The sequence below is a fragment of the Microtus oregoni genome, unplaced genomic scaffold (assembly GCF_018167655.1).
Source record: "Microtus oregoni isolate MIOR12 unplaced genomic scaffold, Mior012 000020F_ref0000438, whole genome shotgun sequence".
Lineage (NCBI taxonomy): Eukaryota > Metazoa > Chordata > Mammalia > Rodentia > Cricetidae > Microtus > Microtus oregoni.
The window spans coordinates 6,240,142-6,526,539 of NW_024543079.1; the positions used below are offsets into that span (position 1 = coordinate 6,240,142).

Sequence of the window (286,398 nt, forward strand, 5' to 3'; positions counted from 1 at the left end):
CCCCCATCCACCACCGCACCACCACCCCCAGCCCCAGGCTGGGCCAGCTAGATCTGCTGGATCCCGCTCTGAGATCCCTGTTAACAGGCTCAGCCTGACCCTTTCACAGGGGTCTGCAGGGGCTGGGATGAGCAGGGCCTCTGTGGGGTCAGAGCCAGGGGGCTGCTTGCTTATCTCACCCTCCCAGGCCAAGCTTGGGGGCCCAGCCCAGGCAACAGGGAGCTGACAGGGGCCTTTATACTTTGCAAGTGGCCTGCTAAGGGTTTGACTCTGAGGGAAATAAGATGCTCAAGGCTCCATTCTTAGGAACACTCAGCTGGCAGGTGCCCTCTGCTCTTCTGGTCCCCTTGTAGCCCCCTTGGTGCTGCAGGGTGTCCGTGCAACTAACCGTTACCCAGTCCCAAAGAGGAAGGCCATTCTGACACATGTCATAGCATGGAGGAATCTTGAAGACCCCTGGGTCAATCAAAACACATCACAAAGAACAGACTGTTGGTGTAAAGTGTATGGAGCTGTCAAGTTCATAGAAACGGAAGGTTAAATGCTGCTTGCCAGGGGCTTGGGGAAGGGATGTGGGAGCTGTTGCTCAGTGGGTCCATGTGAAATTTCTAGAGATTGGTTCCCTGACAACGCATTGACTCAGCAAGGCCGAGCTGTTGCCCAAAGGTTAGGGTGGCAGTTTTTCTCATAGGAATTTTACACAACCAAACATTTAAATATATACAGTTCTAAACCTATCACCGTGAATTCTGTTTCTGTAACCCCACCTGGTCTTGCTTTGTGTGTTTTAAAGTTTCCTTGTTGGTGGCGTGTGTAACTGCAACTGTTGAGGCTTCTGACCTCTCTACTCATGATTGGATCAGCAGTGTTAGTCCCGCCCCATGACCTGCAACTAGCTAATTCCAGCCATGGGGTGACTAAAGACTCAGACTCTGAAATCAGAAAGCCCAGCGATACCCACTCTGTGCTCTGTAAGCTAGGCAGGGTCCTTAACCTCTCGGACCGTTTGTCTCTCCTCGTCTATATGACTTTGTCTACTCCTGGGATTGCCATAAAGCTGAAGTCCACATGGCGCCTGGCATGTGAGTTGGGATCGGTCTCCCAGCGTCATTAACTCTTTCTTGGATGGTGGATATATATATATATATATATATATATATATATATATATATATATAAAATCTCAGGGATGAGAAAGAGTCTAGACCATGGAAAACAAGACACTGGTGAAGAATTCTTTTGCTGTGGCATTCTTCTGCCCAGCTGATTGCTGTCTGCGGTTCCCCTCTGGCTCCTGAGCATCCACAGGGCTGCAGACATCGCTGCTTCTCCTTCCACCTCATGATAACTCTGAGGCACAGTGCTCCGGTGTTGTGTTCTTGACTAGGACACCCTAGAACACACAAGTCAAGAACAAAACAGCCAGCGCCTTCACCCATGACAATAACAGCACAGGCCTGGAGGAGCGCTCCAACCCCCCCAAGTCTGTGACGCTTAGCCTCGTGGGAGAGGATTCCTGCTCTGCTGGGAGGTTGAAGGAAATACCATGCACCTCCTTTTTTGGCCCTGATCTCACTAGATAGATCCCCAAATCCTTTCCATGTTTGGTAACACAGCCAGCAAGAGTTTACACCATTCTAATAATAAAATATAGGAGCATGCTAAAGTTGCATAGTAACAATAAACATTAAGTTTATATGAGATCAACTTTGCATTTATGTAGGCAAGTATGTAAATTAAAACGTGCATCCATGTTTGCATTAATGTAAAGCTTCTCTATAATAATTTATCACTGCATCTCAGTTGCCTACTTTTAGAATAAGTTCCTATTGTATATCAATTTTGTGATGTCATCTTTCCATCAGAAAGTGAGATAATTTTACCTTTTCTCTAGCAATTGATCAAAACTTTTTTATTGTTGGCCCTTGGGAAAGAGTCGGCATCTCCACTCCTTACTGGAAAACTAAATTCCTTTTCGTAGCAAAGCTTTAAGGCCACCTGGACATGGTTGTGAACCCACTAATCCCAGGTACTCAGAGAGCTGAAGCAGGAGGATCATCATGTGAGCTCTGAAGACCTTGCCAACACAGCAGGTCTCTTCTTCACATGAGAACAAACCGAAGACAATGGTTGTCAGACTGGATTCTGCAGCAGCCGCGAAAACAAAGACCAAAAGCTGTCAGCTTTCCAACCGGTTTCCTTGATCTTTAATCTTGAGGATTCTTTGGATTGACACCACCCACTGACCAGCAGCTCCGTGTCAGCATCCTCCACGGGTGACATAATTCCACTTTAGTCATTGTTGTAGTCAGCACGACTCCCCAGCAACTTCTCCTTAAATGCCACCCACAATGCCCAAGGAGAGAGGAAGCTGCAGAGGGAAGTTGGAGGGGACAGAGGTGGCATTATCAGCTCGCAATCAGCTTCTGTTAAAATGTATGATTTTGGCAGTTCAACAAAAGCATGTGATTATGCATATGTTGGGCCCATCCCCCAGGTTGTTGGGAGGAGCCCAGAGCTGCTCTGAGGTGTAAGTCTCTGACTTCAGAGTAAATCTACTTCTGCCTCTCCTCAGAATGAAAGGCCTGCTCTTCCCTCTTGAACACCCACAGCTGCTCCTCAGGCATCACTTCTTCCAGAGGGGAAGGCCAGCACCCAGTCCATCACCTACTCTATGGCATCGGTAGCCCCTGTAACTAGCTGCTCTGCACCCATCAAACAAAGGCTGGTCAGATGGTCAGATGATCAAACATTTGCAACACAGGCATGAGGACCTGAGTCCCCAGAACCTGTGCAGAAATGTCAGCTGTGGGCCAGGTGGTGGAGGTGCACACCTCTAATCCCAGCACTCAGGAGGCAGAAGCAGGCGGATCTCTGTGAGTTCGAGGTCAGCCTGGTCTACAGAGTGAGTTCCAGGACAGGCTCCAAAGGTATGCAGAGAAAACCTGTCTTGAAAAACCAAAAAATAAATAAATAGTCTGTAGTCTAAGACCTGGGGAAGCTGGGCCAACCGGTGAGTTTCAGTGGGAGGAGACCCTGTCTCAAAGAAAGTGGATAGCATTCCTGAGGAACACATACACACTCTAAAGTATACATATAAACACAAGAAATAAAATATTGATAATCCATAATAGACTCAAGTTGTAACTGCTAAAGTAGCCTGTCCAGGTGTCCCAGATAAAATCAGCAGAGCTAGGAACTGACCCAGAATGAATGGATGGACCCATGAACGAGGCAGATGAACTCCAGTTTTCCAGACTGAGGCAGGGAAAAGTAATTTCTTGGTGGAACTCTTGGTCTCTGCCTTGACTGTGTCCCACTGTGACCCACCTGGGTCATGGACCCCAAGAGAAGGTTTTCTGGGTTCATCATAAGTCTCCCGCATTCTCCACCCCAAGAGGCATGGAGGGGCTTGGCACAGTGGCGTGGCCCAAGTGTGGGCATCACGCCTTCCTTTAACAGCATTAGGGGTCAAACCCAGGACTGAGGCATATTAGGCCAGGGCTCTACCGTGGAGGCACACTTAGTCTTTTGAATTGAAACCGTTTATAAAAATCTTTTTAGTTAGCATTACAAAGTAAGGGGTTTCACTATGACACTGTCATATGCAGGTGGATTGAAATTTGAGTGACCATGATCTCTGGGCAAGTTGGCCTCACTATACAAAATACAGCTACATCGGTTGTGTTGGTTAAACCTTTTGATGATTGATCGGCTGTTTTCATTCTTGCGTGTACTGAAGACAGTGAAACTTTTAAAACACATTGAATCATTTTTTCATTGGATGGTTAAATGCATAGCATGAGATAGGATTTGGAAATAGGAAATAGATGAAACCTAAACCACTTTGATTTAGGAAACCTGCGTTTGCATATTACCAATGCTATTCAAAGGTGACCCTGTTTTTAGTTATTTCCAAGTTAGAAAAATAGACACCATGACAGAAAAATAGACTGAATGTGTAATAGAAATTAAAATGAGATATGAAATTAAGTGAGCATTAACACAAGTGTGGTAAGGATTTTAGCCTGAGTCCACAGTTAGACATTTTAGGACTCATACTTATCTTGGCAAAACTAGAACTTGACAGGTTCAATCCAACAGGGATATCTTTAAACAAAGCGGAAGCCTACAGAATAGTAAAAGATTTTAGCAACTACACGTACAATAGAGGAATAATAATATTCAAAATAAAGAACTCAAAAAACTAGATATCAAGAAACAAATAACCCAATTTTAAGATGGGTTAAAAAAACTGAACAGAAAATTCCTAAATGAGGAAATTCAAATGACTGAGAAACACTTAAAGAAATGTTCAACATTTTTAGCCATCAGGGAAATGAAAATCAAAGCTCCTGCAAATCAAAACATCTTACACCTGTCAGAATGGTTAAGATAAAAATCACAAGTGACAGCTCATGCTGGCAAGAATGTGGAGCAAGGGGAACACTCCTTCATCACTGGTGGAAGTGCAAACTTGTACAACCACGAAGGAAAACAGTGTGGCAGTTCCTCAGGAAGTTAGGAATTGATCTACCTCGAGATCCAGCTACACCACTCTAGGAGGGCAATACACCCAAAGACGCTTCATCCTACTACAGAGACACTTGCTCAACCATGTCCATTACTGCTCTTTTCAAAATAGTCAGAAACTAGAAACACGTTAGAAGACCCTCAACAGATGAATGGATAAAGAAAATGTGATACATTTACATAATGGAGTATTACTTAGCCATTAAAAAAATGAAATTCAGTGTCCTCACCCATAAAATGGGACGAATGAGAGTCCCTGCCTCCACAGAACATGTGAGACCAGAGGACATGCTCAGGCCCTGGAGATGGAAGCATGATGGAGTTTCATCTTTAGGAATAAGAACCCAAGCAGGACCTTCCCTCCTCTACAGGCTCAGCCACCTCACACTTTCACACAGTCCCTCTGGGTCAGAAACCCTAGGATTTCTGCTCATGATTCTCTGAGGATGTCTGTGAAGAAAATGGCTTCTCCTGTCACCTGCCTGCCCATGTAGAGTGACAGCTCGTTTTCATAAGATGAGACCCACCAGTCCAAGGGTCAAAAACTGGGAGTCTGTCAGCCAGATGGATCATGGACAGTTGTTCAATCCATGTGGTATCTTTTTAAAATTTGGATTTCCAGGGGCTAGGAACATAGCTCACTCAGTTTGCACAGAAAGCACAAAGCTCTGGGTTCAATCTCCAGCTTGTGATAAAACTAGGTACGGTGGCAAATGTCTGCAATTCCAACACTGGGGAAGTTGAGGAAGAAGAATTAGAAGTTAAAAGTCGGGGCTGGAGAGATGGCTCAGAGGTTAAGAGCACTGACTGCTCTTCCAGAGGTCCTGAGTTCAATTCCCAGCAACCACATGGTGGCTCACAACCATCTGTAATGAGATCTGGTGCCCTCTTCTGGTCTGCAGCATATATGTAGGGAAAATGCTGTATACATAATAAATAAATCTTTAAAAAAAAAAAAAAAAAAAGTTAAAAGTCATCAGGTCAACCTCAGCTACTTAGTGAGCTCAAGGTCAGCCTGAACTACATGAGACCATGTCTCAAAAAATAATAATAAAATGAAATGTCTTGGTTTAATTTAAAAATCAGAAGATTGTGCATAAACTTCTAGTTTGTAGCAACACTGGCACCTGTGTCCCTTTTCCTCATAACACACAGTTAGACAATATTCCCCAGACTCCCTTGCAGCTAGACCCATAGGACTACATTCCAGCCAAAGAAATATGAACAGAAGTATGATGTTCCGTGGTAATAAAACCTCCCTTGCCACAATCTTCCCCTGCTGCTAGCCAGACAGAGAAGACCCCAGGAGAAGGAAGAACCCTGAGACAAGGGGACTGAGCTCCCCAGATGACCTACCCTGGACTGTAAGGAATAGGAAGCAAACCTTGGGAAAGCCAAACTCACTGTCTCACTCTCGAGAAAGGTTCAAGGCCTTCGCTGTAGAAGCAGGACCAGATAACAAAACTTCAAAACCAATAAATTTGTAAGTAAATTCCAAGTGGACATAGCAAGGTCATTTCTGTTTTGAGTAGAGCTGGAGAACCTAGAGAATGTGTTCTCTGTGGGCCCCTCACAGCGGCCATGCTCGAGGAGAGGTCCAGCCCATCTCAATATCACAACAATCCCCTCATGCCTGTTGAGACAAGCATTTCCTGGAGTGTTCAAAGGAAACGTGACATTTTCTGTGTGGGTTCTGCCATGAGACAGTGGACACACAGCAGGTGCTGGGAGCCTCACGGGACTCTGCTGGCTCCCTCAAAGGAGTTGACTGCTTGCGACCAGGAGCAACCTCACCAGAATCACAGCTCCTCCTCCCACCCCGAGGACCAGCTGGCTCTCCCCTCTACTGAGAAGGATCTTAGAGATTTGGCCTTCCCCTCCCACCAGCCCACAAACGCCACACTCAAGGGACCAGGAATACATCGCTACATTTCAGGCTTGGATAGAGACAGCAGACAGAGTCCCTTGGTCCTCAAACTTAATTTAGAAAGGCCATGCTGGAAAATTCCAAGAATCCAAGGGGGTTGTGGATACAAAAGTTCTGACTTGTCCTCAAGGACTGACTGACCACATGACAGTCGCACAATGTCCATTAAAGCATAGTAGAAACAAATGCTACAACCGTCTACACAGCCTTGAGGCACACACATTTCTAAACACAGGAAGTTGACCAATCAGACTCGGTAGCAAAACTCTGACCTGGGGACTGGAGATGTGACTCAGGTGACAGAGTGCTCACCTGGCATGCTTGAGGCCCCAGGTTTGATCTCCGGCATTGCATGAACTGGGCATGATTGCATCTGTAATCCCAGCACTTGGGATGTAGAGGCAGGAGGATGAGATGTTCAAGGTGATCCTCAGCCAGCCTGGAACACATGAGACCCTGTTTTAAAAGAACAACAGCAAAATCCTAACTTGAAAAGACATACGACAAACAAGAAAGAGGTTTGGCTATTAAAACCTTATTCTTTACAGAAATACCAATGTATTGAGTTATGGAACATTAATCCAGATCCCATAGGTGTGGCAAATAATATATTTCATGTGCTTGCCCAAACCCCCAAACACTCCATATCCCAAAATGCACTGGTACCCTGAGACATCAGGGTTTCCGTTACAAACCTAAAACATAGAATCTGTCTGTGATCATAACCCTGAACGTTCCCAACACCACTTAAGTCACTGACTTTCACACAAGCATGTCAGAGGAGTTTGTCTGAGCTGGACTACCTGGGAAAACACACACTAATTGTCAGAATCAACACTCTGGGATGGATGCAAAGAGTCTGATGTTACAGGTTTAACGAGAACAGGATGAGCGGTTACAACTGCTTGGCTATTGGTGACAAGAATGTTGGGTGTTGGTTGGTCCCTTGGGCTCAGGTGAGATATAGAGGACACTGGAGCACAGTCTTTCTGGGAAGCTTTTCGATCACATCATGTCAGCATAACCATGACAAATGGAGGTGGAATGGTCCAAGGTCCAACTCAAGTAGAACCTGAGATTCCCAGAGTCGCCCTGCCTAGCAGGCTTAATGGGGACTTGCCACTTTCTTTTTCTTACTCATGACTTTGCCATCATCCTCTTTTCTGATCTGAGTCTTACATACCTGACACTAGTCTCAAATTCAGTATATAGCCAAAGGATGGCTTTGAACTTCCAACCTCTGTCTCCTGAGTGCCGGGTTTAAATAAACTACCGCATGCAATTTATGCGTCCCTGATGGAACCCAATGTTAGCTTCCGACATGCTAGGCTAACACTCTACCCCCTGAGCCACACCCCTAGCACTGTTCTCCTCTTTTGGTAATGATCTTTCCATTGAAGGCATTTATAATATTAATAACAAATCTGTAGGGGGAGATACCTTGCCACAAGGAAGGGTCATTTCTAGGCAGCCATGTGCCAAGTGCAGTAAATTCCAAAATCATACCCAGGCCTTTTGCTAGCATGATTTTAGTGTTAGTAGGTAGTCCTGGTGTAATGTCAGGACAGACAAATGGCAAGAGGTTTAAGCCAAAGACAGACGCAGTGAGGCTCAACAAAGGAACATCCTTAAGTACACTCAGGGGTCCTCCACTGCCAGTGAAAACCAAGTAAAGCCTGAATTGGAGAGGGTGACATTGGTCTCACCTAGGACCCTAAAACTGTTAGGTTGGAGGGTGAATAAATGTCCCTCCTCAGGAATGAGAGGTTGAGGTGATAGAAAAGCCTCTTTGTTTCTCCTAACCTGAAAATCCTGTTGGATTGGTCTCTGGGACGAGCACCAGTGGGCCAAAGGTTGAAGCAAAAGGTCGCAGAAACGCATAGCCCGTTATTTAAAATCAAGTTGTTCCCGTCTTGCCATCAGTATTTCCGGTTCTGCCTGTTTCTGCCTGGCTCTGTCATGAGCCCATGGTCAATGCCCTCCTCAGGGGTCTGGAAACCCTCTCTGTACTATGGTAGGGCCCCAGTGTTACCTGAGACCCATCTTTACCACAGTACTTCTTCCATCTTTTTCTCAAACCTCCTGAAAACTTGAGGATTGCAGCCATTTCCAAAAAGCATCAGGAGGGCATCAGAATAAAGAAATTGAACTATGGGCAAGATTTTAAACAGTTATAACTGTTTAACAAAGGCAACATTGTAACAGTTGTAACTGTTTAACAAAGGCAACATTGTAACTGTTGTAACTATTTAATAAAGGCAACAGTTGTAACAGTTGTAACTGTTTAATAAAGGCAACAGTTGTAACAGTTGTAACTGTTTAACAAAGGCAACAGTTGTAACTGTTTAACAAAGGCAACATTGTAACTGTTGTAACTATTTAATAAAGGCAACAGTTGTAACAGGTGTAACTGTTTAATAAAGGCAACAGTTGTAACAGTTGTAACTGTTTAATAAAGGCAACAGTTGTAACAGGTGTAACTGTTTAATAAAGGCAACAGTTGTAACAGGTGTAACTGTTAAACAAAGGCAACAGTTGTAACAGGTGTAACTGTTTAACAAAGGCAACAGTTGTAACTGTTTAACAAAGGCAACATTGTAACTGTTGTAACTATTTAATAAAGGCAACAGTTGTAACAGTTGTAACTGTTTAATAAAGGCAACAGTTGTAACAGGTGTAACTGTTAAACAAAGGCAACAGTTGTAACAGTTGTACCAAAGACTGACACAAGGTCTTCACTGATAAAATCAACTGGCTTTTTGTTACATTCAGCATCAGCATTAGAATTAGGAGCTGTGACAATCAGGCACAGGAATGCTGGATTTGTAAGACTCTCACATGTGAGTTAATGGGGACAGAAGCCTCATGCATGTCATGAGTTTCAGGTGCTGGTGGTGACGGCCTGGGAGATCCCCAAGATAGCCACGACTCACACCGCAGAGATGTTCTCAGGTTCTTGGGATGTCTGAAAGAACGCAGAGACGTGACAAAGAAGACTTTGGGAGGACTACATTCATTTTTAAACTTTCTTTACGTGTGTGTGTGTGTGTGTGGTGTTTTTGAGTATTGAACTCAGGTCATTTGGCGCTGTGACAAGCTCCCTTACGCACTAAGTCATCTCACCAACCCATGGGAGGAAGTTTATTACAGAGTGAAAGTCTACATCCAGGGGTGAGGGTGGGCTTCCCAAGAGAGAGTCTTGTCCTACAGGCTTTTCTTGGTGTGCCTTTTTTTCTTTTTTCTTTTTTTTTCTTTGCGTGGTTCGAGATAGGGTTTCTTTGTAACAGCCCTGACTGTCATGGAACTCGCTTTGTAGGCCAGACTGGCCTCAAACTAACAGAGATTCGCCTGCCTCTGCTGGGATTAAATGCCTGCACCACCACTGCCTGGCTGGTATGTCTTCTCTAAAGCTAGGGGATGTGAGTGAGGTTATGGGAGCTATTTTTGTCTAGGGTAACTTTATAAGGAATATTACTATGTTGAGGATGAGGGTTGTGGCGGATGCGGTATCTGCAGCATACATTGATTTTCATGCTGCAGTTTGGTGGCTATTGATTACATGTCTAGATACTGGCAAGCATGTCCAACTTGTGGCCTGCATCTGGCTGAACGTGACAAAGCATGTCGAACCTGTGACCTGCAGGTCACATCTAACAGGATAAGATCAAGCTATGAGTGTGGCCCAACTCAAAAGTCATAAATGTACTTAAAACATTATGAGGTTTTTTTTTTTGGTCAACTTTTTTGTAACGATATCTCCTACATCTTGAGTGTGAACTTTGTGGACACATCTGTGCACACGCTTCATGGGCTATAAATTCCTTTTTATTTTTTGTTTTACCTACAGGTTTTCCCTTTGACCACTTTCTACTCTCTGGTCAGTCACTACTTCATTCCTCCTCACAGATGTCCACCCCTTATTTTTAAGGAGTTGCAGAGGGGTGAAGATTTATTTTCTGCGACTACTTCTGGCTGGCTTTTTAAATCTAGACACCTGCTCTAGAGGGTCCAGGCTTGCTTTTCGAGGGACTACAGGGTTTTTTTTTTGTTTTGTTTTGTTTTTTTTTTTTGGGATCCTCATACTGATTTCCAGGGCCTTGATCCTAGGAGATGAAAAGTTTCAAGAATTTAATGGGCAATGTGGTTTGGAATGCCAGGGGGCTACACAGATCCTATCTGAGAAAGAGGAAGAGAGAAAATGGTGGAGGAAGGAGAGAAAAAACTAGAAAGAAAAATATACAAGAATGCTTAAAATGTAGGAACCAAGGCCTGGAAAATGGCTCTGGCTACAAGCACTTGGTGCTCTTCCAGAGACCCAAATCTGTTCCCCAAAACCCATGTCAGGTGACTCACAGCTGCCTGTAATCCCAGCTGCAGGGGACTCATTATCTTTCTGGCCTCTGAGGACACCCACATACATGTGCACACACTCACACACAGACACATACAAATAAATTAAAATACTTTTTAAAAATGTAGGCATCAGATACAAAGAGCTGATGAATGACTACCAGAATCCCTAAGAATGTTCAGAACAAGATTAGATTGGGTGAGTCAGCTTTCAAAAAAAAAAAGTTTAGTCTCCAGTGCACAGCCCCAAAGGCCTTTGTAGTTACTGGATCCAAGCCTGATGCACGAAGCCTGAGGTAATTCACAAAACTGAAGCTATATCTGAATGCAAAGCATGCATAAATGACAATGCCCCAGGAAGGGCTGAAGGATGCATTTCTGCAAGAGTCCACAGCACTGGGGGTCCAGAGTTTTATGGCTACAGTTTAAGACGCTGCAGCTGAGTCTGGAGAGTGCTGGAGCATTCTGGCTTTCCTCCTTGCACACAGAAGCTACTAGAGTCTTTTCTTGACTATCCCAAGAGCCCATTCCCCTCACTCTGCGTTGGATCAATACCAATGACTCCGTTCTTTGGTTAGGCTTCCTTGTTGGATATGTTTAAGGCCATATAGGGGCCAAAAATAAACCAGCCAACCAACCAACCAATGAATGCCTCCTGCCATATGAGTGTTTGTGTGTGTGTTAGAATTTATATCTTTCCTTAACTTTGGTGACACACTTTAACCTTATGGTTTTGCTCTTATCAGTTTTTGGTTTTATCTGGAAGCAATCTTCTTTTAATCCAAAAAGTCTTTTTTTAACAAAAATAAATTTTTGTCCTTTAAATTTTAATAATCTCCCCCCCCATCTCTCCCTTTCTCTCTGCGTGCGTGTGTGTGTGTGTGTGTGTGCATGTTTGCTGGTGTGCACGCACCATGGTGCCTAGTTGGAGACCAACGGACAACTCTAGGGAGTCGGTTCTCTCTTGCCCCCTGTGGGATCTAGGACTTGAACTCAGGTCATCCAGTTTGTATTCAAATGCCTCTACTACTGAGCTGTCATGCCAGCCCAGCTGCTTCCTTTATCCGACTTATTTTCTTCTTTAAACAATAAAATTCAAAACAAACTTTACCAATTCCTGAACTTAGACAAAATTATTTCTTCATGAATAAAATCACATATTTTATATTTTAGCGATGACCCAGGAAGTGATGTCAGAAACAGAGAACGTGAAGAACAATCAGTTGTAAACATCTAACACATGCGAATCCAGATATATAGGCAGATTAAGTTTACAGTGATAGAAACATTTCTGTTTGTTTGTTTGTTTGTTTTGTTGTCATTGTTTTTTTTTCTGAGAAAATTCTCACAGAGATCTTCCTGCCTCTGCTTATCAAATGCTGAGATTAAAGGCATGGGGCACTGCTGCCCAGCACGTTTCTGTTTTATATTACCAACAAATTAACTTATTTGCCAATGACTTCAGTTCTATAAACTAAAAGGAATTTGACCTAATTTTATATGAGCACTTCTTTATTCATAAGTCAATTGGAATAAAACTCTTTGGAGAACCTTATTTTGCAAATATGTCATATACCAAGAAAAAAGGCAGTATATAGATATAGTATGTATGTCTGTGTATATGTATATGTACACACAAACTGAGATTATATAGACTTCAAGCTAAAACTTGAGTCCAAAGACAAAGGAGTGTAGTGAGAATAATCTACTCATTTGAAAAGGAGTATTGATGCCAGGCAATGGTGGCGCAAGCCTTTAATCTCAGCACTTAGGAAGCAGAGGCAGGAGATTTCTGAGTTTGAGGCTAGTCTGGTCTACAGAGTAAGTTTCAGAATAGCCAGGGCTACACAGATAAACCCTATCTCAAAAAACAAACCAAATCAATCAAACAAACAAAAATGAAATGAAAAGGAGTACTGAAGGCTGTGCCAGGTGACCCATCTGGGTTACAGAAGGTGGGTCTCTGTGAGTTCAGGGCCAGCCTGGCCTACATAACAAGTTCTAGGACAGCTAGAGCTACGTAGACTCTGTCTCAAAAAACAAACAATAAATAAACAAATCCCAAAGTAATGTAAGTACACAAATAATTTAATTATATTTATGATGGGTTATATTTATGGCAGAATAAATGAGGTCATTTGCCTATATGATCAAACCCTAACAATTTTTAGGTGTTGTAAGTGGTTCTTTTTTTTTTTTTTGAGACAGACAGAGAAAAGAGTCTATGTAGCTTAGGTTTCCCTATCTCATAATCTCCCTGCCTCAGCATCTCTAAGACTGGGAATTACAGATCTGTATCACTTTGCCTGGCTAGAGACCAGTCTTAAGCAAGTCTCACGGGTGACTGGATGACTGGATTTCAAAGAGTCACCTTTGAACCCTTTACTGGTTTGATCATTCGCTCTTGCACGTCTGTGTTCTGCACAGGGATGGTTTATGATAATCTTGCCAAAGCTATGTTTTCGAAAGAGGTAACAGAAGAGAATGAACACAATAAATTGGAAGTCTCTCAACTGTAGCCCTTGAGATACACACATGCACGTGTGTGCACACACATACACATGTATACACACATACACATATATGCACACATACATGCACACACATATGTACACACATATACATATATACACATACACAATACACACACCAGTATCAACCTAGATCTGTAAGGTGAGTTCAGAGTGTTGAACTGAAGCACCTGCAGGTTGCCCAAGTATCTCAGGACACATCAGTGGAGGCTCATTCTGATGGCTGACGTGAGAGTCTGTGTTAGGGAAGCATTTGAGTCCAGCAAACCATACTTCCTGGAGTCACCAATGGCCCAGATATCCTCCATTAGGAGTCTCAGAAAACCTCAACATCAAGGGGTGCAGGTTGTTCAAGGTGACGAGGACCATCACACCTGGATTCTCCAGAGCAGCTGTTGAATTGCTCCCAGCCCTCATTCCTATACAATACGTGAGGCCCTGTGAGGTGGATGCATGGTGTGGGATCAGACACTCTGAAGCCTCTGTTAAGACCCTAGACACCTGTGGTCGCCCACAGCAGGCCAAGGTAAGCATTTGTCTCTTTTCTTTGGGGTCTGGAGACCCTCGACGGATAAATCTCTGATGAGACCATTACTGCTCTCCTCAGAGTTTCTAGCCTTCATCGTCAGTCACCACAGACGAAGGCTAATGTCAGGGTAATGACAAAATGACATGTAAACATTTGCATGAAGTCAACAATTACCATGAACACAGATAAGAAACTAAAAGAACACATGTTAAGTCAGAGTATATTCTTAGATATTTGGAGAAACTCTATTTTAATAACATATAATCCTTTTTAGCCACAAGAGTAGTTTAGAAGACATAAACATGGGGCAGGCTCCTAAGTGTTTGTCTTGTCAGCAAGAAGACTTGATTTGATCACCAGAACTCATATGATAGAAAGCCAGGCCTGGCAGTAGGTACTTACACTCCTGCCCTGAGGAGGCAGACACAAACAGAGCCCTGGTTCTGACCTAGCTGAACCCATGAACTTCAGACCAGTGAGAGACCCCGCCTCGAAGCAAGGCAGATGACACCTGAATAACACTTGAGCTTGTCCTCTGGCCTCCACACATGTGAACACACATCTGCATGCACCAATACACATGTGCAACCGCACATATGTACATGCACCACCACCACCCAATTTAAGGCTATTTTTTAAAAGACAGGATCTCTTGCAGCCTAGGCTGGCTTCAAACATGCTATGTAGCCACGTATGATCTTGAATCTCTAATTCTCCTGCCTTTACTTCCCATATTACAAGTGTGGGTTACCATGACTGCCCTGGGTGAGGTCCTCAGACCAGGAAGAATGTTCCTTCTGAGCTAGCAATGGCCAAGGAGTAAACTGGGCGGTCTTCTGATGATCCATTTATTAAATGCTTTGTAGTGGAAATCAGAGAGAACTGTGAAGAAAGGGGAATTTGGAGTGGAGAAGAAGGCAGTCCAAAGGCCGCTTTGTAGGAACTGAAGAACACATGGCTACGTCCACAGAAGCCAGATTACAGGACCCCCAGAGGGGTTTTTCAGGACCATGAATCAAATGACTTGAGAAGTTGCCAGAAGAAAAGAAGAGATAGGGGTGGAGCAGAGCTCACGGCCAAGTGCACAGTACAGGTAGGGCGTGGGCAGAGACCCACAAAGGCAAGAGGAAAGCTAGAGCTTACGTGGTCCCTCCCTGCTTTCTGGGTGTTTGAAGACCCACCTAAGACCAGAGGCTGCCCTCACCTGGGAATGTCAGTGGCTACAGCTTCATTGTTCTCAAGGTGTCCTTCTGGAGTTTAGCCAGGAGCTGCTCAGAGGCACTGACTCAGCAGGGATGGAGCCCACACTGCCTGGCTTCTGTCTTGTCCATTCCTCTCAGTAGACTTCAGGGATAAGTCAACCAAGTGCTGAACTCTGGAGTCAATGGGACCCGGGATGGCAGTGGGCGTCTCTGAGACCCTTCCAGGCCCCTGATCCCTGCACTCACCTTAGATACTACCAAGATGAAGCTCCCATGTGTTCTTTATGGAAGCAGCTGGGGCACAGGATGGAGGCTCTCCTGCAGAGAAGGTCTCAGCTTTGGAAAACCGGCTTACTTAATTTGGGTTCCTTGAGCAGTGGCTGGGTCTGGAAAGTACTTTAAGTCCAGTGTGCGGTTTACGGACCAGGCTTAACAGTAGCTCTGATGTGTCTGAGACACGTAGTTACCTTAGACTGACTGAAGAGACCTGTGGCCAGCCTTCATGTGCATCTCCCAGGCAAGCTAGAAATTTCCTCCAGCTGTCCTTCTGGTATCGGCCTGTGAGGCACCACTGCAGGTCACAGATCAGTGTGCCAGCACAGCCCTCTTCTGGGATGTAAGGAGAAACGTCTCTTCCTTTTGTAGCAGAGCCCTCATGTAGTAACAGAGGACAGAGAGCAAAACAAAGCAGCGGGTCCCTGACTAGGGGTGTATCTAACAAATGACCATCTTCTTATACGCACATCCTCAACCAGGGCTGGTGAGATGGTCCGTCAGGTAAAGGCACTTCCTGTGTGAGCGTGGTGACCTCAGTTCCATCCCAGAACCCATAAAGGTGTGGTGGGAGAATAGGAACTAAAACAGCTACATCGAGATTAACATGTGACCAAGTATGGCAATAAACACCTTTAATTCCAGCATTTAGGAAGCGGAGGCAGATAGATCTCTGTGAACTCAAGGCTCTCCTGGTCCACACAGGGAGTTCCAGACCAGCCAGGGCTATATAGACCCAATCTCAAATAAAACATAAAAATTAAGATTAAGGGGCTGGAGAGATGGCTCAGTGGTTAAGAGCACTGGCTTCTCTTCCAGAGGACCTGAGTTCAATTCCCAGCACCCACATGACAGCTAACAACTGTCTGTAACTCCAGTTTCTGGGGATCTGATACCTTCACACCAATCCACATAAAATAAAGTTAAATAAATTTTAAAAAAAATTAAGATTAACATGTTAAAAAAAGTGAGTTTCTGCGGAAGACTGGATGTCCTTATTTATTCTAGCATCATATAAATAAATGCATGAAATAAAAGCCCCAAAATACAAAGAGGAGGTGGGGGACAGGAAAAGGCCACACACTGGTGGCCAGATGACACTGTGGCCCCTTCCCCGGCTCGTTAGTCCACTTCCATTCTTGAGAGTGACCATTCTTTTTATTTATTCATATTATTGGTTTTTATTTTAAAAATTATTTATTTTTAGTGCGTGTGCATTGGTGTTTTACCTGCACTTGTATCTGTGTGAGGATGGCAGAAGCCCTGGAACTGGAGTTACAGACAGTTGTGAGCTGCCATGTGTGTGCTGGGAATTGAGCTGAGGGTCCTCTAGAAGAGAAGCCAGTGCCCCTAACCACTGAGCCATCTCTCCAACCTTCTACATTATTGTTTTTAATTATGTGTAATATGTATGTGTGTGTGCATGAGGGTGTGGTTGTCCTCGGAGGCTGGAGGAGAGTGTTGGATCTCCTGGAGCAGGAGTTACAGGTGAGTGTGAGCCTCTTGATGTAGGTGATGGGAATCAAACCTGGGTCCTCTGCAGTGGTTTTAACTGCTGAACCATCCCTCCAACCCACCTTTTTCTTTTTAAATAATTTGTCTATTTCTATTCCATGCCTAACTTAGCAGACATAAGTTTTCCTCCATCTTCACAGTGGCTACTAGGATTTTCACCTAACCTGTACTATATTTTTCTTTCAGGCTCTAATCAAATTGTTCTTGGGCTTCCATTTGAATCTATTCTGAATTCTTTTATTAATGAGACTAAGAACTTCAAAGGGGAACCTCAGTTTCCTTGGTAACAAAGGTGGAAGGTGAGCACTAATGCCACAAAAGCTGTCCTCTGACCTCCACACTTGTGTTGTGGCACTCACGTCACCCCACACCTGTGCACATCACCCTCACCCGCACCCCCCCACATCTCACACACACAACACCCACACATCTCACACACACAACACACATACATACACAACACCCACACCCACATCCACCCCCACACACATCATACACACACACATCACACACACACATCACCCACTCCCACATCACACACACACAACACCCACACCCGCACCCACCCCCACACACATCACCAACACACACATCACACACACATCACACACATCACACACACACAGCACACACACATCTCACACACACAACACACATACATATACAACACCCACACCTGCATCCACCCCCACACACATCATACACATACACATCACACACACACATCACCCACCCCCGCACCCACCCCCACACACATCATACACACATATCACACACCACAGACACACATCACACACACACACATCACCCACTCCCACATCACACACACACACATCACCCACTCCCACATCACACACACACATCACCCACCCCCGCACCCACCCCCACACACATCACCAACACACATATCACACACCACAGACACACATCACACACACACGCGCACCTACCCCCCCACATCACACACACACATCACACACATACACCTGCACACACCCCCACATCACACGCACACAACACACATACACACACATCACACACACACAGAGTAAATAATATTTAGACTAAAAGGCCCTCTACTGTTTGTCTTTTGTTTGTCGGCTTGCCCTGATTGAAAGAGCAGCCTTGCTTGTAAGTCATTCTAATTCTAGGAGAAGAAAGCAGTGCCCAACCCCCTACAGGGGCAGAGGTGGAATTCAGCTCCTTTCCCTTCCTCTGGGGAAAGTACAACAGCAAAAATATTCTGACTTCCTCCAAAATATCTGGGACCTTTGCATCTAAGGGCACAATGAGTCCAGCTTCAGTCACTTGGGGCAAAGGTTTGCTCCCCAGGGTGGCACTGCTGGAAGTTGATAGTGGCTTCCACAGTGGTTCTCAGCCTCCCTAATGCTGGGACCCTTTAATACAGCTTCTCACACTGCAGAGACCCCCAGCCGTAAACTTATCTCATTGTTACTTCATAACTGCAATTTTGCTACTATTATGAATTGTAATGTAAACAGCTACTTTAGGAGGTGGAACTCTTGGGAGATCTTCAGGTGGATTACTAGAGCTGTGTCCTTGCAAGAGATAACAGAGCCTAGTTCCCTCCTCTTGTTCTTGTTTGCTTCCTGGTCATGCTGATATGTGTGCCACAGACACACATCAAAAAAAAAAAATTCAAATCCTTTCGCTCCATATAAGTCGAATAGTCTGGGTGTTTGTCACAGTGACAGGAAAATAATATAGCGGCTTCCTTGAAGCTGGGAATTGCAGAGTTCAAGGCTGGTACCAAGTACCAGATCTAGAGCAGGTTACCAAAGGAAGTCTCTCTCTGTGGTCTCCAGAAATCTCATCCTAAAACACAGACACTCATAGGATCGCGCAAGAGACGGAGCTACCTTCTCTGACATCATTACACCTGGAAAACCATGGCAGGAGGTGCTTCAGTTCCAGCCAAGCTGCCTAACGTAGCTAACCTCTGTAAGGGAGAAGACAGAGAGGGGTGGTAGAGGTCTTTGTGCCCACAATGAGGATGGCCACTTGTGAAAACGCACATTCTTGCTTCTCACACTAAATGCTCCAAGTGGCACCAATGTGTCTAGTCTATTTTATTCTTTTTGTTTGTTTTTTGTTTTTCAAGACAGGGTCTCTCTGCCTCCAGAGTGCTGGGATAAAAGGTGTGCGCCACAACCGCCCCAGCTAAGAGGTTTATTCTTACAGAAGAAAAAAAGAGAAGACAAGGAAGGCTTGCCATGGTTATCTGTTTATTGCTTTGATCAACAAGAACAAATTAGCCATAGCTCACTTACACACTCCAAGCAGTTACAGTGATAAGTGAGAACAAGACACTCTCCTAACCACGCTTACTCTGAAGGCGTCAATGTGTCTACAGGGAATTAGGTTGAAATGGCTCAAGGTCCAGATTAATTAGATAATTAGACTTTGGAATCCAGGAGGCTGAGTCCACCATCCCAAGCTCCTATCTCCCAGGCCTGCTAGAAAATGCTGACGCTTTTCTTCGCGTTTCCATAGATACAGGGTGTGGCTTCTCTGGCTGGATGATGGACAGCATTCCAAGGGACTTGCATCCACTGAGTCACTTAAGCCTCCACCACCTGCTGAGGTGGAGCTTGACCATATTCTTACTTTGTAGATGAGGAAAGTAGGGCAGACGTGGCAGAAGAGACTCAGACAATTAGAGCTGAAGGCTGGAGCTGGCACCCTGGTCCCAGAGCCCACTCTGGACATCTCCAGCATTTGTCATAAAAATGTGCTAGGTGATGCCGGGCGGTGGTGGCGCACGCCTTTAATCCCAGCACTCGGGAGGCAGAGGCAGGCGGATCTCTGTGAGTTCGAGGCCAGCCTGGTCTACAGAGCAAGTTCCAGGACAGGCTCCAAAGTTACAGAGAAACCTTGTCTTGAAAAAAAATTCTAGGTGACATGGGGTGGGGAGATGTATGTGACAGCAGAGAGTAAGCACTATGTGTGTGCGCGCGTGCACGTGTGCCTGCGGGGGTGTGTGTACGCTTGTGTATGTGTGCTTATGTGTATGTGTATGTCTGTGTACGCTTATGTATTTGTGCTTGTATATGCTTCTGTGCTTGTGTGTGTCTCAGTGTGTGCTTATGTGCGCATGTGTAAGGAAGGGAGTATGTGTGTGCATGTGGAAGGTATACGTTGCACATCTTGTCCAGTCACTCTCTATCTTAGTTTTTGAGACAGTCTCTTCTGGAACCTGAAGTTCATTCACTTGGCCAACTCAGGTCTTCATGATTATACAGAAGGCACTTCATCAACTAAGTCATCTCCCTAAGCTTTTAAGTCATGTGGGCACCCCCACGATGACATCTAAGAGTGTTCTGGTGGACACCTGCAGTTCTGGTTTTCCATGCCACCATTTTGGTTTCAGAACTGAAAACCCTGCACCTCAGGAAACTCCCCAGTCTGGAAAGGCTATCCACCTAGTTCTTGGCCTCTTTCCCGTAAGAATCATGTAAGGTCACTGGGAATTTCTGGGGTCCGGAGACATATGCTATCTGTACCACAGTCTGCAAGCATGCAAATCAAGACAGACTCTCACTATGTAGCTTAGGATTCCCTCAAACTCATGATCCCCTGCCTTAGTCTCCCATGTGCCGTGATAATCATCAGCCCTGGCTCTTGAGAACTCACAGACAGGGAGCCTGCAAGAGACAGTAAACTCTTGCAGGCTCCCCAGGTGACTGACACTGGATCTCTTACATGCTCCAGTGGGAACACACCTCTGGATGGAGATCAACTCTAGCATTCCAGTTCAGAATTAGCTTTCTCAGCCCCACCTTTGAATTTTAATTCACCAAAGATTAAACTGACATCTAAGGAGTGAGCTAGGCCAGGAACTCATATCCAGCAGCTTAGGGCCCACCCAAACCCTTTCAGCTTCAAAGAAGAGTAGTTCGGTCCTGCCCCTCAGCAGGGGTGCAGGCCAGAGCTGAGATGCAGCTATGCCCAGGTGCAGAGAGAAGACAATTCTGAGGCACCCAGGGCATCTAGAGATGAATGAGGAAGGGGCAGCCAGGTTGGGAACACCACAGAATGTTCTCAAGCCTGGAGGTTTCCCCGGACAAGAGCATAAGCTGGAGGTTACAGGCTAGCGGTGGCTGACTGCTATCACATACCCAATGTCACCATTCTCTAGGATTCCGAGAGAATGACAAGGCCATGAACACACACATACATACACGCACACACACGGGCACACACACACACACACGGGCACGCACACTGGCGCGCACACGGGCACGCACACACACGGACATGCACACGGGCACGCACACACACGGACACGCACACATACACTCACGCACACACACGGGCACGCACACACACGGGCACACACACACACACATACGGGCACACACACACGGGCACATGGGCGCTGACTGGGACAGTGACACCCTGTGAGGTGATAACAGCAGAGAGGAAGAATCAACTGAAATGTGGCTGCTATAGAACCAATAATGGATGGAGGTGATGAGGAGCCCAGGGCCTGAGACCCAACTGTTCCCGAATGAGTCACTGAGACAGTCTTGCGGAGCTCCCCCAAAGGCTCAGGGGTTGGAAGAACCAGGCTCCTCTAAACACCGCAAGGCAGAGGGCAGACTGCCGTTTGAAGGGCTGGTTGCTCTGAGAACAACTGATCAACCCGGGCTCTCTTCACGGTGGGCACAGACAGGATAAGGACCTCCCCACCATGACAGGAGAGGCCATCGTGTGCTCATAAAGGGCTCAGGAGTGTGCCCCCTCCCCGTTTCCTGGAGGAGTTGTTCACACCAATGCCCTCTTCCTGGCTTGCCTTCTTAATTTTTCTTCTTAGTCATAGGGAGTCTCAAAGACATATAATGAGAAACTACATGGACACCAGTATCTGGCTTTCTGCTGCCATACTTTCTTCTGACCTTTCCCAATGCTCCAGGCCATTTGATGGTACAGGAGGGGCCCGTTGCCTTCCACTGTATAGCACCCTCCTGCTCAGTTTTCTGGATTGCTGGGGATGGGACCCAGGGCCATGCCTGTGCTAAGCAAGTACTCTACCACTGAGCTGCGTCCCCATTGTCCACTCCTTTAGTAGCAGGACCTCCCTTTTTACCTGCGAGGCTTGTTTTCCAACTACAAAACACTTTTCAGGCACCTTTGCAGTTCAGTGTGGCCACATGACTTCATAAGTAAAAACTGCAAAGAGATTTGGGAAACTGAATCTTTAAAAAGAAGGCGTTAGTGGCTCCTTTCTTCTTCCTCTCTGATCGTGGAGCTGCTGATGAAATGGGTCAGTGCCTCCACAGCTACAGTAGACCCTGGGCCTGGAGGCTAACAGGACATACTATCCGCAACAGAACAGAAACAGGCTGAGCCGTCTGCAGAGTCTGACCTCCATGGCCTGCCTCTGGATTTCATATGACAGAGAAAGAAAAGTGTCTTGTTGTAACTACTGTCATTTGGGGATTTTCTGCTGTGAAAAGATCTAATCCTATTTTGTAACCTGAGGTGAGGTCCATCTTCTCTGGGCTCTCTTCCCACTCAGATCCTGGGAGACCAGCCAGCCGGGACTGGGTTGTATGGAGTTCACACATCCAGGGACAAATCTGGAGCACAGATGTTTTCCTTGGCTCCTACAAAGTTTAAAGAATTAGAAAATTCTTGAACATGGTTTCTGTTCTTATTATTCTTGGTGAGTTTTGTTGTTGTTGGTTTTTTTTTTTTTTTTTTTTTTGTGAGTTCGCTTATTTGAATCAGTGTCTCATGTATCCAGGCTGGTCTCAGGCTTACTAGGTAACCAATGATGATCCTGAATTCCTGATCCTCCTGCCTCAGTTGTTCGAGTGCTAGGGTTACAGGCATGTGCCCCCACACCTGGCTTATCCATTGCTGGAGACTGAACCCAGGGTCCTGTGCACATTATGTGAGTACTGTACCCAGCCCTTGAATATATCCTAAACTTTGAAGTCCAGGATTCTGGATCCACTTTGATGGCTGGAGGATCCGGCTGCTGAAATATTGATTTCGGCACGGTAGTATTTGTTTCTTTGTTCATTCATGGCAGGGTTGCATGCAGCTCAGGGTAGCCTCAAATCCACTATATAGCTAAGGATGACCTTGAACTTCTGGTGCTCCTGCCTCAACCTTTAGAACGCTGGGATTATAAGCATGTACCACCACAATGAGCATTTAAATGTGGTGTCTGCTACCTCCTTGTGATGTTTCCCTATCAAATAAGGATGCTCTCCTTGGTCCAAGAATGGGATTTGCCTATGGCTCAGACTATGAGCCAGCTATGTCCACACATTGGCCCTGAACTAGGATGGCTCTAGTTTATTCGAGAGTTAGTGAGTCTGTGTTGTCATCTCCACTACACAGAGGAGGAAATAGGGGCTCGGAGCTTGCCTAAGGCTGCAAGCCACAGACCATCATGCGTTTTGACCACTGTACTCTGTTAACTGCTCCATCAGCATTGACCCTGTAACCCTGAGGCTCCTGAATGTGTGCTCAGCCTCACAGGGGAAAAAAAGATAAACTTAATGATCATGTCATGATGTGTCACATTAGGAGGGGGCAGCTCACCTGAAGAATTATGAATAGTCAGAGTAAGATATTCCCTATATTCTCAAAGCCTGGCACAAAGTCAGCCTGGGAAGCTATGTTGAACAAACGAGGAAGCCACACTCCTCAGTCATCTGGCATCGGAACAGAGCCAGGATGCAAAGCCTGGGTTCCAGCCTCTTGCCCTGGCTTTTCCCCAGATGTGGCTGCTGCCAGCCTCACCTGCTTTCCCCCAAGTACACTGCCTAGCATGTTTGCACTCAACCCTGATGCATCTCTAACCAGCAGCCAAATGAGGGTCCTCCCCAAATGAGGGTCCTCCCCAAATGAGGGTTCCTCCCCAAATGAGGGTTCCTCCCCAAATGAGGGTCTGATTGTGATCCTTGCCGCGTGGGACTGCAGGGCCGCTGGGAGGACCAGATGACATCACGCATGAAATGATACATAACAAGTGCTTAGTACACAGTGGGCATCTCTGGGTCGCATCTTTTATGAAGGTAGGAGGTGCGGGGGACTGACATTGTTACCTGGAAATCCTCACCTGCAGATATCAGCCTGACTCTGCACCAAGGCCTTGCTCAGATGCAGCTCCTCTTTATCCCAGGGGCAGCACGATGACCAGAGCTTCCCCTGACTCCATCCCACACCCCCTCAGCAGACATGCTTACTCTCGTCAGACCTTAGCCTCGGCCTAGGGATCTGGAGAAAAAATGACCCCACTCACTGGCAAGTAAAAGTCATGGGACTTCCTTCTTTAATCCATGAACATTGATTGTAGAGAATGATAGGAACACGGATGTTTGATCATGTGCACCGTTGCCTTCTCCATTTCTTCTTCTCCTGACCCTCTTCTTGCAATAACCTCACCTACTCCATGATAACTGTCTTCCATATTCTGCACTTGAGAGAAAATGTAACTTACTTTTCTCTTTTAACTTGATTTAATATAACATAGTGATCTTTGGTCCCACCCATTTTCCTTCTAATGATATAATTTCATTCTTCTCATGAAACATTTTTTTTTTTGGTTTGTTTGTCTTTGTTTTTAGAAAAAGCCTCATATAGCCCAGGCTAGCCTCAAACTCACTGGTAGCTAATTCTTCTGCTTCCACTTCCCAAGAGCTGGAATTACAGGCATGTACCACCACATTCATTCTTCACATGACTGTTTTTATATTTTATTTTATTTATATATGTGGGGGTTCACATGAGTGCAGTGTCTATGGAGGCCGGAAGATGGCTATAGATCCCCTGGAATTGGAGTTACAAGCATTTGTGAGCCAACCTACATGGCGCTGGAAACCAAACTCGGAACCTCTGTAACACTAGTGTGTGCTCTTGACTACTGAGCCATCCCTTTATCCCCTTGGGGCTTTTTGACCTCAGGAAGATGACAGCAAGTCTCCTGAAAGGGGAACAAAAGGGCTTCCACAGGTAGATACTTTCCTACTCTGGCCGACTCTAGATGTTACTGAACTACATTTCCCAGCCCACCCCATTCCCCTACAACTCTGTGGCCCAGTGGTCCACCTGTAACCTACTATAATGACCCCCCCTACTACAATGTATCCGAGCCTGGCGACCTCACACTTCCGCGACCTCACACTTCCTCTTCTAACTGGCTGGAGTAAACACGACCTTGGAATCCCAGAGCCTTAGATTCAGCAGGACCGCTGTGGACCACCCAGCCAGAAGAAGCACAAACTCAGGAATCCGATTCAGAGCTAGACCAGGTATCTGTTTCATCCTCTTTGCTACAGTAACTACTGCTGAAACATTGTAGTTTTTTTTTCTTTTTCTTTTTTAATGTCTTCATGTTTAAGACCCGGTCTCTATGCAGCTCTGACTGTTTGGGAACTCACTATACATATCAGGCTGGCCTTGAACTCACAGAGATTTTGCCTGCTTCTGCCTCTGCCAAGTGCTGGGATTAAAAGCCTAGTCCAGCAGATTGTAGTTGTTTCTACAGTAAAGCACCCCCACCCTACCCCACCCTACCCCCACACAAAGCTGTTTGGCAATTGAATCAGCAATGCTATTACCAAAGCCTCTCTTGGCTTAGCTGGAGAGATTACTCCTAAGCAGTTCCCATAATGCAATTTATTAGCTGGAATTGGATTTCTATATATTCGAGACAGTCTCACTCTGTAACCCAAATTGGTCTTAATCTTGTGGCAATCCTGCTTCCACCTCCCAAGCACTAGGAATACAGACATGAGCCACTCCACCCTGCTTGGGATTAGCCCTGAACAACTCCACCCTGGTTGGGGTTAGACCTGAGTTGGGTTTTGCAGCAAGGCTAAGAGAGTCAGGGTTCATATGTAATGCATTTAGGGAACGGCATCTCTCTCCATCCCTCCTCCAGCTCTCTACATGATGTTTTGTTCGGAGAAGCTGGAGGCCAGCCTGTATCAACTGGCAGAGTCCAGATGACACACTCAGGGGAGTAATGGAGGGAAGTTTAACAAATGCACTGACTACAAAGGGGTGGGCCCTACCCGTGTGCTGCCCAAGTAAACAGGGCACCCCTCCACATGGTGAAAACTACTTCCCAATGACACCTGGATGTCCCCAGGTCTGTCTCTCTGCTGCAGGTGCTAGCAGCCCGGGAGCAAGCTTAGTCGGTTGTGCTGAACTCAGGGTGCCAAGAAGTTCATGGAAGAGGCTTCAAAAAATACCAGAGAGACTGGAGAAGATACAGTCCTTGCCTGCCACTCAAGAAGTCTGGGGTTTGGTCCTTGGTACTGCAAAATATACACATAAGCGCACTTGATAATGGAGGAGAGTGTGTGGTTAATTAAGCCCCTCACTCTCTGAGCCCCCAATCGGATTAGCTGCAAACCCTACCATCTTCCAGATGTTGAGTCCAGAGCGCAGGTTGGTCACCTGCCTGCTACAGAGTTCTCTTGCTGCCCTGTCTCTTTTCTGCATTCCCCTTACAGGGGGCCTCCTTAGATCTCTCCAAGTAAACCCCAAACTTTGTCTCAGGAGCTGAGTCTCGGAAAACCCCAACACCAGGAGCATAACTCAGGAAGAGCAGTCACGCATGGAGTCACTGTCTTAGGGACAGGGGCAAGAGGGGAGCTGTGGGGGCAGAGGAGAGAACAGAGAGAAGAAGCCTGCCAGGAGCTAGGGCCTTGCCAGAAAGACAGTTCTCTTTGATGCCTAGGAGAGTGGAGGAAATAAGCATCTGGCTTCTCCATCCTGTCACCTTCTGTCCCTCTGCCTGTGCCAGAGGTGAAAGAATCCCTGGTGTTGTGTATACCATGAGGTTTGCTCTTTGGCAAAAGAGCGGTTCCTGTATCCAGCGGTGAGGCTGATCAAAGACTTGTAACCCAGCACTCTGCTGTTTCTTGAACATTTGGGCCTGCCTAGAGAGGAGAATTTTAACAGTCTGCCTGGTTAGGATGGAACATACTGGGTTACAGAAGCCAGAGGGCTGTAGCAGATGGAAGTACCTGCCCCAAGTCATGGCCGCTAATGAGGAACAGCTGCCATAGCTTTGCAAGTAAGGAACGTGGCTGGGCTTCACTGGACACTGACTGGAGTCAGCCGGTTGGCTGAAGGGCGGCTTCATGGTACCTCAGATGGCGGGATTAGGGGTGGCTGAAAGATGAGGCGTGGCTCAACAGCCAACTGGACTCACTGAACACACTTTCCACCAGTGACAGCATCTTCTGGTGGCTCAAGTACCCAGAGAGAAAGACCAAGAGGTCCCAGCGGAAGTTGAAAAAGCCCCAAATCCCTCCAGATAAGAAAATCTAGATGCTTCCTCTGCTGTGTTCTACCAGCAAGCCTTTCAGGCCCTCCCAGGGCAAGATGCCAAAACCTAGACTCCATCAGCAAAGAGCTGTCGCCTTTGGTGGGACAGCAAGTTATTCTCGTGGCCCCAGATCCCTCTAGTGTGCTGACTGACTTTGGAGAAGGACTTGACTGTCACAACCCAGACCCAGATACAGAGTCAGAATGAAATCTAAGTATCAGCACTCTCTACGACACAGTGATCCTCCAGGAGCCCATTGGGCAGTGCCCTCTTGCGGCCTCGGTGACTTCATCTGTAGACTGGTAACAGTTCCTGCATTATAGAGTGTGGGACTGATTGAATGGGATGATGTTTGTAAAGGGGCCACTGGCCACCAAAGGTGTGCCCACATGGGGTGGTGGTGTCATGTATCTGAGGTAACAAATTGCCCACAATGCTACAATGTGTTAAGAATTTTTCTTTTTGAAACAGAATCTCAATAATCTCAAGAATAGCCCCAAATCCTCCTGCCACCACTTCCTGAATGCTAAGGTTACAGGTATGTATTACCATCTCCAATCCACCCCCTCCCTCACTCCTCAGACCCACATGAAACCCAACCCCAAATCTGGATTATGCAGCTTACATGCAGCATGGATCAGACTATCAGCTGTCCCCACTCTGTCACCTGGATCCTTCCTTGGGGCCCCTCTCATGCTGTCCCCTCTTGTCAGGATGCTCAGTGTCCCCACTTCAAGGTTTAAGCACCTCAAGTTGTTTAAACATCTTGCTAGAATACAGCGGCCCCTGCCCTCAGCCATGAGTATGTTTCTAACCAGCTCACCTGCGACGTCAACCTGGATAAGTTTCTAGACTTTGCAGCTGGAGGATTTTCCCAGTAAAGGTTTGATGCTGTATGGGAAAACCATTGACAAACCGTTACTTATTTCCCCGCAGGCTCTTGGGAAGGGCAAACCTCAGGGCAGCACATAGCATAATTTAGCTCCCACCTTGCCTTCTGACCTCAGTCCCCTATTCTTCCCCCTCTTGTTTATAGGTTTGTTTATTTACAGACGAAAAGTGGAAATTGCATCTCGTCTAGTTCTGGGATACCGTCATTAAACTGATGTTTCCATGTGCCCCAGTCTTCCCACAGATTTATGCTGTCCCACCGCTTGAATGGCAGTGCTTAGACTAAGTGTGTTTCCCCTGCTTTACATTCCTCTGCACTGATGCATATAGCGAGCATGCATATTCTTTGGTGTCGTTTTTTATATGTCCTAGAAGTTGACCAGAGTGTATGAAGTTTTCTTCCACTTATTCTTTCTGTCCCCATTCAGTATGGCATCTGCATACACCTGCTGGGCTGTGCAGCTGAAACTCACTTTACTGCTGCGTAATACTCTTGTGGAGCAGACATTCCGTTGTGTTTCCCCACTAAGTCGATGTGAGCATTCTGAATTGTCTCCATACGAGGGCACGTTTCTCCAGCGTAGCTGCCCTGGGAGAGATGAACTCTGTGTCTCTCTCTGTCCGCCCCTGTGCCTCAGCCACCCTGGCGTCCTTTCAGTTTTAGCTCCCAGGAGTCTCTCACACACATAACAAATGTCCCTTTGCAGCCCACTTGCCCTCGCCTGGTGAGCTCCAGCCGTCGTTGACTCCGCTAAATCTCCCTAATTACACACTCTCGCTTTGGGATTCTACAAGTGGGTCTACCCAGCAGAATCCTGCCCCACGAGGCTCCGGGGCTCGGTGCCTCCAGTTCTGGCCTGCACATAGTAGGCGCCCAGGCAACAGTGGAAGCCTCGGTGAAGAAGGGGCTGGAAAGGGGTCAGGGCTTGGCGGGGACACTGGGATCACGCCTTCTGGGGGCTCACCTGGGAGTTTTCTAGGGTGTAGCCGCCGGGAAGGTCTGGGGTCCAGAACTCCGGGAAATGGGCGCCAGGGATGCAGGCGGGCCAAGGGCGGGACCGGAGCCCCGGAAGGCGGAGTCTCCGGTGTGGGCGGGGAGTGGGAGGGACCGGCCGGGGCAGCCCGGTAAAAAAGAGCGTGGCGGTCTGTGTTCTCTGAGAGCCCTCGGAAAGCGACCCTGCCACCGAGCCAGCGCGGACCCGGAGAGCTTCGGCGGCGGGAAGAGCTTCGGCACCGGGGTGCACACTCGGCACCATGGCCCAGACGCCCGCTTTCAACAAACCTAAAGTGAGCGCGGAGGGGCTCCGTCGCCCGGGTTGTGCCCCCGGGCTGTCCCAGGGCTTAGCCGGGCCCAGCCCTGGGAGACTTCACCCTTAGAAGCATAGGAGGACTCCCGATGGCATCTCCCCTCGACCCAGGCCGTGGCTTGCTTCCGGAATGTCGGACGAAAGACGATGTGGCAGGGAGCGTCCAGAACCTGGAGGTGCCTCTGGCTGGCCTTCGGGTTCGGCTGCTGTCCATGCCCTGTCCATTCCGGGTCTCAGCCTCGCTGTCTGTCAAATGGGCACTTAGTGGGTGGGGCTGCGCAGCTGTGCGAGCCTGGGCAGGGACCTGATGTCTGAACCTTAGTAGAACGGGGCCCAGGGTCTCTAGCTGTTAAGTGTTCGGTGAATGGCTTTATCTTCAGTGTTATGATTGCTTTGTGGGCACCAGATAACTTAGGTTTGTGGGTGAGTTTGTGGGTGCGCCCGTGGGAAAAAGTTGTGATCCAAGCCAGAAAGGGGAATGAGGCAACAAAGCACTGGGGAGGAATTCCTATATACCCTGGGCCTTTGGCCACAATAGGTTTGTTTGGGGTCAGGTCATGGCCCTTGACCCCTGATGGAGTACCCCTTGTCTTTCTGCCTGCAGTTGTAGGTTCTTGGAAACAATGAAAGTCAGGGAGAGTCCAGGTCCCTAAGGCCAGCTTGCAGCCCTCAGGGATTCTGTCCAAGGAGGCCCTAGACCCAGTAGTCAGCCAGGCAAACAGGTCAACAGAGTGAGGACTGAGGACCCAGGGGGGAGGAATCAGAGACAGCCAGGCTCAGATTTACCCCTCCAAGAAACAGATGTTGAATGGTGATGGCAGATGTCGCAATAGCATTAGCAAGAATCCGGTGTGTATGTTGTGTAACATATGTGTGCCTGGAAGGGGAGGGGAAGGGCAGGTGGGCCTGCTCCTCCCGTAGGGAACTCACTCTGACCCTGCTGTCAGAAGCTAGAAGCTAGAAGGGCAGGGCACGCCTTCTTGTCCAACCCATGCCTCCTGCACATCTTGTCTGGTGCCCCTCACCATGGTTAGCGCCTCTTGCCATTGAAGGCTTTTTTTTTTCTTTTGATGGTCTGAATTCTCTCCACCCTTGGTCAGGGGAACCACCTCTCCTGATGGGAGCGATGGAAGCTGAAGATGAGTGACAGGTGACAGATCGATAGCACCTTACCCTTTTGTAACAGCGCTGTGGGGAGTGCCAGTATACTATGATCCCCGGTATTGTCACCTGGTTCATGGTGGCAGGTCATTTCCTCCTCGACCTCAGACTCCACACCTGGGGAAAAGGACCTCATTACTAGGTCTACGCGCACCGGTGTCTGGGTGGTAGGAGGCAATGCTTGAGCGGAAAGGTAGCATCTTGGCTGCTACGTCTCATGCCATGGGGAGGGAGGAACGTAGCTGTGGCCGACAGAAGTGGGAAGGGGTCACTGGGATCAGCGTCTGGGTGGCCTGTGTGACTTGAGTTTTACCAGTTGAAGCTTACTGAGGGCCCAGCCTTCACACATAACTGCACACAGCCAGTCCATCCTGGCAATGACCTTGCGAGGTAGCCAGAAGCATCCCCATGTGCAGATGCAGAAACGGGTGCAGAGAGCCTAACTAGGATGTAGCCAGGCTGGGAGAAGAGCCCATACTGAGGGCTGGCTTCAAAATCCCATCTCCTACGCCAGGCACCATGGTACACACCTGTAATTCCTAGCATTTGGTAAGGCTGAGGCAGGAGGATTTTTTTAGTTCCAAGCCTGAACTGTATAGCAAGACCTTGTTTTGGATGAGAAAACAACATAAAAGCCAGAAATTCCATGCGCCTGTCTCCCCGGGTGAGCTCTGCAAATGCCTTGGGGAAGAGATGGCATCTCACCTGAGCCAGGAGCCTTTGCTGGGGTCTTTGGTTTCTTATGCCTACCACCAGCTGGGACCTAGGGGCTTGGGCAACTTCAAGGTGAGTGGTAATACCTACCAGAGTTTTTGTTTTGTATATATGTAAGTGTGCGTGGAGGCCTGCGTGTGGAGGTCAGAGAATAACCTTAGGTGTCATTTTTCGCCCTCTGGCTTGTTCCTCTCTGGAACACCAGGCTAGCTGCCCCAGGAGTTTCTGGGCATTCTCCTGTCTCTGCCTTACATTGCATAAGAGAAGTAATGGGTTGTAGATGTGAGTTACCATGCCTGGTGTTTGCGTGGGCTCTGTGGATTTGAACTCAGAGCCACACACTTGTGTGTAAGCTTTTTTCTTCCTGAGCCATATCCTCAGCTTTCCTTTCCAGATTTACAAGTAATCTGACTTTAACTGCAGGCTGAGACTGAGGAGGTTGGGGTGGGGTTGAGATACGATGTAACACTGCTGGTCCACCAGCCTACCCAGAGGAGCAAGAACCTAGGCACCTGCTACCTGCTTTGATTGAGTGCTTGCTTCTTAAAATTGCTGGGCACTGAAGAAGGTGGATGAGTGTGTGTGTGTGTGTGTGTGTGTGTGTGTGTGTGTGTGTGTTTGTGTGTGTGTGTGTGTGTGTACACCAGTGATCCTTATTACAGAAGCAGGACTAGAAAATTCTGTGGCTCCAGTTATTGCTATGTGTTAAAGTTCCGCGCTGACCTCGTGCCTCTGGCTGTGATGGAGTCGTGAGTACTGGGAACCTTTAGCGGCTTCGTTCACAGAATCCTGAATGACTGAACAGGCAGCTGTCAGCATCCCATTTGCAAGTGGAGTCGTCTGAGGTACTAGAGAGGAGAAGAAGTGTGCTCAAAGCTGCACTATCTGTGCATCTCACGTCTTAGACTTCGAGGGAACTGGCCCAGGTTGGGAAGGCTGTTTGAAAGGCAGCCATGTGTGGCATGATCCTAGGGCACCTTTGCTCTCTGACACTTGGATGTTTGTCTGTACCGAGAGCGGTTCTAGCTGCTTTGCATGAATTAAGTCACGTTTCGTTCACAGCAGCCTCCCGGGATAGGTCCTGTTATCTTCATTTACATAGGAGGAAACTGACTCAGAGAGGCAAAGGAACTTGCCAAAGTAGCACCACCAAAAAGCAGCATAGCTGGGCTGCAAGTCAGACTGGCCTAACCGAAGTAGGTGCTATTGAAGGCTTTGCTAATTAGCAGTTTTTCTTTTGTGAGATAAAAAAGAGGGAGTGCAGTGATGTTAAGAGCAGGGACTTAGCGGCAGTGTCTTGGCCTTGGCCTTCAGACAGACCAGGGTAGAACCCCTGCCTCTCAGCTTGGCAGCATCAAGTCCTCAGGTAAGCAGGCCCTGAAACTCAGCTGTCTTCAATGGCTGGGACAGAGAAACCGCTGTTATGGGGTGCTGGGGAAAATCTACATGCCATGGTTTCTGCTAAAGTGCCTGGTTCTAAAGTGTGTGCTTCCTTCCGGAGGTTGCAGTGGGCGCTTCCTGGATTCCGGGTCACCCTCATTTCTTGTTTTGAGCAGGTGTACTGACTTGGGTTCTTGGTGTCTTTCCGTTACCAGAGTCACCTGTTAAAATGAAACTACCCTTGGGAAGAGACTGTCTCACCCGTTTAGATTCATGTGACAGTTGTTGGGGAGGGGACAGAGGGAGATTTGGTTTCATGGAAGCCTTTGTTTGACAGAGCAGAAAGAGGAAGGGGTCTGTGGTCACACAGGGAGGCAGGAGACCAGCCTGACTCCTGATTCCAAATCCCGGGAGACTGTCCTGCAGACTGAAAGAGGACCGTCCACCCGTCTGGGTGTCCTGAGAGAGTCCTATGGCCGTACCTTCTTGGGTACTGAGAGAGGACTGTCCACCTGCCTAGGTGTCCTAAGAGAGTCCTATAGCCATATCCCTGGGGTTGGTGGAGGCAGCACTGTGGGATAACCTTGAACAAGGGGACCCCAAAATGAGGTTGAATGCTATATTTATCATGGGGCTAGGGGTATGGGTGAGCCGTGCCTCAGAGTGGCTGCAGGGCTAGATAGCAGTATGGGGGCCAGAGCCAGGCCCACGCTGAGTTCCACTCTCCCCCTTAATTACTGGGGTTAAGTAACTTCCCTGTGCTTTAGTTTTCCTGTGAAATGGGAATTATACCTGTACCCGTCTCACGGACACCAAGTGTGACCTGGTTAGTGTGGGCATGCCACACTGATAGCTCCCGTCTGTAGGGACCTGCGTCACCTGGTGGTCATCCTGGTCACATTTTCCCTTCCTCTGCCTAACACCTTGCCTTGTTTGGATAAAAGCTTCTGGCTTCGGGCTCATGCAACTTCCTGGCTGTGGTGTTCATTTGTTTGTAATACTGTTGTGACCTAAGGCAAGTTCTTCTCTGAGCCTCAGTCTTATCACCTTTAAAGTGGGAATAAACTGGACTGTTTCCTAGACTTTTGAGTCATAAGATCTCTGCCAAGTGGAGATGCTCCTTGCTGGCTGAGAAATTCTGGGGTGACTCATGAATAACACTGGGGAGCCCCATCAGGCCCCAGGGCTACAGGAAACACCAAAGGGCTGCTTGGCTCCTTCCAGTCTGTACCTTGGAGCTACCGGAGCCCAGAAAGGGCTGAGCTGAATTTGGAGGGGCTTCCTGAAGGAGGCGGGGCTGAGGCAGTTCATTGGCCCAAGCCTACCTTGTTGGTTGGTTTCATCCTAAAAGTCAGTCAAGAGGTGGTGGGACATGAGGTGCTGACCCCTGCTCCACCCAAGCCCTTGCCAGGATGAGGCAGGAAGGAAGGACTTGTGAGGGCTGGCAGTGGGTACCTGTGGCTTCTCTGGGTTCTGGCCGTGGTGCTCAAGACAAGAGCCTGGCTGCTTTGCCCGCCTGGATTCTCTACCGAATCTGCCATTGCTGACATTAAGACTCGACAGACCCAGAGCACATTTTGCTGTGCCAGGTGCTGTAGTTGGTACCGAAGACACACTAGAGTGGCACAGACGGGTACCTGTTCTTGGAGAAGCAAAAGTGGAATGAGAACAGAGTGGGGGCAGGTGTGGTGGCGCACACCTTTAATCCCAGAGTGTAGAGGGCAGAAACAGGTGGATCTCTGTGAGTTTGAGGCCAGCCTGGTCTACAGAGTAAGTTCCAAGGATAGCCAGGGCTATGTAGAGAGAGACTGTCTCAAAACAAAAAGAAAAAAGAAGAGAGAGAGAGAAGAACAGTGTTGTGTGTTTAGGCATGTGGAGGCCTGGGGACACATTGTCCTACTGGGGCCAGCCCTGCCCACCCTCTACAGGCCTGAAGCAGATATGAAAGCATCTGACCAAGAAGGCCAGGATTTAGATACTTGTCCTAATTCTGTCCACTATCTCCAGCATATCTTGTGACCTGAACTCACCTCTCTGGACCTCACCAATGAGGTCCAGACATCTCTTGGTGCTTCCTCAGTTCCTGGCACACAATAATTATCTGTTAGTTACTAAGCTGCTTCCTGTCCCCAGCAGCCCTAGGAGGTCTTCCTGCCATTCTCACAGATAATGGCCAACTGCGAGCCAGTCTTATTGAGTGACCACAGAGAGAGATATAAAACTCTCCAGAGAGGTCAGGAGTCTGGACAGAGACTGGGCACCAGGGTCGGGATGGTGTTGTGGCCTTGAACAAGACCTGGACTTAAGGGCAGGAGGACTTGGGCCCCGACTTTGCTCTCCTGTTGGTCTGCTCTGACTTCTCTGAGCTTCACGTCACAAACCTCTTTATGCACAGCTGCTAGGTTCGCATAAATGCGGACCTTGCCTAGGGTCTAAGGACAGCAGGACCTCTGAGAGCCTCCGCACTGTCTCAGAGGTGGTCCTGTCTGCCGCGAGGCTGGCAGGACAGCAGTTAGGAGCTCAAGGGCAGACTTGGGTTCACTGATTGATCCCTGAATCTTTAGAGCACCTTCTCGACCTTCCTGACGCTGCCACCGTTTACTACAGTTCCTCATGCTGTGGTGACCCCCAACATAACATTATTTCTATTGCTACTTTGTAACCGTAATGTTGCTACTGTTATGGATCATAATGTAAATATCTGATATGCAACCCCTGTGAAGGGGTCGTTCAACCTCCAGAAGGGTCGTGATCCACCAGTTGAGAACCACTGCTTTACATACTTCTCTGAGCCTCAGTTTGCAGTGCTTGCCTTCAAGGTTGTAGCACATACAATAGACACTCACATAGACTCAATAGACACCCTAACTGCCCTTTTCCTGAACATGGTCCCAGCTCAGTCTCTAAACTTGTACCTCCATGGTCATCTGGGCTGGTAGATTGGCTTCTCAATGGCAGCTTTCTGGAATGTTCAATGGGTCGCCTGTCTACATTGTGAGCTGTCTGTGGAGATGGTCTATGCCTCTGCTCCCTACCAACCTGTTCCATGTGGCAGCTTCTGTGGAACAGGGTGGACAGCTGGCCTCAGAGGGGCCCTCATCCCTGCCGGGTTCTCTAAGACCCACCATAGGGGGCTGTTGTGTGTTGGACTCCTGCTTGCCAAGGACCTACTGCGGGTACAGTGTGGTACACCCTGCACATTAGCTGGCTCCATCTGGACACATACATTAGCAATCTTCTGCTAAGGTTTACTTCCAGCCTGCTCTCCACCCAGAAAGCCACACTTTTAAGAGCTGCTCCCTCTCCCCCGTCTATTGAAAATATTTCTGTTGAAAACCCATCTCCGTGAGCGATTTCTGGCAGGTTTCCCGATTCCGCCACACATTAACTCTTCCTTGATCCTTCCTTCTCTCTGGCCTACTCTGCCCTGCAGGGCTCCTCCTTCAGGTTGGCCCTCTGAACACACTCTATTGTATCCCTTGGTGTCTGATTTTCTTTACCTTGTAGCTCTGCAGGGTGTGTGTGTGTGTGTGTGTGTGTGTGTGTGTGTGTGTGTATGTGATCATAGCCTGGGGCTCTAACCTCGGAAGGGCTCTTGTTCTGGTAAGTGGGACAGGACAGACCAGCCCAAGATGGCGTGGATGCTTCTAGAGCTGCCTCATTGGCTATCTGCCTGGAGCTTCCTGGAGCCTTTCTGCTCCTGATGGTCTCCTGGGGGCTGGCAGGTGGGGCAGTCACATCCTGACAATTGTCACTGTTATACAGCAGCAGAGACACTGTGGAGGTGTCTCTGTTGACGTGTAACTGCTTTCTCCCAGTGCCCTTGCAGACCTCTGGCACCCACTGATGGAGACAGAGCACAGACACCCTGCCCTGACCCACGGTCGGATTCCCCTTCTCATAGTCTAGGCTTTGTTTTGCCTCCGACCACTCCTCCCCCTTTCTCAGTGACCTCCTTTACTCCATCATCCATCAGTGTCTACATGGGGCCAACTCACTCCCGCCTCAAAAGAAATGAGCTGCTGTGACCCACAGCTACCCTCTGCCCCTCCTGGGCTATGGGTCAGCTATTCAGAAGTAAGGTTCATAGGAGAATAACCTAAACCTTCTCTACTTTCTCACTTCCTTTTACTCTTGCCTTTCCCTATCTGGATTCGGGGCATCATTGTGTCCTCCTTGCCTTGACCTCTGACAGGGCCTGGCTATATGAGATTCCTGTGGCAGCTGTAACAAGTGACCACATTCTAAGTGGCTTTAAAGCCACAAAACACCCTGGGCTCCATCCCCAGCACTGAAAAGACAAAATAAAGGCAGTTACATCCCCCCTCTTCCCCCAGTCCACACTCTACAGTTCTGAAGGCCTGCAGGGTGATGCTCACACTGAAAGCTCAGGGGTCAGCCCTTTGCTTTTCCAGCCTCTGGTAGTGTCAGGCATTCCAGACTTACAGCCTCATGGATCCAATCTCTGCCTCTGTGGTCACACTGTCCTAGAGGTCTTCTGCCTCTGTCTCTAGGACAGGAAAGTACATTCAGAACCTGTCCAGAGAGTTCAGGATAAGCTTCCCCAAGACTGTGGATGATTCTGTGTGTTACCATCCAAGACTGTGGATGATTCCGTGTGTTACCATCTAAGATAGTGGATGATACCTTCTAAGATCATGAACGATTTCACGTGTTACCATCTAAGACTGTGGATGATTCCGTGTGCTACCATCCAAGACTGTGGATGATTCCGTGTATTACCATCCAAGACTGTGGATGATTCCGTATGTTACCATCCAAGACTGTAGGTGATCCCGTATGTTACCATCTAGATTGTAGATGATTCCGTATGTTACCGTCTAAGATTATGGGTGATTTCATGTGTTACCACCTAAGATTTTGGATGATTACATGTTACCATCTTAAGTCCTAGCTTCTGGTTCTAGGGCTTGAGATACAGGCAACTCTGGAGGCCCGTGTTTGACCCAGTGTTCCCACCCAGGGAGGTCACTGCTCCCCCTTATTTTTAGCCTGGTGGGCTGGCCTCTATATGCCATGTCCTCCAGTGTCTCCTACTATCTTTGGCCTCTATTCCCCAGGCTCTGCCTCCCCTGCACTAAGTGCTGGCTTAAGCTAGGGCCTGGTTCTAGACCCCAGCCTCAAACTCTTGTCTGTGATGGCCTTTCTCGGCCTCAAAGAAACTGGGAAAGCCGACAGCCAGTGTGATCCCAAGCTGGGGGTGAGCTGCTCTATCTTCTCCCAGCTGGGTGGCCTTAAGAGTGCTGGGCACTCTAAGGACCTACTGATTACAGGCTTTGTCCCCTCTGCTGGCTGCTGCCATGGGCCTGGTTTCTTCTGCTGGAAACAGGCTCTGTAAGAGTTCCTGGGGCTGACCCTTGGGCCAGCAGTTCCCAGATATTCCTCTTCCATGGCAGGCCTGCCAACATCCTTATCTAGGTCACCAATTTCCAGATATGGCCACACCTTGGAAAACACCACTTCTGGGTCTCCCCTGGTCCAAGAAATTTACTCCATGACATGGATAAGGCAGATGACAAAGTCCCTTAGGTCACTGGCTCCTGGCACCTGTTGTACCTCTTAGCAGTCATGGAAAACAGCATCTCCCAGGGGCAGTGGCTGCTTCCTTTGGGCCACACCTCTCCACAGACACTGTCTAAAGTCTTTGCCATAGTTGTTGTAGAAGACTATAGTATCCCACGCTGTTCAGTTGAAGCTTAGGCCCAAAGAGACCAAATATCTGAGATCAATCATCCAATGGTAGAACTGGGAGTCTAGACAAATAGACTCTTTCCAAAACCTCTGCTGGTAGCCTTGGCTTTATGTGCAAGGTGTCACACATGGGACTGGACAAATAAGGGATGATCACCAAGACCTTTCTAGAGGATCAGAAAGACTTAGTTACCAGATATGTTGCCTGCTAAGGTAGGCTGGACTGGTACCGGTATGTAGCACGGAGTCTGGTGTTTGTATATTTGCATTTACTTCGCCCTGCACTTGCAAGTGTGCACTTTCCCACAGAGCTGTACCCTGCAGTGGAGTCATACTTCAGTGTGTGTGTGTGTGTGTGTGTGTGTGTGTGTGTACGTGTGCATACAGGCATGGGTGAGTATATGCATATGTGCCGACATGTGAAAACCAGAAGTCCATATCGGGTGTCATTCCTAAAGTGCCACCCTCCTTATTTTTCAAGACAGGTTCTCACAAGGGAGCCTGGGGTTTACCGATTAGGCTAAACTGGCTAGGGAAGCCCAGGGACCCCCATCTCCATCTCCCCTGCTCTGGAACTGTAAGTTGCAGCACCACACTTTTTGTGTGAGTGCTGACTGAACTCAAGCCCTATGCTTGTGCGGTGGTACTTTATAAACTGAGCTGTCTTCCTGAGCCCCAGAGCCTGATTTTTGAGGTGTCTGCAGTCGGCTATTCCTGGTAAACTTAAAAGGTGGCTGAGGGCAGCAGCTCTGGTGTGGTGGGGGCTGGCTCATTCAGATCACAGTTTGGGAATTGGATTGGGGTTAGGACACTGACTCTGCTGCTCCCCAGTGTGGCTAAGGCAAGGGTTGGGGTCCCTGCTTCCATTGCTTGCTCACTACGTGACTTTGGACAAGGCATTTAACATTAATTTCCTGATCTGTGAACTGCATAGCACAAGCACAAGACCCCCCACACACACACACACACACAAACCCACAAATAGGTAAGCTTAGACAAGAACACTGATGTAAAGAGTTTAAGAGGTGTATTGACTAAGTGTCCAGGAAAAGGCAGCTTCGGAAGTGGCCCTCAGTCTCTGTGGTGTCTCATGTTCCTTCTCTGCCCCTTGCAGGTAGAGCTGCACGTCCACTTGGATGGATCCATCAAGCTAGAAACCATCTTATACTATGCCAAGTAAGTCCATGGACAACCACAGTCCTCTCCAACATCCAGCGACATGTACAGCTCTTCTTGGGGGGCCCTGGAGATTCCCAGGACTCTGTTCACCCCTTGTGGGAGTCAAGCCAGCCTTTGGTGGAAGATGGTGTTGTCCTGGGTTCTTTCCACTCCAGACTCCATTGGTTGGAGGTGGTAGGCAAGCATCCTACCTTCTAGCTGACGGGAAAAGCAAGCCTGTTCCTAGCATCCTTCACTCCTTTGCTGCGGGGCACTCTGTGCATCCTGGGAGGAGTCAGCTTCCCTCCACTGTCTCCAGTGTCTAGCCTCAACTCTACCGCTGTCCCATGGGAGAGCCTCCCCGGGTGTCCAGGTGCCACTGGGGAATTTGTCTCCCAACTCCAGAGCATGGCTCCCAGTTCCCTGGGGAGGGTTCTACTGGGCAGGTTTTCCCCCACGTTGTGCTCCCAGCAGCCTCTTCCTGCCCTGGGATGTGGCTGCTGTTCAGCCGTCATAAGCACACAACATCGGCTGCCCCACACTGCGTGACTGCCTTAGCGACTCCCTCCCACCACTTGGAAGGCAGTTGTGTAGCTCACCCTACCTTACAGGTGGGAGGAAGCCAAAGGCTGTTTCAGTCCAGAGGTATGGTAGAGTATTTTCTCCCATCAGCAATGCAACCAGGGAGCTCTATAAAGTAAGACCTGAAAAACAGTGTCTATCTGGATGCCACAGTAAAGGTCACTCCCAGATGTCACTGTCAGCATCTATGGCTCTAGTGTCAAGGGGACGCCTCTGGCCTTATCTGTGTGTGACCTTTGATCATCTGGAGCTGGTAGCTATTGCCACAGGGCCCTGCTGAGGTCGTCTGGGTGGAACACTAAGATGGGTTCTAATCAAGGATTATTAAATGGTCCAAAAGGCTCATTAGCCGGGCCAAGAAGGCACGAGTATCCTTGAGTGAAAGAGCAAGATGTGGATATTGGGGCCTGGTGTGATTTTTCTGGTCTCAGTGAGCTCGGTGCGGGAGGGGGATGCCCTGAAGTCTTCAGGCAACAGGGAAGAGGCCTCGCTTCCAGTGACCCCTTCTCCGTCTGGGTGTCTAGGTGACTGTTGGCAATCATCTCTTCTTCCTTCAGCTCCTGGATTGTGCCCTTCATAGTGCCTCTTACCTCCTTCTCAGTCCCTCTCACTACCCTGCGGGCTCTCTATGGAGCATATGAAGGTCTAGCCAGGCCCCTTCACTACCCTGCGGGCTCTCTATGGAGCATATGAAGATCTAGCCAGGCCCCTTCACTACCCTGCGGGCTCTCTATGGAGCATATGAAGGTCTAGCCAGGCCCCTTCACTACCCTGTGGGCTCTCTATGGAGCATATGAAGGTCTAGCCAGGCCCCTTCACTACCCTGCGGGCTCTCTATGGAACATATGAAGGTCTAGCCAGGCCCCTTCACTACCCTGCGGGCTCTCTATGGAGCATATAAAGGTCTAGCTCTCCTCTAGTGCCATCATCGCACGGATCTGAGCCACCACTGTCCCTTCTCTTGTCATCTGCAATCTGTCTCCAGGTGCCTACCATGGCCTCACCATCCTCTGGGCTTTAGGGCTGTAGTCTGACCACTGACTTTGAACATAGTTAGCAGTGTGTCCCTCTGAAGGCTCTCCAGGATCACCATGGCTGTACATGGCCTTAGGAAGGTGACTTAGGCTGGCCAGTAGCAAGAAGCTTAATCTGGAGGGACCAGTGAGTCCTGAGAACCTGCCTATGGGCCAGGAGCACAACAGGGGCAGGGACCATATCCCCAAGGTAAATTATGGAGACCTGGGACTGGTGAGGATTCATGACACACAGGCTAGAGCGGGGAGACCTTGGTGTTACCTACTGGGAAACTATGGGGACTTGTTTTATCTTACAGCTGTGCTGGGAATGAAACCTAGGGCTTCTGCATGCTGTAAAGCTAAAGTCTGAGCCCCTTAATATTCTCTTTTTTAAACACATGTGTACACACAGACACACACGTGCATGCAAACATGCATGCACACACACCAATAATAACAATAATGGTATAAAATAGGAGAAACCAAAACCTAGAGGGATATTGCAAACGGGAGCTGAGTCACAGTGGGTGGAGACAGCAGAAGCAGGAAGGCACACCAAGTTCACACCCGCTTCCTGCAGTCCACACGGAGGCAAAGCTCCCGATGTAGGAAGAAGGCAGGAATGGGACAGAGTCTTGAGCTGAGTAGCCAGCACAGCAGACCTGTGCTAGGTGGGGCAGGTTGCTTTGAGAAGCCAGCCAGGAGGGCAGAGCGAGAGGTCCTGATACCAGCTCCTGTCCTGGGATTATGATACCGCACAGTCTAAAAGCTTCTGTCTGGGCATGTGCTCAAACATCTCTGCCTACCCCTGGACCTGATGAGGAAGTCATGGGCTTGCTATAATACTCACCCCGGCAACAGCCAACCTGTTAGTCCCTTGATATATATTGACTCATCTCTGGGTCTGCCACCCTGAATGCATTTAATCTTAGAAGCCAGGCAGGGCCAGGGCTGCTGAGTACTTGGATGAGCAGTATGATTTGTCATGACTTCTGGATACAAGTCTTGGAAGGCCTCTATGCTGTTCTCTAGGCCTTGGAGCTCAGTTTCCTCATCTGTCCCAGAGGAGAAGCTAGATGGAAGGACCCCCTTGTTTCTTACTGAAGTTACCAGTCTGTTCCTTGCTGCCCTGGGAGGCCTGGCTGGATCTTGCCTTGGCATCTCATGTTTTGTTTTCATTCGTTTGTTTGTTTGTTTGTTTGGTTGGTTTTTTGAGACAGGGTTTCTCTATAGCTTTGGAGCCTGTCCCAGAACTAGCTCTTATAGACCAGGCTGACCTTGAACTCACAGAGATCCACCCGCCTCTGCCTCCAGAGTGCTGGGATTAAAAGCGTGTGCCACCACCGTGCAGCTTTTTTTTTTTTTTCCGAGACAGGGTTTCTCTGTGGTTTTTGGAGCCTGTCCTGGAACTAGCTCTTGTAGACCAGGCTGGTCTCGAACTCACAAAGATCCGCCTGCCTCTGCCTCCCAAGTGCTGGGATTAAAGGCATGCGCCACCACCGCCCAGCCGTGCAGCTTTTTTTAAAATGTAGTTTTAAAAATTCATTTTATGTGTCCAAGTGTTTTGCCTGCAAGTATGTATGTGTAATACATGCATGCCTGATGCCTACAAGGAGGAAGAAGGCATCAGATCTGCTTGAACTGGAGTTAGAGATGGTTGTGAGCTTCCGTGTGGGTCTTGGGATCAAACCAGGTCTTCTGCAAGAGCAGCCAGTGCTCTCACCCCATGAGCCCTGGCTGCAGCCCCTCACCCTCAGTTTTATTTTCAGGAAGAGAGGCATTACCCTCCCGGCAGACACAGTGGAGGGACTGCGCGACATCATCGGCATGGACAAGCCTATTTCGCTCCCTGGCTTCCTGGCCAAGTTTGATTACTACATGCCTGCTATCGCGTGAGTTGCTCCCAATCCTTGTGTCCCACGACAGCACCCGTCCCTGTAGACTGAGCTGCTGTAGAAGGCGCTCTGAACCTCCAGCCTTGCTTCTGACCGTAGTGTGCCCTGAGCCAATTTCTCCTATGCCTTTGGAATCCTAATCTCTTAACTCACCCAGAGGCAGAAGAGGCTCTGTTCAAGCCCTGTGCTGGTTAGGCTACTGGATATCTTGTTCAGAACTCACTGCCCTTGCACAGCTAATGTCCCCAGACCCATGCCACCATCACAGAACTCAGAGGAAGAGCCCTCGGCCTAGGTCAAGAAAAGACATGGGGGGTAGGTCTGAATCAGGTCCCCCATGCCCCAGTCTAGAGCTTTGGAGGGTGTGGGCAGGAAATGGAGCGGGAAATGGAGGTGCAGTTGGGTCTGTCTTCAATGTCTTGAATCACTGGTTGAACGAGGACCACTACTAGTCTCTGAGAAGGCCCAGGAACTGCCATTAGAGAGTGTCAGAGAAAGGACTCAGACTCTGAAAATCTAAGCCAGGCTTCTGACCTGAATTTACTGGCTTCTTTCTGTGTCGCTCAGAGCTGACACTGAAACCCACATGCCAGGTGCAGGGGTCCTACAAGGTTGAACTCTTGCTTTCCACAGATGCTGACTCCTCCCCTACCCTTGGGGACTAACATGCCCCAGCCTCAGGTCCTCACCGGGCCCCCCACCCCCGTTCTCTCTGGCTGGAATGTTGTTCTCTAAAAGCCCACGGTTTGCCTTCTGCGCACATCTGTGGTGTCCCTTCTCAGTGAGGCCTCACTGGCCATGTTGTGGTGTACTGCATCACCTCCTGGCTTTATCTCTATCAACAGTGTTCCTGTCTGGCAGACCATGTGCGTTTTCCCTTTACCTGGCTCTCCTGTCAGAAGGTGACCAAAAGACAGGGATTCGAGCTCCTGTTCCTGTTCACTGTGTACTGAGGGTCTGTGTCCAGTATGAGGAGGGTTCAGTACCCACCTGGAGAATGACTGGAACCACAGCTCTGGGAAAGGCAGAGAGCAAGCCCCTCCCTACGGCAAAGCTGAGACCCAGAGCTTCCCGCATCCACTGAACCTCCTCCTGGGAGTGCCCCATTTCCCCAGAGCTGGGCCCTTTCTTCTCACCTAAAGGCTATGGGGGCGCTTGCATACCTTCCCTTGCTCATTGTCCCTGCTCTGGAGGAAGTCCTACCTAGGACAGTCCATTAGCGTTTGATCAGTGTTCACAGAGGCCCTCACAGGTCACTTTGTGCCTCGCTCCTGTAGCTTACACTCAGCAGCAGCAACTAAAACACTTCCAGCATCCAGCTGATCACTTCTTTGTAGCATTTGTCCGCCCCAACCAAAGTCCTGGCCTAGGTAAGGTTTCTGATGTTTTAGTCATTTGGCCTCACAATAACCCTTTGACAGAGGTATCAGAGAGGACAGCTAACTAGCCCAGGATCACACAGACTGTACCATGCCTGAATATCGTTTGCCCACTCCAGAGTCCCTCTGAGCTGGGCAGTGGTGGCGCACACCTTTAATCCTAGTGCTTGGGAGGCAGAGGCAGGCGGATCTCTGTGAGTTCGAGGCCAGCCTGGTCTACAAAGCAAGGGCCAAGACAGGCACCAAAGATACACAGGGAAACCCTGCCAAAAAAAAAAAAAAAACAGAGTCCCTCTGGGTTCACCATCTGTGCCCCTTCTCTCCCTGCCAGCCTCACATTTAGCAAAAATTTGGCTACTGTACCCTAGGCCCTTTCCTTGGATGAAGTGTCATAGTTATGACAACATAGAGAATCCTTGCCTCCTGGGAGTCAAGGGGACATGGGAAATAACACTTCAGAAAAAGCATGTGATATCTAATGTCAGTGATCAGGACATGGGAGAAAGGATCCCCAGAGAGAAGGTGGTCTGGGCAGGGCCTTAAGCTGGCATTAGGTGGAGGCAGGCAGAGTCCTGAGGTGGGAGGGACAATCGTGATGGTCCTTGGCCAGAGGAAGAATGTGAATCACAAGATGCTAGCAAAGCTGGTGACCGTGCCATTGGGCTGGCATCAAGGCAGAGCTTTCTACACAACTGGAAGCCATAGGGGCTCAGAAGAGAGGAACAGCATGCTTTGGTTTCCTTTATAAAAAAAAAAATTATGGGGTTAAGAGGCTGCTAGATATGTGCCCCACCATTGAGCCACACCCCTAAGCCCTTGTTTACTTTTCTTTTTAGGCTGGGGCAGGGATCAGAGGACAATTTGCAGGAACCTATGTCCTCCTTCCACCCTGTGGATCCTGACAGTCAAACCCCGGTCTTCAGGCTTGACAGCAAGTGCCTTTTCCCGCTGAGCCATCTCACTGGCCCTCCGGATTTCCATTTTTAATCACTCCCGCTGCCACATGGAATGGCATGGCGTCAGGGCAAACGTGAAGACATGCCCGTTAGAAGCAGTTCCGTCAGACAAGGGCAAGGGGTCAGAATGAGTTTAGTTCAGAAGCACAGATGCGAGGACTTGCCAGGTGGCTTGGGTCTTCTCTGCAGGATCTGAAGAGGGCTACAGGCACCTCATTTGCTACGGGAGCTCCCAAGGAGTTGAAGAAGCTTGTTGCCAGCCTGTGTTTCTCCCTTCCCAGGGGCTGCAGGGAGGCCATCAAAAGGATCGCCTATGAGTTTGTGGAGATGAAGGCAAAGGAAGGCGTGGTGTACGTGGAAGTGCGCTACAGCCCACACCTGCTGGCCAACTCCAAAGTGGACCCGATCCCCTGGAACCAGGCTGAGTGAGTGGCTGGGGGCTGGAGGGGGCTGCATTCATTGCTCAGCCATGAGGAGAGGGCAGAGTGCTGGGAGCCCTGGCCTTGCCCTGGCCTGTGGACTCAACTCAACCAGAAGAGGCATGATCCCTATCCCTCTGCCTGTGGTTACATCTCTGCCCTAAGCAAAATGCTTGGCTAGCTGCCCACGACTCTGCCTGGCTTAGCCAGTGACATCGAGAGGCTCTGCTCAATGAATGAGCCTGGCCCATTCCTGTCTTCTGGTCTGGACCTCTTCATCTGGAAATATCTTGAAGCCCCCTTGCCCCCTCCCTCTGAGCCATGATTCTGATGCCTGTAGACAGTGGCAGCCTGACAGGTTCAAATTTAGCCCCCTCTCCATCTAGAAATAGGGAGGGCTGTCTGACACCCCCACACTGGAATCCAGCAGTGCCCAGACAGTTCTGAGGAAGTAGGCCACTGCATAGGGGCTTGAAATCATGTCCACATGTCTCCCTGAAAGACATAGGTCAGGGGCAAGGCTGCTCCTCCCTGCTCCAGTTCCATGGCTACCATGGCTACCATGGCCTGAAGTCCCTCCCTCCTGCTCTCCCCACACAGAGGGGACCTCACCCCTGATGAGGTTGTGGATCTTGTGAACCAGGGCCTGCAGGAGGGAGAACAAGCATTCGGGGTCAAAGTCCGGTCCATACTGTGCTGTATGCGCCACCAACCCAGTGAGTACCATTGTACCCTGCTGGCTACCTGGCTCTATCCCAGAATCCCGTACCCTGTGTGTCCAGTGAACTCTTGGCAGCTCTAGTGATTCTCGTGAACAGGAAATCTAGGTCTTGACAGCCGCGTGACCAACAGGAAGCTCATAGCCAAAGGAAACTAAACAATAGGGAAACGTCTATGACCACAAGACTCTGGTTTGGCCCGGTCCAGAGCCTCTTGCATAGGTCTGACTTCTGAGGTATCTGGGATTCCTCTCCTGTTGCCAGCATTGGCCAAATCTCCGGGGCTCAAGCTTCAACCTGCAGTGCCCATTCTATGACCTTGGGCAAATCACACCACCCCTCTTGAGTGTTCACACCTCCTTCGGGGATGGTCACACTCACTTTGTGTTCCTACCCTAAGAATTAGCGGGAACAAAGCCAAGGGCTGATGTGAGGTTAGGGGGCTCACTACAATAGTGCACGGCCTGCATGTATCTTCTCAACCCTCAATGCCACCTGGGGATCGAAGTCAGGTCATCAGGCTTAAGGCTTTTACCCACTGAGCCATCTTGTAGGCCCACATCCTAACTCTATGGGGCTCTTAATGTAAACTGCATGACTCATTAGCAATGAACTCATTCCTGAGCTATAGCATGGGCTAAATATTAGACTCTATGTTCCCACTTTCTGAGTGAGGGAAAGTCTGCCATGGTGTTGGTAAGCACTGAGGGAATGACCTGTTTGTCCCTTACTGAGCCCCGCCTTTGTCTCAGCACACCCTCGCCTTGTGCAGTGGCAGTAGTCTTCCTCTGGGAAAGAGGCTTGGGTGGGGGAAGACACAGCAGTCAGGATCTGAAGACAAGACACTGGATCTTATGTCTTCTCTGGACAGATGAGGGCTTAGAACATCCAGGAGGGCAGCCGGGCAGCCCTGCTCCCATACTGTCTGATGACGCTCCGTTGAACCTCTCTCCCAGACTGGTCCCTTGAGGTGTTGGAACTGTGTAAGAAGTACCATCAGAAGACTGTGGTGGCCATTGACCTGGCCGGTGATGAGACCATCGAAGGAAGTAGCCTCTTCCCAGGCCACGTGCAAGCCTATGAGGTGGGCCTGAGAAGGGGAGAGATGTTCCTGGGGGAGCTTGGATGGTGAGCCTGGGGCCTCCCGAGTCCCCAAGTGTGCGTTGGTTGGGGTGAGGGACTCTGAGCAGGGTATAAACCAAAGCCCCTGCATGGTGATGGGAAAGCTGTGTCTGAGTCTGCATCTACCTGTGATTTGCTGTGTGGACAGAACTGCTTCTTTCTGGGCCCCATTTCTTAGTTCTACACTTCTTGTTAGGCCTTGGTCATATTAACTTGAACTTTCCGGAACTCCACCCTAAAATCGTGTTAGTTTGCTTTAGAATATTAGACAATGTGTTTAAACCCTTCAGACAGTATCGGTGCAGGAGCTGCAGAATAAAGGATAGCTACCACTTTATTTACTACACTTGGAAACCAGGCCACACCCTCCTGTGTACTTATTGAAGTAGCCTCGCCTTACTCTGAGGACAATCACATCTGCCAAAATTTAGACCCAAGTGTGGCAAAGACAGGGACCTCTGGGGACCTTCTAGGGACCTCTCAGAGCTACCCCCGAACTGTCTCTTCCCCTTCTAGGGGGCAGTGAAGAGTGGCATTCACCGCACCGTCCATGCTGGGGAGGTTGGCTCTGCTGAGATTGTGCGAGAGGTAAGGGATCAGGAACCCTGGGCCTCCTCTTCCTGACTCCAATCCTGCTCCTGGACTCACCTCCTCTGTGCTTCTCCATAGGCTGTGGACACTCTCAAGACCAACAGGGTGGGACATGGCTACCACACACTGGAGGATGAGACCCTCTACAAAAGGCTACTGCAAGAAAACATGCACTTTGAGGTGAGGGTGTGAGGCTGGGAGCTGTCTCTGGCTACCCCATGCCTTTTAGACAGAGGTGGGAATGGCCAGTGGTGGAGGTTTCAAGGGCTTGAAGCAAGGAGGTCCTGGCAAAGCTGGCAAGAATGGTGCCACGGCAGGTGGCTCGGCCCATCGGGGTATGGCCTGGGGCCCACTATGCCAGCCACACACCTGCCCCTTGCAGGTCTGCCCCTGGTCCAGCTATCTCACAGGCGCCTGGGACCCCAAAACGGAGCACGCAGTTGTTCGGTGAGATCTGGTTCCTGAGACCCATTTGGTTCTTCTGGAAAGGAAGGGGAGGGAACATAGGAATGGACACCTGGTCATCCTGGTTCTTAGGAATGAAGTCCCTTTGGCTGGGTGGGAAGCAGGTACTGCTGTCCTTGTCCATCGAATGAGGACTGCGAAGCTCACGTGCAGACCTGACTGTGGTCCCCACCTACTGACTACTAGAGCTGAGGTCCCATAATGCATCAGCCACAGCAGAATGCCCCCTCCCAAGGGAAGCTTCTGCATTGTCACCAACTCTGTCTTTTGGGCTGTGGGCAGACGAGTCTCACCCGGCTGGGTGTTTGCTGCTCTTGGTGCTGTTGAGTGCTCCCCTGAATGCCAGCCTGAATCTTTCCCTGGAGCATCTCTCCCATACTACAGGGCTCCCATCAGCAACCAAGAACAAGGTCTTCCTGTCCTGTGATCAGGTCCTTATCAGGGCTCGTGTGAGGACAAAGCCATCTTCTCCTAAGGCAGGATACAGATGGCAGAACCTGGGCTGACAATGGGCAGGCCGGCACTGGTGCCTCTGATGGCAGAACCTGGGCTGACAATGGGCAGGCCGGCACTGGTGCCTCTGATGGCAGAACCTGGGCTGACAATGGGCAGGCCGGCACTGGTGCCTCTGATGGCAGAACCTGGGCTGACAATGGGCAGGCCGGCACTGGTGCCTCTGGCACACCACATGGCAGCTCTTGGAGGCACACGGGTCTATTAGCACGCTGGCTAAAGGGAGGGTTAACTCATCTATGCAAATACAAAGGCTGAAGAACAAAGACTCTGGGTGGTGGTGGAGCAAGGGCTAAGGAGAGAACCCACAACAGTGACATTAAGGGGCAGGAGAAACAGACAGAAGGGAAGTCAAAAGCGTGGTGTCAGTGGTTACGGGTGCTTGCTGTGCAGGCATGAGGACCAGGGTTCAGATGCCAGCAACCACATTAAAAGCCAGGCATGGCCATGCACACCTGTGACCCAATACTAGGGAGGGGGTGGAGACAGGAGGATTGTTGGGGCTTCGGGTTCAGTGAGAGGCCCTGACCTAGAGGAATAAGATAGAGAATGAGGAAGATGGCCAACATCTTCCTCTAGCTCTGCACATCCACAAACATGGGAAACTAAAACAAAAAATTAAAATAATTTTTTAAAAAGTATGGTGTCAGAGAAATCTAAGAATGGTGTTTTGAGAAGAGTCAAGTGTCCAATTCTGGGGCTAAGATGGCTCAGTGTGTAAGGTGCTTGCCACCAAGCACGACAACCCAATAACCTATACGGCAGAAGCAGAAACCGACCGTCACAAATTGCCCTATGACCTCCAAACACACACCATGGCATGCACATCCACAGAATAAACACAAATTTTAGAAGTGTGGAATACTGGGCTGGAGAGGTGGCTCAGAGGTTGAGAGCAATGGCTGCTCTTAACAGTGGCCCTAAGTTCAATTCCCAGGCTCACAACCATCTATAATGAGATCTGGTGCCCTCTTCTGGCATGCAGGCATACATGCAGGCAGAACACGGTGTACATAATAAATAAATCTTAAAAAACAAACAAAAATCAAAACAACAAAGGTGTTGACTACTACTATCCAAGCAAACAAAGTTAGAGCCAGCAGAAACCAATCAAGCTCAACAAGATGGTGGACAGGGTTGTGCCAGGAAGTTTATGTGGTGTGTTGAGGAGCCATATGCGAGGAACTGAGGCCTGACTAGGAGAGGCAGGCAGGGTGCCAGCCACGTTCCAGTGCTGAGAAGGGAAGGTTAGCGGGCACGAATGCTTGAGGGGCTATTGCTTTCCTGGCTCTGCAAACTGCCCTCCTCCCTGGCTCTCACCTCAGCTCCAGAATGCAACCATTCATGTTGTCTAAGGCTGGGTGAAGATCGAACCGGGGAGATGGGCAGCCATGGTCCTTGGAGTAAAGAGGCTCTTTTCTCCCTGCTGGCCCCTCCGCCAGCTTCAAGAAAGACCAGGCCAACTATTCACTCAACACAGACGACCCTCTCATCTTTAAGTCCACCCTGGACACTGACTACCAAATGACCAAACGGGACATGGGCTTCACTGAGGAAGACTTCAAGCGACTGGTGAGTGGGTGTGAGCTGTGGCCCCGACACTTGGTCCAGGTGCCTGGAACCTCTGGAGACCCACAGTGGGTTTCCCTGACATGCCAAGCGAGTCTAGCACCAAAGGCCTCCCACAGAGATGCCTTGACACTGGCATCCCAGCTGAGGGATCAGGTGGCTTGGCCTTTGCTTGGGTTGATCCCTCTCTCAGAAAGGTGTGCCTGGCTGTGGAAAATTTTGTGCCATTTAGGCTGCTCCTAGGCTGAGACCTTGGTCTTGGGTTTTGCTGTCCTGAGTGAATCCTTTGCAAGGGCCTCTGCCCACATCTAACCTCCTCACACCCACACTGAGTATGGGGGTCTGTGGTCTCTGCTACGGCTCATGCTGCCCTGTGACCCTAAAACAAACCCCTCGCCCTGGTTCACGAGACCACTCCCTTCCTGGCTCTCCAACTGTTTTCCCTTCTAGAACATCAATGCAGCCAAGTCAAGCTTCCTCCCCGAGGAAGAGAAGAAGGAGCTTCTGGAACGACTGTACCAAGAATACCAATGGCCACCAGAGGCTGAAGGTACACCTACCTCTGGGAGGTCCTTTGGGGAGCAGGGGACAGCACTGAGAACTAGCGAGCCTGCCTGGCTTCTGGGTGCAGTTGTCAGTCAGCCTCTCGTCAGGGAGGCTGCTTCCTGAGCAGTTACTACCGTCTGGACAGGCTTCCTGCAGATACTCCCAACCATCGTGGCAGCCTGAGGTGTGACCCTAACAAGGAGTAGGCCCAGTCCTATTTCCATGAATCCCTTCATTTCTGCATATGGCCTTGGCAAGCCACACATTCCCTTGCCTGTAGCCCGTCTTGCTATCTATGGTAGGAAGGCATTCTCTGCGCTTTCCCCGATGCCTTATGTGTTATAAGTGGTCTGATCTTTCTACCTCTCTGACTTGACCAGCAGGGCAGATCCCCTGAAGATGGCAAGGCCACTTCTCTGAGCCTCAGCCTGTGGATGGAGCCTTCACAACTGTGACACTCTTACCTTCATTCCTTCCAGACCTCGGAGCGGCCAGGTCTGTCCTCTTGATCAGGTGTTCTGGCCAGGGCCCCGGGGCCTTGCCAATTGTGGGTATGGATCGGAAACCTTCCTTCTAAGGCTAAAAATCTGGTGTTTAATAAAGCAGCTGGTGACTGGCATCTTGCAGCACATGGTGGATGTGGTCTTGGGGCTGCTGGCTGGGGTGGGTAAGAGGCCCCACATGGACACTGGGCCGGAAGAGCCAGGACCTTTCCTCCAGAAGTGACATTTTTCCAGAGGGGCAGTTTGAGCAGGTGCTCCTCAACTCTTGGCTCCTTTAACCAGAGTCTTTTGCAGCTATTTTTATTATTTTAAAGGGTTATCCATTTTTATGTATATGGGTGTTTTGCCTACATGTAAGTATGTGCATCGTGTGTGTGCCTGATGCCAGAGGAAGTCAGGACAGGGCATCAGATCCCCTGGACTAGGGTTCAGACAGCTGTGAGCTACCGTGCGCATGTGCATTAGAGGACAACTTGTGAGCGCTGCTTCTCTCCTTCCACCATTCACCCAGGGACTGAACTCGAGCTGTGAGGCTTGGCCGCAAGCACCTTTACACACTGAGCCATCTCACAGGCCCCCTTCAGGTTATCCCCGTGGGCTGTGTGAGGATGGGGTGGGGAAGGGCTCATCAGATGCCACATGAGGAGTTGCACTGGTCCCTACAGGACAGAGGGCAGCAGTGCCGGCTGAAGATGTGGGGTACAAAGCCCAGATGGGCATTTGGTGGTTAAAAGAAACAGTCTTAAGCCAGTCACACAAATCATCAGCATTTATTTCCTGGGACCTAAGTATCACTCTCTTGGTACAAAGGGCAAAGAACTGGTCAGCTAGTTTTGAGTCCAAATCCTTTCCCTACAACTGGATCTGAGGCTCCATGAGGGGAACTTAGAGCTGCATAGATCATCAGAACTAAGCTTAAAACGGCTTCCAAAACAAACCAAAACCAAAACAGAAAAACGTGATTGTCAGCTCCCCCTTCTCTGCTGAAAAAAGTTATGTTTTTAAAAAATGTAAAAGAGGCTTTAAAAAAGGGATAGGAAGATCTTTCTGACATAGGCGGCTGACTGGAGGGATGAATGGTGTGGGGACAGTCCCTGTCCAGGTAGGGACTGCCCACCTGGGGGGCGGGGCCTGGCTCGTGCCCCACCTGGCTGAATAAATAACATCCCGTGGTGATGGTGTACCTGGGCACTGCGGGGAGGTGGGAGGGAAAGTGGAACCATGGTGTGGGCAGAGGACTTTGCTGGAATAGGCGCCACAGAGGCCTCCACGAGGCTCAGTCGATCTGGCTGCTCAGAGAAGAAACTGCTGGGTTGTGCCAGGGCTCCAGTCCAGGAGGGGACAGTTAGCCTGCAGGACCAAGGCTGGATTCAAGACGAGCTGCTCGCATCACTGCCCTGGGGCTGGCTGCTGGCCTCCTTCTCTGGGGTACTTTCCTCCTTCTGTCCTTCTGCAGGGGAGAGAGAAGGAGGAAGTTTTGGACACAGTCACACACTACAAAGCACGGGGGTCTGGAAAGACCAGGCAAACTGATCACTGTGGCCAGCCTTTGGAGCAGGCTAAGAGCTGCACTGGGCCAGAGAGGCATCTGCCTGCTCTCCCGTGGAAAGGCTGGCAGGGCTCCTAGTACAGTGAAAACCAGAAAGGTCAGGACTGGTGCTAAAGTGTGAGAACAGTGTGTGTTCCCCGGGGGAACTGCGAATGTGAAGTTCCCAGAAACAAGTATGTGCTTAGTAAATGAGAAAATCGTTGAAGACAGTATAGCAGACTCCACCAGCCCAGCTCAGGAATGCCCACGATGGTACAGGATGCACATCTGGACTGCCTGACTCAGCACACCACTGCTAGCATCCACTCCTGCTCTACTCCAGCCGGCAGAAACCTGAGCTGGGCTGAAGATAGCAGTCGGCTGAGAGCAACCAGGCCTGCTCTAGAGTCCCTGTGTGAGCCGGGTCTCCTCATTCACTCCCAGCTTTCTCAAGGCCCGCTGGGAGGTGGAACCAGCAGCTTCTGCCTCACCCACCTGACAACAGTGCCCGGCTTGTATTCCATCCTCAACCCTCCCAGGGTCAGCATCCTACACAGAGCCCAGTTATATGGGCAAAGCTCAATCGCCAGTCTCAAGCCCCAGTGACACTGTGATGCCACTGAAGGTCCATCTATCTCATCCTGCCATTGGGTCTGTCTATATGCCTGAACTGAGCCCTGGGTTCGGCCAACAGTCCACACAGCAACCTGAAGGTGTGTTTGGGGTCATGACACCCATGCGAAAACAGGCTCAGAGGAGCAAGTTGACTGATGTCCCTACAGTTTAAGGGTGGAGAGTCTGCTTAGTGCGGAGCCCAGCGTCCTCCACTAAGCTGCATTCTCTGGAATTTATAGAGGCTTGCTGGCAGGTTGGCCTCCCAGTGCCCCACACGGCAGTCTTGGGCCTGAGTGCTCATAGAAGTAAATAGTGTGGGCAGAACTTGGCACTGTGACTCAAGTGTGTGCCAATCTGAGCCTGCCTGGCATGAAGCTACCTCCTCTGAGGATGGTGACTGAACCAAGGCTCTACACACTTCCGGGCCCCTGGAGGCCTAACACCCATGACTACATCCGAGGAAACATGCACTTTGTGAAGCCCACCATGAACTGTGACCCTTTGAACCCATGTCTCTGCTCTGTCACTGTGCTGCTAGAGACTGCAGGCAAGCCACTTTGCGGTAGCCAGCCTGGAAGGGGTGGAGACATTCTAAACAGACTCTGTCCTTCACCTTGGCTGTCAGACTACTGAAACAATGCCCCAGGATCTCCTGCTGCAGAAAAGCCTAAAGCCCGAGCCAACCAGAGGGACTTTTCTCCTGGAAAGAGTTCGGCAACTAGTCAGACCCTGAGGACAGTGGGCTCTAAACAGTGAAGGGTCCATGGTGGGCAGGATCCCACCTTATGCGGGACTGCTGAGGTATGAACAACTCTGGCCTCTACTTAAACCTGCCCTCATGGCATAGCCCTGAAGATGAACCTGGAGGGGTCAGTCACTGGATCTCTTCGTCCCTTTTCCCAATGTAGCTGTGCTGAATAAATTGCCTTTTCCTGCTCTTCATATTATTTGGCTCTTTAAAATATTTCAATTTATTTTTACTTTATTTGTATGACTATTTTGGCTGCATGTATGTGTAAAGTTTTGCTTGCATGGATATGTACCACATGCATGCAAGGTACCTTTAGAGGTCGAAAGAGGGCACTGGATCTCCTGGAACTGGAGCTACATTTGGTTGTGAGTGCTGGGAACCCAACTTGGGTCCTTTCTACAAGCAGCAAGTGGTCTTAACCATTGAGCCCTCACTCCAGCTCCTAATTCGGTCCTTATAATTGGCATACTGAGGACTGCCATCCAATGTGGCTTATTGGAGCACAGGATATGACCCCAGGTCCTCTAACAATTATACTTCCTTCCTGCCAGCCTCAGCTCCCCCTTAGCTGGAGAGAAGGTCCTCTCCTATCCATCCCAGGTTAGAAAGAAGCTGTGATGCCCAAGGTGAGTGCACTGTGTTCTCCATGGCTAGCCTGTGGCTTCTCTTGCTCTTAGGCAAAGTAAAGCAGCATCTGCTCCGTGTCTGAGACACCAGGGACAGACACTTGTACCTCATACTGCAGAGGCAGGCCACAGGCTTGAGGAGACCAGGTAGCCAGGACCTCTTAAGCCTTTGAGGATTTTGGTCCTGTCCTACTCAGCTTATGCACCAGCTCTTGGAAGTTGTGACAGAGAAAATTCTGAGGTCCTTGGCCTACTGGGTCAAAATCTCAGGGGTAACATTTAAGTCCCTGTCCTCTGTGAGTCTGCTGGGCTCAGAAATGCCTGGAAACATTTTATTGTAAGGCCTCCTCACAGAGGCTTCTCATAACTGGTCACTTTGCCCTAGCTTTACCAAAGGTGCATCACTCCCTGGAGCAAGCAAGCACTGCTCTGTTTTCATGTCTCCTTTCTGGACATCAGTCACTGTGGCTAGCAAGCATCATGTACTGGGAGGACCCACATATCATGAAGACTCTCAAGTAGGGCAAATGGCATTGAAAGGGCCTATAGGAGAGGACTAGCAGCTATGGTGGCTAAGGAGCGTGGAAGGCACCAAACAAAGCTGATTAGAGCAGAGAGGCTTTGAAGAAACCCTTGGCACTGTGCCCAGTGTGCCAGCTGGACACACTGCTCATTCAGTTGGGCAGTGAGCAGCCACTGAATAAGTGCCTGTCACGTGCCAAACCCTGCTTGTCCCAGAGGGCCAGACAGCCTGGGCTGCAGCAGTTCAGTTCACAGGGGTGCGGTGTTTACGGGGCCATGGAGACAAAGGGAGAGAAGGGGCTCCGCTGCTAGAGACGAGCTGTGGTCAGGGAAGGCCGTAGCACAAAACGCACCACCGTGAGGGGCCATCAGCATGTGTGGGCCAGGCAGTGGGTGAAGAAGCCCTCACAGCTCTAGAGCCTGCAGGCCGGAAGAGAGAGTTGAAGCTGCAGAGGGGCATGGCACGGGCACTGTGGAGGTGTCCACACCTGGGTGAGGCTCTGGGGGTAAGAGGCAGCGAGCTCTCTCAAGGCAGAAAGACTGTCATACTAACTATGGTCATGTGCTGGGTGAACCTAGGAAAACTCCCAATTTCTCTTGGTCTCAGTTGTTCTATCATGAGAAGCTGGGTCCCTGCCCCCAACACAGTCTCTGTTCTGTCCTAAGTTCCTTCTGGGCAATGAGGCAAGAACTCAAGTCTGGGGCCACCCAGGCAAAAACAATGTTATGGCCCTGCAAGGACTGACTGCTCCTGGAGTACAGGGAGGAAGCCACAGTGTAGAGTGGGAAGTGGTGTCTCTGGCAAGCATGGCCTCGGTGCCTGCAGCAGGGAAGAGCTGGAAGTGAAGGCTTCCCAGGAAGGGTCAACAGCCATCTGGGGACCTGAGCTGAGCAGAACAGAGGGAGAAATGGGGACCAAGGAGTCCCAGGCAGTACTGAGTGGTTCCTCTTGGTTTCTTCATTGGGTCATTCAGCCTGTGGTCACCAACTGCTTGCCACGTGCAGGAAGAACAGAGGCCCCTCTTTTCTAGAGCTCAAAGTCAAAGAAATGAGACCTCTGAGAGTAATGTGGCTGGGGCAGCACATCAGCTCTCGGAGGAGGCTGCTCAGGGCCTCTGCTAAGCTGGCCCTGAGAGTGAAGGGGCAGCAAGTGGTCCTAACTCCACTGGGGGATGTTCTAGACAAGCAACAGTGGAGTAAAGGCCCTGACTAGGAAGCTCTGCACCCTGATAGAGAACTAGACAAACATGGGTGCGTGGGAGAAGGTGTGGGTAACAAGGCAGGAGTAGAGCCCAAGACACTGTGGAGTGTCGTGGCTCTGAGATACTACCAGGGAGTCTGGGGCAGAAGCCTGGCGGGACTGGTTGGCTAACTAATCCTGCTGCCTGCTGCAAGAGGAGCGCACCCAGTCCTGGTGAACAGCAGTTGACAGGGCAGCTATGGGGATGCAGAGAGGATGAAACACAAGGCAGAGGGAGTTAGGACACGCCAGAGACCTGGCAGGCTTGTTGGTGGTGTTGAAATGGGAGAAGGGAAGTGGCCCAGATGCTCGCCAGAGCCCTCGGGACCAAGACACTGGCGTTCTCTAGCCTACACATTGGCTGGGCTCTGCCACTATCACGGACAGCTCCAAGCTAGAAACACTAATCTGAGGAAGTGTGGGATCTGGAGACTAGCGAGAGCTAGCAGGGCACCTCCCCACCTGCCCACCAGGGTGTTGGCATAGGCTCTGACCTGCCCCCTCAAGTGCCAGCTCGCCCATGTCTCCAGCTAGCTTCCGCACGCTCACGGCCTCCGAGTCACCCTGGATGTCAGGGACTGCATTCCGCCGGCCTGTCCGGTCACAGGAGATGAAGTCTGAGTAGGAGGACTCGACCTCCATCACGCCTGTCGCATTGCTCCTCAGCCTGTGGGGACAGAAGCAGGAGGGCAGAGGTGAGGCGCTGATGACCTCTGACACACTACCTTTTCCACGGAGAACTGAGAGAAAGCACTAACCCCGGGTAGACTACTAGCCACATTTTTTTTTTTTTAATTTCTAGACAGGGTTTCTCCCTAGCTTTTGGTTCCTGTCCTGGAACTAGCTCTTGTAGACCAGGCTGGCCTCAAACTTACAGAGATCCGCCTGCCTCTGCCTCCCTCCAGAGTGCTGGGATTAAAGGTGTGTGCCACCACCGCCCGGCTACTGACCACATCTTAAAGAACAGCGCGGAGCAGGTGGTGCTGCACGGCTGTAATCCCAGCACTTGGGAGGCAGAAGCAAGATCTCTGTGAGCTCTGCACCATCCTGATCTGCACAGTGAGTTCCAGAATAGCCAGGGCTATGGAGAGAGACCTTGTTTTATTAAAGAAAAAAAAAAAAGAATATGCATGAGGGTGAGAAATGACTCCTGCAAACTGTCCCCTGACCTCACACCTCACCGTGGACCTCAAACAGACACACACACACATGATGACATAAATGTAAAAAAATGTGTTTAAAAAGAACATTAATTCAATCTTCATTCAAAGTAAATTTGAAGACCAGCATTTCCACGCTTACCATATCATGTGCTTGGCACCGTCTTGGGATCTACAAATAGAGCAAGGACCACTTGCAAGGCCAGCACCACTCCCCACCTCACAGAGCTTAGAGTTCTCTGTATTTGGCATCAAGCTACCATCGCTTAGGTCATGACCATGTGTTCAGGGCTCCAAGGGTGCCACAGGGATGGCCAGGAACCAACCAAGACTTGGAATCAGGAGAGTACCGTGTCAGTCAAGATGCAAGGATGGTGGGGGACAGAATCTGGGCATGTGACCTACACCATGCTGTAACTGCAGCACTCAAGGGACTGAAACAGGAGGATTGCTGTGAGTTTGAGGCCAGCCAGCGCTATGCAGTTACATAGCGAGCTCTGGGATGACAGAATGAGACTCTGCCTCAAAGTAAAATTCAACAGTGTAAAAAGAGAGAGGCAAAGGGTGTCCTCAGGAAGAGAGCAGCAGGTCCTAAGGCGCTGAGGGAGAGCAAGAGGAGCAGTGACATCGAGGACACTGAGGGTGGGCAGAGGCCACCTGCCCATCCTGGAGGGCTTGTAGGTAAGGCCATGAGGATAAGCTGTGCACTTCAAAGACAATTCTGATGTCTCTGTAGAGCAGGGCCTGGGTGGGAGTAAGTTTAGAGGCTTCTGAGGAGGTCAGGTGTGAGAAGGCAATGGGGAACACACAGGTACTGAGATGCATTCGAGGCACAACCTGAGGAAATGTGTGGACAGAATCTGGCTGATGAGGAATTTGGTTTCTGACATGAGTCAGGAGGTGGACAGGGACTGAAAAGGGACCCACAGGGGAGCATTTGGGATACCGGGTGGGTGGAAAGCAACCATTTACTAGTTAATTTCCTGGATGGCTTCAAGTTTAGTTTCCCATGATCCCTCCAGTGGGAAGGGAGGGACAGGCACATGGAGGAGGAGGGAGTGGAAGCAAAGGTGTGAAGCTGAAAACAGTACAGACCTGTAGTAGACAACACTCTAGAGCAAAGAGAACCATGACTGTAAGGATACGACACAGAAATTATTTAGGGATGTGCATGAACACATTGTACATCACAGCCTATTCTTTGGAGCAAAGACGCTACCCCTCTTTGGGCCAGGTTCCCCACCTGGAAAATGAAGGCATGGAGAGATGGAGGAAGCACACAAGTTCTGTGTAAAGCAGTCCCTGCTGCATCCAGCAGATGGCGCACCCCGCCCAGACTTCTTAGCTGTGGCGAGGGCCTCAGCTGAAGGATTGTAGATGTGGTATCTTCTGCTTACCACTCTGCCTCCCCTTCCTTTAGGGAAACTGTTCAAAGCCCAGGACAGGTAAATGGCCTGTTGCAATAGTGATAACACTGTAGTAACAAGGACAAGTGACAAAGCCACCCAGTGGAAAGACAGTTACCAGGCACTTGTTTTATGGCCATCTCTCTCAAAGGCCCCATCCAGTAAATAAGCACTTAGAACCTGACTTGGGAGGGTCTCAGACAGATTCATGTGGCTCCCAGGCTCAGATGTTTCCCCATGTGGCACCAGCAGCCCATGGGATGGGTCAAAGCCTGGGCAGACCACACCATCTGCTACAGCCTATTTCTTCCATAAAAAGGGGGATTTGGGTCTGGATTTTCAATGCACCAGACTCAAAGGCCTGAGCTTGGCAGTTTAGCCAACCTGCTCTGCTGCTTCCTTCCAAGATGCTCCGCTCGGCACCTGCTACAGAGGAGTGCTCTATAAATAAACCTGGATCACATTGCTTTTCATCCACCCACCCACCCACCCATCCTCTCCCGCTGCTACCTATATCTATGGGATGACAGAATGGCTCCAGGGACCGCAGGGAAAGGCTGTCTGCCAGAGGCTGCGCTGTTCTTGCCTATCTCCGGGATCTGACACCAGCAGATGAAGTTACCTGCTAATCTGAAGTGCCAGCCTCTCTCTGGGACACACCTCATGGGGCTCTGGCCTTGCTCTTACTCTGTCTGGCCCTATGAGCTGCACAGGCAGAAACCTGATGCTGGTGGCACAGAAAACGATCACTGCCAAGCCCCAAGACCAATCCTGGAAAGCATCCGTCCCCATCCCACAGGGAACAGTGATTCCAAACACAGCTCCAAGGAGTTTTCAGCTCACACACAAACACCCAAGTTCACTTTTCTTCCACATCTCTATTCTTCATCCTGTTGTGGCATAGGTAAAGCCTGGAATCATAGCTACCAGAGGGGCTGAGGGAGGATGATCTCAGGTCCAGCTAGCCTGGGCTACATAGCAAGATCCTGTCTCAACAGACAGACAAACATGAGGAAATGTTCACGTACACTGTTAAGTAAAATAAGACCATATAACCACATATACAAACATTTAAATTATGAATGATTTTTAAAGTATTCTATACTTTCTCTACCTCTTTGAGACAAAGTCTCATGTAGCCCAAGCTGGTCTTGAATTCCCCATGAAGCCACAGCTGGTCTTAAACTCCTGATCTCCCTGTGTCTGTTTCCCAGCTGCTGCGATTACAGGAGTCACCACACCTGCCTTACTTTCTAAATCTTTTTTTTAAAATTATTTATTATGTATATAGGTTTCTTCCTTCATGTATCCTGCAGTACAGAAGAGGACACCAGATCTCATTACAGATGGTTGTGAGCCACCATGTGGTTGCTGGGAATCGAACTCAGGACCTCTGGAAGAGCAGCCAGTGCTCTATTCCTCTGAGCCATCTCTCCAGCCACCTTTCTAAATCTTCTTTAGGGGAATAGTTATGTTTTTATTATTAATTATTATTAACACTGGATATGTGACCCAAGGCCTTCTGCAAGCTAGGCAAGTGTTCTACCACTGAACTACAACCCAGCCCAAAAATTATCAAGCTTTAAGATATCTGTGTAAGAGAAATAAAACTCACAAGGTGCAAATAGAAAGATGTAAGAATTGGCATCCCAACCTGCACAGTGTATCTTGGTTCCTTCAGAAATGTCTGGGTCATACACAAAAGCCTTCCCTTCGTTTTCCCTTAAATTTTTTTTTTTTTTTTTTTTTTTTGGTTTTTCGAGACAGGGTTTCTCTGTGGTTTTGGAACCTGTCCTGGAACTAGCTCTTATAGACCAGGCTGGTCTCGAACTCACAGAGATCCACCTGCCTCTGCCTTCCGAGTGCTGGGATTAAAGGCGTGCGCCACCACCGCCCGGCTTCCCTTAAAATTTTTGTACGCAAAATTTTCATTTACTTTTTATATCTTTAATGCGTACACGTGACATGAAGTGTGTAGGTGTGTGGAGCCATAATGCCCATATGGAAATCAGGGGGACATATTTGTGAACCTCTTTCCCTGTGTCTGGTGTTCAGTGGCCAGGCTTGTGAGGCGAGAGCCTTTACTCACTAAGCCAATTTGCTGGTCATCTTTTGTTTTCTTTTGGAGGAAGGCTCTGGGACCAGGCTGGGCAGGAACTGACTATAAAACCCCAGGTGGGCCTCCAGCTCCCAGCCTCCCAGATGCGAGGATTACAGGCTTGAAATATCATGACTGCTCAAAACTTTATCTTTCATCTTGCTTTTCTTCATTCAAGCATATGTCTTAGAAACAAGTCCAAATTACCCTGAAACCCTGTACAACGATTATATCAAGACACTAAAAATATATCCAAAGTCCTCCCAGCCCTCAGCTGCCGTTAGCAGCTGCACGATCCTCTGCGGTCACTGCTGCGAACTGTTTTAATTCCTCCCCACCCCCAAGACCTGGAGCCTGTTTCCTTAAAAGCAGAAAAGTCACATCAAAGGCTCTGTGCTTTTCCACTGTCCTAGGTCCTGCCTACTTCTCCTCCACAGACTGTTTTATTTCTATTCCCATTTTAACCCATCTTGTGCAGCTAAAACAAAATACCTGAGCCTGAACCACCCTCAGCCGCGTGTTTCATGAGTTTGGGCTGCACACACAAGATTTTAAAGACCACAGGTCATTCTTTTAGATCCTCCCTCCCACAAGGGCAAGCACAGTTTTGTCTTTTGTTTCCCAGTGTGCCCTGAAGGGCTTTCCCGTACCTGCAAGCACTGGGTACTTCATACTGAATAAATAATGAACTGTTAACAGCCTGCGCCCTGCCCGAGCGGCCAGGCTGGGTCACAGCAGCACCTGTGCAGAGGCCGCCTCTACACTCCACTTGAGAGTTGAGAAAAACTGATGCTGGGGAGTGAATGCCTTCCTTCAACTTCTCAGAGCGCACTTTCTCTCTCTTCTAGGCCAGCACCTGAACGACTGATGCTCCCATGCTGTCGTTCACGCTCTTCTGCTTCCTCTTGTCACTCTGCGCATCTCTCCATCCCATGACACAGCCGTCCACTTGCTGGGCATCGACTCTCTCATGCTGAGAGATGCGGACACCTGGGTGATACCAGAAGGAACAGCAACAGTCTGGTCCTTCTCAGGCCTCTCGTTTATTCTTTCGCCTGGGCAACATGGGTTACCTGTGCCAGTAGCTATGTATAGGCCCACACCCCACCTCCTCTCCTAATCTGCACTTCGTCTACACACGCTGGCTTATGGCAGGCAGGACTGTCTTTCTGGCATTCACTCCCTACATCTCTACCTCTGGCACACCCTCAGGTCCTGCATCCTCTGCTAGCATGAGGGACACTCAGAAAAATAGTCTGGCTCATGGTCACATCACACCTGGCTCAGAAAGGTTCAATGATTACAAAGAGTGACACAAAGCTGAGTGTGGCTGCACATGTCTCCAGTCCTAGCACTCGGGAGGCAGGGCAGGGGGATGAGAAGTTTAAGGTCACTCCTGACTATACAGTAAGCTCAAAGACAATCTGGACCACACGAGACCCTACCTTAAAAAAAATCAGGCACACACACTGATCCATTCACGTCCGCTGACATGAAAGGACGTTCTCAATAAACGGTCACCAACATGTGGGGCTGTGGGGCTTTCTCCAGCAGAGTGACAGCTCTGATGCAGCCAGGATCACAACAGGGCCTGGTCCATAGTACACGCTCAACAAATAACAACAACAACAAAAAAAAAACTTACGGGAGAGTCAAACCAAGGGGACTCCAGGGCCCACTTAGAAAAGCCTCTTGCTACTTGGAAAAGCTGAGGCTCAAAAGAGAATGCTACATCATAGGGGCATATTCCCTTAGTCCCAGGAGGCCGAGGCAGGTAGATTTCTGTGTCTCAGGCTAGCCTGGTCTACATAGAGAATTCCAGACCAGCCAGGGTGACAGACCTGACCATAAGTAGTAGTAACAATAGGAAAGTGATAGACCCACAGTCTAGAATCTACAGCTCCTAATGCCTAGTGTAGAGCTCGCTGCCCTGCCAGCTGAACAGTCCTGCTGACGTCAGTGATGTCAGAGGCTGTCAGTATGCTGTGGTAGAGCGCCTACTTTACCACTTGGGACATATGGCTCGGGACTAACCAAAACACCCTGAAGTTCCTGGGCTGAAGTGAAGAAGCACTGAGAATACAGGCCTATAGGGGCTGGAAAGTTCCATGAGATGTGAGAGGTGCCAATTAATAAAACACTGCGGTGTCTCCTGTGGCTGAGGTATCAGGAACGTTTTCCTTCTGACATTTCACCCCCTCCTCTGTCGGCTCTGCCTGATGGTGCCACAGACAGCCAAAGCCCTACAGCCCTTTCTCCCATGCTTTTACTGCTGGCTGGAATCGGGGTTCTACCAGCAGGCCATCCTGGCCAGCATGTACGCGGTTCTACTTGAGTCAGGCCAAGTTTAGTATGTGATGAACTGTGTTCTCAGCTCAAGGGTGGAAGGAGCAAAGGCGGGGTCCTGCTCGCCACAGCGGCAAAGGTCTGACTCCACCCTTGCAGCCCTCATAATGGGGCAGACTCCCAGACTCCTCTTCTAGCTTCCTTTGCCCCCACCTGAACAATAATGGGGCGCGACTGCTGAGTCTCTGCCAGCCTGGACATTTCATTGTGCCAGGCACCTTCCCGGGCATGGGGCACACACTGGAGAGGAGACATTTACAACCTGACACAGAAAAGGCATCGAGCAGGGTAAGGAAGGAGAGGAGCGGGCTCTCCAGCTGCACACGTGGTTCAGTTAAAGGTCAGGGAAGTGGCTCTGCAGTTTCATGAAAAAGAAAAAGGAGCACCAGGTGCAGTGCCACCTGACTACAGTCCCGGCACCTGGGAAGGAGAGGCAGGAAGACTCCCGGAAATTCAAGGCCAGCCGGGTCTATACACAGAGTCCCCATAGGGAGACCCTCTCTCAGAAACCTGCCAACCAAACTAACAAAAGCCCCACCCACCAGAAATGAAAGTGGCCCAGGAGGACTCCAGGCAGAGCCCATCTGTGTCCACGGGGCGCTAAGAACCAAAGCTCTCAGGTGTGGGATCTGGATGCTTACAGGGAACCCAGCTGACCTTCAACACCCAGGCAAGAAGGAAGAAGCCCTTATATTCTGGGGTCTCGAGGTCACAGGCCAAAGCTCCCACAGGTGTTTACTCTGGTCCCCACAGGACAGCATCTCTCTGGGGGCTCTGCTGTTCTCCCTGGCTCTGTAAACTGAATGGGCCCTGGGCTGTGCCAAGAGCTACAGTCTGCTTGAATCTGCAGCTCTTAGTCCTCATTCCATTACAACTCTAAACTGCTTTCCAAATACATTTGAAAGGTCATGTCTTACTTTTTTTTCCTTTTTAAAACAATAAAGTATTTTGCAGAAGTTACAGAAAGAGAAAGCAGATTTTTCTTTTTTTAAAGAGGACACAGGGTACAGGAGTGTGAAATGGTCTTATGGAAGGTTTCTCAGTCAGCAGAACTGCCCAGCATCTCTACAGCTAGAAAGACCTGCGGGTACCTGAGGGGAAAGCCAGGATCTCTAAACCAGCAATCTCCAAACCATCTCTGCTAAGGAAGCTGGGAACTGACAGGCTGCCAGGGTTGACATCAAAGTGCTCCCAAGTGCCCTAGGGCACATACAGTGCAAGACCTAAGTGCTCAGTACCATGCAGAGAGCAGCCCTGGGCATGGCTTTGATCAGAGGTATGATGGGAGGGAGCGGTAGGGTGCCGGACCAGACATGACCATCAGTGATTCTGGACTGCTTGGGAGCAAGAACACCTTCCTGCTCATCTCTTAATTCTCTAGTGACTTTTCCAGTGGAGTGCCCAGACACTACACCCTCTGGGTCTCCTGCTCCTCCTGGGACCCATACGTTAGAGTTTCTCCCCCAAAATTCACAGTCCTGTGATCTGTGTGCTCCTAGGGGAAGGGACAATCCCTAAATATTTTATGTTGATGATCCCTAAAGAGCTTCAAACTCTCTTAGAATGTGTGAATCTGCCCACTTTCTATGTTACTGGGCTTCCTTGTCACCAGCAAGCCTCATGTGGTAAACCATCAGCCTGCCCCCTTCAAGCCTTCCCCTTTCCACAGGCTGCTTGGAAGTGAGAGTATGGAGCCATTCCCGATCCTCTGCTCCTCTGCAACCACCGACAGTTTGTCACCGTGTTCCATCACCTCTGCTTGCAGAACAGTTTCACTGTCACTGTCTACCAGTTGAGTGTCATGCAGAGGCCCTCTTACCCCAAACTGCTGCATGCCAATTTCCCATACAGCCCCAGAGTTGTTCCTGAAACAGAAACTGGGCTGTGTGATTCCTCTGCTCCAGTCAACATCAGCAAACCCTAGGCTCTCGTGTCAAGCCCTGACGTCCATTCTGACCCCGCCCTGCCTTCTGCGCAGCTATTCACTATTTCTGCGTTCATGGCCAACTTTTTTTTTTAATATTTATTTTATTATGTATACAATATTCTGTCTGTGCATTATATCTCATTTCAGATGGTTGTGAGCCACCATATGGTTGCTGGGAATTGAACTCAGGACCTTTGGAAGAGCAGGCAATGCTCTTAACCACTGAGCCATCTTTCCAGCCCTCATGGCCAACTTTTGCTCTGCTATACTGAAGCCTCCAATTCTCAAACCTACTGTAATTCCGGACCTTCCCAGGCCGCTTCCGTCTGCCTGGGAATTCTTGGCCACTCTCACCTCCTGTGCACTGCGCTATAAGTAGGCAGGTGACACCCTAGCCTCAAGTTTGCTTTTCTGTTGTTACTGCTTGTTTTGTTTTTCATTTTTCTTTTCTTTTCTTTTTTTTTTTTTTTTTTTGGTTTTTCGAGACAGGGTTTCTCTGTGGCTTTGGAGCCTGTCCTGGAACTAGCTCTGTAGACCAGGCTGGTCTCGAACTCACAGAGATCCGCCTGCCTCTGCCTCCTGAGTGCTGGGATTAAAGGCGTGCGCCACCATCGCCCGGCTTGTTTTTCATTTTTCAAGATAGGGTTTCCCTGTAGCTTTGGAGCCTTCCTGAAACTCACTCTGTAGACCAGGCTGGCCTCGAACTCACAGATATCCACCTGTCTCTGCCTCTCGAGTGCTGGTACTAAATGTGTGTACCACCACTGCCCAGCTAGCCTCAAGTTTTTAAAAGTTCCTGCTCTGACATTCCCAGGGCTCAAAACTACCAAGGTTCCTCTTTCTCACTGTGTAAGTCAAGAAGGCCTGGTGCCTGGAGGCTAGTGCAGTGGACACAACTAGGGGTCTGAAATCTAGTATCTGTCCCCAGAGTGGCCCCTTATGGTACTGGCCAGCTCGCCTGACCAAGGGACAACTCTGAAACATGGGTACTAATAACTGCCTTGAGTGTGGCTGTGGGGACTCTCAAAGCTCACTGGTAACAGGTTTTAACAGAGATCCAGTGGTCTCTCTCAGGCTGTAAACCACGTCTAAGACAAATAAAGCATTATCATGGCTGTTTTGCAAAAGACAGGGGAAGCTCTGAGAGGTCGTAGCTTACCCACGGTCACATGGCAGATGTGGAGCAGTCCAGACTGTAATCAGGCTAGAGCACAGAAGTGACCTGGAATAAGGTCTAGTGTCGATTAAGAATTTTAAGTGTCTGTTTTCTTTCTATCATTTTTTTATCCCCTACCCACCCAGTCACTCCAGTCTCTAACCTCAAAGAAAAAATTTCAAAAAGTAGAACAGGAAACCGGGAAGGCTCAACAAAATGTTTTTGTGCGCCAAAACAAACATCAGCTGTACTTAACCACACTTAAGCTGAAGGTTCCCACTTGTGGTTTCTAGTTCTGAGTCAGAGTCTCATCATGTCCCTCAACCTGGCCTCCACCTTCTTCTCCTGCATTAGTCTCCCTAGTTCAAAGAGGATAGGCCAGTACCTAGTTCTCTGCATTGGATTTTGTGCTGGAGATCAAATTCTTCAGTCTTTTCAGTGATGGCTGGTTGAGTGTATGTATTTGCCTCAAAAAATTATTAAATCCATGGCAATAGAAAAAAATAATGTGGGATACCAATTTAAAAACCTCACCCTTTTAACAGCTATGCCCTACCCAGCAGGGCTGTGCTGTAACTTATGTAAGGCAGGGGGCTGGAATCTGTCAGTCTCTGATTCTAAGGAGGCCACTGGGATGAAGTAGCAAACAGTCTTGCTGGATCTTTCGATGGCTCGGCACGCTTCTCCCCAGCTCTCCTGTCATTTGGGCCATACCTAAGCTTAGCTAGGGCTCAGCTGAAGCAAAACTTCGAGAGAAAAGCAGCCCTCCCCCTCTACTACGAAGGGCGGGGCAGGAAGGGAAAATGAAATCACTTCCAGGCAGGATCACCCAAGTCCCAGGCTGGGCTAAGCTCCAGCTCTGCTGTTGCCAGGTGGGCACAGTTTCCCTAATCTTATGGGTCTCAAGTACGAACGAAGGGAGAAACTGCCCGCTGTAGTTGTTCTGCAACATGTCTACAAGTTGTCTGACACTCTGCCTAACAGGATGGGCATCGAAAAGGCTGTAACTCAGTGATGGGGCACTAGCCTCGTACATAGACAGTCCTTGGTTGAAGTTTTAGCACCATTCAAGAAAATATAAACAGGTAATGGAGGGTCTAATTTAAATCCTTTGGATGAGTTATGAGCTACTTCTGGAGCCATTTTTCTTCCTTCTGTACTGGGGATCCCACTCAGGGTCTTTCATAGACTAGAGCTATACCCAGTCTCTAATTTCTACCATAAAATGAACGATGGTGTCTGATTTCTAGGAGGAAGTTAGTGCATCTCCTACAGCATCCAGCTGACTCTCCTGGGATACCTATCTTCTGTATTTGAGCAATACAGGAAATCAGAGGCCTCCATACATAATGAGGAACCCAAACTAGTTCCCAGAAGTGACCACACGAGGAGGCCTGAGCTGCACGATGGAGAGGCTACTACATGTCCCTTGTTAATGCAAATCTAGCCACTAGCTATGTGTGAGAGATAAAAACCAGAATTATGCAGGCAAGCTGTCCAAAGTCCTGACCTACAGAAATCAAGAGAGAAAGTAAGTCCGTAACTTCCCTCTCCACTACAGAGCATCGAGGTGATGTATTCTGCAACGGTGGAGAACTAGAGCAAACCTTGGGCACCTCCAGCCCAGGTTTCCTCTCCAACCCCTCTAAGAGCGTGGCAAAGTTACCCCAAAAATACACTGTGTGGGATGAAAGGAAGCAAGAAAATATCATTACAATATTCATCCATTCATCCAAAAACTTGACTGACCACTTACTGGGTACCAAGTTTGTAACTGCACGCATGGACACAAAGACAGCCAGACACACGTATGGCCTTGAGGAAGTTCATGGTCTAGTGAGGGAGACTAAGAATTCCTTAACTCTTCAGAGCTGAGGCTCTGAGGCACTTGGTAGAACTGCTAGTGCTTTCAAACCCTTCCTCTCAGTGGGTTTGGAAATGACAGACAGGGTGGGGCACTGTTACAACAATAGCCCTTATTGACATTTTACTGATGGGAGAGCGTGAAAGCCCACACACCTGGTAAAAGGGAAGAGTTTAGGAATACTTTAGGGGCCGGGCGGTGGTGGCGCACGCCTTTAATCCCAGCACTCGGGAGGCAGAGGCAGGCGGATCTCTGTGAGTTCGAGACCAGCCTGGTCTACAGAGCTAGTTCCAGGACAGGCTCCAAAGCCACAGAGAAACCCTGTCTCGAAAAACAAAAAAACAAACAAACAAAAAAAAAGGAATACTTTAGGATAGCATATATAAACTTTAAAATGTCACAAACCTTGGTAGCTGAGAGCTATAGCTAAAAAGAATAGACGGAATGATAAAGAATACCCACCTGGCATCTTCTTCAGGTCTCTGTGCATGAGCACAGGTGTGTGCATGCGCATGCACACACACACACATAAATCTTAAAAAATAAAAAACCCTCCCACCCCTTGCCTACATCAATCCCAAAGTGATGTAGATCAGAGACATGCTCAGAGCTTCTTAGCTAATAAAGCCATTTATAAAATACATTTAGAGTCAAATTTCATTTCTCTAATTATTCTCTGGGAAGGACACATCCCACGGCACACAAGATTCTCGCATTATTACTCTCTAAGTGTCAGAGCTCTCATCTGGAGACATAAAGTAGATCTGCAGTTGCCTAGGGCTGGGGAGAGAACAAGAGGGTGGTGCCCAAAGGAGGCAGGGTTTCTTTGCGGGTGAAGGAGATGTCTCCAGTTGATTGTGCTGATGGGTGTTCAACTATGAGAACACTGAAGGGCACTGACTAAGACCCTTTAATGGGTGAACTATGTGGCATGTGAATTCATAAAGCTAGAGAAAGGAAACACTCTACCTAATTATGACGGAGAGAAACCCTTCTCCAGTAGACACTAGTGTATTAATGCGCTATGCCCTAAGTCTTCTTTCAGGATTTCAGATCACGCCTGTGAATGCGGTTTCTCATGCAGGATGTAACACAGCAACGCTCTCAGTATCACAGTGTAAGAGGCTATATGCCCTAGAAAAACAGTTCTTTATTTTTCTGTCTTTTCCCTAAAAATAAGGTTAAGAAATTATATTATCTGCTCTCCAGAAGTCCTTTTCCCAAGGTCAGGCATTTGGATCAAGGTCTTCATTCCCTTGGGGTTTGAGGAAAGTTTCTGCTTAAGAAAGCACTCATTTTTATAGGTAACGTTTACTTTTAAATTTTACCACCATCTATCTGGTTGATTGGAAGCCATCATTGAACCCTGTTGAGCTGCTGTGCCATCTAGAGTGCTTTACACATTAGCACAGAACATGAATGTAGCACGGACCACATGTTCTTCCCAGTGTCTGACTCAGCAGCTCACGTTATTATCCAGGTTTACTGAGCATGGGGAACCTCGGCTTCTAGAAGTCACAGCATCTGGCCAACATTCAAAAGCCAAAAAATGGCACAACCAAGATTTCACTCTAGTTTTTTTTTTTTTAAGCTCTATACCATTTTTTTCTTTCAACTACATGAAAGCTACTTTGTGGATTTTTACTTCACTTCTTTGATAACAGTGACTCCTGCCTTGAACATCTTGATGGAGCCGAGTGCTGTGCACTTAGTAGTTCAGTTCTAGTCCAGTCCTGTGGGAAAGTTGTTACTGCGTTCACAGGGGAACAACTGGGGTGCGAAGAGGTCCAGAGTCTCCGCTGAGGAGGAGGGCAGCATTTGAACTCTCCTTAGAGACAGCTGCCAGCTCTCACCCTGGACTCCTGCTCCCTGCTTCTCCAGCTTGCAGAAAGAAAGGATCTGGAGAAAGTGGCACCGTTTTCACAGATGAAGAACCCAACGCTCAGAGATGAGCTCTGATTTGGTCCCCTGGCATCACGTGGTAGTTGGAAGAGCTTGTGACTCAGTTTCTCATCCACAGTGCACGGCGCCCCCCGCCCCCCCCCCCCCCCCGCCCCCATCTCCTCTCAGCACTTCTCCTAGTAACCAGGGCAGAATCCACAGCCTTGGTCCTCTTCTACTTTCTAGTAGTTCCAGGATTTCGGGGATTCCAGCCCTTCCCTGCCTCCAGCCCCCTGCTGAGATTTTCCCTGCTAGTAGAGCCAAGGTCTCTAGTGGGAAGCTGTCATGAGAACAGAGCTCTCCAGCTGCTATCAGCAAATCCTGTACACCCTGCCCGCCAGCTGCTTCCCAGGACACCAGGCTTGTGCCCTCTCCTGACTTAGGGCCTCTGGGAATCCCCTAGATGCACATGTTTGCAGTGGCTTGGATGCAGCTGTCAGTTCCCAGGATTTTTTTTTTTTCCTACCAAATTCGTTTAGGCCGGGCGATGGTGGCGCACGCCTTTAATCCCAGCGCTCGGGAGGCAGAGGCAGGCGGATCTTTGTGAGTTCGAGACCAGCCTGGTCTACAGAGCTAGTTCCAGGACAGGCTCCAAAGCCACAGAGAAACCCTGTCTCAAAAAAAAAAAAAAAAAAACAAAAAAAACAAAAAACCAAATCCGTTTAGGAGGGCTAGAGTCTGTTCCAGCTGCTTTTGGAACACTGAGGGCCAGAGCCCTGTGCGCCTTGACACTGCTAGGCTTTTTTTTTTGGGGGGGGGGGGACAGGACCTTAAGTCATGGGCATAGTTGATACTTACAATGTTGTCTTAGTTTGGGTTTCTTTTTTTTTTTTTCCCAACCCCCCTTAGTTTGGGTTTCTATTACTGTGAAGAAACACCAAGACAATGGCAACTCTTTTAGGGAGTAGCTCACTTACAGTTTCAGAGGTTCAGTGTGATGTTATGTACGTTTTTGTGTGCATATAGATTCATATGCACATACTGAAGGTACAAGAATAAGAATATAAAAATGTAGATCCCAGAAACAAGAATATAGAAATAAAGAAATATAAAGTTGTAAGCTAGGAGAATGACAACAGCCTTCTCAGCAGCTTGAGGATTAACTATTAACAGTGGGTTACTCTGCTTTACAACCCGTAGCTCTATTTATAAGGTCAAAGCATCTCTCTGCAAACTGAGAGCCTAACACCCCAGCCATCCTTGATTAAAGACAGATATGAGCTGAGTTATTATAGGAGATAGATATATGACCTCTGGGTTACACATCTTCCCTGCTATGTGAAACTGGCAGCATCAGAGGGGAGAGCACAGGGCTTCAGTAAACACCACCCGGAAGTACCAAGGAAGACAATAGATTAAGTACAAACACTATTTTAACTGAAAAACTCTGTTGATGGAGATTGTAAAGCAAGGCAATCTATGAGTTTTCCCTAGAGATTGTAAAAATTTCTTTGTTCAGATCTACTGCTTGCTATACCTTACTATAAAAAGGTGGGTTCAGAAATCAGCCTTTACCACAGCCTTACAAAATTCATCTCTGGCTGTGGTCTCAGCTAGCTGATAAGCTTTTTGTGCCCCATAGAGATTTTTTATTTTTCCCCTGGAATCAGGTTTCTAAAATAAAGTTTGCTTCTGGTTTATTAGACTTTGGTGGTCTTTCCTCATCTTTGTGTGACCCCCTGGACCCAACACATACTAAATCATCTAAATGATTACTACATTTAGCTAATTACATATCCAGCACCTCACTTTTTTGTGATGAGACTTCAGAGCTATCCTATTAGCAACTTTCAAGCAACTAACACATTATTGTTGGGTCTAGTTGTCAATACTATACATTAGATTTATTATTATTCATTTTATAACTATGAACCATCAAGTCTGCCTATGTTTCAGTTTCTAAGACCCTCACCAGCTGTTCTCCATAACTGCTGCATGGATTTACACGCACCTCTGAGCTTTTACAATAGTGCACTGCACAGATTTACACGCGCCTCTGCCCTTTTACAACAGTGCACTGCACAGATTTACACGCACCTCTGCCCTTTTACAACAGTGCACTGCATGGATTTACACGCGCCTCTGCCCTTTTACAACAGTGCACTGCACGGATTTACACGCGCCTCTGCCCTTTTACAACAGTGCACTGCACGGATTTACACGCGCCTCTGCCCTTTTACAACAGTGCACTGCACGGATTTACACGCACCTCTGAGCTTTTACAACAGTGCACTGCAGTTCAAGTGCACTTCCCTGATGACTAGAAAGGATCTTCCCATGCATCTTTCAGCTATTTGTATGTTACCCTAGGGAAAGTGATGATGGGGGTAGAGTAGTACAAACTTGTAGTTCCGGCCCTCAACAGGTAGAGGCAAGAGGAGTGTGATTATAAGGCCAGCCTGGGCTACATAAAACCCTGTCTCAAGAAAGCAAAAAAGAAAAAACTTAAAAGGCCAGGTATAAGAACCACGTGTGTGCCACATGACTAGGCCCAGGACTTGGGAGGAGGCAGGAGCCCCAGCATTTGAGAGCAGGAAGCAGGAAGATGAAGAAATAAAGAAAATCTTAGCTGGGGCTGGGGAGACGGTTCAGTAGTTAACAGCACTGACTACTCTTCCAGAGGACTTGGCTTCAGTTCCCAGCCCCATTCACAACTGTCTGGAACTCCAAGATCTGACACCCTCATGTAGACATACACGCAGGCAAAACATCAATGCATATACAATAATATAAATTTTAAAAAATAAATAAAATGTTTTTTAAAAAGAAAGAAAGAGCCAGGCAGTGGTGGTTCACGCCTTTAGTCCCAACACTCGGGTGGCAGAGGCAGGTGAATCGCTGTGAGTTCGAGTCCAGTTTGGTCTATAGAGCAAGTTCCAGGACAGACTCCAAAGCTACAACAGAGAAATCCTGTCTCAAATAAACCGAAAGAGAGAGAGAGAGAGAGAGAGAGAGAGGAAGAAGAAGAAGAAGAAGAAGAAGAAGAAGAAGAAAAGAGAAAGAAAGAAAGAAAGAGAGAGAGAGATAGAGAGAGAGAGAGAGAGAAAGAGAAGCCAACAGTCATGCCACCTGGTTTAGACCATGTACTTCTATGCCAGAATCCTTGGCTATCATAAAACTATGACCACTGAACCTAGGAAGCACACTTCCAAGCAACATGTTCACACTGTATATGCACTTTGTTGCCAAGTGGAAGGTGCCTGCCCCATCCCTCCTCACAAGACTGCTGGCTGTGCCCATTTCTTTGGGCTGGGCTTTGCTTGTTTTGGTAATTCTAACAAAGTCTTAAAGTGACAATTCCCATATCAAGCCCTGGGTTTTTTTGTTTTGTTTTGTTTTGTTTTTTTTTTGATTTTTCGAGACAGGGTTTCTCCGTAGCTTTTGGTTCCTGTCCTGGAACTAGCTCTTGTAGACCAGGCTGGCCTCGAACTCACAGAGATCCACCTGCCTCTGCCTCCCGAGTGCTGGGATTAAAGGCGTGTGCCACCACCGCCCGGCTCCAAGCCCTGGGTTTTGTGAACATCTCTTTCTAACAGACACATGCAGGGAAAGTTGGCGTCACACCTAAAGCTGCTACCCAGCTATGGATGACTCCATCTGTTTGGGTATATGGCTGAAGAAACCTGCTAAGGCACTGGAAGGAAGTTGTCTTTCCAATGCTGTGAAGAAACCGACTGGATGGGAGTCAGGCCTGTGACACTGCAGCATGCCGTTATATAACTGCTGCTAAGAGCCACCCTGCCTTTTTTTTAGGCGACCAAAATTCCCCTCGAACTTCATTTAGAACCTATGGACTTTCTTTCAATCAAGAAAAAGAGAGAAGATGTGTAGGCAAACTCGGGATGTGATGGCACAGAAGTGTGAACTGCACAGCTACCCACCTAGTTTAATTTCTTCTTCCTGCTTGCATCGCTTCAGGTTTTTCACTCTTGATTAATCAGTGTGGAAGTCTAGAAACCAGAAGAAAAGAAAACAAGATTAGAGTCAGGCACGCTCTGGCTAGAAACTGGAGCAGCCTTTGGGAAGACAAGCTTGCACTATCTGTTAACATGGAATGAGCACCTTTGTGTGAACCCAGAGGTCAGGAATAGGTCCAGAGATACATTCCAACAAGTAAAAGCTACTGTGTGGAGTTAACTGTCTGTATGGGATGGAGTTATTTTCCTGGGTATCAGTATGCCGAAACACCACACAGCCATTTCAAAGTATAAATAACTGACATGGAAAGAAGTTTGTTTAATTGCTTAAAAGAATATTCCCCTCGAATCCTGCCATCATCCTGGCAACGATGGCGCACGCCTTTAATCCCAGTACTCAGAAGGCAGAGGCAGACAGATCTCTGTGAGTTTGAGGCCAGTCCGGTTTACAGAGCTACTTCCAGGATAGCAGGAAGAAAAAAATTGTGAAATTGCATATATTACTGCTGCTCTTTTGTGGGAACAATATTCCTATGTAGTTCCAACTGGCCCTCCAATCTCCTCCTCAGTGTGAGGTGAGAGGTATGTGATGCTCACAGCTACTACACACCTACATGGAACAGTAAGACGCATTTGTTCTTACTCTTTGGGGCAGGTGTGGAGTGGTGGTGGTAAGGACCAAAACAGAAAAGGGCTTCCATTCCACTGTTGTGTTTTGGTTTTTTGAGACATGCTTCTGCCTAGCTGGAGTGCTCTGTGTTGCCATGCAGATTTCTGTGAACTTAGGGTCAGCAAGGCTACAAAGTGAGAGCCTGTCTACTCAATAAATAAAGTCTACAAAATAAACTCCCTCCCTCTGGGAAGCCCATTTCATCCAGCCCTGGGAGTAGCTGGCCTCTGGGAAGAGGATGCTTCAGACCATCGCATCTGCTCACTGGCTGCTCCCAGCAGATGCTCTGGCTTCCATATCCCACAAGACCAGGAACTCAGATAAGAGTGAAAAATGTGAATACTGTTTGAATCATTTTTTTAAAGATTTTATTTATTATGTATACAGTGTTCTGTCTGCATGTCTGTTTGCATGCCAGAAGAGGGCATCAGATCTCTTTACAGGTGTTTGTGAGCCACTATATCATTGCTGGGAATTGAACTCGGGACCTCTGGAAGATCAGACTGTGCTCTTAACCACTGAGCCATCTCTCCAGCCCTGTTTGAATCATTTAGACAGAGGATAAAGCAGAGGAAATGATAGAAATTAAGAGTGAAAGATGCCAAGTGCTCACCATAGTTGCCAAGGGAACTGCCTAACTGCATCAACCTTCCAGAGTTCCCTGGAGGGCCTCTTCTCCCCTCTGCTTCAGAGTTTTGCTTCTAACTTTTTCTTAATTGATAATAAAGATGTCAATGAAATAGCAATGACACCTCCCATCTTCACATATCCCCTCACTGCACTCAACCTCTGCCCTCCATGCTTCTCCATGGCAGCAGCCACATATAGCAGGCCCCATGTTCAGACCCCGCTGTGCTGTAAACTTCAGCAGTCTCGTTCCCCTCCCTATGCTTTGCCTACACCAGCCTTCGTTCAGCTTCCCTAACATTCTACAGGCTTCCCACCTCTAATCGTCTTGCTCGGGTGCTCCTCTCCCTGCCTGGGTTAGTCTTCAGGCTCCATGACATGCCTTAACCTCGGCTCTCGGCAGCAATGCCTTCTGAGGCCATTTAAACACCACCTCTTTGAGGAAGCCCTGGCCCGCGCTCTCCTGTATCTCAGTGTGTTCAAGCAGTCCGAACACCTATTCTTGCTCTGGGTGAATAAATTTGAGAAGGGCCACTCCTGTTTTCTCTTACACCATTCCTCTCTCACCACGCCTAGTGCAGGCAATGAATGAATACTGGCTGACCACATGAAAGTGGTATCAACATGAACTGAAAGGGAGGCCTCAACACTGCAGCTCCTGCCTTCCCAGGCTTGCCGTGATTCTTGGGCCTCTCTTGGAACACATGACAACAACGTTTGTGTGTGTGTGTGTGTGTGTGTGTGTGTGTGTGTGTGTGTGTAAACAGGGTCTTGGGGGGAGCAGGGTTGAGACAGGGTTTCTCTGTGAAACAGTCCTGGCTATCCTGGAGCTCACTCTGTAGACCAGATTGGCCTCAAACTCACTGAGATCCACCTGCCCCCCGCCCCCCCGGCGCTGGGATTAAAGGTGTGCACCACCACATCAAATTCCAGGCCAGCCAGGGCTACACAGTGAGACTCGGTCTCAAAACAAATTAAAATAACTAAAAATTTAAGTCTTACCCCCTTCATATTCTCAGCACAGCACCATTCAGGAGCCTACTACCCAGATTTTAACCAGCAGGGCAGGACAAATGGAGGTGGCAGCCCCTACCCACTCAGATGGTAGTTCTGCCTGTATGTGAACAATACCAGAACATGCATGCCTCCAAGATACAGACATGCACAGGACACTAGGCCCAGGGAGAAACATGACAGTGTGAGGAGAGGAGGTTAAAGGGGAACTTAGACACCACGGAGTAGAACCACGGAACGAAACCATGGAGTGGAACCACGAGTGGTGATTTAAATATTTTCCTGCACCATCTAGTTTTCTTTCCTTGAGTATGTTCGAAGTTTGTAACTGGGGAAGGAAGAACATCACAATAAACACTATAAACACAAACCAACAGAAAATCCACTGGTGACTTGAGATTCCAAGCCACCCATCCCTATAGTTGGGGTTCCCAGTCCTGGGCCATCCATGTATTGTGTGGAAGAGTTCCTTCTATTCCTCTGAAGCACAGGGGACAGGAAGGTGAAGGAGCGCATGCCTTGGCTGCAGCAGCTGCTGCCAGCTGTTCCCATCACAAGAGCTGCAAAGCTGTCGGCACAGGAACTGGAGAGGGTGTGGGCTCAGAGCAGCTGGAGCTCAAGCCTCTGCAGGGATCCATGGCCCAGTGCGCACAACCCCTCCACATATTTCACTTGGACCATTTGGCACAGGCCACAGCAACTGCTCACTCCCCTGCTGTCTTCCCTTAATCACAGGGCCTAGGAAGTAGTCCTGTGGTGGAGTGCTTGCCTGACAAGAACTTGGTTTAAATATCAATGCTTCATTTAAAAAAAAAAAAAAAAAAAAAAACAAGGGCTGGAGAAATGGCTCAGCGGTTAAGAGCACTTGACTGCTCTTCCAGAGGGCCAGGGTTCAATTCCTAGCACCCACATGGCAGCTCACAACTGTCTGAAAATCCAGTTCCAGGGGATCTGACGCCTTCACACCAATGCACATAAAGATAAATAAATCATAAAAAATTAAAAAAACAATACAAACAAACAAAATCAACCAACCAAACAACAGCAACAACCCAGGAATTGTGTGGATTTTGAGCAGGGTCTGGTAGCATAAGCTACCATACTATAATTTCAAGTACGAGGGAGGAAGAGGTAGAGGAAAGAGGGAGAGGAAAGATTAGTAAAGGCCAGTTTCAGCTATCAGTGAGTTTGAGCCAGCTGAAAAGATTCTGTCTCAAAAAGAAGAGAGGTGAGAAGAAAGAGAAAACAACTAAAGCTGGGTCTGTAATCACCGATCCCTCTAGCCCAGTGCTCAGTATTGCAGGACTGTGACAGCCAGCCCTAACCTAAACTGCCTGGGGGTGGGAGGAACCACTCCATCCCAGTCATTAAGGATACTTCTTTTTTTCCCTGGGTGGTCTGGTACTGCCTGTGATGGCTAAGAAACCTAACCCAGCACCAGGTACCCATAAAAGCTGTTGACCTTTGTCCTGAAATGCCTGTGGGATCCTAGTGGCCTGCAGGTGCTAGCCAGGTGAGATAAGAAGTAACTAAGCAGTTTGCTCTGGTTTTGGTACTCACGGCTCTGGGTCTGGGATGAAGGTCTCTTTATCACTGTACAAAGGGGGGGGGGGGGATGACAAACAACTGAGGGGAAGGAAGCCTTCTTCTCCTCCTCCAGCTGTGGGTTCCATAGAGCATGAGGAAACTGTGATGTTCACCTTTATAAACCCTTCCTTAGCCCTTTTGGCACACAAGCACCTGATTTGGCTCTAAGGCTGTTGTCCTTCTGCCTGCAGTAAGAATAGATTCATTTAGTCTAAATCTGAATTGAGTCTTTGTCTTTGGTCTTTCCCAGAGGATTCAAATTCTTTGAGCCCCTCAACACACATTTACAGAGTTACTAGAGGGACCACTCTAAGGCACTGCCCAGAGCTGACCTAGAGCTCTCACAAGTGTGTCCTTTCTCTGGGGGCTCCAAAGGTCCATTATCTGGTCCTAAAGAGCCAAATGGAAGCAGGAATTTCTTCGAACACCAGCGAAGCTTCTCTTACATTTGGGACTGCTGGCTCCATAGAGCACTATGTTCTAATCTGCCATTCACAATCTGCTGGCCTCACAGCCAGTGCAACTCCCAGGGAAGCCAGGGTATTTAGAGGGAGCAAGGCCACTGTCCTAAGTACCGCTGAAGGGTTTCCAGGAGGTGGTAAGCACAGCCGTGAGCCTTGAGTAATAACTGTTTGCAAGAGTTTCCACCTCTGACTGTGCTTAGCAATCATGTCTGGCGCCTGAGCTCAGCTGCGGAGAGTAGGTAGGCTCAACTTCTTACAGGCGCGGCTGCCAGGCCAGGGATCTCTGCTCCCAGGCAGGAGCACCCACTACTTCCTTCCTGCCTCTGTGCTGATAACTGACTTGAAGATCAGAATTAGGTGTCCAGGTGACAGAAAGCAACCCCGAAGCCTGGTTTGTAGAGCCAAGAGGCAGTACTAGGGAGCCTGACATAAACACTATCCTACAAGTCCACTAACATCCTCCTACGTGTAGTAAAGCAGCAGTCTAGCGCATGCACTTCCGTTTTATTTTGTTGGTTTTGTCATTTTGGTGATGGTGGCTGTGGTGGCGCTGGCTTGGAACTAACTCTACATAGGTTTGAGGCTAAGGATAGCCTAAAATTATAGCACAGCGATCCTCTTGCTTTAGCTTTACAAGTGCAGAGATTACAAGTGTGAATTACCATGCCCATCTGGAGAGTTTGGTACCAATCTACAGGTGCTAATTTACTGTATTTCATCCACCCCCACGACACCCTGTGGGGTAGGTTTGGGTGTGATCCCAGCTTTGCCTGAAGGCTGACAGGTTCTCGAGGAGGAATGAGGTCTGCCTAGGGCATCTGCGCTAAGGAGTGAAGTATGCTCTACTGCCTTCCCACCAAACTCGAGATTGAAAGCAAGTAGATGAGACACACCAAGTCCAGGGATTACAGAAGCCCACAGTGGTGAAGGGCCAGGAACAGACAGCAGACTACAATGTATAGCAAACTAAGTGGGAAAAGGTAACAAACCTACACCCATGGCCTAAGCCGTGGGTTTAGAATAAAACACCACTCTGTCTTCTGACTTTGGTACAATACCCCTCCTCAAGCAGACAGAGAAACTGAGCCCCAGAGAGGTGATATGGATGGGACGGCAGCTCCGGGGCAGGGACAGACTACTCTCATTCAGCACTCTATCACCTGCAAGAGATGAGAATCCGAGCAAGTCGCTCCCCATCTCTGTAGCTCTTTCTGGAAAATGGAAAAACCCCTGCATCAGTGCTGCGAGGATGAAAAGGAATCAGCTGAGATGCTCTAGCCTTGCATGTAACACACACTCGAGGAAGACAGGAACCCACACAGGAGCTCAACACACAACTCTCTTCCTATTCCCGAGATGCCCTAAACTCACCACCAGAGTGGTGCGTATCAGCAAAAGTCCTGTAATGGCGCTCTGATAGCACAAACAAGAAAGTAAAGCCATGCTCACCTTGCACATGAAGAAGACATGCCACTCACCACTTTCCATCCTGCTTCCTGGCAGAGACCGGGTACCCCTAGTCCCAACCTTTCAAAGCATCATGGCCTCATTACTTCCTGAGAAAGAGGGATGATCCCTATCCAGAGTCCCCAGCTCTAGGGCCCACGTTGAGGGCTGAGGCATTGAAGAAAGGCCTCCCAATGCCCTTGCTACAGGGTAGAGTCCAGCTTGTATGGCACAGCCACTGGGAAGTCTGCAGTTTTAAGATATGCCCAGCTGCTGGGAGAACTCTCCCTTTAACCCCGACCGTACTTCAAACAATTTCTAAACAACACATCCTCCTGGGGATTCGGGTCTCTGATGGCCCTGAAGATAAAGAACTAACAAGACCGGAACAACAACTGACTTTTGCTTTTGTCTGCATCCCAGCTGTGGACATCCTTCCCTGCAGCAGCAGAGACGCCAGATGAAAAGAAAAGGCTGGGAGGCAAGAACAGGGAATTTCCCCTCCATCTCTCATCTCTCTTGCCAAATGAAGACCTAGGGTGGCAGGTTTTACGTTGGAATGGAATTGTGAGGCTGGAAAGATGTCTCAAGATGTCTCAAGCAGTTAAGAGCACTTACTCCTCTTCCAGAGGACCCAGATTTGGTTCCCAGTTCCCAAGTAGTTCACAAACACCTTTAACTCCAGTTCCAGAGGATCCTATCAATGCCCTCTTGCCTCCAAGGGTTCTGACGTAAGTGCCATTAAACCTGACTTTTTCATATAAGCTAGGGATCTGAACTCAGGTCCTTGTGCTTACACAAGCAAGGACTCTTTACTCACTGAGCCACGTCTCCTGCCCAGGGTCCTCTTGATTTTCCCACTCAGCCAGTTTTTAGCCATTTTGAAATACCAAAAACCTAGAGCACTTTGCTTCAAAAGCTATAATGGTCAGCCTCAGAAGAAAAGAAACATACATACAATCACCTGGTTTTGGCCCTTCATTTAGATACAAACCAGGTCCAAGTCTATCAAACACTTGTGAAGATCACATGCTTTCCTTGGATGGCTCTTTATTACACGGTGACTTTATTTTTTTGTGGTGCTGGGGATGGAAGCCTGGGAGATCGTGTACACGGTAACAAGTGCTCCACGCTGAGCTACACCTATTCTATCACTGGTTTTGCTTCCCAAGGCTAGATATTTCCATTTTAGTTATAACTTCTCAAATATATTTAACCTGTGAGGCTCAAAACTGTCTGTAACTCTACTTCTGGCCTCTGCAGACACTAGGCACGAAAGTGGTACAGGCAGATACTGAGTAGACATGCAGGCAAAACACTCATACACAAAACAATATAGTAATTTTCAAATAGCAAATCTATTTAATCTGATAATTGGGAAGATGGGCCACAGCATGCCATAAGCCATCTCTAGTCACCTGAGGACCTCAGTTGAGACCCAAAGAGGGACCTAGAGGTAACAAGGGCCCCTTCCTTCCTCTCTGCAGAGTGACCTGCCTTGTTTAAAAACCTGAAAACAGGCTCCAAGAGAAGGAAAACGTAAGGGTTTATATGGTCGAGGAAGAAAGCACAGAGTCAAAGTCCAAGATCACTCCTGAGCCTGGAGCTCTCCACACAATTGCTACAGCATACGGGAATGCCTTTGTAAACCTAAACAAGTGGTATCCGAAATTTAACATACAACCAGCACTTGAGAGGTGGAAGCAGGAGGATTAGGAGTTTTAATATACCAATTTTATATGTGTGAGATATGTCTTTTAAGAATTTGTAAAACTTTTTAAATTGGATTTTTAAAAAACCTTTGTAATTATAAAACTATTAAAATTTTACAGATAGTAATTTCTAGAGTCAGACTTGGCTTTTCAGCCTTTATATGGGCAAGGAGGTGCCCTGAAGGCTGTGGAGTCTGCTGAAGCTACATGGTGAGAGAGTCTCCAGTGCGGACAGAGCCTACCTGTGAGAATGAGGCCCCCACTCTGCAGCCCTTGACAGCTACAGAGAAAGCAGTAATGTCTGGAGCAAGTATCCATGCATCACAGCACAGAAACAGACCTTTTGTGGGCGGCAGGCTGGGCTGGGGTAGACAAGCAGTGCAGTGGTACTCACAGGGGCCAAGTCTCCTCCACGGGCAGAGGTCCTGGTCAGAACAGAAGGTAAGAAGCCAGGATTCAAGGAGGGCCGTGCAGAGAGCAGCAGGCAGCTCGTTCCTGCCCTTTCTCTTTCTGTCTCCTAAATGAAAAGCACTTCGAGGTTTTAGAGGGTGTTTCCCACGTCTCAGGCCAAGTAAGTCCCCATTTGTTGTAATCCAATTCTCGGCCTGATGATGTCAACCACTCAACCCACTTGCTCAGTTTCCATCTCTGTCCACGGGAGAGATCTATTTCCTTTGGACAATGAGCCAGGAGGCTGTAACTTCATCCCAGGCCCGTCACATTTGTCAAACATCCTTCCTTCAATTTTCAACACCGAGGCCTCAGTGACAAAAGGCTTCCTATGTGGCTGGTCAGTCCCAGGCCTCCAGGCATTTAGTCACTGGGGAAGACTGTGGCTGCCTGCGCTCTGCGTGCTCCCATCCATTTCTTCGGTGTATAATGTGCTAAATTAGGCAGGAAACCTCTCTATGCCTCCTCCATCTCTGCCTCTCTGCCCAGTCCTCCGAGTCTTTCATTTCTCCCGCTTTCTAGGAACATGCTAGGCACAGTATGTATGTCCTTATGTCCTATGCACACCCACAGGACAGGCTAGGACGCGCTGGAGAACTGGCTTCAGGTCTTGACCCTGGCTCAAGCAAGTCACTGGACCTTCGTTTCATCAGTGAAATGATACATGGGTTTCTTTCCTGCCTGAAATCCCATTGTAAGCCAGTGTGTGTAGAGCTTATTACCAAATGTATCTTGGATCATTTTACTCCAGGCTACCAGCCACACGCCTGAGCAAAAAGAAACCCCTTCCATAGATTCAAGATGCCTGCCTGGATTTGTGGGCTCATGAGCCCTCACAGAAGAGAGAGCTAAGACATTTCTCTGGGAGAAAATTCAAAAGAATTCACTGAAGGCGTCCCGGGGGACATAAAGAGAGACAACATAAACTACTAGATAAGATAAACAAGTACGAGAATGTAACTGTCCTTAGGGACAAACCCAGCAATGGTCAGGCTAGATAACAAGAACGTTGCATGGCAGAGAACTCTGTCAGGGAAATGGGGAAACCTCTCTACTCTTCCCTGTGAGAAGCAAGGAGACCTGGGCAGAGACTGTGAGCAGCTTCAGTAGTCAGAATCAGGATCAGCAGGGTCTGAGCCCTACATAACACTCTCTGTCTCTTTCTCTCTCTGTGTGCATGTGTGTCTGTTTTCCTAACTGTAAAATGGGATGCTAGCAGCTTCATTTTAGAATCCTGAGAAGTGATCCTTACAAGAAGACCAAGACAGCAGACAGTACAGACTGAATACTGGGCAGACTGTTGTACATCATCTATTTTGATTCTCACGACACCCCTAGAAGAATTATTATTATATTCTTCTCTCAATAAGAAGATGAAGCAGAGAAGTTATGTGATATGCCTAAAGTCACAGAGCTCAAAAACAAAAGGGCCAGAATTAGAAACCATGGCTCTTAGCTCCTGACTAAGTCAGAATGAATGCACACATGTGCCAATGCTATTCTTAAAACAGACATCCCACCCAGCCTGATAAAGGGAACACACCAACCAGTCCATCAAGTCAAGGGGTGGGCTTATTGGCTTTGTTACCAAAAATGCTGGGTGGTTTTAACTGCTTCTACCCAAAGCGGGAGAGCCAATCTATGTGTGTGTTATTTCCATGGGGACAGGAAGTTATGGAACTCTGCTGGACACAGCGGCAGTGGGGAAGACTGTGGTCCTTTGTAACTAAATAGGAATTTTAATTAGTTCTCAGAAAACTCTGATGCTTATCAGTACTCAAGCAAACAGGCTCTTCATGGGAGGATGTCAGCCAATCAGAAGGCTTTGGAACAAGTTGGTGAACTGTGGTAGAATAAAAACCACCAGCCTGAAAACACTGTGGGAGCAACAAAGATGTGGGGTCCTACCAGCCCTGCCTTCCTCCCACTGAGGATGACCTCGGGCAATCGGTTTGTGCCTTGGCTGCCCAGTGGAGGATGGGATCACAACAGCACTTTCCCTAATAAGTTCCTTGTGTGTGTTGTATGTGACTACATCTTCATGTAGGTGTCTGTGCATGTGCATACATGTATGTGGAGGCCAGAGATCTATGTTGGGTGTCTTTCTCAACCATGTTCCACTTTATTTCTTATTAGATTTATTTTATTTTATGCGTATATTTTGACTACATGCATGCACATGTACCATGTGTGTGCCTAGTGCCTATGTGGATAGGTCAGATGAAGACATGGGATCCCCTGGAACTGGAGTTAAGCATGGTTGTCAGCCAGTGGGGTGCTGAGAATTACCCAGGTTCTCTGTAAGAGAGATGTCACATTTACAGCTTGTTTTCTGTGCCACGGAGCTACAAAGGCCCTGCTTGTTTAGACGACTGAGAAACATAATACTGAGATTTACATCTGAAAGTAGAGTTTCTTAGCTGGGTGATGGAGCAGAGGCAGGTGGATCTCTGAGTTCGAGGCCAGACTGGTCTACAGAGCGAGTTCCAGGATGGCCAGGGCTACATAGAGAAACATTGTCTTGAAAAATCAAAAAAAGGAAAAAAAAGTTTCTTGCCATTATCTTTTCAATTATAATTGTTTATGTATAAAAGGGGCATCTATAGAACAGGAAAAAGGCATGAAAGCTGCCATCACCCCAGCATGCAGGCGTCACCAGAGAGCCTCTTAGTGCCCAGCTCCAAACAGAATTTGCAATCAGAAACATGAGTCACGTGGGAAGCAGTGCAGTCAATCCACAAGAATCACAAAGACACATTCAGTAAATTTGCTTGAACTTTGCCACATAAGCCAGGCTAGCCCTTGACCTTCCTTCTAAGTAACCTTCTTACTACGGCTAGTAGGATACAGGCCACCATCCTGGTTTTTTATATGACTTCTGGGATCTGAACTCAAGTCCTCACAGTTGGAAAGCAAGCACTTTACTGAGCCATCTTGCAGTGCCCTCCCAGAAGGCCTTTCCTGAAGCAGCACCACTTACACGTTTAATAGGAGGCAGCCTGACACACCGCTGCTGCCCTAACTGCCCTGCCCTCTGGGTCTGGCTAATCAGACCCCACACTAAATGTCACTTTCTTGGGGAGGTCTTGTTTGGAGCCACATTAGCTCTGTGCTGAAATGATTACTTATTCCTCTTAGCATGGTATTTTAAGTACCTGCTGTGTGTTCTCCTACCAGAGAAAGGTTAAAACATCTCTGATAGATCCATCCCAAGAACCTTAAACAGTGCTGAGTGGACACACACAGGCACAGACAGACAGACAGACAGTCAGTCAGACAGACACACAGACAGACAGACAGACACACACACACACACACTCCTGTACACTATAAGCTAGGCCCTCTGTCTTTGGGAAAGGATCATCAGAGAGCAAGAGATTTCCCTTCAGGTAGTTTCTAAGAGAAAGCAGAGCCAAAGTGAGACACAGTGGTGTGCACCTGTGGACATGATACACAGCCTGCTTTATGAAACCCCAAGGAGGCTCTCAGCCTGGCAGTGACAGTAATGGAGGACTTGGATCTAACACTGCTGGCCAGCCAGCTCCTACCCCTACCCATGTAACACACAGAAGAAGTTCTACAGAACTACAGGTAGATGGGGTGAGGGGGGTCCTTTCCATAAGTAGAAGTGGTCTAAGACTTCTCCCAGGAACTTGGCCTCCTTATTAAGACATCTGAGGGAGCTCAATCTACCTGCTGGTCCTATCGTGTGCCCTGAAGTAAACCACTTCTACCACTCAGAAGGTGTCCAACAATTTCCTAGGAAGAAGAGGCTTATGGGGCAGACAGCCAACTCCAAAGGAAGCTAAGACCTATCCCTTAAAAAGAGTCTTTCATTATTGATTAAGAACAGTCAAAAGCATTATCACAAGAAGACCATCAGCATGGCAAGGACTCTAGAGAAAATAGATCCAGTAAACACAAAAAAAATCAGACAAGTGAGAAGGGCTTTATAATTCTGAATACACTGTTTCCATAAAGCATAAAGAAAACTAACAAACCTGAACTCCCGAGAACTGACAGTATCGATGTAGAAGCTACCACTTCAGTGGGAGGACCGGGAGTGAGGGGAGAGCAGCTGACAATGCAGAGGGGAATACAAGGCAGAAAGGAGCTTGATTCTAGAACAATCCTGGAAGTTCAACGTGGCACCAGGTAGGAATTCCAGGAAAGAAAGGGAGAAATGATATGATAGGAAAATATCTCCAATTCTGAGACGTTTCCAGGACAGTCTTCAAGCCCAAAGTCAGATATGTATGAGTAGAACACGGCTGACAGCCACTTAATCTTGCCCACTTCAAAGAACAAAACAGAGGAACTTTGCAGAGAAAAGACATTGTTTCAAAAGTACACAATCTGCTCAGTTCTGAAATCCTAACACTTAACAATATGTTAAGTTGGGAGTGTCACCCCAGTCCCTGGCATCCATCCCAGACCCCCTGGCCTGGGAGTTGCATTGGTCTGAACTACAAATCCCAGCATGCCGGGTCAGGACCACTCCCACAGGGTATTTAAGTGGATGCCCAGAGGAGGAATACATGGTCCCAGGTTTAGCATGTGCTCCCCGGTTTTCTGTCTCCCCTGCCATGATCTCAGCCACCCGAGAGTGCTGTATTTATTAAAACATGGGCATTTTAATTTGGTTTGATTTGGCCTGATTGGATTTCTGTGCACCGGCAGAGAGGATTTTTCTTAACAAATATAGTCAGGACAATACAGTCAAACTCTTTTTTTAAAAGTGTACTATAGCCAGGCGGTGGTGGCGCACGCCTTTAATCCCAGCACTCAGGAGGCAGAGGCAGGCGGATCTCTGTGAGTTCGAGACCAGCCTGGTCTACAGAGCTAGTTCCAGGACAGGCTCCAAAAGCCACAGAGAAACCCTGTCTCGAAAAACCAAAAAAAAAAAAAAAAAAAAGTGTAAAAAGTGTACTATAGAGGAAGCTGGAGAGATGGCTCAGAGGTTAAGAGCATTGCCTGCTCTTCCAAAGGTCCTGAGTTCAATTCCCAGCAACCACAGGGTGGCTCACAACCATCTGTAACGGGGTCTGGTGCCCTCTTCTGGCCTGCAGTCATACACACAGACAGAATATTGTATACAAAATAAATAAATATTTTTTGAAAAAGTGTACTATAGAAATAAATGGTCTTGTTTGGCTCTAACTGGAAAGATACATATGTTAAGATAATTGGAGAGCCTTGTTAATAATAAGGGCTGTTAAATTATTGTATGTGTGATACTAAATATTAAAAAGTGCTTTTGGCTGGGCGGTGGTGATGGAGGCCTTTAATCCAGCACTCAGGGGCAGAGACAGGTGAATCTCTGTGAGTTCGAGGCCAGCCTGGTCTACAGAGCAAGATCCATGACAGGTTCTAAAGCTATGGAGAAACCCTGTCTCAAAAAAAATAAAAATAAAAAAATAATAATAAATAAATTAAATAAAAAGGAAAAAACAACAAAAAAGGTGCTTTTGTTGCTGTTGTTTGGGGCAGGGGGGTTGGTATGAGGTAGCTCAGTGTTAGAGAGAGGGCTTGGCTAGATGCTCTAAGGCCCTGGCTTTGGTCCAAGAACCACAAAACAAGCAGGCCATGGTGGCACACCTGCATCCAAGCATATAGAGGTGGAGCAGAGAATCAGAGATCTCCAGCCTATGCTATATGAGACTGCATAAAATAAAAGGGCAGGTGACAGTAAAAGAAATGGTTGCTTTCGAGGACACAGAAGAATGGTGTCTTTTTGGATTTGGAATTTCTTTTTGTTTTTTAAGTTGATCATGGCCAGGCATGATGGCACACATCCTTAAACTCCAGCACTCTGGAGACAGATAGGAGAATCTTTGTGAGCTCAAGGCCAGCCTGGGTACATAGCAAATTCTAGGCTAGCCAGGGCTACCTAATGAGATTCAGTCTCAAAAGCAATAACAACAACAAAACCTTTCATTCATTCATTCATTCATTCATTCATTCACAGTTAAGTCCTACCTGTATTTTAAATATTTATCTTTTGTTATCAGTTATTGTAATCAGCATTTAGCAGGCCCTTTTGCTAATGTCAACATCTATAAACTCATGTTTATAAATCCAATGTCCCTCAGGGTTAGAAATCCTCAGTCACCTAAGGGACATTAATGTGACCACTGCTGTTATTGCCACTTGATATGTGCATTCTTAGTTCTAATTCTCACAGCAATCCCTGCCCCCCAGGGCCCAGATCTGGTGCCACCACACCTCCCCTTCACATCCTGCAGTTTGTTATCATCCAGAAAGTAATAGCACATAAATTTTCTCATCAACCCCATGAAAACACGGGGGGCAGGACTATCTTCATTTGAAAAATGAAGAATAGAAAAGTAAGTGATTTGCCCAAGATTTCAGACTCCCTGGTCCCTATCCAGTGTTCTTTCTACCAGACCTTATCATCTGCCCCTAAATCCTTCATGTACATTTGACCTGCAGCCACTGTAAACGAATACAGTGGACAGCGGACAGAGAGCAAAAGCAGGAGGGAGACAAAGGAGGGGGAGAGCGACACCCCGCCAACCCTACAAAGAAAACAGCAACCAACCATGGAATGTCCTCTGTTGCTCTGTCAGCATTATGCGTGAGTCTCTAAGGGGCTCTGGAAATGCCAGCAGCCAGACCCTGGCACACACACAAGCTGTTGGCACAGACAGCCCAGAGCACTTCTGACAAGCGGTGCCACTCTTTTTAGGTTCCAAAACAAGCGGCCATGTGCACCTCTGCTCTGAAAAGACACCGCCTGTGCCTCCTAAATCTGCTTTAGTCCATACATGTGGCTCCGGGCTTTTAATTCTTGCCGATATTCTTAGCTATGGTTGGCCTAGAGCAGTGGCAAGTTGACAAAGCTCCACAACAGGCTGAGCCACAGAGGAAGCCTAATGTGTAGAGTTAACGTGGGCAAACACCTGACTCCAGTCACTTAAAGCGTGGAGAAGCTGGCGGCTCCGCCAAGCAGAGAAGGCCAGGATATGGGTGCCATGCATTGAGTGAGGCTGGTGCTGGTGCCATTCCCAGCCTGTTCTGGCATGTGAATAATGGCCAAACAGCAGCTAGGGGAAGAGGCTGTTTACTTGAGTTCAAGCTATTTATAGCACCAGCAATCTGCACATATTTGGATGACAAATCTCTGGGCTTCAAGTGAGCTGAGCTTTGCTCCTGGACAATTTCAACAAACACATTCCCTCCCAACGCCACCCCCAAGGCCCTCCCTCAACATGTGTTGCCCTCAGGATATCTAACTTGAGTTGCTGAGCTTCAAAAGATTATGAAAATAAATCACATTTCAGGAGCTGTGACTTTTAATTCATTTATCTATGAGTTTGAAATACATATTTAAGACTTAAATCAGTCCATACACATTCTTTAATAGTGTTCGAAGATCCAACAGCCAAGTGATGGTGGTGCACACCTTTAATCCCAGCACTCAGGATGCAGAGACAGGTAGATCTCTGTGAGTTCGAGGCCAGCCTGGTCTACAGAGTGAGTTAAGGACAGTCAAAAATACACAGAGGAGCTCTGCCTCCAAAAAAAAAAAAAAAAAAGCCAAAAAAGAAAAGAAAATAGTGTTCAAAGATCCCATAAATGGACAAACAATATCTGAATGATGTATTGGAATAGTTTTGATCACATTCTGACACTCTCATGACTAACAATAAAGTTTACTTTGAATCAGAGGGCAGCACTAGTTACAAGCTAACCAAAATTAGCCATAGAGGTTTTGGAGGACTGAGGACATATAGAGAGACAAAAGAAGTAGTAGGGTAGGGCTTAGAAAGATTCTCAGCCCTTTTAGATTGAGGAAAGAGAGAGAGGAGCTTACTGATCGCTTCTCTGATTATTCAGGTCCTTACCTCAATATCTGACTCCGGAGTTTTTATTGATAAAGAATAATTCGATAAATGCTTCATCTGGTGCCCAACATAGGGCACGTATTTCCACATAGGACCTGAAAAAGTACTAAAAAAAATTCCAGACACACACAGACTCAACACAGCTTCCTAGTACAGGCACCAAAGCTACAGAGAAACCTTGTCTCGAAAAAACAAAAACAAAAAAATAGATACAAAACTTTGGACTCACCAAGATAGGCTAGATGATGGAGTAATAATGTCTTCAAATTTGCCAAATGCAAATGGACTAGATATTGTGAATGTAATTTTTACCTAATTTTTTTTTTCTGTAGCTTTGGAGCCTGTCCTGGAACTAGCTCTGCAGACCAGACTGGCTTCGAACTCACAGAGATCCACCTGCCTCTGCCTCCGAGTGCTGGGTTTAAAGGCATGCACCACCACTGCCCAGCTTGAATTTTTTTTTTTGGTCTAATAATTGTTCTTACTATATATAGTTTTACTGTATTAGAGTTAAAGCCTTTCCTGTTTATGTGGACTATGTGGTCACACTGACGCCCCTGAGACTGACAATAAAGTTTACTTTGGGAATCAGAAGGCAGAGCTAACTGCTACCTGTCCAAAATTAGTCATAGAGGTTTAGGAGGATTGAGGATGTATAGACAGACACAGGGTGGGGCTTAGAAAGATTTTCAGCCCTCTTGGACCAAAGAACGAGAGAAAGAGGTCATCACTGATCACTTCTCTGAGGCTTCTCTGATCATTCAGATTCTTACCCTGATATTTGACTCCCGAGTTCAATAAAGAATAGATAAACACTTCAGAATGACTGTAATCAGTATGTCTGCGCTGCTATAAGGCTGCCATGCCCAACTCAAGACCTATACAGAGAATATTTCTTTTTTTTTTTTAAATTATTTATTTATTATGTATACAATATTCTGTCTGTGTGTATGCCTGAAGGCCAGAAGAGGGCGCCACACCTCTTTACAGATGGTTGTGAGCCACCATGTGGTTGCTGGGAATTGAACTCAGGACCTTTGGAAGAACAGGCAATGCTCTTAACCACTGAGCCATCTCTCCAGCCCCAGAGAACATTTCTTATGACACAGTTTGTGTAGGAGGAGAAAGGTTTTCTGTGATCCACAAATATATAATCGCATATGCATGCCAAACAAATAGCAGACGCATCCCCACCAACTGTAGAGCAGAAGCAGACAGTGCAGGATTGCCAACGCCCCTCCAGCTTACTGCACACACATACAAGGGAAAGGTGGGGTTACAGCAATAAACATGCAGAACCTTCCACAGCTTTAACTTAAACTGTGGCCAACAAGTCTGTTTGGAAAAACTAGCTACCTCTAAAAGCTGCTTAGTTTTTAGGACTAGGTACTGTTGCGGAAAACTCGTGCTAGCCCGTAATTAATAAACAAAACCTTGCTTTTGCATTCAGAAGTATGGCTCCGTGGTGGTCTTCTTGGGAGTCCTAGGACTCATGCACAACACTGTCTAACTCTGGGTGCTGTTAGGTCCATATGCAGACTACTAATGTTGGAGGCTTGCAGCTCTATCACACAATGCAGTCACTACAAACAAAAAGCTGGCAAGTGAAGAAAAGACATCAAGTGTGAAGAGGACGCTGGACAAGTAATTTGTGGGGAACACAGCTTGTCTTTAGAAGACCTGGCCTGTCTTCTTACCCTTTTCTCTTGCTAATGACACGCATTAGAACACAAAATGGAAGTGTTCTAACAAATCTTAAATTTTTGTTACTGAAAATTTGTTATCTTTGTTTCGAAACAGAATCTTACTTACTACATAGCCCTAGCTAATCTGAAGCTCACTGTACAGAACACAGTGGCCTCAGCCTCCAGGGTGCTGAGATTAAGGTGTGCACCCCCACGCCCAGCTGTACTATTACTATAATGTTGAGGACGAGACCCAGGTCCTCAGGCACCCTAGGTAAACGCTCTACCTTTTGTGGCCCCAGTTTTCTTTACTTTTCCTCCACCCCCTCCTTAGTTTGCTCCTTTAACTTGTCCCATCTAGAGATAGAGAGCACACCGTAGTATGGCCCCTGCTTTCAATGCACACTTCTTGGCCCAAGGTTTTCAATGTGGATATTTATCACATGAAGATAACTAGACAAGAACACCTACATAGATACATCCGTCAGTAACTGCTTATAAAGTAAGTGTTGGTGACATGTTTACACAAGTCACCAGCTACCCACAAACCTCAAGGGTACTGTTTGTTGGAACAGAGGCCTCATCTCAGAGACTCAGGATTAACTGAGACAATCTGAAGTACCCAGTTCACAGTTTATGTTTTGTTGCTGTTCCCGGAGCCATTTACATCTGTAAAAGGATATACAAAATACCAAATTCCAAATGAGGACATCTCTGGATGGTGGATAGCAAGAGGGATCCATTAAATTATGTTCTTCCATGAGTCCTTAATTTTTAGAAGTGCAAATTAAGGCCACATCCATGAAAAATAAAGACATTACTCTAGGAAAAGGGGGCAGATGGAGGTGGAACTGGGGCAGAGCACTTGCCCAGCAGCCACAAGGCCCTGGGTTTGATCCCTAGGCTCACAAAAAGAAAAATAAAGGACGGAGAGACTAAAACTGAAGGAACTTAAACAGAGGAGAAAACAATTTGGGGACAGTAATAGGAATTGGCTTAGTAGATCTCAAAACACAGTTCCTCGCTGGTCAATGGTGGCACACTCCTTTAATCCTAGAGACAGAGGCAGGCAATCTCCGGGTTTGAGACCAGCCTGAACTATATAGTGAGTTTCAGGACAACCAGGGCTACACAGAGAGACTGTATCTTAAAAAAGCAAACAAACATAGTTCTTCTGGGACTCAAGAGACAGTCAGTGGGTAGTAAAGGCACAACCAGTCCACCAGGCTGACAGCCTAAATTCAATACCCAGGATTCCCAAGGCTGTCCTCTGTTACACACACACACACACACACAGAAAATAAAAGAAAAACTGGGTTAAAAAATTATTTTGCACTAGACAAAAACAATATCTCCAAAGTATTCAGAGGTTCTACCCACTGTGACAGTGACACAGTAACAAGAGCACTGCTTAAAAAACATAAAAACCAGGACTGGAGAGATAGCTTAGCGGTTAAGGGCACTGGCTGTTCTTCCAGAGGACCTGGGTTCAATTCCCAGTACCCACATGGAAGCTCACAGCTGTCCTTAACTCCAGTTCCAGGAGATCTGATACCTTCATGCACATAAAATAAAGTTAAATTAATTATTTTAAAACAAACAAAACCACCTAGGGGATTTATTGGGATGGCCTCACAAAATTCAAGATGAAATTACAACATATATACAAGAAAGCAGCTCTTTATAATATCTGCCTTCTAAACAGGCTCTTGAACCTTTTGGGTTCAGCTCTGCAAAATGTAATAGAAATAGAAGCTAGCCGGGCGGTGGTGGCACACGCCTTTAATCCCAGCACTAGGGAGGCAGAGGCAGGCGGATCTCTTTGAGTTCGAGGCCAGCCTGGTCTAGAAGAGCTAGTTCCAGGACAGGAACCAAAAGCTACAGAGAAACCCTGTCTCGAAAAATAAAAAATAAAAAATAAAAATAGAAGCTGCAGCTTTCAAAGTGGTTCTGCAGGACACAGAAAGAAGAACTGGGGTTCCAATGTCAATCTACGGGTTATAAACAAGAGGACAAACAAGGAGCAAAGAGTATGGCAGAATCTTGAGGTCCCTACCTTAGGACCTCAAAATCACCAGGCAATAATACTTCCAACATTTTTAATAAGTGTGTTTTCTGTTCTTGATGAAAACTAAAAGAGTTTAAAAGATAGTGTCAACTGGGAGTTAACAGACTAGGAAACAGAGAGAGGTGACTCAGGAGCACAGCTCAGTTGGAGTGCTTACTATGCCTGCAGCTTCAACCCCCAAAACTGACAAGAGACAGGGAGAGAGAGGAGAGGAGGGAAAAGGGGGAGGGAGAGAGGAAAGGAGAAAGGAGAAAAGAAACAGAAGAGAAGGGACAGAGGTGACTTAGAGAAGTGCATGCTACACTTTCACCAAGAAATCAACAGACGCCTGGAGACTTTAGGCTTCTGCAAGGCATGAAACCAGGAGTCTGGATCTCAAATAGTTGCGATACCTGGATCATAGACTTTTTCTAGTTATTTGTTTAGCTTTGAGACAGGGTCTCATGTAGCCTAGGCTGGCCTTAAACTTGTTATGCACCTGAAGATGGCCTTGTACTTCTAATCCTCTTGCTTTCGCGAGTGCTAGGATTATAGGTGTGGCCTGTCATGGCCCATTCATGCAGGGCTGGGAATCAAATCCAAGATTTTGGGTTTGAGAGGTAAGGGGATAAACAGATAAACATGTGATGGTTAATTCTGATTTTCAATTTGACTGAATTAAGACACAGCTGGGTAATGAATGAGGCTCGCTGCTCTCTCTCTCTCTCTCTCTCTCTCTCTCTTTACATTTTCAGAGAGGGCCCTGACCAAATGAATGGTTTAATCCTTTGATGGATTTTAACATGGTAGCATTATTTGGGAGTTAGTGAAAGGCAGGGGGTGACAGCTAGAGGCAGGTCACTGGGAGCACGCCCTTGCAGCTGTATCTTGCTCTCGCCATTTCCTGTATTCCCCACTCTGTTTCCTGTGCGCTGAGAATAGCTCTTCTCTGCTACACACGCCCATCATCGTCACAAAGGGCCAAGTGACCATGGACTGAGCTCCTGAAACTATGAAATCCTTCTTCCCTTACGGCTAATTATTTATGTCAGGTATTCTACCACAGAAACACACCGCTGAGGCTCCTCCACGCCAGTGAGACGAATATACAGAGACTCCTCCACGCCAGTGAGATGCTTTCCTACTGTCAGTGACTACTACTCAATGTACACTACGTATCCCTTTAAGAATCTAAGGAAAATGTCTATTCTCAAACAATTTCTTTTAAAAGGATCAATGGAATCTGATGATTATCTTTGGGTTTGTCACAGATGCACAGATCACATCCAGAAACTCTCAAGAAACTACAAGTTTCGGTGAACATTTCTTGTTGGTGATGGGCATCAAGTCCCTTGAAGCTTATACAGAAGGTACCACAGTACTACCAACTTCCATCCAAGCTTTTATAAGCGTGTGTTGGGGTCAGAGAGCCCAGACCCCAAAAACATAAAATGCATGCCATGAGACCCTTTACAGGGTTAACAATGGACTGAGAGAAGTAGAGAGCAAACAGACCTTCACAATATGGCAGGATGAAGTAGAGAGCAAACAGACCTTCACAATATGGCAGGATGCATCAGAGCACATTCATCAGACTGACCTCACCCCTCAATTTCCTTTTTGGCTCCAAGACTCACTGGCTACAAAACAACAGGTGGAAATGATTGACAGGAATACTGAATAGAAAAGAAAGCAATAAGCAGTCCAGACACTATGGCACCATTGTTAAATACCCAGCCTGCTCTGCCTGTGGAGCGCTGGACTCTGCAGCTACACAAAAGTATCTCAGAACAAGAACAATAGGTCTTGGGGCTGGGAAGCTGGATCAGTCCATGACACACTTGTCACACAAACAAAAGGACCTGAGTTCAGATTTCCAGCACCACCCTTCAAAGAGCAGCCAGGGGTAGAAGGAAGTGCCTGCAGTCCCAGGCTGGCCTTGAACTCATAGAGATCTTTCTGCTTCTGCCTCCTGCTGCTGGGATTAAACATGCCTGGATTCAGATATTCTTTTAAACAGTACTTCAAGAAAAAATAATTTGGGGATGGAGAGATTCAGTTCTCAGCACCCACATGGTGGCTTACAACTGTCCAGAACTCCAGTTCCCAGGGATCTGATATATTCTGGCTTTCATGGGCACTAGGCATGCACATGGAACATATAAATACATACATGCAGGCAAAATACTTATACACACAAAAAATAAAAATAACTAAAGCTTTTTAAAAGAGAATAAAAGGAATTTCCTTTAATCCTCATAGACACTTTATGCACATTTTATCATCATTCTCCTTACAAGAGAACAAGTAAAGCTCAGAATTTTAACTTGCCTAAAACTGCATATCTTTTAAGGAAAGAAATCAAGTTAGCTGTCGAAAAGGAAATATTTTTGAGATTTATTTTTATTTTATAAATATTGGTATTTTGCCTGCATGTATGTCTGTGCACCGTGTGTGCGACTGATGCTGAGGGAGGCCAGAAGCGGGTGTCTGATTCTCTGAAACGAAAGTTACAAATGGTTGTCACATGTCATGTGGAGGCTAGGGATTCAACCTGGGTTCTCTGGAAGAGCAGGGTACCCTAACCACTAAGCCATCTCTCCAGCATCTTGAAGTTTTAATAATGTATTATCACCTACTATGTGTGTGTTTATATATGTGTGTGCAGACAGGAGTATGTATGGAAGCCAGAGACAAAAGACAAGAATATATGTTGAAGCCACAGGACAACTTTTGAGAGTTCTCTCCTTCCATCACATGGGTCCCAGGGATTGAATTAGTTTTGGCAGCAAGCACCTTTACTTACTGAGCTATGACACTTGCCCAAGGAAATATTAAAAATTACATATTGGAGGTGGGCAATGGTGGTGCACATCTTTAATCCCAGCACTCAGGAGACGGAGGCAGGCAGATCTCTGAGTCTGAGGCCAGCCTAGTGTACGAAGCAAGTGTTAGGACAGCCATGGCCACACAGAGAAACTCTGTCTTGAAAAACCATAGATAGATAGATAAAATATTACATATTGGGTAGCTAGAGAGATGGCTCAGCAGTTAAGAGCACGGCTGCTCTTATAGAGAACCCAGGTTCAATTCTCAGCACCCACATGGCAGTTCACAATAGTCTGTAATTCCAGCTCCAGGGGACCTGACACCCATGGCAAAATACCAATGGACTCCTCTCTGCTTCTTCCATGGAGTGGCGAGGAAGCCTAGTCAGTACTGTCTCTCCCTTTTAGGAGACTTTTCCTTGTGTGTGCTGTGTGTAAGAATCATGGCACACTGTGGAGGTCAGAGGAAAACTTGCTGAGTTTAGTTCCCTCCTCCTACTGTGGACACTGGGGGTTGAACTTATATAGCAAGTTCTTTTACCCACCAAGCATCTCAGCAGCTTCCTCTTTTATCTTCTTTTTTTTTTTTTTTTTTTTCATTTCTCGAGACAGGGTTTCTCTAAGTAACAGCCCTTGCTGTCCTGGAACTCGCTCATGTAGACCAGGCTGGCCTCAAACTCACGGAGATCTGCCTGCCTCTGCCTTCCGAGTACTAGAAGTAAAGGCATGCGCCACCACTACCACAAGGTTTCTTTTCTTTCTTTTGTTTTGTTTTCCAAGACAGGGTTTCTCTGTGTAGCCCTGGCTGTTCTAGAACTTGCTCTGTAGACCAGGCTGGCCTCAAACTTAGAGATCCACCTGCTTCTGCCTCCTGAGTGCAGATTAAGAACTTGGTATCACCATGCCTGGCAACAGCTTCCTTTTTCACAAGACTTTCTTCAGAATGCAGGCTCTGGAAAGGATGTAAGGCATGCTTGAGGAACTGTCTGCTGTACTCTGTACTGACACTTAGGCTCCTACAGAGCATTGAGAGGTTTGTCCTCAAAATACCGACTGCTAGTCACTGGCTGGTGTGTTCTCCTGCAGCCATGGGCCCCCCAGTGCAGCCCTGGTCTGTCTCTAGTTGTCAGCTAGCATTAGCAATAAGCTAGCATTCCACCTCCCCACAGATCTCGCATTAGGTTAAGTCTGGGCTGCTAGTCCCATGAGAGCATGCATTTGCCACAGCTTTCTCCCATAAGCAAACTTTACTCAGGTTAATGAAACTTCCCACTTAATGACTGCTCTCCAGTTCTTTGTGACCGGACCTTGCTAATGTCTGCAGATATATGTGTCCCGTGTAACCTTCACTGTCCTTCCATCACATCAACTCCTTTCAGGTCTTCCCAAAGCGAGCTCTTCCCCTCCACCACGTCAAGGCTGCCAGAGTTACAGCTTTTTTCTAGCCTCCAACTTTCTTTGGCCATTCCACCCCATCTTTACCCTTTCTCCTTCTTAACCCTTACTGCTCAGCAGTCTCTGCTTTTGTGCCTTCTCCTCCAGGAAGTCTGCCTTCCTCGTGACAGTCACATGCAGAAGCACACGTGCAGGTCAAGACAACACTATGCTCCTTTACATTTATCAAGCAGCCGGGCGGTGGTGGCGCATGCCTTTAATTCCAGCACTCGGGAGGCAGAGGCAGGCAGATCTCTGTGAGTTCGAGACCAGCCTGGTCTACAAGAGCTAGTTCCAGGACAGGCTCCAAAACCACAGAGAAACCCTGTCTCGAAAAACCAAAAAAAAAAAAAAAACATTTATAAAGCATATGGACGGGGTTGTAGCTCGGTGGTAGAATGCTGTTCTAGCATGCAAGAGGTCCCGAGTCCTATCCCCGCCAACACTGCTACAGTAAAAATAAACGGGAACATTGAAGGAGTGGGGAGCAGAGAAAGAGGCAGGCACACTCAATTGTCAGACTTGATAGCAGGCAGTGTTTCTGTTAATCACGGCTGCAGCCCTGGTGTTTAGAGTGTCTCAGATGAACAACAGAACACATTTAATGAATGATAAATGAAGACATAGGGCATGAGTCATTCTGCTCTGTAAGCCTTCCCATTTTGCTCCTCTGATGGTTGTATGAATTCTGCCCCGCAGCCTTAAGCCCATCATGAGGGCATCACAGCCCTGGCTCCAGTTCGGCTTCTTGCTCCTATCTCAGAGAAGGAAAATTTCCAAGTCCAACAGAAACTAAGGTGACACAATTTTCAGAGAGCAAGATGTCCCCCCTCTTCACTTGTACATTGCTGCCACTTGTCCAATCACTCAGCCCACGGCATGAGTTTATCCAGGCAAAAGCTATGTGCTATGTTTGGCTACATGGTATCAATCTCACTGGCAAAAGCTTTAGCCTTTCCTGAGATGAAGTCAAAGATGGCTTTCAACTTTGTAAAGCTTAATTAAAAAAAAAAAAAAAAAAGCTAACTGAATTCCCTAAAAATTCCCTCCCAGGCAGGATGACTATGAGGCAGTGGGAAGGAGAGGTGAGTCAGCGGGAGTCAGAGCCAAGACAACGCGCTTCTGGTAAACAGTTGCTCTTTTCCAGACAGGATTAGGATTACCCGAACCCCACTGCTAAAAATACACAGATAACAGGTGGTATACATTATATAAGTACATCCAAAACAGAGACTCGGTCACCGGCTCTAAAAAGGGAACAGTTCAGTTAGTCAGAGTCAGCCAGGCCTTCCTGAGACTGATCCTTCTCAGAGAAGTCGCAAGAGCAAGCAAATGTTTCCACTGGAGCAACGGAACCCCTCAGTGCTCCCACTGCTCTGTGCCCCCACAGCCTTCCTCCTCCCAGCCGCAGTACTGGGATCCAGGCTGTTGCATCTGCTCTCTGAAGAACTTGCTCCCTCCTGCTGCGGATGGAGCCCAGGTCCTCCTGAATGCTAGACAAGCATTCTACCACTGAGCTATATCCTGAGCCATGAGACAGGACCTCAGCATGAAACCCAACAGCCTGGAACTCCTGGACTCGAGCAACCCTACTGCCATAGACTCCTCATTTTGTTTGTTTTCACTGATTATTACTGGGGGAGACATGTGACACTGTGTGCATTTTGGACGTCAATTTTGTGGAGACAGTTTCCTTTTTTTTTTTTTTTTTTTTGGTTTTTCGAGACAGGGTTTCTCTGTGGCTTTGGAGCCTGTCCTGGAACTAGCTCTGCAGACCAGGCTGGTCTCGAACTCACAGAGATCCGCCTGCCTCTGCCTCCCGAGTGCTGGGATTAAAGGCGTGCGCCACCATCGCCCGGCCTTTTTTTTTTTTTTTTGAGACAGGGTTTCTCTGTGTAGCTTTTGTAGCTTGTCCTGTCACTCGGTAGACTAGGCTGGCCTCGAACTCACAGAGATCCGCCTGTCTCTGCCTCCCGAGTGCTGGGACTAAAGGCGTGCACCACTATGGCCCAGCTCTCATCTCCTATCTTAATGTGGGTATTGAATTCAGGTGGTCAGGTTTATGTGACAAGCACCCTTAACTGCTGGGCCACCTCACGGCACTCCTGCCACAGCCTCCCAAGTGCTGGGATGACAGCCACGTAAAGGGCTCACCTCAAACCCCTTTTCAGTAAGCCCCCCATTCTGCCTTGGTTCCTTACAGGGAGATCAGCTGACATTGTCAGCAGGCGATATTTTGAAGTTGACAGGATCAGAGTCCTTCTCCTGAAATGGTCTCCACAGGAAACACATACAGCGGCAGCAGTGCAGCCCAGAAGTAGAGCATTTGTCTAGCACGCTCAAGGTTGAGTTCAGTCTTCAGCAGTGTAGAAAGAAAAGGAATGTATGCATATGGAAGGCTCCAGGTTGCAACTTGGTCCCAGCCTACACAAGAATTCATCCCAGTGACTTTGCTCATGGCATTTGTTTGCTTACACCTGCCAATTTTAGACAATACCAAATTCTACAAAAGAAATTAAACAGAGTAATGGGCCAATGACTAAAGGAAGCAGGAGAGCCAGCTGTCCTGAGTGGTCAGGTGTGGTCTCATCTAGAGGAAGTAGCATTTTAGGCTAAGGAAAAAAGAGAGATCAGCATTTTCCTGGCATCTTCTTAGATGCCAGGAAAGATTCCCAGGAAGAGAGAAGAGAAAGTGCTCTTACGGGAGCCAGCGTGGTTTCAAGAGGAAGATGCTCCAGCCTTCTAGAACCCAAGGAGCCAAGGAAGGGCTGCAGCAGGAGAGGAAGGCAGGAGCTGGATCCCCAGGGCTTTGGAGGCCCTAAAGAGGAGCTGGATCCGCTGGTAATGAAAAGTGCTTGGTCTCAGGGCCTCAAGCTGCTGCTATGTCTGAAAAGAGCTCCAACTGGACTACAGGAGGATTTCTGTGGTCAGATAAAAGCCAGAGTTTCCCATCCACCAAAAGAAGTCATTCTCCTTACCTCTGACAGAAGGGACATATGGCTCCATTCACATATACCTGTGATTGTATATCAAAGCCCAAGCCACCCTCCAGGCTCCCTCAGTCCCTACTCACAAGTACTTGTTAAACATTTCAAAGTCCACACCAGCCTCCCCAGGCTTCCCTCCTCCCATCTGTCCTCTTTTTTTTTTTTTTTTTTTTGAGACAGGGTTTCTCTGTAGCTTTGGTTCCTGTCCTGGAACTAGCTCTTGTAGACCAGGCTGGCCTCGAACTCCCAGAGATCCGCCTGCCTCTGCCTCCCAAGTGCTGGGATTAAAGGCGTGCGCCACCACCGCCCGGCTCCATCTGTCCTCTTTGTAACAACAAGGTTCCTCCTCCCCACTCCCTGCTCTCTTTCTTACTCTTGTTCTCACTCTCTCCTCACAGATAGTCCTTGCTATGCCCAATCTGTCTCTTTTTTTTCTGTTCTGGACTCTTCCAAATGCCTCTAGCTGTTCTCTCTCATCTACAATAAAAACCTTCCCTAAACTATACCATGGACCGGTCATGTCGGCAGTTCTTTTACTGCCCTTTAGAATACATCTGGTGCTGAAACCTGGGGTTTGACTCTCCTGAGGTGTAGATCATTTGTTTCTGCTGGTTTCTGTCACCCACCATATCATATCTGACTCCACATTCTAGAGTCTGCCTCCTCTTCAGCTACTCCTTCCCCACCCCTCTAGCCGCTCGTCTCTCCTAGCCCACTCTCTAAGCATCTTCTTGGTCCACCTGGCTCCTGGAGCCTGCTATGCTCTGCTGGGCACCCATCACTTGGAAAGGCGATGTCTCTTGTTGGTTCACTAGAGTCTGCTGCACGCTTATCCACTGTGGTTCGGGGCATCTCTCTGCTAGAGGCACTTACCCGTCCCTGTATTGTAATCCTGGTAGACTTCTTCTTTGTGACCCTTTCCCCTAAGCCTCTTCTACCTCCTCTTTGCTCTGCTTCTAATGGATGTCTTCCTTCCTGCTTGCTCTAACCACGAGCAAGCTCATTGAGAAATGCTCCGTCAGCTCCTCACCTGTCTTCTCTGACCTCTCTCCTCTTCGGACATAGGAATTTTATTAAAGCCTCACTGTATTTCTGAAAAGGCGTGGCCTCAGTACAGCTCAACGGGCAGAAATGGCACCCTTCATTTCTAAATTCTCAAAGATTATAACAACTACTGCCACTGCAGAAGAAAATGACCTCAAAACCTCTGCTAAGTCCTCTCTACTCCCTGCTCATCTCTGAGCTTTCTTTACGTACCCAATGCTCCCTCTGATCACTAAGTTCAGTCTTACAAGGATTCAAATGTCTCTTGGGCATGGATAGTATTAAAAATTGTTACATGCTATTCTAGTTCATTAAAAAAAAATCTGGCTGTGGAGTTCAGTTACGCCCTCCCACTCCAGATCTAAGCAAACTTATTTAAAAGTTTCCTCAAAAATCTGTCCTTGGGTCAGGTGGGCCACATGACTGTAATGGAGAGAACAAAACAGGACACCCCACCCCCATGACACTATGTGCTTTAAAACAACTAAAACGCACACTGTTCCCAAAAGGATTTCTGCTGTCTTATACACCTCTTCTTGGTTCTGTTTGATTCTCTAAAGACTCCCCTCTCTTCCATCTCTAAACCTTTTGCTAAAGTATAAACTTTCTTTTACCTCAGCATTTGTGAGACCATTGTGTAAACTTTCTGTAGTTCAGCATTTGTAAGTTCATTAGGTGTGGTTTAAAAATCTGTAAAATCTATTAAAAGTTACCTTAAAATTAGTAAAAAAAAAAATTGATAGTTTAAAACAATCTATACATAGGTAATCTACAGCATGCCTGTATGTAACTTGGATTCTTGTTTAAAAAAATAGATGTGTGGGGCTGGAGAGATGGCTCAGAGGTTAAGAGCACTGCCTGCTCTTCCAAAGGTCCTGAGTTCAATTCCCAGCAACCACATGGTGGCTCACAACCATCTGTAATGAGGTCTGGTGCCCTCTTCTGGCCTGCAGGCATACATGTAGACTGACTACTGTATACATAATAAATAAATAAATATTAAAAAAATAGATGTGCTACAGTATACTACTACACATGTAACTGGGATGCAATTCTTGTCTATGAAAAGTAGGACAAACCAACATATGATTGATGAAGAAGGTTCATAAATTCCTCAAGTTGTAAACGTCTACACTGGATAACAAAGAACTGACCTAGAGATATGTCTAACCACTTAAACAATGGATGTTTTATGATTAAGGTTTATAAATTCCTCAAGTCCATTCAAGCTAAGAAAAACTGACTTGAAGATGTATGTCTAGCCTCTGTCTTTGCTAACTTTGCTAAGCTTCAGCTATTTCTTTTTTTTTTTTTTTTTTTTTTTTGGTTTATCGAGACAGGGTTTCTCTGTAGCTTTGGTGCCCGTCCCGGAACTAGCTCTTGTAGACCAGGCTGGCCTCGAACTCCCAGAGATCCGCCTGCCTCTGCCTCCCGAGTGCTGGGATTAAAGGCGTGCGCCACCACCGCCCGGCAGCTTCAGCTATTTCTATAAACTGAGTCATATTAAAAAAAAAACTTGTGATATTCTGTAAAAGCATACTGTAAAAAGATCAGAAAAATAAGGTTATCAGTCCGTCTGTGGGCTAGATATATGGTTTATAGTTTCATTTTAATACTAAAAAAACCTTCTATTCAAAATTTTAAGGCTCAAATTTAACAGGGATAAAATATAAAACCCTAATCTTGTCAGGCCAGTGGCACACACCTTTAAACCCAGTACTCAGGAGGCAGAGGCAAGAGGATCTCTGTGAGTTTGAGGCCAGTCTGGTCTTCAGAGTGAGTTCCAGGATAGGCTCCAAAGCTACACTATGTCGAAAAACAAAACAAAGGCTTCTTCTGATAGGCAGAAATACAGACTCTGGTAGCAGCAGCTGAGGCTGTCTCCAAAGATGGAAAGCAATTCCAGCAATTCCACCTGGATCTTGCTTCACGTGTGATAATGCTGACTATTGGGCAAAGAAATGCTCTATGCCTCACCTACCACCAGGGCCCTGTCCAAACTACGGACACTATTCAGTGTTATCCTCGGATACAAGGAGAGTTCAAAGTCAGCCTGGGTTGCCTAAGAGCAAACCTTAAAAAATAAAAAAACCACCAGCCTGGTCTACAGAGCTAGTTCCAGGACAGGCTCCAAAGCCACAGAGAAACCCTGTCTCGAAAAAAACCAAAAAACCAAAAACAAACAAAAAAAACAGGGCTGGAGAGATGGCTCAGAGGTTAAGAGTACTGGCTGCTCTTCCAGAGGTCCTGAGTTCAATTCCCAGCAACCACATGGTGGCTTACAACCATCTGTACTGAGATCTGGCGCCCTGCTCTGGCGTGCGGGCATACATCGAGGCAGAATGTTGTATACATAATAAATAAATATTTAAAAAAAAAAACAAACAAACAAACCTAGTAACAATTTCACTTTTCAAGGATTAACAAGTAAGATCAAAGAATCCATTTAGATTCTATTGAAAGAGACAATAATTCAGAAGAAAGACTAGCGCTCTCAAAATAATGAAAATCAAGCCAGGGGCCAAAGATGGCTCAGTGGGTAAAGAGCTAGCCAACTATACATGTGTGGGACCTGAGTTTGAATCCCCAGAATCCATTTAGAATCCCAATATCCCTACACAGAGATGGAGGCAAAGACAGGAGAATCCCCAAAGGTTCACAGGCCACCTAGACCTGCATATACAGCAACAGACGACAGAGACCCCGCTTAAACAAGATCGAAGACCAGGACCAGCATCCTTGATCAAGACTGTCCTCCAACTTCCACACACTTGCAGCTGCACGCACATGCGCACAGACACACACACCTATGCATGCATGCTCGCACCAGGCATGCTGGTACACATCTATAATGCCAATACAGGAGGGGAAGGGGAAGGATGAGATCACCAGTCAAGGCCAGTGCAGGCTAAGTAGGAAGATCCAATGGTCAAAAGCAAACTAGCCAATCCACTGGGAAGAAAACTGACCTAGAAGCAATGCACCTTTTAGTAAGATGCTGGCTAGAAGATGATCAGACAGGATTTGTGCCAGATCCCTTGAAAAGTTATCAGCCGGGCAGTGGTGGTGCACGCCTTTAATCCCAGCATTCGGGAGGCAGAGGCAGGCGGATCTCTGTGACTTTGAGACCAGCCTGGGCTACAAGAGCTAGTTCCAGGGACAGGGTCCAAAGCTACAAAGAAACCCTGTCTCGAAAAAAAAACAAAAAACAAAAAAAAAAACCAAAAAAACAAAAAGAAAGAAGAAAGAAAGAAAAGAAGTATCAACCAAATACACTGAAAAGAGGAAAAAGAAGTCCAGGGGGTGGGGTGGAATGGAGTAGGGGGAGGAGATGATGAGTTCAACACCCTAGTGAGGTTAATGGTGGCTTTAGGGCACTGCACTTATGTTTGTTTATTTGGAGATTATAAAGCTGGAGCTTAATCTCCTTGAAGTTTGTAAATTATAAAATGGCATAAATTACAACTGCTAAAAAGGCTAACCTACGCTATCAAAAACAAATGCTAAGGCTAACCTATGCTATCAAAACAACAACCCAATACTTAAAAATTCAAGCCTAAATGGCAACTAGTTGGGTTTTTGTTTTTTGGTTTTTTTAAGGAAATATTTAAGATTGAAGAGTTCCTAAGAATTTGGGTCTAGTGCACTGCCTTTCTGGCCTGGGTTTGGTTTCTGTGGCTCAGGGGATGTGACAGCTGACTGTCCTGTCCAAACAAACACTGCAGGCGTTTATAGAACCACCAGGGATAGTCCATTTCTCTTCCCACAGAATCAAATTCTTATCTGGACAGAAAAGTCTGCGTGTGTTTTGGAAAAATGTTCTGAATAATCAGAATTCTTTGTAGCACTGAGAAGGCAATCAGTTTAAAATTCAATTTTCACTTAAAAGAAAAATTAAAGTAATTTTTCTCCAGGAATCCTGGCTTTAGGGAAGGCAGCACAGTGATCTGTGGATTGTGGAACTATCTTTAATCAGGGGCTGACGATGGCTGTGAAGAAGCTGAGCAAACAAGGCCACTGTTTATCCTTCACAGACAGACACTGCCCCTTAGCCAAGGGCTCCTTAGAAAATGATTTTTATTCCTTTATCAACTTGGTTGATAGGAGTTTCAAATCCAGCGCATATATGGAACTATGAAACGAAGCTGTTTTCATTCTTTAGAAATAACAGTTTAGCAGAGCTTGGGTGGCGCATGCCTTTCATCTTAGCGTCAGTGATATGTAGATCTCTAAGTTGGAGGCTAACCAGGGCTACATAGTAAGCCTCTGTATTAGAAAATAATGAAAGCAAACAAACGTTATAACCTGGCATGGTAGTACATGTCTGTAATTCCAGCATCCAAGAAGCTGAGGCAGAAAGACTCCACACACTGAGACCAGTCTGGTCTACAGAGCTCACAAATAGGCAATCAATAAAACACGCCTTTTTTGCAAATGGAAAAACACATACTGTGTTTTAAGATTTATTTGCTGGCTGACAAGTGGATCTGGAGGAGAGGCTCATGAAATCTCAGAATGAGAAACCATATAAGGCACTAATTTATTACCCCTAAACATTCCAGGGATATGAGTTCCTCTACTTAGAATACTCTAGAAAAATATCCTTAAAGTTAATTTAGAATACATTTACTTGTATTACTTGTGATGCTTTAACGGGTTAGATGGCTTAGATACTCTCTATTCTCATATGAAGAACACTATAGCCTGGAAAGGGTGGCACCCAAGGTCACTAGCTGAGCGCCTCGGCTGCCACACTTGCCTTTCTCCTGCTGTGCAGTGACGATCTTGATGCCAACAGCAGCAGTGGCACCTCAGTCACACTCACCAAGCAGTGGGCATTGTTCTTTGTGAAAAGTTTCTCCGCCAACGCAATAATCCAAATCAGACCAAATCAAACCGAATTAGAAAAGGTCCAGGTTTAATGGATACAAACCCTCCAAGATGGCTTTCCAGCCCCCCAGAGAGGAGACGGGAAAGGAAGACTGGAAAACCACGTGTTTGTTCTCTTGGGGGGGGGGGACAGTTTAAATACCCTGTGGGAGTGGTCTTGAGAAGTTTTGGGGAGGGGTCATCATTTTGTGGACTTTTTCAGGGGTGGAGTCTGGACTAAGGCAACTCCAGGGGAGAGGGCTTGGGGTGGAGTTTGCACCTGAACATTCTAGACTCTTTGAATATATGGATGCCAGGGGCCGGAGTGAAGCTGCCACCCAAACACTTTACACTTCCGTATGTCAACTCAGGTAGTGCTCACAATAACGGTTCACTAAAGGCAGGCTGGTCTGTCTGTGGGCCACCAGCTCCTCTTTATCTACCCTGCCTATTTTACATGCCCTTCATCTCTCCCCAGAAAATCAAAATGGGCACCCTAAAGCCCCTGTGTTTTCTTCACCTTCATCTCAAAACATAACTCATCCCAAAATACTGTAATTTCTATGGTGGGTAATAGAGATTACTTTATACTATTTGCTCTTCCTTTGTTTAGGTTTGAAATTACCTTTTAAACATTTATGGGTTTTCCCCTAACATGTAATCCGAGCCACTCAAGAGGCCAGCTGACAAGCTCTACTAACAGTGAATTCCTAAGACAGTATTACTGAAGAGGGCTCCGCAGTAAAAGAAAGAGGCATTGATTCATTCACTAGTTCCAAGAACACAGACAAACCCCAATTATGTGTAAGGCTGGGTAACGGTCCAGTGAGGGACTCCTGTCCTCACCAGGCTAAGGATTTAATAACATAGACACACACACTGCAAAAGTAATTATGGGAGGGACTAGTCATAGAAATGCTATAAAAAGAAAGTTCAAAGCGCCACAAGAATCAGAAAAAGAAGGAACTTCCATTATGCAGAACTCTCCAGGACAATCCAAGTTTTTGACATATTAAGCATTATTTAAATTTAGTAAGTGGCTCACAGAACAAAGGTTGTTAACCACAAAAGCAAATCGCAAATCAGGTCTGGAAAGCCACATTCTCTTTTATGGTATTATGGTGGCTCCTGGGGAGGGGTTGGGAGGGTAGGAGTCTTCTGTGGTAACTTTGTGTCAAAAGAGAGACTAGAGAAAATGTGTGTGTGTATGTATATAGGTGCTCACACATGCAGAAGTCAGAGGGAGTATGCTGTGTGTGTGTGTAAGACAGGATCTTTCACTGAACCCAGAACATGCCAATTCAGCTTGACTGGCTGGCCAGAAAGCCCAAGAATTCTCCTGTCTCTATCTCCTTAGAGCTGAGATTACAGACATATGTGGCCATACCTAACTTTACAAGGGTGTTAGGATTGAACTAAGGTCCTCAATCTTATCAGGCAGACACTCTATCCACTGAGCCATCTCCTCAGCTGACATTGTTTTTTTTAAGATTTATTTTTAGGGGGTCTAGAGATGTTCAGTTAAGAGTGCTTCCTATTCTTCGACTTTCTGGATTTCTAGTGCCAGACTGTGTTATTCAGACTGCCAGAGAAGACAAGATAGTAATGGCTTCACCCAGCACCAGATCCCGCATACTACAACCAACCCAGCACAATAGTGGCATGACTATTACGGACGTCACCGACCACTCTCTGCTTGGATGTGAGGAGGGAGTTCATGTCTGGTTCTATAAACCTGGTCAAAAGACCACAGGTGGAGACATCATAGGCTCTAGAGGGAAACCTACTCTTGTTATTTTTGCTAAATTTTTATGTTGTCAAACTACTTTCAAAATATTTCTATCTACCTATCTGTGTTGCTCCTAACCTTAGTCAGAGCTTCTTTCTGTACCAGGCAGTGGTTAATGAAGAGCCATAACCGTCAAAATGCTGAGAACAACTGACCATGATTACTGAGCCCTAAATGAAACATCTGTCTCACAGTCCCCATGCCCAAGACTTGAGAAACACTGCAGAAGAGAGTGGGAAAGAGTGTATGAGTCAGAAGATGAGGAAGAGCATTGTGAAATGCTCTCTTCTGGAAACACATAGCCATGAACTCACTACATTTGTGGATAAATGCACATATCCTGCATGGTCAAGGCAGCAAGATCAGTCAACATCCCATCAGGTAGCACTAATTGGACTACACACACACACACACACACACACACACACACACACACACTTATGAAACTGTCAAAGTATAAATAAAGACAAGAAAGTGGGAAGGGGCATGTTGGGGGACACCAGGGGAGTGGGAAAGGGGTAGCTGAGGAGGACAGGATAAAGATATAGTATATACAGCACTCGGGAGGCAGAGGCAGGCGGATCTCTGTGAGGTCGAGACCAGCCTGGTCTACAAGAGCTAGTTCCAGGACAGGCTCCAAAACCACAGAGAAACCCTGTCTCGAAAAACCAAAAAAAAAAAAAAGATATAGTGTATAGATTTATGAAATTGTCAAAGTATAAATCAAAGGTTTTTAAGCTCACCCTTGACTAAACCTACTATGTAGAACACAGAATCACAGATGCTGCCATCTTTGGGCAGTTTCTCCAAGAATCAATGTAAGAGAAAAGCTGGGAATCATGGTGGAGAGGCTGTAACCACTGAAAGGAGCAAGATAAGGTCACTGTAACTCCCAAGGTGCCTTTTTCTAAAAGGTATTTGCAACACATCTCCAAAAAGTCTTTAAAGAACAGGGGCTTGGGCATGGCTCAGCATGCTTGAGGCCCTGAGTGTGATCCCCAACACGACAGAAACCTGTGCATGGTGGAATACATCTGTAGGTTCAGAAGCTCAAAGTCATCTTCCCCTGCTTGCAGTCTGGGCTAGAGATTGTCTCAAAAGAAACATGGGACCAGGGCTGAGGGTATTTATGCTCAGCATTCTTATCATTTGCCTAACCCTGGGTTCAGTCTCCAGTTGAGAAGGAAAGGTGGGATGGAGGGAGAAAGGGTGGGCAAAAATATAGGAACTACATAGGAAAGCTCAGATTTTATGCCCCAGTCCATAGAAGACATAGCTTCCAGAAGGGGTCTTCTGAATCCTCTCATCTTTAGCTTCCCCTCTGAAAACCAGAATGTTCTTCACCCACCTCACAGATGCTGTGAGCCACAACCAACACACAGTAAAAGTACAGCTAACAGATCACTAGACAAACTCATGGGAGTGCATTCATCCAATGAGAAACCCTGTCTTTTGGATAGTCACTGTCAATTCTGTAGAAATCTTGCAAAACCATGGCTCTTCTCCCTTCCATAATGGATTCATCCTGAAATAGCCCAGCAGTGTGGAAATCATTCACTGAGATAACTTCTTGTTTGGGCAACTGGATGACCTTTTCCACATCCTGGGACCCTGGTGTGAAAGCATTCACTCAGACAAACCATTGGTCTCGTAGTCAAATCTACATAAAGCCAGTCCTCCACAATTATCCTTATTGACAGGACTTATTGGCAAGAAAGAAGCCCCGAGCCGGGCATGGTGGTGCACACCTTTAATCCCATCACTCTGGAGGCAGAGGCAGATGGATCTCTGTGAGTTCAGGCCAGCCTAGTCTACAGAGTGAGTTCCAGGACAGGTTCCAAAGCTACACAGATAAACCTTGTCTCAAAAAAGCAAAGGATTAAAAAAAAGAAGAAGAAAGGAAGGAAGGAAGGAAAAGAAAGAAAGAAAGAAAGAAAGAAGAGGAAAGGAGCCCTGAGTAGGAGGCACTGAACAGGAGAGACAGTATGTCTGCTCTTACTGATAAACAGGTCTAGGCGGCCCTGAATTCCCTAGCAGCAGACTCAGGAAGGTGTAATCTACCGGCTTTTGCTCTACCCTAACAAGCTATCAATATTCTGCACTTACCTTCACCTTTCATTTGACACAAGGTCTTAGTCTAGGAAATTAACTGTATTTTTACCCCTAAAATATACAGGACAAAAGCTTGGGTTGCTAAACCAGCCGCAGAGAAAGAAATTCCTTCTCACCTGAGTGCCAGCAGATTCAGCACCAGGATGCTTATTTAGCCCAGAGGGGTAGGGGCGGGGAGCAAGCTCCATCCTAATCCTCCTAGTATCTTCTTGGGTGCTTCACAGCCATGCCCCTTCTGAGACAAAGGCACCTACCTTGTCAGTCTTTTATCCATCCTCTGAGCCCTAAGAAATGCATGCTTGGTACCATTGTTATCACCTATGGAATTGCTAACTATGTCTGTATGGGTATGTAAACTGGAAACCCTGTGGGATAGGAAGAAGAGTGAGGAACATCAAAAAACAAACATCAAGAGGGAACATTTATAAGGAAAATGAGGTACATTTACACAATAAAGTACTACACAGCAGAAAAAAATAACATCTTGAATTTTGCAGGCAAATGGATGTGACTAGAAAACATTTTGTGTGAGGTAACTCAGACCAGAAAGACAATTATCACATGTAATCACTCATAAGTGGTTTTTAAACATAAAGCAAAGAAAATCAGCCCACAAATCACAAACCCAGAGAACCTAGACAACAATAAGGACCCTAAGAGAGACATACATAGATCTAATCTACATGGGAAGTAGAAAAAGACAAGATCTCCTGAGTAAACTAGAAGCACAGGGTCCTTGGAAGAGGGTTGAAGGGGAGGGGAGAGGCAGGGAGGGGAGCAGAGAAAAATGTAGAGCTCAATAAAAATCAATTAAAAAAAGAAAGGAAGGAAGAAAAAGAGGGAACATTAAAAGGGGAACATCAAGAGAGCATTAGAGAGAGCATAGAAAGAATAAATGGAACATGATAAAAAAAGACTTATGTGAACTAATTTATTTCATTTACCCTCAGACTTTATTCGCCAGGTTTTCGCCTGCTATAGCAATCCTTCTGAATCCTGAGAGGCTTAGAGGCCTTAACCTCAATATTCACAGAGCTGCTTTGAGGACAAAAGTAGAGTATGAACCTGCATCTTTCAGAAAGTCCAAGTGTTGAGTTATTTACAAATGCCAGCATGGCAACTGGCTCCCTCCAGAATGCTCTGAAGCAGATCTCAGGGTTTTAGAAGAGGAGGTGATGGGTTGGGGGCATCCAGAACCTGGAAAATTCTTTTTTCTTTTCTTATTATTTTTTAAAGATTTATGGTAATGGCCCACACTTTTAATCCTAGCACTTGGGAGGCAGAGGCAGGCAGCTCTCTGAGTTTGAGGCCTGGTGTAGGAAGTCCTTCTGTCTATGTGTTGCTTTCATTGGTTAATAAAGGAACTGCTTTGGGCCTATACCAGAGCTGTAGGGGAATAGAGCTGGGGGGGGGGGGGGACTAAACTGGGAGGGAGAAAGCAAAGAGATCGAGACACAATGGAGCCACCAGAGACAGACATGCCAAATCTTTGCCGGTAAGCCACTGCCACGTGGCGATATACAGATTAATAGAAATGGGTTAAATTAATATAAGAGTTAGTCAGTAAGAAGCTAGAGTTAATGGGTCAAGCAATGATTTAATTAACACAGTTTCTGTGTGGTTATTTTGGGGCTGAGCAGCCAGGAACTAAGGAGCGGCCTCCTCCTACAGAGGCCAGCCTGGTCTACAGGATAATTGTTACACAGAGAAACTCTGTCTCAAGGAAAGAAAAACAAAATTTATGGACTTGTTATTGTACTTATGCTTTTGTTTTATTTTTTTTTGGACATAGGGTCTCAGTGTGCAGCTCTGGCTGTCCTGGAATTCACTATGCAGACCAGGCTAGTCTCAAACTCAATGAGATCCTCCTACCTCTACCTCCCCAAGTACCAGGATTAAAGGCATGTGTCACCACTGCCCAGTTATATACACAAAAATTTTTATTTTGTTTTGTTTTTTGAGATAGGATTTCTCTGTGTAGCTTTGGAGCCTGTCCTGGAACTCACTCTGTAGAACAGGCTGGCCTCAAACTCAGAGATCTGCCTGTCTCTGCCTCCCAAGAGCTGGGATTAAAGGCATACACCATCACCACCCCCCAGGGCATATATATGAAATTTTTAAAAACTAAATGTAACCCTTGACTTTTGCAAGACTGGTTGAACAACAATGCAAATATATTTAATATTATTAAAACATATATTTTGAAATGGTTATTAGAAAATGATAGATTTTATGTATCCTTTACCACAAATAAACCTTAAAAAAATTTTTTAGGACTGGAGAGATAGCTCAGAGGTTAACAGCATTTGCTGCTCTTCCAGAGGTCATGAGTTCATTTCTCAGCAATCACATGATGGCCCACAACCATCTGTAATGAGATGTGGTGCCCTCTTCTGGCATTCAGGCTAACATGCAGACAGAACACTGTATACATAATAAATAAATTCTAAAAAATTTTAATTATAATTCATTTATTTACTTTCTTAAAAAATATTTTTCATATTTATTTGTCTATTGGTTGGTTGGTTGGTTGGTTGGTTTTTCAAGACAGGGTTTCTCTTTGTAACAGTCCCAGCTGTCCTGGAACTGGCTCCGTACACCAGGCTGGCCTCAAACTCACAGAGATCCACCTGCCTCTGCCTTCCCAGTGCTGGGATTAAAGGTGTGCGCCACCACCACCCAGCTGAGATCCTGTGTTGAAAAACAAAATGAGACAGAGGCAGAGGCAGACAGAACTGAAAAAAGCCAGCCTGGTCTATATAGCAAGTCCCTGCCTCAGACACAAAACAAACAAAAACTAATATTTCCAGAAACTTTTCCTACATATATATTTCTCTCAAAAAATATTTTTTCTCAAAAACATTAGGAGCATACAAACTGCCTCTTACACATAATCACAGGATGCAGTTCTTTTTCAAGTGTATATAACAGCCACCTTGTCCCCTTCTCATGACTAAAGTGCCCACCAAACAAAGTCTGTGTCCAGTCTTTCAGCACCATAAATCACCATGGCCAACATCTCTGCAGAATCTCTGGTGATGGGGCTGGAGAGATGGCTCAGAGGTTAAGAGCACTGACTGCTCTTCCAGAGGTCCTGAGTTCAATTCCCAGCAACCACATGGTGGCTCACAGCCATCTATAATGAGATCTGGTGCCCTCTTCTGGCATGCAAGCATACATGGAAGGAATGTTGTATACATAATAAATAAATAAATAAATAAATAAATAAATAAATAAATCTTAAAAAAAAAAAAGCCGGGCGGTGGTGGCGCACGTCTTTAATCCCAGCACTCGGGAGGCAGAGGCAGGCGGATCTCTGGGAGTTCGAGACCAGCCTGGTCTACAAGAGCTAGTTCCAGGACAGGCTCCAAAACCACAGAGAAATCCTGTCTCGAAAAACAAACAAAAAAAAAAAAAAAAAAAAGAATCTCTGGTGATGTCTTACTCCTGGGACCGGCTTTCGCCTGCCTACCCTTAATGTTCCCTGGGAAAACCACCTCCTTGTCATCCTGTCATCCGTTCTTGTCTTGCCCTCCCACCGCTCAGCCAGCTCTTATCCTATGTGGTTAGGCACAGCATGTCTAAGTATATTGCTTAGTATGTGCCTTTCATGTGGCTACTGCCATTCCAATTACAATTCTGATGATTACTGCTATTATGAAGCTATTGCTTTAGGGAGATGAAGGTGTGACTCAGTGGCCGAGCAGGTCCTGGGTTCAATCCCTGGCATCAAAAAGAAGAAGAAAGGAGAAGGTGTGTTCCTTTCTCTCTCGTGGCTGTCTGCTCAGTTAACTGTATTCTTTTTTTTTTTTTTTTTGGTTTTTCGAGACAGGGTTTCTTTGTGGTTTTGGAGCCTGTCCTGGAACTAGCTCTTGTAGACCAGGCTGGTCTTGACCTCACAGAGATCCGCCTGCCTCTGCCTCCCGAGTGCTGGGATTAAAGGCGTGCGCCACCATCGCCCGGCAGTTAACTGTATTCTATATCGAAGTTAATCTCTTGAATTTTCTCAGCACATGGTATGGAAGGTAGAAATTTCACCATCTGGGTAGTGACTAAGAGTGAAAGCTCTGGGCTAGGGAGATGCTCAGGAAGAGTACTTGCTACACAAGCATAAGGATCTGGGTTTCAATCTCCAGCACCCACATAAAAAGATGGGGGTGGGGCCGAGAGATGGCTCCAGGTTAAGGGCAGTTGCTACAATTACCTATTACTGAGGACCCAGGTTTGATTCACAGCACCCACATGGTGGCTTACAACACCAATTCCGAGGGCTCCTATACGCATGTGGTACACAAACACTTTGGTTACACACACACACACACACACACACACACACAAGTGTGACTGTATGCCTGTAACCCCGGAACTATGGTGGATAGAGGAAAGGGAATCCCTGAGGCCGGCTAATTACCAGCCTAACTCTAGGTTCAGTGAAAGATGGAGTGACAAAGAGCAGAACCCACACCTACACACACAGGCACACACACACACAAAAGCTCAGCAAACTAAAACACAGGACCCAAATATAATGTGCTTTCCATAAGCATTTTTACCATAGTTTTCATCCATAAACTAGAGATCATAACAGGCAGGGCCTGAGTCATAAGGTTTTTATGAAGACAATTTTATTAAGGGACTGTAGAGTGCTTACCTAGAACCCTCAAAGCCCTCAGTTCAATCCCCAGCAACCCACTCCACCAAAAGAGCTGATTGTACTGAGATTAGTGCTAAGAAGTGCTTCATATGATACTAGTACAAAGAGGCCTGCTGTCTGCCAACAATGAGCTGGGCTTGCTCTCCACACTGCTGCCTTTTGTCTGTTTGTTGCCTTCCACTGGTGCACTTCTTTCAGCAACAACCTCTCTCCCTAAGCCGTCCACTCCTGCCTTCCAGAGAAAGCTGTGCTATCAGTTTCCCTTTCCACTCCCTTGTCTTCTCAGCTCTAGGCCAACAGCATTTAAACTCTCCTGTGCTTAAAAAAAAAAAAAAAAAAAAAAAAAAAAAAAAAAAAAAACCTTCCCTTACTCCTCAATCGCACTCCAGCCTTCTCCCTCCCTCCTTCTCAGAGCTGCCTACGCTCAGTCTTCTCACATCCCACTCTTACCTCGTCCCACTGATACATTACACGGAACCCTTGGAAGCTGGGACATTATAGATTGCGCCCCCACCATTTCAACACATCTGCTCAGTCGGGTTCCTAGTGACCCCTGGAACTTATTTATTCAGATGGCACCTTCTTACTTTAACTTCTCCTCCTTGCCATCTTGGTGGCATCTAACAATGCTGACCTCTGCCCCGGGCCTTCATTATCACACACTCCCTCGGTTTCCTCTTTCAGAGCCACTTCTGGGTGTCACTTAAGTGAATGGTTCTTCAAGGAGCGTGCAAAGCAGCAACCCTCAGATCTGGGCCCTTTGTAAATCTCTCATTATTTTTCAGTATCATTGTTTGTTTTGTTTGTGGGGGGTGTTGAAACAAGGCCTGTTTATGCAGCCCAGGCTAGCTTTAAATTCCTGATCATCCTACTTCAGCCTCCTGAGTGCCGGGAGTGTAGGTGTGAGCCACAACTGGTCAGGACTGAGGTTCCACTGCCAGTTGTACTCAACTGCTTTCACCGCCATAAATCAACTATGAATGCCAGGTGCGGCGGCACACTTTTAAATCTAGTACTCCAGAGGAAGAGACAGATGAATCTCTGTGGGTTTTAGACCAGCCTGGTCTACAAAGCAAGTTCCAGGCCAAACAGGGAGAGACTATATAGCGAGAGTCTGTCTCAAAATAAACAGCGTAATGAATTTGTGTGTATATGTGTGTATTGAAATAAGGTTTCACTCAGTCCAGCCTAGCCTTGAATTTGTCTGTAGCCAGAGATTAAACTCTTGACCCTCCTGCCTTCACTTCCCAAAGGCTGGGAAGACAGGCAGGTGCCACCATGCTGGGCTTTGTAACACTGCTTTCGAATGTGTCTGAAATTCTGTCCCTTTACCTTCTCACCATCTTTCCAGATAGAGATAACTCACACTACTCCTTCCCCAAACCTCTAAACTAGATTGTGTTCACCTGAACAGAAGTACTCCATTAACAAGGCCCATCAAACAGCCACCTGTCAGAGGCCAATTGCCTACCTAAGCTCTGATGGCCATGATGGACCAGCTTTCTCGTTACAGTGTGCACAGTGCCTAGCACCTCATACTTGCTGTGGTTTCCATCTATCGCCCAAGGGTTCAAGTGTTGAAATTTCACTTGCTGAAGAGAATGGAAACCAGTGTCTAGAGGTGGGACCTTCGGGGAGGGAACCAGCAGAAGATAAGGCCATTAGGTTGGAGTTCTTGTGACTGGATAATGGAACTTCTTGAGAGAAGGCCAAGGATGTAGTTGAGAGGCAAAGCACCTGCTTAATATGGGCCAGGGTCTCTTCAACCTCCAGCACCTCAAAAAGAGGAACCCTCAAACTCAAACTCCCCATCTTGTAATATGCAAGACTCTGAGCAATTCCAGGGCTTTTGCTATAAAAAGCTTATTGTCAGAAAAGCTACCCTTTTTTCCAGTATTTAGTTTTAATAATGAAAAGGACTATGGCAATATTCTATATCTGGTTTCTATTTTTTTTTTTTTTTTTGGTTTTTCGAGGCAGGGTTTCTCTGTGGTTTTGGAACGCCCGGCTATATCTGGTTTCTGAATTACCATAAATAAATTACTGTAAAGTGAAAAATAAGAGCAATGAGACTGCCGGGCAGTGGTGGCGCACGCCTTTAATCCCAGCACTCGGGAGGCAGAGGCAGGTGGATCTCTGAGTTTGAGGCCAGCCTGGTCTACAGAGCGAGTACCAGGACAGCCAGAATGACACTGTAAGACCCTGTCTCGGAAAACCAGACAAAAATGAGAGTGATGAGATTAAAGAGGGTGAGGGATCTACCCCTGATGAAGCACACCCACCTACTGACTAAAATCCCGCCAGCTCACACTTGTATCCTAGAACTCAGAAGATGGAGACCAACACAAGGACTAGGAGTTCAAGGCTAGCCTCTGCGACATAACAGCATCTAGCCAGTCTACAGGCCATAAATAAGACCCTGTATAAACAAGCAATCCCCCTTTAGACCCCCAAAATATAATCCCAACCTCCTAAAACTTTAAGTACTATCTCTCAAACATCAAAACTATTTCTGCCTTTCAGATTCTCTTCCAGCCTAAAATTCTTGGGAGATTCTCTACAAATCCGGCTGTCTCCTCAGGGTCCTGCCTTCCTAACACCAGGGCATGTCACCAGCCTCGACTCCTGGCCAACACAACGGCCTGCTTCCTATCTCCTTTGGAAGTAACCTTCTTGTGTAATCTCTCCAGGACCATCACTCTCACTTCTGCAGGTCCACAACTGCTCTCTCTGCGCTCAGTTTCCTGTACGTGCAAAACGACAGCTCAAATGATTCCAAATTCCTGTCCATAGGTCTATGGACTGGAGTGGAGTTCCTAAGGGCAAGATGTCTCATTCACTTTTTTTTTTTTTCTTAAACCGCTGGCGATCAGCCCGGGCCCTGGTTCTCAATAAATCCTCATTGATGTTCCTCGTAGCAGTAGCAAGGCAAGCTCCCACATAGCGCGCATCTTAAATATAAATACACTTTGTGATCATCTTATAAGACATTATCCCCATTGTAGAGGTGAGAAAACTGACGCAGGGAAAAGTCCAATCTCGACGGCCCCCCCAAGGGAGACACATGCATACGTTTTCTTCAGTTCCTAGTTACTCGACGATAAACCGTCAAAGAAAAGAAGCTTTAAAAAAAAATGTTATTTAAAAAGAAAACTTTCCAATGAGCCTCAAGAGATGCTTAAGAATAAAAGCCGAAAGCGCACCCACCCGAAGCGGGCCGGGTCAGAAGGCGTCGCAGGCGCCCGCTCCCGGGCCCAGGGGACTAAGTCCAGCCCTCCGTCCTTGCCCCGCGTCCTCGCGGCCCGTCCCTCGCCGGTCGCCTGGCGGACCGCTCCTCTCCGAGCCGCGCCCGCCCGCTCGCTCGGCCGCCGCTTACCTGCCGCTTTGTCGCCTCGCGGAGCCCGGGCCTCCGGCGCGAGCGCCTCCCCGGGGCCGCTAGGCGCCCGCTGCCCGCCGCCGAGCCGTTGCCTAGGCGACGCGGCTGCCGAACTCCCGCGTCGCTCGCGCTACGGCGGCCGGGAAGGGACGCAGCAGCGAGCTGGGGAAGGGGAGGGAGACGCTCGGTCTTAGCGAGGAGTGGGTGGAGGAAGGAAAGCTGTCCTGAGCCTGGGGCCTTAGCTCCCTAGAGAGGTGGACCGACGGAAGCTGGGCGTGGGGAACAGCGAGGCTCTAGGGGGAGGGCTTGTACCTCGGATGCTGCTCATGTCTCAGTTCATTTTTGGCACTCGAAAGGCAGTATGGGGCTGGAGAGATGGCTCAGTGGTTAAGAGCATTGCCTGCTCTTCCAAAAGTCCTGAGTTCAATTCCCAGCAACCACGTGGTGGCTCACAACCATCTGTAATGAGGTCTGGTGCCCTCTTCTGGCCTGCAGACATACACACAGACAGAATATTGTATGCATAATAAATAAATAAATATTAAAAAAAAAAGAAAGGCAGTATGTACAGTAGAGGTGCCCTTTGGCCCGTTTGCTAGGTTGGTAATTAGGTTGGTAAAAACCTAATGGGTTTTGAATTTTTGTTGTTGTTTTGATTTTTTGTTGTTTTTTTTCTTTTGTTTGTTTTTTTGAGTTTGCCTTTGGTTTATTAGTTTGGGGTTCCTATTTTTCTTTTTCTTTTTTTTCCTCCTTTCTTATTTTGCTTTCTTTTTTTCTTTTTTGAGACAGGCTAGCGTTCAACTCAGTATGTACCTGAAAAAACTTGAACTCTGCCTCAACCTCCCAGCCTTTTTTGGTGGCGGAAGTAGTGAATAGAATTGGTTTGGGGGTGAGCACTTCAGCATGGGAAATAAATAACTTGTGATGAGCAATTACACTTCCCGGAAAGATCCTGCGGATACACAGACCCTCGGCACAAAAGATGTTCCTAACTGGTGTGGAATTCCAATCCACCAGGGAAAACCAAAATTAGACTTACTCCAAATTCAGATGAAATTTTGTTCTTACTACCAGCAGGAGGCCAACAGCCTGAGAGTCAAGTCAAAAGCTAGCTGGGGGCTGGAGAGATGGCTCAGAGGTTAAGAGCACTGCCGCTCTTCCGAATTCCTGAGTTCAATTCCCAGCAACCACATGGTGGCTCACATCCATCTGTAATGAGATCTGGTGCCCTCTCTGGCATGGAGGTGTACAGGAACATTGTATACACAATAAAGAAATCTTAAAAAAAAAAAAAAAAAAAAAAAGCTTGCTGAGCCGAAGGGGGCTGAAGGGTTTGTAATGGTGAAGGTGGGTATCGCAGTTATCCTAGTTGGTGATCAAAGCGCTTCACTCCACCCAGCTGTTTCTGGCCCCATTACACACAGCAGCAATCCCATAATTCTTCTCTCACATGGGTAACAGCTAGAGGCCACTAGGATCTCCCTGGCATTTCAGGACAAAGGTCAACAGCTATTAGGGGTGGCTGGTGCTGGGTTAGGTTCCTTAGCCATCACAGGGGAGTCCCTGTATAAACTGTCAACAAACCAGACCCCTCTCTAAACCGGAAAGAAGGCTCCTTAATGACTGGGATAGAGTGGTTTCTTCTTGGCAGGACTGGCTGTCACAAACTCCATGGTGGAACATCCATAAAATAGGTACACCCATAAAAAGAATTAAGAGAGTCAAACTAGGTACGGTGGCTCACCTGTAATCCCAGCACTAGAGAATTTCACCACTGCCTGGGCTAGATTGAGATCTTACCTCAAAAGTCCAAACCCCGCCTAAAATAATAGGATCCAGAGTAGCTACAGCTGTCAACACAGTTCACGTATAAACCTGCCAGTCTTTAAGCTATGGGTGTAATAAAAATCTCCTGCTCTCTCTCGACTAGTCCTGTTTCTGCTACTACTCTTTTTGGGGTGGGGCGATGGGCGAACAAGGTCTTTATATAATCAATCCTCAATGTTCTGGAACTCTAGATATAGACTAGGAGCTCCTGAACCTGACAGAGATCCTCCTGCCTCTGCCTCCAGAGTTGTGGGATTAAAGGCCTGCGCCACCACACCCAGCCTCATTTCCAGCCTTTGTTTTGTTTTTGTTTTTGTTTTTTTGCCATGTTGATCAAACCCAGGACTTTGCACACGCTAGGCAAACGCTGTATGGCTGGTTTGTCCCCAATGTTTGGCCTTTACTTTCACTGCTCCGTGTGCAGACCCGTATCTCCAGGTATCCTTATGGTCTGTTTCCTCACTTACACTATGGCTCTGTATCTATGGCCCATGACCAAGAAGACCTGGCCTGATCATCTTTAGTAGATTCCCACAAACTCTGTCTGTAGTCTTCTCTCTCTTTCACTGCTCTCGTCCAGTGTCTGATGTTCTATGCGTTTGTTTTTTGTTTGTTTCTTTTCACTAGAGCATGGACTGCCTTAAGGGCAGGCACATTGTTCTCTGGCACTTGCTGTCTTATGCCTGGGACCAGTGCCCTGCATTTGGTAAAAGTAAATGCTTTCCTCATGTATAAGTTGAATGTTCAACACCATGTGTCTGGAATGCTACCCCGTGTAAAGAGGAGTGATAGATCATAGATGTGTGTGTATACGGGCCTACACATGTAGAAATACACATGTACAGGGCCAACAGAGGCAAAGGCTGGTGATGCAGTTGAAGGCTGAAGACTGCTTCTCAGGGACCTCTACTTAGGTGACGCCAGGATTCTTGAGGTCACAGAAAAGAATTTCAGGAGCCAATATGAAGCATAGTTGGAATTTATTAAGAAGAGTGTTTTGCAGTTGTTGTTGTTGTTAGTTTTTTGTTTGTTTTGTTTTTTTGTTTGTGTGTGTGTGGTTGGTGGGTTTTTTTTTTGTTTTTTGTTTTTTGTTTTTTGGTTTTTTTTTTGGTTTTTTCGAGACAGGGTTTCTCTGTGGCTTTGGAGCCTGTCCTGGAACTAGCTCTATAGACCAGGCTGGTCTCGAACTCACAGAGATCCGCCTGCCTCTGGTTGGTGGTTTTTTGAGACAGGGTTTCTCTATGTAGCTTTCGCTGCCCTGGAACTCACTCTGTAGACCAGGCTGACCTCAAACTCACAGAGATCCACCTGCCTCTACCTCCTAAGTGCTGAGACTAAAGGCGTGTGCCAGCACTATCTAGTAAGAGGAGATTTTTTCCACATCCCCTTAAGCATGGGAGTTAATAAAAGGCACTGGGGAGAGGATAGGTGTGGGTGCGGGCTCCCCAGCAAGAGTCCTCACCCTTATGACTGAACTCTAGCTCTGCAAGCCATTTTAGGGGCTTCTGAAGTTAACATCTTCCAAGGGCTGCTAAGGAATGTTTTTTGCTTTCTTTTTTTAATTAGTGAGATAGGGTGGCTCCAAAGGTACCATTGGATAGCCTTGTAATCTGATTAGGTAAAGCTATGGGTCGCAAGAATTGCACAAGGGGGTTAGGACATGCCTTCTACTGTAGATAAGATTTTTGTGAGAGCCCTAGAAAATTACAGGTTATGGGGCTGAAGAGATGGCTCAGAGGTTAAGAGCACTGACTGCTCTTCCAGAGGTTCTGAGTTCAATTCCCAGTGACCACATGGTGGCTCACAACCATCTGTAATGAGATCTGGTGCCCTCTTCTGACCAGCAAGCATACATATAGACAGAACACTGTATACATAATAAATAAATAATTTTTTTTAAAAAAAAGAAAATTGCAGATTACATCTGGAAAAGAAAAAAGGCTACACTCAGAGGTTATAGACCTTAGACCTTAACCATGATCCGTCGTTATTTTAAAATCGTTATTTGAAACATCTCTATCTAGGTAGACAATAAACATTACCTTCACAATAAACGTTAACTGTGCTAGAGGATTTTTTTGTTTTTGATCTGAGACAGGATCCTACAGCTGGAGGAGGAGAAGGCTTCCCTCCCCTCAGTTGTTTGTCATCCCCCCCCTTTGTGCAGTGATAAAGAGACCTTCATCCCAGACCCAGAGCCCTGAGTACCAAAGCCAGAGCAAATGGCTTAATTACTTCTTATCTCACCTGGCTAGCACCTGCAGGCCACTAGGATCCCACAGGCATTTCAACAGGTGCTTGGTGCTGGGTTAGGTTCCTCAAACATCACAGGGGATGTGTAAATTGTCACACAAACCAGACCACCCAGGGAAACCGGAAAGAAGGCTCACTGATGACCGGGATAGCATGAGGTTTTTTTTTTTTTTTTCCCTGGGTATGCAGTAACACAGGGCCATTAGGTTAGGGCTGGCTGTCACATTCCCTCAGAAGTGCCTACCTTTGAACCTGGTCCAGGCCTGTAAAACATCACATTTTTGTGGGAATCATAGCTGAGCAGTTGTTATAAGTGAACTCTCATTTGGAGAAAGTCTTGGGATAACAAGGATTTAGAGACTGTTAAAAGCACAGTGAGTTTGAGGCCAGCATGGTCTGCAAAGAGAGTTCTAGGACAGTTAGGACAGTTACACAGAGAAATCTTATCTTCAAAAAAAAAAAAAAAAAAAAGAGTAAGAGAAGGAGGACTGGAGAGATTGCTCAGTGGAGAGATAGTTCAGTGGATAAGAGTGTTTATGTAGGGTTTGGGGAAATGCTAAAGGATGACCCCAGACTCAAATAGCTCGTAACGGCAAAGAGTGTTTATTATACTAACATACATGTCGGTTCATTCACCTGTGCAAAGTGGCGATGACCCCGAGAGGAACCTGCAGGCTCCTTTTACACAGCTAAAGGAAGTTCCAGGGTCAGCTACATAATTAGTCAAGCAGGCAGCCTTTACATTAGTGTATTTCTAACTGACTGAGGGTCGGTCTTATCAGTTTTGGACACGTCTGCACAAGCTTGGACGTGACCCAGAAGGGGCTGTTGGGGTTGTCCTTGAGATACTGGCTTGTAGGGCTGGCTTAGGTCCTCTCTGTTTGTTCTCTCCCTCAACCCTGAATGTAAGGGCCTTGCAGATAAATGGCTCTTTATTGGAAAAGACACCTGTTTTGCCCTTCTCAGAGAGTTACAATTTAAATTCAGTTGTAAAAAGTGGGAGAGTAGCCAGGCAGTGGTGGTGGCACACACCTTTAATCCTAGCCTTCTGGAGGCAGAGCCACACGGATCTCTGTGAGTTTGAGGCCAGCCTGGTCTACAAGAGCTAGTTTCAGAACTGCTAGGACTGTTACCTGGAGAAACCCTGTCTTGAAAACAAACAAACAAACAAACAAAAAGATGGGAGAGTTTAACCCCTGCCCTTGTTACTCTCATGGGGGACCTTGTTAGGAATATTCTTTTTTTTTTTTTTTGATTTTTCGAGACAGGGTTTCTCTGTGGTTTTGGAGCCTGTCCTGGAACTAGCTCTTGTAGACGAGGCTGGTCTCGAACTCACAGAGATCCGCCTGCCTCTGCCTCCCAAGTGCTGGGATTAAAGGCGTGCGCCACCACCGCCCGGCAGGAATATTCTTAAGACAGCCTCTCCACCAACACAAATAATTCCAATCAGACCATATTAGACTGAATCAATGCCATGTTTACTGCAGCGCTTTCAGGTGGCCGGGGAGGGGTCAGTGCTTGGTAGGCATTTCCAGAGGTAGAGCCCAGACCAAGGCAACTCCCAGGGTGAGGGGGCTTGCGATGGAGCTTTCTGCTCCATTGGTGCTCCATTGATGCCCCAAGGATGAGTGCCTGGAGCTGGGGTGACATTTCCTATCAGACCTCAGTTCTTTTCCCAGAATCCTCATGTTGGCTCACAATCTTCTGTAACTTCAGTTCCATGATCCAACCTCTTCTGGCTCCTCAGACCCCTGGCATGCACATAGTGCATACACATAAAGAAAAAATGAGTAAATCTTAGAAAGAGAAAAAAAGAAAGAAAACACCAAGGCATGGGGCTGGAGAGATGGCTCAGAAGTTAAGAGCACTGGCTGCTCTTCCAGAGGTCCTGAGTTCAATTCCCAGCAACCACATGGTGGCTCACAACCATCTGTAATGAGATCTGGCACCATCCTCTGGCTTGCAGGCATACATTGAGGCAGAATGTTGTATACATAATAAATAAATCTTAAAAAAAAAAATCAAGGCATGGTGGAGCACACCTTTGTTAACCAGCACTTGCAGGGAGCGGCAACAGGATCTCTGTGGATGAGTTCCAGGCCAGCTGGGGCTTCTTAGTGAAGCCCTGTCTAAAGAAAGAGAAAAAGAACAAAGGAAATCAGTCGGCTTAAAGATGGCTGAAGATTGTCCTCTCCCTGATAATCAATTTAGGCTTCCCACCTCTGTCCGTGATGACAGGTATATTATGTAAGTAAAAAATAGAGATAGGGAAAGAATGGGGGAAGTATCAAAATTGTCCCTCCATAAAATGTGCAATGCCATTTGGTCCCCTGGCTCCCTTTAGGCCTCTAGGTCTGCTCTCCACCACTACCCCCCCCCCCCCCCCCCCCCCCCCCCCCCCCCCCCCCGTCTCTTCCTCTCCCCCACCTCTCTCTCCTCTCAGGTCTAGTTCAGTCTGGAATCTACCAGATGTTTCTGGTTGGCTGTTTCCTTCCTCATATCTACAATAAACCCTTCTAAGCCATAAAAAAATGTGAAATGCCACATGAGGTGACAGCTACAGATCAACTGGAGGTCCAGGGCTTTGCGGAGACCCATTTCCCTCCAGGTAAAACAGGGTTATTTAGTGGCTCTTGTTGCTACTGTTGTCTATTTTTGTTGTAGTTTTGTGTTTTGGTGATAGGGGTCTCATCCCACGCTGGTTTAGAATTTACTGTGATGCCAAGGCTGGCCTTAAACCTGAGGATCTTCCTGCCTCAGCCTCCCAAAAGCCACACCCAGCTATTTGAATACTTTGGTTGTTTTTTTTTTTTTTTCCCGAGATAGGGTTTCTTTGTCTAGCTGTCTTGGAACTCAAAGACTTATAGATTAGGCTGGCCTTGAGAGCATAGATTCAGAAAGGACTGCCTCTGCCTCCCAAGTGCTGTAATTATTTCTTTTCTACTTTTATTTTAAAGATTTATTTATTTATTGTGTTAAGAGTATATGTGTGTCAGGCACATGCTTATTTATAAATGAAAAAAATGGGGATCCGCAGCAATCTTTAATAATTCATTACAACACCACTGCCTGTCGCTTAACCTTCTTTTTTTTTTTTTTTTTTTTAGTTTTTCGAGACAGGGTTTCTCTGTAGCTTTAAAGCCTGTCCTGGCACTAGCTCTTGTAGACCAGGCTGGCCTCGAACTCACAGAGATCCGCCTGCCTCTGCCTCCCGAGTGCTGGGATTAAAGGCGTGCGCCACCACCGCCCGGCTTCGCTTAACCTTCTTAATGCTCTGACCCTATAATACAGTTTCCCATGTTGTGGTGACTCCTAACCACAAAATTATTTCGCTGCTACTTCGTAACTGTAATTTTGCTACTGTTGTGAATAGTAAGGAAAATATCTGATATTTAGCACCCAAAGGGATTACAACCCACATGCTGAGAACCACAGGCCTAGTATTCTTAATATTATGATGTTAGACATATTATTTCTGCTAGTCAAATACAGAGAAAAAAATAAATATAAATCAAGCCCAGGTCGTGACTAGACTTTGATGCTATTCCATGGTCCAGAAGTTTTCCCCTCATGGCTCTACCATCCTGTTTCCTGAAGATACTTTCCTGCCTGCTACCCAGCCTCATCTCCATCAGATCCTAGGAACGAGCCTTCTGAACGATGGAGGAAAATTAATATTTGGCTCCTGTCTGTCTGCACTAAATGTGATCCTTGGTCCTCTGGGCACCTGTGAACGGAAGTTCCTGCAGAGGATGACACTGTACATTGAACTTTTGAAAGGCTGATGAAGTGGTTAGAACTGTAGTTACTGTGGAGACTGGAATGTTGCAGATCGAGAGCCTAATTACTTTTCCTTGGGTTAGCCTTATCTCCTTGAGTAGTCAGTCATTCCTCTGTCTGATCTTACATCCTGTGATTAACTTAACAGGCCTTTGGCTTCTTAGCTCCCACCAATCTTTCTCTCTTCTCTCTCAGCAGCCTGGCCTCGAACTCATTATACAGTTCGAGCTAGCCTTGGAATTTTATCATCCTGTCTCATTCTGATGCGGACGTGCACTACTTTTCGGTGCAAGAACAACCCTCTCCTCCTTCAGATATAGGGTCACATTGTTGCCCAGGTTTGCCTGGAATTCTTTATGTAGCCTAGGATAGCCTTGGATCCTGATCCTCTCTAGTGCTGGGACCACAGGTCGTAACCGGTTATTACATGCATGACCCAACATAGCCTGTTTGCCTCCAGCCTTACAAACATTCCATCTCTCCATAATCACAATGTACTGGCCAGCCACAAATAAACAGCTTGTAGGATGTTTAGTATGGATGCAGCTTCTTCACAGAACTACAGTTCGCGGGGGATGCTCTGTGTCTCTCTGCGCCATTGTACACCCTACGATCACCAGCGCCCCAAGTGAACCAGGGGCTGTTTACCCTGAACCCTTTGTGGCCCCTGCATCTCCAGCAGCCGTAGCTCCGCCTTCCCCCTCCTCCTCAGCCAATGAGTCTGTGAGCCGTGGGCGGGGCCACTCGATGACGTGATGGGTGTCCTACGAAGGGCGGGCCCTATTTCCGGCTTGAGAACTCGTCGCGTTTCTGAGGCGACTCCTGAGCCGGCAGTTGGCGACGGCGCAGGGAAGCCGCTCGGAGCGGTGGTCTCGGCCCCAGCGTCACCATGGGGGCCGTGCTAGGCGTCTTCTCCCTGGCCAGCTGGGTGAGTCCCGAGCGAGACCTTGGGCCTCCGGCGCCCGAGGCGCGCGGCAATGGCTGTCAGGTCGCCCACGGCGGGCCCGACCCTCTCCGAGGCCCGCGGAGAGGAGCGGGCAGGCGCGGAGTGCGCCTGGGCTCCAGGCCCGGGGAGGCGAGTCCCAAGGTCGGGGTGCTGCGGCAGGGCTGGCCCTCGGCTGGCCCTCGGTGTGGGTGGAGGGTGGCGGGAGGCCGGGCCGCCATTGTTTACTATTCCGAAGCTCCGCCCCCGCGAGCCTTCCGGACCCTGGGTTCCGGCGGGATGGGAGGGGGAGCGGCGAAGCCGAGGTTCCTAGGAGGGGGTGCGTGAGGGGGTTGAAAGTGGCGTCGTGCAATTTAGGGTCCCCGGAGCCAGTTTTTCCCCCTAGCTCGGCATACGCCAGCGCTCTGCAGATCTGGTTGGGGAACGCGGATTTCAAGTCAGCCCCGCGGCAGCTCGGGTTCAGACGGGACTGGCTGTGCCATTTATTTAATTAGCGCTGCGGCCTAAACATTGTGGGATGAAACAACCTGGCATTTCTGTCCTCCAGAGCTGTTGTGAGAAGAAAGTGCAGAAATCAGTCAAGTCACTTTGTCAATGTTAAAACATTTTAAAAAGTTAATTTTAGGGTCTGGGAAACCGAGAATATACTGAATAAGCTAAGAAATCTACCTCAGAGAAGCACGTTACATTGAACCACTTCCTGATTGTTTACTCATTCCCGAACTGATGTAATGAACCAAGGATTCAGTCTCTGCTTCGTGGCAGAGGTAATGTCGTAAATACCTTGTTCGTTTTTCCCTGGATAGCATCATTCCAGGTTTTGGTTTTATATGAAATGATGCAATCCAGGTATTTATATCTAGAAACTGCTTTATGTTTTATTCTTTTTTTTTCCTGTATGGGGTTAATAACAAGAGTGGAATGAGGGAAGAGAATAATAGGAAATTAAAGGCTGTGGAGAGCCAGGCATGGCAGATCATTTGTTATCTCAGCACTTGCAAGGCCTTGTCTCAAAACAGGAAGTGGCAAATAACAGTTTACGCAGGTGCCCGGAGATTGGGTTTAATCTAACCCGACACTGCCTATCTCCCATCCCCCCCAAAAATAGGGAGGGGAGGATATCAAGGAGCCAAATCATGAAGATACCCACTGTATAGTTTTATTTTTTAGGTAATGTTTTTTCTCATCTTTTTTATTTTATTTTATTTTATTTTATTGTATTTAAGATTGAACCCAGGATCTTGCTTATGCTAAAGGTATCTCTTAAAAAAGAGTTCCCAAGCTACACCCCCAGTCCCCACGCTGGCCTCACACTCACCATCCTGATGTAGCCTCCAGAATAATGGGATTACAGGTCTATGTTACCACTCCAGGCAAAGGATTTTAGCCATTGCTTTTTTTACTTTGTAGCCCATGTTGGCCTCGAACTTGCAGCAATCCTACCTCAGCCTACCTGGTGCATTCTGGAATTACAGGTGTGAGCTCCCACAACTGGCCTGTATGTTTTAACAGAACCCTTCAAATTATTATTACTTGGGGGACAGGATTTCACTTTGTAGCCCAGTGCTGGGGTTACAGATGTGTGCTACATTGCCTGACTTTCCTTTTTTTTTTTTTCCTCTGAAAAGAGCATATATGTAAGTCTAGAGTTCTTGGTGATAAGTAACTCAGGTGGTCGGATCTTGCTACTTGGACAGTTGACTTAGAGAAAGAGAGAGGCAAAGGGATCTTATTGTGAGGTCACAGAGTTGAGTCTTTTGAAAACGTAAGTGGGATTGATAAGTGATGTTTGGTTTTTTTTTTTTTTGTTTTTTTTTTTTTAAAGGTACCTGGAGGGACAGCCGTGGGTGCTGGGAACCGAACTCTTATATTTTTGTTTGTGAGCCTAGCCTTTAACGGCTGAGCCATCCCTCCAGGCCAGTGATGTTTGTTTTACATTGGCCTGAGAAGGTGGTTTTCCCTAGCTTTAAAACTTCCCTTTAAATGGGCATGTCTACATTGTCTACAAGTTGCTCTTCTAAGTCAAATGAGGGAGGCTTTCAGACTCTAGGTTTTTGGCTTGAGCAAGAGTTGCAATGTTCTTTTTTCGAAATGGAAAGAACAGGGCGTATAGTAGACAGGCAGATTGACGGTACTTACTCATTTCCTACTATGCAAAGGTGTAAAGTACAAAGCTAGAAGTGGCCTCCCCTCAAGGTGTTTATGACCTGGAGAAGTAAATATGGGTATTGATTTGCTGGAACTGTATAGCAAAGTACCACAGATAGGTCTTGAGCCATAGCAGTGGGTGGAAACTGCCCATGTTTCAGAGTTGTTGCCTTCTAAGGTTGATGAGAGAATATGTCTGACATTTTGGTTGCTGGTAGTTTTTACTTTCTTTGGTTTGTAGATATGGGCTTGGGGCTAATAATATCCAGGATGTGAATACTCTACCAAAGACAGGAAAGGACAGTAGAGAGCTTATTAAGTACACTGTATAGCTGCTGTTCATTCTAAGGGGTTACTTTCATGGGATGGTGGCTCAAATCTGGCAGTTTCAGTGTAGTGGTGGTTCCCTGGGTGGCTGTATGAAGTTCATTTCTTGATGGTTAGGCAGAATTTTTATTATTTTCCTGAGAAATAAAATTTACAGGGTAGTTTGTTTGAATTAACTATCTGTGCAGGGTAAATGGTTTACAGGGGGTCAAGCTTCAAGCAGAATCCAAGCCTAGTCATTAAAGAGTGGAATAGACTGGGCAAAGTGGCACATGCTTTTAATCCCAGCACTTTGGAGGCAGAGATGGGCAGATCTTTGAGATCGAGGCCAGCCTGGTTTACAAAGCAAGTTTCAGGACATAAGAGAGACCCAGGTGGTGGTGGCTCTCTGTGAATTCAAGGCCAGCCTGGTCTAGAGCTAGTTCTAGGACAGGCTATAAAGAAACCAACCCTGTCTCAAAAACAAACAAACAAACAAACAAAAACAAATAAATAAAAGAATGAGTGGAATTTTTTTTTTTTTCCCAAGATGCAGTTTCTCTAGAAACAAGCTGTTTCCCTGACCTGGAACATAGCTCACATTAAATAGGATTCTGTTAAAACCACCTACCCATTTGCCTCACAGCATTGAAGGATCTCTCTCTTGGTTTTCAAGACAGGGTTTCCCTCTGCATAGCTTTGGAGCCTGTCCTGGAACTTGCTCTGTAGACCAGGCTGGCCTTAAATTCACAGAGATCCACTTGCCTCTGCCTCCTGAGTGATGGGGTTAAGGCCACCACCCGCCCAGCTAGTAAAGGAGCTCTTATGGCTCATGGTGTTGTTGTTACAGGTTCCATGCCTCTGTAGTGGAGCATCATGTCTGCTGTGCAGTTGCTGTCCCATCAGCAAGAATTCCACTGTAACTCGACTCATCTATGCCTCCATTCTCTTCCTTGGCACTGTTGTGTCTTGCATCATGATGACAGAAGGGATACAAACTCAGCTAAAAAAGGTAAGTAGAAGTTAAAGCATTTTTACCATGGTTATTTTTTATTACTTTTTATATTTTACAATACTTTTACTGTTATATTCAATATTCAATCAAGATCATTTAAGATACTTTTTAAAAAAATATTTATTATGTATGTAATATTCTGTCTGTGTGCATGCCTGAAGGCCAGAAAAGGTCACCAGACCCCATTACAGATGGTTGTGAGCCACCATGTGGTTGCTGGGAATTGAACTCAGGACCTTTGGAAGAGCAGGCAATGCTCTTAACCTCTGAGCCATCTCTCCAGCCCCATTTAAGATACTTTTAAAAGATTTATTTTCTGTGTATGAGTGTTCTGCCTACATGAATGTATGTTGTCATTGAAAGACCCTCCAAGAGTGTCTTTCCTCTGGGGAGACCCTTCCCAAGGAACAGCAAGACCACTTTGTACGGATGCAAACAGCAAGAGGTTTATTCAGATACACAGGTACCTGGGGCGACAAAGTCTCTCGGAGGACTTGTGCGCCTCCAGGTCGGGGTAATGGGTTTATATATGTTTTGGGGAGCAAAAAGCGCGGTACAGAAGTGAGAAGCGTAGTTACAGGGTTTTTATTGGTTAGTTTGAATGTGGCCGAGTTCAGGTCCGGACAAGGTCCCTAGTTCCCGAGAATTCAGATATAGGCTGCCGTGGCTCTTATCTAGGGCAGACAGGGTGTCTTTCTCGGTATTCCCTGTTCCTCCCCCAGCCCAGTCACAGGTGTCTCTATCTCGTTTTGGCAGCTTTTAAACTGCCCTTTGTTCAAACCCTGAATATTCAGTACAAGCCTTGTAAAATGGTGCTAAGTTACCGGTGCTAAGTTGTTTAACAAGCTGGGCGGGGGGTCTTTCATCTGGTGCTAAGCTGCTTAGCAAGCTGGATGGGGGTCTTTCAGTCATATCTGTAGAGGTCAGAAGAGGGTGTCACGTCCCCTGGAACTGGTGTTAGGGATGGTTGAGAGCCACCATTTGAGTGCTGGGATCTGAATCCCAGTCCTCCACAAGAGGAATCCCTGAGCCATTTCTAAAGCCCCAGTAATTTAGGGCTTTTTTTTCTCCTTTGAGACAGGATTTCTCAGTAGCTTTGGAGCCTGTCCTGGAACTAGCTCTTATAGACCAGGTTGGCTTTGAACTCACAGAGATTCAGCTGCCTCTGCCTCCCAAGTGCAGAGATTAAAAGTGTGCACCATCACTGCCCAGCTAGTGCTTTTAACATCATTGATATTATTACAATTATTATTATTATTTTTGTTGTTGTTTTCTTGAGACAAGGTTTCTCTGAAGTTTTAGAGCCTGTCCCACAACTAGCTCTCGTATACCAGGCTGGCCTCGAACTCACAGAGATCCGCCTGCCTCTGCTTCCAGAGTGCTGGGATTAAAGGTGTGCACCACCACTGCCCGGCCTACTGGGCTTTTTAAAAAAATTTTTTTTAAACAATTACTACTATACATAGTCTAACAACCCAGAGGAAACAATTTAGAAACGTTTTATCCTTGTTTGCATAAGCTTTAAGCTACAATATTCTTTTACCTTTAGAAAGAGTTTGTAGCTGAAAAATTCTGTAGGAAAATTGAAATAACCTCAGGAAGGTGGGCTAATTGAGGACCCGACCAAGCCCAAGCCCATAGCTTCATCCTGAGTTCTACCACTGAGCTACATCCTGTCTTCAGAGAAGGGCTTACTAAATAATTCAGGCTAATCTTAAACTGTAGTGCAGGTTGACTTGGAACTTGTAGTCATTTTACTTCAGCCTCTCAAACTTTGGGATTACAGGCTTAACAGCTGTAACTAGTCAGCTTTAAAAAAGTGTGTGTGTATGTGTGTCTTAGTGTTCGTATTGCTGTGAAGAGACACTCTGATCACAGCATCTCTTATAAAGGAAAACAGTTTCAGAGGTTCAGTTTATTATGACAAGGAAATGGAGGCATGCCAACAGACATGGTACTGAAGAGGTAGCTGAGAGTCTTATATCTTGCAGGCAACCAGAAGTTGACTGAGACACTGGGCAATATTATGAGCATAGGAAACCTCAAAGTCTATCCCTAAAGTGGCACACTTCCTTCAACAAGGCTATACCTACTCCAATATCTCCTAATAGTGCCAGTCCCTATAAGATTATGGGGCCCAATTACATCAAACTACCACTATACATATAATGTGTACAAATGTTTTGCCTGCATGTATGTATGTGCACTATGTGCATGCCTGGTGGTGTCTTTGGAAGTCTGAAGAAGGCATTGGTTCCCATGGCTCGAGTTATGGATGGACAGTTGTGAGCAACTATGTGGGTGCTGGGAACTGAATCCTGATCCTCTGTAAAAGCAACAACTGCTTTTCATGACTAATCTGTCTCTCCATCCCAGCTTTTGTTTTTAAATGTAATTGTTTATGTTCTTAGGTAATAAGAATGTAGTCAATTGGAAGTCAGAAATTTCAGTTCTCAGTCTTTTTCATTTTATCTATTATGGATATAGTGTTCTGCCTGCATGTATCCCTGCATGCGAGAAGAGGACACCAGATCTCGTTACAGGTGGTTGTGAGCCACCATGTGGTTGCTGCGACTTGAACTCAGAACCTTTGGAAGAGCAACCTTAACCTCTGACTTTCTTTTTTTTTCTTCACAAGTCCTGCTTCTCGATTGAGATAACATTTCTGTAGTGTTGATACTCTCATGATGGCATTGAAATTCCTTGTCTCCTCAGATTCCTGGATTCTGTGAAGAAGGATTTCAAATCAAGATGCCTGATATACTAAAGGCAGAGAAAGATTGTGATGTGCTGGTCGGTTTTAAAGCTGTATATCGGATCAACTTTGCTGTGGCCATCTTTTTCTTTGCCTTCTTTTTGCTCATGTTAAAAGTAAAAACAAGTAAAGATCCCAGAGCTGCAATACACAATGGGTATGTAAGATTGTCTTTTTTTTTTTTTTTTTTTTGGTCTTTCAAGACAGGGTTTTTCTGTAGCATTGGAGCCTGTCCGGGAATTCCTGTAGGCCTTGAACTCCGAGATTGCCTGCCTCTGCCTCCCAAGTGCTGGAATTAAAGGCATGTACCTCCACCACCCACAAGATTGTCTTTTAATATTCATGGTTCCTCACCTTCAGCTGTTGATACACCATTTGAATGGAAGCAATGCAATATTTAATCAGTGGTTAGATATATACATAAAAGGTTATTTATTCTAATTTTTTGATAGCTTTCTTTCAGTTGCTTAGAGTACCTTATAAAATAGGTGAGACACCATGCTTAGACACTTTGTTTTTCATTTATAAACATGTGCCTGAGACACATACTCTTAACAGAAGCACACACATAGTATACAAGGAAGTTAGAACAGCAAAAAAAAAATTAAGGAAAAAAATGGGTTGCTTCTTCCTTCTGACCAGTTCCTCTTTGACATAAATTTCTCAGTTGGAAGCTGATGGGAGCTTTGTAAATGTTATGTTTGTTATAGTTGTAGTAACTGAATTTCAGAGAAGCAAAATATTTTGCCTAAGATCTTTTAGGTGGGAAGATAGGGGTGAAGTTCATATATATTCAGTTCTCAAAGCTTGATACTTTATGTTCTGGCATGCAAGCCATGTTGGCTGGTTGGTTGCTTTGGTTGGATTATTTGAGATGGGGTCTCATCAGCCCATGCTGGCCTTGAAGTCCTGATCCTCTTACCTCCACCTTTCTAGTAGGATTACTGGTTTGTATCCCCATACTTAGCTCAAGACAGTAGTAAAGGTTATAGACTGAAAATCAGATTTGGTTCTGGCCTTTTTGCTAATGAGCACTGTGATTATGGACAAAGTATCTGTGTCCTATTTTATTTTTTTTTGTTAATGTTTTTCTAAATATTTTTATATATGTTGATCAGGTGCTCTGGAATTGGAGTTATAGACAGTTGTGAGCTGCCATGTGTGCTGGGAATTGAACCTCGGTCCTCTGGAAGAGCAGTCAGTGCTCTTAACTGCTGAACCATCTCTCCAGCCCCTTGTGTCCTATTTTGTAAATGGAGGATTGGGGGATAATTTCTTCCATAAATGATTCTTCCATAAATGTACTCTCCATGTAGCTAACACTGTTAGAACTTATAATTCTAGAAAAGCATTACCTTTATGTGCTAAAAGTAAGAAACCTCCAAAATTTACTCATGAATGTAAATGACTTATCTTGCATGCTAATTGTTAGGTTACAGACCCTATAGCTGCGCTGTCTCACAAAACCCCAACATACATTAAATAAATAAATAAATCTTAAAAAAAAAAAAAGAAAGAAAGAAACAAGGAAGGAAAGAAAGAAAATCTTCAAGGGCCTGCTTTGAAGACTTTCACTCAGGGTTCAAAAAGAGAAGCCACAATAAGTGTAGGTCCTAAAGTCTAATGGCTGTAGGAGAAGAATCTTCTCTCACATGTTTTTCTATTCATGTGCTCTTTATTTTTTTCTAATGGTTTATAATTTCTCCTATCTTTTTTTTTAAATATTTATTATGTATACAATATTCTGTCTGCGTGTTTGCCTGCAGGCCAGAAGAGGGCACCAGACCCCATTACAGATGGTTGTGAGCCACCATGTGGTTGCTGGGAATTGAACTCAGGACCTTTGGAAGAGCAGGCAATGCTCTTAACCTCTGAGTCATCTCTCCAGCCCCCAATTTCTCCTATCTTATTCTCAATCTATTTTTCCATCTCCTGCTGTAAGAAATTCCCAAGCATGCATCTGTTTATACTTAGCAACTTGTTAGTAATAAAAAACTACAAGGAAAATTATTAAGGACACAGGCATTGTTGGAGGATATATAGCAAAACTTATCAGCTGGTTTGTAGCAAACTACAGTTACATCTGTGAGGAGGTCCAGACTGTCTTAAAGAAGCCACTGCAGGATGCAAAGGGATAAAACTAGACCATTGAGAGATCTAAGCGAAAGGCAAAGAATATGTGCATGATTTTAAATTTCTAAAGTGTGATTATAATACCTGGACGTGGCTAGTCAGTTAGGCAGTATTGGTTTCTTGAAGTACTAAGTAAGATAGAACAAGGAGAGAGACCTGCAGTTCCGCCCTAATTCATCATAAATCCTCTGAGGGGCTTAAGTCCTACAAGGCCAGACACCTGCGATTTTGTCCTTGACACATCTGGCCAGCTTGCTCTGTCAGTAAGGTTAGTGATAGAGAACAGGCTTCTGAATTTCTCACTGTAATGTGAATAACATAGTGTAGAGAGTAGTCATACTTTTGACCATCCACAGATATGTATGCCCGTAAGATTGAGATGTAATCATGAGATCACATGTACACATTACATGACAATGCATGGTAATGGGGAGATGACGTAGCTGTTACTGCATAAGCGAATTATAGATGAAAGCAACAGTTTTCAGAGTCAGTGGCCCTGCTGGCTTTGCTGGGCAGGGTTCCTCCATCTGAGAATAATTTCTTGGGTGGTTTGACATCTGAATTATCAATTGCTATAAGATGTAATTGTGTCTAGGCCCACAATAGCTCATGAAAAATAGCTCCTGACAGGTATCTTTCTGCTTCAACCTCTGTAGTAATTGGATCAGGGGCATATGTCACAAGGCCTTGTTTAATATATTTTGTGTGAAATATTGAGTGGAATAGCTTTGGGTCAAATGAAGAAACAATCCTAGACATATATGTTTCAAATGCTATTTCGGCTTTTTTTGGTAGCAGAAATGCGTTTTTCTCAGTGTAAGAATAAAAGCATTTCTCTTAAGTGTGATTTTGTTCTTTAATAGGTTTTGGTTCTTCAAAATTGCTGCCATTATTGGTATCATGATTGGATCTTTCTATATCCCTGGGGGCCATTTTACTTCAGGTATGGACTGCTGAGGGGTTGATGTGTGTAACTCGGTGATTAAGAGCTGGCCTTAGAGACATGTTGTCTAGTTGTGTGACCACACATTAAGACAGTGATGAATTAAAACCAGGAGATATTTTGACCACTTCTCAGCTTTTCTGGAACTATATGTTAATTTTATACTAAATAGTTTATCTTCTCATTTCGTGAGGAAAAGTCATCAGAGAACTTATCAACATGAGGGTTTTTTTTTGTTTGTTTGTTTATCTCTGTAGCTTTGGAGCCTGTCCTAGAACTAGCTCTTGTAGACCAGGCTGATCTCGAACTCACAGAGATCCACCTGCCTCTGCCTCCCAAGTGCTGGGATTAAAGACCTACTCCCCCACTGCCTGGCCAACATGAGGTTCTAACACTCCCATACTGACTTTTCCCTGTCCTAATTTGCTTCTGTGACATGGCATCAAGTGACATCTGACAGTTTCCTATTATTTCCCCCCATCTCCCTAAAAGGAAAGGGAACATCTTTTTTGTTGTTGTTTTTGGTTTCAGTGTGTATTCTGGAGCTCAATTTATAGATCAGGCTGTCCTAGAACTCAGAGATCCACATTCCTTTGTCTCTTGAGTGCTGTGCCGGCACCACTGCCCAGTTTAGGAGAAGTCTTAGGAAATTATTTAGAATGTGAGGTCTTAGTGAATTGATGAAATAAGTAACACCATCTTGTCCTAACTCTATTTTGTGTCTGCCTAGACACTCCTCAGCCTTCCACTCCCCAATAGTCACATCTACCTTGGCAGTCCATTTTGGACTGTGACCCTGACCATGGTCCAGATGAACTAACCAAAATAATTTTGTTTGTACAAGCTAAAACAAAACTAGATAGAGGAAGTGTAAATAAAATTGTCATATGGTATCTGGAAAATATTGCTAAACTCTGCAGAAAGACAGATGGTACTACAACGCTACTCAGACACTGTAATTGTGGTTTTTGTCTTTAAAAACGAGCTTGAATACCAAAAGACATTTTGGAAGCATTAGCCTACTCTTGGTCTGGCCGATTTTAAAGAAGTACTCTTAACTGATTGTTGATAACTATCTTTCATGAGTCAATTCACCAGACTCCCTGTGCTACAAACTGAAGCACGTCTTAAAAGGTCTCGGGGGTAAAAGGCACTTGCCACAAAGCCTGATGACCAGCCTGAGTTTGCACCCTGGATCTCACATGATAGAAGGAGGGGGCTGACTCAAAGAAACTATTCTCAGATGTCTATTTGATGCACTCATGCTCAGTATACTCACTCACTCACTCATTCACTCACTCACTCATTCACTCACTCTCACTCACTCTTGGGGACCAGCCTTGACAAAAACGTGTCTCGCGAGGGTAAAGGCTTAGGGATTTGAAATATAGTAGAGAATATGAAGACGAGAATGAAAACAATAAAATGGAGAAACATAGGATAGTATCAGGAGGGAATTCCAGTGAGCACTGAAAATTCGCGCACTTTAATTTCCAACTGCTTAAAATACCCCTGACCCCATAAGGTAGGAGTAAGACAAAAGACTGCATTAACATGATACAAGGAAATAAACTTACCAATTGAAAGTCACCAGCTACATTTATAGCAACATTCTGTTGCTAGAACAAAACAAGTCACCAAGTCAGGCACAAGTCCTAGACCAAAATATTCTGTTGGCAAACCACTCCCTGGGTGGAATCCAAAGTTATCTCCATAAAGGGAACTGGAACTTAGTTGGATCCTGAGACTTTTGTTTGAGGTAGAACAATCTACTTCCCTATTCCTGGAGCACAAGGTCTGGCAATTAGCCACACCTGTTGATAGTAACCTTGAGAGTAGAACTCCATCAACACCTAAGTGGCACCCCCTGTTTTTTTTTTTCCTTTGAGGTAGAAGCACAAATGTGGAAACAGGCTCACATTTTCAGGCCTCCATAACACACACATATGTAAAATGCTTGTAAAGGTAGGAAATCCCCTGACATTCCTTAAAGAATACCTATAAGTTTGAAATGATAATCAAACTGCACTGTTGTAGACAGAATGTCTTTACTGCCTGTCCTTTACCAGAGTTGAAGTCTGCTCATAAAGTTGAGCAGCTATATTCTGAAATGTTACTGTTATGGTGAAGAGTAACTGTTGTCTTTGTTTACAGTCTGGTTTAGTGCTGGCATGTTAGGGGCCACTTTCTTCATCATCATCCAACTGGTGCTCTTGGTAGACATGGCTCACTCTTGGAATGAATCGTGGGTAAATCGAATGGAAGAAGGAAACCCAAGGCTCTGGTATGCTGGTAAGTGCCTAAACTCACTGCAGAACGTCATACTGCTACCTTAAGTAGGGAGTATAATAAAATCTCCAGTTTTTAATATATAAACTCAATTTAGGGCTTTTTTGTTTTGTTTTTTTGAGACGGGGTTTCTCTGTTAATAGCCCTAGCTGTCTTGGAACTAGTTCTGTAGGCCAGGCTGGCCTCGAAGTCAGAGATCTGCCTGCCTGCCTGCCTCTGCTGAGATTAAAGGCTTGTGCCACCACCGCCCAGCTAAGGCTTACTTTTTAAAAACAGTATGTTTATGTGTGGGGAGGTGTTAATCTGCATTTATGTCTGTGCACCACATTTATGAAGTACCTATGGGGGCCAGAAGAGGGAATCAGATTCCCCTGGGACTGAAACCCCTGTCCTCTAGAAGAGCACCCACAAATGCTCTCCAACCCCTATAACTGTCTTTTAAAAAGCTAGTTTGTCATTTAAGCCTATTGTGAATTGTATGCCTTGCTGGAAGGTGAGCATAGTCTGTTCATCATTGGAGTCTGTCAGTAATGGAACTATACTGCTGAGATGCTAAGAAAACATTTCTAGATTTAGATTCAATTATATGACTGACTGACTATGTGAATGGAAAGGAACTATTTTCCCAGACCAGGGAGGTTATATCATTATTTGTGATGGGAGCCAGGTTTAAGTAGCCAGTGGCTACAGAGTGAAATTGTCTCAAAGAGAGCCTGCTGGATATTCATATTGTTTTTTCCTTTTCCAGCTTTGCTGTTTTGTACAAGCTTGTTTTATATCCTTTCCATCATATTTGCTGTGTTGTTCTACATCTTCTACACCAAACCAGATGGCTGCACAGAAAATAAGGTCTTCATCAGCCTTAACCTGATTTTTTGTGTTGCTGTTTCTGTTGTATCCATTCTCCCCAAAATTCAGGTATGATGGTTTTCTGTTTTCTCTTGTGAAAGACTTAGAATTAATGCTAGCTAAGCTTAAATTGCAGGCAATGTTTTATCTGTATTTAGCTACTTAAATATTTCTCCATATTACTGTTAAATATTTGTAATTACAGCTTAGTGATCGTGTATGTGCTATTGAGTGGCTATTTTTTTTACTTTCTTTTTAGTTTTTAATTTTATATTTTTGAGATATCCTCATATTATAGTCCTAACTGGCCTAGAACTCACCAGACAGTCCAGACCTTGAACTTTGGGACCTCTTTGGCATGTGCCACCATGCCCGGTTGAGTTCCTATATCTTGATGATATTCATTTCCTGATCATTAAAAACTAAGTAGCTTGGGGATGGTGAGTTGCCTCAGTGGGTAAGGTGCTTATTCCTGAGCTTGGTACCTGGAGTTCCAGTCCCAGGACGCATAGGGTAGACGATGAGAACTGACTCCTGCATGTTGTCCTGTGACCTTCATACACACATATACTGTGGCACACATGTCTCTACACATACTTAATAAATATATTTAAACAGAACTTAAAGAGAAGAAAGTAGTCCTGCTCCCAAAACTAGGTAACTTGAAGCTTGGTGTGGTAATGTCCATCAGCAATTTCGGCAAGTTAGAGATCATCCTGGTCTACATGGTTAGTTCCAGGCTCACCACGGCTATGTAGTGAGACTCTGGCTCAAAGAACTGAAACCAAAGAAATAAAACCTTAACAGAGTCTTAAATGTGAGTAGAATGTTTTTTATATGTTTGGCTTTTTACATTCTGTAGCCCAGACTGGCCTTGGATACCTGATTATTCATCCTCCACTTCAGTAGTGCTAGAATTGCAGACATAAGCTACTAAGCTCAGTTTTTATTCTAAGAGTAAATGTGGAGGTGACTTAGTGGATAAAACACCAAGCATAGGAAGAGACCTGAGTTCAGATCCCCAAAGCTCATGTAAAAAGCTGGGCATGGTAGTCATATCTGTAATCTCAGTGTTCCTACTGTGAGAGGAATGGAGACTTGAGAACCAGCTAGCCTGGGAGATGTAGTGGGAGATGCAGAAAACCAGGAAGGACTGATAACCAGTGTTCTCTGACCTCAAAACACTTACCAAGGCATGCACCTGTTAGTTACACACACGCACATACACAACATAAACACTTTTTTTACAAATTGATAAAATTAAGGAGACTAGAGAAATGGGTGAGCTACTGGCAGTAAGTATTGCTCTTTCAGTCCACAGCCGCCACACCTCCAAGGACATCCACACATTAGTGGCATGCACTCAGTCAGATACATAAACAACATGATTGAAAATAAATTAGGAAAAAAAATGATGAGAATCAGTCTAAACCTAGGAGGCTGAGGTTGGAAGATTTCTGCAAGTGAAGGCCAATCTGGGCCACTGGAGTTCTTAACTAAAGGAAGGAGAGAAAAGAGAATTTAAGAGAATTATTTTAAATGTGAGAAAACTAAAATGAGTATGGTTGGATATGCCTGTAATCCCAGATGGCCTTGCTTTTTTCTTTTTCCTTTCCTTTGTTTTGTTTTTCTTTTTTTTTTTAAAGATTTATTTATTTATTTATTTATTTATTATGTACACAGTGTTCGGCCTCCATGTATGCCCGCATGCCAGAAGAGGGCACCAGATCTCATTACAGATGGTTGTGAGCCACCATGTGGTTGCTGGGAATTGAACTCAGGACCTCTGGAAGAGCAGTCGGTGCTCTTAACCTCTGAGCCATCTCTCCAGCCCCTGTTTTGTTTTTCAAGACAGGATTTCTCTGTGTAGCTTTGGCTTCTGTCCTGGAACTTGCTCAAACTCAAGAGATCTGCCTGCCTCTGCCTCCCAAGCGCTACGATTAAAGGCGTGTGCCACCATTACCCAGTTACCTTGTTTTTCGTAAAGTGAAAAAAATGCCTGGGTTTGTAGTACATCTCTGTAGTTCCAGCTGCTTAGAAGGCTGAAGTGTAATAATCCCTTAAGGAATTAGAAGCTAGTCTAGAAAACCTTAGTGTTGTGACCCTTTCTCAAAAAAATCATGAGGGAAGTGTCTGAGATGGCTCAGCTTACAAGGGTGCTTGTTAGATGACCCCTGTGCCATCCCTGGAACCCATCATGTAGAACTAACTCCTGACCATATTTGAGGTTCCGCACCCACCATAGAATACATAAATAATTTTTTTAAAAGCGTGAGGGACTGGGGTGTTTGATTTTTTGCTAGAGGCTCACACAGCCTGCACAAAGGTGAGTTTCAGCCCAGAACCAGGCATAAGGATCAGTTGTTTCAAGGTCATCATCGTCTTTGGCTACCTAGTGGGTTTAAGACCAGCTTTGAACTACATGTGATCTTTCTCCAAGAAAAAAAAATATTTTTCATTTACTTTTTTTTTTTTGTTAGCTCACATTTAATTACTAAGTGGACATGGTACATCTCTAGTTCCAGCAATCCTGGAAGCTGAAGCAGGATTGAATTTGGGCAACTGTATGCAGAAAAAAAGAATAAAAACCAAAATGGACATTTCCAAGAAGTGATTGGTCATCTAGCTATTTTGTGGTAGAGTTGAGTGGATTTTTCTTCATATAATGAGGTTAGAAACTGAAAGCCTTTGTGTGATACAAAGAAATTTTCAAGATTGTGAAATGCTTTGCAAACCAGCAGCAGATGTGTTATCTTATTTTGTAGACTAACTGAAACTGAAGGGCTACCTGTCATCTTTTAACTGTCAGAAAGCAGGCTTTCAAGTTCTAATAATTGAGTGCATCCCAGGGGATCATTCATTCCTTACAGATCAAATGGCATTGTTTTTGTTTGATTCCACAGGAACATCAGCCTCGTTCTGGCCTCCTGCAGTCCTCCATTATCACTCTGTATACCCTTTACCTCACGTGGTCGGCCATGACCAATGAACCTGGTAAGGGAATGTCCTAACTCATCAATAGATGTGCTCCTTTGCTGGGTATACAAACTCGAGCTAGAGCAAATGTGAAACAAATAGAAAACTATGTGGAAATGGTCAGTGTTCTCAGTAGATTTCAGCTATTTACCTTTTAAGTAACTGGAATAAAAGTAGGGATGCGCTCCTGTTTGGAAGCTAAAATGGTCTGTTAAACATCACAAAACCAATGAAGTCACAATAGATATTTATAAAACTTAACTACTTTTTCTAAAGGTAGATCATGGGGTAAGACGTAAATACAGTACTGATTGCTAAGTTTCAGGTTCTTCTAAACATACTTTTCCTGTGTTTCACAACACAGCTAAATGGTGTGTAGGCAAGCCCTCTGATTTTCCTTGGAACATGAGTGAGCTGTAACTAATGATAGCAAAACTTTCCCATTTTCAGACCGTTCCTGCAACCCCTCTCTTATGAGCATCATTACACACTTAACTTCACCCACTGTGTCTCCAGCAAATTCAACTACTCTTGCTCCTGCTTATACTCCACCGTCACGGAGTGGACACTCTAAGAGTTTGGATGATTTTGGGGGGCTGTTTATCTTTGTTGTCTGCCTTATATATTCTAGGTAAGTTCTAGATAAGAGGTGCTTAATACAAGATTCTCATGAAAGTGAATAATATGTTTTAAAAGCAGTGTAAAGAATTAAAATAACTTATTTATTTCAAGGCAGGGTTTCTTTCTTTTTTTTTTTTTTTTTTTTTGGTTTTTCAAGACAGGGTCTTCTGTAATCAAGGCAGGGTTTCTCTGTGTAACTATGGAGCCTCTCCTGGAACTAGCTCCGTAGACCAGGCTGGCCTTGAACTCATGATCCTCCTGCCTCCACCTCCACCTTAGGCAAATCCTACCAGCATGCTTCCTTCAATACAAGTTCTTTGCATATTTTTGCAAGTGTATGTATATGTGTATGTATATTGAGGGAGCAACAGTTGCACCATAGTGCACATCTGAAAATTGTTAATGGACAACTTGTGGCATGTGGATCTCTCCTTTCACCATGTGAGTCCTGGGTTATCGGGCTTGGCAGCAGGCATCTTTACTCACTGAGCCATCTTATTGGCCCCAATTTTAAAAGATTATCTAGAGTAGGGATGAGCAAACTACTGCAGTTAGACTGGTTGGTTACTTTAGATTTTTTGTTGTTGAGGGAGGAGCTCATGTCCAGGCCAGCTTCACATTTGCTGTTTAGCTGAAGATGGACTAGAACTAGTTCTCCAGCCTTCACCTCCCACGTGGGTAGGTGTCTGCCGGGGCATAGAGGTCATAGGACAACTTTCAGGAACTGGGTCTCCTTCCCACTCTGCAGTCCAAGGCTGTAATTAGATTGTCAGGGTTTACCTGCACCTGCTGAGCTTTTTGTTTTGTTTTTTTCCAAGACAAGTTTTCTGTTTAGCCCTGGCTTTTCTGGAATTTGCTTTATAGACAAGGGTGGTCTGGAATTCAGGTTGGTCTGCCTGCCTCTGCCTCCCAAGTATTGGGATTAAATGGGTACACCACCATGCCAAGCTATCTTACTCACCCATTTTTTTTTCAAAGTCTTATAGCCTATACTGACCTTGAATTCTGTATTCTTCTTAGTGATAGGATTATAGGTGAGTGCCACCACTCTGAGCTTGTTTTATTTATTTTATTGTCTATAAAATAACTTTGTTTTATGCATGTATGCTTATCTGCTTGTCATATGTATATGCACCACTTAATTCCTGATCGTTCTGTATCAGCCTTCTGAGTGCTGGCATTACAAGTCCACCATGGTACAACGTGAACTATAGAAATAGGTACCTTCTGTATATAACAGCTTGCTGAAATAAGTTGCTGGTTATCTTTTTCGTGTCTAATTGCTATGGCTAGAACTTATGGTGCAATGTTAAATAGTAAATTCAACAGTGGGATCTTTGCTTTGTTGTTGATCTTGAGAGGGAGCAGTTTTTAGTTTTTGTCTTTCATTATTAAGTATGACACTTGCTGGTTTTGTGTTTACTGATGGGCTCCTATCAGTTGAAAAGTCTATATTCTTTCTTTCTTTGAATATTTTCTTTTTCTTTCTTTCTTTTCCTTCTCTAAGACAGGGTTTTTCTGTGTAGCCTTGGCTGTCCTGGAACTTAACTCTGTAGACCAGGCTACAGAGTAAGTATCCACCTGCTTCTGCCTCTTGAGTGCTGGGATTAAATGTGTGGACTGCCATTACCGTCACTTTGAGTATTTTCATCTTGAAAAATACTAAATTTTGTCATATGCTTTATCTGTTGAAATGATCGTGTAGTTTATGTCATTTATATTTTTTCTTTAGCCATTAATTCATTCTAGTGAGCGTCTGCAGTGTTGGAAATCCAGATGCCTATAGTTGATGTTAAGGAGTTCTTTGAATTCCTCTCAAGGCAGGATTGTCAAGTGCTGGGACAGGACACCTAGAGATCACTGGGAAGTAGGAAGAAGCCTCTCACCTGTCATAGGGAGGAATGATACCAGGGAAGAATTTCAAGAGGTCATGGCACTGAGACAGAAGTGAAGGATGAATAAGTGTGTAGTCAGAGACTGCTGACTTGTTTCCCGACTGCTCAGACCTAAATAATCACACAGAAACTATTTTAATTACAACACTGTTTGGCCAAAGCCTCAAACATGTTTCTAGCTAGCTCTTAAATCTTAAATTAACCTATTTCTATTAATCTTATGTTTCGGCATGAGGCTGTGACTTACTGGTAAGGATCCAGCATCTGTCTACTTAGGCAGCTACATGGCATGTCTCTGACTCTGCCTATTCTCTCTCTATATCTCTTCCAACCTGGCTATATTCTGCCCTGCCATAGGCTGAAGCAGCTTCTTTATATTCATTAGCCAATAAAAGCAGCACATATACAGAAGAATGTCCCACATGGTTAATGAATAAAACTGTTTCGGCCAGTGGCTTAGAGTAAAGCCAGTTGGGAAATCTGAACAGAGATATATATATAGAGAGAATAGGCATAGTCAAGGAGACACCATGTAGCTGCCAAAGGAGATAGACACCTGGAAATTACCTGGTAAGCCACAGCATTGTGGCAATACCTTAAGATGTAAGAATTAATTAATAAGAAGCATAAACTAATAGGCCAAACAGTGTTGTAATTAATACAGTTTCTGTGTGATTATTTGAGTCTGGGCAGCCAGGAAATGAACGAGCAGTCTCTTTCTACATAAGTTGGCTAGGAAGAGGTAGGTGGTATATTACAAGCATAGTAGAGGCAGTTATGTTGCAGTAGAAGAGACACTGGGTAGCGTGCTTCTGGAATTGAGCCATGAAGTAGCAACTACTAAGAAGAGCACCATCCTGTAATTAATAGGCAGCAGGTTGTATCTTTGGATAGGGCTTTTAGCAGGCTTTCTATGTCCAAAGTAGGAACAGCCCAGAAATAACTTAGTCATACATGGGTCAAAGACATCTGAGATGGCTCCCTTTTGATGTGATTTTCTTGGGATTACTTTCCAGCATCCGTACTTCAAGCAATAGCCAAGTTAACAAGCTGACCCTCTCTGGGAGTGACAGTGTTATCCTTGGTGACACCACCAATGGAGCCAATGATGAAGAAGATGGACAGCCTCGTCGGGCTGTGGACAATGAGAAGGAGGGGGTGCAGTATAATTACTCCTTCTTTCACTTGATGCTCTGCTGTGCTTCTTTGTACATCATGATGACCATAACCAGCTGGTACAGGTAGGAGGAACAGACAAAGATAGAATACTCAGCCCTTGGGAATGCCTATATATCTAAGTGAATTGTCCTTATTATGGTGTCCTTCTCTGTCTCAGAGAATGAAGCTGTCGGTATTTAGTGTCCTTCTCTGGAGTCCTTTTTGTTTGTTTTAGATGGTCTAGCTTCAAACTTGCTCTTGTTCTGCTACATCCACCTAACTCCTGGGATTAAGAGCATGTGCTAACATGCCCTGCTTGAAATAGAACCCAGTAGGAATTCTTTGTGGTTCAAATTATTGGTCGCTTTAAGAAAATCATGGCATAAAACCATTTGGCCTGATACTGATATATTTTTTTCCTGTGCTTTTAGAAAGGCAATATTAAAGTCTTCTTGTCAAGGTAATAATATCCTAAGCAGGAACCATTTCAGGGAGACTATTTCCATTTTGCTAGTAACTAGAATAATTCAGATGGTAGGTACATAAGAACCTTGCTAAAAGAATAGTTATATCTTTCATGTTAGCAAGAAGGAAAATGCTGTTTGAGAGGCAGAGTCTGTTGGTCATAGTAACTTAAAATAGCTTCTCAAGTCCCTACTAGAACCATCCTAGGTTAATAGTAGTAGCAAAGTCTCCCTGAGGGGTTTCTTGGCATTGGCCAGGGTGAGTGAGTGGTATGGGAAGGATTCAGCTTCACAATATTAAGTTTCCTTCCTCTCCCCCTTCTTGTTTTTCTTAGTCCTGATGCCAAGTTCCAGAAAGTATCCAGCAATTGGCTAGCTGTGTGGGTCAAAATGGGCTCCAGCTGGGTGTGCCTCCTCCTTTACCTCTGGACTCTTGTGGCTCCACTCATCCTCACAGGTCGGGACTTCAGCTGAGCTTTGGAGTGCCAAGGATACTGCTAAAGCTGACAAAGCTTCTTTGCTGAAAACACATAATCCCTTCTTGTTTCATCCACTAAACTGTTAAGTGAACGCTTTACAAATTTGGCTGTATTAATGTTTATATCAAAAGGCAAGAAATGAATAATGCTTGATGCAGAATCTGAACTTTCATATATATATACATATGTTTATTTGTAAGGCTATAGCACAAAGGGAACATTTTGTGTTTTAGCGTGAACTACAGCTGTGCTGTGAAGAGAGTTCTTTATAAAGACCTGTAGATTCCTACTTGGGTCTAAAATGTAAGTTAGAAGATTGATGGATATTTGAGGCTATCTTTAATATATTTCTATTTCAGTTTCCTTAAAAACCAAAAAAGGAATGCATTAATCCACAGTTTCCTCAGTAGAGGTCTTTGGTGAGTGACACAGGCACACTGTTTCTTCCATTGGTTCTTCAGAGGTAGCATCCTGGTTTGTGGAAAGGAATTATGGATGTAGGTCCTTCCCCAGAAACCTGGCTGCTGATAAGGCTGAGAGAAGGCTATTGAGTTCCTTTACTTTTTATACTATACTGCTGCTTGATAGAAGTCTGTGGCTTTGTCAGATATGTCATCCCAGTAAATGCTTTGTAGATTTGATTAAATGAAAGTTCACTTGGGAAAATGCTGCAGTGTTATGTACTGATCTTGTTATAAGTGTGTAAAAGTCAGAGGCATGTTAGTTTATTACATTTGCATTATAAAAGTACTTGATTAAAATAGATATTTAGTTTCTTGTTTGTTTGTTTGTTTTTTTAGAAAGGGTCTTTTCTTTGTATCCCAGACTTGTCTGGAACTCAAATCCTACCTTAGCTTCCAAGTACTAAAATGTAGCTCTGAGATACCATACCTAGTTTCTTAAGGCTCCTTCTTCAATTGGCTTTGGTCAGTATTATTTGTTTGCTTGTTTGGAGAGTCGCCTGTCAATCTGACATTTCAGGCAGATGCTTTGCTTCTCTTCTGGCACTTAAGATATGACTAGTAAGTGAAGTCTTACGTTCATTTAGAAACTATCCCTAATATTTTCTCTGGTAAAGACCAAAGTAAGTAAGAGGTAGTTAAGACCCTGTCAAAGAAGATAGTACTGAAAAGCAGCCCAGTAGGAATAAATAATAAAGTAGGCTTTTCAACAGAATCTGGCCAAGTGTCTGTACTACACCCTGTAGGGGTGAAGACATGAAAGATACACATTCTTCTTTCTTGGGCTTAAAGTTAATGAAAATGAGCTGACCAACATGGGACAACTCATGAGGAGAGGTCCTAGATAGAGGCTAGTACAGTGGACTTCCTAGTGAGAATGCCCTTAGGATTTGTAACTTTGGTTCATACCAGATACCAGGGCAATTTATCTGAGATTTGAAATAGAGAAGTAAAGAGGGTTTGGGGGGAAATTGATAGCTTAGACCCTTTCACATTAGTGTTTAAAGTGGATAGGAGAGATTGATTTCTGGGAGATTCTGGTTTAATCTGTGTAGATAGGTTCTATTTGGGATCCTGGTTGTATCAAAAGGATGAAAGTTGTCCTTTCAAATGATAAAGGTTTGGGAGTCAGACCTCCTAGGTCTCTCTGTCTGAGCTATGCTCTTTTCTAGCTATTAACTGGCCTTCAAATGCTTACTGAGTACTAGTGTGCTTGTGACCTTGAGCATGCAAGTCCTGAGCCTCACTCAGGGTCATTACTTCATACCTGATACAGGATCCATCCTGGCTTGGAATGTCCTTGGCAAGCTAATTAACATTTTTGGGCCCTGTTTTTCTCATGGGAGCAATATACTTCATAGTATCTGAAGATGTAAATGAAATGATGTACTCTGTGTACTTGGCACATCTGCCCATGCCACAGGAGCTCTTTAGGAATCATTGGAAGGATTCAGGGCCAGTCCAGAGAAAGATCTCAAGTCTTGGGAACTGAAAAATGCATGCCTCTACCACTGTGTGGAACTAAGGTCATTTTTCTTTCTAATGTTAATTAGCTTGCCAAGGACATTCCAAGCCAGGATGGATCCTGTATCAGGAGGGCATGATGGGTGGAGTGACAATCTTTCAGAGAAACATTCTAGAAGCTGAGGCTCAAGTTTGGGGTCAGCTTGGACATCACTAGACCCCCATTGTTCCACTTGATCTTAGTCAAAAGGCCAAGAAGTAGCGGTGTGTTCTAAGTGTTCATGATCTTCAGTGGCAGCCAGTGCCTGCCACAATGCCCCTCCCAAGTCCATCTAGAGGGCAGGAAGCTGTACTTGGGCCCATGGTTAGGAAACCTGTGTTTATTCAGGTCACCAGGACTACATCCAGGTTTTGTTTTAAGAACAAAAGCACAGTACACATTCAGCCTTACAGAGATTTTTATTGTTGGAGGTCCAGTCATGCATACTAAAATTACATATTTTCACCACTTAGAAAAATGCACTAGAAAAATAAACTTTTGGTCAAAACAAACACTGAAGTAGATGAATCCACCACATGTGCCTAAACTCAAAGTCAAACTGAATTTCAGTTTGAAGTAAGGAACGTGACCATGGGCTAAAATAGTAGCCTAGACTGCTCAGGAAAACAGCCCCATTCCCACCGGTCAGAAGGGTATTGGAGGTCTTGGCCGCTGGGAAGTTTCAAGTATTTACCTGTTGGGTTCCTGTGTGCTATGCCAAGAAGCCGAGGCACATCCAGGAGACTCCAAAGCAGCCACCACTTAACTGCCTGGTGGAAAAAGCCTCCATTGAGATTGAAAACACACACACAGGACCCCAGGTAATCAAAAACCTATAAACATGTAGTCTCCAACTGCAAGTCATACTGAGCCTTCCTGTGGAGTTAGCTCCCATGGAGAAGTATTTGGTGGTGCTTCTTGCATTTGAAGCTGAGCATTTCTGAGTTGGGAGAGCAGAAAGAAATTTGCTTGAGATTTAGAGTGAACAGATGGCAATACTGAGCGCCTTAGCAAGATAGCTGGCTGTCCTGAGCAACCATTGGTGTTCCAGCCTGACATGACCATAGGACAGCTACATGTACATCGAGTGAACGTTTTCCTTCCTAAAGGAGATTCCACAGGAAAACCTGAAGTTCATGACTTCAAGATGAGGTATTATAGTGCCACAACAGCACTGTAGCTGTTGCTGCCCAGATGAAAAAGCAAGGTCCATGAATGATGAGGATGAAATGACATCCACCAAACTGCCTGCTGGATCGTAAGGCTGTCCCAGATATTCAGAGGGAATGCCTGCATTTCTGAAGAAGTCCTGTAACCTGAGGTGCTTACAAGCCTAGGATGAGATGAGAGTGGTTTAACCGGCCTGTGCCCAGAGAAAGCCAAGGTGTGAAGCCAGCACTCTGGCTGTTGCTGTAGATTTTATCTGTATCCCTCCACTGAAGGAACAATAGGTTTCAGGGATCAGAATTTAGTGGAAGTCTGTAGTGGACTTGGGCAAGAGAAGGGAACTCCCATATCCCTACACTAGCATATTGCAGCACCTATTCCCTTACCTACATTCTTAAATGACCTTTGTTTTTAAAAAGCAGAGAAGAGTGCCCTTATGGCCAGAGAACCAATTAGGAACAGGATTGAGAGTTCAGTGTACAAGCCTCTTTGTCTAGTGATCAGGGGTGCCAAGTAGAACTATAAAGCTGGGACCCACTTCTATTTCACTATCGCTTTTCCTTCCCAACACCATATAACCTTGAATTTTAGGAAAAGCTCATTTTTAGCTATCTGTAAAATGTCTAGAACTTTAAAGTCAGATACTTTACCCCTAAAGTCAGCTCACTTGGTGCCTCTACCAGTGTTCCTCGCAACTGAAGCTTTGCTGCATCCCTTGCTCAGCACACCAGCTGCTTTTACACCAGGAGGTCCTGGCCTCACAGGCTTCAAACCACAGGTGCCAAGACTGATCTTTAGAGTCAGCAGGCAGCTGTGGGGACAGCAGACCCACGCTTTCAGGCTTGATGGAATGGCTCCCTAATCAAGAAAGGCCTAGCAAACTGGGTGCTTTATGCTCTGAGATTTTTCCCAGTGAGCCTGGCTGCCCTTTGTTAAACAAAGAACTAGCTAGTCATGTGACAGGATTTAAACCAGGGAAGGAATTCATCTTTCCCTTTGTCTTGTTTCTTTTTCTTTTTGGTTTTTTTTTTTTTCAAGACAGGGTTTCTCTGTAGCTTTGGAGCCTGTCCTGGAACTAGCTCTGTAGACCAGGTTGGCCTCGAACTCACAAAGATTCGCCTGTCTCTGCCTCCTGAGTGCTGGGATTAAAGGTGTGCGCCACCACCGCCCAGCTCCCTTTGTCTATTCTTTTTTCTTGTGCTCTCTTCCTCTTTAGGACCTAAGAAAGCTGTTAATAGAGTCTCTTGCCCAGGTTTCTGGGTTCAGAGCCATCATGGATTTTTCCAGGTGTGTGAGTGGTCATCCCTGTAGGCAGAAAACCTGCCAGGAACTAAACCAAATAGCAGAAACTTAGTAAATGGTCTCTGGGCAGTCAAGACTGGTGTGTTTTGGCACTTAAGCTCAGCCAGGATCTAAAAGATCAAGGATTAGCATCTAGGTGAAAAGAATGTTTCCCAGAATTGGCATTATTGTGGTAAGTTTCAATTAAGAACTGTAGATGTGGGCTGGAAAGATGGCTCAGTGGTTAAGAGCTCTTCCAAAGGTCCAGAGTTCAATTCCCAGCAACCACATGGTGGCTCACAACCATCTGTAATGATGTATGGTGCCCTCTTCTGGCCTGCAGGAATACAAGCAGACAGAATACTGTATACATAATAAATAAATAAATTAAAAAAAAAAAGAACTGTAGATGTTTTAGGAAATTTAGTAACAATTGACCGACCTTTGAGTCTCAAAGCCACTTACATGCCTGCTTACTCTAGTAAATACACAACCAACAGCAGTTGACACTAATCATAATACTCGGTGAATACCAAAGGTAACAGGTCAAAAACCAGGAGATAATTCCCTCAAAGCTTGGGTTAAGGCTAAAATTTTGACAGGTGTCTAAAGTGCCTAAATGCAAAACTAACATTCTGGCCAACTGGTTCATCCACACTAGACAGTCTGCTGGGCCCCAGGTATACCAGCAACAATCTGGCCCAGTGTGTTTCCAGAGACAAAAATAGAAGAAGCCCAAAGCTGGCCATTACTGTGACTGTTTCTGATATACTACTAGTGTCTCCAGGGTGGAAGGGTTTGTACAAGATTTGGTCAGCCTCGCAAAAGCCATCCCTTTCAAGGTCACCCATCATTCTACAAAGGCAGTTGGTTACCACCAAAGGCACAGCCAAATGGTGATACTCCTTTACATAAGGCTTGTGTACATACCACAAAAAACCAAGACCCAACCACCTCTAGGTGGTCATCTTTGCAAGCAGAAAACCCAACAATTTCAGCACCTCAAAGAACCATCCCACATAGCTTACTTTTAGAAATGACAAAGCTGAGGTCCATGCCTTGTCCAGCCACATGACTCCTAGTCCAAATGCATTACTCACATTGTCTGGAAATCCAGTATTTTATGTTGACCAGTATGATCCCATGGAGAACCAGAGCTAAGGCTTTATAGGTTTGGGAAAAGTTTCTATTGCAAGATTCAACCCTGGAAGCCCAGGGATGCTCTGAAGCACCTGGCTTCCAAATTTGATCTAAAACTACTGCCTGGGTCCCGGTATTTGTACTGCTCAGTTTACAGTGCTTTCTAGGTCCAGTGATGATAGCTAGGGCCTGAATCTTGAATCTTGCTGATGAGCAACAGAGGTCAACACCTAGGGTTATTGGGGAAAGAGAGTCAACAGTTTCACGTGTGGCCATCTTTCAGGACTGGCAAACTGCTTCAGAGTTGTGATCAATCCACTTGTCTCCTAGTTACTTCAGAGTGACTTTGACCCTGGTTGCTTCCAAGATGTGTAAGAAACAGATACAGACAGCTTATCCAGACTAGCAGTTGCAAACATTTGGGAATCACCAGGGCAGTTTCCGTGTCTTCCCTGGAATAATGCAGATAGCCAGTGGTCTGCCTGAGGCGGGCTCACCTTTAATCTTTAGAGGCAGCTCCGTCGCTGCATAATGATGGAGCAAGACTGAGGCCTCGGCTTCTTCAGCCTTGTGCCTTTCTAAGGAATGAAGAATTATACACGGTGACTCCCAGAAGAGAGCTAATAGCAGGAGTAGAGCTGGGACTTCACGGCTCGCATGGAATCATCACACTGTGCATCTGAGATCAGTCCTTCAGGCAGCAGTGGCTGGCCTGGGAGACTGTCACAGGCAGGCACAGGCTGGCAGAATTCTTTTACAAAATCATCCTCTGATGCCAGCAGCACCGCATTCCAGGTGGCGATGTCCAGCTCTCCCGCTGTGCCCCCATACTCCCTGGGGAGGATATTCCTTGGAAGGCTTGTATGGAGAGAGTTCAGGTCAGACCCATGGAGAAAGAACTAAAACACAACAGTATAAAAAGCACAGACTCAGCAACTGTGATCACAGGCACAAGACTGGGTCCTTCAACATTCCATCATGGCGTTGGGGGCAGGACCACTACTCCTTTAAGGATCTATGGGCAGTTAATAGTTGCTGGGGGTAGGGGGATTTTCTTCAGTGTTATAGCCACTAGTAAGTATCCATGTTCCTGTAAATGGCCCTTTACTCATGACCTTGTAAGTGATCCTAAATAAACTCGGATCAACAAAACAGACAAAAAAGACAAGACTGTAGAAGGGGGACTACTTGAAGAGGAACAATGGGCATGAGAGGAGGACAAGAGGGTAATGAGGAGTGATAATGCCATAATGAAATGATTATAGATTAATATATGCTAATTGTGCTGGTTAGTTCTTTGTGGTCAACTTAATACAAGCTAGAATCATTTGAAAGAGAAGAACCTCATTTGAGAAAATGCCCCCATCAGATTGGCCTTCAGGACATTTTCTTGATTGATGTGGGAAGATCCAAGCCACTGTAGGCAGTGCCATCCCTGGGAAGGTGGTTCTGGGGTATATAAAATAGCAAACGGCAAGCCATGAGGAACAAGCCAGTAAGAAGCATCCCTGTATAGTCTGTTTCAGTTCTTGCCTCTAGGTTCCTGCCTTGGCTTCCGTCAGTAGACTGTGACCAGGGATATGTAGCCAACTCTTTCTTCCCCAAGATACTTTAGGTTATAGGTTTATTATAGCAATCGAAACCTAAGACATTGTAAAACTTTTTTTTTTTTTTAAAGCACAAACACACGTGCTGGGGAGAATCAGTAATGCGACAATCTCCCTGTGGTAGGTGCTGAGTGAAGAAAGTTCCTTAGCCCCAGGAGCCTGGGGTCCCTCAGTTCTCTAGCACACCCCACTGAGAAACTTCCAGTGAGTCATGATGTAACTAACTACTTCACTACCACCCTACCAGTCCCAGGCCACCACCATTTCTCAGAGCCTACCAGTGGCCTTCTACCACTACAGCCCTCCTTCCAGTGTGGCTCTCACAGCCCACAAAGCCTGTCACAGTCTGATTTACTCATCGTTCTCACCATCCCTCAGCTCCGGCTTCTTACCTGCTCTTCCAGGCTGGATACCCTCCCACACCTCAACATTATCCGATGCTGGTCTCCCAGTTGCTGTTCACAGATCTTCTCACTGGTACCGGCTTTAACTACCCCAGTGAGTACATAACCCCTTCATCACACAATCCATTCTGTGTGCCTTTCCAGAGTGTGAGGATCTTGGGGTAAAGATCTGGACCTGTTCTTCCCATGGTCCATATAAAGTTGACTGATTATACTTTTGAGTGAGTGTGTGAGCAGAGGGAACAAATGGAACATGAATAAGGATTTCAAAGATGCGAAAGATCTTTCCAAGGGCCGCAGGTAAAATGCTAATCGAGACAGAATCACTTGGCAGACAGGCCTCTGGACATGCCTGTGGGCAATTTTGTGTTTATCAGGTTTAACTGAGGTGAGGAGAGGGGTGGTAACTGAGGGTATGACCAATCCCCAGGCAGGGCTAGATCCTGGTGTGCAAGTACTGGAGAGAGCAAGCCAGCTGCTACCCTGCCTTCACTGTCTTCTCACCCTGGGTGCCACTCAACCAGGGACTTCACCCTCCACCAAAATAAACCCCTTTGTCCCAAGTGACTTTTGTTTTGTGTTTTATTACAGCAAAAGAAAGGGAGGCCAGGAACCAACGGGGGCTCACACCCAGCCAGCAGCCTTCAAGGCTAATCGATCAGAATTACACAGACTCTTCTCTGTTAATATGCTCGGGGAAAGGGCCTGGGAATCTGGAGCTGGATTTTAAGCTTTAGCTCTTACAACCTTGAGATTCTCTACTTTTAGATGCTTTTTAAAAAAAAAAAAAAAGAAAGAAAGAAAGAAAAAGAAACTGGGCTGGAGAGGCGACTCAGAAGTTAGGAGCATTTACTGCTCTTCCAGAGGACCTGGGTTTGGTTCACATCACTCACATCAGGTAGATCACAACCACATGTAACTCCAATTCCAGGGTGAATCAATGCTCTCTTCTGGCCTCCTTGTGTATTGCACACATGCATGCTATTGAATAATCCTCTGCACACTGTGAAAATGTGTTGCTCTCATTATTAATAAAAAGCTGATTGGTTGATAGCTAAGAAATATTTTCAGGGCAGAGAGAATGCTGGGAAGAAGACGGGTGGAGTCTGAGGAGTTTCCAGCAGAAACAGGGAAGCAGGATGGACATGCCATGTTGAAAGAAGGTACCACCATGTGGCAGAGCATAGATAAGAAATAGGGATTAATTTAAAATGTAAGGGTAGCTAGTAACAAGCCTGAGCTATTGGCTCAGCATTTATAATTAATAATAAATCTTTAAGTGGTTGTTTGGGAGTGGCTGCCAGAACACAGAGAAACTCCGCCTACACACACATACTTTAAAATTAAAAGATTTTTAAAACAAAAGAAAAAGTGTGAAAGAAATCCAGCCCTCGGAGTGACCTCAATGTCTCTGGGTGCAAGGAAAGAGGATAAAAATGTCACTACCACATTTGCATCAGTGGCCCTGAGAAAGATGAGAAGAGGAGGGGCTTCTGTGTGTCAGAAAGGAAGATCCTCTTTTGCAAGTGTCTTCCAGGGTTGGCCGCGTCACTTAGCAGTACAGCACTTACTCAGTATGCATGAAGCTCTGAGTTAGCTATGATCAGTCTGTCTGCTTGTGACCCCTTATTTCCCTTAGCCAAATCCTCTTACACATAAGATGCAGTGTTGGTTCACAGTGTCTAAGACAGGAGACCAGAAGTCTGAATAGATTACAGAACAGGGAGGCAGCTTATAAAAATCCCACCAATCAGCCTGGGCTACACGAGGCCCTGCAGTAACACAACACCCTCGTCTTGTTCTCGTTATTGGCAAACAATGTATCCTTACTAGTTCCATCTTCCCCTCATGAAAAGGATGGGCCATGTTAAGTCTAAGTACCTTATACTTCCAAATTAGTTTCTGGACAAAATAATGATGCTCTACGTGTCACAATAAATCAAGTGAGAAAAAAAATCAAGGGAATTTTTTTTAAAAAGTATCAAGTTCAAAGGAAATCGCTCACCCTGTTTGCAATTTTCTCCTTCAGAAATGGTTTTATGATGGCAAAAATGCCTTTAAATATCCGAGGTTCGTTCACTATGTGGACTGCTTTTATCCGAATGGGGAAGCCATCCTGTGGGTGGAAGGGATGCCATGTTAGAACATAGGTAGTAGTATCTGGTACCCTCTCCTCTGCAGCTGCCCTCCTCATCTAAACCACAAGCCCAGCACCAGTCTGCTCTGACTCTCACAGCCGCCTCAGACAGCCCTGGTGTCAATCACAAGAGACAAGTTTTTGAGGATGTCTGGGTCAGAAGAGCTGGGCAAAGATAGCAGGTGGGAGGGCTCTTTTAGCAACAAACAGTGGTCCAAGACCACAGAGAAAGAGCTGGAAAACATCAGACCTCCCAGGTAGGAGCAGCCCAAGTGTACTTCCCATGGTGTACCAGATATGATGTGAAAGCAGATCTGCTTGGGAAATTCGTGAAGCCAGGAATATACTGGCCTACATAGTCCCATAGGTTTCCTTAGCCTGGCTTAGTGGTTCAGGCCTGTAACCATAGCTACTCAGGAAGCTGAGCTAGGATAATTGTGAGTTCAAGGCCTGTCTGAGGTAGAGTGTGGTGGTTTGAATGAGATGTCCCCTGTAGGTTTGGGCATCTGAACACTTGGTCACACTGGGCGGCACTGTTTGGGAAGTTGAGGAGTGGCCTCCTGGCAGAAGTATGTCACTGGGGACAGGCTTTAAGAGCACACGTCTGTTTTGTGCTTGCTATTGAAGATGTGAGCTTTCAGCTTCCTGTGCTGCCGCCATGCCTGACTCTTGATAGACTGCCCTCTCTGGAACCATACACGAAATAAACTTCTTTTCCTAGAAGTCGCCTTGGTCATGGTGTTTCACCACAGCACCAGAAAAGTAACGAATCTACAGAGTACTTTCAAGGACAGCCAGGGCCACTCAGGAAACCCTATCTCAAGATGTAAAGTGGCTTTTTGTTTGTTTGTTTGTTTTTTCAAGACAGGGTTTTTCTGTGTAATGTCCCTGGCTATCCTGGAACACATTCTGCAGACCAGGCTGGCCTTGGACTCAGAGATCTGCCTGCCCCTGCCTCCGTGTGCGCGATCACCGCCTGGCTATAAAATCTGTGTTTTAAAAAGGGCTGGAACTTTAGCTCAATGGTAGAACCCTTGCCTAACATGCAAGGCTCTAGGTTCAATCTCCAGGTCCATTTAAATAAGGAGGGGGTGTATCTTTAAGTGTAGTTCTGTTCACAAGCTTTAATATCCTGATGTTGACAGTGAAATTCACCAGAAAGGGACACATTACGTCACAGTTTCCAAACTTACTTAACTTTGGAATTTTGGTCCTTCTGGGTGATCTTACATTAGTAGAAAATACAGATCCAAACCCAACACTGTGTGTGTGTGTGTGTGTGTGTGTGTGTGTGTGTGTGTGTGTGTGTGTGATTCAACAGGAGCCATCAAAACCCAGAGCCAGGAGCTGGATAGATAGCAGCCAAGAGTACTGCTGCTCTTCTGGAGGACCTGGGTTCAATTCCCAGCACCCACATGGCAACTTACAGCTGTCTGTAACCCTAGTCCTAGGGAAGCTGATGCTTTCTGGCCTCCTCAGACACCAACCACATGTGCACAGATACAGATGTAGGCAAAATACCCATACACATAAAATAATTAAAAACAAAATAAAACATTAAGCCAGGGATGTATCTCAGTGGTAGAGCGTTTGCCTAGCATACATGAGGTCCTGAGTTGCATTCCCAGCACAAGAAAAAAACAGTAGAAGCTAAGGAAAACCAGACTTTCCAGTTGACAATGCTGGAGGTGTGCATGGTGGTGGAGGCAGGGGGACCGGGTAATTCTCTGGCTACATATCAAGTTTGAGGCCTACCTGGAGCACAAGAGATTCTGTTTCAAAAAAACAAAATAAAGTAAGATGATGGCCAACAGCCAAGTAGTCTGTTTAAGTCAATTCACAGCAAGGGCTTGGACATCTGTGGACCTCAGTGACGGGCAGTGCACCAGGCACCTCACAGCTCACATGAGGCAGCATGCAAGGGGCATGTCAATAACTAAGAGCTCAGTCTTTACAGCTGTGACATGTGGAGCAGGCCACTGCAATGGGAAGTGGGGTTCCTATAGTCCCCATATGACAGCAGCAAGTGGACAGGTCATGGGAAAAGCAAAGCAACCACAGAATGGGTACATGATGAACAGGGGCCCATACCTGAAGGATGCCAATCACCTTTTTGGCTATAAAAGGGCCAAAATGAGATGCTTTTGATAAGCTGACACCTTTGTAGTCTGCAAGAATTACAATTCCGTTCACTTGGGTCTCTTCAGACTGAATGAGTTTCTCTAATGTCAAGTATATGGCTCGGATGTTCTCAGTGATTGGGTAGTTGCTCGGTATCCATCTGTCTGAGATCACAAGGATAGACAGTGTTACGGAATGAATACAAACAAGCGCTCAGAAAAAGATGCATCTTCTAAAACCTTGGCTTTGCAATGGAAGAGAACGACATTCTTGTCTCCAAGATCCTGCCTAGCAACTGGTGTTTCCTAACCTCCTGAACCTAGCAGAACACCTGGAGACAAAAACACAATTAGGCCAGGTGGTGGTGACGCATACCTTTAATCCTAGGCGAGGAAGCAGAGGCAGGTGAATCTCTGTGAGTTTGAGGTCAGCCTGTGTCTGCCTCCTGAGTTCTGGGACTAAAGGCATGCACTACCACTTTTCAGCTGAGCCTGGCTCTTAAGTAAACAGGGTAACACCTACCTTGGCCACCTCTGCTTCCTGCCATTGTCATCACACCTGATTTTCCACTCTGGCTGCACAGAACTAACCTAACTGGTGACTCCGGGAGGGTGATGATACGGACTGGCTGGCCAGGCTGGTTGATGTCCTAGCCACAGCATGTGGCCTAGTCAGGCCACACAGAGCCAGACTCTATTTTAGGGTGTGGTCCTCGGGGTAGGGAAGATCACTCCTCTCTCTCCTAGCAGTAAAGCTGTCGGCCTGAGGTCCAGGGGCTCATGAGACCAGAGCAGGTTTGAGAATGAAGCCTGTGCCAAGGCTGCCATGAGATCATCCATCTAGCTCCCCGTCCCAAACCAAATCTAACTGAACCCAGATATCACCTGAGCAAATGAGTTGTTTCAACTGACAGAAGTTGGCTTTTGGTTTGCCATCTAAAGAGGGAGTCCTAAGTCATAAGCAGCTCCAGGGTGTTACAGGATGGAGCACAGCTATTTCCATGAGGCTCGTCCTCAAGTTCCTCCTTGCAAGCATCCTCCTCCTGATGCTTGATTAATATTTGCATATTTAGTGATTCCACTCTTTGGGAAAAAGATAAAAATGACAATCTTTTTGACTGTTAATCCCTACTATTTTTTCCCCCCAAGACAAGGTTTCTCTATAACAGTCTTGGTTGTTCTGGGACTTGCTCTGTAGCCCAGGCTGGCCTCGAACTCTGATATCCACCTGCCTCTGCTTCCTAAGTGCTGAGACTAAAGGTGTGCGCCACCACCTGCCTTAATCACTATTCTTTTTCTCTTCTATTTCTTTTTTTTTGGGAGGGGTGAGAGGGTTGAGACAGAGTTATTCTGTATCCCAGGCTGGCCCTGAACTTTCAGGGATTCTCTTGAGTGTTGGGACAGTAGGCACAGGCCACCATGCCCAACTGGAAACTACTATTCTCAAGAAAATCTTTACCAAGACTCACGTACCATAAGACATAGAGACATAAGACATAAAGACGAAGCTGACTCAGGTGCTATACTCACACCTGCAATCCCAGCACTTGGGAGTTGGTGGTAAGAACAGGAGTCCAAGGAAGTCCAAGGCCAGCCTAGGCTACACAAGACCCTGTCTCAAAAACAAAAATCATGGAGTCATGGTTCTGAGTGGTGCGACCACTGGTAAGATCCTCTTGCTCAGGGAAGCAACTCCCAACCTGTGCTCAAGCAAGTGACCCTAATTAAATGTAGTGGGCCACTCCCCATCCACCCGTTCCCTGCAAGGAGGTGAGTGGGGCAGCACAGGACATGAACACTGGAGGACTTCTTGGGAATTAGAGGGAAGGGTGATAATGGATAATGGGGGCTTATGGTCAAAGTAATTATATATGTATGAAATCAAGAAAGAATACATTAAAAAACAAACTTTCATTTTGTTAAAAATGGGATATGTAATGAATGTGCACATCTGAATACGTATGAGGGGACATGTGTGCCACAGAGCATGTATGTAGGTCAGAAGACAATCCTAGGTTGTCACTTTGCACTTTGGCTTGGGTTCTAGGGATCCGAACACAGGCTTGCGGGGCAGGTGCTTTTACCCGCTGAGCCATCTCACTGGCCCTCTACAACATTTTCATACAAATCTTTGCCAAACCTGGTGGTTAATGCTCATGTGAATTACGTCTGCCTCTATGTAGCTGGACATCATCTTTTCAACCGCATACATCTCAAAAGAGCTTAGAAACAAGCAAAAAGCCCGGTTAGGAGCACGTCTTTGTAGATACGCTTCCTCCTAAGAAGCTGGGGCAGCAGGGAGGGCACAAGCACATGCCAGGAGGAGGCAAAGCCAGCATGGTGACACCTGACCGCCTGATAACACTCCTGCGCTGAGCTCACAGAGGGAGACAGATCGCTGGCCGGTTTCTAGGTCTCGGTGCTCAGAACCTGCACTGCTTATTTCAAAATAAACACCTAATTTTGGAAAGTGCCTGGCACAGCAGGTGAAGCGGCTCCAGCTATGTCTGACACATGGCGCAGGGTGAAGAGAATGCTCTAGACTGCACAGACAGCTTGTCAAAGGCGAGAAGGAAATGTGGTGTGAGGCTGGCAGGCGGAGGGAAACAGATGGAGGTGGCCGCACCACCCGCTCGGCACCCCTGCAGGTGCAGCTGCAGACACAGGGTCAGCACGTGCTCACTTCCTGGCCTGCTTAGGAGGAGTGCTGTAATCTCTCACTCTCCCTGGACTCTGCCAGGCAGGGAACTGCAGGGGCTGCGAGTGGACTGAAGATGCTCTCCTACACTGCACCTGGTGCCCAGGACGGACAGAATCAGGAATCAGAAGGCTGGCATCCCACGCCCTCCATTCACTAGCTAACACTTCTAGTTTCCCCCTTTAGCCGCTCCTAGGGCCATGGTTTTAAATGCTCTGTGGGAGCTTCCCTTGCTGCAAATAACCATGCTTTTCATTATCTTTCCTGACACCTAGGCGGCCACCTCCTCTCTATTGCGAACAGTAAAGTTAATACGCAGAAAAGCAGGATAGAGAGATGCAATGTTCGTTTACTGAGTCTACCATACTTCTTTGTGTAATGTTGAAAAGACACTTTTTTTAAAAAGCTGGGCATACGCCTTTAGTCCCAGCACTCGAGAGGCAGAGGCAGAGTCAGGTGGATCTCTGTGAGTTTGAGGTCAACCTACTATAAATAGCAAGTTCCAGGACAGCCAGGGCTACATAGAGACTTTATCTCAAAACACAAAGTAAAATAAAATAAAAATAAATAAATAAGAAATAAAAAGAAAAATAAAAAGGATGCATTTTTTTTTAAAGTAAGCTACACCGAGTACCACTATGAAGTGCTGGTATTGGCAAACGAGTCAAGGGGTTTTGATCTTAGCTCAGTGGTACAGCTCCTGCCAGCAGGTGCACACCGGGGTTCCAGTCCAGCGCTGCAAAACTAACTAACTAACTAAACTAACTAACTAACTAACTAAACTAAGTAAGTAAGTATAAACAAATAAATAACAATATATAGCCCTTGTCAGGGTTTAACCCCACAGAGGAAGGAGGGGAAGGAGCAGAGAGTGGGTACCTTCCCAGGCTTCTGCCCGGCCCACACTGTCTTGCTTCTCTATCTGTCCTCAGCCCACTCAGAGGAGGCACTGGGAGGGGCTTGGCAATCATGCCTGTATCCCACGATTCCTCAGCCCACTGGATTCCTTCCCTTGGAAATCTGAGTTTGCACTGACAGAAGCTCACTGAGTGACCAGGTGAGTCTGAGAGCGTTGCTGTCCTTCAGGGTAAAGAATATGAAGAAGCTGTCTGTGCCCAGCAGATAGACCTGAGGACCTGTGCTCTGGGCTCTAGCAGCAACTTCAGTATGGTGCATCTGGGGGCTGTTCCCGCCTCATTGGCTCAGATCTTTCTGTGGTCCTCAGTTAGTCTGAAGATGGTTTGTCATCTGTAGTCAAAAGAGCTTTGGGGCAGGCATGGTGTACACACTTAAAATCTTAGCACTTGGGAGGGAGAGGCAGGAAGAGTCAGGAGTCTAAGATCATCCATGGCTGCATACTGAGTCTAAGACCAGCCTGGATTGTTTTTAAAAAGCCAAAACCAAACCAGAAAAGTACCTTCACTAAAACAATCAAGTGGGGGACTTTGAGAGAAAGCAGGGTGAAGAACAGACCCGCCCCAGAGGGATCACACGTTCCCCCAGTACCTGGTCGGATACAGAGGACGTGGCAGCCCCTGGGGTCCGTGTGGGGCAGCACTGTGAGGAACCCAGAGTTAAGAACATCTTTCAGGGCTGAAGGTCTCAGGTTGCTGAAGACCTCCGGCCAGTTCCGCCTGCAGCCATGGTAGTTGACCAGCAGTTGCAGGGCCCGGTCATAATCAAACTTTCGGGCCCGCAGGAAGCGCAACAGGAAAGCATCATCGAGCGAAGTGCTCAGGTAGGGGTACTCCTTCCGCACCATGTCTCGAAGGGCCTGCACATCCCGGAGTCTCCACTCGGGCTTCTCCTGAAGCTCCTCCCTGGCTTTGGTGACCAAGTCTTCTGTCAGGGAGCACACGTAGCCGGGAGGCTCAGGTGGAGGCAGTGGCAGCTCATTTTCAGAGAGGGAGGCCACAGAGGGGCTGGTTCGCAGAGAGTCGCTTTCTTCTGACATTAGCTATGGGGGTTCCTGCTGACACACAGGTCACATGTGAGGGTAAGAAAGTGCAACATGGGCCTTCGTGATGGCTCAACAGGTATTTTTGTCACACAACCCAATGACTGGAGTATGATCCCAAGAACCCACAGAAAGGCGAAAGGAGCCTATTGCCCCTACGCTCACAAACTCGCATGTATGCGTACATGTAATGTTTCAAAAATTATGTTTATTATTAGTATTCTATTTGTTCATTTACCTTTATTTTTGAGTCAATCTTTTTAAATTTATTTTTACTTTATGTTCATTGGTGTTTTGCCTGCATGTATGTCTGTGTGGGGGGTGTCAGAAGCCCTGGAATTGGAGTTACAGACAGGTATCAGATGCTATGTAGGTGCTGGAAACTGAATCACTGAGCCATCTTTCCAGCCCATGTCTGTAATTTTTAAGGTGAAACATTGCTTACTTGGAACCCCAAGAGCGGGAAATGGGTGACAGGGAGTTTTTGTCAAGTTACCTCAGGGAATCCCAAGGAGGAGTGGTCTTGATCTGAGTCACATACCTAAGTCAAATCCAACAGCCAAACACTGCGCCTTCCTTGGAAGGGTCTAACTAGGGGCTTGACTTGTTACATAAATGTGAATGCAAACACCCTTGAGATTCAGACCCAGTTCAAAAATAAGGAACACATCCTCTAAAATACTGGTGAGAATATAAACTGAGTCTTTCCCAGAGAGCAGTTTGTCAGTGCTGAAATTCAAAACTAGGCTGTTGAGAGCGTTCAGTCAGCAAACTGCCCAAGGTGCTGTTTAGATGCCCAGTCTCCAGGGATGCGAGTCTGCTTCCACAGTAGGTCGTCGTCCCCCCCCCCCCCGCCAAATAAATAAAAAAATAAGGTGGAGATTGATCAAGGAAGACCTCTCTCTCTCTCTCTCTCTCTCTCTCTCACACACACACACACACACACACACACAGATGCAGAGCTTCACGAACTGACCTTTGCAGGAGGAAAAAGCCACAAGAGTACAGAACAATTTTGTGTAGGAGATAAGAAACTTACCAAAAGTGCCTCAAAGAAACAGATCTGAACAACTGGACATTTAAGAGTTTGTTTTTGAGAAACAGAGTCTCACTAGGTACCTCAAGATGGTCTGGAACTTGCTAGCCTCCTGCCTCAGCCCCTGGAGTGCTGGGATTGCAGGTATGTGCAACCATGTCTAGCTTGCCCAAGTTTTACAATGTAACTTACTATGGAGATCATGGAAATGTAACTGAAAGACCCCGCTGCAGTCCCTTCAGAGGCCCTATCCTATTAAAGCCACGGTTTCTACAAACACAACAGCCCCCATCCCTACCCCCAGCCAGTGACTGACCCAGAGAGACTGATATAGCTGGATTCCTCCTGCCTACACCTCCGTCACAGGGGCCAGATCTGCCTCACGGACCCAAGGCTCCTCCTCATCTCCTTGAATCTGTGGAGGCACTCCAATAAACTCCACACACTGCCCGTCCATCTGCTGATCCATAGGGCTTGCTCCTGGAAAACCTGTGCTAAACACTATTGGATGAAAACAGGACAGCTTGAGCTGTCCTGGAATCGGCTGGCAGCAGGACTCCCTGGCTGCAGAGCCTAAGCCTTTGTCCATGCGTGGACACTGATCTTCCACCCCATGCTCAACAAGGAGAGCAGGGGCCATCTCAAGAGTCCTTCCTTGTACATACCTGTAATGTCCTGGGTGCACCTGGCTGAACTCCCTCCGGTCCACTGCGGATAGTGACCAAGCAGGCCACTCCCACCAAATCTTAGGATCGCCCACTCCATTACTTGAATTCCAGCATCTAGTCACACTAGGTTCTTTCACTTGCTTCCAAAGATGTGTCCTCATTCCGTGCATATTCTGGTCCCTCTCAATGGTGTGTTCTTACTCCAGCATCTCTCAACCCACACAGACTCACCCTGAGTCCTGACTGGGTGACACACATGCATCCAATGAATATGAGACACTTAACGATGTCTGGTCCCCCCCACCCCCCAGGCACAGTAAGTAGAAGCAAAGAAAAAAAAATCCCGTCTTGTTGAGCCCAGTGGAAATGGGAGACAGTTTCTAACCATAATACATAACACACAGCTTACTATTATGAAGAACAGAAGTGGGGGGGGGGATCAAGATTGGTTTTAAATGGGGGCAGCCAGGGAAGACTTGACAGGGTAACATTTGAGCAAAGATGGCAGGGTGGGCCAAACATATCACATGGTTGTGTGAGGGTATCTGAAAAATGCCTAGCTTTTCTGAAAAGCAAGATGCCCAGTGTAAACTGGGCGGTGGTGGCTCATGACTTAATCCCAGCACTTGGGAGGCAGGCGGATCTCTGTGAGTTCAAGGTGAGTCTGGTCTACAGAGCTAGTGCCCGCACAGGCTCCAAAGCTACACAGAGAAACCCTGTCTCCAAAAACAAAACAAAACAGACAAACAAAAAAAAAAAGATGCCCAGTGTAGCTAGAACTAAGGAAGCAAGATGGGGGAAAGCAGATGGATTTAGAGGCCATGTGTACATCACAGAAATGATGAAAAGTAACTTTAATTTAAAGAGTGGACCGTAATGAAGTGCTGGCATAGAAGGTTCAACAACAACCCAGGCAAAAGGGGACCGTGACATGAAGAAGCTGGCCTTCACTCACTCCAGGCTGCCTGAGCTGCCTGGGCAGGAGCTCTGTGGATTACATCTCCAGTTCTTGTCACGTGTTCACGTAACCAGTGTATGATATCCCGTGATCGCTGTGCAACACCTCGTAGCACCTAACAGGGTCTTAAGACATAGAGGCTCCATGACCTAATCCTTTACTGTACTTTACGTAGAGTGTGCTGAGCAAGGGAAGGGACACTCCTGCCTTCACAGGCTCCACCCTGGGCTGTTTCCATGGCAGTCGCCAACAGGTATCCCTGGAATCCCAACCCACAGCCTACCTGAGATGAACTGTAGTGTCACAGGTCAGAGAACTAGCCTTAAAGGCCCTCTCCTTTCCTCCTCCACCCCTCCTCTGCCAGGGGAGACAAACCAGTGACCTTGATTCTTGGAGTAGCTCACACATCCGATACCCACTGCATGAAATGTCCTTTCCATGTTCGCCACCAACCACACAACTCATGATCATCAAGGCCCAGCTGCGAGGTCATCTATTCTGTAAAGCTTCCCCGATTTCCTCAGGGTGAGTCCCTCCAGGTTTCCACAGTCCTGGGTTCCCATCGCGCTTTAGAAATGTCTGTTCGGTGTCACAGGTGTTTACGTGAAACCCTTCAGAGTCAGTTCCCACTGGTTCATTTATCAGAGAATTACTGACTGCCTCTTGCAGGTGTCAGGCACTGTGCCGACTATGCTAGGAACACAATGGAAAACCTTCATCCCTGCCTTGTGCAGCTTACATCACAGTGGTCTGATGGAAAGAGGTCATGCATGCTTCAGGGTTTTGCTTTGAGTCAAACTCTGTATCGTACATCCATTGTCTTATTTCCTCCTGTGGGCTGCTGGGGATCGAACCCACAGCCCTGCACATGCTAGGCACCACTCCACTGCTCAACTCTATTGTCAACTCCACAGTTCATCTTCAGGATACGGAGCCAGCACTCACCCCCTACCGTGGGGATCCCAACAGAGCAGAGACCAGGCTCACCACAGCCCCCAGTGCCGGCTCATGACAGCACTCAGTAAACATCAAGGGAAGAACAGCAAGACCTGCCCAGTGAGGCAGAGAGAAGTGTCAAGCCCCACCCTGGCCTCATCTTCTCTCTCCTCCACCTGCAGCCTCCTGTTGTATCCCCAAGGGCTCAGCAGTGGCTGTCAGTCTGGGGAACGACGTGATGGGTGGCCTTGGGGACAGGAGATAAAACCTAGCATCCTCCCCACCTGGAGCCATCTCCACGTGGAGCATTCCCTCTCTCCCCAAACAACCGGAGGCCGGAAACCATCTCTCTCGGAGCCCCAGAGACCTTCGAACCGCTGACAGCGGTCCAAGGCCCCTACTTCCGGCGGTAGCCCCCTCCCCAGGTGTCCCCATTTCCTGGGGTCTCCCGCCCCTCTGGCTCACTTCCGGCAGTTTTGCCCTCTGGGGTTCCCTAACTCTGGCCCCTGGGCGCACGCACAGGCTAGCGGGCACTCACCAGCCCGGCGGCAGGCGGAGCGCGGGTCTCGGCGGCAGGAGCCTCGGCTGGCAGAGCGCAGTACAAACCCACACTCCGCAGCCGGCCCGCCCGGCCCTCGCGCCGGAAGTGACGTTCGGGCGCGCGAAGGCGGTGCCCACCCGGGAGCGCGCTTGAGTGAACGCGGCAGCGTTGGCTTGGGTCTGTCCCCACCTGGTGGCCCCGGCTGTGCAACCGGGTGTGTTGACAGGGGAAACTGAGGCCTGGAGGAGGAAAGCAGCTGCTTCCCTAGAACATACTGCCTCAGCATGCCTAGTGTTTGCATCATTTTCTCTTTAAATTGTCCTGTTTTTGCAAATCCCCTGCTTCACGACAGGGAAGAGGCAGAGATGCTGTAACCGGTTTCAGACCCAGACCTCAGAATCTGCATTCCAGAACGCCTTGGCCCTCTGCTGACTTGTGACCTGGCTGTCCAGAGTCAGTACACCATCAGCTGAGCCATTTTGAGCCATTTTGATGCCTAGCCTCCTGGAGTCAGTTCTTCCTGAATAACACGGTTCCTGACTCAGTAACTACCTGTTTCCTGCTTTGGGGCTCACGAGGTTGTCTCCAGACACCCATAGTTTGAAAGGGAGTTCACTAGCTCCGTGCCTGGCCCATGAACTACCCTCACTACATACATATCCCTGTTTTGTACAACTGCAATTTGGGGGCAAATCTCTGAGGTTCCTCTTTCAGGTACGATAAGGACAACAAACCATTTCTGGAAAAATTCTGGTGGTCCAAGAGAATGTCAGATCCAAAGGAATGACCTTAAGGCACCTCTTCCTTTCCCTTCCTTATGGTTAAGAGGAGTCTTAGGGCTGTGGGAAGGGTCCAGGAGGGATGTAAGGACACTGGGTTTTTCCAGATGCCAAATTGCCTGCGGGGGAGAAGTGTGAAGTGGTCTGGGAATCCTAAATTGTGTTTATCTGTTTGTTTGTTTGTTGTTTTTAGTATGGGGTTTCATCATGTAGACCAGGCTGGCCCCCAACTCACGATCCTGGTGCTTTTATCTCCTGAGGGCTGGGCATATAAATGTGTACCAGTCACCCCAGGTTGCAACTTGTGAGACTTGTGATCCTAGGTTCTCTCCAATCCCCAACTTCTAGGTTGCCAAATAAAATGTAGAACACTCAGTTAATTTGAATTTCAGATAAACAGAAGTCTATTTTTAAGACAATGTGTCTTATGTAACATTTGGGACATGCTCAGACTTTGGAAACTGTTGTTTCTCAGACACCCCAATTTAAATAGGTGTCCTGTCGCTCCCCTCACCACAGATCTAAGTATTAGTTTCAAATTCCTCCTACAGCAAATCACTACCTGGTGACTGGAAACAACACAAATGGGTTTTCTTGCCCTACTAAAGATACCAGGGAGTCGGCAATGCTACATCCTCTCTGGGTACTTGTAGAGGCTTGTGGTATTACTCCATCTCTGGCCCTCCCCACATTGCTGCACCATCTTGTTTCGGCTCTCACAGCTACGAATGAATGACTCCTGGCTCCTTCATGAGTGTGTGTGTGTGTGTGAGTGTGTGCAGGGGTTCGAACTCAGACCATTGTTTATGCTAGCCAAATGTTTTATTGCTAAACTACATAAGTCTTTTAAGATTTGGCAGAAGGGCTGTTTGTTTGTTAGGGTAGTGTCTCATAGCCCAGCCTGATCTGGAACTTGCTGTGGTCCAGGCTGACCTCAAACTCTCAGTCCTCCTGTGCCGGTTTGGATGTGCGGGGATTATAAGTGTGAATGTGCATGTCTCTTCTTTCAGTCATATTCAAATATCTGAGAAATCTGGGCATTGTGGTGCTAGTGCCTTTAGTCTCAGCACTCCGGGAGCAGAGGCAGGAGGATCTCTGTGAGTCTGAGGCCAGCCTGGTTTACATAATGAGTTCCAGGACTGCCAGAGCCATGAAATAAAACCTTGTCTCAAATTTTTGTTTTGTTTGTGAGACAGTTACTCAAGTTGGACTTGAACTTCCAAAGCCGCTGCCTCAGGCTCCTGAGAAGCTGAGACTATTTCAGTACCTCTCCCATCCTCCTGTCTTAACCTCCCAAGCAGTTGAGAGCATTCCACCATCACACCCGTCCTTCTGCCTCCTACTTAGATTATTTCACCATCACAACCGTCCTTCTGCCTCCTACTTAGAACTTTTGCAATTACATTGGGCCCACCTGTTAACCCAGAATTAAGCTCCCTATCTCAAGAACCTTAATCATGGGCTGGAGAAATGGTTCAGAGATTAAGAGCGCTGACTGCTCCTTCCAGATAGACTTGAGTTTATTTCCCAGCAACCACATGGTGGTTCACAACCATCTGTAATGAGATCTGGTGCCCGCTTCTGGCCTGCAGGAATACACACAGACAGAACACTGGATCCATAATAAATAAATAAATCTTAAAAAAAAGAGAGAACCTTAATCACATCTACATCCCCTCTTTACCCCACAGAATAGCTGTGTGTTTCAGAGGCTGTGATGAGGACATCTCAAGGGGCAGGGCATGGTTGATTATTCAGCCACCAAAATCTGGTGATCTAATATGACCTTGGCCAAGCCTTTCAAACTCCCAGAGCTTCTAGATCCATGAGTGCTAATTGTTGCCCCGACAGACTCTAGAACCACCGGCAAAGTGCCTGTACAGCATTACCTTAGTCGTGTTCATTGAAGTAGGAAGACTTTACCTGGGACCGTTCCCTGGCTTAAGACAGGAAGAGTTCATTCTGGTTCTGTGGAACTATTTTATCCCAGCAACAGAAAAGTAACCAACATAGTCTTCCTGAGGAAAAAAAAAAGCCAGTAAAATGGCTTGTAAGACAAAACTTTCCTCAAGCTGAACAAATAGACGGTTGATATGTAGCAACGCTTTGGACCCTGCTGTCCTAGGTGTTGAGATTAAACCCATCTTTAACCAAGGTCCAGGTCTACGGCGGGCACTGGGAGCACAGGCTGCAGTTCTAGATGCTGACAGCAGGGGGCGATCAGCGCGGTGAGTATGGGGAACTTCCCTTGCTCACAGTGAATGGTTAGAAATGGAGGAAGGATCTCAAATAAGGCAAGAGCCAGAGTTTCTTCCTGAGGAGCAGTTGGATACCGTGAAGCACTGGGCTCCGACCATCTGACTTATGCCTGCTAATAATCCGGTGGACAGGAACAGAGGAGATGGCTGATTACAGAACAGGACATTCCAGTTCAGAAAGCGATCTGAGACGAGCTGGATTTGAACTCAAATCTACGACAGCACAGTGCCAACTTTTACTTTGTCGTCGAGGCCATTCACAGTTGGGCTCTGTGGCTTCGGAGGTTGGAGAGCAGGCTCAGATCAAGGAAGGGCAATACACTGTCCATGATTACAGAGCAATTAAGAGGTCGAGTAGAGACTTGAACTTCTGCATTCTTTTCTGTCTTGGACACTCAGAAGTAGCAGGCCTGACATATCACATTGAAAAGACCCATTTCCCCGAGCGTAAAGGAGGGCGGTGAGCCTTGTGTAGAGGAGTGGCTTGTGCAGAGATTGGGCACACTGTGACTCAGAATGTCTGTTAACGGTGACCACCCCACTCCAGAGCAGAAAGGTTATCAAAGGCGGCAGCTTATCCTGCATCTTGGGTTGGAAGGCTGCAAACAGCCTGCTCTCCGAGCTTTGTCCCACCTCCAAAGAAATAAATCCTGGCATTGCTAGTGTGCTGCTGTGGCTAGGAGTGCCTGTGCCGTTTTCAGCTGTATATACTTACAGTGGGATTTTTGGCATGATTAAAGAGACCATTTAAAAATGAAATGTATAAGCATATAAATGCAGCTCGCGGATACGCCGACCCCTGTTTCTGAGACAGGGTTTTGCTCTGTAACCCTGGCTAGCTTGGCACTCCCTGTGTAGAGCAGGGTAGCTTCAAACTTGCAGCAGTTCTGCCTCTGCCTCCCACGTTCTGGGGTTACAGAGAGGAGCTACCACACCTGGCCACAAATTATACTCTTTCAAAATTACATGTGTTCCTTTTGTGTGTGTGTGTGTGTGTGTGTGTGTGTGTGTGTGTCATCACCATGCGTGTGTGGAGATCAGAGGACGACCTACAGGAGTCACCATGTAGGTCCCAGGGTCAAACCCAGGTCAACAGTTATGCGTGCCATGCCTGTCTTGAAATAAGTCCTTTTAGAAATGATTTGTTTTTTATTTTCTGTTTGTGGGTGCTTTGCCTGCATGTGTGTCTGTGCACCACCCTCAGAGGCCAGAAGAGGGCATTGGGTTCCCTGGAGCTGGAGCTACAGATGATTGACAGCTGCCATGTGGTGCTAGGAGAACCCAGTCTTCTGGAAGAGCAGAAAGTGCTCTAAATTGCTGAGCCATCTCTCCCTACCTGAGAAATAACTCTTTTGTTTGTTTGTTGTTGTTGTTTGAGAACGGGTTTCTCTGTGTACCAGAGTCTCTGTAGGCCAGACTGGCCTCAAACTCACAGAGATCCACCTGCCTCTGCCTCCCAAGTGCTGGGTTTAAAGGCATGCGCCACCACAACCAGCAAAGTTATACATTTAATTTGACTTTTTGCTTCTGCTTTGTTTTTATAAAATCAAGGTTTTATTATTTGTTTTTATATTGTTTATTTATTTATTATTTTATGTGCATTGGTGTTTTGCCTGTATGTATGTCCGTGTGAGGCTGTCAGATCTTGGAGTTACAGACAGTTGTGAGCTGTCATGTGGGTGCTGCAAATTGAACCCAGGTCCTCTGGAAGAGCAGCTGATGCTCTTAACCATCGAACCATCTCTCCAGCCCCTTAAAATCAAGGTTTTAAAAAGTGAAAATCAAACTGCTTACCTCCCTAAGTATATATGTGCACATGCGTGTGTGTGCGCCTGTGTACGCTCAGGTTGTATGGTTTCCCATAGCAGCAGACACATAGTAGGCCCTCCCTACTTATGAGTCTCGTGTGAATCATCAGAAACACAGCTTTATGATTCCAGGAACATTATGAACATGCTTAGAAATGCTTAGTCCTTATCAGGGCTTGCTGTCTGCCAGGCACAGATCCCAGAGCATATAAGATAAGAGACTCCTCACAACTCCATTTTTACAAGGCTCAAAGAAATTACTGGTGGCCACACAGGAACTGATCAAACTTCTTTTTATTTGTTTTTAAATTTATATTTATTTATTTAGTGCATCTGTGTGTGGTATGTGTACACCTCATGTGTTTGTGTGACACATGGCACATGAGTAGAGGTCAGAGATCAACTTTTGTGGGAATCATCTTTTTCTTCTACCATGTGAGTCCCGAGGATTGAACGCAGGTCACCAGGCTTGGCTGCAAGCTCCTCTACCAGCTGAGCAGTTAAGCTGTGTTGCCAACGTTGTAAACGGTTCTCCTCTCCCAGCACCCGTTAACTGCCTAAAGGTCTTCAGGGAGAGGTGGGGACTTGTGGCTCCTTTGCCCCTGGCATTGAACCCTGATCATCTCACACTCCATAGCTTATACCCCTTGCTGTTTGTTCATTAGTTTGATTATGAGTGAGGGGAAGAGAGGAGGGCTGGAGACTGAGCCCAGAGACACCTATGGATTGTGCCCACGCTACTTTATGCTTGGCATCTGATGCTGTTTACAACAATAACTTGCCCTCACTGGGCACCTGCCCCTGTGGCTGTCACAAAGTTCTTGGAGAGGGAGCAAGGCTGGAACCCAGAGAGGTAGAGGAACTTGCCCAAAGTTACAGAACACATAAATGATCCTGAGAGGTTGGGAACTGGAGTTTCGGGATGGGGAGGGCTCACTCTAGGTCTTGGGATTCAGAAAGAAACATCCCACGCTCTTCAACAATCTCACTGACGGGTCTGACCCAGTCTGAGGTCAAGGGTTGCCCAACCAGTGGTTTTGGAGCCTGGTTTGTCTGGAAAAGTGTCCAGACCTGGGCTGGGTTGGGGGGAGGGGGAGAGCCAGGGGCTTGGCAAGCGCGAGAGATGTCTGACTTCAATCGGAGGGTCATGTGAAGCTTGTGACCCCCAGGCCTGGTCTGCCTCAAGTGCCAGGGACTTCTGTTTCTCTGTGAGCTACCTTCTGCTCCAGAGCCCAGAATCAGGCCCTAGAAGGGAGCCATCCAGGTCTCTGAATGGGAGCAGGGTAATACCCAGGGCTTAGCCGTGTGGAATTCCCAGAAGAGGTCAGAGCCCAGCTGTGTTTTTGTGGTCACACATTGATCTCCCTGAGTCAGCATGGCTGCCTGGAGGGACAAGGACAGGATGTCCTGTCTGTTCCCAGGGGCTTTGGATCCCAGCCAGACTGAATATTTTCCAAAACATGGCCTGAAATGATTAGGGGGCAGATGGGGGAGACCCACCCCTTGCTGCATCAACACTGGCCTAAGAGCTCACCTCACCTTCCACTGCCCTAATGCACAGCATAGACCTAGTTCTGACCACACGCCTGGCACTGTACTAGGCTCTCCCTGTGTGTTCACTCTACTGAGCACCCCGTGTGGCGGCTGAGCAAATAAGACACAAGTCCATAATCTCAGCATTCAGAAGCCTGAGGCAGGAGGATCTCAAATTTGAGGCCAGCCTGGGCTACATAGTGAATTCAAGGCCTGGCTGGGGCTACACAGTGTAACCCTGTTGAAATAAGAGAGGAGGAAGGAAAAGAAGGAGGGGAGAAAATGACTTACTGGTCCCAGGGAAGGAATCGCGGGTCTGTTTGGGAGTCCCAGGGTGTCAGATCTAATGATGCTGTGTAAATTCACTGGGTCACTCCTGACATCATCACAAGCCCAGTGGATAAATATCACTACCCCGTGAAGAAATGGGAAGAGCGAGGCTCAGGAAGGTAGAAGGGAATTGTACAAAGTTGGAGAAAGAGCTCCTGGGATATCCAGCGATCATTTTTTCAAGGGCACAGTGCCAAACTCCCCAATGCAAAGATCTGGCCTGGAGGGACGGAAGCCCCTCCCCTTCCTCTGAGCCCCGTGTTTATCCACAGGTCTTCGGGATGGGAAGAGGGAGCAGACAGATGCTGCAGCTGCCATTTCTGGGGGAAGACACAAGAAGAGAGGTGTTATTTGGAAAACTTAAGTTTGGGAGTTTGATGCAGGGATAGCTAGGGCTGAGATGCAAGCAACTGAACATTAGTCTGCATCTGCCAAGGTCAGCCTGCACACAGGCATTTCAGGGAGAGTACTTGAGGGTCTCCCATGGGCCATGGTGAGCAGAGACTGCCTATAGGAAGGACTCTGCTTGTCCCCCATCCCCACCCCGTGACCACTGCCTCCTGAGGCTGCATGGCACAGGGATTGGATTCTTAAGGGGAACCCCTCCCCCCATCTCCTGTGCACTTGCTAAAGAAGTGTATTCCCCAAGGTCAAAGGCAAGAAAGGCCTGTACACCTGGCTATCTCAGTGGTGCCCAGTTAAATTGGAAGCTTCTGATGCCTGCTGGGTCCAGAGAGCTAGAAGACAGCCAGGCTGTTTACCCTCCTCATCCCTATGACCCCCCTGGCTCAGAGCAAGGGATGACAGGCATCCATTTCACCCCTGACACAAAGGAAGGGGATGACAAGCATCTAGTCCTCGTCCCCCAGCAAACCTGGCTAGGCTATGGAGGAGGCTTGCACCTAAATTGAATTGGGAGCCTGTATTGGCAGCTTGGCTGAGTGTCCTAATGTGAAATTATGAAGTTGTCTACTGAGCAGAAGAGCAGTGGGGGTGAGTCTCCTCCCAGAGACCGGAAGGATGTTTCTCTACAGAACACTTTTTTTTTAAATAATTTATTTAACTTTATTTTATGTGCTTTTAGTGTAAAGGGGTCAGATTCCTTGGAACTGGAGTTACAGACAGTTGTGAGCTGCCTTGTGGGTACTGGGACTTGAATCTGGGTCCTCTGGAAGAACAGCCAGCGCTCTTAACCGCTAAGCCATCAGACTAGCTTCCAGAACACATTTTAAAAGGGATTTAGGAAGTGGACTGGGAAGACACCTTCACTGGCAGAGTATTCACTAGGAGGATTCATTCATGGGGACCTGAGTTTGGATCCCAGCATTTACACAAAAGCCTAACCAACCAAACGAAAAACAAAACCAAAGGAACCAACAAAAACAGGGGAGTGTCTTACAGAGGATCCAGGTTCCATTCCCAGCTCCCACATGGAGGCTCACGACTGTCTGTAACTCCAGTTCCGAGGAATCTGATGTCCTCTCCTGGGACTTTATAGGGGTAACACACACGGTGCACAGACATATATGCAAGCAAAACAGCAACACAATAAACAAGCAACAGTCGGTGAGACCATGTGCGTCTGCGAGCCCGGGCAGGGGAGGTAGTGACAGGCAGGTAGGGCCCCAGGGTTGGTGACCAGTCACTCTTGTTGAACCAGCAAGCTCCAGGTTTAGTGAGTGATCATGTCTCCGATTCTAAGGTGGAGAAAGATGGTGGAAGATCCCTGACGCTTTCCTCCAATCTCTGTGCATGGTGTTCGTGCACATGCACACAAACTTTCTAGAAATGGGGGCTGGGCTGGAGAGATGGCTCAGCCGTTAAAGGCTAGGCTCACAACCAAAAATATAGAAATGGGGGTTGTATGGTAGATACAAAAAATTACAGATCTGTTTTGATTTTGCCGTGCTCTCACTGAGTGGAAATTTTTGTTTCCCTTCCCCTTTTTATCATCTCACAGTGTGACTCCAAGTTGGCCACCTTCAGGGCCTGTCACATGATTCTTCTACACTTAGAAGACCTTCCCTCGTGTCCCCCAGGTATACTACCTAGGAGCACTACGCTTGAAGGTTTGCATCTGATTAATAACAGACTCCAGATTGCCTCGAGGATCAAATGAGAGCGCACTCCCATTATACCAGCAGCACCAGGCCAGGCACCATAAAGCTCTTAGTAAATCTTAACTGTTATCAGCCTTCCCCTGGCCAGTGCTTGCTGACTGCTCAAGTTTCTCAGCCTTTGAGTCAGGCACTTTCCATCCCAACATCATTAGCTGATGTAAGAGATGCCCAAAGTTCACTGTAGAGGGGAAAGGAGAAGACAATAAAACAATATACCCTCTGCAGGGCGTTCGAAACACCGAAGAAAAGCAGACATGCACGTCTCCATGGGGTTGTCAAGAGCCAGCTGTGATTACTACCGTTTGTGTTGGTTTGGGTTTTTTTGGAGACAGGGTCTCACGGGGTAACCCAGGCTGACCTTGAACCATTAAGCCTCCCACCTCAGCTCCGGAGATGCCGGGTTTACCGGTGTAAGTCGCTGTGCTGATTTTTAAGGTGAAAGTGTTTTGAAGCCCAGGTAGCTTCCGATGGTACTGTGGTGACAGTGCCTGAAAAGCCACAGCACATTTGTGTCGGCACCTGAATCAGAGGAGGTAGAACTGTTCCCAGCTGCGTTCCCTCTGGCGCCCTTCAGGGAGGGTAGTATCATGGCCAGGCCGGGACTGGACTTGGGACTCATTGAGTTAGTGTAGGTTTAGGTACTTGTTTTTTTTTTTTTTTTTAATGTAGCCTTGAAACAAAAGAAAAGCCAAGAATTGCCCTTTGGAATCAAGACTTCAAGCTTGTAAACTGTTGTAGTCATTATGGAAACCAGATGTAGGTTCCTCAAAATACTAAAAATAGACCTACCATATGATCCAGCTACACCGCTCCTGGATATCCACCCCAAGTAAGCTATGTCAGCATTCCACATAGCTATTCAGGTTTATTGATGCCCAGTGTATCATAGCCAAGATATGGATACAGCTTGGGCACTCAGCTATGGATAAAGAAAATATGGCAAGCTGGAGAGATGGTTCAGCGGGGAAGAGCACTGGTTGCTCTTGCAGAGGACCCATGTTCAAATCCCAGTACCCACATGGCAGCTCACACCTGTCTGTAACTCCAGTTCCAGGGCTCGGCATCTCACATAGACACACATGCAGGTAAAACACCAGTGAACATAAAAATAAATTTACAAAAAGAAGAAAAAGAGCCGGGCGGTGGTGGCGCACACCTTTAATCCCAGCACTGGGGAAGCAGAGGCCAGCCTGGTCTACAAAGCGAGTTCCAGGACTGGTCCAAAGTTCATAAATACACCATAGAATTGTATTCAGCTGTAAAGAATAATGAAAAGATGACCTTGAACTGTGGATCCTCTCACCTCTTGAATGCTGGAATTACAGGCATGGGCCGTCCTATCTTATTAGATACCGGATCTCAAAACCAGCGCTCTGCGCACGCTAGGGTAAGCACTGACTACATCCCCAGCGCTGGCTTCCCCCAGCCCTGCATAAACTCGGTGTAGCTGTGTGTGTTTGTGACCCCAATACCAGGGAAGTTTGAGATAGGAGGCCAAGAAGGCCCAGGCCACCCTCAGCTACAAGCCAAGTTCAAGGACAGCCTGGGCTACATGAAGCTTTGTCTCAAACAAATAAAAAATCCAAAAGGCAAAACAAAACCACCCCCTCCCCAAATGAAATATCATTTGTAGAAAAATGGGTGCAATTGGAGACCATCATGGTAAGTGAGATAAGCCAGACTCGAAAAGGCAAACACCACATGCTTTTTAAAAAATGTGGAACACGCCGGGCAGTGGTGGTGCGCGCCTTTAATCCCAGCACTCGGGAGGCAGAGGCAGGCGGATTTCTGTGAGTTCGAGGCCAGCCTGGTCTACAAGAGCTAGTTCCAGGACAGGAACCAAAAGCTAAGGAGAAACCCTGTCTCGAAAAAAAAAAAGATGTGGAACACACACTTAAAAATACAATGCATAATTAGCATGCTCTCTGATATGGGAGGCGAAAGAAGTGGGAGGAAGGGGGAATAAGAGAAGGCAATGGGAGTGGCTGGAGAGATGGCGCAGTGGTTCAGAGCACTGGCTCCCAGCACCCACATGGCAACTCACTACCATCTTACTCCAGTTCTAGGGGATCTGAGTCCTTTTTTTGGACTCTGTGGACACCAGGTACATGTGGTACACAGACACATGCACAGGCTAAACACCCATAGACATAAAAATAATTACTTAACTATTAATTAAACAAGTAAGAAGAAAGAAAATATCACTCCCTTTTCTAGACTGAACTACAGTGTGTGTGTGTGTGTGTGCATACACACATATGACCTGAAAGTAGGAGGATTATTAGGGTGGGGAGGAAGGAGATGGAGAAGTAGGGACAAGGAGGACAAGGAGGGCAGTGGGGGCTTGAACAAAGTTTTCATATATATATATATATATATATATATATATATATATGAAACAGCATAGTGAAATTAACTAATTTGTTAATTTAACAAACTACACATTTTTCAGAGAAAGCTTGGATTCGGGTAGCCTTTGCAGTCCCTGAGGTGCTATGACAGAATGTGAACACTTGGGGGCACTCCAGCCAATCGCTAGTAGAGAGGTACCAACGCGTTTGAGAATAAAAGAAACTTGAAGGGGCCAACAAGATTTGGCTAACCGGTAAAGGCACTTACCACTCAAGCCTGAGGAGTTCGGCTCAATCTCCGGAGCCTCGTAGTACGAGGAAAGAATCAACTCCTGAAAGTTGTCCTTTGACCCCCCACTCCCAAGTTGTGATAGGCACGCCATCCCCAATAAATAAATGAAAATAAAAACCCTAAACTAAAAGTAATGTCACTATCAACATGATGTTCAGGGACTGGGTTCTTTCCGACAAATCCTGAGCTGTGTTCAGAGGGTAATAGGTCACAAAATCTTCGCTTTTGTTTTGTTGGTTTTTTTTTTTTTTGTTTGTTTGTTTTTGAAACAGAGTCTCGCTGTCTAACTCAGCTGTCCTAGAACTCCCTGTGTAGACCAAACTGGCCTCAAACTCCCAGAAAGTCGCCTGTCTTCGCCTTCTGAGTGCTGGGTAAAGCAATACCCTCCCCCACCTGAACCTTTTCTCATTTTAACTTTGCAAACACCCCGTTCATTAGACACTATTTTTAAAAATTATTTTTAAAATATGTGTATGTGTGTGTGTGTGTAAATGTATGCCGTGTGTGTACCAGTGCTTGTGGGGGGCAGAAGAGAATGTTGGATCTCTTGGAGCTGGAGTTGCAGGTGACTGTGGGTGCTGGGAACAAAATTCTGACCATCTGGAAGAACAGCAGGAGCTCTTAACCGGTGAGCCATCTCCCCAGCAACCCCTCCCCCCAGCTAGCCCTGGTTACAGAGGATTTTATACATAGAGTGCATTGCTCTTCTGATTTTTTAAACTGTTCCTATGGCACAATCCATAGATGCGACACTGCTTAACACTATTAAGTGCACAGCTTCACGAAACCAGTGCACAAGTTGACTCGGGGGAGGTTTGGGGTTCCATGCTTGGACCCATGGGACTGGCTGGTGACTGCTTGGCTTAGCCAGCTCTCTCAGGATGATGACTTGTCTCTGGAGAGCAAAATGTCGTCATTTTGAACTTTGTCCTCTGTGTTTCTCCATATCGAACTGTTGCGATATATAGGTTCCGTTTTAATAAACACAGTATGGGGGCTCTGAAGGGGGCCCCTGGCATCTAAGAAGAAGCTGTGAGTTCTCAGAGGCCCTAACGGACAAGCTCCTGACTGGCTTGTTTAGGGGGAGACCCCATTTCAGGAAATGGGGAGCTAGGGTCCAGCCCTGGCTCCCTCTCTCGGTCCCTCTGACATGACGTGAGTCGCTGGTGTCCCGCACAGAGTGGCCCTCAGTAAATGTCTGCGGGGTGCTAGGGTTTGCCCTTCCTCCTTCACTCGCTGCCACTGCCTGCTCACTGCCCTTCCCCAGGCCTGGGAGGAAGTGAATCGATCAGGTCTCTGTAACGTGTAGTGGTTACAGGTGTTTCTTTGGCAAGGGAAATACTGAGCATGTCAGACCCAACCAGATGGGTAACACATGGTGGTCCTCTGGGAGAGCCGCCAGTGCTCTCAACCTCTGAGCCGTTTCTCCAGTCCAAGCAGTGATTTTGAAGCTGTGGCAGAAGAGTCACCCACGCAGACAGAACAAGAGCTCATGGGTCCTGAGGCTGTGGGCCAGTGTTGCTGAAGTCTGAGGCAAAGAGGACAGTCAGATGGCAGAGTGGGGCCTTTTGTTTTTGTTCTTGTTTGACAAAGGCCCTCACTATGTAGCGCAGGTTGGCCCAGGACTCACTGTGTAGACACAGATTCTGCTGTGTCTGCCTCCTGAGTACAAAGTTTCCAAGTGCGCAGCATCACACAGGGCTCAAAATCGGATGCTCTTCCGTGTGGCCTGATTAGGTGAGGTGGGGCTAAGGTAATTGTGCTTTATATAAACACTGCGGGACGTGGATGCTGGGTTCATCTGGGGTACGGAGGACAGGAGGGGGGCAGGTGTGGGCTCTGGTAGGGAGGACCAGGGCCAGGAGAGGAAAGGTGATGAGAAGAGGTGGTTGTGGATGTTTGGGTTGGTGGAGCTGTGAGCAGAGAGGCCTTTTTAGCCACATGTCCAGCTGACACTTTGCCTGGGTCTGTAGTATTGTCTGAGTGGGTTATCACTGTCATTTGGTGGAGTAGGCCCCGAGGATTTGTATGCTGAAGATCTGAATAGAGGGTCCCCATTTACCCATAAGGCAATGACCACAGTGGCCTGCTACCAGCAGGGAGACTCCTAATTCCTACAGACATCTCCAGCACCCATCAGCACCCAGGAATCACCTTAAGACAGCCTGCCTCGTGCAGTCTCTTTCTGATGGGCAAAATCCAGAACCTCCAGAATCTCATCATTTCTTTGCCATAAAACCCTTTACCCATGAAAGCCTGACATATAAAATGGATAGAAAATTCTAAGTCCAGGGCAGGGATAGGGCTCAGCTGCTGGAGGGCTCGTCTAGCACACACAAGGCCCTGGGTTTGGTCCTTGGCACCCCACAAACATTGTCATTAGCCTCCACTCATTTAGATACCCGGCACACCCCTCATTAGCTTGGCAACGGAAAAATGACTCAAGGGCTGGGGATGTAGCTCAGAGGCAGTGTGCTGGGCCCAGGATGGAGGAGTCTTCCACCCCCAGCACTGTACGGGGTAGGAAGGCAAAGGGCGACTCTAGGGAAGGCCACAAAACAAAAAAGCAAACAACAACACACACACAAAATGGTGGTACTGGCCCAGGCCAGCTGGAGATGAGGAAGTGACACCAAAACAGAAGCTGAAGCCATTGAGGAACGATGCAGCCTCAGCCGGAAGTAAATGCAGGTGTCCAGCATCTCCCTCGCGCTGCTTTTGGTCTCTGTGGATTCTTTGTTTTGCCAAATTTTACCAGAAGTCCAAAGGCCCGACACCTCCTGGGGTGGGAGGAAGGGACTGGAGGAGATCTGACGGTGCTCATGGGGAGGACAGCAGCAGGGCCCAGAAGATGGGCATTTCAACACGGCTTTTTTGTTTGTTTGTTTGCATTTTGTTTTTTGAGACAGGGTTTCTCTGTGTAGCCCTGGGTGTCCTGGAACTCTCTCTGTAGACCAGGCTGGCCTCGATCTCACAGAGATCCGCCTGCTTCTGCTTCCGGAGTGCTGGGATTAAAGGCATGTGCCACCAAGGCCTGGCTTGAACACGTCTTGAAGGATGTGAAGGCACCGTGGTTTGAATACCGTCTCCCAGATCTTGTGTGTTTGACGTGTGATCTCTAACACAGCAGAGTTGATAGGTAGGAACTTTGGGGGAATTGACTGGAGTTGATCTGCTCATGGCTTTATGGGTAATAAGTCATAGCAGAGTGGAGTAGCACCATGAATCTGTCTCACCTTGATGCCCTCCACTGTGTTATGATACAGATCGATGGCTTGTAACACATACCAGTACCATGTTCATGGGCTTCCTGGCGTCCAGAACTGTGAGCTAAGCATACTTCTTTATAGATGGCCATGCCTCTTTATTTTGTCACAGAGACAGTAAACGGATCGAGACACCAGGAAGTAAGTGTTTCGTCACAGGGAAGAGCAGGCAGCATGCTCAGAGTTACAAAAGCACCCGCTAACTGAATTGTTTATTTAATCATGATTGTTTGTTCCATTGATCGACTCTGCTGTGTGTACTTGGTGTAAAGTAAACATGCAACTGGGCAAAAGGGCATCAGATGAAGAGCGGCTCTCCCTCTCACCCCTGATCCCCGCTACCCGCTCCTTCCCAAACGCCCTTCTCTCACCTCTGCTTGTATTCTCCCGCTCCAATGATGGCAGCCTCTGCGTTCCAGGACTTGCCACACATCCTGTGTGTGTACACGATCCTGTCAAGATCCCCATCCTTTTACTACCACAAGAGGAGAAAGGGGGTTATCTCTCTCCTAGCCCCCCCCCCCCCCATCCCACCGCCAGCACTGTGCCACACAGAAAGAGCTGAGGGACCAGAGTGATGTTTCAGCAGTTCATAGCACCGGCTGCTCTTCTGGAGGACTTGGCACCCCCATGGCAGCTCACAACCATCTATCTGTAGCAACGGTGCCAGGGGACCCAACACCCTATTCTGGTTTCTGTGGGTAGCGCAAGCATTTGGTGGAGGTATCTGCAGGCAAAACACCCACAGCATGTTAAGAATAAACACATCTTTAAAAAAAAGTTGTTGAGGGAAGATTTTTGTGGATAAATGAGTCATAAGATGTGGGAATGACAGACCTCCAAGACTGTAGAAATCAGACTTGGTGAGCAGAACCTGGGAAAATCTCAGCAGTGTGCTAAACTGAGAATCTCTGAAGCTGAGGATCTGGGAGTGGGAAAAACTCTAGTCCAGACTTCTTGACTAAGAACCATTAGTGACTTAGAAAGGTCCTCACTGTGTCCTTCAACTGATTTCTTTTGGGCTCAGAGGGTAAAGACACTTGTCATGTAAACCCATTGACCTGAGCTCAGTTCAGGACCCACATGGTGGAGGGAGAAAAATGAACTTGCAAATTGTTCTTCAACATACACATGTGTGCTGTAGTATGCACACACCCACACACGTGCTCACCCTCCCCATACAAATGCATAAATAAATTCAACTTTAAAATCTAAAAATAGTTTTAATATTTATTTATTTTTATCAGCACCAGGGAGGGATTGAACCCAAGATATTGTGCACGCTAGGTAAGCGCTCTACCACTGACTGAGCTAGCTTGCACCTTCTCCACCATTCACATAGAAACTTATCTTTTAAATATTTGTTCTTGCAGTGTGTTTTATATTTATTGAGCACCTAATGTATTTATTAACCAATATTAATTAAGCAAATATTTTGGTCAACATTAATATAAATGTCACGCTCTGCAACGGAGGCACCAAGATTAATTACCATGGTTTAAAGCAACAAGCCCATGTTAGCTCGTGGTTTGGGGATGCTGGACTTCAGGAAGGGCTTAGGCGAGTGGGTTCTGTATTAGGGTCTTCCATGACGGTGCAGGGAAAAGTGTCATTGGACACGTGGTCACTAAGCAGGCTTAATGGGCGGGACCACTCATTTTAATGCAGCTCGTTTCTGCGTCTGCCTATTGGCAGTAAGCCTCGGTGTACCTCCATGAATCCCTGAGTGTCTTCATCATGGCTCCCTCATACCCTAGAGCAGGGGATCCAAGACACAGTACCTCAGAAGCCGCGTTCTACGGCTTCCATGGTCTGCAGCGGTCGTTCAGGGCAGCCCAATCTGTGGGGGATGATTACACAGTGGTATGGATACCAGAGAACGGGGGCTCTTCAAGGGACAACTTGGGACTAGCTAACACAGTAACGCTGAATAAGACTGTCCAAGTTCCCGCTCTTGTGAAGCTAGCACCCTAGGAGGGAAGGGGAGAGGACGACAATAAACCAATAAGCAAATATATAGATGCTTCTGGAAGTTTTCAGGGCAATGAAGAAAATCAAACAAGATGACAAGTTAGAACAGGGCTGAGATGCTAAGATCTCAAGCCAAGTCCAGCCCGCTGCCCGCTTTGCAAATGAAGTTTGCTTGGCATTCAGCCATGCCCATTCCCTTCAGATAGCTTAGGGCCCTTGCCTGCAGTAAGGGTAGACTTAAACCATTACAATGGAGATTGTTGAGCGTGTAGAAGCTCCTACATGTAACTATATTTACAGAAGGCGTCTCCAGGAGACCACAGTGGAGCGGAGACCCAAATGGGTAGGAGGAAGTGGCTGTGTTAAGAGCAGGGGAAAGTGTGTGCCAGGCAAAAGAGACCTCAGGAAAGAGCTGTGAAATGGGGAGCCCTTGGGCATGTAGACACACAGGAAGTAGCCCAGAGGTCTGGGCTGGGAAGACCACAGAGGGACTAAACGTGAGGCGGGAATCCAGGGAAAGATCCGGGTCTGCTTACTGGAGGGGAGGGCTCAGGGCCCCAGTGAGTCTGAGGGGCTTTTTGTTTTGTTTTCTTTTGTCTTTTTGAAACACAGGGGGTTTTTCTGTGTAGCCCTGGCTGTCCTGGAACTCACTCTGTAGACCAGGCTGGCCTTGAACTCACAGAGGGTTTTTTTTTTTTTTTTTTTTTTTTTTTTTATGTGAGGGCAGGCAACACACCATGGCACATTTGTGGAGGTCAGAGACTACTTGTTGCATTTTCCTTCCATCCTGTTAGTGTGGGGGGATCGAACTCAGGATGCCAGGCTCAGTAGCAATCCCCACTCACCCACGGAGCCAGCCCCCAAAACGCCTGAGAGGTCCTTTTGTTTGTTAGCTTCTTTGTCTTGAGACTTGGGCTTGCCCTGTAGCCAAGGCTGTCCCCAACTCACGACCTTCCTGCCTCCTTCGGCTTTCAAGTAGTGGCATGAACACCCATGCCAACTGAGCTTGAGTTTTGTTCCAAGCCTGATAGGAGGCCCTGGAGGGGTTTCGGTAGGGAGAAGTGGGGCATGGTGGGACTGATAACTGTGCCTGCTCTGGTTTAATCCTCCTCAACTGTCCCCTAAGCGCAGCTTTCCCAGAACTGTGTGGTCTTGGCAAGCCCCAGACCAAAACCTTTGATTACACACACACAGGCCTCGGCAAACCCGAGACCAGCATGTCCATTCTTTCTGCTCCTTTTCTAGTCCCCTGTTCTTCCTGCCCTACTTACTCATCTAGATCCAAGAAATCTGAGGGAATGAGATGTAGATTCTAGAACTCTTCCTGTCACTGTGAAGTCTGACAACCTCCCTGAGTCTCCCTTGCCTCAGAGGGACAATAAGGGCATAGTTCAGTCACATCCGCCAGTCCAAGAACGTGTCTCAGGCACACACAAAGCCAGCGTCCTGAGAAGGGCATGAAGGCCACTTGGCAGTTTCATTTGAAGCAGGCTTAGCCGGACTGGCGTGAGCGGTGGGACAGGGTGGCTGGTCCACGGGCTATTCTATAAACCCTCCTGGACGGGAATCCTGGACAAGCCAGCTCACACCTTCTTAGAGTGCCTCACACGGCACAGGTGGTAGTAGTCCAGCTGGAACAAGACTTTGAGTGATGAATGACCTGGTAGCTAATGTGCATCAAGTCAGGCCGGGCGCTGAGAGAGCACAGGTTTTGGGTTTGCTGAGATCTTGGCTCGGCTCTGTCATTCATCCGTCCTTTGCCTTGGGTGAGATGGAAGGGGTGGAGTCGAGGGGTCTTGGTTGTAAGAGCAACCAGCATTTTGTGTACCACGTAGAAAGGAAACACCTCCAACCAAATGGCGACATAGTACTTTCTTGTCACTTAAGAGTTTTTATTTTACATTTGTTAAGAGAACGTTTGGAACGAGGTGTGGTTGTGCACAGCTATAACCTAAGCGCTCAAGATGCGAAGACGAGAGGATTTCCAGTTAGAGTCTGGGTGGGGCTGCATAGCCTGTCCTATCCTCACTATCTCCTGAAAGACCTCTTCTCCATTTCATTACATGGGCTATGAGGAGAGAGGTCGGAGGATAACCTGCCAAAGTTGATTCTCTTCCCGACCATGCAGGCCTCTCAGGGGTTGAGCACATGTTGCTGGCCCTGATAGCAAACATGTTCAGCCAGAGTGCTGGCTAGTCATCAGAGAGGAGGGAGCCTCAGTTGAGAAGATGCCTCCATAAGATCAGGCTACATACAGAGCCAGGCAGTGGTGGTGCACATCTTTCATCCCATGGAAGTAGAGGCAGGCAGATCTCTGTGAGTTCAAGGCCAGTCAGGTCTAACAGCCAGAACTGTTACACAGGAAATCCTGTCTCAAAAACCCAAATAATAATAATAATAATAATAATAATAATAATAATAATAATAATAAATAAAAGATTGGACTACAGGTAGGCCTTAGGGCATTTTCTTAGTGACTGTGGGAGAGTTCAGCCCATTGTGGGCGGAGTCACTTCTGGACAGGTGGTCCTGGGCTCTGTAAGAAAGAGAGCAAGCTATGGGGAGCAAGCCAGTAAGAAGCCCCTTTCCATGGCTTCTGCATCAGCTCCTGCCTCCAGATTCCCGCCCAGTTTGGGTTCCTGCCTTGGCTTCCCTCAACGGAGTCTGAGTGGGGTATGTAAGCTAAATAAACCCTTTCCTCCCCAAGCTGCTTCTGGTCATGATGTTCCGTCGTCACATGGGCCCCCAATACTCTTAAAGATGAGATTTTTAGATCTTTGGGTTGCTGTTGTTGTTTGTTTTGTTTCCTTTGTCTGTGTGGTCTGGAGACTGAACCAGAGCCTTGCACAGGCTGGGCACACATGTGGCGACACTGCCAGCCATTTTATAGGTGTGTTTGTCTTTTTCTTTCTTCCTTTCTTTTTTTTTTTTTTTTTTTTTTTTGGTTTTTCGAGACAGGGTTTCTCTGTGGCTTTGGAGCCTGTCCTGGAACTAGCTCTGTAGACCAGGCTGGCCTCGAACTCACAGAGATCCGCCTGCCTCTGCCTCCCGAGTGCTGGGATTAAAGGCGTGCGCCACCACCGCCCGGCTTCTTTCTTCCTTTCATACTTTCTTCCTTCCTGTCTTTTTTCTTTTCTGTTTTTAGTTCTTTTTTTTTTTTGATATAAGGTCTTACTATCAAACAAGCCTATGCTGGCTCAAACTCACCATGTAGCCCAGGATGGCCTCCAACTGGATATCCTCCTGCCTCAGCCTTTCAAGTGCTGAGATGATAGCCTTGAGCAGCCATACCAGGGCTCTTAGTGATCTGTGTAGCTCTCTTGTTTGTTCAGAAAAATAAAAACACTAGGCTGAGTGTGTGGCTCACTGGTGGAATGCTCCCCTAGCATAAAACCTGGGTGCCATCCCCAGCACTGCATAAACCAGATGTGCTGGGGGCACATCTGTAAGTTCAGCTCTTGGGGACAGAGGACGAGAAATTCACGACCAGCCTCAGCTACACAGAGAGAAGGAGATTATCCTGGACTGTATGGGGAAAACAGAAAAGAAAGAAGAAAATATAAGTAAAAAAAACCATATTTATTAAGGGACTCCCCAAACTCTGAAGTCCTCACCCAGCTGCTCCAGGTCCCTTTGCCTCCGAGAACCGCCGTTCCCCACACTTCTCACTGTCCACACTGGCCCACACCTCCACTGTGCACCCCTTCTAGGGGGGCTGCTCCGTGGGCATCTCCAGATGGTCTCCCCCTGCTACTACAGAGGCTCTAGTCTCCTTAACAATGGAAGGTTTCCAGAAACTGCCGTTGTTCATGACTCTTCCTTAAATGGCCCCAATGTCACTTGTGATAAAACAGAAAGAGCAACAAGAGCACAGAAAAAAGAAAAGCTGACCAGAACCACCCAGGCCACAATCATCACATGATCTAACTGACGGCCCCTGTGGGATGTGTGATTTTAAGACGCTTCCTAATTTCAATGGCATCATAACGTGGGAAGAGGCGCGGCGAACTTTAAATTTTTGAGTACCGCTCAGGGGCAGTGTGGGCTAAGTCTGTGATGGGCTCTGTCTGATTCACAGGCCCCAAAGCGCTCAGCTCGGAGCAACCACTCCCTTGGCATTGCTCAACTATCCCCTGACTCTTTGCAACCCAGGGCATCGCCCTCCTTCCAGGGCCAGCTCGGGTTTATGGCAACAATCGCTGCTCCTGCCAGACATGATCTCAAAGTCATAAAGAGTTTTATAGTTTCACTTGTCCCAAGATAAGGCTGGGGAGCCCTTCCCAAGGCCGGGCACAATCTCGGAGCTCGGGAGGAGGGGCTGGGCGTTGGGGACTGGTACAAGTTTTATGGCCCCCACTTCTCTAAAAATACCACGTTTCTCATAGTCTCGGCCTGAGTGTGCTTTTGAGGCCTCACCACCTGGAGTACACTGACAATCACTCATTCGGGCACTCATTCATTCATTCTTTCTTTCATTCCCTTAGTCGTTTGGAATGGCGTGTGGGACACAGTAACTTGTGTTTTCTTACCAGGCCACATCGTGCTGCCTGTGGATCCAGACAAGCTGCTTCCCTTCCTCTGCATAGTAAGACTTCATTCAGCCTCCCCACAGCGAGCCTGTGTAGCACACAGTAGGCCCACAGCAAAGGAGCCAGAAACCTTTCTCTTTACCATCAACGTTTGTCCTGTTTGCTTTCGCTGGACCCTATTCCCAGCCTCTGTGCGGTCTGGCCCAAGACAAGCCCTCACCTTTTGCCTCCTTGCTACCTACACCCATTTAAATGAGATCAAGTCACTGTTCCCGCCCACCCCATCCCCCATCATCAAAATGCTTGAAGTCTTGCCTCCCATGCAGTCCAGATGTCAGAATGTTTCCAAACCTGGTCCCCTGAGTGCCTCTGTCCCCTACCCAGCAGCATCAACCCCTGGTAGCTGCAGCTGTCCCTGTGGTTTTGTCTTTCTTGAACATCTTACAGAGGATCACGGGGATTCTGCCGAGTCTGCCTGCCTCTTTCCCGCAACACAGAGCATTTGAGGTTTATGTTGGACGCACTGGTCATTTGTTCTCTCTCCTCTCCCTCTGCCCTATCCCTTCCCTATCCCTCTTTCTCTCTGACAAGGTTTCTTTCACTATGTAACCCCAGAACCTTGGCTCACCTGTCTCAGCTTCCTGAGTGCCTGGATAAGAGGCTAACACCACTCTTCCCAACTCGAAGTGAACTTCCCATCTCCAGCCCCAACTTCCCCCAGGATCTGGATATTTAGGGCTTCAGGAGGTATCTCATTGACATCTCAAGCAGCACTTGAAGCTCAACTCAAACCGTGGCTGGTCCACTCTTCCTCGTGTTCTCCCAGGGTGCCAGTGCCACCTTTGCTTTGCTTTGCTTCTTCAACAAGTTCTGGATTGCTCTCCTCTCATGTGACCTCCGGTCACGTGATCTTCTCTCGTGTGATGTTCTCTCACCGCCACCTGTACTTGGTCTCTATTGAAAATCTCTAGTGTGACCAAATAACGTGCACTGGATACCCCTGCCCTGCAGTGTTCTCAGGTCAGAAGCATGGGCCTGACATGGCTGTGTCCTAAAGTCAGCTGCCCCTTTTCCTAACTGAGGGCTCTAAGGAAAGAACCAGAAGAACCAGCTCACTTACGTTGCTGGCTGAATTCAGCTCTGCACGTACTGAGGTCACCGTTTCCTTGCTGCTTGCCAGCGAGGGGCACCTACATTCTTGCTGCGGAGTCCCCTTCATCTTCCCTCTTATACTCCTTATTTAATATGCCAGAAATTGCTCTGTCTCCTGCAGGGATAGCTGATGAGGTGAGGTGGGTTTGGAGCCTTAGTGAGGCTGGTAGAAGTCCTCACTGTAGGGCTAGAAGAGATGGCTCAGTGGGTAGCACCTGCTACCAAGCCTGCTGATCATCCCTAGGGATCCACATGGTAGGAGAAAAGAACCAACTTTAGCTGGGTGGTGGAGACGCGTGTCTTTAATCCCAGCACTTGGGAGGCAAAGATGGACTGATCTCTGGAGACGCGTGTCTTTAATCCCAGCACTTGGGAGGCAAAGATGGACTGATCTCTGAGTTCCAGGCCAATCCTGGTCTATAGAACCAGTTCTAGGAGAGCCAGGGCTACACAGAGAAATCCTATTTCACAAAACAAAAACCAAACAAACTGAAAAAGTACCAGTTTCTGCAAGTTGTCCTCTATGCTCCATTCCCATGCCATGGTGCACATGGGGATCCCCCCAACACACACACACACACACACACACACACACACACACTAAAATGCCATGGTGCACATGGGGATTCCCCCAACACACACACACACACACACACACACACACACTCTAAAATGCCATGGTGCACATGGGGATTTCCCCAACACACACACACACACACACACACACACACACACACACACACTAAAATGCCATGGTGCACACGGGGATCCCCCCAACACACACACACACACACACACACACACACACACATGCATGCACACGTGCACACACACTAAAATATCATGGGGCACACAGGCATCCTCCTACACACACAATAAGCAAATTGTACTTTAAAAATGTTGTAGCAGGTAAATGAGCGATAGATTGAAGAATCTATCCATGCACCTGTCCCTCACCTGCACTGCTCCCAAGATCACTGCCTTCAAGCTGTGTCTGTCTGTCATATAAATTGTTCTCAACGTATCAGAAGAGGTCTTTCAAGTACACGAAGCAGGGCCAGGGAATGCAGCTCAATTGGTAGAGCATTTGCCTAGCATACACGAGGTCCTGGGTTCAGTTGCCAGCACTGAATAAAACAGGGCTTGGTGACTAATACCTATAATTCCAGCACTCAGGGGATAGAGGCAGGAGTATCAAAAATTCAAAGTCGTCTTTGACTACATAGAAAATTCAAAGCCAATCTGGGCTATACAAGGCCCAGTCTATAAAGGGGTGGGGTGGGGCCACAAGATGGCTCAGCAGGTACTTGCTACTTGACCTGAGTTCAACCCCTGGAGCCCACATGGTAGAAGGAAATAACTGACTTTAGCAAATTAACCTCTGGCATTCATATGCATACCATGCCACAAACCTGAACAATTACATAAACACACACACACACACACACTCATAAATAAATGTCTCTTTAAGAACAGAGTTGTTTGTGGTAGCGGCACCTTTAATCCCAGCACTCAGATGACAGGTGCAAGCAGATCTCTGTGAGTTCGAGACCAGCCTAGCCTACACAGCCAGTTCTAGGACACACAGTGAGATCCTTCAAAAATAAAATAATAAATTAAAACAGAAAGAAGGACGAAGGAAATAAAGACAAGAAAAGATGAAGCAGGTTGAATCACTGCTTATTTAAAACTTCGAAGAACCTGGAGTTTTCACTGAAAATAAACTCCATTTATTTATAAAAAGACGTCTCTGAGGCTCCAGAAAGCCCAGCCGGTCTGGCCCTACCTCTAAGAGCCCACAAAGCGCCCAGCACATCCTGGGCAACCTCTGAGTACGTGTCCAACGAATCTTCAGGCTGTTCGTCCCTCTTCTGAAGTTACTGCAGTGCAGACACATGGCGGCGTACCCCAGTCTTTCCACCACGGTAGCACACTCTCCGCTTCACCAGGCCCATTGTGGCTTTCCCCTCAAATGTTAAGGTTTAGAAGACCAGTATTGTATAGGCAGGTAATGCGTTTTCTTTACCGTTTCCATTAATGGAGCGAGTTCACTGTTACATGTCAGTTTTAACGCCACACTTAAAATGTTACAGCATCATCTAGCTTTTGAAATCGGTATTTTTAAAATTTATCTTATTTTATATGCTTTGGTGGTTTTGCCATGGGTGTTGGGTTCCCTGGAACTGCTGTTACAGACAGTTTTGAGCTTGCTTGTGGGTGCTAGGGATTGAACCTGGGTCCTCTGGAAGAACAAGCAGTGCTCTTAACCACTGAGCCACCTCTCCAGCCCCACAGTGACCTTCCAAACACATACACTGACCACTGTCCTCCAGGACTTCTCTGTCCATCATCTGAGTCCCCACCCCTGTGAGCAGACAAGCAAGTATGATGAGGGATGCTGGGAGATTTAACAGAGTCATGGGAATGGCATCAGGTGACATAGTCCCCAACGTCTGCCCCTTTTCTGGTCTTTCTTTCTTTGTTTTTCTTTTCTTTTTTCTCCAAGATAGGGTTTCTCTGTGTAGTTCTGGCTATCCTGAAATACACTCCGTAGACCAGGGTGGCCTCAAACTCACAGAGATCTCCCTGCCTCTGCCTTCTGAGAGCTGGGATTAAGGGTGTGTGCCACCACCGGCCATCTGGTCTTTCCTTCTGAAAAGCTTCCCACTGGGTGAGAAGATGCCTTTGACATCTTTGTGATGCTTGCCAGTCACCCATCCCCCTTTATTTTTGAGAGCGGGTCTTACCATGGTGCGCAGGCTTGGTGAAAACTCACAGACTTAAGTCATCCTCCTGCCTTAAAGAATGAGACCAGCTCAGACTCTCAGTCTTTACTCAGGAGACAGAGTCTCAAAAACTAAAAAATTAAAACAAACAAGCACACAGAAAGGAAAGAAATGAAAGTAGAATTTTGCCCAGTTATTTCTGCCTACGGCGTAAAGTTAATTTTCTTTCCACCTTAGTTTTGGAGTCACTTCCTGTTTGTGTCAGTGGCTATTTTGAGTCTAAAGAGAATGTTTATGAACTGAAGAAAAGGCTCAAGGATGGAGAGGTCCACGTGGCCTGTGCTGCGGCTCAGACGCAGATGGGGAATGCTGACCTCCTCCTGTCGGTAGGCCATCATTGACTTCTCGGGCTTCAACTCCACCTCAAGTGGACTTTTCGTCTGCCCCGCTTTAGCCTCTGAGTAGCTTTCCATCTACACGCGTGCCACTCCCTTTCCCCCGGCACGAGCAGTCTCTCCCTCCTTCCCAGCTCGCTGCCCCTCCTTGGCCCTCAACAGAGAGTGAGCTACGACGTGTCGCTTTTCCTCTACACGTGAGCAAGATGAGCTCTGGGAGGGAGGCGCCTCATGGCGCTACTTCTCTGTAATCCCAGAACGCCTCATCCTGGGTCTTTGCCCGTTGACCTTTGTCACTTTCCAGGGTTCTTCCCACTATGCCCACTGCACAAGGACTGAGTCATCAGTGGCTCCCCAGTGTCCTCGTGGTGGCCTCTGGAGTCAGACAATGGGCACCTGATCAGCTGTCACACCAGTTAAGAGCCTTTGGCAAGTTCCTTTCTTCTCCTGAGCCTGCTCCCTCACTTATATGACAGAACAGTAGCTGCCCAGAGAGTGGTAGAATTTCATTATGCCCGGCAAGGTAGGCGCAAAGAGGAAGCATTCCAGGAACATTGACTTGACATCATGACCCTACTCCACCATCAAACAGCTGTAAGGGATTCTGGGACCTTGGTCTCTTGGACCTCAGCTTGGACAGATACACAGACAGGAGAAATGTCAATCAAAGGTGATCTGGGCTCGACAACGGAGGAAGGTGGCAGTCTTGTCAATTTGGGATGATAGGTCATTCGTGCTACCTGAGACTTTCTTTGGCTCCTCAGGCTGCCTGTCACTCAGTGCTCTTTGTGTTTCTGGCCCTACTGTGAGCACTGAGGCCCTGCTGGGGATGCTAGGGTAAGACGTTTCTGATTCGTGTGTTGGAAAAGAACCTTTAAGGGAAGGCTGGCAGGAAGAGCCCCCTAGAAGGCCCAGGTCTCAGTCAGCCTGTAGTTTCTTCACTTTTCTCACTTTGGGTTTTACTGTCTCAGAATGAGGGTACTACTGTTTGCCACCTTCCGGATATTGTTTAGCAGCTGAAATGAGAACCAAATTCGAGGCTCTGACTGCCTACACTGAGCCTGGAGGGCAAAGGGCAGGTGAGGTGGAGGAACCAAGGTCGGGGAATTTATGGCAGTCTGAGGTTTATGGTTTTGATATGGATTTATTAAGCACAGTTTAGGGCCAAAATGTTCTCCTCTGGGCCCCACCCCCACAGCCATGTTGGCAGGAGTGGAAACAGAGCTTATTGCAACATCATCCAAACATTTCCTGGTGTTCAGGGCTAAGGGGAGGGACAGGAAGCTGGAAGTGACCCCGGGACCCAAGAAGGGCAGTTAGTGGGTGCCCCTGAAGATGGAAAGTGAATGGCTAGTCTCTCCTCAGAAACTGTTTGAGGGTAACCTCCCTGCAGTCAGTACCCCTGGTTTACAGCTGGGGTTTGCGGAAGTGGAGCGGTCTGCCCTGCAATCTGCCCTGCACGGCACTGACCGCAAAGAGCTACAAACGCCACTGTAGCTGGGCATCAGAAGGTCCCCCATCCCTGGATGCTCTGGGGTGCTGGATACATGGGTTTTCCATGAGAAGAGCCCTGCTGTCCCATTGGTCAGTTGTGATGGTGAGATGACCCACTGTGGCCAGTTTTAGATCACTGACAATATCAGGAAAAGAGTTGGGAAGAGAAGTGGGTACCCAGCTTCCACATGCTGGCTCTAGCTCAGCCCTCGCGAATGTGGGGATGTGATCTGTAGGGGCTGGACATCAGGCCATGTACCTAAGAGGAAGGGACCAAGATGACTAGCGGCCTGGTTGGAGATGGTCACACACACACACACACACACACACACACACACACACACACCACTTGGTTATTCTTGCTCTTATTACATCCTGGTGTCCATGTGTCTCAAAGGTTGAGGTGGCCCCTAGAAGAGCTCCATCTTGGAGCCTCTGACTATTCTTCCAAATCTTTGCACGTCCTCTCTCTCATCCCTTCCCTGTTTAGGAGGGAAGACCCACTTTTGCTCTCCCCATACACCTGCTACCCTGAGTCAAGGAGCCAAGGCTGGGGCTGGGAAAGTAGATCCGTTAGTAAAGCGCTTGTCTTGTAAACATGAGGAACTGAGTTCAATCCCCAGAACCCATGTATCAAGGCTAGGTGTGGAGTCACATACTTTAAAAATATTTAATGTGCACGAGTGTTTTCCCTGCATGTGTGCCTGTGTACCACATTTGTGTTTGGTGCCTTTGGAGGCCAGAAGGGGGAGTTGGATTTCCTGGAACTGGAGCTATAGACGGTTGTGAACCATCGTGTGGGTGCCAGGAATTGAACCCTGGTCCTCTGGGAGAGCAGTTGATGCTCTTCATCCATGAGCCATCTCCCTAGGCCCTGGCAAAAGCTTTCAATCCCAGTGATGAAGACAAACAGATCCTTTGCCAGGGTTTGCTGGCCACTAGCCTAGCCTAATCAGTGGACTCCATGCCAGTGAGAGACCTTGTCTCCAGAAACAAGATGGATGATGCCCTTGAAACAACACACAAAAAACACAGGAAATCATTCTCTGCCCTCCTTGGGCATCAGCACATATACACGTGCAGCCTTCCACATACGAATGTAAAAGCACACACATGCATGTTCACATACACACACACACACACACGCACGCACGCACACACACACACACGGATGGTGTGGGGTGGGATGGGATTTCTCCCTCTGCTTTTCAAAGAAAATCAGCTCCCTGAGCCTCAATTTTGCCATCTATATGATGGGAGATTATCCATAAAGTTTAAGCGCTAGGCAGGAAGACTGAAAAGGAGGCCATTTTACCCAGCACGAATGTCCCAGACTCTTATTCTGATACCAAGGGGAAAAAAGACACCAATACAAGGGCTTAGAAAACATACGTGCCATTTATTATTTTTGGATAAACTTATGCTAAAACACAAGAGTAAGAACATATTTTGAGATTTTGAAGGGTTTTTTTGACCCCTTAGGCAGTAATGATGGGATTTGGGGCTCAGTGTGGGACCCCAGTGATGTTTGCATGTGCAAACTAGTCTGATGGGGGGGGCTACTTTATGAATGCTGGGTATGAAGTTCATGATTCCTGTTACCAGGGTAGGCCACAGAGAACGGCCAGGGTGAATGGCGTGGTTGTCACAAGAAAGCAAGGACATCTGTGTCCTCCCTTTTCTTGTGTCCACCTCAGGAAAGCCTCCTGAATGCTGGAAGCTTCTGAGAGTTCCCTGAAGAAAGGAGGATGGTCTTGGGGGAAAAGCTTAGCACCCACCCTTCTCTACCACTAGCTTGTACTTAGTCCATCGTATAATAGCAGGACCAAAACTCAGAAGAAAAAACTCCAACATAGTGTCCTCAGCTTATAATCAGAAGGGTAAACTTTTCTTTATTTCACGTTTCCCATATTGTAATAGCTATTAGTGTGGGATGGATTTCTCCTTCAGAAAGGATGGCCGGGGGGGAACAACGGCTGACCCCTACACCAGAAGACTGCTACCCCTGAAGGTCAACATTTCCTACCCCTCTCATGAACATCACTGGGGATGGAGAGGCAAAGATTGGGAAGGACAATGTCCAGGAGGAGGCCAGCTGTCCACCAGAGCAGTCTGAGCGATCTGCCTGAAGCCTCTGGGGGCACTGGAGTGAGGATGACCAAGGAAGCCTTGAGGGCTCTGAGCATGGGCAAGTCTGTCCTGAGACCTGAAATGTGGCCTAAGAGATTAAGGACAATCCATCCTGACCATCCCGGACTGTGGTGTTCTTTTTCTTTAAGCAGGTGGCCCCAGTACCCCTCCATTTTATGGAGGACCTATCACTGAAGCTTGGATTTCTGGACACTGGGGTGCTAGCTCCACCCACTCAGAAGCGCCAGCCCTGATGGAACGTGGTAGTCAGTCTCATGGCTCTCCTCCTGCTTATCACACCTCCAATGGAAACATTGGTCAATGGCACTTTGTAGGGGCTCCTCAAAGCCATCCAGAATCAGGCAGGGGCTAAGCGCTGACTGCTGGGGATTAGCAGTTCCAGAATGCAGCTTGCATGCAGCTCCTCAAGCAAGCCTGACCCAGGCTTTCTTATCCCTCTCCTGCCCCTCACCCAGACTATCTCAGCCCTGGACTCCCAGACTAGACTGGTCCCTCTTCCAGGAACCACACCCTTGCTGCTCCTCACTCACACTTGGGGAGAGTAAAGGACAGGAGTCACGAATCCGCTTGGCTACTTCTCAGCAAACAGGATTCTTGACTTCCAGTGGGACTTTAGAACACCCTCTAGTTGACACGTTCTGGAAAGAGCAAGCCTCTGGTATCAATACAGGTAAAGGATGGTGAAATCTCTGAGTTCCATCACAGGGGAGACAGGAGCTTCCTATGAGGCAGTTAAGATCCTGTACTTTCATCTTCTGAAGATTCTATGAGATAGTGGATGTCAATGCCTATGGCACCATCTGGGAGTATGAGAGAGCTTGACAGGCCCTGGGGACGGCCCTGATCCATTGCTTTGTCCCAACCCCAGGCTCTACTCTGGCCTCCTTGCTCCGTCTCAGTAGCCCTACCTCTGCAGGATGTGTTCAGCTTCTGACAGCGCCACACCGCAGCTACTTCTGACTTCAGTCTAGCATTCAAGGTTCCGTAGTCCCCAGTGTGTGTCCCATCTCAATGCTATGGAAACGGATTTCTTCATTGTCTCCCTCCCACACTATGCTTCTTACCTCTGAGCCTTCATTTAGGCTCCTGGAAACTGGTTTGTCACCTGCTGTGCTAGCCAGAAGCCCACTCTTTCCTCTCAAGGGACAGAGGCAGAGCTTGCCTCTCTCTAGATGCTTTCCCCATGGCTCCCAACCTCTCTCTACATTCTGTTGCAATTGTCTCCCCTTGGATGACTCTCTGCTATAGGAAGCCATAGGGCTTATCACTCCAAAGGTATAGCCTAGTACGGGAGGGAAGGATCATGCTGGTGTTGGCAGAGGAGGGGAGAGAGGTGGTGACTCCTACTCTCTGCCTCACCCGGGTCAGTGCTTACAAAGGTTCTCAGAATGAATGGGGAAATGGTTGCCACATCTTCCTCAGCCTCCCGAGAGGTGGCTTTGGAGAAGACAGAACGGCTGAGGAAGGTAACAGTGGAGGATGGGAAAGGGGGTCGCCTGAGGTTGGCACAGCGGAAGAGAGAGGAGTACCACACTGCAAGCTGACTCAGCCTCAGGAGCTTTGCATCCAGACCCCCTGACCAGCACCAGGAAGGAAGAGGCTCCAGCAGGGGGAGGAAAAGGGAACTGTGTTTCAACAAGGTCCTGCAACATCTGCAGACAGACAGTCATCCTTCTGGGAGAAGAAGCTGAGGGAAGATATGGATGAAGATGAAGACAGTGGCTTCAACTTGGGAAAAGTGGTCCAGGCAGCAGAATATTTCCCAGCTGGGGGCTCCTCAAGGCGAAGCCCTGCTCTCTGGGGTGTGGGGTCAGGGGTGGCAATGCATGTGGAATTCAGCCCATGGTTTTGGGCTCTGCACCCTTTCCATGGTTGCTCTGGGAACGGCCCCTTTTGTCACATCTTCCTTGCTGTGACTAAGTTATACCCAGGTGCTCTCTGAGGGTGTGAGCCAGCAGAACCCCTGACCCCCAGCGGCTTGCTAGATGACTTCTTGCTTGGTGATAGTGGGCTGGGGGATGGCAGAGGGAGGCTTGACAATGGTGGCAATGGCTCCAGGCAGAAGCTTGTAGGGTTCAGATCCTGAGCCACTTGGTGGTGACGGCTGCGGAGTCTCAGGGGTGGCTGAAGGGAGAAAGAAATAGAAGTCACTCAAGATTCCAGCCTTTGTGGGAATAATCAAAGAGCCTGGGAAAGCCCTCCCACCTGCTGAGACATTATATAAAATAAGATGACAGATCCAATCCCTAAGGTTGTTACAGCTCAAACTTCTACATTCTATGAAGTCCTCCCAGCCATCTGTCCACCGTTTGATACGGAGACTCAGGCTGCTTTTCCCAGGCCAGGGCCCAGGTGTGACTGTTCCCAAAGGCAATACAAAGTATGATAAAAATATTCTGACTCAGAAGAAAGAGCAGAAACTGAGGCCTTGAGCTAACTGGTTTGAAACTGGCATGTCTTCAGTCTTTGGGAGAAGACTAACACAAATGAAAAGGCTTCATTCCCATCGCAGTTTGGGTGAGTGACTTTCACCTGCGTGGCTACTTTCATTTTGAAGACAACTTTCCCGAGACCAAACTCAATGATATCCCTTTCATCCCAGTGGCCACCTCATCCCATTGACGATTAGTCACTGACGATTTCCCCTCAGGTGATGGCCGTAGCCTAGTGGGCAGTCCTACTGAATTACCAGTCTCTTTCAACTGCCCAGAGGATGGCATCATTCATCAGGCCAGCCCTATTTCAACGAACACTTTCACCTGGTGGACGATTTCATCTAATGGAAATCTCAGCCAACAAACATGCTCAACGGTCCCCTCACCTAGTGGCTTGCCTCGTTCGGTAGACATTGTCTGTCACCTTGCTGAATGCATAGCCTCACTGAATAAAGAGCTTTAACCAACAACACCCTTATCCCCACCCCCATTCCTTGCTCTGGAACACAGAGAACTGTGTTCTTGGTTCCACCTTCTAGATGCAATCTTCCCCTGCCTCCTTTCTTAGGTCCCCCCCCTCCTTACCCCTTACAGGGTAGACCCCAGGCTGCCCACCTGCCTGCCCCCTGGGTCGGGGCCACTCACACATCTGTCCATTGCTGAGGTGAGAGGGCATCGTGTTGGCAACTATGACATTGGTGCCCATGTGTTCCTGCATCAGGTGAGGGTGCAGGGGGTGGTGGGCGTGGGGTGCATCACTGGCCGACCCTGTAGACGGAAACGAGGGCATCAGTCAGAACCGGAAGTCTTGGGAAAGGACCACAGCCTTGTGGCATCATTTTCCCAGTGTGGCGGTCCGCCTAGAAATGTAAAAATCACCAGGCGTGTCTGTGGGCTTCGTGGCTTGAAAGAAACCAGCACTTCTGAGTTTAAATACAATGAGTGAGCTCTTTGGTTTCATGGTAAAATGGTCAGTGGGCGCCTATCTTGTCCTGGGCACTGGCTTATGGCACTTTCAATTCTTTACACAATTTCATCCTCCTGTTAGTTCTAGAGAATGAACACCATTATCATCCATACTACAGATGGAATAACAGTATCCAGAGGGATTATCTCGCCCAAATGTGTCTGGCGAACAGACCACAACTCCTGATGCTGGCGGCAGTGACACCTGAGCCACCACAGCCGCCAGCTCACAGGGTCGCTGAGAATGCAGTGAGTTCCTGCCTGACGGTGGTCCTCAGGTGGGGTGATTTTGTCCTCTTCTGGACGACAGTTTCTGGAGATATTTTTTTATTGTGATTCCTGGAGAGATTCTACTCATATCTCACGGACAGAGGCCAGACGTGCAGCTAAACAACACGCAGAACATCTCCGCTCAGAAGAACCACGCCTCTCCAAATAGCAACAGTGCGGGGGCAGAGAGCCTTGGCTTCCATCAGGAGGTGGCTGCACCCTGCATCGCTTCTCCAGCCTCCGGTTCTACTTCTCATGCTGACTGTCACCCACCGCAGACCTATCTGTTGAGGGGCTAGACCTGATGCCCCACTTTTTCCTAAGGGGTGATCGTGGTCTGTGGTTAGAGTTACCGTCTCACAGCCAACCTCAGCTCTGGCTCAGCTACGCTGCGTGGGGAGCACCATCCAAGGCTTGTCTGCCCTGTCTCTGCTTCATCACTCTCCCATTCGCCCGGTGCCTACTCTGTGATGCTCTCCACACCTGGTTTCCATCCCCCAAACCCTCTGATGCTGCTCACAGCAAAGGACCGAGACCCTGCAAGCTTCCACTCTCCTCTCTCTCTCCTAGTCCCTCATTGATTTCTAACTTCGTCCCTTCCCCACACCCTCCCCTCCCTTTTCTTCCTTTATCGTACCTTTCCCCCTTCCTCTCTCCTCCCCTCATTTAACCCCACTGTAGCCCTGTCATCCTGAAAGCACACCTTTTTTTTTTTTTTACTCTAATTTTCCTGCCTTTCTCCCATGCCCCTGATGGGTCTTTTCTAAAGCCTTCTATGACACATCTTCTGACTTCTGATGCTAGAAAACCCAAGGCTGCCTTTCCTCTATTGCTGGGCCATCGACTCACAGTCGAGGTTTGTCCCGTTTGAATATCCAACACACCTCCCCTGTCAAGTCCAGATGGATCTTCTGGGTCATCTGCTCACCACCCGAGACCCATATTCAAGTCGTCCCCCCCATCTTCCTTGCCAGTAAATTATTCCACCATTGTTTCTGCCACTCAAAGCAGAACTTGACCCTTACTTTTTCTCTTATGTCACTCCCTGCTTCAGCATCCGTGGCATCCAGAGAGCCTCTCCTTCTCTGCCTGCTCTACCTCCACATTTTCAGCCACCATTGTCTCAGATGGCAGAAGAGAGTAACATTCCTGGGCGCTTCTGCTGCCCCCTGTAATTCACTATTGACCTCTAAATCAGACTGGCCTGTTTAAAATTTAGCTGCATTTTCAGTCTCTTGGCAAGAGTTGTAGAGAGAATAAAACACAATTCCATTCCCCATTTTTCTTCCTATTTTCCCTCCCTCTCTTTCTTCTTCCTTTCCCACCTTCCTCCCTCCCTTCCTCCCTCCCTCCCTTCCTTCCTCCCTCTTTTCTCCTTCCTTCCTTTTCTTCCTTCCTTCTTTTCTCTCATTCTTTCTTTCCAAAGCCTCATTATATTTCCCAGGCTGCCTCACAAATCCACTGTCCTCCTGCCTCAGCTTCTCTGTTGCTGGAATTACACAGTTTGTTCCTATATAAAACTCATTTTTCTTTTCAAGACAAGGTTTCTCTATGCATCCCTGGCTCTCCTGGAACTTTGTAGACCAGGCTGGCCTTCAGCTCAGAACTCAAAGATCCACCTGCCTCTCTCTGCCTTCCAAGAGCTGCAATTAAAGGAATGTGTGGACCACCACTGCCTGGCCAAAAGTGACATTTTTGATCATGGCCCATCAAGCCCTATTTATGACTTGGTTTCTAATTAATTTCCACCTTCATCTCCTCCATCTCTTACACAAATCTTAGCTCAGAGCTTGGAACAAATGACTTCTGCTTGGAATACTTTTCAAGATATTAAAATCTACTTATTTTTATCCACCAGTCTTAGACACCACTTCAGGGAGGCATCTCTTGGTCAACTCAGCTAAAGGTCCTCACATAACCCATTTTTAATGGGTTTAACATCCATGAAATTCTCCCCTCCTTCCAAGAAGAGTGATTGACTGACTCATGCTAGACCCTCAGTGTCTGAACAAAGGGACCTCTGTCCTTATCTCCACATTTTTCCTGATGACAAACCGAGGTCCTACACACAAGCAGATAGTCCAAGGCTCCCACTGAGGAAGCGCTGGAGTCTAGAGGGCCAGCGTAGGTCCACGAGAAGCCTGTCTCCCAAGAGCCAGCACTACAGATCGACAAAGGAGGACACCCCCGCCATGCCCCGTGCTCCAGACCTCCAAGCAGCATCTCCTGCAGCAGGTTGTCGATCTTGGCCATGCCAAAGAGCTTGATGAACTGGATCTGTTCGATCATCTGCCAGGTGATGCTCTGCAGGGTGGGCAGCAGCAGCAGCAGCTCGCCGAAGCGGCCCCGAGAGTCGTACTGACGGTCGTTGATGTAGTCCTCCAGGCTCACCTGCACCTGTGACCGCAGCCGCTTGATCTTGCCCGGGTCACTCAGTCCCTTGGCATCTGCAATGGGAGAGGTGGTCAAGGAGCACCAAAACCCCTAACCTGTAGGCTCCAACTGGGCGACTTACTGACCTTGGAACACAGGGAGTCTTTTTTATTAATTAATTTATTATTAATGATTTATTTATCTTATTTTATGTGTACTGGTGTTTTGCCTATGTGTATATCTGTGCAAGGATGTCAGATTCCCTGGAACTGGAGTTACAGACAGTTGTGAGCTGCCATGAGGGTGCTGGGAATTGAACCTCTGGAAGAGCAGCCAGTCCTCTTAATTGCCAAGCCATCTTTCCAGCCCCATGAACCAGGGAGTCTTAACCTGGGACAAGTTAGTGCTGGGACAAGAATTTGGGGTCCTCAATAGCTAGCTTCCTCTAGAACAAATAGTGGTTTAAGATCCAGGCTTAAAAAGATACAAAGCCTGGCACTTCACGTTACGGTCTCACTTCTCTTTATGGTTTTCTTACGCTGTGCTATGGATCAAACTGAGAGTCTTGCACACACTAGGCTGATGCTCTTCTATTGAGAGCCCTAGTCTCTCTTTGTCTCAGGCAAGGGAAAACAAGGAAGACTTGGCCAGTTCATGCAACTATTTGCCGGCAGAACTATGATGTGAATTTGGGGTTTCTGGCCCACAGATGAGATTCCACCATCCAGACCCTGCACTGGCCACATCAAGATAGTTTCCCCTCCCCTTTCCTGCTTGCTGCTGTCTGTCACCTGGGGACCCCACTGAGGCTTCAGTTCCTCTGGCAGAAAGAGACCCCGCCCATACTTTGCACTTTCTTTTATTCAGTCAATTATCTTTATTGAATACCTGTTCTATAACGGCCTGGACTAGGTCCCCCTGCCCTCAACCAAGCTGCTGACTCTGCCTTGGGGCCAGGACTATCGCAGCTGTTGCTGAGGAATGACCACCCTCTCAGCCCAGAGTTTTGCACTGCAGGACTAGAACTAGACCCTTGCCCTCTGGGAAATGGGAATTGCAAGCAGAAAGCAAGACCGTGTGTTGGAGAGACATGTCTAAATTAACAGCCCAAAGTACAAATTTGTGTTCTTCAGGTTTCTAGTTGTGTGACCTTGCTGAATCAATCAGCCTCTCTACACTTTCTCCCTGTTTGGATCTGGGGTGAAGATGGTTCCTAACTCACCGGAATCATGCTATATGTACTCTGCATGAAATGTTTAAAACTGCGCACCTGGGCGGCCTCAATAAATGGCCGTCATTTTCCTCTTGGCTGCTTTTAATTGCTAGAGGCCATCTCTGTGAAATCAGGGACCAGCACCAAGGACAGCGCCGAGCGCCCAGCGGTTCTGCACTTCAGCAGGTAAGGGAAGACAGCAAGTCTCAGATAATGAGAAACAAAAGCAGGCTTTGTGCAAAGATTTGACTACGGATGTACTGTGCAAACTCAGGGATAAGAGTCAGCACAGTCATCAGGGAGAGGACAGAGAGAGACTGAAGGAAGGTGGGGGAGGGGATTCGGTATCCTCATTCCAGCAAGTGGAGGGTAGAAGAGGCTGCCTGTCGCTGACAGGACAGGAGTAATGCGTATTGCTGAAAGCTGCAGCGCTGATCAACAGAGACAGGAGGGCAGCAGTAATGGAGGGTGGGAGAAAGGATGCTCGGGATGATGGACAAGAAGGAAGATAGGAAAAGTAAAACCCAGGTCTTTGCAATCTGTGCCCTGCAAAGCCCTTCCTCCCTGGGAACTCTGGTCTGCCTCATGGGGTTGACGAATGACTTCTGGTGTCATAAGGCAAGTGAGTCCATCAGGAACGTGACGATAGGTCTGGGGATGCGAAGCCTAGGAGGTGAGGATGGTACCTGGGTCGAAGAAGATGATGGCCTTGAGGCAGGCATACTCATTGTCATCGATCTGCAGCTCCTGGAAGGGCAGGACCAGCTCATCGAGGATGCGAATGGACACACGGCTCATCTCTGCTAGCTCCGGACAGTGCCGAGGGACAATGTAGTCATTGCCTGGATGGGTGGAGGGGGGAAGATGGGACTGTCACCTTGGTTGACTCTTGTCACCCTTGACTGTGATTTGTGTGCCTGGTGCTCCTGGGAGGAGTTCCTGGGGTCACCATGCCCATTTTACAAATCGGAAACCCGAGGCCAATGGAGGAAGGTGAATGCCTGAAGTCTTAGTTTTTTCAGAGGCCTTTTTGTGTTCCCCCAAACTCCTTTTATCTGCATGACTCAAGATGAAGGAAAGCCAAGGTCCACTTGGGAGGCACTAAAGCGTCAAGGTCAAGGGATAGACTCCGGAATTGGGTCACACCATCTGAATGGTTCTGTCATTTACGGCTGGTTATAGTTAGTTAACATATTTGACTTGTTTGTGCCTCCGTTTTCTTCATCTATAAAATGGGAATATCTAGCAACTATCTTGGGGTTGTTGTACTGAAAGGGTTTATTTATTATTTATTCTGGGGGAGCAGTCTGTGTACTATGGGGCATGCACAGAGGTCAGTGCACAATCTCAGGAGTCGACTTTTTCTTTCCACCACTTGGATCCCTAGGCTTAAACTCAGATTGCAAATCTTGGCAACAGGTGCTGTTCCCAACCAAGCCAGTTTAAGGTCTCGCTAGTCCTGTTTCTATTGATCTCAACTGATAGTTGCTAGATTTTTTTTAATTATATTTTATTTTATTTATTTTGGTTTTTTGAGACAGGGTTTCTCTGTGGTTTTGAAGCCTGTCCTGGAACTAGCTCTTGTAGACCAGGCTGGTCTCGAACTCACAGAGATCCGCCTGCCTCTGCCTCCCAAGTGCTGGGATTAAAGGCTTGCGCCACCAACGATAGGGTCATGTTATGCTTCTCAGGCTGATTTGAGCCCTCCACATAACCCACCCAGGCATGTCTTGACCTTGTAAACTTCCTGCCTCAGCTTCCTGGGATTACCAGCTTGCAACAGTGTATCCAGTTTGGGATGTTTTTGACCGGCCTGTGTGGTCCGTGTATGTGGAGATACTCTTCCTTCCTGGGTGTAACCTAGCTGGGTTCCACCCCTCCAGCTCTGTCTGGGACCAGCAGCCCCCTCACCTAGGAGCAGCACGTCCTTGAACACCATGGATCTCTTGGTGGCTCCGAGCAGCAGGTGCTCGCCGGCATGCGCTCTGAGCAGGGCCACCTGGAAGAGAGACGGGCTGAAGTCTAGCAGCTGCACGCCAGGAAGGCTGCTCATAGTCAGGTCAGAGGCCTTGCTTGGCAAGGCAGCTCTGTGTCCCTTCTGCCTTTACTTACCTGAGCTCTGAAACACACCCCACAAAACCTCTGCCTTCCTCCTATGACTGACGGAGCGAGGTGTATAGAAAGTATTCTACAGAGACCAGGAAGGTGGAGCCTGTGCTCTCCAAACCAGGTCCACCTCCAGTTCACTCAGCTCTTGAACTGGTGTGTCTCCATCTCTGGGCAAGGAGCCATGCCCTGGCCTCATCAGGGCATAGGCCATACCTGGTGTGCATGCCTCAGATCAGATTCTCAAGAGTGTCAACTTGTCCCAGATGTTTTAAAACTGTAGGTCCCGAGGTCCTACCAGCTGTAGGGAACTGTTAAGGCACCTTAGGGAAAGTCATAGTCTTGGGCTGAACTACTAGTGATTTTGGGTCTGTGTGTAGGAACTGGACCTGAAATATGCAGGAGCTTCCCTGTTGGTTCCAAAGCTGCACTGAGCTTGGGAAGTCACTGGTGCTATAGATGTCCACGGTGCCTGTACTGCAGACGCTGTAAGATTCTGGGATTCTCAGAGAATCTATGTGAGCTTCCAGATGAATGAATGTTCTTAGAATGTGCTCCCACCAAGTACAGGGCATCATCAAGCCCTGTCTTTTCGTGGCAGTCTGTGAAGACTGAAGTTCAAGGTCAGTCACAGGCTGTCATCTGTGCTTTAGAGCCGTTGTTCTTAGTGCTTGTGTGAAGACCAGAGAATGACAGCAGGCTGATGTCCCTGGGGATCTGTGTGCTAGGTGAGAGGCTGCAGGTAGCAAGCCATGCTGCGAGGGGTGGTGCTGCTCTGTGCTCTTTCAAATATTAGATACCCATAATGTGTCATTCTTTTAAAAAATGTATTGGTGTGTGTGTGTGTGTGTGTGTGTGTGTGTGTGTGTAGGGCAGAGAACAGCGATTCTCTCCTTCTACCCTGTGGGTCCTGTGAATCAGCCTTGACAGCAAGAGCCTTCGCCTGTTGAACCATCTCACCATCCCTCCTAGACACTCGTTCAGACAGTGTGGGGACACCACGGTCTCTGAGCTCACAGAACCGTCAGGCTGAGAGAGTGAGAGGAAAGGGATTGGTAATGTAGGCCAGAGGATAGAAGAAGATGGTGCTGCGATAGTCAAGTGGAGGGGAAGAAAAGAGGGAGCAGGAGAGAGGGAGGGAGAAGGAAAGGAGCTCAGAGCAGGGAGACGAGAGGCCGCAGCCATGGGAACGCACAGTAAGCCTCTTCAGCCTAGAGAGTCCGCAGAACACAGCAGACACACAGATCTGTTCTGAAACAAGTGAAGGAAAGAATGGAGAGGGGATGAATGCCTGAGCCGGCACCCTGACTTCCTCCCGGTTCCGGTTCCTCCGAGCCCACCTGCTATGACCCCTTTCCACTTCACCATGCCTGGAGTCTAGGAGAGAAACCCAAAGTGGGAAGAAATGGGAAACTTGGAGGTGAGACTCTATTTTCTGTGAACAATAGGAAGGGAGGGCCTGGCGGTGGTGGCGCATGCCTTTAATCCCAGCACTCGGGAGGCAGAGACAGGCGGATCTCTGTGAGTTCGAGACCAGCCTGGTCTACAGAGCTAGTTCCAGGACAGGCTCCAAAACCACAAAGAAACCCTGTCTCGAAAAACCAAAAAAAAAAAAAAAAAAAAAAACAACAAAACAAAACAAAACAAAAAAACAATAGGAAGGGATACAGAAGATGTTAATCGCTGAGCATACTCTACCCAGGAGGCACTGTGGTGGTGCTCTCAACCATTAGTTCTGTGGCTCTCAGAGTGGAGAACGGAGGACTGAGTCAAATCCCAGCATGGTGGCTGATGTGCTCTGGGCTTTAAGTCCCTCTCCTTCTTTCTCTACACCTTAGTTCCCTTATCCTGTCAGACTTGGCCTTCTAGATCCAGGAATTGGCTACCCAGGTGTAACAAGATGATGGTCCCTGGGACAATGGAAATGTGGGTCCCTTGGAAGGCCGTGTCCCCAAATCTCACAGGTAGCCTCAGCCATGGTAGGCAATATGGTCTCCTTATGTACCATGTATAGGTTCCCAGGTCCAACCCTCAGACATGACAGCTGAGGTGGGGTGTGGGCAGGCAAGGGGCATTAATGATTGGCCCGTGTTACTGGCCACCCATCACTGCCCTCAGAGAATGCTCTGAGCCCCAGCCAGGGAGGTTTGGGTGGGAAATAGAGGTTAACAATTGCTCAGCTTGGGGGTATCTTGTTGTCCTGCTAAGTTCCTGGGAAGGAACAGAGGGGATTAAACATTAATTCAGGCTCTCCAGCAGAGGGACAGGGGCTGAAGCACGAGGAGGAGTGGGAGAAGTCAGGGACAGCTTGGACATGATCCCTGACTGTCAGTTCTCCAAAGGAGGGATGTCTCTAGGGTCCAGACCCAGCAGGAGGCTAAGGAGCAGCCAGGCCAGTGTTGTTGACCTAGAGTGCCCTATGGCTGGCTTTCTTTCTTCCTTCCTTCCTTCCTTCCTTCCTTCTTTCCTTCCTTCCTTTTTTCCTTTCTTTCTTTCTTTCTTTCTTATTTTCTTTTTCTTTCTTTTTTTTCTGAGACAGGGTTTCTCTGTGTAGCTTTGGAATCTATCCTGGAACTCACTCCGTAGACCAGGCTACTCACAGAGATCTGCCTGCCTCTGCCTCCCAAGTGCTGGGATTAAACGCATGCACGTGCCACCACCACCCAGCTGCCCCATGCCTTTCTTATAGGTGTTTAAAGAGGCAGAGCAGTTTCTGGCTTCTGCAGAGAGAAACAGCTGTGGGCCTGTGTAACTTCTCTGAGGCATTAAGACTGTATGCAGCCAGGCGTGGCGGTGCACGTCTTTAATCCCAACACTTGGGAGACAGAGGCAGGCGGCTCTCTGTGCATTTGAGGACAGTCTGATGCACAGAGTGAGTTCCAGGCCAGCCTGGGCTACATGGCAAGACCTTGTCTCAAGCAAGAGAACAATCCCCAAACAAATAACAAGACACAAGATGCTGCAATATCAAACTTGTGGGCAAAGAACTGGGGCTTTCAGTGCTGGGAAGGCGACTGATTCTTTCTCCTTGCCCAGGCAGGGAAGATGTCTGTGGAGGCCAAGGAGTGTGTGTATTGGGAGCCATTGGACGAGACATTTCAGAAACTCACCCATCCAAAGACGCACACAGCCCTGCTACCCCGGCACTTCCCCTCCCTGGCCCCGTTTTGGGAGTCCAGAGAAGTTGTCTTGGAATACCAAATGCTGACAAACCATCTTGGGGGAAAGCAAGAGACATAATACTAGGGCAGGCAGGGGAGGTTCAGCTGAGGTGCTGTTGCACCAGCCTGGACTTTTCAAACAAGAATGGCCCCAATTCTGACAATGCTCTTCAGAGATAACTTCCACTTGGTAGATAAGAACTCTGGATCTTGGAGTAAAGTAATTTGCCCCAAATCACTCAGGTAACTGGTCTTAAAACCAGAGCTTAAGTCAAATTTCCTGATTCCCGGTTTTAGGTTCCTGTCAACACCTCCAAGAATGCTGAATGATGCGGTGGTTAAGAGTCTGGACTTTGGAGCATTTCTGGCTGGTTCTAATCCCAGTGATGCAGGTTATTGGCTGTGTTACCTTGAGTGATTTACTTAACCTCTTTGTGCCCTGGTTTCCTCACCTGGAAGATGGGAAAAATTCCTGCTTCATAGTCCTTAGGGAGACTGAGTCAATATTTGTAGATTGACTTAGACAATTCTGGGAGCACGTGAGCGATATGCGTTTCATTGAGTCAAATCAAATCAGCCCAAGGCTATGTCTTGGGTAGGTCAGCTGGGCCCTGATGGCCAGTGTCCACCTCTGCTCCCAGCACATGTGCCCTTACCTGGTCATCCAGAAGGAGCTCACAGAAGGCTGGGATGTACTTGGCCCACTCCACCAGAACCAGCAGCTGTTCTTTCATGGACTCGCACACGTCCGTAATATTGGCGATCTTCTTTGCCCGAATGTCACCATTGATCCCAGAGATGGGAGACGTGATCTGTGGGACACAAGGGAATGCTGGGGAAAGCGGGGTTTCCCTGAACTTCCCTAGGAAGTCCCCTGTCTGGTGGCAGCTCTGCCTGGACTGCCGGGTCAGTAAGCAGCTCTGAGCAGAGGGACAGGGAGGACTCAGAAGCAGGGAGCACTCCATTGGGACGGCCACCTGCCCCCTGCCCTGCTCCCGTCTCATCTAGCTCCTCCCTTGGGTGTAAAAGGGCATCATCTTTATCTCATATATGAAGTCGCCTTGGCCCAGAGAGGTGCTGTGACTTGTTTGAGGTCGTGCCAGAGGGTGACTGAGCCCATTTGCCACCTTGTGGCAATTGCTACTGCTTTTGGGTAGGACTGCTCTTGAGCCCTCAAGGAGAGCAGTTTGTGTGGCCTGTGAACACAACCACTGTGATGAACTAGACAGACCCCCCGATGCCAGATCTAGGTTTGAGTTCTATCTGTTACAAAAGCTGTGTGTGGCATTGGGTTTGGGCTTCCTTCCACGGTATCTGTGGCCCTTTTTGTGTGAGGCTCCAGGGTCTGGTGGGAGGAGGCTGAGGTGGAAGAAGTGAGCTCCCCGTGAGAGGGAGCCCAGGGAGGTGAGAGGGTCCCTCAGTACCTGCTGAGACAGGACCTCTGCCTGCAGGAGCGCATTAATGGAAGGCAGGCTGCTGTCCTCGTAGCTTGACCTCCGCGTGCTGATTCGGTCCCGCTCATTTTGGACAGCTATGAGAAGGGCAGAGAGAGGTAAGAAGGAGCCCTGAGGGAGGGGGATGTCCCACAACCGGTAAGGAGTTGGGCGATATGGAAGGAGAGGCTTCAACCTGGACTGGGGCTGCCAGCGTGCTGCAGGTGGACATATACTGAGTGTGTGTGTGTGTGTGAGCGTGTGTGTGTGTGTGTGTGAGCATACATGTGCCATGGTGTATGTGTGGAAGTCAGAGGACAAATTGTAGGAGTTGGTTCTTTCCTTCTACCACGTGGTTCCCAGGAATGGTCAAATCAGGTTATTGTCAGGCTTGGTGTCTGACGTCCCAATGAGTCATTTTTGCCTGTCATGTGTGGGATTTTCTAACTCTGTTTGCAAAGCTCCCCAGGCACCAAAGCTTCCCCCTGCCCTGTCTACTGAAGACTGGAGGAATGACAGAGCGCCATGAGGGGCAGGTTAGTGAAAACTCAGAGAAGGACAGACCAGTCTGAGTAGTGCGGCAAGAATCTGCCACCATCCCGGAATCACGACCCCTGCTTGCAAGTTGGTTGGCCCCTTCCTTTCCAAATGATCAACGCTTTCCTCCTGGTGACACAGGGATGGCCCTGAGATTCCTGAGTGACAGACAGAAGTCCTGGGTTGGGACCTGGAGGCCCGGCTGCCCTAGTGGACTGTCTGCTGGGAGGAATCCTGCTCTCTAGACTAACCTGGGAGGATGAGGGAGAAAGCAATCTCTTTCCTCCCCATACCAGGAACTCTCTAGAAGGCAAGGACCGAAGGCGTCTCTTAGTTCTCCAGCCCACCATCCACCCCAGTCAACTCAGTACAGGCCTAAGGTGTCAGGCATCCTCTCCACCTGTTTTCTGGAGTCTGAGGGTCCTCGTTGTGGAAGGAGTGAGGATGAGGCTACAGAGCGTTCTCTCTGTGACAGCGGGAACACCTTCCCCGGGGCCTCTGCTTCCACATCTCTCCGAAGCTCCTTCCCCTCAGCTCCCTGCCTGTCTTCCATCTTAGAAATTGGTAGGCAGTGTCTGTCCTGTACGCAGACACCCCCATACACTCTGGCGCTCGGGGACCTTCTGTGTGAAGGCTGTCATATCACTCTCCCCTCGGCTGGACCAGGTCCTCCTAGAGGTCCTGAGAACCGAAGCACCTGGCTTTCCCTTTTGGGGCTGAGCTGTTCTCAGGGATCCCTCTGAACACACCCAGGTCTTGTATCACGTTCTGCTCAGAATGGCTGTCTCAGCATCTCATCCCAGCTCCTTTGGATGCCCAACCACCCCCATCCCCCCGTCACTCAATCTGTCCCCAACACCTGCCCTTCCCTATGTCTAGATATCCGGACAGGCCACAAGAAACAAAAACAAAACAACAACAAAAGTCTCCACAGGTGCCTTTTCAGCCTCCTCTGACACAGTGTTATGCCCCAAACTCTGCCCTCTTTTCCTGTTTCAATTTCCCTATCTATTGTGGCATGATTTGCTGAATTCTTTATTATCTAGCTCCAAAGCTCCAGAAATCAGACCTTCCTTCCTCTTGCTCACTGTCATCCTGGCCCCTAAAGCACACCCCGACCCAGTGGGAATGCGGTAAATATTTGTGGAGTGAAGAAGTCATGTCAGAGACAGCATGTGACTTCAAGGGACACTCACATTCCCCTCTTCAACTTCTGGATTTCAGAATGCTGAAATCTAGAGTCAGGCATAGTGGTTCATGCCTGTAATCCCAGCGTTTGGGAAGTTGAGGCAGGAGGATATGCCAGCTTGGAGTACCGACGTAGGGGTCTGGAAAGAAGGCTTAGTTGATGAGAGAACATATCACGCTTTCAAAAGATGAAAGTTTTGTTCCCAGCACTCACACCATGTAGCTCACAACCACCTGTAAGTCCAGCATCAGAAGATCTAACGCCCTCTTCTGCCTTCTGAGTGTGCCTTCAAGTGCACTTACATGCTCGAGTGCACACACCCACACCCACATACATACAACAATTATAATAGTAATGAATATAAAAAAGAAAAGGAAAGAAAAAAGCGAGACCTTGCCGCAAAAACCCAGAAACAGAGAAGTCAGGCGGTATAGGACCGAGACCCTGAGGTGGACAAGTTCCCCCACTACACTGATTGTACCAGCCTGCCACACCCTCCCTGGCAACCCAGCCTGCCCTGTCTCCTGCCCCCACTGGGCGCTGTGGGGAGGCGGGCGGAATGAAAGACTGCTGTCAGCAGCTGTACAGAGAGCTCCTCAAGGTTGGCCTGGCCTTATCAGCACCCAAGCGAGCTCAGTCACGGAATGATGTTTTCCTAATGTTTGCGCAGTATTAGCGGGGTCGGGGACCTAATGTAACTTCCATTGAATATTAACCGACAGGATGGGGTGGAGAGGACTTGAGCCTGTCTTCCTAGAGAACCCTGGGTTGGTCCTGGGGGCTGAGCTGGGCTTGTGAGGAAGATCCTATAGGGTGGGCCATGCTCTCCTGTATTTCTTGGCCTGTCTCTGGCCAGGCTTTCTGCTGCCAGAGGCTGGGCCTTTTTGTCCTGGGACCAAGAGCCAAGGTCGGGCAGGCGTCCCTCTCCGTCCCTCTCCGCAGGACAGATTTTTCCACCATTTGCTTGTTCACGAACACTTCCTAGGCTCCCCCACCCACAGTCTCTGCCCTCCAGGGAAGCCTCTTGTGGGCTTTGTGGCATAACCTGTGCCCAGGCAGGACTCCTGGGCCTGTGAGATCTAAAGCTCTTCTCTGCTATGCCAGGAGGTTTCAGTCACCAAGAACAGAACCTGCCACCCTAAACGGATCTTTCCCAATTTCAACCCAGAGCGCGTGAAGGCTTCATTCTCACTATCTTTGGTCTTAATCCTCGCCCCACCCCGGCCCATCATATCACCTCTCTTGCCTCAGTTTCCCTACCTGAGAGTCAGGTAGATCTTTCTTTACTATCGAAGCCCTGTTTCCAGCTCCCTTGCTGGTCCTCGAGAACTTTAGGGTGTCAGTCCCTAAGTCCATGTTCAGGAGAGGTCAACAGGAAAATAAGTGAAAAGATGTGTCATGACACCCGGTCAGTGGCTTTGGGATCTTTCCATCAAGCCAAGGAAAGGTTCTGGGACTGCTAAGACTTGGGCAGAATGAGCAATAGCCTTCCTAGAGCTTGCCCACGGTGGCCCAGAATGCTTTGCTCACAATCCCTCAATAATGCAGGTGTGTGTATGTACACACACACACACACACACACACACACACACACACACACACGCAGGCATTCAACAGGAGCATTTACTGGCTGTAACACTCTCTGTCAGTGACTCAGTGGCTCCCCTGTCCTCCTGGCAGAAGGGTTAGTTATTTCCCAGCCCAAGAAGCAAACAGTTCAATTCAAGGCTGAGTGAGCTAAGACTGGATGGGGTGGGATTGCTCTTCTCCCAGGAGCTGGAATCTAGGATGACTCGGCTCTGTGGATGCCTGGGACAAGTAGAGCCCAGAGGGGCTGAAAGTCTCCCTCAGTCCCTCCCCCCAGAAACTGTTTAACAAAAGACACATGGCACATGACCGCAGGCAGACTTACTAGCGAGCCACCTGCCCCATTGGGCTGCCTGCCTTTCTCCCACGCACCGACCATTCTGTAGGAGAGAAGCATTCTCAGACGCAATGCCCTATGGGCACTTGTGCTTGGGAATACAGAATCGCCAGTTATCAGGACTGAAGAACATGTGGTTTTTAGTCGTACATCTGGTCTCCAACATTCACACATGTGCCGCAGCCCATTTACAAAGCAGTCCTCAATGAGAAGATGAGGCGAGCCAGGGAGCAACATGCCCATGGGGCCCTAAAAGCCCCCACTCCCATGTCAGGGAAGCAGAGGTCTGCCAGCGTACGGTGTGCATACGCTTGGGCTCTAATTTTCCAGCAAAACTCCTGAATTTGTGCTGAGGACCTGCAAGGACCCTTTGAGGGACAGGCAATCAGAAGAATCTCAGAATGGGAGAGCAGAGGCTGGGAAGGGGGGCTGTCATGCTCAGCCTGCCTTCTGTCTCACTCAGTCCAGTGTGGACTGGATCCTGGGATATGTGCGTGCGTGTGTGTGTATATGTGTGTGCACGTGTGCGTGTGTGCATGCATGTGTGTGTGTATGTGTGTGCACGTGTGTGTGCGTGTGTGTATATGTGTGTGTACGTGTGCGTGTGTGCGTGTGTGCATGCGTGTGTGTATGTGTGTGCACGTGCGTGTGTGTATGTGTGTGCATGTGTGTGCACGTGCGTGTGTGTATGTGTGCACGTGTGTGTGTGTGTTCTCATAGAGCTAGACTGAGGGTCTGGCCAGAAGAATACGGTGTGGGCTGGAAGTAAATGTCAGCTGGGAAAAGTGAGTTGAGAGAAGGGAAGGGATTTGAAAATGAACTCAAGTTATTTAGAAAAATGTTTAAAGACTTTTTTTTTTATTTGTGAGCTTAAGAGGAAAATAGTTCTTTTTTTTACTCTCTCTCTCTCTCTCTCTCTCTCTCTTCTGTATGCTGGGGCTGGCCCAGAGCCCTGCATGTTTACCAGGCATTGGCTCTACTACCATGCTACAGCACTGGCCACTGAAAACAATGTGCAAATGAGGCCTGGCAGGCACCATGTGGGGCACAGTGTAGGGCACAGTGTAGGGAACAGTGTAGGGAACAGTGTAGGGCACAGTGTAGGGCACAGTGTAGGGAACAGTGTAGGACACAGTGTAGGGAACAGTGTAGGACACAGTGTAGGGAACAGTGTAGGGAACAGTGTAGGGCACAGTGTAGGGCACAGTGTAGGGAACAGTGTAGGGCACAGTGTAGGGAACAGTGTAGGGCACAGTGTAGGGCACAGTGTAGGGAACAGTGTAGGACACAGTGTAGGGAACAGTGTAGGACACAGTGTAGGGCACAGTGTAGGACACAGTGTAGGGAACAGTGTAGGGAACAGTGTCGGGAACAGTGTGGGGAACAGTGTGGGGCACAGCATGGGGCACAGTGTGGGGAACAGTGTAGGACACAGTGTCGGGAACAGTGTGGGGCACAGCATGGGGCACAGTGTAGGCAGCACTGAGGTGTCCCAACAGCATGAGGCTGGGGTTGGGGCCTCTGCTCTTCCAGTAACTGCCATGGGGACTTCAGCAAGGTGGCTAACAGCTGTGGTCCTCAGTTCCCTCTGCTGGGAAAGGGGGACAGTGTTCATTCCAGCCTCCCAGAACTGTCACAGGAAAGAAAGAGGAAGAGTCATTAGAGGAAGAGCCAGTTCCTGTCTGACGGCAGGAGTTGGCTTGGTGTGGGACCTCATCCCACTGTTTGGAAGAGAAAAATCTAGAGATTGCCTGACATCTAGGAATGAGAACTAAGGAAACTGGGGTGCTTGTCCTTGGACAGGATGCCCAGAGTAGGGTCCTCTGGTCGTGTTTATGAAGTCTTGGTAGTCAGCGATTGGGTGTTTGCCATGTGGTGCTTTTCCTACTGCTCGCGGTATCCATTAGAGAACGTACCCATCTTAGCCGCCTCATGGTGGCACAGGAAGGACTCAGTGGCAGTTGCTGGGAGCTGAAGTGAGTGAGTGGGAGCTTTATCTCTGAATCTTTCTCAAGACCAAGCCCAGCCACTCCCTGTGGTCAGATCTCCAGGCCCTCCCTCCTCTCAGCCATTAGCCAGTCATCCCAGGGCCTGTCACAGAGCCATAAAGGACGGCTGGAGCTGTAAATGCCCGGTTGGTTGGAGCCGGGGTGCAGGTGGGGCAGGGTGTAGGGAGTGCGGAGGGAGGCTCACCTTCCTTCTTCATGCCAGCCCGGAAGCACTTCTTGAGTCTGCAGTAGCGGCACTGGTTCCTCTTGTCTTTGTCCACTACGCACTGCCGACTAAACCTGGAGAGGGCACCGGATGGTGGGATGGAAAAGATGCAGGCTCCCCCTCTTAGGGCAGAACGAGGACCCCAGCTTCTTCTGACCCTGACCCAGCTCCCTCCTTGCTCCATCTGTGCACCCCATGAGTTTTAATGTTAACCCATCAGATGCCAGAGGGGTCTGTGACTGTCTGAAAGTCCCACTCAAAGTAGGAAACTGAAGTCTAGCAGAGTTGAGTTGGAAACTTTAGTCTCTTGGATACCAGAGGCATAGATATTTTCACCACATTCTATGAGAGTGCATAGCCCATAGCAGGCTGCTGGCTAAGGCTTAGAGTCAACAGTTGGCTCACAAAAGGGAAAGGCAAGGTTATGGGGAGGATATGAGTTTGAACATGGACTCCACCACTCATTTAAGTTGAATGACCTCAGCTAAACTTCTAGCTATCCAAGACATAGGTTCCTCATCTACAAAATGAGGGTAATAATTGTGACCACCTCAGAAGGGCATTGACAGGTGACAATGAGATATTACAGGCTTGGCATGGGACAACAGATGCTCAGGCAACCATTGCTAATATTTTACTGTTGCTATCCAAAATGAGAGATGCCTTTGAAAGAGGGAGTTTTCAGAATCTTGGGGGAACCCCAGGGATAAGTGGAAAGGCTTAGGGCCAATGACTTGTTGGAACCTAGAAAAAACAGCAGGTTGGAGGGCCGGTCCTATCTTCTCTATGATTGATAGGCGATTGCTAAAGTTGCTGCTCCCACCCGGATGCCCAGATGCTAAGAATACAGACCATCTGGACGGTCTGGAAGGGCAGGTGCCTCAAGAGGGACCCTGGAGGGCATGAATCCCAACACACCCATATCCCAGTTGAGTAAGTCGAGGCCTCAGCCAGCTGCTCACCTGCAGGAGTACATGTGGTTCTTCCTCACGCTTCTCCTGAAGAATCCCTTGCAGCCGTCACAGCTCGAGGCTCCGTAGTGTTTGCCTGTGGCCCGGTCTCCACAGATGGCACAGAGGGCACTGACGCCCAAACTGTTGGATGAGTTGAGGTTGGCGCCTTCAGATGGGGATGTGTCTACACCAACAGAGAGTGAGTGAGAACCAAGGGGGACAGAGAGTGAAGTGGGGGGAGAGCCTGAGACTTAGAGTGGGCTCTCCAGAGCTGGGGGGTTATGCCGGCTCCATCCTTCTGCTCTCAGAGTCAGTTGGTTTTAGGGGTCTCAGTTTCTAGTCTGTAAACCAGAACCACCTGTACTGCTGGTCTCCTGGGCACCTGCAAGGACTCACTCTCCACAGAGCTTCCTCAGGAAGGAGTGAAACTTGACTACTATGTAGCCACTTATAGACTCCTGGTTGGGAGTTCAGAAGGGCCAGCGACTCCCCCAGCCTCTTCCTCATCAGGAGAAACAGAACAGGGGAACCTGAGTTTAGCCTCAGACTCTGCGAACCCTTCCAAGGAGGGGAAAGGTATACCTGGAGAGCATCCTTTGCCTCTGGCTGGGTGCTGACAAGGGTCTGGGTGGATGTGGAGTCATCTTTACCACAGATTAGAAGCTATCACCCCGTAAGAGTGGAGGAGGGCACTCAAGACCTCTGGCAAAGGAGGTTTCAGTTTGTGTGCCAAGAATCCTGGGCATTTGTACCAGTACTACCCCTAGCTAACTTCTGGTCTTGGACCAGCTTCTTTTCCTAGCCTCAATTTCCCCAACTACAAAAGGGATCAATTTAACTGGTTTGGTTGGTTTTAGATTAAAGAGGGAAAAAAAAAGTCAACAGGTCTCTCTTTATCTAAAGGCAAATCTTCCACCACAGATCAATTCTTTAGGAAATCTCTTCACTGGAGATGTAAAAACAGGAGGATCAAGAGTTCATAATAATAACTCGGCGATATAATAAGTTCGAGTTTAGTCTGGGCTACTTGAGACATTGTCCCGAAAAAATAAAAATCACCCTTAGGAGATGATAAACTCTATAATAATTCTCCCAAAACAAAAGTGTAGGCATGTTCACAACACACACACACACACACACACACACACACGAGGGGGCCTTTCCATAGAGACTGCATATGACCTTGGATTCCTAAGGGAATGGCCTATTGCAAATGGGAGAGGGCTGTGGGGTGCCAAAGCATAGACCCCGCAGCCTCGCAGCATAGGATCGGATCCCTTTTGGTCTTGTAGCACACTGGGTTATTTCTTGTCGTTGCCTCCCCCACTTGTCATATGGAGCATAGTCATCTCCCCGAGCTGTTTATAGGTTCAGTGAGTCTGCCGGAAGTGCCTGGCATTCAGTAGGTTCTAGAACTAAGTGCTTCTCTGCAGAAGAGAACGCTCCCAGCAGGCGTCTTGCAGCCCTTTCTCATTTCTGCTGGCTCCTGGCTGAACCCTTCCTAGGACTCCTGAATGTCCAGAGTGGAGCCCCCTGCAGCTGGTGAATTATTCCCAAGGCAGGGATAATTGTTAAGCTTCATTGGTGCCCTTTCTCCCACAGCCTCTCCTCCCTCGACCCCCGGGGAGAGCTGAGCCCGCAACTCGGGCAGAGATTGGCAAGGTGTCCTCTTGCTGTGCAGCCTGGGTTGGGCATAATTAGCCGGGTCATCTCCTCTGAGGTCAGCAGGCTATTTCCATTGCCCAGTTAAGAAGACTGAGGCTCAGAGAGGAAAGGGACTTGCCCAGTTTCGTTTACAATGCTGCCAGGCAGAGGGGCAGGGTTTATGGGCTGATGTGCTGTGTTCCGCCATGCTGCCCATGCCTGGGTATCTGTGAGGACCCTTCTGCTGTTTCTGAATTGAGGATGGAAGGTAGGAGCCATTATCCTTAGAACCTTCTAACCATCAGCTCAGGATGAAGCCCATTGACTTTGGAAGACAACCTCTTATAACCCCAACTTCCAGACCTCTGTGAACTTCGGCAGGGCATATAGATCCCTTCCATTGTATACAGAGTCCTAGAGGACAAACGTGTTGGGGCCAAGACCAAACACTAAAAGAAGCTCTTGTATAATTTATACTATGTGCTACCATCTCCATTTTACAGATAAGGAAACTGAGGCTGGGGAGGAAGAGTTTTTCCAGAGCTGGGGGTGACTGATGTGTCCTCAAGACACTTAAGGGCTTGCCTGCAGGTTCAGACTGAAGGGCCTGTGTGGCGGCCAGGAGTGTGACAGTATGTACTGTCCCGGAGAGGGTCACATGATACTATCTCAGGGCAGAAGCAACTTATTCACTACTTTAGTACGTTTCTCCCTGAGCACCTCTTCGGAAGCATCCATCCTTCTGAAAGATTTTGGCCAACAGGCTAGGGTAAAGGAACACATTTTTATACTGCACAAGAGACAAAGGAGGAGGTGGTGTGCCCAAGGTCACACCATACAGGGCAAGAGGTACTAGGGGAGGCAGTTGGGGGACTGACCATGGACAGAGCCCACACGATGCCTCTTCTTTCCAGGCAGATTGAGAGCACAGCTTTCCAGGCCGAGCCTTATAGCGTCAGAGTCATGGATGAAAGGTGGTAGCAGGCCAGCCCCAGCCAAGTGCCTTTTCTCCAGGGCTAGTCTAGAAGTTGGTTCCCTCCTATCCAGGAGCTTACCAGCTCCCTTCCGCCCCCACTCCCAGCCAGGAAGTCTACCTTCTCATTCCCTGGCAAAGGAAAACCATCACCCCCTCCAGACATATTCTCAGTGATATTGGAGCAGATGCTTGAGCCGGAGCGACACACACTGACAACAGAATCGGCTCAGAGACAAACACACAGGCTGCTGATGTGACTCCCAGTGTCTGGTACACAGCAATAATGAAGACCCTCACAACAAAACCATGCTATTTTGGGAGGCTGGAGTATAGGATCCCAAGTTCCAGGACAGTCTGGGAATATGTTCTAAGTTTCAGGCCAGCTCAGGAACATATACTCTACATAAAATCAACAAAGCAAAACGAAAGAAAACCAAGTCCAGTATAGTGGCGCACCCTTTAATCCCAGTACTGGTGAGGCAGAGGTGGTGGGATCTCTATGATTTTGAGGCCAGCCTGGTCTATGTAGTGAGTTTCAGAGCAACCAGAGCTACGTAAAGACTCTGCCTCAAAATAAAATAAAACGACAAACCCCCATGCAAAGGAGCGACACAGTTGTGTACATCAGCAAACGCTGCCCAGCAGCATAGGGGCTGTGTGCACATGCGCGTACGCAAAGTGCCACCCAGGGCCACCAGGCAGGAAGCACAGAGTATGCCCACCAGTCCACATTCACAATCATGTTATAGGCCCGTGACACACATTCACAGACACTATACATACACACAGGTACGCAAGCAAGAAAAACGGACGCCCCTGGAGATACAATCACAGACCACTCAACAAACACGGACAGATGAAGCCAGGACACAAACTTAAAGGGGGAACAAGCTGGCTGCTGTGTTCTTGTGTTTGCCACGCTACCCACACACTTACATGGACACCTAGGGCCATGCATGCAGACCACATGGCTGTGCCGGCTTTTCTAGCTAGGAAGCCTGAGAATTCCCCTCCCTCGGCCGCCCCTGAACTCCACTTTCCCTGAAATATAGCTATGCCTCCTGTCCCCGTCTCTAGGAACAGGACAGGGCTTTTGTTGCTTGCTCATAGGCCCAGGGGCCTGAAGATGGACCATGTCGGGTGGGATTTCTGCAGTCACCCCGAGGAAGCTCACCATCACGGCCTGTTGTTGTAACGTGGTGAGGAAGGCAGCCTGAGATCCCAGGACCTAACTAGGGAAGATCTGGGAAATGTTTCTGTCGGAAATCCACCTCTGCAGGCCTCCCTCACCCAGAATGCCTCTGGCCACAGTACGTGGGTCCACTTGCTTCATCTGGCAATACCTGTACGAGCCTATAGGACCAACCTACAATTTTCTGTATTTCTCCTCCCATCCCAAAGTCCAGTGCCAAAGATTCACTCCATACCTGGGCACAGCTGCCCCCACCTACCGTTGGCCATGGTCAACACCTGCACATTTTCAAACTCCAGGGTGGTATAGGCTGGGTCCAGAGCGGCACTGTAGTCGGCCATATCCATGTCGACGAGGGTTTTAGAGAGTCGCATTCTCCCCTACCCACGGCTCAGCCCCCTGTCCTGCCCTGCCCAGGATGCCACCCAAGCCCCTGGGCTGAGCCCCAGCCCCCGTCCCCGCCCTCTCCCTGCCTCCTCCCAGGTCCCTTCTCTGCCTTCCTCTGTTTCAAACTGTCCTCTGGGAGACTCAGCCTGGCGTCCTGGCCTAGCCTCTGCAGAGGGTGGAGGCTCTGTGGGGAGGGGTGGGGGTTAATGGTTAATCACCCCCGTTGCTGGGTAGGCTGGGTGGAGCCACGGGGATTTGGCTGTTTGTTGGTTTCTGACTGACACCTGGGGTGCTAATTACAACTGTTGGGCCCCAGGTCATTAATATTCAGTTACCAATCTTCCATGGCAGGAACTGGACAGGGCTGACATTTGTTGAACCCTTACCTCAGCAGCCCCCAAGCCAACATCCCTCTAAGTTGGATATCCCAGCTGACACACTTAGACACTGGCATGTCTATCTCCAACCACTTCCCAAATCATTGACTTCCATCCTCAGTGCTGTGAATGAGATAAAGCTGTCCCAGGGCCGTTGAACTGGGAATCTGGACCCCAGACCCACCCTGGACCTTTTGGATCCTTGCTGAAGAAGACTCTTCGTGTTCCCTTCTGGGTTCTCACCTGCCCCAGGAGCCGCCTGGACCCACATATGAGTCCCTTGCCTGATCCCTGACAGCTCCCGGATGCTCCAGGTGGACCAGATGCCAGGGATCGCCCCTGTCACACCGAATGCTTCCACAGCCTCCACCCTTCCCAAGCCAGGCACAATCAGGCCCTCAGACCTAAGCTTACACTCAGACACCTACCATCTGCTAACTATGACTTCTAGGTAAAGGGTTCTCCTTCCAAGCCTTGGTTTCCTTCTCGATCAAATCCACAGTCAATCTGAAGGGATTGTTTGGGCATTACATGAGACCTAAAAATAGCTGTTAAGGTACGCAGGCCGGTACCTCACCCCCAACCCATCATTTTCTGCTATGTAGCCAAGGCAGTGCTCAAATTCTTGACACTCCTGCCTCACCTCCCAAGAGCCAGAATTAAGAGGAATGTGCCAACATGCCCAACTAACTCCTCTTCTCATTTTGTGCCCCCTTTCTGCCTCCCTGTTTCTCTTGTCCCTCTCTTCCCTTTGGGGTGAGCTTCATGGATGTACCCCTGTACAGTCACAGGGAGGTAGCTCAGAATGTCTCTGCATGTCTCAACACTCGTTTCAGGCTTTAAGTTTCTGTTTTTAGATTAAAAATGATGATCTGTATAAACGTTTTGCCAACATGTATGTCTGTGCACTGCATGCATGCCTGGTGCCCGTGGAGGCCAGAAGAGGGTGTTTGGACCCCGCAGGAACTGGAGTTACCGACAGTTGCGAGCCACCATGTAGGTGCTGGGAATTGAACTCCAGTCCTTTAGAAGAGCAGCCGAGGCTCTTAACTGCTGAGCTGTTTCTCAGTCCTACATCCCCAGTCCAAAGCCTTTTTTCTTTACATTTTCATCTCATTGACCACATTCTTTATGGGGTTTGACTATGAGCTTGGTGCACCTGCTCCCTTGTACTTGTTTTGTTTTGGGTTTGAACAATTATGCAATCTCCCTGTGTGTTCTTCTCTGCTGACCTTTTTTTTTTCAAGACAGGGTTTCTCTGTGTAATAACTCTGACTGTCCTGGAACTTGCTCTGTGGATCAGGCTGGCTTTGAACTTGTAGAGATTCACCTGCCTCTGCCTCCCCAATGCTGAGATCAAAGGCGGGCGCCGCCGCTGCTGCCACCGCCTCTGCTGACATTTTCCAGATTTCCACACTAGCTGGGGAGAGAGAGTCACTAAGGGCTGAGAGTGAAGGCAGCAGCTCTGAAAGCTTCAGGGCCTGCTTGAAAAAGGCATTCAGATGGCACGGTACTAACACAGAGCAGGAATGAGAGGCAGAGAACGAGTGTGTGAGCCAGAAAAGAGAGTGACTAGGAGACCAGGCAATTAATGTCTGAGTTGATTGAATGAGCGAGATTCATGAGTGTGCAAAAGGGTAGCAAGTGAGCGAGGCAATGGGTGTGTGAGTTAGAGAGCGGGCGAGGACATGCGCCTTGGCACCACATTGGCGCAGCTGCTGGAAGCCTTCTTTCTGTACCGCTTGGCTTCATTATGCCCCTTTCATCTTGTCCCTAGAGACAAGATGGTGGAAGAGAGTGTGGGAGGCAGTTGTGAGGTAGAGAGATTAGGATGGAGGGGAGGGGGAAGTGCCCTACGTTTAGAAGCTATACCTGTCAGCCTTGCATGCTTGCTGATCTGCATTTGATCCCTGTCACGCCCTGTTCCTGTCACGTACATGTTCACAGGATCGGAAACAAATAGAAACATTTTCTGTCACTATTCAAGGTGGCTCTTCTCTGGGCAACTCTCCCTTTCGTTACAGTCGGGGGAGGTCCTTGTCTTGTCCTCCACTTCTTGGTTGAAGGGGGAGGAAAGATCGGAACCTGCAGCCCACACCTTGAGATCCTAAAAAGGTCTGATGTTTACTTCAGACACTTTCAGGTCCTTTCCAGTTCCACTTGGCAACACTGGTCGCAGAGATCTTGGGAGCAGGGCTGGGCTGGGAGGGAAGGGAAGGCCTGTGACAGGGCCACCCACAGCTATTCCACGGCATTTAACATGTCCGTCCTACATGTGACTCGTCGCCCGGAAGAGACACAATTCCCGTTTTCTACAAGTGGAATGTGATCGTTAGCAAGTCAGAATTTTATTGGGTTAACAAACCAACAATGGGTCTTTTTATAGATGACAATGTAGGGTCCATTAAATACAGTCTATGATCAACTAGGGTTGGCCGGGACACATTGTGTGGAGACGGAGATCTACCAAAAGGACAAGGGAGCTCGCATGAGAAGAGCTGCTAGGTATACAAACCATGGCACACACAGTCCACACCCGTGTCCCACCCTGTAAGCAACCTATCCACCCAGCGATCATAAACTGCATAACTGTCTCATTCAGAATTCCTTCTACCTTCAGCTTATTCTGGGTAATTCCCTCCCGGCCACCTTCCTTCACCAGGTAGGCCAGCTTTGCGATCATACCCATACCGTCCTGGGGTCAGGGACGAGCTATTTTGAATCTAGTGTCTCTGTAAAACAGGCCTAACCTGTGAAGTTTGTTGTTGCTGTTGTCTGGGGATGATTAAGTGAGATCTGTCAGTCACCCGGCTGTCCCTGCTCTTTGTTTCTATAGATCATGGAGTCCAACCCACGTGGATCAAAACCCTGGCCTCAGACTGTGCTTCCGTCAGCTTTGCTTTCGGCGTCAGGAAAATGAAGTGGGTCCTTGCTGCAGGTGGGCCACTGTGGGCAATAAGTGACCAGGGTGTAAGTCAGTTCTGGTGCACAGGTTCTGTATTCACGGACTGACACTTTGGATGGGAAATCCTAGGGCAAAAGGGTGTCAGAGCCGGGCATCATGGACACGTGTACCATCCCAGCACTTGGAAGGTAGAGGCGAAGGAGATGAGGCATTAAGACCGGCCTGGAATATATGAAGCTTTGTCTCATCAACAGCAGTAACAAAAGGACTGGAGAGGTGGTTTATGAGGCGCTTACCTCACGAAACTGCTGGCCTGAGTTCGATTCCTGGAGCCCACAGAAGGAGAGAACCATCTCCTAAAGCAAAGTCGTCTGACCCCGACGAGATCGTGCCCACCCCCGCTGCACCTCTCTATCTCTGCCTCTACCCCTACCTCACCTCTCTCTCTCTCTCTACCCACAAATTAAATATCTTTTATTTAAAAATAACCAAAAGGTTCTGGAGAGATGGCTTAGTGGGTAAAGTGCCTGTTGTACAAGCCGAGGACCTGAGTTCAGATCCCCGGCACCCACATGGGGTACCGGGCATGGTGTTGCGTGTTTCTGATCTCAGTAATAGGAGGCAGACACAGGAGGCTCCCAAGGCTTGCTGTCCAGCCAGCCTAACCAATCAGTGAGTTCCAGGCTCAATGAGAGACCTTGTCAAGAAACAAAGTGGGAAGTGACAGAAGTAAACACCTGATGTCAGTTCCACATGCACAGACACACACACACATACACACACACCACATACGCATATACATCCCATACCTACATGTGCACGTGACTAAATAAACCACAAACATGAAGACACATAATACCAAAATTATGATTACCATTGCTATTACTATTTCTGTATACCTATGTCAATATGTACAAACAGGAGATATTTATTTATTTGATATGGAGTCTACTGTGTTACCCAACCTGGCCTTGAGCTCCTTGGTGTAAGCCATCCCCCTGCCTCTGCCTCCTGGGGGTTAGAACGCAGGCAAGCCCTACTTGCCTGACCATTGTACGGATATTTTTTTTTCTTGTCATTACCCTTTCAGTAATTTAACAACTAAAAACTAGTTATGTAGCACTCCCAAGCTGGCACACACAGCCTGAAGATGGCTAAAGACACGGTGGGCTGTGTAGAGGTCGTATGCAAATGCAACAGTCATTGATATCAGGTGTTGTTATCAAGTACGTGTGGATTTGGATATCTGAGGAGGATTCTGGAACCTCCCTCATGGACGCCCAGGGATACAATGTACAACAGTAGTGATTGTCATCAATGGTTGGGGACTCCTGGCTCCACAGGGACTCAGAACCCCTACTCTGGGGAACTCCTAGGTTTTTCAGCCTGGATACCTTCAGTGTGGGACTTGTTCGTCACCTCTGTCCTTTCTTGTTGAGCTGCCAGGCCTCAGCTCAAGGAGTGGCAGCCTCTGGAAGAGATGAATTCAAAGCTTGCCTGGAGGGCCAACCTCTTCACCTTGTAGCTGGAGACAGGGAGTGAGCAGGAAAGAAGATGGTCCAGAGAGGTGGCTGCTGGCCAGGAGCTGAGCTGGGAGATCACATCTCTGATGTGAGTGGAGGTTAAAGGCCCTGCCATAACGGATCATATCCTTCTCCCTCACTCTGTCTATGTAGCCCGGCATGGCTTTAATTTCCCATCCCCCCACTTCTGTCTTCTGAGGGTTGGGGTGGCAGGCGTGTGCTACCGTGGCTGGTTCATACAGTGCTTCAGACCGAAGCCCTTCTTCACTCGTGCTAGCTAGCCCTCTCCTGACTGAGCAGCATCCTTAGCCCCTAGAGCAAACTGTGGTGACAGCAAATGTTGTGGACGCATGTGTCTGGCCTCAAGATAAGAACCCAAGTCTTCTCACATTTCCTGAGGCCCAGAATGTTCTCACAGTATAAGACCAAATGAGACTCAATAAGGTAAAAATACATTTGCCCAAGGGCCATGACCCGTACAGCAGAGGAGTCTGCCATTTGGATCAAGGCTGACTATGGAGCTCAAGGGCCTCCCTGTCTGTGTTGCCCTCCGACTCCTGGGGGCCCTGAAATAGCTACAGTGTCCTGGAGATTGGGTCTGGCTCCAGCTGGTTTCCCTATCACAGTACAGCAGGGGCATTGTCTTGAACCTGAGTAGCCATGGCTCTGTCTCTGACCACATGCAGGTCTAGAGGCACACTACAGACATCCAGCCACCTGGGGCCACCTGGCGCCTTAGCTTCTCCTCTCCCGAGCTCACCTCACCTCTATCTCCTCTCCTTCCTCCCCCACCTGCCACCCGGGGCGCAGGGCAGGGGAAGCTAGCACTTATCAAGACAAAGAACAAAAGTCGTGGGGGCAAGAAGCCAAGAGCCATCTCTATTCTGGGGTAGGTAGGGCCTTCAGCTTCGCCCCTTTGAAATTTCAAATTCCAGTTTGTGGACAAAGTCCTAACTATCTCACAATATAGGTCCCAACTGCTGACCAAACTCCAGTCCAGGCAGCCACCTGGCCTGAGACTGGCCTGGCTTTGCCGTTTCCTTTGGCAGCTCCCAAGACCCGAGGGTAGGAGCCCTAGGCAGCTGGGACCTACTAGACCATCCTGAAGCCCCCAGCTCACTACCAAGGAATCTCTGTTCCTATCTGAGAGGACCACTTCTGTCTGAAGCTGGAATCTAATTCTTGTTGGTGTCAACAACTGAAACCAGGTAGGTGTCCTCTTGGGGGCCTTTCTGTTCCTGTTTGAGCTCCTGAGCTCCGTCCACCATGGCTCAGTCTCACTGAGACTTCCTGGAACTTCAGACTGGAAAAACCATCTTGTAAGCCACCCAGAGGTCAGACGGAGACCCTGAAGACCTTGCTGCAGGTTGGGACTTGGGGCCCCTCCACAGGCCCAGAGGGGAGAAGGGACTTGCTTTAGGCTAATTAGAGGTGACTAATGAATTCTGTCTTAATAAAGGGGACTCCATTGCCTTCCCAACTCAGACCGTGGATGACTGCATGTTGTTTCTACTCAATGACTGATGTGCCCTGGCTCACACAGGGACCACAATATATCAAAGAGGACCATGAGGGAGCTGAAGGCCGTGGTTTTAGAAGGAAACTACACTTATGTGGTTAACTGATAACTGGGCCCCGTCCCCGGGCCTCCAGTGGCCTCTTCCTCACTTTCTGTCCTCAGTGTGATTAAGATGAACTTACCCGTCTGCTAATCATTGCTGAGTCTGTTGGTCTTGCTTTAAAAAATTAACTGGGCATGAGTTTGCGGTTTGCCTCATCCCTAACCCTGAAAAGGCCCGGGGTGGGCAGGAGGCCTCCTAGGTTATGCAAGAGGCCACTGGCCTCTCCACACACCTCCAACAGCCTCCGCTGCGCCCTCCGGAGGGGTGGCTTTGCTCAAGAGTCAACAGCGTGCATGTGCCCTGGCTCCGGGGCCTGAGCATATTTGCTCTGTTACCACAGGGAGATAAAGGCAGCGGGAAGCATCCCGAAGGGGGATGTGAAGCAGCAGATTTTGGTTCTAATGTCCCAGCTAGTGAATCTTCGGTGGACTGCAAAGGAGGCTTTCAAGTTGGATCCTGGGGTTCCCAGGAGCCCAGAGGGGGCCAGATGGTGCCTTCTTAGATGAGATCCTTTGGTTTGTTTTGGTTTTTTGAGACAGGTTTTCTCTGTGTAGCCCCGGCTGTCCTGGAACACACTCTGGAGACCGGACTGGCCTTGAACTCACAGAGATCCATCTGCCTGTGCCTCCCAAGGGCTGGGATTAAAGGCTGTGCCACCACCACTCGGCATCAGATGAGATGGTAACAGTTCATTTTCCAGCCAAGAAAGCCCTGGCCCAGACCCAGCAGATAGGGAAACGGAGAAAGAAAGGGGTGCATCTTTCTAAGAACAGGCTGTTTTTGATAGCCTGGGTGTCCTAGGGCCTGAGTGAGTGAGGTGTTGAAGGACATCAAGGGCAAGGGGCTTCCCCTCTGCTGACCGATCTCTGGGAGCTACCAGCGGCTAAGTCAGGGGATGTCATCTGTGTTCTGCAGGCCTGTGAGTAGTCCCTGCAGCAGGTGTGTGAAGTAGAGGCAGTTCCTAGCTTTGACTGTATCTCATCTTTGGAAGCATCAGATCCCTAGAGAAAAGACACGGAACCCAGAACACTTCCCTGACTGTCTAGACCCTTTACCTTCCGTTTCTTCCCTTCTGAATTGAGAAAATGCCTACATTTTAATTTTCTCCCATGAGGACGAAATAGTGTCAAAGACACACAGAGCCAATGTGCGGACATTTGTATCAGGGACTTCGTTCATGAATCCTCGCACTGATCTGGGGCTGGGGTGTTTTTATCAGCGGTTTGTAAAGCAGCTGGCCCAGAGATGTTGAGTTGTGCGCCCAAGCTCACACAGTTGATAGGAAATAAAATGTAGGACTCAAATTCATGCTCCCTCCGGAACCTGTATTCCTGGTCCCCAAACTACCCCATCCTTAGAAGACTTTCCCGGATATAGTAAGTACCCAGGGAAGGCGGGCAGGATAAGGACGGGGAAGCAGCTGTGAGCAGAAAGCAGTGCACTGTGGGAGATGCGGATGGGGTAGGTTTAGGAGGTCTGAGAAGCGGATGGTCAGCAACGATCAGGAAAGAGGCCAGGATTGGGTCCCGTGGGTGGTGTTTCCTGTGGGCTGTTTGCCTACTGCCAGGTGGCTTATGACATGTGGGCTGAGGGTGTCACTGTCCTGTTTGTGTTCTGTGAGGTGACCTTAACCTTTGTAGGGCCTAAGGGGTGATGGGGAGCCTCTGATAGCCCAAGTCATGGTTTTGGGGGGCATGAGAAATGATTCTGCCATTCAGAAGTCACCCTTAATCCCCCTGACTTCTGTCCGGAGGGAGTCCCGGGGATTTGTCTCAGGTTATCAGGGTAAAGTAAGTATTTGGGAATTTTGAGACAGGCCAGGATCACTGTGTACAGGCTGTTCATTGCACAAATGTTCTAGGCAAGAGGGCTGAGGTGGGGGATGGGGTAAGGGGTGGAAACCAAGCCCTAGTTCCAAAGACCCAGGGCCTGACTTATCAGGAGGGGTTTCCTCTTCTTTGAACAAAGGTTCCATGAAAGTCATTGACTGCCTGGTCCTGGCTTTGTTTTTAGCCATCTGTGGTTCAGGAAAAAGGCCAGTGCTCTCCTTGGCCCTGGTTTCTCACTTTGGAAAACCTTGCAGAATTTCAGTCCAGATAATGAAATGGAACCACCTGAGATTGTTCTGGTTTCGAGACAGGGTTTCTCTGTGTAGCCCTGGCTGTCCTGGAACTCGCTCTGTAGACCCGGCTGGCCTCGAACTCAGAGATCTGCCTGCCTCCCAAGTGCTGGGTTTAAAGGCATGTGCCACCACTGCGGGGCTCACCTGAGACTATAAAAGGGTTTTCCACCCTGGCTTTGAAGGGATTGTGCTCAGGGGTGGCATGCTTGTCTAGCATGTGACAGGCCCTGGGTTCCATCTCCAGCACTGCATGGAGAATAAAAGAAAGATGAAACAAAGATTCCCAAGCCCTATCACAAACCGACAGACAAATCTTGGGGTTGGATAGTCAGGCAGGCAAGGCAGCACATACCTGTAATCACAGCAAGACGCTCAGAAATTCCGGGCCAACCTGAGCTACATCCTGGTGAGTGGAAGGCGCTAGCCTGAGCTATGTAGCCACACTCTTGGGATAAAATCTGGCGTCACATGCACGGTGCTAGGTGTTGGAAATCCCCAGAGAAGTCTGGTGGGCGGCCATAATTCAGAACTTCTGTGGGGCCACTGGGAGCTTGAAATGCTTTAATGTGGGTCCAGGTTTGACGATGTATGACTCAAACCTATGGTGAGGCTCAGTTTCTCTACCTGTGAGGTGGGTCAGGGATAACTGCTCACAAAGTCAGAACGCTGACTCATGGGTGGTGTTTACACCACACCTGGCTCTGTCTCCAGTTTGCAGACAGCTCCGATTCCAGGTACCAATGGCTTTTGCTGTTATTATTGGCAACACCATATTGGCTTCCAGGTCAAGGATGAAATGACAGGAGCTAATTCCTAGGACGTGCACCGCAATCTTGGCTGCACACCTGTTGTCATGGAGGTGCATGTTGTTGTTGTTATTATTATTTACTATTTTACCTCATTTGTTAAAGTTTTTAGTCTTTAGTTCTTGCTACATTGCTATGGCTTTAAATCCAGATATAAGAAGGCCCCTGCTGAGAAGCCTTGCTTCCCTGGACTCTGTTTACCACCTCTCCCGGGTTCTGCACCATCCTGGCCATTTCTTACTTTTCCTTGTCTTCCTGGAGCTTGCACAGATCCTGTGCTGTCACTCAGCCTCCTGCACTACTCCGCACTGGGCTCTTCTCGCTTTCTGTGGTGGTCTGTCAGTCACCTGACACCATTAGGGCAAGCCTTGGCCAAGGAGAAGCTCAGCCGAGGACACTTAGTCTCCTGGGGCGCTGAATCTCGGATTTTTATTTTCTCACAGTTTCATACAGGTAGCTTAGTCTGGCCTTAAACTTGGTATCTAGTGGAGAATGACCTTGAACTTCCCATCCTCTTGCCTGTACCTCCTGAGTACTGGGATTACGGGTGTGCACCATCCCATCTGGTTTACGCAGTGCTGGGGATGGAACCCAGAGCTTCATTCCCAGTAGACAAGCACACCACCAACTAAGTTCCTGGGGAGTCCCTGGGCCTTACATTTCCTTCCTGGTTGCTGGATCGCCAGGACATCCCCAGAGAGGCTAAAGGGTGAACAAGCCATCAAAATCGGAACTCGGAGACTAGCCGTCCCTTCGGTGGCATGGTCAGGGCTTTGTGGCCAATTCCCCTAGCACTGTGGAGCCTGTCTAGAACTCTCTGCCAGCCTTCAGTTGAGTGGTTTTATGGCTGGGGATGTCAGCAAAGGAAAGCAATAAGAAGGGAAGAAAGCGGGGCTGTGAGACTGGCTGCTTCAGGCTTCTGGGCACAGAGGGAGCAATGTGACAGGGGCTTTGTTAGTTTCTTTTTTGACCAGTGTTCTGTTTAGGCTACTTTGAGGTCTCCTCTGAATTATTCACCTGTTTTACTTTACTGACTTTGAGCAACTCACTTTCCTCTCTTTCTGTCTGCCTCAGTTTCCCCAACTGAAAAATGAAGATTATATGGTTAATCAGCCTTGGAGTACCCCCTAAGAGTCTCTTGTTGAGGGGCTCTGAACCCTATTTTGATCAAATGTCCATCTCCTATTAGGGCTTTCGGCCTTCCTGAGCTGGGGCTAAAGTTTCCCACATACCCTGAATTCTGGACTTCTCCCTGAGTTCCTCGTCTCTCTCCCACCACCCTGAGCTTCCTTCTAGACAGGTGTGAACTCAGGAGCATACCTGGTGGGTCCTGGGGAAAGCCCTGGCCCCCGTCCGACATCCTCTTCCTGGTCCTATGGGGTCACAAGTGGTGAACAACCTCCTCATCCTTGAACCACTTCCTGCTGCCTCTCTGGCACCCAAGACCCTGGGAGGGCTGCCGACTAGTTAATCCCTTAATACTGGTCACAATGAGATTTCGGGGATGGTGGGAAGTGGTCACCATGGAGACCAAAGACCTTTCCAGGACCCATGGGAGTAACCAGCCACAGGCCTCAAGAAGGGGCCTCAAGTCCCAACCTAGATAGAAATGAGAAGCACAGAAGCTGCCTTTGGGGACCCGCTAAAACCTCCTGCTGTCTCTTCACGTCTCCTGCTACACTGGGAGCCAGCCACATTTGTAGAAAGAGTCCTTTACCCCTCTGAGAGCCAGGATCCTTGTCCTCCTTTTGGGGCTCTGGGCCTCAGCACAGTAGCTTTTTCTAGAAGAGCGCAGGCTCCCTTCTGAGTCTCTTAGACGTGAGCTCGAAGCTCCACTTTCCCTTCCCAGTCTATCCCTTCCTGTCCTCAGTTTCCCCATAGGTAAGATGAGTATAGTAAAGCCACCCTGGCATCACCTGGAGTCCGCTGGCAGGTAGTGACACCCAGTGGCTGGATAACACTCCCTCCACAGCCACCTGCAGAGCCCCAGGCCCCTGCCCTGCTCTCTGACAGGGCTGGGGGTCCCACTTGTCTTGGTCATCTTTCTCCATAAAAGGCCTGATGACCTGGGTGGACTGAGGGACTCCTCCTCTGTCCCTTCACAACCCCCAGAGTTTTGCACCATATTTACCACTGTCGAATCAGATGGCAACTACCTCCTCCTTTGCGCTGCCTGCTCATCGTTGTTTTTCAGGGACCCAACGGGGCTTAAAATAAATGGGTTGGCCAAGGAAACGAGGGAAGGATTGAAGGAATCCACCTAGCCAAGCATTCAGCTGTATCAGCACCGTTATTGTGGAGGCTGGAGATTGAGCAAGGAAGACGGTGGGCAAGGGCCTTCCCTTACAGGACTGCAGTTAGCGGTGAAAATAAAAACACCCAGTGAAATTGTAACTTCATTAAAACAACATATACTTTGTAGCATAAGTATATCCCAAACAATACCTTAGACATACTCATAATATATATATATATATATATATATATATATATATATATGTATATATATGGGGTGGGGCCCGCGAGATGGCTCAGCAGGTAAAGGTATGGACTCCTGGCCTGTCTCTGGAAGAAAGTGAGAACCCATCCTTGCAGGTTTGTAAGTGGAGACTGCTCCTTGGTTTCCCTGCTGCCCAGATCCGAATAATCACACAGAAACTGTGTCTCTGACCTCCACAGGAACAGGGGCCTGTGGCCACCTGCTCACTCTCACATACACCACAAATAAACATAAAAATATGATTTAAAGTTTAAGGAAGGATGTGGCTTATCTCAAGTCCAAATGGAGCTGAGAACCCAGGACTGTGTCCAGCCACTCCATGCTCCGCCTGGCCTACTTGTATCTTGGTGGGAAGGTGGGGTGGGAACAGGTAGTAAAGGAAGTAGCTAAAAAAGGAAGTGAATTTTAAATAGTGAGCCATGGCCGAGAACAAGGAAGCTGAGAGCCTTGACAGCACCTGGTGGTCAGGTGACCCTTGCCTTGGAGAGGGGAGCTGAGCTAGCAGCCCTCTCCTGTGAGGAGACATCTTACATCCCAGTGAGGAATTAGGAAAACTTAAAGCCGTGATCCAGGAGCAGTGGTTCTCAATCTTTGGGTCGTGACTCCTCTGGGAGTCGAAAGACCCGCCTAAGACAGATATTTTACATTACAATTCATAACAGTAGCAAAAATTTACAATTAAGTAACAACGAAAATAGTTTTATGGGGGGGGTCATTACAACCCGAGGAAGTGTATTAAAGGGTCGCAGCATTAGGAAGGTTGAGAACCACTGCTCAGGAAGGACAGATAGGCAGGGGGCTGGCTGCTGGCTGCTGAGTCACTCGCCAGTCTGCAGTTCTGCACCTTGGATCTCTTTCGCAATCCTCCGCAAACCCACGGTCCCACCCTCCCACCCCGACTCCCGGGTCAGCCAATGTTCTTGGCGAGGCTGAGAGCCAGAGGAAAGGGGCCAAAGGAGCTGCGCAGAGAAGCGTGGCCACCTAACAGAGCTCAGCGTCCCGACACCCTCTTCTGGCCCATCTCTCTCCCCCATTGCAGCAGGGCGCTGGGTAGCTGGAACCAGGTCTGCAAATCTGTGCCCAGCACCGCTGTTTAGCCTTCCAGAGCTCCTCCTAGTGGGCCTCAGTGCAATCCAAGCCACTGTACCAATCAGAATGCAAGGTAAAAACAAAAACAAACAACAACAACAACAAAAAAAAATCCCTGATCCCCAAGGTCTTTTGTTCTGCATTTCCAACTTCCCACGTTCGGTTTCCTACCCCTGGTGCCATGGTGCGGGCACCTTTGAGGAAGTCCCCAGGCCTTCATTTGCATTCACCCTCACTTATAATGGCATTCATAACATTAGATGCCACTCCCCCATCACAAAAGTTAACATGGAGGCTGGAGAGATGGCGCAATGCTTTTAGGAGTGCTTCCTGTCTTTGGAGAGGACCCTCGCACCGATGTGGCAGCTCAGAGCCTTCTGTACCTCCGTTTCCACGGTCTCCGATACCCTTTTGGCCTCCATGGCTCCTGCACACACGGTACAAATCAACTCACACAAACATACGTATACACCACACCTGTGTACTCTAAAATTAAGTTAGCAGAAGATATGAATGAAAATCACATCTAGTTATTAACGAGGATCATATTAAACACGCTGGAAGCTTTGTGCGACAGGACGGCCTGCTCCATCCCTAGGTTCTTAGCACCCTCATCCTCACAAGGAGCTGTCGTACCTAACCCCCCACCGTCCTGTCCCTCCAGAGTCGTCATCAAAAACCCCAGTCCACACCACCTCCATGGTAGCTAGAATTTTCGTTTTTTGTTTTTGTTTTTTTTTGCTCCACTACAGCCAGCTTTGGCACAATCGCCTTGTTTTCTGGAAGCCAGCAGAAGTCTTTACACAGCTCTTCCTTGCCCACTCTGGCTCCGGTGCCACCTACTCTTTACCCGAACCTGAGGGTGCGCATGCGCAAACATACCTTACCCCCCCCCCCCCCCGATCTCTCCCCTCTTTAAGCCTCCACAGTGCCGTTCATGCAGCTCACAGAGCTCCCATCCCACGTCTTTACTACCGTGTCCCACGTCTCCAACCTCCTGTCACTCCTCCGTCTGTTTTCCTTTGTGTCTGGGGCCTTTGCGCATCTCCTTTCATGCCCTGGAGAGGGAGTAGATCTTCAGCCCTGGACTAGTCCCTTTCCCACGCTTTGTATGAGTTCTGTGCCTTCCTCAACCTTTATTCTCTATTATGTCTTCCTACCATGTCAACTTGACACGGCCCGTGTGTTCAGTTACTTGTTGACAATCTATTCCCTCTTCTCCAGCCCCTGCTGTGGAGATGCCCTCTGACTGCTTCCCTCATAGTACACCCCAAACCTTCAACAGCTCCAAATGAGACCAAGAAAAAGCAGCTAATAGAGATTTGTTTGACAGAGTTCTCTGAGGAGGAATCGATGAGCATGCTTACAATGAGCTCCTCGGGTAAAGGTGCTTGCCTCTTGGCTGGATGACCTGAATTCAATCCCTTCAAATGCTCCTCCAGGGTCTCCTGAGGACTGAAGCCTTGCACCCCATGAGGCTTTCAGCTGTGGGTCTCCCCTTGCCTCCCTCCCCTTTCCAGCTGCCTGCTCTTCTGTCCTTTCAAAACAGAACAGTGCCACAGCCTAGCCGCAGCCCAGCTCGCTCCAGAAACTAGATAAAGACTGGCCAGTTTGTGAAGGGACAGCACCCTCACCAATAGGCATGAAGTATCTGTTTATAGAAGGGCTGCCAAGCTCACCTTCTCTGGTCCCTAGGGGCTCGAAGGCCAGGTGCAGGACATCAGTGAGTAAGGACAGGCTAATTGAAGGGGGCTGGACTAGTCTACCCTGGTCTGTTCACATTGGTCTACGCTCTTTCCAGGCAGGAGGTAGCTTCAGACTTCTGTTCTCTGAAGTAGGCCGTGACTGTGATACTTGCCAGCGAGATGTGAGGAGAAACAAGTAGTGCCGGCCCCAGTCCGAAGCTTTGAGACTAGTGGGCTTCAACAGGGTGGGTATTGAGTAATCGTGGTCAGGAGCGCCCCCTTCTGACCATGGAGGGAAATGCACTGTAAGAGAGCTAGAAACCAGCTAAGCAGAGCTAGGCATGGGCCTTTTGGTCACAGACTAGCCGTTCCTGATCAGTTGGGACAAACTTCCTAAAGGTATTACAGATTTCCCCAAGACCAGAATTGCTTCTGTCATCTGAAAACCATTTCAAATGCTACCTACACACACATTTTCTTGCACGAGATCACGTCTTTTTACTGAGTTTTATGGTATAACTTTTTTTTTTTTTAAAGAACTTTTTGAGGCAGGGTCTCACGGAGCCCAAGCTGGCCTCAAACTTGCTAGGTAGCTGAGAATGAGCTGGTTCCACTTTCCTAGGGCTGGAACTGCAGGAATGTGACACTAAGCCAGTTTTTATGCATCGCTGGAGATGGGGTGCTCACACTTGCTCGGCGAACACCCCACTGATTGGGCTACATCTCCAGCCCTAGATTTATTTTCAAAAGAAATCTTATTTCCATCAAGTGAAATATCATCCCCTAATTAGAAAGCAATGGGAAACAATCATAACAAAATAAGCCATTTTGTTACCTCCTGATTTGAAATAGTTTGCCTCTGTGTCCCTGGTCTGTCCCCTCTCTGTTAAAAAGCAAGGGTCCCCTACCACCCAGTGGAGATGGTTAGAAAGTGTGGCACCAGAGCCATGTCAGGGCTGGATAAACAGATTCTGACCCTTGACTTCCTGGCCTTGAATGTAAGCACTCTACCACTGCACTGGACCCCAGCCCCGGGTCTGTTTCCTCGCTTGTGGATATCGCTGGCAACCTGCAGCCTCCTGGGCTACCGTGGGGTCATTGGCACTGATGTGGGCAAAGGGCTGGAGCCGTGCCTGGCACACCGCGAGTGCTGCAAAGATGTCAGCTGCGAAACAAAGAAGGCTGAAGATCCGAGCTCCATCTGGCCCCAGTGGCACACTTCGGTGACTCCAGCACCAGGGTGGCTGCGGCAAGAGAATCGGGAGTTCAAAGTCAGCCTGAGCTGCAGTGGGAGGCAGGCACGGGCTACATGCTTTGTCTTAAAATAAAGAAACAAAACACAATGACCCAAATGTCTTTGAATCAGTGTAAACACCATAGAGGATGGGGGAAAAATTCCTCTTCGTTGGTTAAAAATAAATCCCAGGGATGCTGTGGATGGGAATGGCTCACTCAGTGGTAGGTGACAGACATAACAGAGCCCTTGGTTGTATTTGGAGACAGCGACTCCAGTTCTACAGTGTCCTGTGTCACTCATGAGAATGCGGTGCTCAGGTTGGAAGAGCCAATGCCCTCTGCACACTGTCCTGAAATGACCAAAAATGGACACGGGATTTTCAGAGGAACACTTATGACAGGATAGGGTGCCCTTTGGGGAATGACTGAAGGTGTGGAGAGGAGTGGGCCGGACGCTAGGGAGCAGCAGAGAGGCAGTTCTGCTAAGGGCTGTGGCTGTGGCCTTTGAACTATCTGATCCTGGGCAAGTTACAAGCTCTTCAGATCTTATTTGCTTCACCTACAAGATAGGACTCAACAATAGCGCCTCTTTATAGAGAGCTTTGTGGGGTGACTGTGATAAGCCTCACACACCTGGCACGCAGGTGCCCAGTGTGCAGCTATGCTTGGGTTCAAAATGGATCCCTAGACTGCTTACCCAGCATGTGCAAATTCCTGGGTCTTATTCTGGCACTGAAGAAACAAAGACTTTCCTGGGAAATAAGAATTCTCTGGTTCCTATGATCCCAGGGAGCAAACCAGAATCAAAAGACGGGAGAAAAACTTGGGCCAATGTGACTGTCCTACCAGGGACAATGCTGATGGACCCAGATGCTAGCTTCTTGTCACTGGGGTGAGAGGTTCTCAGAGGCAAGTCCGGGAACCATGATGTCAGGGAACATGGGTTGTGGATCCCGGAAGCTGGTCAGAGCTGCTTCTCCAGTGGTCAAATATCTCAAATGAAATACGACTGAACTCAAAAACAGTGCAGACACGTGGGGTCCCCATGTGTAAAAGAATGAGGTTGATAAGCTGGACAGGGTGGTGCCAGCACTCAAAAGGTGGAGGCAGAAAAATCAGGGGTTCAAGGTCATTCTGGAACACGGGAAGTTCTCTAGTGGGGTTCAGAGAGCTGTGTAGGACATGTGGACTCCTCACAGTTCCAGGCCATGATATACTGAAAGTGACCTCAGTCTGCCTTTAGTTCCCACCATAGGACCCATGAAAGACCACAGGGTGAGGTGACGGGGGCGGGGGGGGGGCTTCTTCCCTCTGGGAGTCCTTTTCACTTTTCTTAATAGATATGTGTTCGTTCTACTCTCTCCTGCTCTGCATTTCTTATTCTTCGGAGACAATGAACCCAGAAGCCACTGGCTCAGGACGGCTTTGATGACTGTGATCATCCAGCACTCTAGATCCCTGGGCTAAGTTTACTAAGAGCCAAGAAAAGTTCCATTGCTCTCAAAGAACCCACATCAAAAGGACACTATCAACAGAGTGGAAAGGCAACCCACCGTAAATCATTGAGCCGCTGGTAAGAATACAATAGCCTGACATCAGAAAACAGACACCTTCACCCGAGGACTTGAACAGACACTTCAGAGAAATGATCCAATGACCAATGCAACCATGAAAAGACTAGCATCACTGGGCATTGGAGAAAAGCAAACAAAAGCCACCAATAGTAGCCGCGCGGTAGTGACACAAGCCTTTAATCCCAGCACTCAGGAGGCAGAGACAGGTGGAGCTCTGTGAGTTTGAGGCCAGCCTGGTCTACAGAGTGAGTTCCAGGACAGGCCCCAAAGTTACAGAGAAATCCTTTCTCCAAAAACAATAAAATAAAAACAAAAATGAGCCAAAAACTCCCACCAACAGTAAGAAAGTCAGGTGTACTGGTGCAAGCCTACAATCCCAGAACTCATAGGAAGAGGCAGGAGGATCTCAAGTTCACTACCAGCCTGGGTTACATACCTATACTCTGCCTCAAAACCCAACCCAAGCCAGGCATAGATGGCACACACCTTTAATCCCAGCAATCAGGAGGCAGAGGCCAGGGATCTCTATGAGTTTGAGGCCAGCTTAGTCTACATAGTGAGTTCCGGCCTACCTGGCTTGTGAGGTGTTAGAGACATGGAAATTCCTGTGCTCTACTGTTGAGAATATAAACTAGTGTAGCCTCTGTGGGAAGCAGTGTGGCGTTACTCAAACATCCCTTAGAGTTTGGTCATAATCACTCCGCCTCCATCACACTTCCTGCCCCACTCCTCTTCCCACTCATCCTTCCTGTCTTCTTAACTAGCCCCCCTTTCCGCTTTCATACCCTGTGTGTGCATGTGAGATCCCCAGAGGTCATTAGGGCTGTTTACAGAAGTGTGAGCACCTCACCAGGGTACACTGTCCTGAAGAAAATGCCTCTCTGTCCTCCATCAACCAGTTTGACTTCAAACATGTCCTTACAGGGAAGTGAGACCTCTGAAGCTCTTCCTCTTGTTTGTCTTTTGAGACGGGGTCTCTAGCTCTCTGAGTAGGCAAGGATAACCTCGGGCTCCTCATTTTCCTGCTTCCATCTCCTGAGTTTACAAGTAGATTCTATTGTTATTATTTATTTTGTGTGCATTGGTGTTTTGCCTACATGTGTGGTTGTGTGAGGTGTCGGGTCTTGGAATTACAGACAGTAGTTGACTGCTGTGTGGGTGCTGGGAATTGAACTTGGGTCCTCTGGAAGGGTGATCAGCACTCTTAATCAGTGATCCATCTCTCCAGCTCCTACACCTACAAGTAGTTTTTTGTTTGTTTGTTTGTTTGTTTGTTTGTTTTTTTGAGACAGGGCTTCTCTGTAGGTTTGAAGCCTGTCCTGGAACTAGCTCTTGTAGACCAGGCAGGCCTTGAACTTACAGAGATCTGCCTGCCTCTGCTTCCTGAGTGCTGAATGTGCCACACTGCCCGGCACAAGTGGATTCTTATGTGGTATGGGGGATCAAGTCTAGGGCTTCATGTATGCTAGCTGAACTAGACGTGTGTGTGTGTGTGTGTGTGTGTGTGTGTGTGTATTTTGTTTGTTTTTGTTTTTTGAAACAGGATTTCTCTGTGTAACATCCCAGGCTGTCCTGGAATTCAGGAACTCACTTTGTAGACCAGGCTGGCCTCGAACTCACAGAGATCCATCTGCCTCTGTCTCCCAAGTGCTGGGATTAGAGGTGTGCACCGCTACCACCTGGCTTCAGACTCGTATGTTATTGATTGATTTTGATTTTATATGGTCGCCTGTAGCCCAGGCTATCATCACACTGGCTATATGGATGAGGGTGACTTTGAGTTTTGTGTGATTAGGTTTCAAAGTCGCTCACTTGAGGAATTGTCTTATACCCTTAAGGGATGTGGGAAGATCCACTTTCTGGTAGCATCCTAGATAAAAAGGGCATGGCAGAAGAAAGAGCCTTTGCTAACTTGGCCCCTGGCTCTCTTAGCCTTCCTCTTGCTGAGTTAACCTTCCCTGTTGTTGAAGCTGAGCCCTCCACAAACGTTAGGATCAGCATTTCCGCATATCCACGTGACGAAGGAACCCTCTAGGGGTTGGCACTCAACTGGGACTGCTGAGGCTCCCAGCCTCAGGAACTGAGCAACTTCTGGATGCTGCACCTCTTTAGTGTGAGACAGCCACCGTGGAAGCACCCCAACTGCTGACACACCCCACTTCCAGGACAAGGCACCTCCCAGAGCCTCAGCCTCTCATGCGGTATTATTTCAGTGTCAACTGATCTAATTCAATTACACATTTATTTTCTCCTATCAGCTCTGCTCTGCTAGAGAACCCTGACTCATTAATGAATGCACTCCAGGTTCTCCTGCCACCAGCAAACAAGTACTTCCACGTCCAATCTCATTTACCCTCGTCAAGAATGTTTTAAATATGGTTACCCAGCCTAGGACAGTGTGCTGGTTGTTTTTCGTCCACTTGGCACAAACCTAGACATGTCTGGGAAGAAGGAATCTTAACTGAGAAAATGCCTCTGTAAGGTTGGCTTGTAGAAAAATTTATGGGTAGTGCTTTGATTAAGGATTGATGTGGGCAAGTCCAGCTCACTGTGGGTGGTACCAACCCTGAGCAGTTGCCTGAATGGTATAAGAAGAAGCAGTCTGAGCAGGCCATGAGGAGTAAGCCAGTAAGCAGCACCCCTCCATGACCTCTGCTTTGGTTCCTGCCTCCAGGTTCCTGCCTTTGGTTCCTGCCCTGACTTCCCTCGGTGATGGGGTGTGATCTGTGAATTATAAGATGAAATAAACCCTTTCCTCCCCGAGTCGCTTTGCTCACAGTGTTCTCTTACCGTAGTAGAAACCTAACTAAGACAGACAGCTCTGCATATTGAAAATGAAAGGAAAAAATTATGGCCCTGAAAACCCGTCAATAATGGATAACCTGAACTACGTCTAAGGTTGGACCAAGTGTTCATCCACGTGACAAAAGTGTAATGACATCAGCAAGGGGCGTGAAAGGGTCCCTAGGCGTCCAGATATCGGAAATCTAACCGCCAAATACCTATGCTAATGATATTTTGGAGGAAGGGCCTCTGAGAGTTAGTTAGCATTTGATGACATCATGAAGATAAGACACCATGAAAGTTTCCAGGAAGTGCCCACACCACACACTTCTCACTTCAGAGCTGTGGGCCACAGGAACAACAGCTCTCAAGATGGACACGGTAGCTCACATCCCAGCACTTGGGAGGTGATGCAAGTTCGAGCCCACCTGGGTTGTCTAGGGAGACTTGTCTCACACAGACAGACAGACAAAACAAAACATCAGTGATAGCAGCAAGTGGCAAGATAGCTCAGGGGGTAAAAGTGCTTGCTGCCAGGCCTGACCGCCTGAGTTCAGTCCCCGGTACTCATATGGTAGAAGGAGAGGATCAATACCCACAAAGTGTCCTCTGAGCTGCCCATGCACCTTGGCATGCATGTGTCTCTCTCTATGCACACAAAAATCAATCAGTCAATCAATGTGCTTTACTTAGGCTTTTACGTTTTTATTTTATGTGTTTTGTGTACACATGTGTGTATACCTCATGTGTGCTTGGCGTTCAGGGAGGTCAGAAGAAGCCCTAAGAACTGAGCCCCGATTCTCTGAAGTGCAGCAAGCGCTCTCAACTGCTGAGTCGTCTCTCTAGTCCCTGGAAACTTACTATTTCATGTGTATGTTTTGTCTACATATATGTCTATCCATCATGAGATGCCCACAAAGGTCAGGATACAGTCTCGGATCCATGGGACTAGATTATAACCAACATTAATAGATAATTAATGCCCAGTGAGGTAACCCAGCAGCTAAAACCACTACACATGCCTGAAACCCAGGAGCCAATGGTAGAGGAAGAAGATAATCAACTCCTGGAAGTTACTTCAAGACATCCATGTATGCATTGTGGCACATGCATGCCTACACACACACACACACACACACACACACACACACACCACTACTAATAATAAGTCAATAAAATAATAAAACAAGGACAACTAAACTCAAAGCACATATGACCACATGGAAGGATCTGGTAATAGTGAAAGGTGGATCTGTCCTTGTTCACAAAAAAACAAAAACAAAAACCCTTCTAGGTATTTTTCTATATTTGAGATGTTTTCTACTTAAGAAAAGAGAGAGACTTAGGGACCTAGGGGATGGTTCACCTAATGTGTTCCTGTGTATCAGCAACATACAGTTCAGTAATATATCTTCTTGATTGGGACAGGGTCGCACGTAGCCCAGGCTAGCCTCAGACTCATTCCACACCCAAGGATGGCCTTGAATTCCTGGTTCTCCTGTAGCAGTCTCCCAACAGCTGGTGTTAAAGGAGTGTGAAATCATTGTTAACTTAATTTTTAAAGCCCTACTGTTTAGAATGTCTAGAAAATTGGGCTGGGAGTGTAGCTCAGTTAGTGGAGCGTTTGCCTAGGCCATGGGTTCCATTCTCAGCATTCCATCCCCCAGGGATGGTGGTTAGGCAGGTGAGCAAAGGAAATAGCTTGACTTGGGCCCCCAAGTTTGGAGTTGTGCATACCCCTTCCTGCAATAACACACTTGGTGGTCTGGTTCCTTCTCCTGTACCCACTATGCACATGCGCTCTTCTGTAAGTAATGCATCTTGCAGCCTTTGAACACCCGTGGGCTCCCACTGCATAGGGCTACATGTACTCTTCACTCTGTATATGTGACATTCAGATTTAGACAGGTCTGTACAAGTGTGTTTCCAGCACACCCGAGTGTGAAGGATTCCCCACCCCTGATGACATTCAGATTTAGACAGGTCTGTACAAGTGTGTTTCCAGCACACCCGAGTGTGAAGGATTCCCCACCCCTGATGACATTCAGATTTAGACAGGTCTGTACAAGTGTGTTTCCAGCACACCCAGGTGTGAAGAATCCCCCACCCCTGGTAACACTCAGATTTAGGCAGTTTCTGTACAAGTGTTTTTCCAGCACACCTGAGTGTGAAGGACAGAAGGGCTGATCTGATCTAAAGTGGCTTTGGGTGCATGACAGAAAGGCAAAACACTGTCCTCTAGTAATATCTTACGGAGAATCCTCTACCATCTCATGTTTCTGCATAATTGGGTGGGCAGATGACTAGAAACAGGTGCATTATGAGAAGGGACATGCAAAGCAGAGAATGATTATATAGTCTAATTAATAGAGAACCACCCAAGCGTACCTCCTAGTAAGTGGCTCCTCCTTCTCTTGAACCCCATAAAGGAAGCCTGGGACAACAATCAGGGCTCTTGAGTGTTCTCACTTGTGTAGCCCCCTGTCAATCACGACAATGTCTCCCTGGATAACCTGCAGTATTGCTTTGCTTCTGCACATCTGTGTGGTCCTTGATTTTCAGTTCTTTGGATAAAAGACCAAGAGCCTGGCAAGAGCAGGCCCAGACCATGGCCTTTGCTAACAGTAGCATACACCTGTATTTAGCACAGGTGCTAACACTGGAAGGTGGGGGCAGACGGATCAGAGGTTAAAGGTTATCCTTTGCTACACAGTGAGTTCAAGGCCACCCTGGGTTATTTGGGACCCTGTCTCAAACAAAAACAAGCCATCAAAGAAATGAAACAAGCAAGAAAACTAAAGTGATATATCTAGAAACCAGGTTGCAGGTGTGTGGAAATACATCTAAGAGATGGCACTTCTAGGAAAAGCCAGCGGGAGAGAGAGCTGTGCTGGCTTGATAGGAGCTCAGTGGGAGGGAACAAACTCACTTGGGGTTCTACACACTGCTTGCCCAACACCTGGCTCTGTGTGAAGGGCTCTGAGTTCTCTGGTCCTGAAATCTGTGCTTCTACAATGGGACATTTTTCACACGCCTGACAACAGAGTCATTCCTGTGACATCTCATGGTAAAGGCCAGATGAGAGGTGACCTCAATGCTCATCATTCTAGACTGGGTTCTGACACTGACTTGTGGCCTGGCCCCGGCTAGCATGCCCTAACTATCTGGGAGTGCAATCTTAATAGGAAGGAAAGAAGGAAGGGAAGAAAGGAGAAAGATAGGAAAGGAGAGAGGAAGGGAGGGAGAACAGGAGGAGACAGCATTAATGTTATTCCTCATCCCTTAGTTAATTTTTTTTTATTTTTAAGTGTGTGTGTGTGTGTGTGTGTGTGTGTGTGTGTGTGTGTGTTTCTGTGAAGACCAGAGGCATCAGATCCCCCCTAGAGTTGGAATTGAAGACGACAGTGACACATCCAACATGGATTCTGGGAACTGAACTCAGGTCCTCTGGAAAAGCAAGAAGTGGTCTTAACCACTGAGCCATCTGCCCAGCCCGACCTTCCACCTTCTTAGAAAAAAATGGAAGCTGAGGTCAGGTGTACTGGACCCCAACCTGTGATCCCAGCTCTAGGGAGGTAGAGGCACAGAAGGACGAAGTACAAGGTTGTTCTTGTCTACATAGTATGTTCAGAAGCAGCCTGGGTTACACGAGACTCTGTCTTACATGAACACCCATATCCCAGAAGTTAGGAAGCTCAGACAGGAGGATTGCCATGAGTTAAAGGCCACCAAACCAGCCTGGGCTACAGAGTGAGACCTGTGTCAAATAGACAAATCCAAACACGGCCCTTCACTATACAGATGAGAAAATCAAACCTCGGACAAGGCAGACAGTAGGGTCCAGGCCCAGGACTGTTTCCTGGTTCCTCCTGTGCCCGCAGCTAAACCCCACAGTCCCAGTTCCTTGGGCTCTGTCTCCCTAGGCCTGCTCCCAGAGTCTCTCTATCTTCTGGGCCTTTCTCAGGACTGTTCAAAAAACTCTGGGGGAGGAGGGGTCCTCCCAGGTCCTCCCTGAAGTGTGGCTGCCTCTGCTGCCTGTCTTGGAGAATCCTGGGGCCTTGGCAGTGCTGTGGCCAGCCTTGGCCTATCCAACAACAGACATTTGTCAAACAGCGGCCGTCTGGGAAGAGGGAGGTATGTTTACCTAGGGCAGGGCCCAGGCAGGGGCTGTGGCTTCCTTCCCACACCACAAACCTAGCCATTTGCTCCATACGCGGACGATACTGTCCTCATCTGTTTGCACAGTCTGAAAATATCTGTGGAGCACCTACTGAGTGCTGTCCACGCTGTTGCAAACTTCACCAACATCTGGACACAAACACAAGGCCAGAAGGGTGGAGCAGGCCTGGAATTCTAGCTGAGAGTGGAGGATGTGAATTTTAAGACCTCCCTGGGCTCTACGAGACTGTCTTGGGGGTAAAGAAGAAGAGCTAGACTTGGTTGTGGAAGTCTAGAATCCTATGCTTGGAAAGTGGAAGGAAGTTGGCGGATCAGAGTTCAAAACCAGCTGCAGCCATCATAGCAAACTGAAGGCTAGCCTGGGCTACTTGAGATGCTGCTCCTAAAGAAATTAAGAATAAAAAATTTAAAGAGTGAAGAAAAGGAGGAAGGGAATTGGAACAGATGTCAGAAGGCTGTGGGGGGTTAGGGCAGCATTGGAGAGGCTTAGGGCATCACTGTGCCAACAGGTTCCTGCTGGGTACTCCAGGCAGTGGGTCTCAACCATCCCAATGCCGTCACTGTGTTGTGGTGACCCACCAACCAGAAGCATTATTTTGGTGCTGCCTTATAAACTGTGATTTTGATATCATTATTAATCATAACATCAATATCTGTGTTTTCAGATAGTCTCAGGCGACCCCTGTGAAAAGGTTCTTCCACCCCAAAGGGGTCAAGGCCCACAGGTTAAGAACCACTGCTCTGGAGCTTGGTGTTCTGTGGATAATAAATCCCGGCTCTTCGCTGTGGCCATAAAGACCATGCAAGATCTGAGCTTGTCTGAGGGTCTGCTTTCTTTGCCCCTGGTGCTAACCTCTTTCCCACTACACTGGCCTTCTTATCAACACTCAACCCTCACCCTTCCCAACCTTCGCCCCTAGCGCTAGACTCATCCCTTCCTCAGGCTCTTCGTGCGTGCTGCTTCTTCTGCCAAAGGACCTCCTTCCTCAGCTTTCCAGAGCTGATTTCTTCTTGTAATTTGGATTGGCTCTCATATGAGCTGTTTGTCCCTCTTCTTCACCACACTGCAGGTGCCCTCAGAGCAAGGGACTCCACCTCTCCTCCCTCGTGGAGAGCCACCACCTTTCGTGGTGATCTTTTTTATTTGTTTGGAGTTTTTGTCGTTGCTTTGAATTGGGGTTTCCCTGTCACCCAGGCTAACCACACATTCATCATCTTCCTGCCTCACCATCCCAGGAGTTGGGATTACAGATGTGGTACCACGTGCAGCTGCAATCTCATTGTCTTCAACTGAAGGAGCTCATGGCTGGGGCTGTTGTTATCCAGAGCTGTTGTCAACGGCCGCCAAGGCCTTCTGTGTGCTCCCTCCAGCAACACATATAAAACTGATACTCTCTACACAGAACACTTCTGCAGGTCACAGAAGAAGCTGGGGAACCCCAGCATTCCCTCTGTCAGCAGGGTTACCAGAATGGGGAGCAGAACTGGCACTGTTCACCCCCTTCTCTGAACCAGGAGTGATAAAGGGTGATAAAAAAAGAGAGGTGATGGGTTAAAAAAAAAATAGAGGCATTTTCCAAGAACTAAGAAATGGGGCGGGGGCGGGGTGTCCTCTGGAAAACTGTGCAAAGGAGGAATGTTCTCCGGGTTTGTTTGTTAAACCAGATAGCTCCATTCTCTTTCATACATATTGGGTGGGGTTCAAGTTCCATCATTCAGGGGCTGTGTGATTTGGGGTGGATTATTTAACCTCTCCGAACCTTGCTGTCTTGCCTGAGAAATAACATCATTGCAGCACCTCCCTCACTGGGTGGTGAGGAGAAGCAAAGGAGCTGAGTTTTACAAAGTGCTTTGAACAGTAGGGAGTTCTGCAGGAGGCGTGAGATAAGGAAGCAGTTAGAAATGATTGGGTGGGACAGGGATGCAGCCCCCTGACTCCAGAGTCGGCCCCAGCCTCCCGCTTCCGGTGTCCTCCCCACAGCTCTTCATTCCTATTGGCTGTACTTTCTCTTTGGTTTGTCGAGCAGGGTTTCTCTGTGTAGCTCGGGCTGTCCTGGGACTCGCTCTGTAGACCAGGTTGGCCACGAACTTACAGAGATCCGCCTGCCTCTGCCTCCCAAGTGCTGGGATTAAAGGTGTGCGCCACCACCGCCCAGCTGGCTGTACTTTCTTTACATGCAAACACTTACTTGCTATTTTTTTCTTTGAAAGTACACGTTAACTTTTTAAAAAAAGAATATGGCCCTTTTTTTGTTTGTTTGTTTTAGAGCTTTTCTAGTAACACCTCAATACGCCATTATAAATTTTCCTAATTCAACGTAAAACAAATTCAGAAAGGTTTGGAAGTGTTTGTCTATGTCCTGACATGGCCAGCCCTGTTCTCTGTGGGACATGATGAAAGTTGTGCTACTTGGAAGTGTGGTCATGAACCCTTGAACATTCTGTCCTGTGGCTTTAAACCTTTTGATCACCAGCCTTGATTCAGAGCATATTGTGCTATATATACTGTATATGTTGTGCATACTGCATATCTGTGCATGCTGCATATACTGTATGTGCTGTGCATGCTGCATATACTGTGCATACTGCATATGTTGTGCATACTGCATATACTGTATATGCTGTGCACACTGTATATACTGTGTATGCTGTGTATACCGTATATACGGTGGATATTGAATATACCGTATATGTTGTGCATACTGCATATGCTGTGCATACTGCATATACTGTGTATGCTGTGTATACTGCATAAACTGTATATGCTGTGCATACTGCATATGTTGTGCATACTGCATATACTGTGTATGCTGTGTATACTGTATATACTCTGTATGCTGTGTATACTGTATATACGGTGGATATTGAATATACTGTATATGTTGTGCATACTGCATATGCTGTGCATACTGCATATACTGTGTATGCTGTGTATACTGTATATACCATATATGTTGTGCATACTGATATACTGTGTATGCTTATTTATGGCGTATATTGAATATACTGTATATGTTGTGCATACTGCATATGCTGTGCATACTGCATATACTGTGTATGCTGTGTATACTGTATATACCATATATGTTGTGCATACTGATATACTGTGTATGCTTATTTATGGCGTATATTGAATATACTGTATATGTTGTGCATACTGCATATCTGTGCATGCTGCATATACTGTATACGCTGTGCATACTGTACATACTATGCACACTATATACTGTACATACTGTACATGCTGTATATAAATACTGTATACACTGTACTATACCACCTTCTGAGCTACTATGTGTATTACCGTACTACACCTGTAGTGTGGAGCCTGAACTATGGGACACGCAAGCCGGGAAAGGGGCTGGAGAGTTAAACACATATGCACACAGACAGAGACAAGGGGACATGGGTCATCCTTGATACAAGAATGCCCCCTTTATTGTGCTCAGGGGTAGCTTATTTAGGGCTTTGGCCACGCCCCAGCTCTTGGGATCTTTCAGCTTCAGACTCATCAGAAACGACTCCCCTGCCATCAGGGTCTCATGCTCAGGGCAGCTGCAGGCTGCTCAGAGCAGAGGAAAACAAGTTGTTTACAGGAAATTCAGGGTCTGGTGGTCCGCAGTCCCCAACACTGTATATACTACGCATGGTAAAAGCACAGGCCCCGGGTCCACCTGCCTGGGCTGGCACCATGTCACCCCTAAGTGCCTTTGGTCACTTTGGCTGAGTGACCTGAAGAATCTGTGCCTCCATTTCCTCATCTGTAAAATGAGCCACAACATTGCTTGCCTCATAGGGTCACTTGCAGAATTAGGAATAATGTATATAAAGCGACCTCATTGGTTTACTATACAGGTCTTTGTTTTCAAACAGAGTCTCAAATATTCTAGGCTGGCCTTGAACTCACTATGTCTCAGAGGCTGGCTTTGAACTCGACTCTGATCCTCTGGAGTGTTGGGGTTACATTCATGTATTGGGATTACATACCACTAGACCAGTATTGCTGTGGTCACAAGTACAAGCGCACATGCCCTTCCCGACAGTCGCCTCTTGAAACCTGTCCCCTCTCCCTCCTTCACTTCTGTTTGCTCCACTTACACTTCTTGTAACAGCTAAAAAGATGCTTAGTACACAGTAGGCCCACTCTTCCTTGTATGTGAAAGGCACACACCCTCTATAGCTACGGGAATACCCCCAATGGTTGAGATGCACATGTCCCTTTCTGTGGGGTACACGGATAGCCCCTTCCAGGGACAATACAGGCTGGGGATGTGACTCAGTGGTAGAGCACTTGTCTAGAGCCTTCAATTTAATCTTCACCACCACAAAATTAATAATTCATTTTAAAAATCCACTATAGGTGGACTGTATTCCACCCTTATCACGGCCATGAAAGAGATGTCAGCCACGCTTCTGCTTCTAGGCATCAGAGGGAGAGGACACACAGACGACTCAGGAACGCCCCCAGACACACGGCTAGACTTCCGTCTGAACCCAGGCAGGAACAGGAGCCACAGCAGCTACGCGGCACAGCCTCTAGGTGCTAATGTGAGGGCTGACCGTCCAGCTAGAGCCCTGATGTGACTTGAGGCTACAGTCTAACCTCTCTCTAAGCAGCACAGGAAACTTGTTTAGAAATGCCGAGTCTATTGCTGTGTACAGGGTGGGAATAAACAACCCGTCTTAAAGCTAGGCAGGGTAAACCAGGCAGTGGCAGCATAAGCCTTTAATCCCAGCACTCAGGAGGCAGAGACAGGTAGATCTCTGTGAGTTCAAGGCCAGCCTGGCCTACAAAGCAAGTTCTAGGACAGTCAGCGCTGTTACACAGAGAAACTCTGTCTCGAAATAAAAAAATTAAATTAAATTAAATTAGAGAGAGAGAGAGAGACAAGAATATCTGAGGTTAGATGTTATTCTCAGTTACCTACCCAATACAAGGCTAGCCTGCATTACACACTATACTCTGTTTTGAAATGTATCTAACAAATAAACAAGCCTTAGACCAGAGGCTCCCTCCTATGAGCTTAGTACTCAGGAGCAGGAGGATTGCACGTGAGTTCAAGTCTCCAAACTTCTAGCTTTGGGATCTGAATCAACTAGCTGAGTGCTCTAGCAGGCGTACTGTTCTTCAGGGGAACTGAGTTTGGTTTCCAGCACCCCACGGTGGATGGCTCACAGTTGCCTGTAACTCCAGTTCTGCGGGATCTGACACCCTCTTCTTGCCTCTTGGGACACCTGCACACACATGGCATACACATGTACACACATACAAGTGAATCCTAAAAAAGCAAAAACTGGGTTTGGTGGCACATGGCTATAGTTCCAGGGCTTGAGAGACTAAAGCTGGGGCAGTGACAAGAGTTTGGGGTCAGCCTGGGCTATAATGTGAAACCTGTCTCAAAAACAAAGGAACAAAAGGCTCCCCACCTTGACACCTTGTTTGGAAGATCAAAGAGGTCAAAATATGTCCTGCATCATGTGTGTAACATAGAAGGGTCACCGAGGAGAACATTTCTCTCCTGGCTGGAGGCCCATTCTCATGCCTGGGACACATGGGCCAGAAAAAACAGAAGGCCCAACTTCTGCACTTTAGTATCCCAGGTGGCTTTTAGAGACTGGATAAGCCAGCCTCTGAAAACAGCCAGCAAAGGACCACGGCACTCTGCGTAAAGGACAGAGTTGATTGCTGCCAAGTGCTGATAAAGTCAGCCCTGTGCAGCCAGGCTCTGGACCTTTGCGTAGGATGTCACCCCAGCTGGCACTCGCTCCTTCTCCTCTCTCCTGGATGACTCCTGCTAAACCTTTCTGGTCCAGCTAAGATATCAGTCTGCTCTCCCAGAGACAAGAGGTCCCTCATCCTCTCCTCTAAGAGTCCTTGTGTTCCCATAGTTTGCTGCCCATGTCAGGTTGCTCTCTCCTTGGTCCCTGTTGGCTTGTTCACCATCCCAACAAACGGAGCCAAGCTCTGAAACCATATTTTGTCTCCCATGTGTTCCCAATGCCTAACACAGTGTCTGGTACCCCACTGCCCCGGTAGACAGTTGTTGAAGACATGAATGAACAAGAACATGGTGAAGTAAGGGGTTTAGTGGGCTTTAAGGCGCATTCTGGGGATGCATTCCCCTTTGCTACATGACAGGAAGGGAGACAATAGCTTCCAAATCCCAGCTGACTGGGATGTCAAACATCACATTTAAACCTCAATAAAAAATGACAGATGCTTGGAACTCACTCCAGGAGATCCTCATTCTCCAGATGTAGAGTTGGGGAGATGGCTCAGTGGATAAAGCCCTTGATGCTCAATTGTGAGGGTTGGGGTTTGGATCCCTAGAACCCATGTAAAGCCATATGCAGCAGTGTGCAACTGTAATTCCAGTATGCTCACGTTGGAAATGGGAGACAGAGACAGGAATCTCCCAAGAGGCCCTGGGTCAGCTAGTCTGGTGTGCAGTGGTGAATCCCAAAGAGACCAGGTCTCAAACAAGTTGGAAGGAGAGGACGGACCCCAAAGAGTCCTACAGTGCTCTGTGTTACACCAGGACCCCCCAACACACACACACACACACACACACACACACACACACACGAATGCACATGCGAGCATACACACACTCACACACACATGCACACACACATAGGGGGACACACAAGCATGCACTCATGCACACTTGCACAGATACACACATATTCACACAGACACACACACTCACACACACAAGTGCATGTATATACATGCACATACATGCACATACATATACATGCACACACAAGTGCATGAACTCATGCACATTTGCACAGATGCATACACTTGCACAGCACATGCATGCGTGCACACACACACACACACACACACACACACACACACTAAAAACAGAGAAGTTTCTCATGTCCAGCCAGGCTTGCGAACCTGAATCATAGAGGCTTCCATGTTGAGGCAGGGCGGAAAGATGTGTGGAGGGGTTGCGAGATTGGTGGGAAAAGACTACGCTTTGGGAAAGAAGGCTTAGAACATCCGTAGACACTGGACATGACCCCGTCGTTGGCTAGCATATGGGGTTCTTCTCAACTTACAGCCCATCATCCTCAAAGGAACAAAATGTGCTATAGTTTGTACCTTTTGTCCTTCATTAGCTCACGGAATCCTTACAAACAGTCCAAGTTTGTAATAAAGACATTGAAGCTGGACATGGTGGACATGGTGGCACACTCTGTTATCTTATCTCGGATCCAAGAGGCAGAAGCAGGAGGACAGCTGTATGCTTAAAGCCAGCCTGGTTTATAGAGTGAATTCTAGGCTAGCCTAGGCTACAAAGTAAAATCCTAACCTGTGTGTGGTGGTGCATAGCTTTGACCTCAGTACTCCAGAGGAGGAGGCAAGTGGATCTCAGTGAGTTGGAGACCAGCCTGGTCTACATATTGAGTCCAGGCCAACTAGGGCTATATCATGAGAACCTGCCAAGATCCCCCACTAGATCCTGGAAGTGTCAGTCAGAGGGATGAAGGAAGGAGCCTACCTTTGTACAGCTTTAAGTGAGAGAGTCACTTGCCCAGAGTGCCTCTAAGAATGGCCTCTGTCCCAAGGCTGCTGCAATTGGCCAAAAGGATGAGGCCTTTATCCCATGAAAAATTCAGGGCTCATTTGACACTTAGAAACAGGTCTATTACCCTAATGGAGACCTGTTGTTAGTGGCTAAATGACTCTTATCTCCTTTCCTGTCCTAAGCACTTGCAGGTGTTGCTATTCTGGCCACTTCAGCCCATCCACGCACCCACCCACCCACCCATCCATCCATCCATCCATCCACCCACCCATCCATGCATCCATCCACCCACCCATCCACCCACCCATCCATCCATCCACCCATCCATCCATCCATCCATCCATCCATCCATCCATCCATCTATCTTCCCACTGATTCATCCGTTCAGTTAGTCTCTCAGACTATACAGAGCCCTGCCCTATAGAAACCTGTTGTATAAAGCATGCAAATACAGGGGGAAGAAAAGAACCAGATAATTCAGACCTGGTCCTCGGAGAGGTCAGAGCTGTAACAGGAATGATATATTACTAAGGGGACCAAGTAATAATCAAGGGAAACAAAGATAGAAAATAAACAAAGCCAGGGGTCAGATTACTACACCATGTGCACAGCACTGCCTCTTATCCTCACAGATGCCCAGGACAGCTGGACAGTCAGTTAGGAGCTAGACCCTGGCACCTACAGCCAACACCAATCCTCCCTGTAGCCAACACTGCGCAGTGGTTATCCCCGATCCCATATAATGGATGCGGTGTATGTCCTGGGGGAACACATGTTGAGAATCTAGAGTCTTTCAGTGGCCACAGCTGATGGGGAGACACATTATTGGTCTCTGGTGAGAACAGTAGAGTTCAAGGATGGTGCCTAGCATCCTACAACTGCAGGAGAGCTCTCTACGACAGTTGTCCAGCCAACATCCTGGTAGTGCTGAGGTCCAGAAACCTGCTGTAACAGAGGAGCAGGGCTGGGATAAACCAGCCTTGACTTTCCCACATCTTCCCACCTTGACTTTGAGCTTTTTTGTTTGTTTGTTTGTTTTTGTTTTTTTCAAGATAGGGTTTCTCTGTAACTTTGGAGCCTGTCCTGGAACTTCCGACTTTGAATTTTTCTTAATCTCTTAATCTAGGAAAGTCTGCTGAAAGATTTCTAAGGAAACTTCCCCCCCCCCCCCCCCCCCCCCCCGCCCCCGAGACAGGGTTTCTCTGTAACTTTGGAACCTGTCCTGGAACTCGCTCTGAAGACTGTGGACCAGGCTGGCCTCAAACTCATAGAGATCTACCTGCTTCTGCCTCGCGAGTGCTGGGATTAAAGGTGTGTGCCACCATGCTCAGCCTTTTGTTTTTTGAAGCTTGATTTTTTTAATTGAAAAATATTAGTGAAAAAAAACCCCAGCAAAGTGGAGGGTGGGGAGAACCCCAAGTATACTGAGGGAAACTCTTCCAGTCTCCCCTGGTCTCAGGCATAGAAAGATCATCATGATACCCAATGCTGGGAGAGCCACTTTGGGTCTAGACTGGGACAGACACAAGATACAAAAGTCAACACAGGGAGATTGACAGAAAGGACAAGAAGTGCCCAGAGCTGGTTGACACTGAGGGTCACCATTCTGGATCTCTTTGTTCAAACCTTTCTGGTGGATTTATCCAACAAATGCTTCTCTGTGCCAGTCATCATGTGAGACTTTATAACAAAGCCAAACAAACCGCCGATGTCCCTGACCTCGTCAAGTTTATGGTCTAGTCATGGGACGGATGCTTCAATTCACATCAACTATCTGATCAGAGAGACTGTCTTACTAGTGTGAGGGAAAATCAAGTGTGCTGTGGACAGACTGGACATTCGGAAGTCCAAGTCCATCTGCTGTCGTCCCACCAAAGAGACTGTCCTGCTAAGGCTCAAACCAGGAAACAACCTGGGTCTAAGCACTCTTGTGTCCTGCACTGGTCTGCAAGGCCCAGCTCTTCAGTGCCTCTGCCGAGCTAACCTAAATATAAGGGTCGTCCCCTGGAGACAGTTATATTTTGTTCCTCTAAGTATTTTTTTTTTCTTTTACCAGAATGAGAACTCTTCTCAGAGCCTCCCAGCAGGTTTCCCTAGTTCACTTTATAGATGAGCACTCTAAAATTCAGGCGAGCTAACCGTGCAGCTTGAAGAAAAAGGAAGATCTGGGATGCTAACTTGGATTTATTATTTTTTATCATAAAATGGGGTTTTAGGCTACCCCCACCCCCACATACATGCTACTGCAAATGATTCACCATCCTGGGACAACGGTGGTTTTTTTTTTTTAATTGTTTGTTTTGTTGTGGGGTGGGTGATGTATACTGTGACTCTGGGCATTGGAGCCCCCTTTCCCTAAGAAATCACATCTGTGGCCTGGCCAAGAGGATTGACAACAGCTGATTATATCATATCTCAAATAAGATTTATTTTTAAAAATCTTGAATTTTAGTTTTTTTCCTCAGAGACAGCAATATTATTTATTTCACATAACTGTTGCAATCATTAAATGAAATAATAAAGAATATTGATCGATACATATTATATATATACAGACATATGCATACACTCAGTCAACTATTCATCCACACATACATACATTCAATCATCCATCTATCCAACCATTCACTTATCCATACATCCATAAACTTAACTATCTAACCATACAACCAAGTATCTGACCATATAACCATTCAACTACCCACTTGTCTAGTCATCAAACCATACATTCAGCCATTCAACCATCCATCTACCCATCTACCCAACCATCTGTCCATCAATCATCCATTTATCCAAGCATCCATTTATTTAACTACCTAACCACTGAACTGTCCATATAGCCATTCACCCAACTATGAATCTATCCAACTATCCACGCAACCATCCACTTACTTATCCATCAATTCAACTATCCATCCTTCCTTCCATCCAACTGTCCATATAGCCATTCACACATCAATTCAACCACACTTCCATCCATCCATCCATCCATCCATCCATCCATCCTCCATTTATCCATATATCCATTTATTTACCTATCTAACTATCCACATATAGCTATTCATGTAACCATCCATCATCCATTCATCCATCTATCATTTCTCCATCCATCCTTTTATCTATTTATCCATTTATCCAAACATACATCCATCCATCCATCCATCCATCCATCCATCCATCCATCCACCCATCTATTTATGCTGGCAACTCTATGTTGGATACCAGCACATGGTAAACACTGCAAAGAATCTAAAGAGAAAGGACAATGAAAATTTTCTGAAGTATGGACCTGGGAGACACAGAGATGCTGTTGAGTGGTGTTCTTACTACATTATCCTTTAGGAGGACTCTGTGGGCCTCTCCTTCACCTTTAGCCAATGCTAATGGGAAAGTTATAGTTTGCAAAGCCGAGTGTTGCCCTGTGTGGGATTCCCCTCTGTATGCTGTGAATACAATTGGTTAATAAAGAAACTGCTTTGAGCCTGTAGCAGAGCAGGGCATAAAGAGCTAGGTGGGAAAACTAAACTGAATGCTGGGAGAAAGGAGGCAGAGTCAGAGAGAAGCCATGGAGCCACTGCCTGAGACAGACACACTGCCGCCTGACACAGACACACAGAAACTTTGCTGGTAGGCCACGACCTCATGGTGATGCACAGATTAATGAAGATGGATTAAATTAAGATGTAAGAGTTAGCCAATAAGAAGCTAGAGCCAATCGGTGATTTAAATAATATGGTTTCTGTGTGATTATTTCTGGGCTGAGCAACCAGGAACCAACAAGTATCCTCCTACAACACTGCTCCCTTTCAGAATCAATTCCTCTGGCTATAGGTTCAACCAAATCTCACAACTATGAATTAAAGTAACTCTAGCTCTTCAACTATGCCCCTGTAATCTCCAATCCAGTGAAATTAGCTCCATTTACAAAAGAGGAAGCTGGTTCAGAGAGGGAAGTGACTCCTCCAAGGTCATACTGATTGTATGTGGGATGGGTCCCAAGCCATTGATTCTTAAGCTTCTGCTACTTCCATGGCCTCGCATTCTGCTTAGTAGTGAGTTAAAGCAAAGAATCCGAGACAAGCCAGAAGTGACAGTCCCTGACAAGTCACTGGTCTTCTAGCCTCTGCTAAGCATGACATCAAGAGCCTGATGGTACAGTTCAGTGGGTAAAGTACTTGCTGGCAAGGCTGATGACCTAAGTTTGATCCCTGGGACCCACATGATGGAAGGAGAAGACCAACTCCTAATGGATGTGCTGGCCTCCATTGGCACATTATGATGCAAGCATGTACACACACAAATAATAAGCAGGCAAATAAATGCATATTTTTTAAAAGAATGATGTTAAATAATATTTACTGAGTCTGTGTGATGTCATGAGCTTTACATCTTGCCTCCATGTGGCCCTATGGATCCATGGCTCTAACTTTGTCTCCATGTCAAAGAAAACAGTGGAGGCACAGGGACATTCAAGGACTCAGACAATCATCCTACGGCTAGCAACAGAGCCAAGATGCATAGCATTCCAGTGGCCAAGCTCTGTATATGTGTGCCCATGTAATTTAGCTCCGTAAAATACACCAACTTATTATTATTATTATTATTATTATTATTATTTAATCTAGAATGTGCCTCAAGAGGAAAACCTTCTCTTGGATCTCTCTCCCCAGAAACAAAACTGTCACCACTCCCTTTGTGTCCTCCCACGGAATTTTCTATGCAAATACAAACCCATGTGTACATATATAGGACCACATCCGTTTTGCTATCAGAAATATCCGCAGGTTTTTGCCGCAACCGAGACTTTCTGTCTGCACACACATCTGCATTCCTTTTCTTCAATAATGGGTCCGCATTCCATTATAAATTCACACCATCCCCATTTGCTGGTCACCCAAAGCCTCGGTAGTCGGTGGGTACCACATTTCCCCAGCTTCACATGCCCAATGCAAGATCACACTCAATTTTCTTGGGCTCTGCAGGATTATGATTTCGACCTTATCCCCAGGGAGGGTAGAGAAACCAACAATTGTCCCCTGGGGTTCATCTGCCAAGGTTCCACCCCAGGTGGCTGCACGGTCAGGCTCAGTACCACTTTCAAGGGGATTTCAACCACCACTGAAGTTTCTGTCTGGGGACCCCTGCGTTCTACAGAATTATGGAAAGTTTCCCTGGGTGTTGGCTCTCAGAAAAGCCTTCTTCAAAAAGCACCAAACCCTGGCTGCAGGCTCCTGCAGCCCCTCCCAGGTCTGCCCACATGGCCATGATCTTGTCAAGGGACCTTGTGAGCAAGGCCCAGCTTCTTCTGAGATTCTAGTTATTCTAAAAGAACCCCTGAAGGGTCTTGGAGCCCATCAGAAATGTAGGGTTGTCCCGTAGCCTCCATAGCCTGACCATGATCCTACCCTGTCCATTCATCTCCCAGCCCCAGAGGTTGGCTTTACTTACCATAAGGACTCGCCACTGGAGCCCCGAGGGGCGCGTTCACACTGACCATGACCAAGAGTACCCAGTTGGACACTGGGGGGCATGGAGGAGCTGGAGCCCGCACACCGCAGCAGAGGGGCTACCGGGAGCCGGTCCACCAGGAAGGCAGTGAGCACAGCCAGCTGCCACCGCCCGGTTATCTTATTGATTCTTCTAATCACCCAAGGTGGGTGGATACGTTAAAGAGTAACCAGTCACTTAGGGAACCTGTGGCTGGGGATTGTCGCTTTTGCCATGGCAACGGCAACCTGGCTAGACCTGAGGTCCACTCAGGCCCCAGTCCTGGACTCTGGGGTTAGGAGAACCTGAAGCCAGATGTTGGAAACGTCAGCCCTGCAACTTGGGAGAAGGGGTTGAGCGGGGCCTGGGGAGTTGAGTCCGTGATGGGTGGAGTTTTATGGCTCTGGACTATGGGAGTGACGAGTGCATGAAAACGAGGGGAAGTAGAGGGAGGGGTAGCGGGAGGAAGGAGGGTGGAGAATTACATTTATTGCACACCAGACTGGATGCTGGGAGTTGAACATAGGCATTGCTAGGATTAATTAAACCTTGAGATAAAGGAGTTTGAGGGGGCTAGAGAGATAACTCAGTGGTTCAGATCATTGGCTGATCTTCCTGAGGGTCTTGGGATGTATTCCCAGCATCCTCATGGCAGCTCACGGTTATCTGTAACTCCAGTTCCAGGAAACCCAATGCCCTCTTCTGGTCTCTACAGGCACCGGCACGCGTGTGGCATACAGACATATGTGCAGGTAAAACACCCATACACATAAATTAAACCTAAAAGTAAATAAATAAAGGACAGTGAGGCTTGCCTCAAGAAGTTGCTTGCCTGGAGTCTCACACTGGGTGCAGAGAAGATCTGGGGTCAAGGCTCTGGTTTGCCACCCATCTCACAGGTCACCTGAGTACCTACATGAGCCGTGTTCTGTGTTAAACAGTGATGTAAAAATGGGTCAAGCAGACATCACCTTCTCAATATGGAATTTGTGGAGTAACGGAAGAGATGAACCTTAATCACATCATAGTCAAAGGTAGGTGCTGTCTGGGATGGACCAGCTGGTGTACAGCCTTCTGCTGGCCTCCGGTCTCACTCCATAGGCAACCCGCTGTGGAAGTCTGCAGTCTGGTTTGAGACCTCTCGCACATGACAACCCACCACCTACCTGGTTCTTTGTTTTTGTTTTTCGCTAGCACCTCATTTCATTTGGCTCATTGTGGGAGCTCCCAGCCTGCCTTGGGATTCTCTGGTCTAGATCATCTCATGTTAAAACACTTTTCAAATGACAAATTTGAAACTCAGAGGAATGAGAGACCTCAGCTCCACCATTTTCTTGGTGATTCTTTGTGCTAAATTCTTCTGTTTCCTTATGGTAATTTCTTCATGATGGGTTGCCACACCTCCCAAACCAGCTAGCTGATTAACCCTTTCTCAGCCTCTTCTTCTAGGGCACTTCTCCAGCCATTTCCAAGAAACCACTACCTACTTGTCACTGACGGGCACTGCTCCTCTCCATTCTCAGCCTCCAGGGTTCTCTCCCTAAACTGGCACCTTCCTGCCTTCATTTTAGTTCTCATCCGGGTTAAATCTCTAAGATTACTGTTACTTTAGCCACTCTGCTTCCCTCCCAGTCCCTTCCCTGAGGAAGCTCGAAGCCAGGAAGGACTTGAGTATCTTGCTTTCTTCCTGTCTACACTGAACCAACCACTCATGCTGGAACAAAACAAAAACCCCTGAGAAGGTCGCAGACCTAGGATTTGCTGTGAGGACCAGGCTGGCCTTGAACTTACCGAACTCGGCCTGCTTCTGTCTCCAGGGATGGGATTTAATATTTAATATTCCTCTTCAGTACTCCCTGATGGAGCCCTAAAACTGCTTTTCATGGTTTGTCCCCTGCCTATTTCCCTAACATGGGCCATCACACACACATGCACGCGCACACACGCTCACGCGTGTGAGGTATTCTTTCAAGCCTTGTCAGTGCCAGGCACCCTCTCCTCTAGCTCACAGCCCTCGTGTTTCTGGGGCACAACCATCCCTTCATAAAAGGAGAGAGAGGCCAGAGAGATGGATCCGTGGTTAAGGGCACCCATGCCGCAGAGGACCCAGGTTTGGCTCCAGCACATGGCAGCTCACAGCTGTCTGATAACTCTAGTTCCTGGGGACCTGACACTCTCTTGTAGGCACCAGGCTCACAGTTATGCATATATCTATATACATGTGTGCAGTCAAAACACTCATATACATCAGATAAAAATAAATTAATTAAAATGAAAACTCCCGTTGTCATGGATAATGGGGGAATGTATTCACATCTGTAAATGGGATATATAGGAAATCTTGAAACTTCTCTGTAGCCAAGGGTAACCCTGAACTAATTCTCCCACCTACTTCTCCTGTGTGCTAGGATTACAGGATGGGGATTTATCTGATATGAGGGATGGATCCTTGGGCTTCCTGCTTTCCAGGGAAGCCCTCCCCTAGCTGAGCTATCTCCCCAGCACAAGGCTTTTATCTGGAATAATAAACTTGCAGCTGTATCCTTGGCCTTCTTTCACTCACTTCCAGCTTTTGGAAACCGTCACACTTTCTCTTCTGCCAAGCAGAGTAATAAAGCCCACACCTGTGCTGCTGCGGATTGCCCACCCCTTCCCTGCTTCAGGCAGAGCCCCGCTACCCTCAGCCACTCTCACTCAACCCCATTTTCTTCGCTTGATTTCTCACCCCTGGAAGTGAAAGGGGATTCACTAAGAGCCACGGCCTAGACCAAAGGGCTGTATTGGTCCTGGAAAGGGCTAAGAGTGACATGCACCAGTCAAGGCCTGGTGGAGACGATCAGGGAGAAGACTCAGTTGTTCCAGCAATCCACAGAGGCTCTGAGTGAAGGGGTGAATTTTCTGTTCAGTCTGAGCTCTTTCTTTGAATGGAGCCCTCTCTAGTTCACAGGGAGTGGGCCCCACAGCAAGAGGGCAAGGTCTGAAGGAGGAAATTTTACTATCTCTACAGACAAAAGGACTTTTGTGTTTTATGATCTCTGGGTGAGATGGGGTGGGGAGAGGGGAAATGGTTTATTGGAATGAAAATGACATTGCAAGGGAGAGAACCAGTCTGTAGAGGCTAAGAAGGAACAGCACACTGTGTAGTGATGGGCAGAGGGAGACAGAGCAGGGCAGAGGGAGACAGAGCATGGCAGATGGAGTGCAGTGATGGGCAGAGGGAGACAGCAGGGCAGACAGAGTGCTACAGAGAAAATTGTCAGAGGCAGAAATTGTTCCTTGGCCAACTTGGGGTTGTGTTGTTTCATTGGAGAGGTTCCAGGAAGGTCAAAAAAGTATGAATTCAAACTCAATTATGTATGAGACAAGGCTGGACCCTATGGTCATTCTAGAAAGTGTACCAAGGGTGGGGATATGATATGCACAAACGAACAAAAATCATTAGGACCTGAAATTTGCCCAACCTAGGAGGAAATCATCAGTCCCGGAAGGCTGGCAGAAAGGCTGGATTTAGATGGCTGGAGGCAAGACTTAGGTTAAAGCTGTTGCATTGGTGTCATTTTCGGTTGTTATCCTTGACTTGCTGTGTAGCTGAGGGTGGCCTTCAGCATCTAATCCTCTTGACTCCAGTTCCTGAATGCTGGGATCATTGGTGCACACCACCGTGCCAGGGTTGTGCAGTGCCAGGACCCGTGCTTGCTAGGCAAGCAAGTATCATTGAGCTACAGCCCGAGGTTGAGAATGTTTGACAAAAGCTTTTCGCTAGGTGGACAGTCTTGGGTTAGAAGCTTCAGAGTCACAGACGAAGCTTCCTATTTTGTTCCCAGTAGCCCTCGCTCCAGAGAATCAGGCAAATAATAAAGGCAGGACTTTCTGGGCATAGTGGTATAAATCTAATCCCAGCACTCTTAGAGGCAAAGGCAGGCAGATCTCTGAGTTCAAGGCCAGCCTGGTCTATAGAGTGAGTTTCAGAACAGCCAGGTCTACACAGAGAAACCCTGTCTTGAAAAACAAAAACAAAACAAAACCCAAAAGAAAAAAAAAAGCATTTTTCCCTAGATATTATAGAAACGAAAGACTTTACTAAGGAAGGGAGAGGAGATACCTTTGGCATGTACTAGACATTTAAGAAAAGGAGTTTATAAAGAACTGTAGGGTTGCCCAACCCCTGTTTCCCTCTCAACTTTGAGGAGGGAGCACGCCCAACCAGGGACACCAAAACTTTGGGTTAGTTTAGATCCATGGGAGCCTGTTGGATTTGAGTCCAGAGAAGCACATGTTGCTGTTGCAGTGGCCTTGGTAACTGGAGGGACAGGCAGAACATGGCTTCCCAGTCTTGTAGGGCGCCTCCCCAATCCAGTTGCCCCTACAAAAGAACAGGCCCAGGGGAAACAACATTAGGGAATGTTTAGGTGAAATAGCCTTCACAGATTTCCACATTTCCACCCTGGGGTCCACTGCACATGGGACCTTGAACATGGCACTTCTGTAAGCCCTGGTTTCTTTCTCTGTAAACCCAGCAGGTCTCTCCTCCATAGGGATGCAGACAACTGCACAAATACAACCTGTGCATATGAGCACAGCATCACTGTCCTTGGAAAATACTGACATCCTATAAGGGTTGGCTTTCTCGCCTTCTCCCAGTGTCCCTGGAGGGGGCAGATTTGGGTTCTGGTCCTGAGTTCTCATCCTGGTGACAGACTGAGCCACTTCATTTCTTGGAAACTGATATTATTCTCTGAATAAGATAAATGAGACAGTGTCCATGAAAATGATGTGAAATGACCCATGGAAAAAAACCCTTTGCTATATGTATATTGTGCAAATGGGAGCTTGATAATTAGCTGATGAGGATAATGAGGCATGAGTGGCCCCTCGTGGAGCCTCATTAAGGCCACGACCCTCCGCGTCCAAGGCTTAATCTAGGTACTCAGCTGTAGAGCTACCCTCTCAAAAGACCTCCACCTTTTACGGAAGAGAATAGGGAACTATTGCCTAATGGTATAGAGATTTCTCTGGGCTGACGGAAAAGGGAGAAGTTTAGAAGGGATGGATAAATAGTTGATAGAGAGCTTGCCTAGCATGTACAAAGCCCCAGGTTCAGTTCCCAGTATCACAGGTCCATAATTCCAGCACTTGGAGGTGAGGGGATTAGAACAGGATCAACATTTGCTAATTAATGAGGTAAAAGCCAACTGGGGCCACGTGAGACCTTGTCTCAAAAGAAACAACAGAGCCAGCAAGATGCCTCAGCAGGTCAAGGCAGTTGCCGCCAAGACCAGGGACCTGAGTTCAATCCCCAGGACCCACATGGTAGAAGGAGAGAATCAACTCCAAGAGGTTTTCCTCTGGTCTCCACACGTGCACTGAGGTGTGTGGATACCACCCCTACAAACAAATGACTGTAATAGAGATAAATAAAATGGCAATGCTTGCACAATATTATGGTAATAATTGTCACTGAATTCTTCACTTAAAAAAGATTCAATGGTATCTTTTATGTTATATTTTACTAAAACTTTAAGTATGATTTATTGTGTCTCTGTGACATGAAAACAGCTGTAGAGAAGAGATAAAGGAATTGTTTCAATTCTAAACTTTTCCCTTTTCCGTCACGTTTCAATAAAACTTTATTTAAAATGGGCCACAAGCTAGGTTTGGCCATGAGCCATAGTTCTCAGAGTCCTACCTTACAGAATCTCATCACTAGCTGTGCCCTAGCTAGGAGGCAGGTGGTACGCATCTGTAATCCTAGTACTTGGGAGGCTGAGGCTGGGGATTTATGAGTTTGAGGCCAGTTTGGGCTATGTGGCAAATTTCAGGCCAGCCTGGACCATATAAAGAGACCCTGTCTCAAACAAACAAACAAACAAACAAAAAACAAAACAAAATGACAACAACAAGCAGCAATGAAATAAAACAAATCTTAACAATTCCAGAGTGCCCTTAGCGGCAGGCTTGGTTAGTATACACCTCACTTGCCCCTCAACTGGCTGAGACCCTTCACAGCGTTCTCTCTTCCTCCTTGCTCTTGCCGCAGGCTGCCCCCGTATCTTATCTCTGGCCCTGCTGTCTGTTATCAGTTATCTACAACTCCTAAGGCTTTTTATTTTTCCAGTCTAAGCGAGCGAATACTCCTTATAGCCGGAAACGGAATCCACCCTCCATTCCCCCTCCCCACAAAAAAGTAATTGGGTTGGTTTTATGTGTTGCTTGTTTTGTTTTTGCTTCTGAGACTGGACGTTTTGTAGCCCAGGCTGGACCTCACTATGTAGCCTAGGTGACCCTTTACTACTGACCCTCCTGCCTCCTACTTCATTGTGTTGAGATTACACCAAGCGCCACCCGGCATGGCAAGTGCTTAGGAAAGCTCTTCAGAATGTCCATGGATATTAGGATTAGTGCCAGATATAATAAATTGTGTTTTTTAAAGATCCTCTTGGAAGCCAGGCATGGGGGGCCGGGAATTCACCTATAACCCCAACAATCAGAAGGTCAAGGCTGGGGACCCAGAAGTTCAATCATCTTCACTGGGAATCTGAAGACAGCCTGTGCTAGAAAAGAGCCTGTCTTAAAAAAGAAAGAAAGAAAGAAAGAAAGAACGAAAGAAAGGAAGGAAGAAAAAAATAGACTCTCTAGAATGAGGAGGGCTGGGGTAGGGAGGTCTGGATGATAAACTCAAAAGAAGTTGTTTGGTTTTTGTTTGTTTAAACTCTTGAGGGTAATTTCTGCTTTAAAAAAAAAAGATAATGGCTAAACTGGGTTGTTCTGTCCTAATCCCAGCTCTGGGGAAACTGAGGCAGAGTCTAATCCCCTGCAGACTTGAGGCCACTCTCGGCTAAGAAGTGAGTTCCAGGCCAGTCTAGGTAACAGAGTGAAACCTGTCTCAAACAAACAAACAAACAAACAACAACAACAACAACAAAAACCAGTTTTTTTTTTTTTCTCATTTTGAGCTGAAACTCTGTAATGCTCATAAGGCTGCGTTCTGATACTGGATAGGAACTTATCTTGCCATTTCCCTGTGTTTCCATTAGATTTGTATAAAGACGGCTCCTGGTCTCCTGCCTACCTATGTTCTGCGAGGTGAGTCTGGGAGAGCTGCGCATGCTCTGTTCGTCTTTGCTCTTCCATCCAATCCGCCCTCCCAAGAGCACGTGCTCTTAGCTGTCTGTTTCTTGGGTTGAGCTCAGAGGGCTAGCACTACACCTATTTGCTCAGCCATGCCTGGCGTTGGTGTGAAAGGCCGGCTTTATGGTGAAATATTAGCCACTTGGTGGGCAGCTGGGCCAGTTCAGCCCACAATCCCCACCCCCTCACCCACCTTTCGGCCCTTTCTCTGTCTGTCCCCTACGCCCATGTCTTGGGCACAGATGAAGGATTATTGGCTTAGGCTGTGTCTTAACAGGTAGCCTACTTGCCTAGCTTGTATAAGACCCAGTTCTGGTGCCACAAAACAAACAAACAGACAAAAGGCTTTGTCAATTGAGTCTCTTAAATTGCCCAAACCAGTAGAGCACTGAGCAGGAGGAACCCTGGTGCGGTACTCACTTAATGGCGTAGTTGCAGACCAGGTACACAGCCTGATGCCAGGTGCTGCCCCATACATGGATGCTGCTGCAGGTGTGAAGGGCGCAGCCCAGCCGGCTGGAGGATGCCCACACCATCTGTGGAAGCACAGAGACAGGTAGGCCGAGGTTAGAGGAGCCTGAGAACCCTGGGAAGCATGGTCACTAGACCCCACTCCTGTGGAGTACGGACTGGGTGAAGTCTTGGGGCCCGGAGCTGGAGGACAGGAGAAGAGACCATGTCTGCCTATCCTAAGGGGTTGGAGGATGGCTTAAAACATTTATTATGAGCTGGGCGGTGGTGGCACATGCCTTTAATCCCAGCACTCGGGAGGCAGAGACAGGTAGATCTCTGCGAGTTCGAGGCCAACCTGGTCTACAAGAGCTAGTTCCAGGACAGGCTCCAAAGCTACAGAGAAACCCTGTCTCAAAAAACCAAAACAACCAACCAACCAAACAAAAAAAAACCAAAACAAAAAAAAAGCCAACAACAACAACAAAACATTTATTCTGTAATAGAATGTTTTTCAAAAATAACGTTTAACTGAAACCAGCAGTAAGGAATGTGTTTCATATTGCTACATGGAGAAATAGGTGCAGGGGGTACAGAAGCCGGCTGAAAGAAAAAGGGGTTCAGCACAGTAGTAGAGCTCATGCCTCGTGGTTCTAAGCCCTTGGGTATACCCAGCATGCCAAAGAATGGTATAAAGCAATATTTATCCATATCGTGTGTGATACGTTACTGTTTTCTATACCCTTTCATTTATTTTTTCTTTTTAAGATTTTCCTTTTAGTGACAACCTTTGAAAGCCACTGTAGTGTTGGAGGTTAAACTTTGGAATCACACACGCTTGGATCAGCATCTCAACATCACCTACTGTGTGAGTTTTCCTGAGTCTCTGACCCTCTCTGTGCCTCTGCGCTTTGCTGGGAAGGTGGAGGTAATGATGTCCCATGATTTTGTTGTTGTTGTTGCTGCTGTTTTGAGACACTCACTATGTTTTGAACCTCACTATGTATCCCTGAGTGGCCTAGAGCTCGCTCTGTAGACCAGGCTGACCTTGAATTCACAGTGCCTTCCAAGTGCTGAGCCTAGATGCACGCACCACCACATCTGGCTAATTTTTTTTTTTTTTTTTGGTTTTTCGAGACAGGGTTTCTCTGTGGTTTTGGAGCCTGTCCTGGAACTAGCTCTTGTAGACCAGGCTGGTCTCGAACTCACAGAGATCCGCCTGCCTCTGCCTCCCGAGTGCTGTGGCTATTTTTTTTTAAAGATAGTTGGAAAGGGCTGGGGTATAGCTCGGTGGTAGAACAAAGCAGGGAGTTTGGAGAAACAGAAAATACTCAGAATATTCAAAACAATACAATGGCAGGGTATGACACCTGTAATCTCAGAAGGTGAAGCAGGAGGATGTCTCTGAGTTCAAAGTCTGTGAGAGCCTGTATTTCAATATAATTCATCTCAGTGCGTGGTCTACACAGCTTTCCAGGAATGTCTACATAAAGGAAAGCACACACTGGGAACGGTGGGCTGGCCTATAGTCCCAGCACACACTGGGAGTGGTGGGCTGGCATATAGTCCCAGTACACACTGGGAGTGGTGGGCTGGCCTATAGTCCCAACACTCAGGAAGCTGAGACAGGAAAATGCAGAGTGAGAGACCAGCTTGGGATACTCAATGGCCCTGTCTACAGAAAGAAGCAAAAGGAAGCCCATGGGCCTGTGTTTTCATTCTCATTCTGCCGCCCCCCCCCCCATTACTCTCTGAGGTGCCAGGGTCTGTTGAGTAGCAGCACTCCTGGCTGGCAGAGTTACCTGGGTATAGTGGGAGCAAACAGGACCCCTGCAGAGCTGAGGGCAGTGTGGGGCACAGTCCTTCGGAGCTGGGAATGAGTAATACCGCTTTTCCTCAGACCAAGACTTCACGAGATCTACCACAGAACGGTACCTGGGGAGGCCAAGAACATGGAAGACGGTGAAGGGAGGATGGAAAAGTCACCAACTTGTTGGTGAGTCCCCTCATTCTCTGGCACATCCCCCATCTGTAAGATGGTAGGATGTAGACAGGTCGTACTTACCTCAGGGGTTATGGTCTGAGGAGCGATTGAGGAGGGCGACGAAGCGCTCACCTGTGTTTGGCACATGGCGCTCAGTAGAGCTATGTGAAGAGCCAGGTTATGGTGACACTTCAGACACAGCTTGTATTTTTAGGGAAAGAGAGGCATACAGGACCATCAGGCTATCCCAGGAACCTCTCTGCAGACTGAAGTACCTGATGGGGTCTGAGGACTTTCTCCATACCTGCCTGAGGAGATCACGCCTCCCAAACAACTCTCTCTAGGACAGAGTTTAGAAGCAGTCTTGTGCTGGAACTTGAGGCTGTGCTGAATTAAATCACATGAAACTTCCTGCTGGTCCCCTCAAACTTACAAAAGTCGGATGTTCCTTCAGTTCTTGGACTTGCTCTGGGCTTTTTCCCGGATGACTTCCCTGAGGAGGCTCTCTGCTGCCCTTCACCATCCCTCTCATGGAGGCTCCCTTTCATGAGACAGCGTCTGTCTCTGTAGCTCAGGCTGGCCTTGAACTCACAGAGACTGGCCTGCCCTTGCCTCCAGAGTGCTGGGATTAAAAGTGTTGCCTCTACAGCTGGCTCTCCCTATCTCTCTTAGTCTCAGTTTTAACAAAAAAGATTAAATGTTGGAGCTGGAGAGGTGACACAGAGGTCAAGAGCACTGGTTGCTCTCCCAGAGATCCAAGTTCAGGGCACCAGAGTGCATGTGACAAACACATATACACATACATGTAAAATATTTTTTAAAAAGACTTATTTTAAATTGTGTGTGTGTCTGTGTACGTGTGTATTACCATCAGCTTTCCTTTTCTGGACTGCCCCTTGGTATTTTATCTTACTCTTCATTATTATGTTGAACAGGCAGGCGTGGGCCAAAGAGCAGACAGGGGTGGCCTGGGAGTAGTCACACTGGCAAAGTGTGACTGTGCCTCTGCTCTGCACACCCTTTCTCAGTGAGTTTCAGAACGGCTGGCCATCAGGCCCAGGAGAGTGCAGCAGTGGGAAGAAGTTCATTGGAGGAGAGCGTGTGTGAGCTTGAGAAATGACCGGGTCACTGAGATCAGTTCTGCAGGGCTCTGAGAGACCAGTCACAATCCCCAAGCTTGGCACTGGCTCCAACCAGTTGGTGACATGCAAAGGTGCAGAGGGGCCCAGAGGTGCCAGAAGCTCAATCGTCAGGACCAACCCTGATCTGTCTGAGGGCATGGCAAACCGATAGGATGGAGAGGGCCGTGTTTTCTTAATGTCCTCAATTGGTTGAATAAAACTGTGACATATGACCGTCTCTTAAATGTTTATGTGTGTGTCTGTGTGCACAGACATGTGTTCGTGTGAGGCATGTGTCTACATGTGGAGGCCAGAAGTCAACCCCAGGCATCATTTCTTAGATGCCATCTACCTTGTCTTTTGAGGTAGAGTCTCTCACTGGCCAAAAAAATTCTGCCTGGCCAGTGATCCCCAGGGATCTTCCTGCCTCTATTTCCCCAGGGCTAAGGTTACAGGCATGCGCTGTTGTGCTCGGCTCTTTGTGGGTTCTGGGGATTGAGCACAGGTCTCTTGTGCTTGCCAGACAAACACTTCACTACTGGAGCATCTCCTCAGGCCTTGTTACTGTCTTATGAAACTCACAAGTCTAGAAATAGCTAATCTAGGTCAAAGGAGACCCCAAGTTTTGGAACATAGGCCAAACTTCCTCAGAACTCAGGCGCCCATGTTCTGACTCAGAAGCTGGCCTGGTGACAAAAGCCAGGCTGGCAGTTCAGTTCCATTGCCATTCCTGGGCCCTATGTCCTCACCTCCTAACCCCTGTCCTCGTTCTTCTCCCCAAAGCCCTCACCACCTTATGAAGCACGTGAGTCTTCCGATCCATTCTTGCTCTCTGAAGTAGCATGAGCTCCAGTTTATCTGCCCAGTATTGCAGCTATGGATGAGTTAGTTTCTATATGTGCAGAGTTCATCTGCCTGGTTCATCCCAGTAACCACCACCGCGCGTAGCACGGGGTCAGAGTAAGTACTCAGCGTCCATGTGTCCAACGACTGAATGAAGAAAGGGCAGAGATTCACTCACCGGCCGGAATGGATCGAGAGGTTCTGGCCCACATATTTCATCAGCTGTGAGGGCCCATGGGCCCAGATGCACTGGGTGGCCCAGGCTTCAGCAGACCTGGCCAGCTGCTCATCCCAAACCTGATGAAAGAACGACCAGGAACTTGCTGCAGGGTAAAGAACCACCATGACCAAAGCGGGGTGCAAACAAGCCCACTTACCTGGCACCGTGCTTCCTCAGTCTCCCGAGATCAACACACCCACGTAGAGATCAGAAAACAGAGGTTCAAAGACTTTGACTCCGCGGTCAAGCACAAATCCATAGCTGAGCCAGAGTCTATGCTCAGGTCTCTGGCCCAGAGCCCTGTGCTCTTTCTTCCTCTCTAGACCTCAAAGATAAAGTCCTCAGCTCTGCTTGGAATCCTGGGGCATTTGTTTAATAGTTATCAGCACTTCCTATGTGTGACTGAGCCCAGAATGAAGAAGAATCATTGATTCTAAGTTTGCCGTATTCTCATTTAAAAATTGAATTCAAGACCTCTTTTAAAAGCTTGAAAACACGTAAAAAAAAATCTAAGATTAAAAATAATGAAAACAGGACATGGAAGTGCACACCTTTAATCCTGGCATTCAAGAGGCAAAAACAGATGGATATCTATATCTATATCTATCTATATATATGACATCAACAGAAGGCAAAGTGGGACATTCTACATCTCTCATCACGCCTGTACCCTTCCCCAACAGTCTCCAACCAGAAATACTCCCCGTAATCCAGACATATAGAGCACAAATGGCTGTGTAAGCTCGGTTCTATAGTCAATTCTTCATTTGACAAGACAGGTGACCCCGGTGATTCTTCTACATCAGTGCCTATTAAACCCCCTCCTTAACCTTCTTCGTAGTTATATAAATGTCCAGTGTGGAAATTCTTCACAGTTTATAGCTGGGGGGCAGGGTTATCTCTTTTAAAAGAAATCCTAGTTCCTAGGGTTGGAGAGATTATTCAGAGAACAAGAACACTTACTGGTGACCTGGGTTTGGTTCCCAGCACCCACATGGCAGCTCACAACTGCCTATAATTCCAGTTCTAGAGGATGACACCCTCTTCTGTTTAAGAGAAGCCTGGACTACATGAGACAGGGAAAAATTGGGAGACGTGGGAAGAGAGAAGAGCCTTACCCCACAATTCAGAGCCTGGCTAAAGTCTCCCACCAGCTGAGCTTTGAGGACTCAAACACAGCAAATAACATTCTCCACTGATGACAAAACCTTGTCTCAAAACCAAACTAAAGGCCGGAGAGAGATGGCTCAGTCGTTAAGAGCTCTTCCAGAGGACCGGGGTTCAATTCCCTGTATCCACATGAAGGTTCAGAATCATTTGTAACTTCACTTCCAGGGGATCCAAAGCCTCCTCTGACCTCCCTGGGTATGAGGCACACACATGGTACATGGGCATTCATGCAGGCCAAACACCCATACACATAAAAATAAATAAATAAAATTGTAACAAGCAACACCCTCAAACCCAGTTTCCTCCCAACTGTGACTCCCTGGAATTCTCTGTTAGTATTTGTTCACTCAGCAAATATTGAACAATAGTCTTTGGCACCAAGGCCTCAGTCTAGCAAGGAAATGACCTGTCAAACAAGCATGACTCACGGCAACCCCAGGGCATGTGGGAATGTGGGACAGACGTGACCCAGACCTTCTTGGTGCTTGGAAGAAAGGTTTCAGGAGTGAGGGCCGTTTAGTCTCACCCTGATCTGCAAGCACAAGCCACCGAGCAAAAGAGAAATGGGATGTAAGAAGCTCCCACCCCACCCCACCCTACCCCACCCTACCCCACCCTACCCCACCCCTTTGCTGCCTCCCGCTTTTTTTTTTTTTTTTTTTTTTGGTTTTTCGAGACAGGGTTTCTCTGTGGTTTTGGAGCCTGCCTCCGGCTTTTTAGGGAAAGCAGAGAGAGAGAGGGAGAGAAGGAACAAAGTAGAAGCAGTGCGACCCTCCCCAGCATCTCTGGAGGGAGTAGCTGGCTTGCTTCTCCCAGCATCCCTGGGGGAGTAGCTGGCTTGCCTCTCCCAGCATCCCTGGAGGGAGTAGCTGGCTTGCTTCTCCCAGCATCCCTAGAGGGAGTAGCTGGCTTGCTTCTCCCAGCATCCCTGGAGGGAGTAGCTGGCTTGCTTCTCCCAGCATCCCTGGATGGAGTGGCTGGCTTGCTTCTCCCAGCATCCCTGGAGGGAGTGGCTGGCTTGCTTCCTGTGCTCTATACCCTAGGCAGTAAGTAAACATCTGCTGAGGCTAGTGCCACCCATACCACTGGTGCTCAATTAATGTGTCATTTATTTGGGAACTAGAGGCCTTCTGCGTGGCAGTTTCAGCATTAATAAATGAGTGAAGGAGTCAGCAAACAGATAAATGACAGTCCGTCCACCCCACCCCCAGCTGCCTGCCATCCAGTTCTGGACTCTTCCCAATTGCCTCCTGATATGTGATATTGGCCTCTATATCTTGTTGGTGACTTTTAGTTTTTCTTGCCACCCTCACCCCCCATCCCAAACAAGTAGTCTTCTTGAGGGAGTAAGCCTGGTTCTCCATGGTATCCAGAAAAGGCTTAGCACTGTATCTGGCTTCACGAAGGAGTTAGTGCACAGAGAACGCTGAAAGGGAGCTGCCTTTCCACTTGTTAGGCAGGAGGAGGCCTATCTGCTGTCTCTTTTCCTAAAGATGCCTGTATGGGCTGACAGCTGTCTCTCCAGGCTTTGGGGACAATGGTCCTGGGGAGGAGTTGTGATAGGAGGATTTTCCTCCTCCACCCTGAGGGCTGACTGAGCTAAGGGACACTAGGACTGACAGAAGAAGACACCCCAACCTGCACTGAGATTTGGCTCCTGGCCTTCCTCAACCCAAGATACCCTGGTGCCTGCCTGTCCTCCACTGGGACTGGGAATGAATGGGGGGGGGGGTTAAGCCACCGCTCTGCTGAGAGACAATGGTCTGGAAAGCGCCAATGTCTCCCACCCCCTGCAGGTTCCCAGTGTGGAGGCAAAATTCTTGGGCTGCATATTGTGTTAATTGAAACTCCCAGTTTAGCAGCAGGCAGACCAGGCTTGCAATCCAGGCTGGGAGACCTTAGGCAAACCTGTCCTCTGACTCTCAATCCCTTCATTTTGGAAAACAGATAAAATACTGTCTTGAAAGAGGGTTTTGTGAAGGCCCTGGCAGGGCGCAAAGATGCCTTACAGATAGCATTCTTCTCTCTCCATTCCCACACACGCCTATTCACTGAGGATTTATGTCACGACCTTACTTTCTGCATCTGTCAAATGGATTGCTTATTGTCTCCGTTCGCTTGGGCTAGGCGGGCAGATGGTCCAGTACTTCCAAGTTAGCCAGCCACTGCAAGCCACAGTGAGCAGACTGGTGTTGGCTGAGAGGTGCACCGGGAAGGCTTTAGACTCACCATATACTCCATGTTGGCAGCAGGCGGGTGTACACTGGCCCGGATGTGGTTGTGATAATCCAGCAAGACGCTCATGTCCCTGGCAGAGATATGGCGTTTCCGGCGGTACCGGGGCACCCCATAGCCAGACAGGGGCCACACAGCTATGTTCTTGGTTCGGCCCAGGACCAGTGTGGTGTTGGGCATCCTTAAGGCCCCCACTGTGTGGCCTGTCCAGAGGAGAAGGCCTGCCAGGCCCACGATGCTGGCCAGAAGAGGCATAGCTGTCTGGGATCGTGTACCTGTCTGGTGCCGAGCAGAGCTGCTGCCTAGGAGAGGTGGATATGAGAATGCCAAACCCTGAGAGGTCTCCTCGGACACGCCAGTCCAGAGAATATTCTCTGGGAGCTTGGCAGAGATCCTCTGGCCCAGCTCTGGTCCAGATACTCAATACTTCCTCCTTCCTCCCCTGTGGACTCAGTTGGTTAGGTGATCAGAAGAAATGCCCAGACAGTGGCTAATCCAGACTGGACCCTGGAGTGGCAAAGTGTTACCACTTCAAAGTCAGGGCCCTGTCACATTTGCCCGGGAGTCAGACATCTCCTCTGGCCAAACACCCTTTACCAATCCCATAATGTTGGGCTCATCTGATGCCCACAGAAGCAGAACGGGCCCTTTTCTCAGTGCAGCAGCCTCAGGATGGAGGGGGTGACATGGGCAGGACAGATGGCAGAGGATGGCAGAGGCAGAAGGGACACTGGAGGTCAGAGAAAAAGACAAGAGAGACCAGAGAAGGGAAATAGAATGGGAGAGAAAAGAGGAGACAAGAGAGGGCAGGAGAGGAGGTCAGCGTAGACCCGGCTTCAAGTTCTCTAGGGCACATACCCAGAACAGGCAGCCTCAGGAGGTGGCTGAGAAGGCAGGGACTTCTGCAGATATCCTGGTAGCGCAGCACTTTTAACAGTCCCTGGGGAGCAACGGCATCTGACGTCCCATCTAGCAGCCCCCTTCTTGTCCAGCCAGCACATTCAGAGAGAGGCTCCGCCTGCCCTTTGCTGTCTGGAGTGTGCAGGGGCTGTGGCTAAGCTGCCAGCTGAGCAGGGGTATAGCAAAGGGGTAGGAGTCCTGGAAGGACATGCATCCAGAGAGATCCCAGACTCAATGGAGGCCTCTACTTGCCAAACCCCTGTAGAATAAGGCAGCAGGAGAGAGTTCCAACTTCTCCCTAGGAAGCCCTCCAGTCTCAGAATGGGCAGACATGATGGGATCCAGGTATGAACATGTTCCATGTGTCACACCTTGGGATGAGAGCTTTATTCACGCAAGCACAGCCAACATTCAGAGGCTGGTGCCACGACCCCTTCCTGTCCTGTTTCGTAGAGGAAGACTCTGAACCCCACAGAGGTGAATGAAAAAGAAGGCCACAGTCAAGAGAGCCTGGGTTAAAATCCAAGTCTGCTTGGTGCCCAGGGCCCTGATAGTTAGAGAAATTAATTGATGTTCTGCTCTGTACCCCCAACAAAATGCAGATGTGTGGGGTGAACCCTGGAGAAGGCTTGAGCTACTAAACAACGTGGTGTGTGTGTTCAGCAAGGGGGTTCAAACCCCTATAGTCCATTCACTGCAAAACATCCACGAGCTGATGGTTGAACTGTTTGACCCTCACTGGTACATGTGAGAGCAATGAAGGCACCTGTCTCATCAAACACTCGTGAGAGCAAATGAGTCAATGTTTGTGAAGTTACAACAGCAGCTGCCACACAATGTGTTTTCTGTGGGTGTGTGCACTCATGTTCACACACACCCATGTGCTCTTATTTGGCTGTTTACACTTAGATGCTATGTGCGCGCCAGTGCAGTTACATGTACATAGGCATGCGGGTTTCTGTGTCCTGTCATGTACATCCAGGTGCATGCATGAGCACACCTGAGTCTACATATACATGCATGGGTGTGATTGGAAGCCAGCTGGTCTCTGAGATGATGAAACTGAGGGTTTGGCATTCATGTCTCTCCTCTTTGGTTGCTTGTGTTTTGCACAAATAACAAACATTCCTTTAATTCTAGGGGAGTCACACTTACAGGAAATGTGTAAAAGAAACAAGGTTGAAAACCCCCAGGCTGGGGCTATAGAGTTGGCTCAGTGATTAAGAGCACTTGTTACAAAGGACCTGGGTTCAATTCCCAGCATCCACATGGAGGCTCGCCACCTCCTAGGGCACAAGGCACACATGTGGTACACAGACATACATGCAGGCAAAACACACATACACGTCAAGGCTGAGTCCCTGCTCAGCTAGCGGTGCAGGGCTGAAGACAGGCTGGGTCACTCGGGCCAGGTCTTCCTCCCCAGACACTTGAAACCCTAGCTCCAGGCTGCCACCCAGACTGCTCCTCCACAACCCAGACAACACGGCCGCCAAAACACACTCCTGCTGCAGCAATGTCCCTGGCCACAGCATCCTTCGCTTGGCCAAACGACAACTGGAAACTAAAGGAGGCTGTGGGAGGCTGAGATCCCTGACCTCAGCAGGGCCTTCCCACCATAGGGTAAGAAAAGCAGACACAAATAACACTAGTTCTTGGGGACTGGGGACTGTCAAGTTCAAACCCCTCTGGCTGCCTGACCTGGACCACTCCCATGTGAGGTGCCCAAACCTTGTTTCAGAGTTTAGCATCAATGGTCCCAGTTCACAGGGCATCTTTGAGGCAGAGACACACCTATTGTACAGATGGAAACACTCTCTGCTCCCCTGTGGACAAGACTGACCCCTTTCCATGAAGCAGATTTTCAGCAGATAAAATAGCCAGGGTAGGGCAGGTAATAATTAGGGGTGGCCCAAATTAGGAACTCTGGGTTAGTGTCTACTCCTGCTCAGTTCAGTTACTGCCTGTTTCTTGCATTTTCTGAGCATGGGCAAGGAAGGGACATTCTCCCAAAGAGTGAGATTGAGGCTGTGTAGATTGGTGTGTTGTGGGGCAGGCTAGATCCAGACAGCCTGGGTTGCTGACCAGATCCAAGGATCATTGGCTGAGAGGCCACCGGCAAGCTATTCAACCATTTTATGCTTTGGTGCCTTTGTCTCTAAAGTGGAGCCACCAGGCTGGAGAGAGGGCTTAATGGTGAAGGGTGTGCTCTACTCTTCTTGAGGCCCTAAATTTGGTTCTCAGCATGTATGTTACGTGACTTACAACTCTTGAAACACGTATGTGCACACACATGCACATGCACGCACGCATGTATACACCCACACACATACACACACACTGGGGGGAGGGAGTTAAAAATAATAAAAATATGGGGTTGAGGCCAGGCATGATGGCACACCCAGGAGGCAGATGCAGACTGTGAATTCAAGGCAAACTTGGTTTACCTAGTGAATTCCAGACCAGTTGGGGCTACGGTGACATTCTGTTGAAAACAAAACCAAACCCTCATTTATCACGGCACACCTAGAATGGTCAGAGGACAATCTGTAGTCCTCTCTCTTTCTACCATGTGGGTCCCGAGGTCAAGCTTAGATCGTCAGGCTTGGCTACAAGCACCTTTACCCACTGAGCCATCTTGCCCCTGTTGGTATCTCTTAAGGCAATCAATGAAATGCCTGTCATAGCACAAGCTGCGGGTATTTATAATAGCTAATAATAACATCAACAGGCAACATTTGTGGAGCATGTGGAAGATGATACATTCTAAATGCTTCATACATGTAGTCTTGTTAAGCCTTATTCCATGATCATGATGCCAGTACCTCTGTTCTCCAGCTGACAAGGTGGAAGCTCAAATAGGCTAAGCAGTTTGCCCAAGTTCAGATAGCCCCAGGGGAATCAGGATGCTAGGATAGGTCTCTCCCATTCCTGCACTGAACCAAGAGTGTGGACCAGGAGACTGCGGCTGGACAGAGGGGAGTGGGAAGCAGACAGACCCTTAGAGATCATCAGGGCCATTTGTCAGTTGAGAAAAGAGGTTCAGAGAGGTCAAACAACTTGTCCAAGGACAATACACAGCAGCTGGCAGGCTCAGGACTGCAGCCCAGATCTGTCACTCCAAATCCAAGCAGGAGGAGGGCAGTCATTAAGAACAGAAAAGCTATAGGATTTTTGTTTTGTCTTGTTTTTTTCTTTGTTTTGAAATAAGGTTCTGCTCTCTAGCCCAAACTGGCCTCGAAATTGTAGCAATCCTCCTACTTAAGCCTTTCCATGGTCTTTTTGTTTTAAAAAAAAAATTAATTTTATTTTTTTTAAAAAAAATTAAAATGTTTATGTGTATGAGTAGTTTGCCTGCATGTGTGCAAGTGCACCATGTGTGTGCCTGGTTTAATTAGGGTCATAATGCTATAGGGTTTTTACATGGATAAGATGATATGCTACATCCCAGGCACGGTGGTGCATTCTTGTAATCTTTAGTATTCTGGAGGCGAAGGCAGAGGGATCGAGAATTCAAGGTTAGTATCAATCACATAGTAAACTCTGGGGCCAGCCTTGACTTCATGAGACCCTGTTTTAAGAAACAACAACAAAAAAGAGACTAGAGATATACCTAAAACAACAAAATTACAAAGAAAAACACACCAAAAATACTGTCAATAGTAGAAAGGAGTCTAAAAGTACTGGGGTGGGACATTGAAGGGGTTTCTAGTGCTTGACTGGATTCGTGCTTACAGACTGGCTCACCCCACAATACACCTTAGGCTACAGGCTCCACAACTGGTTTAATTTTTTAATATTTATTTATTGCGTGTGTGTGTCCAGTCAGGAGACAACTTGTGAGGTTCTTCTTTTCACCATGTGGGTCCTAGGAGTTGAACTCAGGCTGTGAGGGGTAATGAATGGCAGGTGCTTGGTACACAGACACATCCTGCTAGCCCCACAGTTGACTTTTTTTTTAAAGATTTATTTATTATGCATACAATGTTCTGTTAACATATATACACCAGAAGAGGCACCAGATCTCATTACAGATGGTTGTGAGGCACCATGTGGGTGCTGGGAATTGAACTCAGGACCTCTGGAAGAGTAGCTAGTGCTCTTAACCGCTGAGCCATCTCTCCAGCCCCCCACCCCCAGTTGACTTTTATGTTTTATTTTGAGACAGCCTCAAGTAGTTTAGGCTGCCCATGAACTCAATATACAGCCAAGGATGACCTTGAACTTTTTTTTTTAATGTGCATTATGTTTTGCCTGCATGTATCTCTGTGTGAGGTGTCAGAAGCTCTGAAACTTGAGTTACAGACATGCGAGCTGCCATGCAGGTGCTGGGAATTGAACTCAGGACTTCTAGAAGAGCAGCCAGCGCACTTCACCACTGAGCCATCTCTCTAGCCCCAACTTTAAACTTTTGATCCTTCTGCTTCTAGTCATGGGTCATCATTCCCGGCATGGTCAGTGCTGAGGGTGGGACCCAGACATTTGTGCATGCTATGTAAACACTCTACCAACAAGCCAGTGAGCTGGATGCCCAGGTCATAGTTCACATTTTGGGTTTGTATTGTTTTATAATTCCAAAAGCTGAACATTAACAATCACAGTAGTTCCCCAGCGCCAGTGCCCACCTGTCACTGCCTTAGCTATGTACAGGAATTTTAATCTTCTTTTAACAGTTGAGAACATAGCTTCAAAGAGGGAGGCCACTGCCTGAAGCACATAGCGAGTACATCTGGACACCAAGATTTGACCTGTAGCCAGGCCTGTGTCCCCAGAAGAGCAGAATGGAGAGGCTGCGGGTAACTGTCCCTGACGTAGAGAGAGGGCTCACAATGGCTCAGAGTATCTGGTAGCTTTGCAAATAAATATACATAAAATACCTCTGGGCTCCAAGGCCTTGTACTTTGTTCTCTCTGCCCCTACCCAGCACTGGCTCTTCTGTGGGTCACTCAGAGGGAAGCAGGATGATGTAGCGGGTGAGGGCCAGCATTTCGGAGTCTAGAACTCCATATGACCCACACCAAGGCCTAGGCCCTCTCTGGAACTCTTTCTCGTCTGTAAAATGGGAACAAGAAATAGGTGCTTCCAAGCTGGGGCGTGGTGGCAAAAGTCTTATCACCCTAGCTACTCCGGATAGCAAGGCTGGAAGGTGGTATGTTCAAAGTTAACCTTGAACTTAGACGGAGCCTATCTCACAAGAGTGAAAAGAGGGGTCTGTAATATGGCTAAGTGGGTACAGGGGTTTGCCGCCAGCCTAATAACCTGAGTTTGAGCCCCATGGGGATCTACACGAAAGTAGGAGGGAACTAAGTTGTCTTTTGACCTACCTCCTCCCATAACACACTAAATAGGTAAATGTAATACATATATACTATATATTTAATGATATATGCTAGTATGTATAAATATTATCGATGAATATAGGGTGGAGATGTAGCTCGGCGGTAGAGCACTTGTCTAGTATGTGGAAGGCCCTACGTTCAGTGCTGGGAAAGAAAAAGGTTCTTTGATCCAGGGTGACTGATCAGCTGATTGGAGTGCTGGTGCAGAGAAGCAGGAGGGGGAACCACAAATCTATTTTAATTGACCAGATGCCTAAATCTGGATGATGTGATCTTTTATTTTGGAAAAATGTGGTGTGATGATTTGATATAATTATGTAAAATACAGTGATCAAATCACGGTAATTAGCATCTCCGTAGCCTTGATTATTAATTCTTGCCTTGAGAGCTGTCCTGCTGTATGCGTATGTGTGTATCTGTGTGTGGTGGGGGGTACAAGCGTATGCGTGGAGGCCAGAGGTTGACAGGGAGCGGGCTTCTTTCTTGATTACTCTCCACCCTTTTGTGTGTTTGTTTTTGAGACTGTGTTGTGTCTTTTATTTTATCCAAATGTCATTGGTTAATTGAATGGGGCTCCCACAACACTGTGTAACTTTGCTTGGCCTGAAACTCACCATTGTAGACAAGGCTGGCCTCGAACTCACAGAGATCACCCGCCTCTGTTTCTCCAGACTGAGGTTAAGGACGTAAGGTACCCTGCCTGGCTCCACTTTTTTTTTTTTTTTTTTGAGGTAGTATCTCTCACTGAACCTGTAGCTCATCATTCAACTAGATTGTCTAGCCAGGAAGCTTCCAAATTCTCCTGTCTCTGCCTCCTCAGTGATAGGATTATAGGCATGGCCAGCTTCCTCAGTGGGTACCTGGAGTCCCAGCTCAGGTTCTCATGCTTGCTGGAGATTGGACACAGAACTTCATGAATACTAGGCGAATGTTCTATCTACTACTGACCCATATCCTCAGTCCTTCCCTAGCTCTTGATACAGTGACTGTATGTAGTTTATGTCAGGATCTGGGTAACATTTGTGCTGGTGACTGTATGTAAAAATATACCTACTTGTATACAAGATTGGGTTAAAATAGTTACACCTCAGTACGATTTTAAGGATTCTGCAAGGTTTTTAAAAATCTGTTTAAAAGAATTCTTGCATTGACAAGATGGGTCAGTTGGTAAAGGCACTTGCTGACAAGCCTGTCCACCTGAGTTCTCTCCTCAAAACCCATGAAAGAGAAGTAACTCCTGAAGGTTGCCCTCTGTGTTAGGAATATTTCTTAAGAACGAGCCTCTCCGCCCACGCAAATAATTCCAATCAGACCAAATTAGACCGAATAAAAGATGCCCATGTTTACTGCAGTGCTCCGGGGTGGCCCAGGAAAACATGGCAAGGGAAAGAGGGAGAGAGAGAAAAGGGGAGACTACGCAAAACCCAGAGACCACGTGTTCCTTTTCTGGGGAGCAGCCTAAATAGCCTGTGGGAGTGATCCTGACCTTCCTGGGGAGGGGTCACTGTTTGGCCAACTTTCCTGGAGATGGAGTCCGGACCAAGGCAACTTCCAGGGTGGGGGCTTGGAATGGAGCTTCCTGATCCATTCTTGCTCCATTGGCACTCCAAGGATGGGCGCCAGGGGCTGAGGTGATGCTTTGAACCAAACATCCCAGACTCCTTGGATACAGGGGCTGAGGTCTCAGTTTCGATCATACATTCTGACCTCCACATGCTTGCCATGATATGTGCCCTTTCCTTCAGCAAATAAATTAATGTTAAAAAATTAATAAAGTATTCTGTGAATAACAATGCAATTTAAAATCATAAGGAGAAACATACACTAGAGCTGGAAAGATAATGGTTCAGTAGTTAGGAGTGTTTACTGCTCTTGCAGACAGACGACGGGAATTTGGTTGCAAGCACCCATGTCAGCAGCTCCCAGTCACCTGTAACTCCACCTCCAGGAGATTACACACATATACACGCACACGCACACGCACACGCACACACACACACAATCTTTTTAAAAGAGAGATAGTGGTGCAGACCTTTAATCCCAGCATTTAGGAATCCAAAGCAAGAGGATCTCTGTGAGTTCGATGCCAGCCTAGACTACATAGTTGCAAGCTACCTGTTAGCCAGGTGCAGAGTGTAACTGGGTTAACCCTGACGATGTGGGGATGGGGAGACATTCTTATCCTCCTAACACACAATTCATAACCACACACGAATACCTTCCCCGACGCGCTGCCAAGGGATTTTCAAAACCCTCCATTAATCTTGAGGAGCTGGGTCGGCTGGAAAGAGTGAGGACTCAGGCAGGGAGAACAGCCTCTTTGCCAGGTGCGCCTTGGGGAGCATTTGAGGGTACGGAGACTAACTGGGAATGGGAGAGCAGGGAGGCACCGGGAGGTCAGCAGAACTGTTCAGCAGGGGACCTCGGCGCTTTGCCAGTCTACAGGAAGCACAAGGCTGAGGATGGGAGATGACACCGGAGGAAGGAGTATGCGTAAGAGCAGCTCTGAGCCCTTCACCCTACACCACCGCCAAGGCCTGATCTCTCACAGTCCCTGGAACCCTCTGGAGAAGTGCCCGGAGATGTCCCTTATCAAGGACAGCTCTGTTGAGAGGCCAGCGGACATCAGCCTGGTGTTTTCAGAGGCCAAGGCAGAGAGCCGCTCGCCCTCCCGAGGTGGCGGAGAGAGGAGCGGGAGAGCAGAGATGGCGTGCTTGAGCTGCTAGTCACGGAGGGTGACTGGTATTGTCGCATAGAGCGAGCTGGCCGTCAAGCCCCGAGGGTACTCTGTGGTCCTGCTGCTGCGCCAAGGCCCTGTAGTCCCGGGTCAAAGCCATGCCCGTGGGGCTGGCGGCCGCAGGACTAAGAAAATCCTCCTCCTGGTCCAGGACAGCTGCACCCGCCAGGTGTGGCTGCGGAATTTGCTGTGTCGCCTGCCCGCGCAGCTGGAGCGGAAAAGCCCAGGCGTCAGAACCCCCTGTCTGAGCACCCAGCCTCGCATTCCTGCAAGGCCCGCAGCCACCGCCCAGCTGGACCCTAAGAATTTGACAGGGCGGGGTGGAAAGGGACCGTGGGACCCTCTGGGCCACTGTCCATCTGTTAAGTGGGGGTGGTTACACTGCCTTCTCTGTCTCACCAGTGGCTCTAAACGTCTCCCAAAGACCATCTTTATTTCAGAGGTGTCGTTTATTGTACCCCTAACTAGATGCTTGACCCCGAACAAAATAAGACTTCACATACTACGCAGGCAACGCAGTTGACAAGGTTTCTGGCTTTTCCAGCAAGGAAACAGATGGACAAGGAACTTGTCAGAGGTAGGGCAGGTAATGAACACGCAGCTAGTCTTGAATTCACATCTGTGTTTTTAACCAAAGCAATAGATGTTTATACCCTGTTAGCTTGTCACTTGGTAAGCTTGGCAAAGTGCTGTGGGTGCTGGATTATCCCAAAGCAGGGAGTGTTAGAGCCGCACCCTCTAGACCCAGGAGTCAGGTAAGGATCAGGAATGAAGCCCTTTGTCCAGTGGGGCATACATATCTCTTACTTTGAGTCCCAGCTCTGCCGGCTGTGTGACTTTGACTATGTGTCTTAGACTGTCTGTGCCTCAGCGTTTGCTTTTGTAGAAAGGAATATAACAGTACCTACCTGGGGGAGGGGCATCCTTGTGGGAAAGAGAGCAGTCGAGAGGATTTTAATTCAGAGCCCAGTGCCTGGCATACTCTACCTATTTCTTATTTTGCTATGGTTTCATTGGTTGCTTATGTATTTGCTTTAATGGAGCGTTGTGAAATATAACATATATTTGAGAGTCATGAGAGGTCAGTGTAGATTTAACGAGTATTTTTTTAAAACCCAGGTGAAGAAGCAGAGAATGTCTAACTGTTCAACCCCAATTCCCCCCTCTTTTTACTCTGCAGGCAACCATCATCCTGGCGTGAGGTTGTCCTTGCCTCTCTTTCTGGTTTCTCTTTCATCAGTGACAGCTACCTCTTCCAAAGCCTGGACCCTCCACTGCCCCAGATAAGATAGGCTGAGGTCTGTAAGAGGCATGTCCAGAGGAGGAAGCTGGGAGTTGGGGAGGAGCGGATCACAAAGTTGCTTGGGGGTAGTGAGGGTCCCAAGCAAGAGCCCTGCTCTTCTTTCCACAGCTACTGGTGGGTAAAGGCGGGTGCTCCCCATAGCACACCCCTGCTGTCCCTTCACCTAAGTCTGTATGTGTTGGAGGCACAGACAGCGGGTACGACCCTTTCCTGCTAGAAAGGCCTAAGATCTGGCCTCTGGTAGACACCAGCCTTACTCAGCTGCTCCAGGAGAGGCTGGTTTTTCCCTGGGGTCAGATAGAGCGGCAGCCAGAGGTGACAAATGAGCAAAACTTTGCAGAAAGAGTTCAGGAGGAAGGATTTGGTGCTGGGGTGAGCATCCAACTTGTTGGCCAGGAACTGAAGATGAGAGAGCCTCCT

At 47.6% G+C, this 286,398-nt stretch overlaps 6 protein-coding genes across 13 annotated transcripts; 2 read left to right on the forward strand and 4 right to left on the reverse strand.

Annotated features, from left to right (window-relative positions):
- Positions 1–29,202: 29,202 nt before the first annotated feature.
- Ada (adenosine deaminase) lies at positions 29,203–52,086 on the forward strand. 3 transcript variants are annotated; one of them, XM_041670663.1, is made up of 12 exons: positions 29,203–29,358; positions 39,460–39,521; positions 42,871–42,993; positions 45,613–45,756; positions 46,351–46,466; positions 47,426–47,553; positions 48,108–48,179; positions 48,261–48,362; positions 48,565–48,629; positions 50,603–50,732; positions 51,180–51,279; positions 51,656–52,086. In XM_041670663.1, the coding sequence occupies exons 1-12, from the start codon at positions 29,326–29,328 to the stop codon at positions 51,670–51,672; spliced, it is 1,092 nt and encodes a 363-aa protein (XP_041526597.1). In that variant the 5' UTR covers positions 29,203–29,325; the 3' UTR covers positions 51,673–52,086. The 3 variants fall into 3 exon arrangements, with proteins under 3 accessions (XP_041526597.1, XP_041526598.1, XP_041526599.1); XM_041670664.1 differs by having other exon boundaries at positions 51,659–52,086; XM_041670665.1 differs by having other exon boundaries at positions 45,622–45,756.
- A 446-nt stretch (positions 52,087–52,532) lies between these two features.
- Pkig (cAMP-dependent protein kinase inhibitor gamma) lies at positions 52,533–119,679 on the reverse strand. Of its 3 annotated transcripts, none has more exons than XM_041670451.1 (4): positions 119,539–119,679; positions 74,840–74,908; positions 57,555–57,727; positions 52,533–53,228 (listed from the first exon to the last, which is right to left on the reverse strand). In XM_041670451.1, the coding sequence occupies exons 3-4, from the start codon at positions 57,700–57,702 to the stop codon at positions 53,149–53,151; spliced, it is 228 nt and encodes a 75-aa protein (XP_041526385.1). In that variant the 5' UTR covers positions 57,703–57,727; positions 74,840–74,908; positions 119,539–119,679; the 3' UTR covers positions 52,533–53,148. The 3 variants fall into 3 exon arrangements, with proteins under 3 accessions (XP_041526385.1, XP_041526387.1, XP_041526388.1); XM_041670453.1 differs by lacking the exon at positions 119,539–119,679 and adding an exon at positions 119,370–119,532; XM_041670454.1 differs by lacking the exon at positions 119,539–119,679 and adding an exon at positions 82,790–82,808.
- Positions 119,680–128,170: 8,491 nt separating this feature from the next.
- Serinc3 (serine incorporator 3) lies at positions 128,171–149,149 on the forward strand. Its single transcript, XM_041670125.1, has 10 exons — positions 128,171–128,326; positions 131,646–131,807; positions 134,526–134,722; positions 137,565–137,644; positions 139,799–139,936; positions 140,682–140,851; positions 143,686–143,776; positions 144,209–144,389; positions 147,291–147,515; positions 148,232–149,149. The coding sequence occupies exons 1-10, from the start codon at positions 128,288–128,290 to the stop codon at positions 148,368–148,370; spliced, it is 1,422 nt and encodes a 473-aa protein (XP_041526059.1). The 5' UTR covers positions 128,171–128,287; the 3' UTR covers positions 148,371–149,149.
- A 1,597-nt stretch (positions 149,150–150,746) lies between these two features.
- On the reverse strand, positions 150,747–169,100 carry Ttpal (alpha tocopherol transfer protein like). 2 transcript variants are annotated; one of them, XM_041670127.1, is made up of 5 exons: positions 168,988–169,100; positions 164,401–164,863; positions 160,168–160,361; positions 157,945–158,055; positions 150,747–154,827 (listed from the first exon to the last, which is right to left on the reverse strand). In XM_041670127.1, the coding sequence occupies exons 2-5, from the start codon at positions 164,846–164,848 to the stop codon at positions 154,549–154,551; spliced, it is 1,032 nt and encodes a 343-aa protein (XP_041526061.1). In that variant the 5' UTR covers positions 164,849–164,863; positions 168,988–169,100; the 3' UTR covers positions 150,747–154,548. The 2 variants fall into 2 exon arrangements, with proteins under 2 accessions (XP_041526061.1, XP_041526062.1); XM_041670128.1 differs by having other exon boundaries at positions 164,401–164,866; positions 168,988–169,077.
- A 28,273-nt stretch (positions 169,101–197,373) lies between these two features.
- Positions 197,374–260,883, reverse strand: Hnf4a (hepatocyte nuclear factor 4 alpha). 3 transcript variants are annotated; one of them, XM_041670187.1, is made up of 10 exons: positions 260,510–260,883; positions 218,929–219,103; positions 217,946–218,040; positions 212,094–212,200; positions 211,326–211,481; positions 207,314–207,401; positions 206,089–206,244; positions 204,027–204,263; positions 201,196–201,348; positions 197,374–200,269 (listed from the first exon to the last, which is right to left on the reverse strand). In XM_041670187.1, exons 1-10 carry the CDS (start codon positions 260,556–260,558, stop codon positions 200,127–200,129), a joined length of 1,359 nt encoding a protein of 452 aa, XP_041526121.1. In that variant the 5' UTR covers positions 260,559–260,883; the 3' UTR covers positions 197,374–200,126. The 3 variants fall into 3 exon arrangements, with proteins under 3 accessions (XP_041526121.1, XP_041526120.1, XP_041526119.1); XM_041670186.1 differs by lacking the exon at positions 260,510–260,883 and adding an exon at positions 222,991–223,229 and having other exon boundaries at positions 201,226–201,348; XM_041670185.1 differs by lacking the exon at positions 260,510–260,883 and adding an exon at positions 222,991–223,228.
- Positions 260,884–264,778: 3,895 nt separating this feature from the next.
- On the reverse strand, positions 264,779–275,954 carry R3hdml (R3H domain containing like). Its single transcript, XM_041671031.1, has 5 exons — positions 275,694–275,954; positions 272,253–272,371; positions 269,929–270,061; positions 268,097–268,212; positions 264,779–264,911 (listed from the first exon to the last, which is right to left on the reverse strand). Exons 1-5 carry the CDS (start codon positions 275,952–275,954, stop codon positions 264,779–264,781), a joined length of 762 nt encoding a protein of 253 aa, XP_041526965.1.
- Positions 275,955–286,398: the final 10,444 nt, after the last annotated feature.

Bases quoted from the DNA above. Each gene is read 5' to 3' on its own strand.
- Ada (XM_041670663.1), top strand. From the start codon at position 29,326: ATGGCCCAGACGCCCGCTTTCAACAAACCTAAA. The intron at 42,994-45,612 runs GTGAGTTGCTCC...CTCCCTTCCCAG, and splicing joins TACTACATGCCTGCTATCGC to GGGCTGCAGGGAGGCCATCA. The intron at 46,467-47,425 runs GTGAGTACCATT...CCTCTCTCCCAG, and splicing joins CTGTATGCGCCACCAACCCA to ACTGGTCCCTTGAGGTGTTG.
- Pkig (XM_041670451.1), bottom strand. From the start codon at position 57,702: ATGGAGGTCGAGTCCTCCTACTCAGACTTCATCTCCTGTGACCGGACA. The intron at 53,229-57,554 runs GTCAGAGCCTAT...TCTCCCCTGCAG, and splicing joins GCTGGCACTTGAGGGGGCAG to AAGGACAGAAGGAGGAAAGT.
- Serinc3 (XM_041670125.1), top strand. From the start codon at position 128,288: ATGGGGGCCGTGCTAGGCGTCTTCTCCCTGGCCAGCTGG. The intron at 128,327-131,645 runs GTGAGTCCCGAG...TTGTTGTTACAG, and splicing joins TCTTCTCCCTGGCCAGCTGG to GTTCCATGCCTCTGTAGTGG. The intron at 143,777-144,208 runs GTAAGGGAATGT...TCCCATTTTCAG, and splicing joins GGCCATGACCAATGAACCTG to ACCGTTCCTGCAACCCCTCT.
- Ttpal (XM_041670127.1), bottom strand. From the start codon at position 164,848: ATGTCAGAAGAAAGCGACTCTCTGCGAACCAGCCCCTCTGTGGCCTCC. The intron at 160,362-164,400 runs GTACTGGGGGAA...TTGTGATCTCAG, and splicing joins CGTCCTCTGTATCCGACCAG to ACAGATGGATACCGAGCAAC. The intron at 158,056-160,167 runs GTATGGGCCCCT...TTCCACCCACAG, and splicing joins AGGTGATTGGCATCCTTCAG to GATGGCTTCCCCATTCGGAT.
- Hnf4a (XM_041670185.1), bottom strand. From the start codon at position 223,105: ATGCGACTCTCTAAAACCCTCGTCGACATGGATATGGCCGACTACAGT. The intron at 206,245-207,313 runs GTGAGGGGGCTG...CCACCCATCCAG, and splicing joins CAAGGACGTGCTGCTCCTAG to GCAATGACTACATTGTCCCT. The intron at 200,270-201,195 runs GTGGGCAGCCTG...TTCTCCCTTCAG, and splicing joins CCGACCCAGGGGGCAGGCAG to CCACCCCTGAGACTCCGCAG.
- R3hdml (XM_041671031.1), bottom strand. From the start codon at position 275,954: ATGCCTCTTCTGGCCAGCATCGTGGGCCTGGCAGGCCTTCTCCTCTGG. The intron at 270,062-272,252 runs GTGAGTGAATCT...TGGCCTCCCCAG, and splicing joins CTCTCGATCCATTCCGGCCG to GTACCGTTCTGTGGTAGATC. The intron at 268,213-269,928 runs GTAACTCTGCCA...GTGCTTCCACAG, and splicing joins TTTGCTCCCACTATACCCAG to ATGGTGTGGGCATCCTCCAG.